The sequence below is a fragment of the Solea solea genome, chromosome 7 (genome assembly GCF_958295425.1).
Source record: "Solea solea chromosome 7, fSolSol10.1, whole genome shotgun sequence".
Lineage (NCBI taxonomy): Eukaryota > Metazoa > Chordata > Actinopteri > Pleuronectiformes > Soleidae > Solea > Solea solea.
This window is the reverse complement of record NC_081140.1, coordinates 19,355,997-19,644,354: the sequence shown is the minus strand read 5'-3', so window position 1 is coordinate 19,644,354 and position 288,358 is coordinate 19,355,997. Positions and strand designations below refer to the sequence as shown.

Here is a 288,358-nt window from a genome sequence, read left to right as displayed (position 1 = left end):
TTAATGTCACTCCTAAAAATACGATATAAAATGAATCGTAACTTTGACTCAACAACGCCTAAGAAGAATTTTTTTAAAGCCTGAATATGTGACCTATATACACACACCTCCAGGATGTGCATATAAGGAGTTGCATATTATTCCCATAGCAATTTACCAAGGGTGCACCTGCGAAAAGTTTGACTATTTATGAAAATAATTCCACTTTAATTTTACACACTGCACCTTTAACCATGTTTGTATAACTCATTTATACACATTGTCATTGCAGCGGCCAGTGTAGACAAAAAGCAGATTCACCTGATCCTAAAAATCCATGCCTGTGCATGTTCAGTGCATTATCTCACTGTTAGACAGAGTTTTCCAAAAAGCAACTAAGAAAAAAGAAAGTTTGTGTCACTCCCCCAACACCAAAGTCCACAAAGAAGATCTGCATGTGCAGCTCACAGCACACAGGATGTGTTAATGTTAATGTTAATCCACTGCTGCCTCCTACAGTAAATTCAAATGCTATTTTGTTATTTTAAAATCTATCATTCAGGTTTATCACATTTAACAAGTCGACCAGCAGCTTTAAAAAAAACAACAACACACATTTCTCTGTGGACTTGAGTTAAGTTGCTAAAATCTGCTCTTCCTTGTCCGCACTGACAGCCTTGTTTTAACTGAGAGCCTGTCTACCTGTCTCAGGCTGGTTTTACGTACAGAGAGTGTGTCAGACAGGCACTCTCCAGACAACCAGAATTTTTACTTTGAAACTCACCACAGTGACTCCTCCACCTCATAACATCTTTGCCTCAGATGCTTTAGACTTGCGTCACTTTGCTGACACACGAAAGTGACACGTATGATGAAATAATGGCCAAATGTCTCGCTTCATAGCAGCGCTTTGGTTTTTCTGGGAGACCACGAGGACGAGGTTGTCCGTCAGGAGAGGTAGATTACCACGCTGTCTCGTGGGATTTTAAGAACCATATAAAATATTGAAAAACACAATCATGTAGACAGATGCTCTAAAATTCCCAATCCCCACAGTACAATCCTCTCTCTCTCACACACACACACACACACACACACACACACACACACACACAGCTCTGTACAGACCTGGGAGAGGACGTGGGGGTGTTTAATTCAAAGATAGTAAAGACAGAATCACATTATCAAAACACATTATTCAACGAGAGTGAGGGAGTTCTGTACTGCTGTACTAGTGTGTGTGTGTGTGCGTGTGTGTGTGTGTGAACCTTTTCTGGCAAAACTGACCATGTCAGGACCAGTAGTCCTCATGGACGCCAAATCCTGGTCCTTATGTGGAGCAGAACCTCATTTGTGTTTTGGACAAAGGTTTGAATTGTGACCTTCAGGTCACTTCCTGTCTCTGTGCTCCAGTCACACGAGGGTTGAGCTGAGAGACAATGATAGTGATGTCATTATAGTTTAAGGTTAGAGATAAGGCTTTGTTTTGTGTGTGTGTGAGTGTGTGTAGCTTTGTGAGGACCAAAAACCATAAGGATGGAGGATATTTTGGGAAAGTGGGGATACTTTGTTTGGTCCTCACATCTTTTAAATGGCTTTTTGGGGGGTTAAGACCAGGTTTTAGGGTTAGATATAAATGGCATTATATCTATGAGGGTCCTCTCAAGGAATGAAGCGCAAACGCGTGTGTGGGCTGTGCAGAGCTGTGAAGGTCGGACAGTAGTTTAATGACTGTGTGTGTGTGTGTGTTTTTGTCATAGACTCCCTTGGGGTACAGATGTCAGACTCGAAGCCAGTCGATTGGGGACAGATGCTTTGTCTCTGTTGGGACAAAAATAATTTTCACTGTCAAAGGTCAGGGTCGGTGGTGGTCAGTTAATCTCCATGAACTGGAAGTCTGTGTGTGTGTGTGTGTGTGTGTTTGACCTCTAACAGTCATTGAATCAGTAGAACCTGGACTTCGTAAGTCTTGAGAAGGTGCAAGTGGCTTCAGAACTTCCTCACAGCTGAAGAAGCCAGTTGGACAGCGATGAATGGAGTGAATGATAATCTGTGCATAGAGTACGTGTGTGTGTGTAATGTTTTGTCAATGATTCATGGGACGGTTGATGTTATCATCATTATTGACTGACACAGGTGTAAACAGTGTGAGATGGAGGAGAGAGAGAAGAACTGAGTCATACTGAAGAAGCATGTTGTGTCAACGAGAGACAGACAGACAGACAGACAGACAGAGGACAGGGACACATTACATAATGGTTTTAGCAGCTGCCGTCCACCCTACTGTCTGCACTGCCTCCTTCTGGTCACTTTGCAGCACTGCAGCTGAACCCCAGCTGTGACTATACAGAGCAGATCACAATTATATAAGCAGTCTGACAAATAAGAGACAAGTCGAGACGTTTAAACATGTATTTGTATATACAAATTTGAATCCGGTTATCCCTCAAATGAAGATACAGCACACAATGTAATGACTTAAAGCTGGTATAAGCAAGATACATTTGTGGTTATTGATCAATAATTTTGATAATAACCTCTCAGCATAATGTAAATCACATGATCAGATCATGTGATTTACATTATGCTGAGAGGTTATTATCAAAGGGAGGGATTTCTGTTTGTCTGCTGTTTCCAGTCTTGGGAAAATTTGACCTGTGGTGGGAGATTTGACCAAACACAGAGTAGTTTGGAGAGAGAGGGCACCTCCTATTGGCTGTTTTTATCTGGATGATTAACCAGATAAAACCAGGTCACACTTTCTGTGTCCGCATGTGCACAGAATTGGCCCTTTTTCCACTACACAGTTCCAAAACGACTCAGCTCGGCACAGCTCGACTCTTTTTATTTGCTTTTCCATTAGTGATAGTACCTGGTACCTGGTACCTGGTACTTTTTTAGTTCCTGTTCTGGTGAGGTTCCAAGAGAGCTGAGCCGATACTAAAATGTGACTCTGACAGACTGCCGGCCACTGATTGGTCATAGAGTGTCGTCACTGGAAGAGTCATGAGCCAAAAATGCCGAGCCGTGCTGGACCTGTATAGTGGAAAAGCACCGTTTGATTCCGCCTGGACCATACACACTGACTGTGCTCCATGCTCCCTCTAGCACAACATTTCTGATATGATCTTTTTGGTCAACAGAGAAGACACAGTAACGAAACCTAAAAATGGAAAAGTGTCTGAAACAGATTTCAGACAATAAAACACAACAACGAGTCTGTCTGTGTTCATATGATGAGAGAAGCTGAGAACAGAGAGCCTTCATCCCAAAATATACATGTTTAAACCCTTGGAGTTAAGGGGGTTAAAGGGAGAGTGCAAAGTTTTCCTGTCACAGTTATGCCTCAAACACAATCAGGTCAAATAAATATAGTAGAGTAGGGCTAAGAAGCAGTTCAGAAGCAATGTATATCATCATACAGCATAACGTATATCCATATCTAGCCATAAATGCATGGATCTGTTCGTCTGTTAATTGCCTGACAGAATTTAGACTTCAAATTTGTCATTGTTTTTATTCTGCTTTTGTTTTAATTGTGGAACAATTAACAAGCGTTTGTTGTTTTTCTGTCCATGGAAAATAGAAAACCCAGCAAGTACCAGTTTACTCAGTCTGTAATCATCTGAAATGAGTGATGATAATGTTTATTATGCGACATTGTGCAGCTCCACAGAGGAGTATTTGAAAAGCAGCTGATGACATGAGTGGAAGAGAGATGAACAGTCCAATCAGAAGTGACACATGTCCAAAATGTCCTGCGAGTGAACTGCAACCATGTTTATTAATCAGACAGTCACACAGCCAGACAGAGAGCGGGAGATGGAGAGGAGGCGTGGCCTGGTTTACTGAGCTGTCTAAGCCTTCATCTTGCTGACTCATAGTGAGAGTGACGAGGCAACACAGAAATTCACAGGCATCACCTGGAGCCAGTCACAGAGTGGATGATCCTAGCTGTCAATCACGCTCATATGTGTCGTGTGTTATGACCTAGTTACTGGCCTTTACGACAAAGAGCCTCCAATGCTTTGCAAGCCTCCTGAGAGATGACCATATTATGTGGTCTTCCACAGTTCACACCAATATCTCCTCAGGAAAATGTTTACTGACGTCAAATCAAATGAGATGTTGGTTAATTTTATAGCATGGACACCCGACAGTTTGGGCCGGGTTTGGACAAAAATCCAGAAGTGATTGGGTTTGCCTGCTCTCCAGGATGTTGTCTATGTACAGGGCCTTGAGATAATGTATGTTATGATTTGGTGCGCTTTGAATTGAATTGAATTGAATTGAATTGAATTGAATTGAATTGAATTGAATTGAATTGAATTGAATTGAATTGAATTGAATTGAATTGAATTGAATTGAATTGAATTGAATTGAATTGAATTGAATTGAATTGTCAGGCTGGGGTCTTGGTTCAGTCACGTCAAGAGACAGACTTGGTCATTTCATGTTGTTTTGGACAAACAGAGAGTAAAATGGAGTGGGTTTTGTTTTTATTCTTTTAATGAAATTACAGCGAAAACATTTAATACATAAATGTACGAGTACATTTATGTATATAACTCAGCATAATTAACTCAGTGTTTCTGTTTAGAACCAGGGTTTACTTTTAACTGTTTATGGCACAGTTCAACAAGAGTTCATAGAGAAGAACCCACGGTCGTTGATGAACTGAAATTTTATCTTACTCATAAGTGCTGGTGATAACTGAAGAGGTGTGTGTGTGTGTGTGTGTGTGTGTGTGTTCATGTTCATGGATAGTATTTGATTCCTCCTGGATGTTACGATAACTTTCAGTTAATATTATATAGTCAATATTCTCTGTTCACCTAAGCTGCACTGAAATTTACAACCCGCACAGTCGCCCCTGGTGGCTATTCAGTATATTCTTACTTCTGGGTTGTCTTCAAACAGCAAATTAGTCTATTTCCCTTTTTTACATATTGATGTATAAACTTAATCTGTCCTTTAATCTCAAACTTTCTGAGTCTCAGTCAGAGGGGAGAACATCAGGATACTACCTGCACTTAATGCACTTATTGTAAGTCGCTTTGGATAAAAGCGTCTGCTAAATGACATGTAATGTACCTCAAAGATCAAGAAACAGAAGAATTATGTTTGATAACTGACTTTTCCTTTCTTCTCTTTTGAAGTCTGTTAACGAGGGATCAGATCAGAGAAAGTTTAAAGAGACGACCCTGATTGATCTACTAATGATCACTTATTGATCTTTCCTCAGAAGTCACACTGAACTAACATCACATCACACACACACTCACAGGAAAACTAAATAGACAGAAACTGACTCTGAAGATCATCATATTTATATTAGATGGCTTTATTTACAGCATTTACACATTTTATATCCTCAACAAACTTCATATTATTGATTGTGATATTCCACAAATGTTGCTCATTTTAAAGTTAAATGTAGTGTTTGACTGAAATTGTAACAATAGAATAAAAGAAACACAATTTTAATTTTATTTGAACTTAATTGTAATACTTTTCAAATGCTTTTGTCAATGATTACATTTTTTCCCCTCACTGTAGAAAAGCAAGGAAAATAAGTACATTTACTGTTTATGATTCTAAAAAGATAAACATTGTATTCAATTCATTTTTAAAATGTGAACACACTGTGGTGTAACATGTTAGTGGGTTTGGTAAATTGTATTGTGTCTTGTTTCATCTTAACACTGTGTCTAAACTAATCTTCAATGAAGCAGCTGCAGGTAATTATACTTTATAAATATTATACTATTGTCATCTAACACAACTGTTTCCCTCAGTTTTATACACACAACTTACAACATAAATACTTCATACAGTTTCCAGACAGATGCCACAGGTTTTCAGGCTTAAGAGAAAAAACATTATAAAGACATTAAAAACATTAAAAGCATCAGAAAAGGTGAGAAGAGCTCTTTGATGAGTTCACGTCACAAACATCAGTGTCACAGATGAGACAACGATCCTGGGCTGCATTTAAATACAAACAGTTTCAGTGATAAGATATTACATGTCTGTGCAGTTTGAGTTTGTTATTTCGACTTACTTTAACATGTAATTGATTAGTGGTGCAAAATCACGTTTTCGCAGCTTGTTGTGTTGTTTTTTTAATCTAACTATCCTGTTTTCTGTTAAGTACAGTGCACATGGCGACATCTACTGGCCATAAGCACACACTACACGTGTTATCAACATGATGAAAGGGAAAAGAGAGAATAATTCCTACACAGTACAGATGTATTTTTTGAAGAGTCATTGTGTCATGTACACACACACACACACACACACAGTCATCCTTTCATATCTATTATCTTTTCAAATATTTGCATATTTTACACTGATTCATCTGACACTAACTACATGTTTGTCACACACGTTTGTTTTTATTTAAATACTAAATAATTTACACTTATATTATTAAACTACATATAATCCATTACATTCTATGTGAAAGCACATTTCGGATTAAATTTGGTCTTAAATCTAAAATCCAAAAAGCACACAGTGAAAAATAAACCTATTCGGTTTTGAAATTCAAATGTATTATTGTATTCATTTATTTGTTTACAGTATATACACTTAAATGAAACATGTGACGTATGAAGTAAGTGTAGAATAAATGGGTGCATAAATAGGCTACAAACGGGTGTCAAGTGTAAACGGAAAGTGAAGTGAGTTACTTCATGAAATCAACAGTTTGTGTGAAGAACATTTGAAGTTGAAAAGTTGAAAAGAAGACTGAGAGACGGAAACACTTGAAGTCTTCAGCCTCATCATCGTCCCATCATCGCCGGGGTCAAAAGATCAATATGGGTTCAGAGGTCAAATCAAAGCAGCTCGTTAACACATTAAAGAGGTCATCAGGTGTTTGATGGACGTTTAAAACTGGACCATGGACGCGTCTCACGGATCAGACTCAGTCACAACCTGGACTTTAGTCATGGACGGAGGAAGCAGAGTCTCTGACTTCAGCATCGAGAGCATCCTCTCCCCGCAGCTCGGACACAAACTGCAGCCGCAGCCGCGTCTCATGAACTTCGCACCGGACACTTTCATCCACAGGATCCCAGTCACCGGATTCCACCTGGACTCCGGGATCCTCCGACCTCCTGCGCCGGTGCGGGTGCCGGTTCTGTCCTCGGGCAGCCTGCAGTTCGGAGGGGCGAGCTTCGGGGAGACGTTTTATTCACGTGGAACAGATTTCAGCGTTTATCCAAACTTTGTGCACTTCAGCGGCCACAACCTCTCAGGTGAGTGAGTGAATGAGTGAGTGAGTGAGAGAGAGAGAGAGAGAGAGTGTCCCAGGGACAAACCAAACATTTTTCTTTTTAATTTCAGTTAGTTATGTGTAACGTTCTATAAGACTGGACAATTACAATAACAACATATATCGATATGTAACAAAGTTCAGTATACCCATTATATATGATGCGTTTATGTTGTAAACAAGGTGTTTCACTTCAACTTTAACTATAAAGTGCGACTTATAACTAAGTCTTTAATTATCTGACATTTATCGCGATTATTATAGATATCACTCATTTGAAAAAATGTCAGAATCTAAAGATCTAAGACGTTTTTTCATTGTTTAATAATATTCTTCAATCTCTTCTCAACAGATGCTCAGCAGCCGTTGCCCGGTTACCACGGCTACCATCACGTGCCCGTGCAGCCGCAGCATCCACAGCACCAGCAGCAGCAGCAGCAGCGTCAAAAAGCCCGGATGAGGACGGTGTTCACCGACGGTCAGACCAAACACCTGGAGGCGCTGTTCGAGCTCACAGACTACCCGACGGTGGAGGCGCGCGCGGAGGTGGCGAGGAGCACCGGGCTGAACGAGGAGACGGTCAGGGTGAGTGTCACGTGAGAGAGAGAGAGAACCACTATTACAAAACCCTGAACTACCCCTTTAATGAATGTGCATGTAAAAGTTTTATTTATTGTTGGTTTTTACATTCTTCATGAAACTCAAACCCACTTCTCTTTTGATTCCAGGTGTGGTTTAAGAACCGCAGGGCCAGGAGGAAGCGGCAGCGCAGCGGGTCAAAGGTCAACTCTCCTTCCCCCTGTGCTGCAGCAGAGATGAGACTTGTCTCCTCTATTCTCTGAATCCACATAGATTCTTCACCTGCTGCTACACATCAGGAATCCTACAGCGCTTCATGTTCAGGGACACTGTCTTCATGTTCAGGGACGCAGTCCTCATATTCAGGGACGCAGTCCTCATGTTCAGGGACACTGTCTTCATGTTCAGGGACGCTGTCTTCATGTTCAGGGACGCTGTCCTCATGTTCAGGAAAGCTGTCCTCATATTCAGGGAAGCTGTCCTCCCAGCTAAAGTACCGTGGACACTCGCTGGATTATCCTGTGAAGAACAAACACCTGCTGAACAAACCAAACCTACTGTGATGGGACACTTTTATTGTGATGATGCATTCAGGCACTGCTGGGAAAAATCAGACATCTCAGACTTTTCACCCTGGGACTAGGGGATGTTTAAGGAGAGTCACCTCTAGCTCATAGTTTAAAATTTATTGTGTATTTCCATGTAATTTATTAAGATATTTTTGTAGGTTTTGAACACAAGCACCGTTTGTAACCTCTAAAATGGTTTCATTACAAATTAAATTTCATTTTGTGATATTGATTCAGTTTTTTGTCCTTTTTTACCCTCAATCTGTATATTTGTTGTATAGAAATTTTTTTTTTTTGATTGATTGATTGACAGACGCTGTAAGACCAAGCTGAAATTTATATTTGCAAAAACGATATACTTATCTCTCAAACACATAATTTGTGTGCACTAAGGTTTTAATTTAATTTACAGTCTAAACAATTGTTGTCTACTCAGCTTGTCTGGCATTTACATACGAACTAATTCATGAGAGAAACATATGCAATTTATTTTTAAGATAATAGTTTCTGAATACAGCTGGGATTATCACACCACCCACTCGACCCTCATGTGGAGAGTAAAGAGGTGGATGGATGGAGTGGAAGGATTCTTGACATGTGGGTGGTAAAATTGTATTTGTATGATGCAGTTATGGTTTAATTTGTTTACTAGCAAATCACTGTTGATATTTTTATCCCCCAGACACTCAAACATAGAGCAGTAATAGCCTGATATGGTCATTTGACAACATCTGTATCCTGCTTAAGAAGATAAATAAGAAGTTTGCATTGTTTATGAGATTTACTGGAGGTCAGTGAATGCGTCTTGAGGGTGAGTGGGCGTGTCCGTCATCTGAGGGCCCTGTGGTTGGTTGGAAATTCGGAGGGAACACCTGTGTGTTTCCTGGTAGTGTTGCAGGAGGCAGAAACACCAGCTAAGAACCAGGCCTCTTCCCTCGGGTTTCATCTACTTACTAACTCACTGAAACATGGACATAAACAAACGTGTTTCATATCATTAACAACTTGTGGAAGGAGCAGCACCAGCTAAGATCCTGCACTAAATCATACCCCTTCTACCTGTGCTGGCCAGGCTCTGTGACTGTGGCACTGATGAACCTGAGCAGGTGATTTTGGACAAATAACCTGAAACTTTTCCATATGAACTTTAAGTCAAAGTGAATTTTCTGTGGATGATGGGAAATGGACACTCCACAACTTGTTGACGATGTTCAGCGGTGCCTTCAAGCAAGAAAAGTAAGAAAACTCAACTTCACTGATGTAAGTACACATTTTATTACTGTATTACTTTACTCATGTTGCACCCACAGAAGGGGAAATGTGTGTACATGTAGGAGTTGACTGAGTGGCTGTTCTCATCCTCAACTCTACTTTCTGAGTGTTGTAATATTAATGGAGGTTGATTGGAAACAGATAAAAAAAATAATTAGGGATTTGTCTTTGGTCTGATGCTGGATCTATCTTCTCCTGCTGTTGTAAACGCGTCTCATCTAGACAAACTCTTGTTGCATTCATCACAGACTCCAAATATTGTCCAGATCAAATTCTCTGGACATTATTCATGTCTGGAAAAGGTTCAATTGAAGTGTAATGAGTTCTCAAATAGTGTGAATGTTACCTTCTTTGTCAAGGGCAGCGATATTTTACTACATTGTCTACCTGCTTTGAAGATAGTGATGGGACAATATACTGTACAAAAGTATCGCTCATCGTGATAAAGCATTTACAGTAAGTCTATCATGGTGAATTTCTGTTATTGTGACGATTATGAATGGAGAAATACATAAATATTTCATTTGAAAATCCTGCCTTGCTTTAGAGCGCTTTTTTAAATTTATTATTAAGAGATAGATTGTTAGACAACGATATATCACCAGATCAGGAATATTTTGACCCCTATCTCTGTTTGGAATTAACCATATATTTGCAAAGGAAATATTAAATGTATTATTATATTTAATATACAGTATATTTAACATAGAGGCCATGTTAAGAAACAACCATATTCAGTTAATCACAGTTATTTGTGGGGTTCATCAGGGTTCTGAATTAGGGCCATTGTTGTTAGTATTTTTTAAACAGGTAATCCACCGTGTACTACAACACATTACATTACAGTTGTACAATTTATAAATAAAACTATGAATAATATGAATATAAAACGTATCTTGTGGAAAGTTTTTAGTGAAGAAAAGCGAAGAAAGGAGGTAGAAAAACATCAAACTCTTTATTATATTCATAGAGTTATCACTTTTGTTATTATTAGAAGCAATTCCATGCTGATGAGGAGGTACACACTGAACAACCCAAACCAGAAAATACTGAAAGAGAGAGAGGGGGAAGTACAAACAGAGAGAGAAAGAAAGAGAGAGCATGCAGTGAGTGGGTGTTAAAGATGAGAAGCTCTTCCCTGTGTCCCCTTTAACGTCCGGCGGCTACACAACAGGGCTGACTCACACGCACACACACACTCACACACGTGCTACAAAATTGGAGAACAAAAAGCACACTTGGTGAAGTTATCAAAATATAGGCTATATATTGTATAATTTAAGACGAACTGATGATCAAACAACCAGAGTCAGTTTCTAAGAGAATGACTTCTGAGACACAGATTGATTCTAGAGGATTTACAGGAGCACGTTCTGATCGGTTCAGCCAATCAGCTACAAGTAACAATGACTTTACATTCCTGCTGATCATTTATCCAATCGTACATCAATATCTAACCGATTTCCTTTCTTACAAGCAGCTGTTTCTTTCTTTTTTTTTGTCGCTCTGATTTGTCAAGTTATTATTATTATTTAAACAAGAGAACTAGACTTCTGCATCTCCTCTGGTTTCCAGGCTTGGAGAAATCTGACTTTGACCAATCACAGTGCAGTTCAGAAAGAGAGAGAGGGCCTCCTACTGGCCGTTCAACTAAGCAGCTGCATGTTCAAATCCATCTCCGCACAAAAGTCGTATTTCCAGCATTGGGAACACCTGCCTATGCCCAAAGAGGCTGAAAGGCCCTATCCACACGGAAACAGAATCAACGTCTTCATCCACACAAAAGCCACAAAATGTCTGAGCACTGTAGTACATATGCCAGGCCTGTACATGGTGCTGTAGCACTGCACAACCAAGAAAACCAGTGGGACTAAGGAAATGAAATGAAAGACCAAACAATCTCTAAACACAAGAAGAGGAAGACGACAAAGACGAAGATGAGCCATGGCAATCGCAGGAGAGAGACGGAATTTTGACATCACCGCTTTCTCACTCTGGGACCAGAACTCCCAAAACCCTGTTTCCGTGTGGATAAAACTCAGACACAATAAAGACTTTATCGGATTCACCTACACTCGTTTACATGTGGATGGCCCCTAAAAAAAGTTTTGAAATTTCAACAATAATGCCAATATGGCCGAAGCCTCCCAGAGATGGGGAGGTTTCCTCGGATCAGCTGTTGAATATCTGTGTCCATCCAGTGGGAGGGGCTAAGGACAATGAGACTCCATCCTAAAACGACAGTCGACTGATAGAACAGGAAAGTTTGAGAGAAAATGAATCAGCAGGAATGGGAAGCAAAATCCAAAAAACAAGGGGAACCACTTTAGTCTTTTAAATGAAACAAAATATCACCAAAGCTCATGTTTATATTTCATCTGCTGTATTTATGAATAACCAGCGACTCACTGGTGGTCAAACCAGAGGAATCTCCACATTTACGTAAATAGTCAAAGCTTTACTGGGACTTATGACTGTACTGTACGTTTACTGTACAAAGACGAACCATCACCGATGTCAATGTTCACCCATGTCCACACACTGTGAAACACAACACATGGATTCGTCCTTGTGCGACATGACAGCAGAGGCGAGCGTGAATGCAGGAAGGTAAAGCTGTGAGTCATCGTCGTATCATGACAGAAGTGTTTGTTCAGGATAATTCCACAGGCACAAACACAACGGTTAATACAGCATTGTGCAGGAGCAACCACAAAAGAAAAGGTTCAACACAAAAATCCACCTGAGGAAAAACCACAGATCCACTGATCGACAGAGACGATCAGAGAGTTCTCTGTACCTTTGCAGAGGTGGAATCAAAAATTCAACAAGCAACTTTGGGACAAGAAGTTCTTTTCTTCTTTTTTCATCAACATTTGAATTATGTATAAAATGTCAATAATAGCTGATGGTAATAAAAGTAAAAGTTGATTTTAAAATCTATTGGTGTCACTCCTGATGGATGATGAATGTCCATGACTGACTCTATGTACGGTTTTTGTTACTTCTGTTGAATGTTTGACTCTACCCGTCCGTCACTGACGCACCTCCACACATTATTTCTGTTCAGGTTTTTTTTAAACCTTGGCCTCAAAGAGTCTGGACTCTTTCTTTTCCTTCATTTGGCAGTTTTTAGGTGTCCCGCCCTCGAAAAGCCCTCGTCCACAGGAGCGAGAGCGCGCTCGTCTCTCCGTGTTTGTGTGCGCGCGCAGTGTGAAGAGACACAAACATTTCCACACACAGATAGGTACACTGTTTTACATATTGCTGTTTTCAGTTACGTTATATACTTCTAAGAGAGTTTTACATTAAGCACACGTAGGTTTAGATAGGTTCAAGTCTTCTCACGGATGCTCACGGTCACAGAAAGTACAGAAATCTTATTTAGATGGAGAAAGAGGCATGAGAGGAGAGGAGAGGAAAAGAGAGGGATGATGGAGAAATATTGATCGAGATGACAGTCTGATGAGGGGACACGAGGGTTATTGATGACAAATATTAGCTTCAAAATCAACACAGACACTAATATTAAAAACACTTTGATCATTTTGGGTCTCTAAGCAGTTTTGGTTCATGGAAAATTATGATTGCAGCTCGATAAGATTTCTATATTACACTGTAAGTCAACTAGTTGTACTAATAATAATATTATTGATTGATTGATTAATTCATTAATTAAAAACACTTATCATCTATCTACAGTATTGTTTGTAAAAAGACGTGATGCTGACTCCGGCCATTTCCTTTGTGGTACAATCTTTAGTTCCAGGTCCAATATGCAACATTCTGCCCTCACACAAGTATCAGAAACAGATATTCTGTGTGTATTTCGAGCGTCTGTTGTATTTGAACACCATCAGAGAGGCTGGATGCAACTTCCCAATGTCGGCGGTGTTACAAGTAGAAACAGACGAGTGTGACTCTGCAGATTTCAGCTCATTTAGACGTAATTTTGGTTTGGCATTTCCAAGATGGGAAAGCTCTACCTGCTGTGAAATGAGCTTCTGGTTCCTTCTCTTGAACTCGTACTGAACTAATTTGGTTATATTGCACGTCTGTTGTCATCGGTGACCTTCATGACTTGGCACAATAGCGCTCTAGCGTTAGCTTTTTTATGATTGTTTTTGTTTTGGTCTGACATGCAGCGCTCGATCACTGCACACTGGACCTTTTTAAATCCAAACTTGCACCACAAAAAAAAAGAAGCTACATTTCAACTTTAAGATGTGCCGTTACATGACATTATTTATACACTTTAACATTAATTAGAATTAGAGGACAGATGTGACAGAAGGACCCAGGAACTTTGTTATGTACAAACAAACAAAAATATATAACTGACTGCAAACACTATGATCAAATACAGTCGCTGATAAACCCTGTTTTCAATTGAACATCTGAGATTAAAGCTGCGTCACACTCATGATGATGGATTTGTAGGACATGAAGCTCTGACTGCACAAGATCACGTTTAGTGACCACGATTCTCTGAGTGCAAAAACTCTCTCTCTCTGAGGCTTAGTCAAGTTTAACTCTGTTATTCTTCATTCTGTTGCCACACATTTGTCTCCAGGGACATAAAATGTACAATATTTTCAACCTTTCACTGCAGAGTGCTCATCAATATCACACTTGGCCCCGGCAGCCATGGCCGGATTTACACCCCGAGACCTTCTCATTTGTAGGTCTTTCCATTTCATCAAAAGTAAGAGCTCAATATCTCCTGATATCAATTTTTCCCTGTTGTAAACGTTTAATCGCACACTCCAAGATGTTTTTATACACGTCTCGGTATGATTTAAGAGAGAGAGAGAGTCTCAACACAACAGAGAAATTCAAGTCTCCACATCAGACACGGTAGCCGCTAAAAGACAAACACAAGAAGCAAAGAGGCAGCAGCAGCCAGATAAAGAAGCAACTGGACGACAACTAAAAACACTTTCTGCATAAGTTATCCATGTTGAGTTGCACAGGATTGCTTAGCTATGAGACACTTTTAAATTATTTATCCGATTCTGTCTGAGCCTCGGTCAGAATCAAAAATTACTCTTCAGGATTAGTTTTGCAGGATCAATGTTTGCTTTCAGATTGCTATGCAGATTACGTTTCCAGATTTCAAAATGTCAGGATTATTCTCAGGTGTCGACATTAATCTGGCACTAAATATGAAAGAATTTGGCAGCAAAAATAAAACGTGTAGCAGCAAAAACTCTGTAAATAACAAATTGGTTTAACGAATGCAGGACATTTTGATCAGATACAAGGCACTATAGATTTTGCTATAGAACATATTAATTAGACGGATTTGGGCTAAGAGTGTGTGAGAGAGAGGAGGGGGTCAGTGAGAGCGACAACCACACAATAGTCTGAGGAGACTCAGAGTCAAGAGAGGAAAGCAAACGTAAAAAGATGGAGAGCGCGGAGAGATCGATCGTGTGGTAGAGGAGGAGGAGGAGTGAGGGAGGAGGGGCGTGGTTAGGACTGCATCTCAGCGCGAAGCATCCACGGAAACCAACAGCAGAACAGCAACCTGCAGAAGGAGGTGAAAGGAAGAGGAGGGAGGAAAGGAGCGGAGAGGCAGAAGAAGAAGAAGATATAGAAGAGATGTAAAATACTGGAGAAAGTCAGACTTGAATGGTTGAATGTTTAATTTAAGAGACAAACTGTTGATCATACAATTGTATGAGGTTTTAGGGTGGGGTTATGCAGTGAGTGACAGCCAGTACCAACCAATAGGTGCATGAGCAATTGGAAAGCTAGATATCAGGCTCCACCCTCTCTCTTCTATGTATGGTTATTTCTAAGATGGCACTGGACAAATGACTTACCTTGAGGCTTAAAAACAGGAGTTCATGACCCAACAGGCAACATCAGAGTGGATTAATACTTGGTCTGACTCTTCAAAATAAAACAATACATCAATAGTGGTCTGTGTTCTCACCTGGATATGGAGTTCTCGGAGGTCAGGTCTTTAGGAGAACGCATCGTGTTGAAGTTACGCTTAGGCTGTGCCACTGCAGGACGGAAACACACAGACGGTTAAAGTCAAATTTCCATCAGGTTTCTCGTATCTTCAGTCCTTTTCTTGACATTTTCCTCCATCATTGTACGAAGACTTAACCCTAGTTATCTTTGCCGAGTTAATGCTCGTGTGTGTCGGACCTGTGAACTATCTGTGAGCCTCGGACTCTTTACCGTCGATTACCTGACACTGTAAACTATTATGAATGATGCTTACTGGTGACTTGGTGGACTTTCTTCACCATGGTGTTGTCACTGTGCGAGCCGTCTTTAGGGCCTCCAATTCTGACAAGACAACAATGAAAACAGCTTTTAACTGGAATCATTCTCACCTCTGCAGGAAATATGGTTGCAATTGCTCCCTCTTTTTTCATTTAAAAAAAATAAACTCAAGCAGTTAGGGAAAAGCTTACACCGAAAAGAGAAGCTAAAGTGAAACAACACGGCCCTACCTCTGGACGCGGGAGGGTGGAGCAAAGACTCCATATTTGGGCAGGCAGCTGAAGTAACGGACTCCGAACACGGAGCCGTCATGTTTGCCTGTCGGCTGATCCAACTCGACGCCAAACCAGTAACCTGTGAGGACACAAACAGCTCGGGTGATACTTGCTCTGACTCTGTGTTTCCGTATTTGCACACACCGAAAGTGATACACACAAACCTGGAGCAGTGGAGAACAACTGTTATAGTTTGTTACTGGTAATTAAAGCTTAAAGTATTTTTGGGCAAAAATAAGAAAAAAATTCCAATTCTACACAGCCAATGAAAGCTACCCATCTTCACTTATTCTTGATGCAAAGGAGACGGCCTCTGCATTGAGTCAAAACTTGTATTTATGGTTCTACCCATGTCGGCATGGCGACATGCCCAGTAAGGTATCAGTAATGTATACATAATCAGATCAAACCTGGAGCAAAGTCTGTTTTGCCGAAGTAGCGCACGATGCCGTGTTTCTGTCCAGCCACCAGAACCTGATCTCCAACTTCCACGTTGATCCCCTCAGGATCCAGACCGGCTGCTGACGACTTTTTCCTCTCAGCTGAGAACACACAGAGAGAGAACACACTCGCAATGATGACACAGACACTTGTTTTTAGTCTGATCTGAAGTCAGTTTTAAAGGCTTTGGATATGTGACATTCATTTTTACTTCATAAATAAAAAGTACATTTAAAAGATCCTGCAAGGAACAGACAACAGTCACATATGGCTTATTACAGCACGTACGGTTTTACATCCTTCACTTAATTCACATCTTTGCATTGACTATGTCAGTAATCACATCTCAAATTTAGTTTTGCGTCCAGTGTGCCTGCACCATCACGTTAGGAGTGGGCCTTACCCTTCTGTCGCTCCTTTTCCTTCTTCTCTTTCTCCTTCTGGGTTTTTCCAGCGAGGCGGGAGGCCAGGTCCATGCGGGGGGTTCGGGGGGTGGAGGTGACGGATGAGACCGTCTGGTCCACAGCCTTGGAAATCTTTGACACTGGAGCAAAAATCCCTGCCACACAAATGAGGCACACAATTGAAAGCTCAAAACTCAAAAGACCTGAGTTCTGTGGTGTCTGAATACATTTTCAACCACTCTGTGGTGCTGATGTTGATGTAGTTCATGATAGAAAAATCACAGGTGTAATTAATCAAAATATGGCGCTTCTCCACTATACAGCTGTAGCACGGCTTGGCTCTGTGCGGTTCGACTCGACTTGTTTCTTTGTTTTATGGCTTTTCCATTAGCGATAGTACCTGGTACCTTGTACTTCTTAAGTACCTGCTCTAGTGAGGTTCCAAGCAAGCTGAGCTGATACTAAAATGTGACTTTGACAGACTGCTGGCCACTGATTGGTCAGAGTGTCGTCACTGGAAGAGTTAAAAATACTTAAAATCCCAAAAACATGCGTTAATCTCCAATATTTAGCAAATACATTTCTGGTGTATTTACCGAAAAGAACTGCTTTGCCCCCTGTTTATTTCGCGTAAAAAGTCAGTGTCATGGCATTTTCGTGCGGTCGACAACTGTATAGTGGAAAAGCACCATTATTGATGGATAAGTACCATTTAGCTTGCTCTGTTTTGGGGTGCACTCTAGTTCACACAGTCCTGATGTACATGCACTAACAACCTCTACAGCTGCTTATACGTCACGGCTTGCTCGAAGGCACCAGGGCAGCTGTTGTTACCTAGTTTAGGAGGGCAGATGAAGTAGCGAACACCACCCACACTGCCGTCATTCTTCCCTTCGGGCTCGTCAAGCTCCACGCCAACCCACTGGCCGCTGGCAAACTCTGTGGTACCACAAAACCTCAGAGTGCCCATCTATGAGAGAGACACACACACAGTGTAATGTAAGTTAGAGGAGTTTAAATCTCACAGCAGATATCCTTTGGCTTGTGCATGGGGTGGGGGGGGCAGATAATCTGTGTGTCTGCTGCTTTGTTATGAGGGGGGAAAAGGAACATAATACAGGACAATGTATATGACGTGAACATGTGACGTGTTTTGTGAGTCAGTTCAGTTTGTCTATGGTGCAGTCGGAGCTCCGTCCAACCAACCTGTGTGAGGTTTTCAGGCAGGACGTTGTCTCTGCTCTTGTCTCTCTGGAGCTACACAGCAAGAACACACTGTTTAGAGCTCACGCAGGTTTAATCTGTCCTGCAACCAGACATTCACTGGTTACATCATTCTGCACAGGTACAGTCGGTCAAATATGTTTTCTTCCACGATTTATACTCCTTTTTGCGTTGGTCAACATGTACAGTAAAGTTGATTTTGACTACATGTGCCAATTTCAATGTTTCCTGTCATGTCTGGAGAATCATGGTTGAAGTCCGTCTGTCATCTGTGTTCTGTTAGACCAAATTTAAAGTTGTGGATAGTTCTGCTTCAGGTCTACACAGCAAGTCACACTGACTGCACTGACTGAGCGTCAGTACAACCGTCATTACAATTCACTTCTCATTTAACCCAAAGGCAAATATTAGTACAGTATATATTATTATATATATGATAATTAGGGCGCTGCTGTGGCAGTTCAGTTAAATCCCTATCTTCTGACCTTCATGTCATCCAGCAACACACGGTCTCCCAGCTTCAGTCCCAGTGAGGTCAGCATCAGGTTTCCCGGGATGTTGTCGTAGTTGAGGAGCGTGGCTCTGGGGAGGTTACAGCTCAGGGGGACGGCATCCAGCAGCAGCTGTTTCAGCTCTTTGGCCACCATGGCGGCTTCGGCCTTGTCCAGGCTCATGTCCATTGGGTCAGGAACTACCTCTCCTGGAACCTGGCCCTTCTCATTCTTTAGAGAAACAAGAAGGGGGGGTGGACCAACTATGAAATTTTAAGAAAATCCATTTAAATGATTTGCTCAAAAGTTTGTGGAGACATGCAGTGTAGGCCAAGGAAGATCCAGATCCAGGCATTAGCTTCAATCTAGTTCACACTATACACTTTTCAGTCCACTACCCCGTTTGCTAATGATTTGCAAGTCGTGACCAGTCGCCGCTAACTGGCATGCGGCATCAGGACTGCTGGACTTTGGAAAAGTTTGTCCTTTACTGTACATTAATTTGCATTTGAAACACATTAATACTTGTCAGAGGTATTGGTTACCAATAACTACTATTATCGCTAAAGTTGCCCTTTTGCATCTTGCACATTGTTTGTTCAGTAGATAGAGATTTTTACCCGGACAATTGGGCTGGCTCCGTGCTCCAGCAGACACTTTACTGCACCCAGGCAGAGGTTGGAGGCAGCGATGTGAAGCGCTGTGCCATAGTGGAAATCACTGCATGTGGAGTTCATCACTGAGGAGAACACAGAGGACTTAAACATCTGGTGATACTGTACTGAGCAACACAGCAAAAATGTAGTAATGATAGCGTGTGTGTGTGTGTGTACCTCTGGGTTTGGCGGCTTTGAGCAGAATTCGGATCAGTTCTGGAACGTCAAAATAAGCAGCGTAGTGCAGTGCATTCATGTTGGTCCAGCGACTTCTCAGACTCACGTCGGCACCCAAGGAGATCAGCTGACTGGTGAGACGCAGAGCGGCTGCCGGATCACCTGCATGCACAGTGAGGAGTGACTGAATGAACTGAGCGGAGCCTCAGCTTCTACAGCGGCAGAGTCCTTTTACACCAGAAATCCTCTCTGGTGCCGAAAGCACTGATGATGGACTTAATTCAACTAAACCATGTCTAGTATGTTTTTGTTTGATTACTTTCAAGTGGGTTAAGCTCACAAACGTAATTAGACAAATAAACTCTTTAATGGTACAAGTAGAATTCCTGGCTGTAGTAAAGGTAAAATTCAAGTAACCTTGAAAGTGGAGGTTTTGTCTCCTAAACATTTAAGTTATTCAATGTTACATTAAAATGTCCATGTGAAAAAGCTTTACAACACTCTGATATGACTATGGAGAACCCTTGTATTCTTCTGTTTTTGGTATATATGTGCATATATATATATATATATATATATATATATATATATATATATATATATATATATATGCATATATGTAGGGTCCACAATACTGAATCTTACCAACTCCATGTGCTCCGGCCTTACAGCTGTAGTGAAGCAGTGTCATGTCAGTTAAACCATCACGGTCGTTCACATGGCAACCGCGCTTTAGGATCTGAGACGAAGACAGACAGGAGAAAAGGAGGAAGTTAACAAAGCAAAATAACACACAGACGATGAGGCTCCCACTCACATTGTCTCAGTGAATCTTTTAAATTTTGTTCCTGTCTTCATTCCGTGCATTGTTGATGTTGCCCACACACTAGCTGGCATTTCTGTAACATTTGCTAAAACTGCGATCCAATTATTTTATTATTTGAAGGCTAGCATGACACAGGTCCCATTTGAAAGCACCACTGTCATGATGGTTGAATTCCTTACCAACATGCTAATCAGTATGTTTAGACAATTTGAAAACGTATGGCACATTCATTTTATAATATTTACAGGGAAATGTTACAGTAGCACTACTTATCTTCTCACTCTGTCTGTCTGAGTCATGCTTTTATTTAATTCCCATCACGCTGAGTCAGCTTACTGCTGAGTCATGTTCGAGTCTCAATGACTTTGTGTCTCTCTATCTCTCCCTCTCTACCACTGCACCAATGTCTGTGCTCTCTCTCTGTCACTTTATGTCCATTCAGCTATTTGAACTGGGTCACTGTCCAGTGTGTGTACTTGTATAACCAACATTAAATGACCTGAACTACCTACTATCCCGAGTCTAACAAATCAAGGCACCAAATTGAAGCCGGTCAGTCCAGTGCTCAGGTTAAATGCCACTTTGTGCCACACTGGTTTAATGTGAACAGTCTGTCTTACTTGTGGATAGTCAACTCATCTCACGGGATTGAATCTGTTTCACTCAGTACGTTTACATGCACAATGTAATCAAGCTAAGGCCGTAGTCCGACTAAGACAGGCAGTCGGACAACTTACAGAGTTTGAGTATACATGAGGAGGAGAAAATCAATGTATTGGCCATGTACGTCTGACTCTGCCTCTGTAGGTGGCGCTGTCAGTCATAGTGTTGTTTGTTTTTTTCCAGCAACAGTACTGCAGTTTATACGTTGTCTCCTTCTACTTCCCGGGTCAAAGACTGGGGAGGACATTTTTGTACATGCGCAGAAGTCCGACTCCAGTCCGACTAAGCGTAATCGGACAACGAAACGCATTATCCAGGTATGTTAGTCTGACTAAGACTAGCTCAATTTTAGTCGGACTAACGTGTTTATATGACATTAAGAAAACTGAATTATTGTCTTAGTGTTTTATCTACAGTATAAGCCAGAAGTAAACAACGCTCACAACAATGCAGCAAGTTCTCGCTGAGAGAAACTTGACTCTCTCTCATCTGGTCTGTCCAAAAAAGTTGTTATGGGATTTTTAATTTGTTTTTTGAGTCTGACCCAATAAATACTTGTATATTGTATATTGCATATAATAATGTTTAACTAAGCAGTCACACATATATACATCACTTAAACACTTAATGCTAGGTGTCTGGTGATGAAGGCGGCTTCTGGTAGATGACAGAGCAGTGTCCGCCATGGCTGCCTTCATAGTAAGACTTGATACTGTTGCCATAGTGTTGTTTATTGCATGTCCGATACAAATGTAGACAATGAGGTATGGTACTGTTTGAAGGCATAAACGTGATTTGCAATGCTGCTTGGAAAGTTGAACATTTCTCACAGGGGTAAAAAGAGAAGCAACTGATCCACACTCCCACATTCCAAGTGAATAAGCAGCATTTCATCTGAAGCCTCCGTGTGTGTGTGTGTGTGAGTGTAGCACCAGTGTGTTGGTCATGGTGTGTTCCTACCTCGTTGCCAATGATGTCAATCTTGTGCTGCACTTGGGGAACCCACTGACGCACAATGGCAAACAGCTCAGGGATGGTGGTCCGAGGATCCATGAGGATCTCCAAACACGCCGGGTCATTCGGGTCAAAGAAGGTAAAGGCTAAAGATGGAGGAAGAAAGGAAAAGTTAGAGGGAAAGACAATGAATTACTCAGTACATTTACATGCACACTTCAAGCTAAGGCTGTAGTCCAAGTCAGAGATGCAACCGGCCAACATGATTGAGTAAATGGATTTATTGAATATGTACATCTGACTCCATAGGTAGCGCTGTACCTCTCTATAAGCTAGTGTGTACTGAATTAGTTTCTTTTTGACCTTTAGGTCACAGAAAAACAAGCAGTGAACAGCAAGATGAACGTGAGATAGATCGTGCCGTGGTCCTGTATGTTTCGTACCTACTGTACATGCTAATCATGATATAAGTTCGACGGAGCATGGCTCTTGTGTTGCTGTGTTGTCTGAAGAAAGATGCCACTGCTGTATGATTTCTGGCAACAACACTGCAGTTTATACGTCGCCATGTCCAACTCCAGTCTGACTAAGAGTATACATGCAGGAGCAATTGGACTATGAATCACATTATCCAGGTATCTTAGTCAGACTAAGACTACATGACATTAAAAAAAACAAAAATATTGTCTTAGTGTGACAAAAATTTAACATGCATTTAAACACACTGAATTAAAGGAAATCAGAGGTTGAACAGAGAAGAAACAGGCCAAGGATGTGAACGGGTGAAGATGAACTAATGAAAGGAGTGCAAGGGAGAAGAAAAAATTGTGGGACACTCAATGGCTGTGCCAAGATGTTTGTTACCCTCTGAATTACAAGTAGTCTTTGTGTTCAGCAGTTTCTCTTCCTGTCTGGTTTGCAGTCTGAGATCTGAGTCACGTTTCATTTTCAACTTAATGGGGCATAAACAGTCCTGGAGCTCCTTTTGCAGCCCAATGAGGGCAACAGAACCACATCATCTACAAAAAGCTGAGATACAAGCCTGATATTTGACTCTGCTGGAGCCCAGAGTCCACGAAGACCCCCCCAATAAAAACAGGATGGAGTTTTTTCATCATGAGGCTTCTTTTTCCTTTAAAACCATCCAACATCGAAGCAGCACAAGCTGGAGCTGTCACATTATTTCAAACATGGGATGTAAAGTTCACGTTCAAACTATTATTAACTGTTGGCAATTAATGCTGTGTTTGAAGTAGTACCCCTTAAGATCCAGCAGAGGGAGCTCATACAGATGCATCAGGGTAGTATGTGTGTATTCAATGAAGGGACACACCATTGCACTCAAACTGTTAACAGCTAACACTGAGGTGGTTTGTTATTGTGACAGTTATGTGCATTCATGGTGTTGGGACAGTACGTATTTAAGGTGGCATTGTGTTTAAGGTAGTATGACGTACCATAGTCTTTGGGCAGCGGTGCCTGGGCAGAGGGGTGCACCATGGCACGGCGGCGCGGCTCGTGAACTGGACTTTGATACTCGGACACTGACAGTGGCTCAGGCTCAGGCTCGGTGCTGGGTTCCAGATCAGCCACTGGATCCAAATCTTCATCCCTCTCCTCTCTTTCCTCACACTCCTCCTCCGGCTCATCGTCCTCCTCCTCATCCACTTCTGCCCTCTCCTCCTCTAGCTCGTATTCCTCCTCTTCATCTTCCTCCTCCCCTTCCTCATGTTCTTCCTCCTCTTCTGTTAGAGCCTCCTCCTCTTCTTTCTGAACTCTTCCCTCCTCCTGCTCCTCACGATCATGTCTCTCCTTCTCCTGCACCTCCAGGTTCTCCTCTTTAGTCATGACGAAGGATTCTGCAGCTGGGCCTGTCAGAGAAGAGGCAGAACACTGTCTTAAACCAAACCAAGAAGCATGTTTCTGTAAAGAATCTACAGTATTAAGAGTATAGCACTATAACTATAACGATGCTACTCGCATGTGACCTAACGCGGGTCACAGGAGAACCAAAGCTGCGGGCTGGACTTTGGACATGTCTGCCATATAACATAATAAGTCATGTTATTCTCCTGCTAACAAGCAAACTAATATAGTCCAGTTGATAAATAAAGTGTTCTCTAAGACCAGCGGCACTCTAATTGAAACTTCTTGTAAGTAAGAAATAGTGACCTCCAGTACAATGCACTATTATCATTTTTATTTTGCAAAGTGTAATTTAGTTTTAAAATGTATAAGTGTTTTTTTTATTCAGCTGACGTGAATTGGACTTGGCCACAGAATTCTTAAAAAATGGTTCTAAAAATAAACTTCTGAATGGATGAAATCCTCATCAGCAGGGTCAATAGAATTCAGTCATCATTAACCACAAGGACATGAGGCATCATGGGGTCTGGACTCTCGTCCACCTCACTCTGGTGTTCCTTCCTGTCTCCAAATGTCCCTGCTAGTTTCTGTCCATGAGTGCTATCTGTAGTGCAGGAGTGTGTCTGTGTTTGTATGGGTGTGGGATTGAGAGAGAGAAAACAAAGAGAGAGAGATAATTGACCAACTGCATCATACTGACAATAGCAGTAGCTAAAAAGGCTAGTGCTAACACTCCATGTCCATCATTAGCTGTTGACGGCTCTGACTGGATTAAATCTACTCTCCTCTTAAGCAAATGGACAAGACACTGAAATGCATCCAGCAGCCACTTCCTCTATCACTGAGCCATCCATCATTCATCCTCCAGGGAAGCAAAGAAGGAAACTATATATCTTAGTAAATATTTAAAACAATGATGCAAATGTCATAAGACAAACATAAATGCTCCCTCAGTCAGGTCTAGTAGTTTTGCTTGACATTGCCCATGAAGAACATACACGTCATGTTACCCTGTTCCTCTTCACAAATAACAAACACAGGCAGAATAACATCAACAACAACAAAAAGGTTCAGCACACTGCAGCTTTAAGCACATGAATATCAGCCGAATGTCGGCTGTTTGCTCCACCTCTTGAAACATTTCTCTACTTCTGCCTGATGCAGCATAAACAAAGTGGTGCAAAGGATCAGTCGTGCAGTTTGTCTGTGTGTGAGTGAATGAGCAGCAGTGCAGCATTACATTAATCCTCATCATATATCCATGACGGAAATTGGAACACACTAAATGTTTGTGCGTGGGCGTGATGTCATTTCCAGTTTGGACGACGTACGATAATATTGTGCAGTGCGATTTAAAATCCTCTCGCAATAACTTGATCGAGGTGAATTCCCACACGTGCAGTCCTCGTGATTTATTTTGAAGTAGCCTGCATCTTTTTCCACTTAATCCGAGACTTCATTATTTATGACGATCTTGGTTAATATTTTGTTTTTACTTGATAATGTGCACTAAATACATGTCCATAGTAGCAGCTCAGAATTCCTCCTAATTGTACACTTTATTGTCGACATTTGTTGACATTTTGTGAAAGCTCACTGATTCACTGTTGACAAAAACACAATTTTATAGCAATTCCCCTTCAGTTATTATTATTATTATCATCATTATTATTATTATTATTACGGTTATCATTATTATTATTATAAGTGACAGGAAATGTTGTAAGTCCCATGCCTACAACAGACTGAGAGGCAGAGGAGGCCATGACAGCCTCCTCCTCCTCCTCCTCCTCCATCCTTCCATCCGTCCTCCATTTTACACACATGGAGACACAAACAGCTCAGAAACAGACATTGTATCCCCTCAGCTGCAACCTGCCACCATGTTCACCACCTTCACCACCACGGTCCAGAACAATGAATAACAACGTCCACGCAGACTGCGATGGCCTCACAGTGTGGATCGAGCCAATGTGCGTAGTAAAGAAACGCCCCGTGTCACTCAAAGAAAACACGCACGTAAATAAAAACAAAATACACGACGACGACGCGAGGACGTTAATGTTCAAACAAACATCCGCATTTAACTCCTACATGTTCGTTTCTTTATTTTACAGTAGATCAAAAAGTGTACGTGAACGTAGCAGACAGAAAATAGCAGAGGCTTTGTTTTCAACAGCGCCTCCATTTCTCAGCATCATCATCATCATCGCCACAATCATCATCATCATCATCATCATCACACAGAAATACAATATAATCATGTTGTCATGAGTCAAAAACGTCCTCTTTTTTTTACCTGAAAACAAGCCGCTGAATGTTCGGTGATGATTCTCTGTGCTCTGATCTCAGCTCTGCTGTCTGATGATGCTCGACTCTCTCTCTCTCTCTCTGCCAATGTCTCTCTCTCTCTCTCTCTCTCTCTCTCTCTCTCTCCCTCTCTCTCTCCCTCCCTCCCTCCCTCCACTAGGTACAGGAGATGAATATTTTTGTCACGACCCTGACCAAAACAGTTGTGATTCACCATTTTATTGCGATCATTGCAAAAATCATATTCAATGTAAACGAGCAGAGACTTCTCTTGATGATCAACATCAACCGATAATAAGGTTGAAATATTTCTGTAAAAAAACAAAAACAAAAAAAAAACAGCTATGGATGACACATGTGACCACTTTTTTTGTCTTGTTTGCCCAGGGCCGGCCCTATACATTTTGTTGCCTTTGGTCCCAATACAAAATGTGCAATAAAAAAAAAAAAGGATTCAAATATTCTGCATAGTAATAAATAATAGTAAATGGTAAAATAAATAAAACACTGTTACTTTGCAGAACATTTAAATCTTTTTTAAGTCTCTTTTCTGTCTTTTTTTATAATATCATTGTATTATAATTTTTATATACAGTATATATGTAGTTCTTATAATACATTCATGGGGCTAACCCAGAGCCAGCTCGTGGCATAGGCCATTTAGGCAGTCACCTCGAGTGCCATCTACTGGAGGAAGAAATAATGATATACATACAAATACACATAGATATACAGTAAATGACTTATTTACAAACAATATCCAAATCATTTAAAACAATCCTTGCTTTTCAAAATGTCCTAACACGCTCACAAACATGGAAGAAAAGGGCATGAACACAGACATACAGGTTTGTGCGACCGTTCTTCTTAGGATATCCATTTATTTGGACAGCGTAAACAAAGCCCATCCCTAACCTTAACCATCTCATCTAAATACCATAAACCTTAATCTAACCTAACCCTAACTCAATCCTTTTTAAGGTGTGACAGACCGTGAGGACCAGTCAAACCCCACTGTCACAACATGGTCAGTGTTTTATAAGTCACAAAGACATATTATGTACAGGTACACACACACACACACACACACACACACACACACACACACACAGGCTGGCAGAGGAGGGGGGTGTGTCCTCCCAGTTGTCAGGAAACGAAAGTGAGGCTGAACGCTCATATTCCTGCTGCCTCACTCAGAGAAAACAACAACTGCTGTGACGTCTGAACAGGTGAGTTCTAGTTTGTCATGTGTTACATCGTTTTTACCACTAAGTTTTGGTTTTACTGTAAGTTTTAAAGTGTCTTTAACCAAGGGTATAAAGTAGAGGCTCAGTCACCAAGTGTATCAGTATCACAGTGTAAGACATTCCGTATGTTCTGGTGACACTTCATGAACTTTACAGATGAAATCCACTCCATGTTTTCTTCTTTGCACTTACAGGTATGACTGCAGTTTTCAGTAAGGTTTCTGAGCTGAACAGATACATGATAGTTCATATTTCTTAAAGTGTGATTGTACAAGGTAGTGATACACAGTGAGATCATTACTTCACAGTGCTTTTGGTGGCTCTGTCTGTGTGTGTGTGTGTGTGTGTGCATGCACGTGCTTCCGCACTTGCTTGCAATATGAGCAACAAAGGCTTGTTGTTAGAATGACTTTTTTCGAATTTTGACCCTGACGTGGATTTGAACATGCAACTTCCTGATCACAGACGCTCTATCGTTGCGCAGCAGAGTGAGTCTGTTACACATTTAGGCCGACAGAGGCTTGTTGCATGAATGGGGTGAAGTCTGCCATCTCTGATTGCCTTGTTGAGACATGCTTCCAGTGAGGAAACAAGAAAAAAACAGGTTTTAGCCACGTAACAAAATGCACGCCTAAAACAGTCGTAGTTTCTATGTCTGTGGTCAGCTAGTGTCTGCGCAGACCTTATGGTTCCCAACGCACAACACTTTTCAGTCCATTTGGTGACACCCTCATGTTTTGGTCAAGAGGCAATGAAGAAGATGGTAACCATGGAAACTTGCTTGAGGTTTTATGAGGACGTTCGCTGGAGCCCAGACGTGTGCAAGTTGGCGCACAAATAAATAAAACACAAGAGAGGATGAACGCCACATCACTACCACTAAAAATGAATGTATGGTCAAGTATGCATGTGTGGAAGACCCTCAGTTTAGTAGACACATCATTTTCCATTACTTCATAGTACCTCCTCAACGTGGACAGGGTTGTCAAAGCATGGCAAATTTAACTGATTGTGTCCTTCTACCCATTTTTCTCTTCATTTTCTTTTGCAGACATGGCTTCAGCCAACATTTCCATATCTGAAAAACAGTTTAAATGTTCAATCTGCCTGGATGTTTTCACTGAACCCGTCACTACTCCTTGTGGACACAACTATTGTAAGGATTGCATAACAGGGTACTGGGTCACCAAGGACTTCTGTCAATGTCCACTGTGCACCGAGGTTTTCCACAAAACCCCTGAGCTGCGAGTCAACACAGAGTTTAGAGACATGTTGGAACTTTTTAATAAAACAAGAGCTGCAGATGACAACAGCAGTTGCCCTGCCCAGCCAGGGGAGGTGCCCTGTGACCTATGTGGTGAGGTGAAATGTAAGGCTCTGAAATCCTGTTTGGTTTGTCTGGCGTCTTACTGCCACACTCACTTGCAGCCTCACCATACTGTCCAGGCCTTAAAGTGGCACAAACTGATTAACCCTGTGGGGACCCTTGAGGACAGAATGTGCAAGAAACACAATAAGGTGAAAGAGTTTTTCTGCAGGACAGACCAGAGCCCTGTCTGCACTGAGTGCTTGAGGGACGATCATGTGATGCATGAAGCTGGCCCTTTGGAGGAGGAGTTTACAGCAAGGAAGGATAAGCTGAAGTGTAGGAATATGAATGTCAACTTCACTCTTGACCAAAACCGTAAGAAGTATCAAAGTATTCAAAAGTCAATGGAGCAAGGTCGGCAGGAAATGGAGAAAACAAAAGGAGAAATTGACAAGGCATTTGCAACTCTCATCGCATTTATTGAGACCAAAAAGGTGATTCTGATGGATTTGTTGGATAAGAAGCAGACAGCAGCAGAGCAGCAGGCCCAAGGTTTACTCAGACATCTGAAGGTAAAGATCGAAGAGAAACAACAGCTACGTTCAAAGCTGAATGAACTCTTAGACACAGAAGATGACTTCAATCTCCTTCAGGAACCCTCATTCATCTCCTCCCCTTCAAACTCAAAACATCCCTCCTTTACAGCCATAAACCAAAGTTTGTCTCTGCATGTAGAGACTCTTAGGACTGCAGTGGCCAAGATCGAGGAGACTTTTAGCAAATACATAGGGGATATCATCAGAGAAGTCAGTCTGGTTGATGAAGAGCAGACAGTTGAAGTACCAATTGATGCTGAAACACAGGGTGTGTTTGACGATGAACTTGGGAAAATCCAGCAGCAATATGCTGTAAAAGTGATTCTGGACCCTGACACAGCACACCCCTCCCTCATCCTCTCAGAGGACTGTAAACAAGTGAGGGATGGAGGCACAAATCAGACCGTCCCATATAGCTGTGCAAGGTTTGACACTCTCCATTTTGTCTTTGGAAATGAGGGCTTTTCCTCTGGCAAGTTCTACTTCGAAGTTGCGCTTAAAGGCGTAACAGGATGGGAAGTTGGAGTGGCACGAGAGTCCATTAGCAAGAAAGTTGACGATCTGTCTCTCAGCCCTGAAAATGGATGCTGGACATTGGGGTTGTACTGGGGAAGTTACCAGGCTAATGCAAACCCACACATCATCCTTCCCTTGTCCAAAGGGCCCCAGAAGATTGGGGTATTTGTGGATTATGAAGGAAGTCTGGTCTCTTTCTATGATGTGGATACGAGGGCTCTGCTCTACTCATTCACACAATGCACCTTTACACCAAGTACATTTCTGAAGAATTTATTAAGATATTACCCCCCAACATCGCCAAACGCCAAGGTCTACCCTGTATTTCGTGCCGGCGGGGAAGCTCCTCTACAGATCTCTCCTGTAAGATGCACCTAAGAGAAGGATATTCCCAGGTAAACGTAAGCGCTAGCACAGACAGCTTTAGCTGTGTGTACCTCAGTTTTTAGTGATTGTGAATCTACCAAGTCTGCCATTTGTAAAGCAAATTAACAGGGAGCTGTTCAACTGCTGCCTCATTTGGTAAGTTTGTGTCAATCGACAATAAATTAAAGTCATTAAATTCAATCACTGAAATTGCATAATAACACAGATGAACTTAGTGATGGAGGCAGCAGAGAATCTACTACTTCTGCCTGCTGTAACTTCCTCTGTGGGCTTTGATTTCACTAAGAGTGTCTAATGGCCTGATACAGATGCGAGCATATTCTCAACATATCATAGAAATAAGCAGGTGTAGATTTTATTAGGTTAGCCTTTTGTTAAGTGGCTAAAATCTGTTTTCCTTGTGTCCCGGCAGACATCCATGCTTTCAGTGCGAATGAGCCTCCATGTCTCGGGTTGGTTCCACGTTCGGGACGGACTTGGTGAAGTCAGCATTGGCTATGTGTCCGTACCTCATTCAACCACACTGAAGTATCCTTTAAATCAGAGCAGAAACGATGTCACACCCAAGCCAAGTGCTTTCCAGTTTTCACAGAAACCTCACTGGTAGACCTACTTAATGTTAGCATTTTAGCTAGGTCTTCTTGTTAGCAAACTATTCTAGTCCATTTGATAAATACACTATGCAGTATTTAATTTAACCTAGAAATGATTACCTTCAAAAACTGGAAAGTACTATTGGTCCAGTCCACCATAAATAACATATTTTTGTATTCACCAGAGAAAACATGTTGAATTTAAATTTTATACATTTTTTATGTACTTTCTTGTGTTTTCTTTTTAAAGGCCAAAGTAAACTAGTTAATATTGCTACATGTGTAAACTAGATAAGTAACAGAATCTTTTTTCTTTTGGATGTTTGGCTTCGCTGGGGTGATAGAACTTGTTGTGATGATTCTTATCTTGATTTATTGAAGACCCCATTAAACACAGCTTAACAGGTGCTCTATGGTGATGTAAGGAATATTAAATTATGTGCAATAACCAACTTATGTATAATAACTAAAAGTACAACCATCTCATCCATTCAGCACTGTATAGAGTGTACATCTCTACTGTATATATTGTATTATTGTGACATTTTATATGTAGTACATTTAAGTTTACTTAGCTTTATGTTTACTCTTGTTCATTCTTTATTATTCTTATACAGTATATTTCTATCCTTGTTTCATGTTCTTTGAATAGTAGCGGCTGTAACACAAGAATTTCCCCTCGGCGATCAAAAAAGTATTCTGATTCTGATTCTGAAATAAAGGTTTATAAAAGACTGGTCAAATGTTCAGGTTGTGCTTTTTCTGTACTTTAATGTTATCTGGTGGTAGAGGTAGGAATAACACAATCAGGATATTCTTGTCAGTTTCATGTCTTAAAAGATACTAAATTGCCACACAATATATCAAATTTTACATTACATTACATTATATGTCATTTAGCAGACGCTTTTATCCAAAGCGACTTACAATGGAATTGAGTACAATCAGCCAGGGGTGGAATCGGACTTGCGAATCGAAATTTGTTTTAGGTATATGTACGGAAGATACAGATTAGTGCCACATGTGATATTTATTTTTGAAACAAAATAAACAAAATAGTCAAACGCTAGAATTCCCAGATTAAAGCCAAGATTCTGACTTTAATCGTCGTCCATAAATACAGACTGTGCTTGCAGTGCATGTAAAAATAACTCATCATCTCGCTGCATTAGGTAAATGTCCCTACTTCCATCTAAATATCCACTTTAATTGTATTTATAGATTGCTGTATTTGATATACTGTGCTATAACTGTCTCATATCTGATAATCATGGCTGTAGCCTGGTTGACATACTGTATATTATCACACTGAACACTTGCAGTCACATTCAGTTGATCCGCTCACACACCAAATCCAAGCAGAGACTGAACTTAAAACTTTTAATTTGTATTATAATGTTTCTGACGCTAACTAATGTAATGTTGACCAGTTACTGTGGTCTCAGAATTGTGACTTTTTTTGCTCAGTATCATCTTAGAACCTGTACGGAGTTGATAAAACAGAAAACAGTTTGGGCATTTTGCCATCAACAATCATGGCGGTTTAGCGTTGCAAACGAAGGTCAGATTCATTTTAGCTTCTGATTGGACCAAAAACTAAGTCCCGCCCTTCTACTGCTACACGTGGCCGCTCGTTACTCTGACTGCGCCTCTTGTCTGTCACTCAACCCAGCCTCCGCCAATCATACTCTTTTGTCCTTTTGACTCGGGACGCTCGCATTCGCCGGCAGCTAATGCTTCAAAAATCCAAGATGTCGACTACGTCTATGTTCCCCATGTGTATGCGAGCGAGCCGGGGCCTCCTGCGGCTTAGCAGCGGGATGACGGGTGTCGCTTCGCCGGCCGCGGTCGACAGTCTCGTGCGGACAATGTCCTCGGACAAACAGCCGACTGGAGGGGGCAGCGCAACGGGCGGACTGGCTCAGGCTATTCTACAGGAGAGACTCCAACAGCAGCAGAGCCAGGTGGGTTAGCTAATCTGTGTGGGTGCGCTTCATTTTCTTATACAACAAACGGCGACGATGTTGAAGTGGAATAGTGCAGTGTATGTGGTATCGGATTGGAATCCCCGCTTACGCGAGCTGCCTCTGTGAACAAAACTGCAGCTACTTTTCTGAAACTTCCAAATCTGTGAAGCTAGTTTATATGTTTATGACAGACATCCGTGTTATACTCAACTGACACTTTTCCTGTGATAGTTTTTTGTGATATAAGTGTCAACTTGTCTGAAGTTAAGCGTTCTGCCTCACTGTCCCTCCTGTTCCCTGCTAGCAGTCTGCTGAATGAATGAACCTGACGTTAGCTGGCTAATGATAGCATGCGGTTTTACCGGGGCCTGTCTGGTAGTTTGTGTAATGCGTCCAACACATTCAGCACATTCAGGTGACATGGTCATGGTCGCTCTCCCTTTTTAACACAACAGTCAGTGTCATTAATTTGTTGGGGTTTTATACGGAGACGGGACGAGTTGTCAGCATCATCATATCCCTTGAAGGTGCTTCACGCCCCGGCTTGATAATAATCTCACCTCCTCACATCTTGGTTTTGAACAGTGTGTGCCCAGGAGGGTTTAAACTGTAGGAGCTTTCAGACAGAGACAGATGACTGTCAAGGTTTATTTGGTTTGAAGGTCACCCCCTCCTCCTTCCCTCCTCTGCTCCCGCGTACAATTCAAGGCTACACACACACCACATGCACATGAGGCTTACATATTTCCAGACCTAAATGAATTCAATGTCAAACACTTGGAAGTGTATAGAGTTGATTAGGTAAGCTTAAGGCTATGACAGTTAAGGGCTTGATGTTGCCGTTAACTCTGCCTTTCCCAATAGAAAACTGAAGTTTTTGTCTCTTTGAAAACCACTCACTCCTAGCACCAAAGTTGTAATTTATGTGTTATCCCACATTGCATGGCATGCTATCATCGTGTAGTGCTAGGCAGTATACCAGTTCATACTCAAAACTGGTATATATAGATATATTTTTTATGATATGACCTTTTCGTATACCGCAACACCAGTATATGAAAACCAGAACGTGGTGCAGCAGCATTGCAGGAATGATCAATGAGGAGGGAAATGTATGGAAGAGGGTTAAGGCCAACAAAATTAACAAAATACAAAAGCTAGAATTCTGAGATTAAAGTCAACATTCTGACTTTAATCTTCTTACCATAAATACAGGCTGTGTTTTGTAATACATACAACAAACATTTACACAGGGAAAATCATGGATTTTACCTCACTGAATACAGGAAATGTTGATCCATGGCTGTGTCCATTAAAAATGTTTTATACTGTGACTTTGGTGTTTTGGTTTGAAATTCTGCAGCAGTTCTTGTATCATCAAAAGCTAAATACATGTTTCACTATGTACTTTGGTGCAAGAGAGTGAACTGTTTCCAGAGTAAGACAAACTTAAGCTTCCTGTTGGAAAAGGCCAACAGTGAGATAAAACCATGAACATAATATTTCAGATATCACAGAATCAAGCTGGTATTGATATTATTGGGCAAGTGACTAAAATCAGTTTGTACTAGTGTCAGTCATGTTTTTACTGAGGGGGAGCACCCGTGTCTCGAACTGGGTCTTGGTGTATAACAAAATCTTTAAAAACATGAACTGTCCCTTTGCAGCTAAAAAGAATTAAAAAAGTCTATCTAATCAGCCAATCATGTGGCAGCAACTATGTACCATTATGTAGACATGGTCAAGACTAATTAAGTTTTTTCTCATCCAGGGTCAGTCTCCTCCAGAGGGAAAGGAGGGCCAAAAGGGTGAAGAACAGACAGAGGACAAGAAGCAGAAGGAAAACACTGCCTATGCAAAGAAGATGGTGCTACGATTAGCGGGACTCATGGGCCTGGGTGGGGCGGTCAGCCTCGTCTACATATTTGGTGAGTGGGTTATTGTTTTAGTGTGAATGTACAGAAACGGAGGCTCTTCGGGGCTCCAGGCTGAAGAGCCAGCCAAATTTGAGCCTGAAATGTGAATATTTGCATTGCAAGTCAATTTATGATGAACGCCCCTAAATGTTCTGCCTGCAGTCCTATGACGAGCCCTGCTTTCATTTTGTGTGCATCTGATGCATGCATGTATTTTTGCGCTGCAACAAAGATCTTTTTAATGGAAAGTTTATCAACAAAGAAAAAATATTTAGAAATCTATCGTTGGTTGAATTGAGCCAAGTTGATCAGCAGCTTTATCCACAAGTTCTCCATCAGTGTGTGTGGGGTCTGAGAGGTTGTAAACACTGGGTCTGATTGGTTTATTACCCTCAGCTTCCTGGTTGGGAAGTCTAGCTCTACCCACAGATGGGAGGAGCTTGCACAGCTGTATGTCAGAGGTGAGCCGTCAGACTTCAGGGGCTTATTTCATCCAGTGAAGTTTGACGCAGCAGGTTTGAGTCTCTAGTCCATTGGTACGAGAGACATAGCTAAACTAAGATTTAAGAAGAATCATAATGTAATGAGAGTTAGCTGTTGGTAGCAGTAACGGACGTCAACATGATGCTGTTATAAACTCAGCGGTGACTGAGCAAACTTGTCCATCAGCTTCGTGACGTCATTGGTGCTTTTCGCCAAAAGACTAATTTGGATTTGAATGCATTTTCTTAATTACGTCACTGTGTGGGTTTTGAATTTTATGAAGAATATCAAACAGTGGGTCACTGTTGGATTTATTTTTTTATTTATTTTTTTTATTTCACCTTGATTTTGCTCCCTCGCTGTCAACAGAGGAGGGAACATGATGGACGCGCAGACAGAATGTGGATATACATCAGTTTTTTACTTTTTTGTAGCATTTTTTTGTTACTGTGTTTCCTGATTTCATCCCTGTTTTGGAATATTTCTGCTCCGCGTCTGGATTATCAAATTGGAATTTGCACTTAATAATTTGGGATGTAATTACGTCTCTGTCATGTCATCATCCTGTGGAGATTTTTGGAATATAACCTGTAATCTGAAAACAACGTATGTGTTTACACCGTATGTCAGGTTTTCCAGAAGACAGGTTTGTAAACTACATTTTTATTCTGTCGTCACATGATTTATGGATTAATGTCCATAATTTTTTTGCAGGTGATAATACTGCAAAAGCAGATACCTTTTCTTTTGATGTTGTGAAGAGAATCTCTCCTGTCTCATCTTTTTTTTTAATATATTTTTAGTTTCAGAGAAAGTGTCTCGATGAAACCTGCTGGTGAAATGTGCACATACAGGAGCAAAGTCATTTTTAAGGGATCTGCATACAAAAATAGCCTGATTTGATTTGCATAGTAAATGATCAAATGAAATTCAAAGTGACAATCACAACATGATATGAAAATAAATTAGGTTTTATATTCAGTTTTTATGTCTGATACAAACAAACTAAACAGCAAAGTAAAACAATGAAATATAGTAAAATGTAGGTCGAAATAAGGTTATAGTCATTTTCCTTTCAACAAATTGAATGTAGTAATACAAATTTAAACACAACATTTAAAATCGTTCAAAGTTGGGTAATGCAGATCAACAGTCGATGGCTTTTTCGACAAAGTTTGAGCTTACACCAAACATAATTATGGCTGCAACAATTGATCAATTATTAGCGGATTACTCGTCACATATTTTTAGTGTTTCTTTGATTTCAGCTTTGTGAATGCGAATGTTTCTCTGGTTTCTTCACTACTGACAGTAAACTGAGAACATATAGCTTAAACAAGGACTAGGGCTGCTACTAATGATTTTTTTCACAATTTACTCATCTGTTGATTATTGTCGACCATAAAATGTTGATAAGTCGCTCTTAAAGGAACGTAGCACCTTTTCAGCTTGTGTGGTGTTTCCTTGTACTCGTTCATGCCACAGTACTATATTTTTGTGATTATCGTGACTGCCATACGCACAACTAAATGATTAAACAAGAATCTAACGCACACATTGATCTATAATGAACACAACAGTTGCAGCCCTAGTGACGATTATAAAAGTCAAGACTTTTAGGTTTCACTGAAGCAAACATCGGAATGTGTGAGCTGTTTCATGATTGCCATGCAAACATATTTTCCTGTGATTTAAGGATTTATCTTTCTCAAACATGAGATTAAGAATGTGTTTTTCTTCTATTTTAGGCACGAACTCGGTGGACGAACAGGGAAACATGGTGAGTTTTACACACAAACATGCGCACGCACACACACAGGTGTAATTCTCAGGTTAGCATGCTCTGGATGTGTTTGAACTGTGAGAACACATTTTCTTCCGCATTCAGGTTCAAATGGGTAATTCAAGTGTGTGTGTTGATGGCCCTTAAATGGCACACTTTGACAAACAACTGTTAACTCCTGCCCTCCCCCCCCCCTTTTTTTTTTTTACAATTCATGTGTTTGATGTTTAGTGGTGCTCTGGTCACCTCACTTCCTGTGGCACACTTTTCAAGGCTCACTGTGTCTTGTGTCCGTCTGATGGAGGCGCGAACATGGTCACAAAGGCAACTGTCATGCAGATGAGGGAGGGGACCTTCAGTCTGAGGTGTCGGTGTGGGAAATGAAAGTAGCACACTTCTCTCACCTGTAGTTTCTCCCTTTGCTCCACTGTCACGGTAACGTGGTGCAGCGGCACACTTGACAGGCCGTTGAGAGATGGACTCCGTCTGAGCTGTGACTTTTGAAGATCAAAGAGACTCCCTATGACACCTTCAAACACTAATGACCATCACTTCCAGTCTTCAAGTACCACTGAACTATAACCAGAGCCAATGTCTGTGAACTGGGACAGAAAACTGTTCCCAGGAATAAATTTGGGTTAAAGGGACAACCAAGTGTGGCTGTTGATACATCGTCGAGGCTGACTGTGAGTGAGTGAGCTCCTTGCCCCCTTTGCCTCAAACCACTGTGGACTTGGCTGCTAGTGGGGACACTAGGGAAAAACAGATTTTAGCCACTAGACAAAGGGGCGCACATTATGATATCCTTCATCTTAACTGAAATATCACCATTGGGGACCAATTGTGCATTCTGTCCCAATCTGCACTGAAACACAATGAAATGTAAACAATCTTTGTCGTTTTGAAAAAGAAATGTCTTCATCCCCATGCCCCAAATGAATCTAAGTTCTGTAGTACATATGTCCGGCCTGTATGTGGTGCTGTAGCACTGCCACACCAAAACTGGGCATATGACATTCTGGCTGTGAACAAACTTTAAAAAAAAAAGTTGATTTGAATCTGTAAAAATGACAATGTATGCAATAAGGCCTGAAACAATTACTCGAATAATCGAGTACTGAATGAATTGTCAACTATTTTGATAATCGATTGATATTCGATCCATCATACAAGATTTCTGATTGTTTTAACTTCCTAAATGTGAATATTTTTTGGTTTCTTTGCTCCATGTAACAAAGAAATCATTAAAAGTGAATCATTTTCGTTTGTGGACAAAACAAGACATTTGAGAACATCATCATTTCCAGGTTTGACAAACACTGATCAATATTTTTCTACATTTTCTGACATTTTATGGACCAAGCGATTACTCCATTAATCGAGAAAATCCTCGACAGATTAATTAATATAATCATTAGCTGCAGCTCTATATGTAATCACTGAAACGGAGATGGAATGAAGAAAGCCAGGGGCTCTAAAGAAATAAAATTAAAGATAAAATGAACCGACCAAACAATCTGAGGATGAAGATGGCAAGAGTGAATGCCAGAGCAAGAGAGGTGGTATTATAACATAGTTTTCTCAAAGTAGCGTATTGGTTGTGCACAAGGGGGCCATTTTGATTTTTTTTATATATATATATATATATATAAATCTGTTACTTTGTGAATTAAGTGTTTGACATTCATTGTTTGAAATGACCCTAATGGTACAAACAAGATGTTGTAATGCCAAGCCACACATTTTAAAGAGTGTTTTTCATTTTCTAAAATACCAGGTTAGTGTGGATGGCAGGCATATGCAGAGCAGAAATGATGTGTTTTTAAATGGAAGAAATTGAGTATGGATGTAGCCCGGCTGTTGGAGGTGTTGCTCTGGGAAGACGAAGCTTCAAAGGGGCACACTTCTCTCACATTAGGGTTCCTTTTGTTAGAACTAAAGAGCCAAATGACCCAGAGGAGCTTCCTGCTCCATGACTTTGAAGCTGTTACTGTGGGAAAGTCAAGTCGTCAAGAGTCTAATCCTGTTTACTGCCTTAATGCAAACTCCTGTAGAAATAAGGCATACGAATCAAGGAGCCTTTTAAGTTCTTATAAAACATAAACATCTGTGATTTGGTGACTATTTTTTGTTTCCATCTCATTTGTCTCATTTTACTGCTACAGGAAGATAATGATTCGCAAGTCTTTTGGTGTCCAATCTCTTGTGACTTGAGAGATTCATGTTTGCATTTAATTTTCATTCCTCCATCTTTTATGAAACTACCTATGATGCATGATGAGGTGAAGCTGTGTGAGTGATGGTGTCTGTCGTCTCCGTTCAAGTCATGTCCTCACAGCTGGGTGGGTTGAGGGAGGGATTCCTTCCTTCAAAGTGCACACTTATCTCACTTGGACATCCTGTCAGGAGTGTTCAGCCTCAGTGGGACGAGGGTGATTGTGCCTTGTGCCTCTCATTTACTTTGGTGTGGCACACTTATCGCACCTCCTCGTCTCAGAATGCGTTCTGTTTGATGACAATTGCTAAGCAATGGTGTTTGTGTGTTGATACAGTCTTTTTTGACTGAGGACTCAAGTGAATGTTAGACTTCATCCTCCCATCCATCATTGCTGTTTTAGTTAATCTAAGACATGTCTTTTCTTATGTCACATTATTTAGATTAACTTTTAGTTTGAAGAATTTCTACCATTTCAAATCTGAATTATTCTTGTCAATATATTGATGTTAAAAATGGTATGATGGTGGCATCACGAGACAAAATTTTATCTCCATATCACTGTCACTATTTTGCGTTTCTGCATCTACAGACTAGTGTGTGTGATGGGTCCATGTTCTGCTTGTGTTTCTATTCATATTAAAACAAGGGTCTGCTTCAGTCTGGCATTTCATGTATGTGTAAGTCATTCTCTTCCGTTTTAGTATATTGTCTTACTTGGAACATGCACAATCAACCCCTGTGTGGTCATGGGGTGGTTAAACATGTCTGTTTGTGATATGTCGCCGTCCTTCCTCGTCCAATACAATAACTGATAAGCCAGGACAAATATTAATATTTTAATTAACAAATTAAGCGATCATGCCAGTTTCACTTAACGGACCAATGCTAATTTGAGCGCAAGTTACCTTGTCGAAGAAGAGGGAGTTTACAGTAGGCCAATGGTGGAGAACGCTATGTTTAGAGATGCCCCATCCATGTTCAATACATAGACTTTATGCACTTTATTCTCTATGTTGTGAGTAAATTGTGAAATCCTGCACTTTTAACTTTTCACGGACGTTTTGTTTTCTTCAGGTATAAAGATATTGTCATGTATCGCTATATGATTGTCACAGAATTGTGGTATTGTGGACCATGTATTGCGTATCGTATTATGAGGTTTCCTGTGATTCCCACCCCTAGTGTGGTCCATGATGGGCCACATTTATGCATGTGCTGTGGTTGCTAACATTTACACCACATTGGCCCTCAGCAGACTTCCAAGCACTGGAACTAGAAAATGGTCCTAAGAGTATGTTTATGAATATGGATAACACCAAACAAAAAAATTCAAGTTGAAGTAAACTGGTAATAGAAATAATCTTGTTTTCAGAGATTGTAACACTTCAGCCTCATGACTGAATAATGTCTATGTTGTGTTATTTATTTGCAGACTCCTTTATCTCTGCCATAAGAAACCTTTGTCAGTTTATGGACAGTATTCTCAGTGTCTGGTTATTTCCTGCCTCTGAAGTCAGTGTGGGAACCACTTCCCCTCCTGCTCTCAGGCTGCATCCACACTGAGGTGTCGATGAGGTTTAATGGCCACTTTAACACCTCGACTCGCAGTAATCCACACACACACACACACACAACAAGGAGCAGCAGCTGAGCTCTGCCTGTGACTTCACTTCACCCTATCATGTTAGCATCTGGTCTCCTCAGGCCTCTTTTCTTGGCTCTGCTTGTGTCATCCTCGTGAATGTGATCATTCTTTCTGTAACCTATTAGTCTTCAGTTGGTATGTTGTTGTTGTTGTTGTTTACATTAAAAATAATAAAAAGAATCCTTGTGTTAGCTGGCATGGGCACCACAGTTCTCATTAGAGGTGGATAATCACCTTTTTTTTTTTATTGACATTGGTTCATTTTTATTTATTAATCAGCCAATTATTACACATTATGCATTTTTGTTTGTAGAAACTTGATAAATATTACCTGGTCACTAAAACAAGAAAAAATCATTCAAAATTTTAGTTTGATGATGACCTGTTTCATGTACAATATGCAAAAATGTACATTATTTTTAATGAAAGCACTGTATGTAATTATAAATAAATACTCTATATAAAACAGTGGTGCCAACAAAATGTGGAATGGAGAGACGGAACATTAGTGTTGTTCAATTCCTGGTTACTGAAGTTGAGCAATTTTTTGCACAGTTATATTTTATCAAATGAAAGAAAACATCTGCTCAATATAAGGTCAAATATTTGCTCCATTTATTTGCCCTGATTTCAAAATAAGAATAAGACACAGATAAGTGCTGCAAATGGCCACCAGGTGGAGTCCTTCACCAGAGTTCTCAGCTGTCTCAGGGTCCAGACATGTTTCTTTTTCTCCATCATTTTCACCTCTTTCTTTAGTTCTCCTACTTTCTTCTCTTCTTGTTTCTGTGCTTCCACTCTTCCTCCACCATGTCTTTCTTTTTCCTCATCCTAATCAGTTTATTCACCTCGGCTTCTTTCTAGCTCTCTTGTCATATCTGATCGTGCACATGACTGTTGTTCACCTGGGATTTGCTTTGATTGCTGTCTACCTTTTTTTTTTTTGTTTATGGTGCAAAGCCACATCAAGAAACTTTCTTCTATTTGTAGATTTTCCTCCAGAGGTCAACAGGACTGTGGATTCTGTGAATTGAGACAATCCAAGTTATCAAATTGATTGGTTGTGCTTATTTCATCATTGTACAGACAACCGATTGTTTCATTTTTTTCCCCCCCCAGATAACTTTTATTTATGGATTCCTATCAAAACAGGAGCATGTCTTCGAAACCAATTAACCAATTAAGTCTACAGACGAAGACTAAGGGGCAGAGAGAAGTCATTGAGAACAGAGAGCAGGCTTTTGTCATGTCTTTCTATGTTTAGCTGGTAGTTACTGTCTATATTACGGCTACTGTTATTCTGCTGCTACTAGCTGTAGGGCTGCAACTTACAATTATTTTCATCATCGATTCATCTGTTGATTATTTTCTTGTTTGGTCCATAAAATTACAGAGGATGTTGAAAAATGTTCTCAAATGTCTTATGTCCACAAACCAAAATTATTGCGTTTTAATGATTTCACATTCAACAAGTTCAAACATCAGAGAGCTTGTTAAAAAACATTCAAACACATTAATCGATGATCATAATAGTCTACGATTAATTGAGTATTTGAGGAATCATTGCAGCCCTAATTGGCTGCTTTAACTGCCACAGCTTCACTGAGTAAACAATCTAATCTGACATCTGTTTTTCTGTTCCTCCATAAATTTAAATTTGGTGTCCTTTTGTTGTTGTCACCACAAACATACTAAGTCCCCCACTCATCACATCTGGGATGTTTACTGTCAACACACACTGCTGTGATTGATAAATAATCAGCTATTGTTACAATGAATTTAATCTTTTTTTTCCCCTCCCTGTCTCTGACAGATTCCAGATGAGTTCGACAGAGGTGAGTGTGAACACACTTAAACACCAAGTGTGTGTGTGTGTGTCTGTGTTTTTATTGGAGGGGGCGGGGTCTTCAGATGTGGTGATACAGCATTGTTTAGTGTCTGAGCGAACATTCATGGAAACGACATGAACATCATTTTTGGCACCAGCAGGGTGGGCATTAGATGCAACTTAGACAAAAGCTCATTTTCACTGTACATTTTTGCTGAGAGATGCGCGCAGGTCATGTTAACAGACGAACGGTCCATTCCCAAAAAGCGGGAAGCTCACTCGCATAATGTGACGCACCTCAGACCTGTGTCTTCTAGGAGCAGTGTAGACACACAAAGTGTGAAACAGGCCTTATTTGTGTCTACTGCAGTGGTGTTAAAAAGGAAATTAATTGGTTAAAGAGGATTTATGAATAACACATTCAAACATAGTTGCCAATCATTAATAATCAATGTATGGACTGCCTTATGTATGTGGGTGTTCTCACAACTATAGAAAGATGAGTGTGTGTTTTATGTTCACCCCGCAGACTCCTCCGCCACCTTTTAGTGAACATGTGTGTTTTTATTGACACGCTGGAAGTGGTGTGTGTGTGTGTCAGTGTTTGTTTGAATGATGGATCACTTAATACGGGCTTCAGTGGCAGTGCCAACTGCTCTGTCTGCTCTCATATGCCCCCAACCCATCATTCATCCATTCATCATCCCCCATCACACACACACACGCCCTTCACCAACTGCCTGTCTCATTTCCCCAAAGTACATGGATGCATTTAAAGGGACAGTTCAGGTTTTTTCTGAAGTGTGTTTGTATGAAGCACTGACACATAGGTAGAGTTGATGGTGATATGTTGTGCACCCCCAGCACCGAGATCTCAGCAGGTACACCCACGTAACCCTTTTTTCATGGAGGTGGTTTCATGGCCAGTTGGTGCGAGTGCCTTACCTGGAATCAGTTCTTTGCTCTTCAATCGCCAAAGGACAGGCTCCTTATAAAAAAAAAAACAACTGCTATATTGTGGCACTTGCTAGCTGGACTAGAAGTAAGAGTCACTTTCATTGAGGCCTGGTTGCAAGGTTATCTTTGCCAATAAGACATCAAGTAATACTAACCAATCAGGACTGGGGTTGGTCGTCATTGATGTTAAGATGCATAGACATCTGATCTGTAAAGAACCTGAACATAACCACAACATCTATGATAAAGGATAAAGCCAGATATTGAACTGTTGCAGTGACTTAAAAAAAAACACATTGATCCGCTGCAATTAGCCTTTAGTCGAGCTTTGATCTCCTGCTGCCAATAATCATCAATACTCTCTCCCTGAGGGCTAGTCTGGCTGTGTCCCCCCTCCTGAGCCCATTCCTCCATCCCCGTCACTCATTCCATCATAAAACCCTCTCCACTGTGTCCTCATCTGGGTCTTTAACATTATTGCCACCCCCCCGTTTCTAGTCTCTGTCCATCTGTCTTCGTTCTCACACTGAAAGAAGTCCACAACTTGTAAGGCCAATGTGGTGTTTTTCTGTTCAAAGCTAAAAAGGAATGGAAGTCTGGTCAGGACCAGAGAATTGAGCTGAAGGTTGGATGTGTGGAGGGGCTGATAGTCTCACAGGTGGAAGATTGATTGAAGGATTGAACACTCAGCCAGAAGGAGGGAGGTTTGAGCAGGAAGGACTGGGCCTTGGGGACACACTGGTATTGATGAGGGTATTATTGGTATCAGCATGTGATCAGAATTCGTTTAAGCAGAGAGATCTATCACGATGGATCAATCACAGCTGTTGCTCACAGAGAGCATCCACACTAACACACTTTCATTTTCAAATTATTTATCTCCATATTGGAAATAATCTCTGTCCACTCTCGGGATACAGTGATGGTAGAGTTTGATGGAATGATTGTCTGAGGAAAACCATGGTTTTGTGATTACAACGCATTACTATTTTATACAATAAAATCACATGGCCATCTGTAATTAAAAGCTTTATTACCTTTCGTGTAGTGGCATTCATATAATGTATTGGGTACAGTATGTGGAAGCGATTTAACCTCCTGTCTTAATTTGGAACACATGTTTCGGCTGCGATAACTGAGCTTGTTGCTAATTAGGTCAGTGGATCCTCGCATGATGTCATTGTATGATAATTACATTATCACATATTGATTTAACTCAAAGGTGATAAATGGTATTCTGATCATTTAGAGCTTCACGTTTCCCATCAGTCCCCCTCAGAGTAATGAGGGCCAATCATGACCTTAGGGACCTCGCGGAGACCACAGTGAGTGTGGCCAAGTCATCCCTGATGAGCTTAGGGACCAAGGTAGAAGTTCATGGTCCCACAGGGAGGAGAGGTGGATAAGTTCTACATCTTCATATTCTTTAACCCACCCACCCCCTACTTCCCATTTAACATCTTGCTGCCCTATCTTCCTTTTCCATCTTCATCTTTTCTTGTTTCCTCCTCCTCTGCCTCTCTGATACTCTCCTCCTGTATCCCATCTTTGCTTCAGCCATCCCCTTCCTCCCCTTCCTCCCCTTCCTCCTCTGGGAGCAGCAGAAGGTGAGTGGACAGACTAATAACTGAATGGATGTATAAATGGGTCTAGAGGGACATGTATGGCTACAGACTCGTGTTAGTTTGCCAAGCGGCGGCATTCATGTGCGTGATGCAGAGGAGCGATGAATACCATGGCAACCAGGAAATGTGATACCCTGTACACACGCAGACTTACACATGTGTAGTATTCTAATCTTAGAGCTAACTACGTTCAAAGTAAAGTGCGAGCAACAGCGTGGATGAAGTGACATTGGAATGTTGGATTGACATTGACCACATGCTCCCCACAAAACTTCTGTTGTAGTTGAAATATTGGAACTGTGAATTTAAGCAATTGATGTAAAAGTTGTGGTATTGACGGCGTGGTGTTGGCGCAATTTGTTGTAACTGAAATGAAATGTGCATTTACTTGTTTCTTTGCGTTGAGTTTTATATGTTGTTACACAAACAATTTGTTCAGTGTGAGCATACATCAGTGTCCTACTTTACTCTATGTTCACTTTATTGTAATAAATATTATTTAGTTGTATTTAATTTACCTGAAACACAGCAGTTACCTCAAACACAGCAGTGAGGCTGCTTGCCTTTGCTGCTCTAACACACACACACACAGTAACACTAAAGAGGCGGGGCCACGCTGCCTTTTGTTACCCACAGAGCAAACAAATGATTGACGGGGGAGCTAGGGAGGAGGTGTTGTTGTGCAGCAGATGCTGAGCCTAACCACAGCTTTTGTTTAGGATGGAGGCCCCAACATCCATTAATCCATTTGTGTCTTCATCCCCCCTTTCTTTGATTTCATCATCATTTCCTTACTTTTTCTTCTTCCTCCTCATCTTTTTCTCCTGCTTCTGCTGCTTTCTATTGCGTCATTCCTCCCTTTGCTTTCTTTTCTTGTCCTGCCTCCCAAACTCATGCCCTTTCTACCTTTCCTTCTCTCTTGTTGCTTCCTTCCCTTGGTTGAAGTGTGGTTGTAAGAGGCACTTGGACTCACCATGGACTGGCACTTTCACACCAGAGCTTTAAATTAAATTAGCCCTTTATCAGGTGAGATTCCATATCTGCGTTTAACCCATCCTCTACTAGAAACCTTTGTAGAATTAGGAGCAGTGGGCAGCCACTGACCAGCAACTGGGGATCAATGGGGGCGTGTTTGGTACCTTGCTCAGGGGCCCTTTTTTGACCTGGTGGGGACTTGAACCACAACACTCTGGTTACAAACCAAGTTCCTTTTGTAAGTTTTGTTTCCTCAGATGGTCTGCTTCGTTTCAATCAAAGTGAACCAAACCAAATGAAGGTGTGTCATCTTTCAGCATTCTACGCCCAATCGAACCATGTCCCCCGTACTGTCCTGGTGTGAATACACCCTTAGTTTGTCAGCACAGCACCTCTTACACCATCTCGTGTCTCAACACAGGAGGTTTTCTATTCTGATGAACTCAAGAATTAACACAAGCAGAGATGAGATGGCGTAGGCTGCCCTTTCACTTTTGGCCTTGCCTAACACTTGCTCACCCTGATTCTCTCGCTCTGTTTTGTTGCACCACTCATAGTTTCTCGTTCATTAGCACAGAATGCATGAAAGGTGTAAGTGATTTTACCCCAGCACTTGTACCTGTGGTGTACTGCAGTTTCAAATGAACGTTATTATATTTTCACTTATTTAATGACAATGCTATGTGCTAAATGGTAATGGTAAGCCTTCAAGCACTAAACCTCATGTTTTCTGTTGATGATGCGTGCTTTCTGCTGCTGGACTTCACTGAAGCGGTGGGAAACGTATTGATTTTATTAATGCTGTTAATTGGGAACACTCATAGTTTCCATGTTTACAGCAGCAGCAAGCAGCTGTGTGCACCAAATGAGCTCTAGCATGTTTGTCTTTGGTGTCGGCATCACCCGTGCCAGGTCCCAGGCAGGAGCAAAGATGTTTGGCCCACATCAGCCCACCCAGGCCAGCCCGGGGGAAAACACAAACAGCAGTGTTCTGACAGCTCGACAGAGTGAGGCCTCCCTCACAAAGAGCTGACATTGACTATGAAAGGAAGACCGTTAGTCAAGGAGAGGAGATGAAAGGAAAGAAACAAGAGAGGAGAAGAAAGAAGAGGAGGTGGCCTCTCCTTCACTCCCACAAAAATTCATCAGGATGAAAAACATGCAGGCAGTAATATGTGACAAACAGGAATTTCCGTTATTTCACGTCCAAACAAAAACACGTTGACTCGTTCTGCTTTTTGACTGCACAAACAAAGCAGCTGTAATTGGGAGTGATTGGATGGCACCAGAGCGGAAATAAAGGGAATTAGCGCAATTCTTCTCTAGGAAACATAATTGTTGGTGACAATCCGTCATGAAGGTGTTGTCATATTTTGCTGTGTTCATTAGAAGGCCAGCAGGTGGCACTATTTTAAAAAGTCAGGATCAAGATAATTGAACAATTTTCAGATTTTAAAGTCTGGCATTTTAATGTGGACAGAGAATGCAGCAGGAGATTGTGTGCACTTACAACAGCAGGCGAATGTCCAATACTTCGAGGCAGGAGCCACCCACTCTCTGAATTATACGAAGCTTTTCTTTTTGTACTTTCGGTACTTTAACCGGTTATTTGAGTAGGGAGCTGGCATCAGACTTTCTGGGGAATTTCCAGAATTAACTAAATTAAGGTAGCGTGTCGGGACTTTTTTTTTTTTTTGCATAATACATTAAATAGTAATTTTTGTGTTCTGAAATAGCTTTTGGACTAATTCATAATCAGACCAGTTACAGTTAAGTTTTTTTAAAGGAAAAAAAAGGGTGTCATCAGTCTCAAATAATTAACAACGCCCACACTTTGGGAAGGTCAAAAAATATAAAAATTATTTAATTTACTAAGGTCATGGAAACTTGTATTCTTTGTTCTATACATTATAAATGAATTTATTATGACGTCTTGGTTAATTACGCCAATGCCACCCTTCCTCCACAACCATCCTGGAGTGGCTCAGTGGTTAAGACCCTACCCTGTGTGCGAAATACGTCATGGTCGCAAGTTCGATTCCACCCCTGGCTGATTGTACTCAATTCCATTGTAAGTCGCTTTGGATAAAAGCGTCTGCTAAATGACATGACATCCTTCTCTAATGACATGGTGAAATAGAGTAATAAAGCCTCAAGAGCATGTGAGTTACAGTGAAATTTAGAGCAACTTATGGTCGTTGTGAACGTCCTTATAAAAGTTCTGTAAACCTGTGCGGGGGCCACGTTCTAGTATCTTCTGTCATGGTTTGAGACAACTTGCATTAATGTTTCTTCTGCTGACTTTAGCGCTGGCCTTCCTAAGCCGCCTTTGGGAAATTGTGTCGTCAGTCTCTTGACTAAATGGTAGGAGATGGAAAAAGGAATTTGCTCTTGCTTTCCAGGAATTTAATTTTTGTGTTGGAGTGGTGTTTGTCCAGCAAACCCAGGGCTCTGGGTAAAAAACTAAAAAACATTGTCCTCAGTGTTTCCCACAGAAACAATTATTTCTATAGCTACACTGAGGTGTATATGCAGATCCATGCAGTTCACTTTCACATGCATACTCTGGAAATGTGGACACACATGAACACGGTGTATGTGTATTTATCACATGTCCTTAAATCAAATCTGTTAATTTACAGTTTCATGGATCCTCTTTAAATTCATCCTTAATTTTTTTCGTCACCATCCGCTTCTGAAAACATGCACAGACTGTACATACACACACTCTCACACGTGTGAAAGTGACCCCCTCAGCGTGTCATAACAGCAGGATTGTGGCAGATGGCTTCTGTTTCCTGCTTCAGCACGCTGCTATGAACTCTGGGGGATTGAGTCCCTGGGGACCAGAGCAATGCTAGCCTGGCGTCAGCGTGTGTGAGAGATAGAGGCATGTGCCCGGCGTGTGTGCATCTGTGTGTGTGTTTCTTGCTATTGTGCTTGCGTTTGCAGTAATGAGCCCACGGCCCCATGGGAAACTAAGTCTTTATTATTAGTCATCAGCTGGAGGATCGTCATTAGCAGAGCTCTACTCATAATTGCCTTATCAGTGTTGTCATCAGCAGGTCACATTCCAGCCTCATCGATCCGTTCTGGTCGCAACACTGATAATAGCTGATCAGCTGAGACTGTGGCTCTTCATCCTACCTAATCACATCTCACCTGGCATCAGTGAATGGCCATGAAATGCTTGTAAAAACTGGCATTGTCATCTTCAGATGATGGGGCTGGCAGGTGTGTGTTCCTGTGGGAGTTGTATTCTTTAAGGCTTATTAGAACCACAACTCTGCTTCACACTTGTTTTAAACGTAGTTGCTTATTTAATCTTTTTTCACATTCCGTTAGTGTCTAGTCTCCTCTGTTAGCAGTTCATATCTTAAAAGAGTGTTGTGATACTCCACTGTCAGCTTAAATTGGTATTGGGGCTGAGCAATAATGAAATTAAGTAGCAATATTTTCTACAATATCAATATAACATATGTGTTGATTAAATTGAACATTTGCTCGACACTTGTTAGACTATCTTATTTTCTCTCTTTCAGAACCTCCAGTTGTCCAGCAGCTGAAAAGAACATACAAGTACTTTCAGGACTACAGACAGGTGAGTGAAAGTCAGATTAAAGAACCTAAAACCATCATTAGGCCAGGTTAAGACAAACCACTTGATAGTGTTAGTGGATGTTTTTGCACAAGACCTAAATGCAATGTTTTGGCCATTTGGTAGATTTCAGGCTACATCCATGCTTACTTAACAACTCCTGGAGTTTTAGAACCTTGAAAATGGAGAAGTGTGGAAATGCTGCCAGCTCTTGATTAATATAACAAACGTAGTTAACTGCATTTGCTTCCTCATAGGTTCTCATATGATCTGAGTGTATGATATATAACAGTTTCTATAACAGTTTTGGTTTCACCTTTTTGTCATTGTTTCGTGTGTGTAAGATTTTCTGAAACTAAACAAACTTGGAAAGCCACATGATGGAATAGTTTCTAGTCATGTTGCCTCCCAGCAAGAAGGTCCGGGTTTGCTACTGAGGACCTTTCTGTGTGGAGTTTGCATGTTCTCTCCGGGTACTCTGGTTTCCTCCTACAGTCCAAAAATATTCAGGGGTTAGGTCAGCTGGGATTGGTGGAATAAAGCGGTAGATGGTGAATAAATGAAACGAGTAAACAAACTTGGGAGGAACAGGGAAAATCTGCCCTGAATTGGTTTGCACTGGCACACACATCCTCTGTGTAAGTGAAGGGTTATGTGATAAATGCTCTTGTATATTTTGGATCAGATGCAGGTTGTTGCAGATACTGGGCTGAAATGCTCGTCTGGATGCGGATCATATTCAGTTGAAAACATAAGTGTGGATGTAGCCCAAGACCATGTGGCATGGCGGTAAACCGGGGGAAACCCTGTGGCTTTGGTCTGACTGACTTACCAGATTTAAATGAGACATGACTGTAGAAACTAGTCACATTACATCACGACTCACACACGAGAGAAGGGGCTATATACAAAGTGGGATTCAGGTCATCCTTGTGGCTTTTCCTCAGTTGTGAGTATAGACTTCTCTGGTGTGGTTTCCGTATCTGAGATATAGGTCTCTGTTAAAATTGGCCTATCCTTTCTTCTTAGACAACTAATGAGCTAATTTAATCTTTGGTTTAGCTATTAGCTGTTAAAAGAGCTGTTTAGTAAAAGAAGAAGGCAGGATTTTCCCTTGAGAAGCCAGAGATTCCACTATTTTGTCTGACTTGCCAACTTCCTTCTCTACCTCTGAAACATGTTTTGAAATATGTGAACTGTTGATAAGCCTGTGTGTGTTTTAATTCCAGATGATCATTGAGCCAACGAGCCCGAAACTGCTGCCCGACCCGCTGAAAGAGCCGTATTACCAACCTCCTTACACTCTGGTGCTAGAGCTCACCGACGTCCTGCTGCACCCGGAGTGGTCGGTACGTGACGTCACACTCCTCTATGGCCTTGTTTATGCCTGATGTTAAAGGGATTTTATTTGTAGCCATGGTTGTATGAGGTAGCATAGAACTAGCCTGACACTAAGTGGCTCCCAGTGGCAGACCAGATTTTCGCCACTTAACAAAAGGCTCACGTTATAAAATATGTGTCAGCTTTAAGTCTATGATATCTTAATATGATCACCATTTAGACAGCCTCTTCCAATAGTCATTTTGATCATTTTACCAACTGCTCACTCCCCAACACACACATCCAGAGAGAAAAATCAGGATTTTACTCTCTGGAGAAAGAGAGAAAAATCAGGAATTTTAAGATGTTGGGACACAGGAGCTTTTAGTCTTCTACTGGATTATTTGTGTCCATAATGAAAAGCTCAACAAAATATTTTAAATATAGTAAGTCACTAGGGTTGGGTGATATAGACAGGGAGAGAACAGCTCGAAGAGTATTATTTTTTTAACGCAACATAAACAATATCAGTATTGTCGCATTCTGTATGAAAATATATTGATATATCTTACTAACTTGACAGCCCTAGAAGTCAAAAAACAATACATTTGAATTTAGTGATGGGGGTAGCAGTGGATTAACAACTCCTGTGTGCGAGTGAGCGGTTTAGAGAGTAACACTAACCTCAGCTATCTGTCGGAAAAGGTTGTTGCCTTTTATTACATTGCGAAAGGTTGTTGTTTTCAGTGAGAGCGTGTCTGCCTGGTGCTCAATGAAGGTTCTGCACAGTGCAATCAGCCCTGACTATATGTCAACACCTCACAAACTTGATTACACAATACTAACTTTTATAGGAGTAAAAACAGGTACCAGTTACAGACGTGGGAGGAGCAGAGGTGAATTTGGGGGTTTGTGTTTTTATGGGACAGGTGGAAGATATGGCGCGTGTGTTGGAGGTGTGTCCCAACACCTGTCGACTTGTTGACTGACTCCACTTTTTATACACACACACACACACACACACACACGCACACACACACACACACACAGTCAACTTACCTGACAGGTGTGCATCAGCTGTAACTCGACACCTGCTGCCTGTTACTGCAGACAAACAAAGAAGCATTGCACCACTTGAACTTTTCTTCTTGTGTTTCTCTCACACAAACGCACATTTTTATCGCTCCTTATCTGTGCCTTCCCACTCCCCCGTCATCAGGGGAAACAAACACACACACACACACACACACACACACACACACACACACATGCAAAGATCCAACAGCCCCTCAGGCTGCTGATGATGTTTGTGTTTAACTCAAGCAGCAGCAAACGGGATCCGACCTGAGTGGAAAAGGTCAAGACCCCTGAGTGTCTGACCATAACAAAACAGCGGCTGTTCAGCTGCTACAGTTACACAAAGACATGCAAATACGATGTTTTGTAGAACTGAGGTCATGGTCGTGAACATCGTCCTCCGTCTTCAGTGGAAGATTTTAGGGGGTCACTTTAACACATTCTACTGTTGCTGCTGCTGTTGTTATCATTACTGCTGCAGAGTGTCCACAAATTATACTGTGAATGTCAAGTTAATATACTGTCATTTTCTTTCGTTTTAGGGTGCTAAAGAGCATGTTGGTAATGAAGTTTGGGTGCTAGTAAAAATGCTAAGCTAAAGTCAATGAACTCTGTTGTCTTGAACAAAACCCTAATCGTATGAGCCCTTCATATTTACTTGAGGAGTGCGTCTTCTCTTATGAGCCAGCAGTGCAACTTCACCCTTAGACGTTGCTAAGTCCTACACACTTTTCTTTTTAAAGTGATAACTTTAGCTTGTGGCTGCTGTGTTGTTGTACCTCAGAGGAAATAGCCTGATTCTGTATATTTCAGTGGCTGTTAAATTGTTTTTCAATGTATTAGTGTTTTACAGTGTATCACATTGTGTTACAGTATATTGAAGACTATTACAGCTCCTTTGAACATTACTCACTTGATGGGGAAAAAAGACAAATTCACTTTTGGCAATGAAGAAATTGCCAACCACCATTTTTTTTTCAGCTTACCCTTGTTTAAAAGTGAAGTCTGCTAATTTTGGTGTAAGGAGGCCTGATACAGTAATTTAGACTATTTCTTTTTGACCTTCTGACTGGTTTTTGTTCTTTCTCTCCGTGTTTCCAGTTGTCGACAGGTTGGCGGTTTAAAAAACGCCCGGGCATTGACTACCTGTTCCAGCAGCTGGCGCCTCTTTACGAGATTGTCATCTTTACTGCAGAGACCGGCATGGTGAGAGAGACTCACTCATTCACTCACTCATTCAGCAGCCTGTAGATAACTGAGCTGTTTATCAGTAAATAAGTCATCAGAGGCTCCACTGTCATGCTGATGCGAACAGAGTCGTCAGTCACTTTCTGTGCGACGACTTGTCTACAGTCGTCTGAGGACCGTAAACAAACAGTCACACTGTTAACATGTTTCTTTTGTGTTTGCTGCTGATTCTTAGAGCTGCAACTTAAAAACGTATGTGTGTGTTTTTCAGACGGCATTCCCTCTGATTGACAGCATCGATCCTCAGGGTTTCGTCATGTATCGTCTCTTCAGAGATGCAACACGTTACATGGAGGGACATCATGTCAAGGTATTGTCAAGTCAACTATATTTCTAGAGCACATTTAAAAACAACCAAGGTTGAACAAAGTGCTTTTCAGAGTTAAAGGTACAGCAACATAAAAGGTATAAAACATAAAAGTAAAATAGTAACATAATACAATAGTAAAAATGTCAAATCTAGATAGAAGTATCTGGGTTGACTATTCTTACCCTGAAGTGAAGGCCAAAGAGAAGAGATGGGTGTTTAAAAGTGATTTAAAATGTTCAATGGTGGAGGCAAATTTAATTTCCATGGGTAACTTGTTCCTCAGGCAGCTACAGAAAAGGCCGGATCGCCCCAAGTTTTTAGTCGGGATTTTGGCAACGTCTAAAAGCAGCCTGTTATTAGACTGTTGTGTGTGTATGCTGTAGGTCAAATCAACGATCTGTATAGTGCCAAATCACAACTTAATATAATAAGGCCAAGACCTTGTTATAGAGAAACCCAACAACGAGCAACTTGTCTTGGAGACAAAGATGAGAGAATTATGTTAAAATGTAAAGAAAAAAATTATTATTCAAATTAATGTACATCCCTAGTCTGTATGCATGTGTCTCAAACTGTGGTACACAAGCTTCCTCTGGTGGGAAAATCAGGAATATTATATACTGTATATACCAGGGTTTGTGATGGGATTGGAGCTGAGGAATTTTGACAAGTGTGTGTGAAGAAAATGAAACAAATAATAATAATTTATAATAATAGTCACCTTATCTCTTGCTCCATCGCTAATTTCACTGTACCAGTATCTGAAGTATATGTGAGGATGAGGAGGATGATGAGAGAGTGAATTATCTTATTGGGAATAAATCTGCAAAGTTTATTGCTGATTTTGCTCTGTCTATTTACACCACTGTATTTTTTGATGGAAGAATTAATTAATTAAGTTTTCACTTTTCTGGACTCTTTGAAACACCAGAACACCATCACTGACTCTCACCCGTGCTACGTCACCCCCCGTGTCTACTCTCTGCCTTCTGCCACTGCCATTGATTTCTCCTTCTCACCACAATAGACCCCGCTCCCTCCCGTCTCCTCTGTCTCCCTCTCAGCTCTCATTAACCTTCTGCCTCCTCCTTTCTCCTCTTCCTCTTATCTCACCTCCCCTTCACCCGTTCTTCCTCCTCTCCCCTCTTACTTTGCTTCTTCCTTCTTGTTTCTCCTGGCTCCCTCCCTCCCTCCTCCCCCCCGTTTCCCTCCAACTGTCATCTCACTCTGTGTTTAATGGAACAGTCTGGAGGTAGTAAGGAGCTGGCCAGAAAGGAGACATCTCCATCACAGTGAATGCAACAGATGCTAAAAGAGAGTTTTTAATGCTCCATATGCTGTGGGAGAAATAGAAAAGCTGTTTATGTCTCAGAGAAAGTTTTTGAAAGTCCAGTGTGTAAAATGTCAGTCAAGTCTTTTTTTCATTTGACAGAAATTGAAGAAAAATTATTACCTGATTGTATGCAAATTTTACAAATGCTGCTTTTAAAAGTTGATCTATTCTTTACTAGGCAAAATCACAGGGGCATTTAAGCCCTGTATGTTATTTTTTAACCTGTGTGCACAAGCTAAAACAATGTTAAAAATGTGTAAAACAAAAAAAAAAAAAAAAAATCCTGGCATATCATGATTGATTGCCCAAAGAAAACAAGCCCAGGCCATGTTGTGTCATGGTTCTTGCATTTCGGCATCTTCCACTTCAGTCTCTTCTACCTCATCATTGACTGAACCGTGTTTGAACTCTACTCAAAGGATGGGTTAGAAAAAAGAAAAGAGTCGCATCATTTCAGGTCAATTCATAGTTTCCATGTCGGCGAGTCCACTTGGGTCCGCTTTGTTCTGTTTGTCCATGACTGAACATGTGACCATGCAGACTGTCCTTGTCCATTGCGCATGTGTCAGATAGGACGATAGATTGGAATGGAGGAGAAGGTGGTGTCCAGTACACATTATGTGGAACACCAGCCCAACATGAACTTGCATTTTAGTATGAGTGAAACTGCTGCGGGTGTGTGCACACCAGTGGATCACATCCACAACTTTCTTCAAGTAGTGATGAGGGGGACAAATGATCTTTTTCTCCACAACAGCTTATGCTGAAAGTAGAAGTTTTGGTGCATCCACCAATGCGTCATAACATCATGGCAAAACAAAGATGTGACCACTGGGCTAAAGATGACCTTTTACAGCAAACTGTGAGACCAGGTGTTAGTGGGAGGTCAATGTCAGCCTGATGTTGTAGTCTATAATGCTCTTTTATAATGACCATCTCAGACGGGGTGTCTCCTTCTCTCGTCCTACACTTTAATTGTAATGTTAAAACCAAGTTGACCAAATGTACAGTAAATGTTTTAAAAATTCTTGAACCAGAATATTTTTAGACCTAAATACCTGTCCCTTGCCTTAAAGCATGTAGTTTATAGAGATTAATTCAGACTACAAAGGACCTCCCATTCATTTTCAAGTTTCCTCTTGCTAGTTTACGACTTCCAGGCACAAGTGCAGTTTACCATATTTTACTGTTTGGGTTGAGCTCATTCTCCCATTTGTTTTATTCTCCTCTGTCTGATTGTAGCGGTGAAGTTAAGTTTAATAACCTTAAATCCACATAAGCCTCGGGCAGCAGCGACCCTTCACCACCCTCTTATAAACGTGACTAACAACCCGCCATTGTCTGTTGCCCTGCATCTGAAGTGGATCAGACGTCTTATTGTTTGTTGCCAGGAGAAAACAACACACAACAGATTAACTGTCTTCTTCAAACTTTATTGTCTTCTCTCCCTCCTGCTCTCTGTCCTGTATTTACTTTGGCTGCGATCTGATCACTGTCACTCTATAGTGTGCTTTCACATGTTGTTTTTCAGTGTTAATATTGTCTTTGATGTTATCCTCTGACAAAATACACAACTCCTGACGCTTTCAGCCAAGAATGAAACCTTATTTATGCAAGTGTTTTGGGTTTTGAATATTAGGAAATGAAATATTTGTTTATAAATAAGTAACATTTCCTCATAGGTCCATTTTTCTAAGATTTATTTGCACAAAGTAACTTTCTTGGCTAACAATAAGTTTGCTGTTAACAAGCTAGAGTTTGGTGTTGAATTATGTATTATAAAACATCAGATTGATCTATGACCTTGTGGACCAAACCATTTGAAGTGATGAACGGGGTGAATGTATTTAAATATCACTGTTGTATGAGTGTGTTTTACCCAAAATACGTGCGCGCCCATACACACACACAGAAGGAGGACAGATGCCTTTTATTCATTGGTGTGAGGAAGATGGACGAATGTGTCCACTGGGGTTTGCACGCACGTACACACACACACGCGCACACACACACACACACACACACACACACAGAGTTACTGGGGGCGGGGCACCAGATGAGCTCAGTGATAGAGACGACAAGCAGCGTCCCTCTCCATCTGTCCCTCACTTACAAACACACACACACACCGTAATGGTCACCAGCTGGACGAGCAGAGAAAGTGTTTGTGTGTGTTTTGTGGGTTTTAATCCAAGTGAATATTAAGGATCATTAAGATAATGAAGCTGCGTATTTGATTAGGCTTCAGAAAATGTCAAGGGTCATGCAGCATGTGTCGGGCAGAAGGAGAGCCAGAGAGTCTCAGACGTGCTCTAATTTTTACATTTGTTCTTGTTTTATGGATCATGATGTGCACTCGACATGGTTTTGGCCTCTTCTCTTTCAGGACGTTTCTTGTCTGAACCGTGACACCAGTAAGGTGATCGTGGTCGACTGTAAGCGGGAGGCGTTCAGCCTGCAGCCCTTCAATGGAATGGCCCTGAAGAAATGGGACGGGAACTCGGAGGACAGGACGCTCTACGACCTTGCCAACTTCCTCAAGGGTGAGATGCCGAGCGAGAACGTCCTCGTCTCCTTTTTGTAGTGCAAAGAAAAATCGTGATTATTACGACTTCATAGCATGACTAATTATATGACCGTGAGCCACCATATGGTCGTACATGATTTAATTACGGCAGGAAATGAAACTGCAGAGGAATCAGATGAGTAGAGGGAAATTTTCCACACTGAGAAATCCCTCTTTACTGTTTTACTGGTCGTCTTGGTCATGATAACCCTGCCCCCGTCCCCTGACGTAATCGGATCTTCCTTCCATATCAGCAAAGAGCTGATGCCCGTGTGAAACTGGTTTAGAGGCAGTTTTTTTGGTAATTGATAAGCAGAACTGGTTTCAGATAAGGCATCAGCACTGAACTGCCCTGGACCTGCTTCAGTGGAAAAGAGAGAATGGAGATCTTTAAACCAGTGGCTCTGGTCCATCCAAGTATATCGGGACCAGCAGTGTTTTTAAAGCTCAAACATATGTCTTTCCCTCTGCATCAAATTGAAGGTTGACCAATATCAGTTCTCACCAAAAACCTGGAAATATGATTTATTTCCAGGTCTGAATCAAACAAGTAATAATCTTCATGTAAACTTATGACGCTTTTCCACTGCACAGTTCCAGCACGGCCCGGCTCAACTGACTAGTTTGGTATGGTTTTCAGCAGTGCTGTCACTAAATGCACCAGACTGTTTTCAGGACTAAGTCTTTTTAACTGATCTACAGTTCCCGCTCATGACTCTTCCAGTGACAACATCACATATATATAATATCGGCTCAGCTCACTTGGAACCTCTCCAGAGCAGATACTGAAAAAAGTACCAGGTACTTTTACTAATGGGAAAGCAGAAACAAAACATGTCGAGCCATGCTGGAACTGTATAGTTGAAAAGCACCATTCTTTTGCTAAACATGCAAACAAAGGCTCATTGTTGACATCAAAGCTTTAATACAAGTCTCTAAAATGTTCCTCCTGTCTTGTCTCTGCACTTCAGCCATCGCTCTGGGCGGTGTTGATGACGTTCGGTTGGTGCTGGAGAACTACGCTCTTGAGGACGACCCCATCGAGGCCTTCAAACGCAGACAGGCTCAGCTAGCACAGGTAGGTAATCAAACGCACCCCCGGACCACGTCTCCTGCCTCTATGTTGACAATGAAGATGTGATCGGTCTGTGTCTTGACAGGAGGAGGAGCAGCGATTGTCTGAGTCCTCCCTGCAGAAGAAACAGGGACTTTCATTCGGTTCCATCGCCTCACGGTTCTGGCGCTCCAAACAGCAGTGAGCCCCGCCCCCCCCCTCACACTCCCACCTATCACAGCCCAGCTCTCCGCCACTGTCCAGGGGAGGGAGAGGCCGGAGGAGAGGGGGGCGTGGTGGGCCTGCGGACTGTAGCTGGAGCCGTCTACACCGTCGCAAGCAACTAGTCATGTCAGAGTGGGCGGGGCCTGCAGTGCTGGAGCGGAGCGAGGGCGTTGGCCGTCATGTCCACCAATAAGAGAGGCAGACTTTTTTTTTTTATTTATTTCTAATTTTCCTATTTCTCTGAGGCGGGCGTCGGTGGCCCCTCCCATGGTCACACTGGTATCTGCTACTGTTTGGTGGTCAGATGGAAAACTCTGAAGGCAGATCTTAGACCAGCAGTATGGCGGTCACACCGGCTGTGATCAGCGGCGCCGCTCACAGGATCTGACCCGAGATCAGCTACACTCTGTCCCATGCCACGCCTCCAGAACATATATTTAATTTCTCTTCCACTTTGTGTTGCTGCTGCAGAGGAATGTTTCTAAAAAAAAAATAAAAAAAGAATAAACTCTACATAGTATAAGATTCATTCAGTGTGTTCAAACGCCCACAACGTGTCGGGACGGCTGGTGGTGGCAGCGTGAACGTGTCGGGGCTCGTTTGACATGGACATTTACAACTGAACAGTGGCTGAGCCCATGTGGGACAAGAATGAAGTAAACATTCAGGTAATCGGATACGGTGTGGTGGTGGTCTAAATTTTAAAGATCTGACACACTTTTGTGGCTCTGAACATCATTGGTTCCTGCTGAAAATGTAAATCTGTCAAAAGTGGGAAGAGAATAAAGAACCAGAAGGAGTTTGAAAAAAAAAAAAAAAAACTCTTTCTGTTCTTCCACACTGAGTTTCGGCTATTTATCCACACGGACCCAGCGTTTTCAGAGCCCTGAATCACTATTTTTGAAAGAAAATCTCAAAATGCCAGCCTTGCGGTTTCATTACAACGTAATCCTGCAGTTTTCAAATTAAAATTCCCAGTTTGCATTTATCTGTGCCAAAACACAGCCTCACATTTTTCTAGATAAAAGTCTCAGTTTTTGTTTGTCCCTGTGGGAGCACAAGTCTGGATTTTTTCTAAATAAAATGGGACCAGCACCATTTCCTGTCAACTGTTTTAGAGGCTGCAAAACTCTGGAGTCGTGTGGACGACGAGCATCGTGGTTTGTTTAAAAATGAGCGTGTAAGTGTGGAGTGGGCTCACTAAATGTTTACCATTTGATAATAATAATAATAGCCTGAGTGTGATGTCGCTGGTCTTGTCGTCTTTGCTGTTGTCTCTGTCTCTCTGTTGCTCAGAGCCGTCCAGCATCCAAATGGACAGATGTGACTGTGAGGACGTTCTGAGCACAGAAACCCATGGGCTCAGCTGCTGTTCTGTTCTGGCGTTGATGTGAACTTGCCATCGACATACTCAATAAAGAAATAAAGAAAAACTCAGTCTTTGTTCTCTGGTGTACACTCCTTCAATCAGAATTTAAAAAAAAAATTTATAATACAAATACTCAGCTGATGTAATGTGATAAAATAATAAAATCACCTTAAAGGGCTGTTTCAGTGGAAAATAAACTTAAGATCCTTGTGATGCTGCTGTGTTTGTTTCACATTTTCATATTCTTATTTTTTATTGAAGAGCGTTTACTCATCACATATATTATATTATAACATTATATAATGTTATAATTTACAGGAACTCTGTGAAGAGCAGCGTGGGGCTTTTATATTCTTAGTCGACTAATAGTCCATATTATTTTTTTCAATCCCAACTTCTGTTTTGGGAATGAGACGTGTATCTCAGAGCAGCTGTTTGATGATCACGTGACACATTTATCTCTGAAAAGGAGTGGGGAAAAAAAGGTATCCATTTATATGTGACACAAACCTCACATTCCTTTCAGAAAAGGCTGTACGTAATAAAAACAAGATATTTTAGAGTTAAGCTCATGGATTTGATTAGTTGAGTCTTTTGTTAAGTGGGTAAATTCAGTTTTTCCTGACTGTAAGAAACCTGAACTGTCCCTTTCATGTTAAGTTGACATACTGTGAGTATAGACCAAATGTAAAGCTGTTTGTTTTGCTTTTTCTCCAGACTCCACGAAACGAATGGTGAGGTCTGAAAATAACGATTATTTTCATCATCAATTAAGGGGCTGTTTCACCCTTTTTGTCCATTTTTATTATTTTATATTAATTATTATATTGTTATTTCAACTTAAAACTTGACAGAACCTTGACAATAAAGATCAGTGTAGGGCTTTCTTTGCAGGAAGTTGACTTTATTCAGGATATTCAATCCCGACTTCCTCTGAATGACACTTGTATCTCAGATATAACACATTTATCTCTAAAGAAAAGAAAAGAAGTAAAGAAAATTTAATCTGTTAATTATTTTCTGTATTTTCTGGTCCATTAAATGGACAAAAAGAAAAATCCTGATCGTTGTTTCCCAGATGTTCTCAATTGTCTCATTTTTCTCCAAAAATACAACATTTTTAACGACTTCTCTGTTCTTTGGAGCAAAGCAACCAGAAAACCTTCACAAAATGAAGACACTGAAAGATCACAGAAGTCAAAGTGAGTGACTGACAATCACACAAGTGGATTCATTATTGCAGACAAAGTGAAACGTGACCTGACCTCGTGAATCCTCCACATTCTCGGGTTTAAAGCAGAAACCATGTGGAGCACTGAGCCTGGAAATCTGTTTTGCTTTTCTCTTCTCTGCAGGATTCCGGCCTCACAATCCGCCGAAAGCGTCGGGACAATTACCACCTCAGAAATCACCCAGGACCCACCTGGCTCTGTGAGACTGCTGCTGATGAGGAGGAGGGAACAGGAATCTTCTGTTGGCACAAACATACAAACATGAGCAGCAGGAGCAGATTCCTCAGGTTTGTAGGGAGACTCAAAGGCGGTCGAGACTCAATGATGTCACATATCTAATTGTTTTGTTTTTTCGTTTTGTAATAACTTGAAGGAAAACCTTTTACTTTTTAATAGCTGGCCTGACTTAAATGGAACAAAATGTCAGAATTGTGACTTGAAAATCATATTTTCCACCACAGAATTTTAAAATTTTACATCAAATGTCACAATTTGGATATTAATTATAATTTTGACTTAGAAGCTCAACAAGTAAAGAATAATTTAACTTTTTAGAAAATATTCTATTTCGTTCTCATTATTTTCACTAAATGTGTAGATTTTTTTGTTATGTATTGGATTTTCTGTTTGAATTTTATAATTTTGACTTCACTCTGAAGTTTAACTTGATTTTATTTATTCATTTTAACTTTGAAATGATGAGAAAGTCAATATTTTCCCGTCATTTTTTAAAATGTATTTTAATTTGCACTGATTTAAAATGTAGTGACTTGAATAATAAGTAAAAGTAAATAAAGTTAGTATGAACTGATGTTCACTTAGATCTTATTTATCTGACTATCTTATTATTTTAGGTGGTTTCATAGTTTTAACTCAAGAGTCTGACATTTGATAGAATCATGACTTAAAGGTACAGCGCGTTAAATGTAGCAACATTTATTGGTAATGTTGCCGTTGATAATCCCTGACCTCACACAAAAAAGTATATATAAGAAAGTAAAAAATAATTCTTTTATTCTCAATTTCTTCCACTTGAAATAACCTTCTCTTTTTTACATTTGAGCTGATGTTCACGTCACTTTTTTAACTTAACGTTGTTTACTCATTTATTTCTCTTGATGAAAACATGCATTTCAGTCTCGTCCTTTCATCAGTAAATTAGATTTAAACTCACACCTTCACTCCCGGTCTCTGTTATTGGATGTTTTAGATCACAGAACACGGCCATTAAATCACACTGGATACATGTATGTGTAAAAAAAACAGCCAAAAATAAACAAGTTTAAACATAACGTTCAGTCAAACTCCGTTTTAAAATGTTAAAAACAATAAAAGTAAACACAACAGTGGCAGAGTAAAGCAGGGCTTCGGTGTTCTGCTCTGTAGTTAAAGGTAAACAGATTAGCAGCATCACTGGGATTAAGTCATTAGTATGAAGTGATCTTCACTTAGATCTTATTTATCTGCAGCACCACAGGGACTGAAGCTAAAGCTCAGCTTCAGGTTTAAAATGAGGATGATCTTAAGAGGATTTGAGAGTTTTTTTTTTCCGTTTTCTTTTCTTTAGCTGCTCCTTAGAGTGTTTTCTCACATCACATTCTGGAGCAGATTTATGTTTCATCTGTGTTTCAGTTAAAATAAATAAATGTGTTTTATAATATAGTAAGGGAAAGAGTCACAGTTTAAAGTGACAGTGATGTTACACACCCACACACACGTAACCATAATTACTACTGGCCTAATCGTAACCCTGACCCTAACCTCAACCTAACCTAACATTTCTTCACCTTATGATTTACGTTATGGGGACTTGCTATTTGTCCCCACAAGGAAGACAAGTCCCCATAATGCGACTGTGTAAACAGGTTTAGGTCCCCACAACATTAGTAATACCTGCACACACACACACACACACACACACAGGTTATTCAGTCTTTGTGAGGACACTCATAGACATAATGCATTCCCTAACCCCTTACCCTTAACCTTAACCACCTAAGTGCCTAATCCTAAAACCAGGTCTCAATCCTCAAAAAGTAAAGTTGTTGAAGTGACAAGACAAAATGTCCTCACAAGGTCACAATGTCCTCACAAAGATGAGAGGTTTGTTCAGACTTAAGACACACACACACACACACACACACACACACACACTGCACTTTATTTAAACTTGAAGACATGGTTTGAATGTTAGAGTTAGAGATGAGTTTGGGTTAGGGTAAGGTTAAAGGTCAGTGTAAGGGGTCAGGGAATGCAGTATGTCCTCACCAAGGGTGTGTGTGTGTCTTCCTGCTCATGTTAATTACCTGGTTTGATAGCGGCATGTGAAAAGAGTGAACAAGCGACAGCTATTTGCAAAATATGTCGCACACACACAGACACAGAGCGGACATGCGTCCAAAAGTTTATAATGTCAGTGTTGGTGAAAAAGTCTTGGTGGTTTTTTTAGGGTCAAGACCTGGTTTTAATGTTAGGGTTAGAATTATGTTTAGGGTAAAGGTGAGAGTTGGGCACTTAGTTGTGATGGTTCAGGTTAAGGTTCGGGTCAGGGACTAGTGTACGTAGTAGGTCTATGAGTGTCCTCACTATGCAAACATGTGTGTAGGTGCGAGTTTTCAGGCCCTGCAGTCTGTTCTCTGTTACAGCCTCAAACATGTGAACAACATGGAGGCAAATGGTTGAAGCTGCAGAGAAAGACCCTGTTCCCAGGTTCACACCTCAGAGGAGGAGGAGGAGGAGGAGAGGGGGGAGGAGATGGGGGAGGAGGAGAGGACATAAAGTATAAAACATGAAACATTTCAATATAAACTGCACCGTGATGAATGACACATTTATGTTGAACATCATTTAGTTCACTTCATTTAAATCCTGCAAAGACAACCACAGTCACTTACTCAAAGCTACTGCAGCTGCACGTGACCACACTCTGTGCTTTACATTGTCTGAAGTGACTGATCAGGTTTCAGGTTTGAGGTGATGACGTGAGATTTTATTTATATACAGACAGCAGCACAACAGTGTGTGTGTGTGAGAGAGAGAGAGAGAGAGAGAGAGAGAGGCATACACATTAGCATCTGTCTCTCTCTCCCTCTCTCTCACTCACACAGACGCATTTGTCCTGACGTGTGGTCTGCTCACGTCCGTGCAGGTGTCACTTCTCACACTTGCCCTCGCGCGCATCTTTCATGAAATCACACCTCAGCGCTTTCCCACGGCCACTCTGTCTCCCCCCTCTCTCACACAAACCCCCCCATCCCCGACACGCCGCGACACACGCCGCGTTCTCTCACCTCAACAAAAGCTCGTGCCGCCTCCTTTCAGACCACTTGGGCACGTGCGAGGACAAACGGTGAGATGGATAGATAGATAGATAGATAGATAGATCTACCTCCTTATCTTCATCAGGTTGTTTTAGGCACGCGCTGTGATGTGCGCGTGACAGCTCTTTTGTTGGACACAGATACAAATCTCGCGCGCACACCTGCCCAGCCGGAGGAGCGCGTGGCGGCAGCGCGTGTGTTTTTTGTCAAATTTGACGGGGGAGGACGGGGTGGGGGGGTCTATCGATCAGCAGATGGCGCCGATCGAACATGCGCATATTGTCCTCTGATGGTGACGACGCTTCTTTGGTGTGTTTCTGTGTGCGCGTGCCCTGCTCTCTAGGGAGCGGACGCTGCACGTGCTGAGCAGATATTATTAAGAAGACAAGTGGAGGCTTTTACTTTACTTTTACTGTTGTGGTCTTTCTTTCTTTCTTTCATCTATCCACGGCGTCATGTTTTATTATCCTCAGTTTTTGTTTCTGTGTTGTCTGTTGTTGTTGTGACGGGACTCGCTCAAATAATCGTTGTTTATGTTTATAGTCCACGTGCGCGTTTATTCACACACACACACACACACACACTGGATACAAAACACAGGGACAATATGAGGCTTGTGGAGTGTGCGTGTGTGTTGGGGTGTGGGGGTGAAGCGTGCCGTGGGTGTGGTTTGGATGCGGCGTGTGTGTGTGTGTCAATCAGAGGCAACAGAGGCACGCGCTGTCCTCATTATAGTGACAATAGAGGGCGATGAGGTTCAGAGGCAAATAAATACACAGATAAAGATAGCTATAGCGATAGAGCGCACCTGTCTGTCTGTCTGTCTGTCTGGCTTCACATGAAATGGTTACAGAAGAAATGTTCAGGTCACAGCAAACTAAAAAAAAAAAGTTTACATTAATCATATTTCAGGGGTTTTCAATGTAAATTAGTTCCAGAAACCATTTTATATTAGGTAAAAAAAGACAGATTAGACTTTGGTGGTCCATGATCGGGATAGTTTACATGAAACGGAGGAGAGTTATTTAGTTAGTTAGTTAGTTAGTTATCTAGAGTCTGTCCTGAGTGAATTGTACCAGGTGTAAACATGTTGTTTGGTACATGATATAAACATTGTCTTTGTCACGACCAGTAGTCCTCATGGAGACCAGAACCTGGTCCTAGTTAGGCAGAACATCATTTTTGAGGGACTGGTTGTGTATAGGGGAAGTTCATGTTAGGATAAGGCATTAACTGGTTATGGTTGAGGTACTGTATAATGAATATGTTTTTTGTATTATGCATACTTTCTTTGTTAATGCTGTCCAAATGAATGGAGGTAGATGTAGATGTATTTGCGTTAAATATCCACGCAATTATGCACACACAGGGTATAATTATACAGCGGAAGGACTTCCTTAAACACACACTTTATTAGGTTTCACTATTCAAATGTAGACATGGTCAGGGTTGACCTGCTGCTGAAGAAATGGGACTTCTTCTTTGAGCATGGCCGGTAATTCAGAAAGTGCTGATCTGTACTGGGACTTTCATGCACATCCATCTTTATAGAATTTGAAGAGAATGGTTCAGAAATGAGAGGACATGTAGTGAAAATACATCGTTAGTATCAGAGGTCAGAGGAGAATGACCACAAGACACAAGTCTTTGAAAGCACAGCATGTCAAACATGAAAGCAGATGAGATACAGCAGTAGAAGACCACTCCATGGCCACTTTATTAGGTACACATGGTACATACTGTATGTCCACTAGTATGTAATGACTGGTGTCTTGACTGTGAATGATTCTGTATTTTTGGCACACAACAAACTGACCGTCTATAAAAGATGTGTGGTGTGAACCATGTGAACGTCAGGACATAAAGGCGGCGTTTGGTCGCTGCTGCTGTCGCCTGACAGTTTGTTCTATTGCCCTGCTGTAATTACCCCCGAAACCCCCCCGCCCCCAACCCAGCCCAGACCCCGGTGGTGACCCCCCCCCCCCCCCCCCCCCGTGCCTCCTCGGCTGTGCACACTGTAAGAAATGTCTGTACACTGTGCGCGAGCTTCGTGTCAGTGCAGGTTGAAGTCAAACAAAAAAAGTGCGTGTTTGGCAAACAGTCCTGGCACTGATGGGAAGCCTCGCGCCCATGTCGCTCCTCTAGTCTGACGAGAAATCGCACATTATTTTCTTTTTCTTTTTTTGAGTTTCACTTTGACCTGAGCAGGTTCAGTGTCACAACGCGTGCTAAAGAGGAAGAGGAGATGATGATGATGATGAGGAGAGTTTTCAGGTGGACATTTTTTGCAGCGCCCCCTTCCTCCCCTCCCTCCCATCCCTCCTCCTCCTCCCCCTCCTCCTCTCCTCTGTATAAAGCTTAGGTGCGACTTCAGCTGCTTCAGTCCAGAGTTCAATCACCGCGCGGAAGTTTACTCTGTGTTATTTCCACTCCACTCTCTTACGCACACACGCGCCCACACGGACTGTTGCTCCTGACTTGTTTGTCTTCTTCTTCTTCTTCTTCACGGAGCACTGCGTATTGTTTTTCTGTCCTCCTCCTCCTCGTCTGGAGCCGTTTTGGATTTTACGCACTGATCCTCTACGGACCTGCGGCTCCGGCGCCCTCCGCCCGCAGCCATGTCGCGCTTGCTGCTGTCGTGTCTCCTGCTGTTTGTGTCCTCGCGGACGGTGAGTTCCTCTGACTGCACCGCTGGTTTCTGGAGACGCTGGAGTTTTGTGCAGACGCGCGTCTTTACGCGCGGTGGCTCGAGTTTTCTCCCCACTGTGTGTTTGATTCCTGCGGCACTTGAATGACTTAGAAGTGTGGTGTTGTATTTGTGATTCTCAGGTTATCTGCGCGGTGTAATTCAGCTCTATATAAACACAAACGATGCATAATTTAAAAATAAACCCGCACTGGTTGCACTCATTTGCGTGTATATTTTGCGCCATTTGCACATATTTTCTGTTTGATCAGATAAAATTCAGTGTGATTTACCCCGCGCTCACTTGACTCCCTCAGGCGCTCTCCTCCGGGGTCTTCGAGTTGAAGATCGACTCCTTCACCAGCTCCCGCAGCGTCTGTCGCCCGGAGTCCCGGGTCTGCCAGGTCTTTTTCCGTGTGTGCCTGAAGCATTCACAGGACGTCATCAACCCGGAGCCTCCGTGCACGTACGGCACCGCTCTCACCGAGATCCTGGACACAGACTCCAACGCCATCTCCGAGAGCGCGCCCATCAGGGTGCCTTTTCTCTTTAAGTGGCCGGTGAGTGACGGCAACCCTTTTGTTTTTATGCATGAGTTCATGAGACATAATAGCATATGTATGCATGTATGTAAATGTAAATTTAATCTGCACTGAGCGCACATGTGTTGATGTTCATGTGTGGTTCCTCTGTTCCTCCTCAGGGAACCTTCTCTCTCATCATTGAAGCCTGGAACGCGGAGTCTTCAGGCCTCGAGTCCACAGGTAAAAACTACTGCTGCTGCAGTGACACTGCTTCACCGCCAGGCGGCGACAGTGGCGCTGTTTCCTCACATATGAAGGAAGAGGAGTGCATGAATGTTTACCACGCACAGTTGTGGTCATGTGCCTTTTCATGTTTCAGTAGGTTGTGTATATATTATAAAAATGTCAATGTTTGTACAAAAGCACGAGTTGCAACAAAGTAAAGTCCTACTTTAAAGTGAAAATAGGAAGTGTGTGAACTTTGCACGCTCATTAATAAAATGAACAAAAAGTTTAATCTGCGTTGCTCTGTCCCTCTTCCTCCAGAGAACCAGAACAACCTTATCAGCCGCCTGGCGACGCACCGCCGCCTCACAGTCGGAGAGGAATGGTCTCAGGACGTTCACTTCGGCAACCAGAGCGAGCTGCGGTACTCCTACCACGTGGTGTGCAACGAGTTCTACCACGGCGAGGCCTGCTCCGCCTACTGCCGGCCCCGCAACGACACGTTCGGCCACTACACGTGTGACGATAGGGGGAGCCGCCGCTGCCTGGAGGGCTGGAGCGGCGAGTACTGTACTTTCCGTGAGTATAGCCGAACTTTGACCTTGCTGTGTGTGAATGTGTTGTTTGTGAGGACCATGCTTGTTTTCTTTGTTTTTTTCTTTAGAATTTCCTTATTACACACTATCAGTGACACAGGCCAGAAAACTACAGACTGCTCCTTTAAAGCATTTGTATGTTGTGTGATATATATGTATATATATCTCATCATATATACATCATCTCTCACAGTGTAGGGACTTTTTTTTATCATAAATTACATTTACATATGGATTGTGTATACTCATGATTTTACAATGCAGCAGACTTTAAATGTACAGACATTTAATGGTGTCGTCGCTATGACATCAGTTACAGTTAGTTTGGCTCCAAAACTGCCTGTAAAATGGGAGTTACCCCCGCCTTTTTTTGTGAAACTGGGGGGGTGGGGGGGAAAAAGGGGACTTCATCTTTTTGTCCGGCAGCCTTGAAATTGTTAAGTCAAGCAGTTGTTAATGCCACCATCACCAGCCCTGGTGCCTGTGGAGGACAAAAAAAATAAAATCTTAGAACTTCTGTCATGTTCAGTGTATGTGTGTGTGTGTGTTGGCTCCTTTTGTTTTGAGCTCAACAATGGGGCCCCTGCTTGGCCAGGGCTTGGCCCGCCCGCCCGCTTTACTGGGGACACGCGCTGCAGCTTAATGCGCGCTGCGTTGCGTGAAAGGAGACAGCATGTGCTGCTTTTGTTGTGTGGGCCAGCTGCTTCACTTAGTACTTAACAAGCACTTGTAGGTGTGTTTGCGTGTGTGTGTGTGTGTGTGAGGCCCTGTGAAGGGGAGGGGCACTGTGGTTTTGTAATTTGAATGGAGAATATGAGACACACATGCACTCATACTAATATTCTCTCCCCCTTTCTCCCTTTCCCTCTCTTTTTTTTCACCTCCCTCCCTCCCATCAGCCATCTGTGCCACTGGGTGCAGTAAGAACGGTTTCTGTGAGTCTCCCGGGGAGTGTGTGTGCAGGCAGGGCTGGCAGGGCAAGCGCTGCGATGAGTGCGCCCGGCACCCGGGCTGCCTCCACGGGACGTGTCAGCAGCCGTGGCAGTGCAACTGCAAGGAAGGATGGGGAGGCCTGTACTGTGACCAAGGTGGGTTCAGCCTCACAAACACACACACACACACAGTCCAGGCCAACAGGTCAACGTGCAATCACCAGTTCTGTTCATGTCTTATTTTGAGTAACAACAGAGCCATAATGACATCTCACCATGTTAATTAAAAGTAACAACCTCAGATAAATACTCTGTTGGAGTTGGCGTCGCATCAACTGATGGAAGTCTTTTCGTTCCATCGCTCCCTCTTATTTACACAATTATTTTTCTGTCTTTTGTTTCTGTCTTTTGTTCGCAAAGCTTCTCACCTTTACGTCCACCTGCGCTTTCAACATTGCGAACACATTGTTAAGCCGAAATCGACTTGAAGGGAGCTGTTGCAGATTTCAAGTCTGTGTAAGTTGAAATGAAGTGAAAGAAAAAACGTTGCCCTTGACCATGGCTTTAGTCACTGAAGAAAAGTGGCCGTAACTTAAACAGCTGCTCGTTGAGTTAACGTCACAGATACTGATTTTTAGAATCGGGTTCACAATCAAAGGTGTTTGTCATCTACATATGAATTAATAAAAAAAATTAATAGGTAGGCTCCTCACATGGTCGTTAATGAACACTTAGCTTCATGGTGTCCCACAGGGCTCTATCCTCGATCCTCTTCTTTTTTCCCCCCAACTCGGCACGTGTATCACATCAAACAAACATGTTCATAGAACTGAGGCAGATTCATTAACCAAACGTGTCTCCTTTGCTCTTCTTTATTCCTCTCCAGACTTAAACTACTGTACCAATCACAAGCCGTGCCAGAACGATGCCTCGTGCACCAACACTGGACAGGGCAGCTACACCTGCACCTGCCGACCCGGGTTCACCGGCAAGAACTGCGAGATCGAGACCAACGAGTGCGACAGCAATCCCTGCAAGAACGGTGGCAGCTGCAAAGTAAGTCAGTGCGCCGTTGATGTCGAATGTATTATCCCAGATTCTTTTGGAGATCTTATCTCAAACGTTTTCTCCTCCCGTCTCTACCTTAGGATATGGTGAACGATTATGAGTGCGCGTGCCCTCAGGGCTTCTACGGGAAGAACTGCGAGACCAGCGCCATGAAGTGTGCGGACGGGCCGTGCTTTAATGAAGGGACCTGCGTGGAGAATGCCGCTGGTGGCTACAACTGCCGCTGCCCTCCCGGATTCACCGGCTCCAACTGTGAGAAGAGGCTCGACAGATGCAGCAGCAACCCCTGCGCTAATGGTACAGCCTGTTGTTGACATCTGTTTATTTGCGATTTCACATACAAAAACACTTTTCTTTTACCTGTTTTTAACCTCTTCTCCATCTTGAAGTTAGGGTGAGGCAGATTTTTAGTACTAGGTAGCTTTAAAACTTTTTGTTTGTGTTTGGCTCATGTGTCAGATCCTGTTTTTACCGACTTAATCTGATGCAGAGAAGAAACAGAGAAAAATGTATTTTTTCCTCCACAGTCACAACAACTAGTGTCGTGTGTGATTTGTGTGATACATTTTGCTGCAGACGACTGATATAGCTTGCAGATATGTGGTCCTTTGGTCTCAGCTCCAGACAAAAGTCTGCATTTCTGTCTGAGACTGTGACAAACCGATTTACTTTAAGATGAATTAATTGCTCTTTGAATTGATCGTTCATACATGACACCAAATAACTTCCTCAGTAACGTCACATGCCCCGCCCCCTCTTTCCACCAATCGTCTGCTTTGTAACAGCTGCAGAGAAAGCGTGTCCAACTCATCGTGTTGTCGTGCTTCTGCCAAACCTTGTTCATGTGCGGTTTAAACCAGATCTGAATTGATGTAGGGAACCTGGTGTTGTTAATCTGGAATAATGGCCCAGGGGGGCGAATTCACAAGATTGTATTGTAAGTCCTGTGAAATGGAGACGCTGTTGTGCTGAAGTGGAGCGATGTTGGCGCTTGGTCGTGTTTTCCTCGTCAAACAAGATAGAACAAGAATTTTATCGGGTGAGGGTGAAGTGTGAACATCTCAAGAGTGGGAAACGGTTCTGTTTTCAAACTTAGCTGACTCTGCAAATATACATTCTTTAAAGGGACATCTCACCCAATTGTCAGGTTAAAACTGCTCAAAACCTAGACATGATTTGTCCCCATGGAGACCAAAACCTGGTTAAGACTATGACTAAGATTTGAATTATGGTTAAGTTAAGGTTCTGGATCATTTCAGTCGACCAAACCTGTGTATGAATCTGTGTGTGACTTGTCACGTAGAAGCAGATGAACTCGTCTTATCATCTCCTGTCTGATAACAAACCTCTTTCGTTCTCATTGTTGCGTCTCTCAGGACGCCAGCCTCTTGTTTACTACCTGGTTGCACTCTCAAGAGTCCGGTGTACGGGAATGCAGCTCTGGCAGCAGCAGCAGTTCTCGTCCGGTCTGGTGCACTGCTCGTTTCTGCAGAGCTGCACAGAAACGTTTTACAAGATTAATGAGCCAGTTTAAAACATTTGTGTATCGTGCACATTGAACCTATTTAGTACAAATTAGATTCTGCTTATACAGTTGCTCAACATCCGTCTTCAGTCTTTGCTTTCGTTTTTTTGAATGACCTGCAGAGACATGAAATTTGCCTCAGAAAGGAATCCATCATGATCAACACTCTGTTTGATTGTGACAGTCCTTCAAATGGTCAATCTGCTGTTTATATTACTCAGAAACCTCAAAAGGCTTGTTATAGCAGGTCAAATATCCCATTACCGCGATTTATTGAAATAAGAGTGTTGTTTTAATCGGGAACTTTCATGTCTCTGCAGGCTGATTTCTGCTGCCTTGTACAAAAAGCTGAAACTACACTCACTGCTGAGTGACAGTTCACCAGCTCTCAATTGATTTCTAGTGAAATTAAAACGAGTCAGAGACTAAAAAAAATACAGTGCATCGTGACCATTGTTTTCATAGGAAGTCTTTTCAAGAGCAGGATAACTGACGACTGTCAGCGTGGGTTAGTAAGACAGAGCCGTTGTATAACTGGCGTTGCAAAATAAAAGAATATCAATGAATCTCACAGAGAATACACGTTTGTGCTGGCTCTCAGAGGATCTCAATTCAGCCGTCAGTCCTCCCCCAGGTCTTCATTAGCGTGTAGAAACTGCTGCCCGCTTATCTCACATCTGCAGTCATTCCTGACTCTCAGTGAGCCTGAGAGAGGGCAAAAAGTTTGTAGCCGTGCCGTGTTGACTGTGTCTGCACAGGATGTCCAAATATGGAACTTTTGGACATTGTTTTTAGTTTTGTAGACTTTAGACAACCCCAGAGTTTCCTCAGTTTCTTGTTCCCTTTATCATCTCAGTTACACCTTTGCATGCAATGTGACGTCCTTGCTGTGGAAAACATCTCAGGACATTTCTAATCATGCACATGTTTCTCTCCTGATGAAAAGCATCTGTTTTGAGGAAAAAAAAGGCTGAAATAAACAAGTTCCACTTTTCTGTTCTGCACTCCCCGTCCCCCCTCACACCTTCCTCTCTGTCTCCTTCACTTCTTCCCTTTAAGACTCTGTAATCATAGTCTGACTGATAACCAGTGAAAGAATGTGTCCAGCATCTTGACAGCTGGTGATAGCTGTGTTTGTATCATGTCGACAGCATCCTAATTCCATCCATCTTGTTTCTGAACGGCTGTTTCTACTGATCTATTCCAGTATTCCTCAGTATTTCCTGGTGAAGTGTGTGTCAAAGTATAGAAAACAGTTGACCCTGACATCTTGTAGATTATACCTTCAATATAAAAGCTGCATTTTCTTATTGCATAACAAAAGTTACGCATTAACTTTCTCCTCAAGCCTCTGTGTTGGTATCTTCCAGTTTTGTGTTATTAACCGTTCCGTCTCTGTGTCTCTGCAGGCGCTCAGTGTCTGGATCTCGGTCACCGCATCATGTGCCGCTGTCGCCAGGGCTTCATTGGATCCCGCTGTGAGACCAACATAGACGACTGTGCTGGCAACCCCTGTCGTAATGCCGGCACCTGCATCGACGGCATCAATGACTACACCTGCGTGTGCACACTTGGCTTCACGAGTAAGGACTGCTCTGTGCGCGCCAGTCCCTGCGACCACTTCCCCTGTGATAATGGTGGCACGTGTTACACCCACTTCACTGGCCCCGTGTGCCAGTGTCCGCCGGGCTTCATGGGCGCACGGTGTGAGTATTCCGTGAAGACCATACCAACCACGAAACCCTACGTCCAAGACGATTCCTCTCCTGCCCTCATCGCCGCTGTCACCCTCGGCCTGGTGACACTGACTCTGCTTCTTTGTGCTGCGATTCACATTCTGCGCCAGCTACGCCGCGGCAGGGAGCTAACGGCCATTTCCAGGTCGGTGAAGAATGACCTGGAGGCGGTGAATAACCGCAACGCAGTGATCGGCGGCGGTGGACCCTATAATGGGAGTTTACCAGGAGGACCACTGAGCAGCCTGAGAGAGAAGGAGGCCTTCCTCATCCCTGGAGGACAACTGAAAGTGTCCAATAAAGACGCGGCGTTGGTGGAGAAGGGCAGCGACAACATGGCCATGTTTAAAAACAAAATGGCAGACTGTAACCTGGCGAATGAGGAGCAGCGCATGGTGAAGAACAATTTTGACCTGTAAGAAATTATCATATGCTTTATAACTTTATGTGTGTGTGTGTGTGTGTAGGCTCTTTAGCTGTGATGCATCAGTGAATACTTAATGTCAATCATTGTACCCACAGGCATGTGTGTGTGCTCTCATTTTCATCCTTTAAGTTACAGCATGTTTGTTTGTTATTATCTGATCAGTCCCATGTTCACAAGCCTTCAAGTGTTTTAGTTGTTTTTGTTGCCGCCTCAAACCCCGTCTCACTCACTCACTCTCTCTCTGTCTCACTTACAGTAAGAAGTGTGACCCGTCCATCGTTGTGCCGCCTCCCACTTATTCAAAGGACAGTCTGTATCACCCTGTGTTCATCATCCCAGAGCGGATGGAGCAGTGTGTATTTGCAACTGAGGTAAGAACACACACCACCTACAGAAACACACACACACAGAATTATTATTTTTTTATTTTATTGACCCTGTGTTCGTCAGACTTTAATCAAAAACAACCAAGAACTGGGATTAGAGATGAAATAAAAAACAGAATCTGGATATTTTTTAATTCATCAGAGAATATGGCTGACAGAAGATACTTATGACTCACATATTTTATGAAGATTTTATGTTTATTTACATATCAAACCACCGTCACATTGGTCTGATGGTTAATTCATTTATCCACATTTTGACTGACTCAATGTTAGAGTTGGAAATATATAGATGTATACAGTATAGTCATATATTTACATTCTTCAAAGTCATGATTCCATTACAAATGGAAAATTACATGAAAACAGCAAGAAATGTAGGTTGTGATGTGCAAAATCTTCCTTCATATTCAGCTTTATTTGCATCTATTGTCTGACCCTCATATAAAATAGCTTTTTGAATGAATCTCCACATATTTTGTTTATTTGGACCATAAAGATGTGATCACATCTTATGCCGATGACTAACCGCTGTTCTTCTGTCTCATTCTCAGGTGTAACCTTCAGTTTTCTGAGCGCCAGTGGAAGAAATTTCATGCTGAAGGCCAGACACATTTACTGTCCAGGACAGTTCACCCACAGGGTCTATCCTACACATGTTATTTAATTTATTATTTATTGCCTCCCCCTCAGTGGAAAGAAACAACAAGAAAGGACTTGTTTTTTTTCAATTCTAATTTTTTTGGATGAAAAAGAAAAAGAGAGCGGTGGAGGAGGAGAAAAAGGATGAAAGACTGAATGTCCGGCATTATTTGCACTATTTATCTTTTTTTACATCAAATCTTAATATAATTTTCTGTCTGTATACCTGAATTTTGGATTTTGGATCAATCGTGAAAGAAAGATGTGAAGAGATGAAATCGAAAGACTGATGCCTCATCTGTGCTTCCTAATCACCTGAAGGACAGAATGTTTCATCCTCAGATCATCTCTATTTAGAAAACTGAAATGGACAGTTTCTGAGTGGCTTCCTGTTTTCGCGCCACGCTTTTTGTTTTCTTCGGAAGTGAAGCATCACATTGTTGCCTATTAGTAGAGCATAAGCCTTACAATCACCGTCCAAGCTACGAACTCTTGAAGTGCCTCTTCTTCTGGAATCCAGCGAAGGTTTTTCGTGGACGTCATAATCAAACCTGCTTTTTAAAAGCCTAGAAAACTCTTTCAGATCACCTGGAACAGGCTCTCTCCAGTCTTAGACACAATCATAATCTGAGTCCTAGCCCAGATCCTAATCCCAGTCTGATTGAGGTTTCAGGTGAATTGGAGAGACTTTATATTACTATCGGCAATCAACTGTTTTCCCTGCTATGACCTCATGAACAGATAATCTACGTTAACTATACGAAGTCAAACCTGCCAGATTCTAGCCAAGCTGGATTCACTTTACCAATCAGTCTCTTAGGTTTGTCTTTCTATGAGTGTACACCTTCTTTTTATTAAGTCTATGCTTCGTGTTTTTTTTTAGAAAGTTTTTCTATGAATCAAAATGCCTTAATCCACCACTGCTGTGACAGCAAGTAAATAGAAAACAATGTAAACACCCACACAACACTCGCTCCTGAGTGTCGTTCCTCTATTGTACAGTTAAAGAAAAAAACATTTTATAGCAGTGAAGGACTCAAAAGTGAGTTTTTATTATTTAATAATTTTTACCTAATCCATTTGATACCAAAAATATTTTTTTCCTGTGATGTTGTCTTTGTACTATCTTTGTTAAGTTAAGAAAACAATGCAATGTGTACATAACCTCCAGAAGATAGTTTTCCTATTTAATTTGACTTTTGTATATAATTTTGTATTTATGAAAGAGAATTGTATATATGTCTATGTTAATGTGCCTAATGTCCCAGTCAAAATCAAGAAATATATTTTTTCATAAATAAATTAGAAAATAACACTAACAATTTTCATATTTTCTCACTTCTTTTTTGAAACACATACTACATACATCATAAGTGATGACAAACAGTAAGACGTTGTGATGTGTGGGGTGGGTCAAAATATCGATTTGGTGATATATATCGTTGTCTCTCCTCGTCCACTATGATACTCGATACGCTGGGGTAATATCGGTATTTCAATTAACAAATTAAATGCTCTGAAGTAAACAGTCGCTGTCAGTATCACTCACTGGGCGTCACTACTTCATGTCTCCTTGTCGTATGCTAGCTTAGTCATTTTCTTAGTTTAGATTAGATAAGCCACATTGCTCTATAGCTTCACTTTACACGCACGAAAGTGTTAATTGGCCCTCTGCTAGTCTCACCCCCTAACTGTTTAATAGTAACAGCTCATTGTGAGATATAACACAGACATTTCGTTAATCCTGGTCCTGGGGACACACTGCTCTGTGTGTTTTAGATGTTTCCCTGCTCCAACACACCTGGCTCGTCACCAGGGTTTTGAATCAGGTGTGTTGGAGCAGGGAAACCTGTAAAACATACAGTGTGTCCCCAGGACCAGGATTGAGAAACACTGCTTCAGATCACATGTCAACAAGGTAATGCACTATACATTTAGCATTATGCAATGTGCATGTGTGTTACTGTCAACAAGTACAAATATATTTGAGGGCTTTCAGAAAATGGTGCCAAATAATCTATAATTTGATGATGTGTCACAGCCTGACTTCAAAAAACCTCGACTATCACTTTAAATTCTGCGTCTTATTCGTGTCTCCTCTTGCTTCTCCTCGTTCCCTCCTTCTTTACTTTCACTCTCTCCCGCTCTCGGTTTAGTGTTTCAGTTAATCGATACAGCGCCTCCTTGTTAATAAGTAGCTGTCGCCACATGTCAAACGGCCACAGGCACAAACAGACAGGCAGCAGGAGTGTGGCGACAACTCCAGACTGTGGCTTACCTGCTGTTCTCCTGGCTGCCTTTGTCTCTGAAACACACACACACACACACACACACACACACACACACAATCCTGCCCTCAGGTTGAACTGTATATTCTCTGAGTGTCACCTGGTGGAAATGGAAACTGGCCGACTCCCAGCAAGACAGTACAGGTCAAGTTTCACATTGACATCTTTTGCCGTTTGTGGTTCAAGTCCCCCATGAATAGTTCACTGCTTGTGAGGCCAAACGAGAAAGAGTCTGATTAGTGACACTATCACTGAGTCTGAGTCTGAGTCTAACCCTCTGAGGTTCAACAGCAGGGACTACTGTAGTTCCAGTAGGGACTTTACTGGGAACTATGTGGATTTCCGTCACAGAGATCAGGAACTAGATAAGAAATGATTTAGTCCTAAAAATAATGGGCCTGTGTGTCAGATGTGCATCATACTGTATTTGTGTTTGCGCTTTGTAATGTGGAGCGATTGCTTTGGGGACTTTACACAGAAGTCACTCCATCTCCAACCCTCACAACAATGGAAGGAAGTTTTGGGGCCATAAATGAATAACTTTACCAAATACTATAGGTCCAATGAATTAATTCATCAACAGCGACATCATTGTCATCTAGACTTTTGGCCGATTAATATTCCTGGAACTATGTGGTAGTAACACACCTTGCTAGTAGTAGACAAACAACTTCCATGTCCCTGCAAACTAAAATTGCTCATTTTCTCGTAGACTTCGATGCAGGAGAGTGAGCGTTTTACAAAGTGTCACAGGCATCAGTTTCCTGTCAAAGGAGGATTTAAGACGGTGAACTTATTTTCAAGATATCGCAGACTTAAGCTTACGTAGATTTTTATTAGATCATTTTGTAAAGTGTTTAAACACCTGTATTCCTTGAGTCCACACTGGCAGCCATGTTTTCACTGAGAGTGAGCCTCCGTGTCTCAGGCTGAATGGCACACACAGTTGAGTCAGCACTGCAGGCACCGAGTACAGCTCATTTCATTTAGGTATATCACACAATTATTCACAGAACCAGAATAACCGATCTGTACTGTCTCAGTACGACAGTGGGGAAATAAATGGCTTGTTTTTCCTTCTCAGCCTTCTCTCAAACACGACTTCTTCATTTACTGTACCTACTGTACCTGACGCATCCCTTTGACTTCAGGGTTAAACCTGACGTTTGTCTAAATTTGTTTAGCTTTAAGAAAGAACTTTTAAAAGAGTTGAGAAGATTCTGAATTGAGATGACGGCCGGCGGCGACAGTGGTGAGACGGAGCGTAGAAGTGTGGGAGTTTGAAAGTGAAAACTGAGCATGAAGCTTGACTGAGACACATGAAAGGGAGAGAGGGGAGAACACACACACACACACACTCAGGAGAACCACATGACACCTGTCATGACTCCATCACCGTCTGTGATCTTTGACCTCTCCTCCTCCCTCTGCCTCTCTCTCCCAGCTTGTTTTGGATACACACAGTCTGCCTGTGCTCAATCCTTCATGACAAGTGAATGTGTATGTGTGTGTGTGTGTGTGTGTGTGTGAAAGTTGGAGGAAACAGGAACAGGAAGGATAAAGGTGAGGACATGAATCAAGTCCTTTCTCTCGCCTTCCTGTTCTGCCTTTACCCCCCCCCCCCCCCCACACACACACACACACACACACACTCTCTCTCTCTCTGTCTCTCTCTCTCCATGGGAACCTCAGCATGTTTCTCCCTGACCCTTCTCAGGTATGATGAGTTTTCTCATTTCAGATACTTTCCCCGCGTAAGCCGCCATTTCAGTGTCAGAAGCAGTTGAAAGTTACTTCAGCCAATGAAGATCTGATCCAGCGTTGCCTTGACAACGTCTCACAGATAATATTATAACTGGAAATGAAGGACAGAAGTTGATCATAGTCGTGTTCTGACACAGGTCACGCAGTGTGTCGTGACTGAGCTGCCGCGAAGCTCCAAGCTCCCACACACACAAAAAATCAGCTGCCACGACCCAGAAGGGTCAGAGGTCGTCCAGGGAGGAAGTGACAGAGGGGGGACGTCGGGGGGGGGGGGGGTCAGAAAGGTTAAAAAAAAGAACGAGACAGAGGAGGAATGTAGCTGGGAAGTTGTTCCTCACAGTTACTAACAGCTGATGAACTCTACAGTGCTTCAGTGGATTGCTTCATTTATCAGTTTGTAAACTGCTCACTCTCCCACACCAAAGTCCAGTGAGAAAATCAACAATTTCACATCATTGCACACAGTAGTTATAGATCCACTGCTGCCGCCATCAGTGGGTTCAAGCGTGTTATTTCGTGACCATGGGCTTTGGTGTGTGGTGATGACACATTTCAGTTTCCAGTGGAAAAGGCTGAGATAAAACAGGCCTATTTTTTAAGATTTCGTAGACTTAAGCGATCAGCTGTAGAGGTTTGTTGGGGGAAAAAATATGAGTTTAATATTCTCCTTTGAAGTGAACCAATGAACGGACCAGATGTCGTGTTTCATGTCTTTGTTTCATCTCATTTCTTTGATTTATTTTTCATCTTGTAAACAGCAGAGCGGCTTCTGATGATCACAGTCAGGCACATCTGCAACCAGCAAAATACTTCTGTTTAAGACGGAGAAAAACATATTTCTCTTCATTCTATAACAATGCACTTCATGTATTAACCTCTCTTTTCCTTTACACTAAGGTCGGTGTGAGCACGGGTTCAGCAGCTGAGGAGGAAGACATGGTAAAAGTCTTTATTGTCTCTTGTATTCAGGTGTGTGTGTGTGTGTGTGTGTGTGTGTGTGTGTGTGTGTGTGTGTGTGTGTGTGTGTGTGTGTTCATGGCGAGATCATAGTAAAAATACACATTTGTACTTTATATTTGATGTTATTTACAGCATGATCATGTGATGAGCCCAAATATTCAAGAACAAAGAAGAGTTTAAGATGTTTAAATGTGAGATGAGAACAAATGTAAACATCATCAGCATTATCTTTTCTTCTCCTCCTGTATTTCCCACAATCCTCCTCCTCCCGCCTGCATCACCGTGGCACTGACCTGTGACCCCTTCCATCGTGGGAAACGTCTTCAGGAGGATGAGTTGGCGTGACGACCAGGAAGACATTACCATGGCGATAATGAGTCTAACAGACACCCCCAACACCTGTCTGGTCCCCCTCAGCCAAGACACACACACACACACACATGTCTAAATGTGAATGTTTAGACATTTTATTTCCACTGTAGTGACTCATCTTTTGACATTTTTGACCAACTCAAGAAACAACCACACAACACAACGTAAAGTAAAAACAGTAATTAAAACAAAAACAAACAAACATGTCAATGATGGGGGTCCTTCAGAAAATGTTTGTTTTTGGGAGAAAAAGAAGAAAACGTGAGATCATCACTGTGGTCGAGGACAGCGAGAGAAAATTTACAACCTTCAATCTATCAACTGCAAAGTGTGGGAACTGGAGAATGACAGCAAAAGAGACGGGGGGGGGGGCTTTTATTAAACTCAGTTATAGAGTTAAGTCATTGAAATAAATGGGTACATACATACATATATGTGTATATATATACATATATGTGTATGTATATACATATATATATGTACATACATACATACATACATATACATATATATATATATATATATATATATATATATATATATATACGTATACTGTCTAAGAAACAGATTACAGATCCAGGCTTTAAAGAGAATGAATAATCACACCAATCAAATCTCAGTTCAACCAGTCATTGAGTTATGAGGAAACACTTTGATTTATAGAAGCTGTTTGTTTGTTTGTTTGTTTGTTTGTTTATCGGTAAGCGAGGAATGTCATGGGAACAAGAGTTTTTTACTGTAACAGCTGTTTCTCGCTGAGCGTCTGTCTCACTGTCTCTGTCCCTCAATCACTCATTCATTTACTCACTCACTCACTGGAATTAACAGCTAACGCTAATGCTAACGCCATAGAAAACTCCATAGAAACTTTTTGGGATTATTTTTTAGCTTTTTAACATTTCGTCCACAGTCTCTCACAAAAAGTGTTGCGAGGGAACTTAGAAGTTTGAATCTAAAGCAGTGGTTCTCAAACTTTTTATACCAAGTTTTACCGTTATCACCAACGTTAAAATCCAAAGTCAAAGTCATTGACACAAGCGCACACAGAGAGAGGCTTGTGCCACTGACGTTGTTGACGCGTTTCTGTTAATGCCCTGGTTTATACAGTAGAACAGTATTTCTGATTTTCCTCCAAGTACCAGCAGAGGAAGCTCACGTACCACTGGTGTTACACGTACCACAGTTTGAGAACCATGGAGCTAAAGTGACCAGTGGAATTGGCTCTTCTCAGGGTCTACTTGGTTATTACATAATGTTCAACAGACTTGTGTCCATGGTAACAGGATGGAACCCAACCCTGAGCTAGGCCTCAAAAGGCTGATGCCTATGTATTATGTAAAAAGACTTTATTAGTGAGTAAATAAGTGCCCAAATGTCCCCGGTTGTTTGTTAATGTCTTCATTTATGAAATGGCTGAATGTGAACGTTTGGATCAGTGTTATTTTTGTCATATTTGTTGATTCCAGCCTTGAGCGTCAGATTTCCAGGAATGTGAGCTCAGCAGAACGGAAGCAGCTCCTCCCTCTCCTGTCCGCTCCTTCGATAACCCCCTCACCCGCACTCCGCTCGCATCATCACATTTCACCGGGCCACTCGCCGCCACAGCCAGAGGATGGATCGTTAAAAATGGCAAAGGTATCTGGGACAGAAACTTCCAGAGGAAGTTTGTGTGGATGAAATAAGATAAGAGGGACGTGAGCTGATAGAGTCATAATCATAAAAGTCAGGGTGAAGGTCATGAGCATATTTAATTTGTGATGAACTGACACATCTATGGAGCTGCTACATTAGTAAAGGAATAGTTCAGGGTTTTGGAAGTGTGTTTATGTGAGGAAATGTCAGATATCAGACCTGAGGCTGAGGATCATCTATCAGTGAAAACACCAGAAAATACAGATTATCCACTCATACAAAACAACATTTGTAGCTTACAGGGACACAGGAGCTTCTTTCATTTATTTTTGTAACAGGTAAATGCCAGTGGATATTGTCAGTGGTAGATTAACGACTCTTGTGTGCCATGAACTAAAACTGATGATTTTCCCTATAGGTTTTAGTGTGTTAGAGGGAGCTTGAAAAGAGACAAACTTACTGAAGGAGGCATTAGACTGTCCATGTAATCTAATAACACTGATTTTCTCTATGGATGACTTTATGTAACATTAAGCAACATACAAGCGTAATTTCCAGAAGACTCATGGAATAAAACAAAATAAAACAACAAACACATTTTTAAGGTAGCGCAGGCTTAAGATGATGTAGATTTGATTAGGTTTTTGTTTGTGGCTAAGTTCAGGCTCTTGGTAAAAGTGGCCCACAGTGGCACAGTGCAGTCAGATAGAATAATCCCTGTAACACTGTTGCCTGATTTAACATGCACAGTCCTATGGATATGTAAATAATCTCCACCCTCTCTGTTGCTGACCAACATGTTAGTATGAACAAAGCCAGAGAGAAAAATGGCAATGTTACGATGTGATTCTTGGACGTTTCTAACAATTCACCATTTAAAATGGTTAAATGAGGAGTTCATTATAAACATCCATGACAACTTTTCATCATAATGTTCATCAGGTGATATGAAAGAGAACTAAACTACTGCACTTCCTCTAAAATCCTTCCAGCCTTTGGCAAATTTGACCAGCGATGAGAGGCTTTAACCAACCACAGGCGGGCGAAAGGACCACTCAGTGGTGAAGTGGCTTGTGGCCTCACAGCAAGAAGGTCGCTGGTTCGGATCCTCCCTGTGTGCATGCAGGATCTCTCCCGGTATTTCAGCTTCCTCCCACACATGCACCATTATGGATTAGGTTCATTTGAGCACATGTGTGACTATGAGAGTGAATGGTTGTTTGTCTCTATGTCCAAGGTGCACAACACCTTTCACCCTACGTCAGCTGGGACTGGCTCCAGCTCCCCCTGCAACCCACATGTGCAGGATGGAACGGTCGGAAATGGATGGATGGAGAAGAGTGAGAGGGTGCCGACCACACAGCTGCATGTGAAAGTCACCTTTGCAGCACTGGTAAGGGTGGATGACAACGAAAAGAGTCTAATAAGAGTGTTACAATGGGGTAGGGAGATGCATCAAAAAGAAGAATTTATTAAACACACTGTGAATTAAATAAAGAACAGATAGCTAAACTAAAGAGCAAATCAAACACTGAAGTTTTCCCATGGTGGTGGTGGTGGGAAGGTGGCAAAGGAGAGACTGGTTGCGTGTGAAAGGCGGGGCTTAAAGAGGTTGGAGGCAGTGGCCAGCTGCCTCCAATTCTATTATTAGGGAAAACCTGAAAAAGACACAGAGGTCTCCAAACAAGACCAACCCGGTATAAAGAGCCCAGGGCCGTCACAAGAGTAAAGGCCTGTACATACTCCACAAAAACAGAGACATTTGTTCTTTTTCTTGAGGCGGCAAGAACAAGAACAAAGTTAGTTCCCCTGGGTAGTCCTCATATGGAACGATAAGATTTTGCCCACTTCACATTATCGGACATCACACGAGAGAAAGATTCTGCTCAGATGATGTGTCAAGATCAAGCTAATCAAGCTGCGAGAAAAAAGGTTGTTCTTTTCTCGCGGCCCTGGGAGAGAGGGGAGTCATTTCTGTGAGTATGTACAGGCTTTAAAGAGAATGAATAATCACACCAATCAAATCTCAGTTCAACCAGTCATTGAGTTATGAGGAAACACTTTGATTTATAGAATCTGTTTGTTTGTAAATGTAAAGCCCTTTAAAACACAACATGAAACATGCGCCAAATAGTTGAAAAAAGACTTCCAGAGATGGAGAGATTAGCTCGGATCATCTGTCGTGTATGACTCAACTGGTGGGATTGAGCCTCCGTCCCAAAACGTTTACCCACCACCATCTTATCACAGGTTTTTTTCTTTTTGTTTTATTATTTCGCAATAATAATAATAATAAAAAAAACCTTGAGTCAACTGGTATCATTATAGAAACAGTGATCAATTAGTCACACTGTTATCATGATTCTGGTTGACGGGTAAAGCTGCGAGGACAATGGCCGAGATCCTGTGAGAAAAGAGGAAGAGGAAGAGGAAGGGGGGTGTAGTTGTGTCAAGGAGCGATAACAATCGGCGTCCGCATGTTTATAGCAATCTTCCTAATTGTTATGAACTATGACGAATACATAATTTGGTTTCTTTTTCGCTTCATTAAGCTGCCTTGTGTTTTCAGGATGTTGTATGAGGTCACATGTGAATAAATCTGTTTGTTTGTTTCTTTAACATCAGGAAGTTACGTGCTTTTTCTTTTTCCTGACAGGACGCTGGAATTACCCACTTTCTTTCTGCATTTGAACTCAGCAGCAGTTTGAAATCCTCACCAGCTGCTATGATTGGCCGCCTGTGGTCAGGTGAGTTCAAGAGTCAGCTGATCTGGCAGTTGTGCCTGTTCAGTTGTTGCTGTTGAATGAAGTGTGGAGAGATGTTTTTGTGTTTCAGGTATGAAACGCAGGTGCAAGGTTGGATTAGCATGTGATCCGTGAGGCATGAATGACATCACACCTGAGTTAAGTGCTTTCCAGTTTTCACAGAACTTGAAAAGTCAGGTTACGGTGGTTTATTTACATGTTAAACCTAGGTTTGGTAACAAGTAAGGTCATTTACTCGATTAGATAAACTCATCATCACAGAATTTCAAGTGTTTGATGTTGGAGTTGGTGTTTTGACGACTGATGGGAAATTACAACCTCTCATTTTATGCATTTTAAGAAAACCTGTCAGTGCTTTTATTCTCCCTTTGTTAACAGAAACTCTTCTATTCTGAGAAGTACAGAGAAATCTGCTGAATGACCTCTCTGTGAGCTCATTTGACAACATTTTCTTTATTGTATTGGATATTTTATGTAGTTTAAAGTTACACTCAACACTTTTAACTGATGGGTTTCTGTGAGTCCATCACTTTGAAGGGACTTTTTAAGTTATATTGCAACTTTATTTGTGTTTTATGTCACGCCAGGGTGTGTGAATAGCACATACAACCAGCAATTGCTCTCCTGTGGCTAATGTTAAAGCTAATGCCGCTTTTCCACTACATGGTCAGTATGCCGTTGCTAAATACACCAGACAGATATTGAGATTTTAGACATTTCCTTATTTAAAGTTAGAGATTAACGCATGTTTTCAGGGTGGATTTTTAAGTCTTTTTAACTGATCTACAGTTCAGCATTGATCAGTTTGATTCTTGTGTGGGACGTCTTGCTCATGCCTCTTCCAGTGACGACACTCTGACCAATCAGTGGCCGGCAATCTGTTTACATCACGCTGATTATTGGTACTATAACTAATGGAAAAGCAAAAAAAACCAGTGCTGTGCCGAGGCGAGTCGTGCCGGGACTGTGTAGTGGAAAGTTTGTTGATAAAGTGTGACCAACAGTTTGAATCAATTCAATTCAATTTTATTTGAAAAGCACCAACTCCCAACATAAGTGATCTCAAGGCAGTGTACATAGTAAGGCAGAAACCTTTATAATATTAAAGGAGAGAAGAGAAAACCCAACAATTCACACAATGAGGAAACACAAGGCATCAGTGGAGAGATAGAAAATTCAAATCAAATCAAAGATGTGCAGCATCTGCCTAGACCGGTTGGGGTGAAAGGGAAAATGGGGGACAGAGAGAGAGGGAGGAGATTACACACACAAATGTAATTGTTAGTCCAATTTGCAAGCAGGTCACACACACAGTGATCTGCTCGTCCTCATAAAAAAGGTTTTCTTTGAGTTCATCTAAAATGTAAACTGGGTAGGAGTTTAGTGATTAATGATGAAGGTAGTGTTTCTATAAATGGACATGAATTGAGCCTCCATGTAGAATCTTCCTTTGTTACAATTCTAGTGAATGTTCTTTGCTTCAAGTGTTCCCTGATGTTCATAATGCTTTTTTTTTTTTTTCTGTGGGTGAAGTTTCAGCTTCATTGCTCCACATTCCACATGTGACGGGAAGCAACACATCACTGATTAATTTAGTCCGGCAGCGAGCCTGAATGAGGCAGAGTTCAGAGCTCAGCTGTGGTCTGGACGACAGATTGTTACTGTTGTTTTCTGTCCGACAGCAGCGTCCCCTTTTATCTTAGATGTATATGAAGCGATCCTGGAATGTGTAATGTAATATATACTGTTTACACAGACAAAATTGTTTTTACGCACTGATTGATTGAGGATTCTTGGAGAAGCTGTTTTCAGTCATGAATTCTGGAAAAGGTATGAATTGGGTCAGAACATTTTCTTTTCTTTTTTTAAAATACCCCACATGTGTCGTATCATATTTTCAACCCTGTTAAATTCCTTGAAAGTCAACAAGAGCATGTTCTTAGTGTAGGTTAAAACAAGTGGCCGGAAACAGTGGACAGTGATTATAGTTATGTTAGAGAATCAGGACATGTGAGGATGGTTGGGTGTATTTACAGCAACTCTTAGTGTTGTTTCAAAGTTTGACTTGCAGAGTAAATATTTAGCACTCGCATACTGACGGTGACCTCAGACACTCGATGAGAATCTTTCAGTTTCATTTTTTGTTTCAAAGTACTTTCGAGCATATTTCATTAATGCACAAATAGATCTGGATGTTGTTGTTGTTGTTGATTAGTGGCACGGTGATGTTTGTTCACCTTTAGTTTTCAGAAGAACACATCAGTTGCCCGAGTTACTCTCCATTCCATCTCATCTGCTGTGTGTGTGTGTGTGTGTGTGTGTGTGTGTGTGTGTGTGCGTGTGCGTGTGCGACAGAGGAGAGAGAGAACAGAGAAATTACACTACAAACACACACTGAACTGAAATAAATCAAATGTTGCCCCAGATGAATGGAAGAGGAAACAATGAATCCCTTTTATATAAATGATTGTGTGTAATTTTGCAGCGTCACTCCATGTGTTAGTTAGAGGAATGTGCAGCGCTCGAGGTGTGTGTGCGTGTGCTGTGTGTGTGTGTGTGTGTTTCCTCACAGGCAAATGATAAAATTATTCCAGGAACACCCCTACCCCCCTTTTATTTATCATCATCAATAAAATGGATGAATCTAGAATGTACCATTGACGTCACTGTCTGAGATCAGCTGTAGAATCAGATATTAGCAGAATGTTGTTAATGTAAATGTTTGTTTTGGAAAAGTCACACATATGTTGACACAGAATGTCTCGTGGTTCTGATCAGACTCTGGGCTCAACATCAGAAAACATGTTGATTCACATTGTAAAAACCATCATTTCCCCCCTCAAGTGTCTGAATGTAACACTCCAGTGCGACTGTCACTTCGTTAACCCGCCATCACCCACAGCGATCTCCTGACGCCGTCGTCGTCAATAACTCGGACCTTGATTCTTTCAAAAAAACAACTTGTTTCCTCTCACCATGGTCCAGCTGGCAGTCATGTGTCCGACAAACCATATTTTGCTGCTGCAGCTTGTTTATGTCGATCGTGTACAAAGAGTTTGTTGTGTACATGACAAAAGGGTTTAATGCCAATTAAATCTCTTCAGGAATAAATTAGCCTTTTACTGCAGTCTCTGTCATGACACGCCACAATGTGTGACTTGTAGACGAGTCATCACTTTTTGTGTCAGTTGTACTGTGCTTTACAGAGACAGGTGAAGCAGTGGACATGTTTTAAATAAATATAAGTTAATCATTTATCAGAACAGCATGGGAAATTCTTTCTCTGCATTTAACTCATCTACTAAGAACCTTCCTAGAATTAGGAGCAGTGGGCAGCCACTAAACATTGTCTGGGGAGCAATGGGTATTTGGTACCTTGCTCAGGGGTACCCCAGCCTCGAACTGGCAACCTTCCAGTTACAAGCCAAGTTCCCTTTTCCACTACCCGACTTGTGATGCAAGTGATTAATTTTTTTTTAAGTATATTTGTGTGAGATACTGGCTCAGAGTCACAGCTGAGAACCAGTGGGAACCAACTTCATTCACAGTGGCACTTGCAGTGAAAAGGAAAATCATAATATATCCACTTAAAGCTGTAGTGCGTAACATTTAAATCTCAAAGAATGTCCATCACAATCAAACCATGGTTTCAAACCATGCTTTTCTTCAACGCCCGCAGTCTATTCTCATACAAAGCTTTGACGTCTTGTTGAGACAAACAGCTGGATGACCTCCATTGTTATCGGTTGTGTCTCGTTTGCTGTCGTTATTCGTTGTCGTCGCAGCGGTACAACGTTGCGCTACTTAACTCACTGACATCGTGCACAGTGCTCACTCCATCGACCAAGTGAAGTAGGTAGATGTCTGTTTTTACTTCCAGTAGCTTGATTTTGAACATTAGTCTGTAACTACTGAGGAACTATGACAAAAATAATTGAGAAAATTATGTGTTTGACTCACTGCTCTGTTTGGTCCATGTGCTTCTTGTTGTGTGTGTGAGTGTGTGGGGTGGGGGGGGGGTTACACACTGGAGCTTTAACAAAAGAGCTGTGTGTTGAATTACTGTGAAACAAGACAGATCAAACTCATCTTTTGATTCTTTATTTCTTGCTTTGATAATTATGCAAAGCGTTAACCTCGGGGTATTCATACGTAATAAAATAATTTCCACAGAATTAGTAACACAATGAAGGATTTGCTCTCAGACTCCCCCCACAGTTGGTCAACAGTATTGTTTGTTACTTGTCATATATGTTCAACACATTTTATACAAATATGATTACATTACATTACATACAAACAATTTACACTCAAGAAGTGACATAGTGCAAATACAGGTAATGCAGACCAGGCCAGGTGCCATTCATACATTGTGTCGCTTTAAAACACTGGCTTTGTTTATAATTTTCCAAGAATAAAATCAGTGAGTGGAGGGGAAAAAAATGCAGTTTGCTTTGCATTATTATATATATATATATATATATATATATATATATATATTATATACAAATATTCAGGTTTTTATTCTGAGTTTTCAGGCCTTTCAATGTGCGGCTCAGTGTAGTCTATGGTATTCTGCTGTATTTTTTTATGCTTATAAAGTGGTTGTACATATTCTCCATGACTTGAAAATGAATCCAGCATAAAAATGTCTGATACAGCAGGTGTATGCGCTACAGGTAGTGATGGGAAAAACAGTTCTTTTCAGTGACCTGAATCATTAGAATCGGTTCAATAAAAAGATTTGTTCAAAAGATTAATTCTCCAAATCGTTCAATACTTCCTGTATGACCAGATTGTGGGTTGTGATTCAGCTTAGTGTACACCAGTCCTTGTTAAATGTTGGCGATTAACGCACATTTTCACGTTTTTTAAGTGTTTTAAACTGATCCATAGTTCACTGTTGTTCTTGGATTTGCCAAGACTGATTCTGACAGTTTAAACTGCTGAATCATTAGTTCACTGAATCAGTTGTTCTTTGGAACTAATCATTCACGGTTGACACAACACGAGCAATAGGATCCAAAAACATCAACAAAATTAGATTCAACTAATCTAATCTAGATTAGATTAGTTACATTCTTGAAAAAGGTCCTCGGGTATATGCATTTAAATCTTCAAATTCTGTTGAACTTTTGAAATTTGGTAAAAGAAACGGTGCCATTGTTTGATCGCCATCATTCTCCATCTGTTCATCTGTCTCTTTTATGCTTTCCTTCCCAATGGAAGCATTAGCTCCACTTCTGTCACCATACAAGAAACCTCTGACCCCACGTCCTGTTTATCCGTTCATCTATTGTGAAACAGCATCATCATAAATGAGTGTGACAGGAAGACGCAGGCTGAAGACACATTAATATGCCTTTAACAAAAACACAACAGAAATGCTTACTCTGCCACACACACACCCATGCATGTAGAAACTGGTCCTGATAACATCTGGAAGGTTCTGGGAGTGAAACGTGGTAGAAATCTCTTTTCAGATGAAGTGCTAAAGTAACACAAAGCTATGAGTAAGTGATTTCAAAGATGGCTTTAATCTGATTCATTAGTCGCACATATGGGAACAACATGTTTGGAATGAGGTTTTCTTCTTTGTTTGGACCGAGGTGTGGACATGATCTTGATTAGACCAGGGGTGTCACTTCATGGTCACTTCAGACCTTCATTTAACAGTAACATTTACATACAGATGCACTGTTTTGTGATACTTTCATTTTCATCGTCACAATTATCATTTTTAATGGAAATGTAACCAAATCTAAGCCACAAAAATGACAATTCTTTCAAATCTGGAGTCAAATATAATATAAGATGAGTGCATATATCTCTCTGTGACAGGTGGGTTTCAAACCCGGGAATCAGTTTTCAAAGCTTACCAGCTGAGCTAATTGGGGTGTCACATGACTGGGGACGATTTTCTGGGGACGATTATAAAGCTGAATCTTTGGGCCACACAAAATCTCACCGACGGCTGAACTTTGGTGATGCCTGGTTTAGACCTACATTATGGTGTGTTTCCACCAAGTGGACCAGTTCAGTATGGTACGTATTTTTTTTGCATTTCCATTAGGAGTAGTAAAAAAAAAATGGTCCCAGCCATTCCATTTTTCGTTAACCTTCCCTTGGGGTACCAGAGAAATGGTCCGGTAAAGTATACGTGGTGGTAGACCCATGACAGTCAGCTGACTGGGCGACAGAAAAGCTTCACTTCTCATCCGAAGTTTGACGTTGTTGAGACAAATGGACACAAACTGAGCAGAAAAAAACGAGCTGCTCGATGTCCTCCATTGTAGTCTGTTTTGACACAGCCATCGGGCACAGTGCACACCCCGCCCACCCCAGATTTAAAAAATTGAGAGATTAATTAATTATGATCTGTAATTAATCTAATTAATCTCTTTTTTAATCTCAACTAAAAATTGCTGCTACTTGTACTAACTAGTACTACTACTTCGACTAGTTCCAGGCCAAGTGTGTTTTCTGACCCCAAACTGTGCGCGCACATTTCTGTGACGTGGCTCTCGAAAGGGTCTATAAAGTAGCCTGTCGGTCACAGACTTGTTCATACGCGGGGTCTTCTCCTCCAGTTAAGTTTGGCGAAGAGCTTTGCTATGGCTCGCTAAATTGCTAACGTCTTCGCAGCTAACATTAGCTGTGGCTGCAACTGGGTGCTTTGCATTGACGTGGTAGGCTAAACTTGAGCTGCTTCGGTGGTAAGCAAACTCCTTCTTACACAGAAGGCTTATCACTTTACCTTTTATTAAAGGTGCCGTTGGGAATTAAAAATCAGATTAACACAATTAAAAAACATAATGTGCTAAATATGACTGTAATTAATTAATCGCAATTAATGCAATAATTTGACACCCCTTTTTTTTTAACACAGACAAAGGCCATTGAGGCAGGGTGGGTGGAGCCAAGACGTGTTGACATCAACATCCGTAAAGTTTATACTGCCCTCTGCAGGCAGGGGTTTAGTTCAGTAGTGATAGATGGTTACTGGCACTGTGTGTGTGTGTGTGTGTGTGTGTGTTCTTGTATTAGTGACCTCATTATGATTCTTCTCTGGCATAAACATGCACCATGTCAGGACGAGCAGTCCTCATGAAAATCAAAACTTGAACTTGCAGACGCTCATTCCTGAAGAACTGTTAAAGTTTAGGGTAAAATTATGAATCGTGGTTAAATTAAAGTTAGGATTAGGATTGAACTGGTTATGGATAATGCTTTGTTTACGCTGTCCACGTGAAATGAAGTCAGTTCTGTGTCTTCAGAAGTATACCTGTGCAAACCTGTGTGTGTGAGTGTGTGTATGTGTACCTGGCATTCCGTATATTGTGGGGACCTAAATCTATTCACACAGTCACATTATGGGGACTTGTCTTCCTTATGTGGATAAGGGTTAGGTTAGGGTCAATTTAAAGTTACACTGAGGTCAGGGTTAGGTTAAGGTTAGGGTCAGGGTTAGGATTAGACCAGTAGTAGGTTAAGATTCGAGTAAGTCTCCAGGAAATGAATGTAAGTCAATGCAATGTCCACTGAAGTAATGGAAACCTGTGTGTGTGTGTGATGACACGGGACACTGTAGCTAAGGTGAATGTTGTGTTTATAGACTGCTGATATCATTACCATGTGCTCTTCCTGTTATGTCTGTATGCTAGTGTGCACAGTGTGTGTGTGTAGTGTGTAGGTCTTTGTCCTGAGTTCTTATTGCTACGCAGGAGCAAAACAAAAGCACATGTTATTGTGTGGTTTTGTTTATAATTCCATTTGTTTTTATTTTTCTCTATTTTCTACAACTGTGCTGATAAATAAACTCAGAGATTAAACCTTGTCAGTCTACAGGCTTTTACAGATGAAACTAAAACTCTGAATTTGCTGAAGTAACGATGATGAGTCTCATTGATTCGATCCACTTTTTACATGTTGGTGTTTTTTTTTTGGAGTTAATGAAGGATTTTAGTTTTCCTCTTGGACTCATCTGGACGTGACGTTATCACAGACACAAGCTGAGCAATGACGCGTGTCGTCGATGTGTGTGAGAACTGTACGTGTTACACAAATGTGACTGTGAGTGTTTTATAGGGAGACAGTGGGAGGTGGTGATTGGACATGGTCACGCCGCTCAGTGCAGAAGCTTCCTCTGCAGGAAGAGATGAGACTCACCTGTCCACCTGTCTGTCAAACCGTCTGCAGCTCATAAAACTGCGCTGAGAGATCAGTCGCAACAAAGAAGATCAGGAGTTAAACATGTTTGAGCCTCTGTTGATCGCTGGCAGGTCTCTCTCCAACTTCACATGGAGGTTAAGAGGTCAGAGTTCACACTGACATTGTCTTTCTCCTCCTAGTGTCTGTGAGGTCACAGTGACCTTTGACCAATTCCTCCTCCAGTTCCAGGTGAATGTTTGTACCAAACATTATCTGAGATGTTTTATCTGAGATGTATCGAGGTGATAAAACACGTGATAAATGGTTGCACTGACCATGATAACAATCCTTTTGTCTCCAAGATCCAATCACTTTAAGTTTCAATTCAAAAGGATCCTGTCTTGGCTTTCTTGAGATATCACATTCACAAGAATGGTGCAGATTATTATTATTATTATTATTATTGTTATATTTATTAGTTATTTACTTGCATTACTGAACAGAAATATTAGTTTTAGTGGTAGCCCAGTCAGCTGACCCACATTTGGGTATAAAAAGATGAATTCAGTTTATTTGCCAAATAAATAACAATAACATTAAAACAAGTTTTTGAAAGATTTCTAAAAAATGTGATTGCAGTCACAATTTGTATATATATATATTTATTTATTTATTATTTATTTCATCCAGAGCAACCATAGGCAACGATTTACGCAATTACTCGCGTCTTTGCTGTAACACTGTAAAAAAGCTCCATGAAAACATGTCTGAGAATCTTTCTCTCTAAGTGAAACTGACAAAAGCAGAGACGTTAATCAGACTCAGTAAATACACAGATGGAAACGACTCTTAATGAGCTGATTAACACAGAGGAACATGTTTTCCTTCTCTTCCTGCCGTCCCCCCCCCATGTTTCCTTCCTGCGCGTTCACTCCCTCAGACCTTCAGTTACTAGTCTTCAGATCAGCCAGTTCCTACTCTCAGACTTGGGTTTCTATAAAAAGCCGCTCCAAGGAAGACACCCATTTCCTGCTCGTCAAATTCCTCTTCCTGTTGGTGAGAGATCACGTCCTGTTGTGCCACAGGGCAGCTGAAAACACGGTGCCCTGCTCGAGACTGTTTCTAATCTGGTCCCAGGAGCTTGTGTGTGAAAGGCTTGCCACTTTGTGAACATTGTTAATGTCATTTGAAGTCATTTTAGGGGCCAGTGCTGGTAATGGCTGTGTAATTCATTTCCTATTCGGTGTGTTGGCCTGTGTGTTTCAAACCCTGCCAGGTTCAAAACCACTGAAGCCCCACCCACCACTTCTGTTTCAGTTCTGCTCACAGCTGAATGTGCTGCTCCTCCATCGTGGACGATGGACACATTAACAGGGACTATTATCTCTGTGTGTGTGTGGGTATACTTGTTGTAACACATTACCCAGTCAGACATAGTTAGGACAGCTTCTACTGTTGTTGTTTGTTGTTTTGAGAAAAAAAAACACAAGCAGAATTGAATACATTAATCCAATGTTTTAATCGCTTTTCTATTTTTTGAATGTTTAATGGACGAAATGTGAACATGTGCTTCTACCAGTAATAAAATCAAGTAAATTATTTGGCAAATGACCCAGTGAAAGTACATTTAAATAAATAATATGTGTGATAGGACATTGTCCTGAAACATGTTTGGCGCATGCACAGAACCGATCATGCTTCCGGGTACAGATCAGGGGCAAAAAGAAGAAAGAAAATCAGTCTATTTCTCTTGATTTATAACGTCAGAGAACATTTTTCTTAGGGTTTAATGGTCATAATTGCTACTTTCAGGTCTACTTTAATAGAACATTGTGTCAGTTTTGTAAATTATGTTCCCATTTAGAGGAAAAGAGACAATAAACCTCGATTCTGGAGACTTCAAAACAGGAGTTCAGATTGTTAAAGGTGACGTCACCACCAGTACCTGATCTATAAGAATATTGTATCAGCCTCATGCTGAAATAAGACATGACGAAACATCAGTGTTGTTACTACTTGTAAGACATAATTTGTGGTGTAGGTAGATTGTGTAACAATATCATTGATTAATTCTTAACAGGTTTTGTTTTGCAGGCATTACTTTAACTCTAACTACACTAATATGAATCAGAGGGCTGGATAAGCTGTTTATCTGATTCACACAATCAGATAAACAATCATATTTATTGTTTAACCCTTTAACACCTAAGCCAAGGTGAGGAACTGTATGTTGAAACAGTTTAAGAAAGCCAAGCTTTATTTTGGAAAAACACTGCAGTTGAGCGCGAACAACAGACGGGTGTTAAATTTGAGATTTGAACAATATAAATATGTGCAAAAATGGGCCAAAAAATGGAAACTACAGTATGTCCTGCTGTATATCTGTATGTTTGTTTTTTTTATTTTTATTCTTTTCCACATCTTCTACATTTTTTATTTTTTTTTATACTCTGTACAGATTTTAATTTGAGGTCTACTTTTATACTTTTATACTTATATTTATACTTAAGTTTGTGTTTCTGTCTCCTACAACTGACTCGTAGAACTCGCACAAGATTTCCAATGTGCCTGGACTGTCTGTTTAAGCACAAATGGCAAATAAAAACCTTGAATCCTTGAATCCTTGAATGTCCAGGAGTCTCCTCTCTGGCTGCAAACACAGAGCCTCATAAACCATTTAGGTTAATTGGATTTCCTTTGTGATGTTGAGCACATTATTCCTTTGCATTATGAAGAACGTGTTTTATATTCATCACAGAAAAGCTCTTGTTTTGTTTCAGTAATGGTGATAAGTTCATTAACACAATTTCTTAAACTGCTGGTGTATTCAGTTACTGTTCTGCTGTTGTTTTTCTATTACAAATCCATTTCATACGCTCAGTTTAACAGTTGAACTACGCAAATACGATGTGTCCATATCATCATGCCGAGAGGTTAGCATCACTTATCAGTGAACCTGCAGCAGACTCAGTAGTAGCTTTAGCTGCTTTCCATGTGTGTGACCGCTCACATAAACTGTGAGAGGGTTCATGTGCCGCACATCTCCTCATGCCTCAGCTCCTCTCAGCTATGTGGCCCTTTGGCTTCCCCCTGAGCTCTTGCTGCAGCTCTGCAGCCTCAGAGCCAAGTGCAGACCTGCTGCTCCTGTTTCCTCGGCCTGAGCTTCTCTCTTCAGAGTGACATGTGTTCATCGAAATGCCGAGTGACGCGGCTTAAAAATGAAAGTCAACGATATAATTTAAAACATAACTTGGCAAGACGTAAAATAGGAAAGAGCAGGAAAGGAAATGTAATTTAAAAAAGTTTCTTCTAAGGCAGCTGTACAAATTAGTTCCAAACCCCTTTTATTCTGAAATTCACAGCATGTTTGTGTCAAACCAGAAACCCTCCCTTATTATTGTGTGTGTGTGTTCGTCAAATGTTCAACTTGTTTTCTGTTCTGTGGAAACTGGAATGTCCTTACTGTAACTCAGGTGTGACACCAATCCCACTTCTGAGTGTGAGCACAGTCTCTTGTCCGCTGCCTCGTGTTTGTCACTTTTTGTTTTTCAACATCTAATTATGACTGAATAAAGTATTTGACATACCGAGGTCTCCTGTCGTGAAGTGGAAGTGTTGTGTTTTGAGTGAAAAGCCATTTCATCGGCTCTGACGTGGTTGACCTCGCTGTGCTCCTGTCCTGCTGGGGACCGGCTGGCATTCCTCACTGTGAGTCTTTATTGTCACTCTGTGATGAAAAGTGACAACTCCATCACTGTCAATGATTTTCTGCCTGAGCTGAATCCAGAGGACGACCTCCTCACAGGAACAACGGGGAGCGTGAATACTTCTGTCTCTTCACATTTCCCGTCGCAGCAGATTGTTTTGTTTCCGTTTCATATGGCAGAGAGTCGGTGTCACTACAGCTGTGATTTAAAAAACCTGCCACCGTTAAGAGAGCAGATGCAGCTAGTGTTGTGAATGGTTTGGAGTTGGTCAGATTCGTCTGGATTGTGGCTAAAGACGTTCCACCGTGCACGTAGTTCAGGTGGATTTTACAGAATCGGCTTCTCTACAGGAAACTGTTGGACAGTTAGAGAACACACACACACACACACACACACATGCATGACTGTCAGTGTGATTGACTCCTGGTGCCAGAGTTGGTTTTTCAGAAGATCTGTTTGTCGTGGTCAAATTTACTTATGTTGCTAAAGTGAAATCAACATGGTGTCTGCCATTGTTGAGTATGTTGTTTGAGCGTAAACAAATACTGTAAATGTAATTTAATTGCAGCCCTAAAGTGACTTGATGGCACGAATCATGAGAGTTTACTGTGCGTCACTCCCTCTAGTGAAACATTTGCTTTGCTTGATTCCACTGTAGCCAGTTAATGTTGAAATGGAAATAGGACTGATTTCTATTCTGGTTCTGTTTACTCAGTTGCACCAGGCTATAGACAAACTTGTTTCCTGTTTAGTGTAAAGGCACAATTTTGCTGATGTGCAATTGCTTGAAGTCTCAAAGTGTTTATTTTTCATTGCAGGAAAATATAATGACACTCAGTGCAGTTTACATGCACTGTTTAATCAAGCTATACATGCAGGGAAGAACATGGATTTATTGGGCGCTGTGTCTCTCTATAAACTTCCTGTTGACCTTTACGTCACAGAAAAAGCAAACTGTGAACGGTGAGATGGAGGGTGAGGTAGATCGTGCTGTGGTTCTGGATGTTTTGTACCTGCTGTACATGTTAAACGTGCCGCGTTGGCCGTATGCAACAGTCCTGCAGTTTTATACGTCGCCTCCTTCTGCTTCCGGGTCAAAGACCGGGGAGGAAATGTAGGTGCATGTGCAGAACGCCATGTCCAACTCCAGTCCGACTAAGCGTATATATGCCAGCGTAATCAGACTATTGTCCAGGTATGTTAGTCTGACTAAGACGAGTTCGATTTTACGTGTTTACATGACATTAAGAAAACAGAATTATTGTCTTTAACATGCATGTAAACATACTGAATGTCTCCTGTGTTCCTGTAACTCACAGACACTGTCATTATATTCTGTCCTGTTCCTTTGTGCTTAAGTTATCTCACATTTCTTATCACAAACACTCTTGTTTACTCATTCTGATGTTTGCTGTTCAATCACTGAACACACTGGAGGTTGCATATCTCTGTGACGCTTTCGCTTACACTCCGCTCCGTCAGTATGTTCCTACATTCCTGTGACTCTGGGACAGTAACTCATGAACATAAGGAAACAGTAACAGTTAGGTTACCTTGGTAGTTGTTATTGCCTCGGGTGAATTGTGCTTGGCAAGACTCAGGTATGACCCTGGTATCAGGGTCATAATCATCGCCTGGCAGGAGACATCGTCAGGCAGGTTGACAGAGGGGAATCACAACTTTAATTCAGACAGTAAAACTGTCATAGCTGAAACTTGTACTCACCCAGCGAGGTCACTTCTCTGTTTCCATCAGTAATGAAACATGCAAATTGAATTCTATTTATAGCACTATGTTGGTATGTTTTTGATGTCATTGGACAACACCTCCTATGAAGTGTACAGTCACCATAATGAACTTGACTGGAGCTATGTCAGACACATGGCCAGTCGATTGTCGATTAAATTCACCAACATGCAACACTGGAAAAACCCCTCCAGAGAAACAGTCGTGTTTGAAAAAGACTCCGGGAACAAATCATGATGCTAAGAATGCTGCTTGTGTATTGTCTTTGTTTATTATTTGGAAACAACCTGCCTTTAATGACGGAGGCCACCTGGGAAATTCTGGGAATCGCAGCAGTGTGTAGGCAAACTGAAGGAAACAAACTGGTAAATAAAATGATCGTAACTAAACACTTCCCTGAAGTGCTGCTGATAAAAAGCATATAAGGCCGTGTTTACTTAGAGAAAAAACTCCACTGGGTTTCCAGGTGAAGTGGAGAATTCCTGCCTTCAGTGGAATGAACACTTCCGTGTTTATCTTTCCAAATTAAAAGGATAATGACATTTTCTGAAGTTTGCCCGTTGCTGTGAACACCCGATGCACTGAGACAGCATGAGACAGTAGGGGAAAAGGATTTTAGGAAAAAAGCTAGTTAAAGTTCGAATATGGAACTTTTAATAAGGTTAATTGTTCAAATATGTAATTTATTAGCAAGAAATATGTTGGAATAAGCTTTTACTTTAGGAAAAGGCCTTGAGAAATCAGCCAACAGGAAACCACACCAAAGATAAAATCAGCAATTTTATGCTGCATTGGCTCAATGCAAATTTGTGTTGACTAGATGGCTTAGATCTATAACGCTAACAGTAACCACCAAATAACCTGTACATTTGGATGTGACTAGATTCACGGACGAGTCGAACACAAACATTATCTCACAGTAACAGCTCCGCACTCAGAAACTAAAGTGAAAGTAAAGCTCCTCTTTACTTGGGAACTTGATATATATACAGTCATTATCTCTGGTTCATTGTGTAAGAGAGTGAGTCATGTTCCTGTACTTTGATTTAATAGTTTATTTAAAAAAGTAAAATGTCGTTTGCTGCAGTGAACCTGATGAAAAAACATTTACTTTTTACATTTTAGACTGCTGCCATTTATGTCCAGTTTTTTTTTTTCATTCGTGGTTTTGTAGAAGCATCTTTCTCCCAGAAACAGTTTTTTATAGTTTTGACTTATTTAGCAGAATTGTCTCTAGCTCAATGCAGAAAATACATGTCAGAGCTGCTCGTTGGGTATGAAGCCTCCAGACCCCTCAGGTCATCAGGGACAGGTTTACTCAGCGTCCCCAGGGTCAGAACCAAGCAGGGCGAAGCTGCATTTAGCTTCTATGGTCCTCACCTGTGGAACAAGCTCCCTGAACACCTGAGGTGTGCACAAACTGTCAGCTTGTTTAAATCAGGGTTGAAAACAGTATAGTTTACTGCAGATGCTTTGTCTGTTCGGTGTTTCTCTGAGTTAAAGGGGGACTGATTAGATGAAATGGGAAGAACAGGTAAAAGAGCTGAGTGGGAGTGTAAGCCCTGTGACTTATTTCATTTTTACATCGAGGACAAATAAGGGAGGGCAAACACAGAACAGATGAAAAATTCTCTGTCTGCTTGATTTAAAAATTTTTTAATATTTTAAATTTCTATAATTGATTTTTTGAAATTGATTTTCAATGTATTTACTTGCTTCTGTAAAGCACTATGAATTGCCTTGTGTAAGAATGGCACTATACAAATAAACTTGCCTTGCCTTGCCTTATTGAAGCTTAAATCTTAAAGCAGTACAACTCGATTTAATCAGGTATTTATTCCACAGAACCAGGCCGTGGTAATTTGACAAAACTTTCTCCCACAGATGCCTTGGAATCTCTTCTTATCTGTGATAGAAATGCATTTCCATGCATGGACCACTGGGGGGCGCCCACAAAAAAACCATGTTGAAAACTACACGAAAAATGTAACCAACATGTTGGTTAAGCAGTTTTACTCTACACTAATGAAGTACGTGTGAGATTAAAGTTAAATGTTTGTATCGTCCTGACGAAAGAGAAAAAAAGTCGGAAGCTTTGCTCAGATTGTGTTTAGTCTTTCTAAGAACTAGCTGATGGTTTATCTAAGAAACGATGAGTCACCAGCCGGTAAAGGAAGTATAAATGTGGACGTTAGAGCTACAGATGCTTTACCGTGTGCTTATTTCCATTTACAGTAAATCATTTGGGATCAGTGTTACTTGAAACTCCCCGGGAGTTAAGAGGTGGTGGAGGCCTCTGGATTTTCTGCCAGATCAGTGTCAAATATGTGATGATGTGCTTTTATTACCGAACGACAGAGTAAAGAAAAAAACAGGCTTTAGGCACAATAGGTATCCTTAAATGGGCGTCACTTTTCACGCAGTTGTTCAAACCATTTTCACTTTTACAGCACAAAAGACTGCAGACTTATTTTGTGAGGTGTGTTCATACCTATACTGGACTCCTCCCATTTAGTGAAGGAGAGAAGTATGGAAACACTTGGGCTTCATCCACGTAACAATCCATATGATGTCACCCATCGAGAGTGCACAAGGAGGAGAAGATCAATCATATATGATTGATGACAGATTAAATAAGACTTTAGTCTTTTTTAATCCACAGTGGGAAGTTCCCGGGAGTATCCTCAGGTGAGCATGAACATCTCAAACACCTTCTGTCAACCACAGACAGAAATTCCAGGTGTCGTGAAAATAAATAAACAAAAACAATTCTTTTTATAAATAAGATCAGGAGGACAAGCACTGTCTCAGCCTGTGGCTCATGTTGTAATATGTTGAGTTTAATGTCCACTGAAGGTCATTGAACTTCTTGACAGTTAGCAGAAATTCATGACTCCGTTTGACCTGGTCTGTAAATCTGAAACTGAAATGTCACTGTTGGAATGTAGATCAGTTTGTTTTTGCTTTGGCAGTGAAAAGCAACACAATCAAAGTGACACTCTGTGTCTGGTTTTACCAGAAGCTCTCTGCAGGTGTGTGGGTGTTTGCCTGATGTGCACAGGTAAGGATTTTCCTGAAAGTGAATGAGTTCTGTTCATGAGAAACAAGAAATCCAAGAAATTGGCTCAATGCAGCATTTTCCTCTGCAGTGGCATAATACAAAGAAGAGGAAATAACATTCTTGTCCCAGTTAGGGGATGAAGTGTGTATGAAGAAATGTCTTCATATACATGGAAACCCCCCAAATGAACTGAAGAGAAGGAAGCACAAGAAACACAAGAAGACATGTGAATACAAGGGTGGGCTTTTGAGGTTTTTCTTTCAATTTGGGACCATTCATTCATTCATTCGTCCATCTTCTAAAGCTTTATCATCCACACGAGGGTCACATGGAGTGCTGTTGATGATCCCAGCTGACACCCTGGGCAGGTCGTCAGTCCATCACAGGACCACATAGAGACAAACAATCATCCACTCTCCCCTACGGTCAATTTAGAGTGTCCAATTTGCCTAATCCCCAAATCTGCATGTTTTTGGACTGTGGGCGGAAACTGAAGAATGGAGAAAACCCACATACACACAGGGAGAACATGCAAACTCCATGCAGTAAGGCTTGTTCCAACCGTGTGGCCCCACTCTGCAACCAATTTTCCAAAAATAATTGCCCTAAAATAAATCAAAGTTTCCCGTCACAAGAGATTACAGATTACAGCCCATGAAAGGTCTGTGTGATGCAGCAGTGGGCGATATTGCTGATTTAAGATGATGTAGATTTCGCGAGAAAACCTCCCAGATGGCCGACAGTTCAAACGAAAGCTGCATCATTCCAAAGATTGCCAAATGTGGTAAACACAAGGCTCTCTACTTTATGACTCAACATGAGTTCTGATCACAGAGCAAATTATAAAAACCATGTTAAGTAAATAAATGAAGGAGTGCACAGTGGATAAATGTGTGTCACTGTAACATGCTTCTTAATTGTGACATGTTTTTTGCCTCATTACGGTCCTGCCTGGACAGAAGCAGAGCCGCTTCACCTCTTAATGCGAGTGTCACCTCTTAACTTGTCTTGTTATGTAACCAAATCCTTCACATATTTTCACCAAAATAGAAAAGTTTAACAAGACCCAATTTCAACCTTTTAACATGTGGTTGTGTTATTTGCTGTCACTTTGCAACAGCTGGAGCTGGAACAAACCAGTGAGGATGGTGGTCACCAAGAACATTTCAACTGAAGGAAATCCTCTGGTTTCCTTCAGTCGCACAGTATATTTGAAGAAAAAAGAGAAATCCCCCTGTACATTCAAAGCATGTTGGTGCTGGTCGGTGGCAGGAACAAAAGTATAAATGAAAATTAGTTGCACTCGATACGACAAATTCACGAGTGAACAACATTTCACCCGTAGTCTCCTCTGAAGAAGGACAGGCCAGAGCAGAAGATGGTATCTTCTGTAATTAAGTGTCAATGACCTTAAGCGTTAGCTCTGTCAAATCAAATCTTGTCAATGAACAGTTATTTAAAGTGTAATGTTAAAATTAAGTAATTAAGAAATGTACAATTTAGAATGTACATTATAGGCATTAAGTTACCAGAATATATTCAATTCAATTTGTGTAGCGCCACATCACAACATACAGTACATTATCTCAAGGCACTGTACATACACAACATTATGGAGAGCAGAGAAACCCAACAATTTACACAATGAGTAAGCACTAGGCATCAGTGGAGTTAAAAAAAACAACTCCCTTTTAACAGGAATCTCTGACAAAACCAGGCTCAATGATGTGTGGCCATCTGCCTTGTCCGATTGTGGTGAAATGGGGGAGAGGGGAGAGGTGGAGGAGAGAAGACAAGAGGGAGGTGAGGTAGAGACAGAAGAGATTAGAGACTGTATCAAGTTATAAATTTAGATTGGCTGCCACGGCCAAGTGCCTTTGAATTTCAAGATGTTGAATGCATTTGTGTGGCATGGTCTACAGATCATCTGAAAGATGTTTTGAGAAGATTACACAAAATGTGTGACAAGAGAAGCCTTTAAAAGGTTATGGATCAAATCAAAGATGGCAGAAAATCAAATATGGCCGAAAAAAAATTAAGGATGCGTTGAACTCATCTTGGCCCAAGGGTTCCAGTGATGCATCGTTTGTGAAAATTGGATTAACAAGTCAAAAGTTAATGTACATACATGCATGTCCAACTTTGTCCTGTTGATGGCGCTAGAGCTCTCGAGCTTGCGTTGCTTACACAGTATAACGGGTGGTCTGCTGTTAAATTATTACAATATTGGGGAATTATTACATTATCAGGACCTGCAAAATGAAGGCTAACCTGATAATGTAATAACTTCCCGTTAATGTAATACTTTATTACATTATCGGTAAAAAGTGTATTACATTATTGGGAAATGCACTTTATAACATTATCAGGAAGTTATTACATTATCAGGTTTTATTACATTTTCAATGGACTCAAGTGCAAATTTTTATTACATTATCAGGGATTTATTACATTATCAGGTTCTACAGTCCTGTCCAGTCTTGCTGGGTTTTTGTCCAGACTGTCGCAACCAGTTAACCCAGAAGTGTGTGTTTTGTGTGTGAGTGAGTTGGCCAGCAGGAAATAAATGAAGTTTTCCTGGCCGAGTGACCTCTGACCCCCACCCCTTATTGTTTACAGACAGAAGCTGAGTGGTAGAGTGAGTCATCTTTCAACAGGAAAGTTGTGGCGTTTGGTTCCCGGCTCCGCTAGCCTACACGCCGATGTGTCCTTGGGCAAGACACTTAACTCCAAGTTGCTCCTGATGGTGAAAGATGTGTGATAGATAGTTGTGCTGAGTGAATGGCAAAACTGTTGTATAAAGCAGCTCAGAGTGGTCATCAAGAGTAGAAAAGCACTTAATAAATACAGACATTTACCTGTGACCAGATCTCATAAAGTCACTGGTGAAGGTAACAAGATCAAAGTCACCACATGTGTCTCTTTTCAGAGAATGCATTAAAGATTATTCAGGACCAGCGATAAACAGAACTGTGGCATCACTGTGGAAAATCCCGAGAAGACTCCAGCAGCATTTCGATGCAGTGATTATTGAGTTAAATAACTGAAACTGAGAGAAAACATCTGCAGGAATAGGATCTATTAGTGAATGAATGTGTTGCTACAACAGACTGTGGATAAAAGTGGACGTGTTCTCTTAAGGAAGTTTCTGAAACCTGTATTCCCTTCAATGTCAATGTCCATGTAATAATTCATAACATCTGTAATTTCCTCAATCACTAGTTTCAGGTCTCTAATATGATGTAACATGTCGTAAATGATGGTCCCATTTACAGTTAAAGTGACACAGAAATCACTTTATCTGCATCTGTATTAACTCCTGCCACAGTAAGAACTACAACATTCTACTTCACGGCATTACTGCACGTCGCTGGAACAGGTTTTCCTCAGAGCTGATGTTGCGTTGTGTCATCATAAAAACCCTTTAGTATAGATATCACAACTTCAATGCAATGTGGAAGTGGGGAAAAGATCGAATTGCAATATATTGTGATTTTTTTTTTTTCTTTTATAAATGGTTTTCCACAGAATCGTGTTTCTTGATGAACAGAAATAGAAGAAGAAGAAGTTCACTCCAAAGTGTATTGGTAAGTTCTGTTCATCAGTGTTCTCTGCAGACCAGGGTTTTAATTATAAACTGCACTGTCATGTTTTGAGAGGGGGCCACACGGTTGGTGAAGTGGTTAGTGCTCTTGCCTTTGCAGCAAGATGACCAGGGTTTGTGACCTGGTCAGAACAAGGGCCTTCCTGCATGGAGTTTGCATGTTCTCCCCATGTGTGCACGACTTTTCTCTCGGTTCTCCGGTTTCCTCCCACAGTCCAAAAACATGCAATATGGGGATTAGGTAAATTGGACACTCTAAATTGACTGTAGGTGTGAGTTGGTGGTTGTCTTTTATGTGACCCTGTGATGGACTGGCGATCTGTCCAGGGTGTACCCCGCCTATCGCCCTATGTCAGCTGAGCTGAGCTCCTCATGTGGAGGATACAGCGGTAGAAGATGGCAAGCAAAACTGAAAACACTGTATTATCTACTTGTCCTGATTGTAAATGTAACAGTTTGGACTGTCTCCTTCAATTTAGATCATTTAGATTAAGTCTGTGCTTTGGCTTTGGAAATATGACTCGTGGGTTCTGTTTCATTCAACAATTTTGGTTGAAGGCAGAGAAGAAAATGAAATGAAACCACTGAAAGGCACTACCTTTTGTAACTGTTCTGACCAGTGGGTGATGAAATAACAGAACACTAACTTCATCATTTCTACAGAGGTTTACAATAAATTGTGATCGAGCAGCCTGTGATTCTTTCTGTTGTTGCGTGCAACTCATTGTGTAATCTGCCATCGGTGTCCCCACCCGCCCGCCTGTCACATGTCACCGGTCTTTACATAACAAACATACCTGCACTTTCTCTTCTAGGCCTGGGAAAACAAAAACATCAGCCTAAGACTGATATAGAAAGTCAAGAGGAGTGGATTCTTATAAACGGATAAGTTAAGACATGACAATCAGTGAAACTGATCAGAGATTATTGCCATCAGTATCACACAAATGCTATGTGACATAAACGGTTGCGGGAAATCAACTTTTTATAATGCGTGAAAGGAAGCTCTCCTCAAAAATCCTCCATTCTTCTTCCTCTGTGTTATTGTTGTTTTCTGCAGGGTCCACGTGCACAGACAGAAATGTGACATGTTCTGCAGCTGCAGACATGTTCTGCAGCCAGTAAGCAGCAGGTGAGGACAAATTAAAAAAGTGCATTAAAAATATCATAAAAGAACTAGCAATACAATTACTTTGGTCATACCTGTCCTTTGCACGCCTCAAAGGTGTGTATCAATGCTATCAAACATCATCAGACTACTGTAAGAATGTATGTAGGAATCTTTGAGGGACAGTGAAAAGCCAGCTCTGTTTAGTTTTTTGTGGTGGGAGACGTTCATAACATGTATTTTGTACATACTTTGGCAAAGTAAATAATATTTTTTTATAAATGTGAATGATATCAATTCATTTGTTTCCTCAGTAAACATGAAGTGAATGTGTGTGTGTGTGTTTTGTGTGTGCTTGGGCGTGTGTGTGTGTGTGTGTGTGATTGATCACCTTTGTGCTCACTAAAATTATTTTCATAAAAACGAAAGTGGGTCAGAGAGTGCAGAGAGAGAGAGTGAAAAAAACAGAACACCTGCTGATTATATTATCAGTCACTATTATTGGTAACACACATGCCCTGTATATGTAATCTGATTACATGTAATCAGGTGTTTAATCACACAGCAGTACGGGTGTAAATGTAATTTCAGTCACTTGAGACCAAAACAATGAGCTTAATCTGAGATACTATATTTATTTAAAATGTCACATGATCATTTAATCTGATGTCAACATACAGATATCAATTATTGTAGCTTTAAATTAACTTTACTTTGTATTTCTAATACTATTTGTGCTGCAGTGAATGAATGAATTTTAATTTGGTTATAAACCACATATCAAACATATGTGGTTTATAACCAAATTAAAATTCATTGCAAAAACATAAAAACACATTTATTAACCAGATTTCTGATACATGATTGCTCACATTGTTTGTCTTAGAGTACTCGTTTATATACTGTTTGTATAATTGTTTACTGCAACTACAGTCACCTGACATCAGACAGTACCCATGATGACCCACTGATGTGTAAATGGCTCCATCTAGTGTCCATGAAGTGATTGACAGATTACAGTTCTCTTTATATACTGTACATGTAGGATAGAAAGTAAAGGTTCAGTATGTAAATATTCCACATTAAAGTGTTATTTTTACACATTTTATTAAAAGCAGATGATCCGCTGTGGCGCCCCCTAGAGAGGGAAAAGCCAGAAGAAAAAATTGTGTTATATGTGTACTTAAATGTGTACAGGTGTACTATACATGTAGTTTAATTTACTTGATTGCTCGCCTGTCAGTGGCAGTGTCACATGTCTGAAGAGTCAAAGACATTTTTTTTTCTCTAGTTTTGAAGTTCCATTGTTATGATCCATGTTTTAGGATTGTAGTCTCTGTCGTCAGGACGTCTGGATCATCAGAGAAACAAGCTGAGCTAACGTTAACAGTAGCTGTTGCCACGGTTACCGCTTGGTTTTCATGTTAAATGTCATTTACACATGCAGTGTAAATGACATTTAACATCCTTGCACTACAACAAAGTCTCTCATGTCTTACTGTTTTTTAAGATGTTTCTCTAAGTTTCCCCTTAACAACAACTAACCAGAAGTTAAGGAGCTGGCTTATATTTGATCAGAAGTTGTAAGTGATGATCCAACACTGGATCAGCAAGTCTGTATATAAGCTAGCAACATGGTTCTCAAACTGTGGTAGTTGTACCACAGCTGAGCTTCCTCTGGTTGTACTTAGTGTAAAAAACTATGACTACTAGTAGCAGAAAGTTATATATTGTGCCTTTAAACTTCAGGATAATGTTTATTTTGCCACTTTTACTGACATTAAATAATTATTTTATTTCATTTAATTTCTTTGGTTCACAGGAAACTATTAATACTAACTGTTCATAAAATTAAAAATATTCTTTCCTGTCTGTGTTATTATCTTTGTCTTATGAAGTACGGGTACTCGGGGTAAATATCCTTCAAAGTTACTTTGAACAAGTGTCTTTTTGGGCAGGTCACAGCTCATTGGTCGGTGAGTACCTGTGAGTAGAGCAGTCATTGGTCGAGCAGCACTTGTGTGGTGAAGAGCCGACAGACCTGACACACAGACACAGTGTGTGAGCGGCAGGATGGGCTCCAGCCGCAGCCGCATGGACGACATCCCACACGCCCAACAACTCATCCATGAGACCGACTGTGAGTTCATGTTTGTTTGTTTATTAATTTGTTTATTTATCGAGCTGTACTGTAGACATTAAAGAGGAGAACAGAAGAGACGAGAGTTTTTAACTACAGTAAACAACATGTTCATAAACAAGAACATTAGTAAACCAAATAATTAGTATAAAAAGTATAAAAACATTTCATTCCCTGAAGATAAATCTCTGATCAAAACAAGACACGTCTCTGTTAAAAGTTATTTATATAAACAAATGTCACAAACCTGTTTTAAAAGAAAGTCAAAGCACAAAAACAACAACATTTCTGTGTGTGTGTGTGTGTGTGTGTGTGTGGGCGTCGTTGAGTGTTTTTGTTTTATCTTCAGTTTGTGAGTCGACACCCTGACCTGTTCACACTGATACACTGACACATCAGTGACTGACACTCAGACTGTTGCTCTTCTCTAAAGTAGGACAGTTTTATGAGACTGATCTGCAGAAAGCTGAATGAAGAATGAATGAAGAATAAAGTGTTTCACTCACATGAGAAAACCCACCCGAGATAAATATAAAAATTCCCATATTTCAAGCTCACGTTTGTCGAGTTTGGGGAGGTTTTCAATTTCGCATTTGACGAATTTCAAACACTTTTATTTATCGCCTTGAACCCTAAAAACTTAGGTGACCCCTGGTCTAGTTTAACCCTCAGGCTTCACTTTAATTTACTACCCGCTTCAGTGCAAATGGACAAAAATGTTCAAAATGAAGTTTACATACCAACAGATGATGTCACAGTGACGTCAGGGTGCTTTGATAATTAGTCCTGTTCACGTGTAATGTCACGTGTAATGTCACAGATATGATTTATATTTATTGATTGATTGGTCTCTCATTGATCAGCTCTTCTGTGTGTTTCAGTCTCGGCTGCTCACCTCCTCCGTCTGCATCAGAGATTCAAGCTCCTGGACAAATATCAGACAGGAGAGCTCCGGTCAGTGGAATGAATCATTACAGTCGTGACAAATCAAGAATGTTTTTAAACTTATCGAGAAAAATTTGGATTGAAACATAAAAGCAGGTCCAACTGTCTTTATCTAAAGTTATGAAAACAACGAGGAAGGAATAAAAAATTATATTTTTCTTTATCTCTCTGTCTCTCTCTATGCTGCAGGCCTCGGGATTTTGGAGCCATTCCAGCTTTGGCCCTGAACCCCATTGGTGACCGAATCATTGGTGCCTTCTTCTCCCCAGGGTGCAGAAGCTGCTCATGTTGAAAATACACGGTTACAGTAAAACACTGATCTCTGACCATCAACCACAAATCAGTTTTGGTTTTATATTTCCTCTGCTGTCGTGATGAAAACACAGACACAGCTGGATGTCATGCAGGATGTGCACTTTCTCAGTGAAGACGCTGAAACAGTCAAACTGTTGCAGAAACCACTTCAAATCTGGGCACAGACATCGTCGTGTGACAACATCACATGTGATCTATAAAATGTTTATATCTCATCAATATATATATAAAGTTTATATAAAGTCAATGTTTAAATGCTCCGGCCCACATCTGGCATCACAATATCAATTTTAACATCTAGTTTTATTATTTAATATCTAGTCAGCCTGAAAAGTGAAAAGTAGTCATCTCGTGTTCGCAGTATTTTAATCCTTAGAGCACAGAGCCTTTCGGCTGCTTTTTTCCATTCCTATGTTTTGACGTACAGTATATACAGAGGCTGTAAGAATGTTTTTTCAGCATAACCTATAGACAATCTGATGACATTTTTCTTTCATTTTCACCAGATATATAAACACACCTGAGCAGGAGGTATTTAAAATGTTTAAAATCAGATTGAATTTGTGAAATTTTTTAAATACGTCACAGATGCAATATTGCTACTTTATATCACTAGTAAAAATGGCGACATGAAATGAATCATAACTTTATCTCAACAACACATAAGAAGACGAAAAAAAAGCAATATGAATATGAATGTGTGACCTATAAAGACACCCCCCCAGGATGTCCATATAAGGAGTTGTGTATTATTCCCACCGCAAAAGGGTGCACCTGCAGCACAGATCTGTGCCGCATGAACACTAAGGGTTAATAATCAAACAGTAACAAAGTTTCTTCCTTAATTTCAGTGATATTTCACATTGTTGCCCCTGCTCTCGTCCATATTACTGATAAATGTCTATCTTGCTTGTGTCCATTAGTTGAATAAATTAGTGCGATTAAGTGAATTTAGAGTACAGCAGCAGCAGCTTTACATCTGTTTGTTCTGATCAGGAATGAGGAACTGTTTCCTGTTCCTCTCTCTGCTTCTCCACAGACAGGAAACACTGGACTTTCCCTCCTTTGTCAGGATTCTGGCTCATTTCCGTCCCACAGATCCAAACCGAAGCAGAGACGGGACGCAGCAGGAACTGGCCAATAGCAGGACCAGGAAACTGAAATGTTAGTGCAGCATTAATATGTGACCTCTGACCCGCCAACAGTGACAGCTCCCTCTGCATGTGTGTGTGTTTAGTTGCCTTCCAGTTGTACGATCAGGACGGAGATGGAAAGATTTCCAGAGCTGAGCTTCTTCAGGTTCGTAGGTGTAAAACCTTTCACACGTCAGAAACACACTGCTGGCTGCTGATTGGTCCACGGCTGTGACGGACAGGTGCTGCGGGCCATGCTGGAGACGCAGGTGGTGGAGGAGCAGCTGCAGAGCATCGCAGAACGAGCCATCCAGGAGGCCGACCTGGACAAAGACGACGCCATCTCCTTCGATGAGTTCAGGAGGGTGAGACAAGCAATCATATTATATTAATGATCCACAAATCTGTCACTCTTTTTTCAAAAGTTTGTTCTTATTTATAAGCATTAGCTACATATTAATCCTACATGTAAAGCTGCTTTTTCCCCCAATGTAACAACATTGAAGCTTTTTGTGCCATAAAAAGATAAGAGATTTATTTTAAAATTTGGAGTAAAACAACACGTTGTTTATTATCTATGTTATTTCCCTCAACAAATCAATCAATTACTCACAGACATATAAACAGTCTACAGACTTAAATGTGGAAAATCATTTTACAGATTGTATTTTTCTTTTTTGTATTTTGTTTACAGTCGCTGGAGAAAGTGAACATTGATCACAAGATGAGTATTCGCTTCCTGAAGTAAAGACGGGACATCTGCTCATCTGAGGAAGAAGCAACAACAAGAAAACGAGAAAACAGAAGTTTTGCTTCAGTCCTTTAAAAACCAGCAACACTATTCTTAAATTAATTATTTGACAATACAGTGTATAAATCCAAGCACAGGACTTCTATGATCCACTTTGTTGTACTTCTGTCCCTCTGATTTATTCAACAGAGATCTGTAAACACATTTCATTTGTTTGTCTGCATTTTAATAAGGATCATCATAGATTGTCATTCCAGTGAAAGTGCAGATTAGTGAGTTGTGTATTATTGTTAAATAACTTTATTGTCTTTGTTTTCTTGTTCCCAGTCTCTGAATGTTTCACACACCAATCCCTGTTTTCATCAATAAATATTTATGAAGTCTATCTTAGTGTGAGAGTTTTTTTGGTGCATGTTCAGTGTGTGACCACGAGTGACACTGTTGTTCTCCTTCTCTGGTACTCGTGGTGAGTTCAGAGATCAGACAGCTGGATTTATGCTTTATTTCCCTTCATATGGAAGTTGCGCTCTAATTTAGGGACCAACAACAATATACTTTTTATTTTTGTCCCATGACCTATGACTTTTTTGTCACATTTTGGACGACATACTAACCTATGACTTTTTTGTCACATTTTGGACGATATGCTATAGTAAGACTTTTTGTCCCATTTTGGACGACATACAAACCTATGACTTTTTTGTCCCATTTTGGACGACATACTAACCTATGACTTTTTTGTCACATTTTGGACGACATGCTAAAGTAAGACTTTTTTGTCCCATTTTGGACGACATACAAACCTATGACTTTTTTGTCCCATTTTGGACGACATACTAACCTATGACTTTTTTGTCATATTTTGGACGACATGCTATAGTATGACTTTTTTGTCACATTTTGGACAACATGCTATAGTATGACTTTTTTGTCACATTTTGAACGACATACTAACCTATGACTTTTTTGTCACATTTTGGACGACATGCTATAGTATGACTTTTTTGTCACATTTTGGACGACATGCTATAGTATGACTTTTTTGTCACATTTCGGACGACATACTAACCTATGACTTTTTTGTCACATTTTGGACGACATGCTATAGTATGATTTTTTGTCACATTTTGGACGACATGCTATAGTATGTCTTTTTTGTCACATTTTGGACGACATACTAACCTATGACTTTTTTGTCACATTTTGGACGACATGCTAACCTATGACTTTTTTGTCACATTTTGGACGACATACTAACCTATGACTTTTTTGTCACATTTTGGACGACATGCTAACCTATGACTTTTTTGTCACATTTTGGACGACATACTAACCTATGACTTTTTTGTCACATTTTGGACGACATACTAACCTATGACTTTTTTGTCACATTTTGGACGACATACTAACCTATGACTTTTTTGTCACATTTTGGACGACATGCTATAGTATGACTTTTTTGTCACATTTTGGATGACATACTAACCTATGACTTTTTTGTCACATTTTGGACGACATACTAACCTATGACTTTTTTGTCACATTTTGGATGACATGCTATAGTATGACTTTTTTGTCACATTTTGGACGACATGCTATAGTATGACTTTTTTGTCACATTTTGGACGACATGCTATAGTATGACTTTTTTGTCACATTTTGAACGACATACTAACCTATGACTTTTTTGTCACATTTTGGACGACATGCTATAGTATGACTTTTTTGTCACATTTTGGACGACATGCTATAGTATGACTTTTTTGTCACATTTTGGACGACATGCTAACCTATGACTTTTTTGTCACATTTTGGACGACATACTAACCTATGACATTTTTTGTCACATTTGGGACGACATGCTTATAGTATGACTTTTTTGTCTTATTTTGGACGACATACTAACCTATGACTTTTTTGTCACATTTGGGACGACATGCTTATAGTATGACTTTTTTGTCTTATTTTGGACGACATACTAACCTATGACTTTTTTGTCACATTTTGGACGACATACTAACCTATGACTTTTTTGTCACATTTTGGACGACATACTAACCTATGACTTTTTTGTCACATTTTGGACGACATACTAACCTATGACTTTTTTGTCACATTTTGGACGACATACTAACCTATGACTTTTTTGTCAAATTTTGGACGACATGCTATAGTAAGACTTTTTTGTCCCATTTTGGACGACATACTAACCTATGACTTTTTTGTCACATTTTGGACGACATACTAACCTATGACTTTTTTTGTCACATTTTGAACGACATACTAACCTATGACTTTTTTGTCATATTTTGGACGACATGCTATAGTATGACTTTTTTGGCACATTTGGGACGACATGCTACAGTATGACTTTTTTGTCACATTTCGGACGACATTCTAACCTATGACTTTTTTGTCACATTTTGGACAACATGCTAACCTATGACTTCTTTGTCACATTTTGGATGACATACTAACCTATGACTTTTTTGTCACATTTTGGACGACATGCTATAGTATGACTTTTTTGTCACATTTTGAACGACATACTAACCTATGACTTTTTTGTCACATTTTGGACGACATGCTATAGTATGACTTTTTTGTCACATTTGGGACGACATGCTATAGTATGACTTTTTTGTCTTATTTTGGAGGACATACTAACCTATGACTTTTTTGTCACATTTTGGACGACATGCTATTGTATGACTTTTTTGTCACATTTTGGACGACATGCTATAGTATGACTTTTTTGTCACATTTTGGACAACATGCTATAGAATGACTTTTTTGTCACATTTTGGACGACATGCTATAGTATGACTTTTTTGTCACATTTTGGACGACATGCTAACCTATGACTTTTTTGTCACATTTTGGACGACATGCTATAGTATGACTTTTTTGTCACATTTTGGACGACATACTAACCTATGACTTTTTTGTCACATTTTGGACGACATACTAACCTATGACTTTTTTGTCACATTTTGGACGACATGCTATAGTATGACTTTTTTTGTCACATTTTGGACGACATACTAACCTATGACATTTTTGTCACATTTTGGACGACATGCTATAGTATGACTTTTTTGTCACATTTTGGACGACATGCTAACCTATGACTTTTTTGTCACATTTTGGACGACATGCTATAGTATGACTTTTTTGTCACATTTTGGACGACATGCTATAGTATGACTTTTTTGTCACATTTTGGACGACATGCTAACCTATTACTTTTTTGTCACATTTTGGACGACATGCTATAGTATGACTTTTTTGTCACATTTTGGACGACATGCTATAGTATGACTTTTTTGTCACATTTTGGACGACATACTAACCTATGACTTTTTTGTCACATTTTGGACGACATACTAACCTATGACTTTTTTGTCACATTTTAGACGACATGCTATAGTATGACTTTTTTGTCACATTTTGGACGACATACTAACCTATGACTTTTTTGTCACATTTTGGACGACATGCTATAGTATGACTTTTTTGTCACATTTTGGACGACATGCTATAGTATGACTTTTTTGTCACATTTTGGACGACATGCTATAGTATGACTTTTTTGTCACATTTTGGACGACATGCTATAGTATGACTTTTATGTCACATTTTGGATGACATACTAACCTATGACTTTTTTGTCACATTTTGGACGACATACTAACCTATGACTTTTTTGTCACATTTTGGACGACATGCTAACCTATGACTTTTTTGTCACATTTTGGACAACATGCTATAGTATGACTTTTTTGTCACATTTGGGACGACATGCTATAGTATGACTTTTTTGTCTTATTTTGGACGACATACTAACCTATGACTTTTTTGTCACATTTTGAACGACATACTAACCTATGACTTTTTTGTCACATTTTGGATGACATACTAACCTATGACTTTTTTGTCACATTTTGGACGACATGCTAACCTATGACTTTTTTGTCACATTTTGGACAACATACTAACCTATGACTTTTTTGTCACATTTTGGACAACATGCTATAGTTTGACTTTTTTGTCACATTTTGGACGACATACTAACCTATGACTTTTTTGTCACATTTTGGACGACATGCTATAATATGACTTTTTTGTCACATTTTGAACGACATACTAACCTATGACTTTTTTGTCACATTTTGGACGACATGCTATAGTATGACTTTTTTGTCACATTTTGGACGACATGCTATAGTATTACTTTTTTGTCACATTTTGGACGACATACTAACCTATGACTTTTTTGTCACATTTTGGACGACATGCTATAGTATGACTTTTTTGTCTTATTTTGGACGACATACTAACCTATGACTTTTTTGTCACATTTTGGACGACATGCTATAGTATGACTTTTTTGTCACATTTTGGACGACATGCTATAGTATGACTTTTTTGTCACATTTTGGACGACATGCTATAGTATGACTTTTTTGTCACATTTTGGACGACATGCTAACCTATGACTTTTTTGTCACATTTTGGACGACATACTAACCTATGACTTTTTTGTCACATTTGGGACGACATGCTTATAGTATGACTTTTTTGTCTTATTTTGGACGACATACTAACCTATGACTTTTTTGTCTTATTTTGGACGACATACTAACCTATGACTTTTTTGTCACATTTTGGACGACATACTAACCTATGACTTTTTTGTCACATTTTGGACGACATACTAACCTATGACTTTTTTGTCACATTTTGGACAACATGCTATAGTATGACTTTTTTGTCACATTTGGGACGACATGCTATAGTATGACTTTTTTGTCTTATTTTGGACGACATACTAACCTATGACTTTTTTGTCACATTTTGAACGACATACTAACCCATGACTTTTTTGTCACATTTTGGACGACATACTAACCTATGACTTTTTTGTCACATTTTGGACGACATACTAACCTATGACTTTTTTGGCACATTTTGGACAACATGCTATAGTATGACTTTTTTGTCACATTTTGAACGACATACTAACCTATGACTTTTTTGTCACATTTTGGACGACATGCTATAGTATGACTTTTTTGTCACATTTTGGACGACATGCTATAGTATGACTTTTTTGTCACATTTCGGACGACATACTAACCTATGACTTTTTTGTCACATTTTGGACGACATGCTATAGTATGATTTTTTGTCACATTTTGGACGACATGCTATAGTATGTCTTTTTTGTCACATTTTGGACGACATACTAACCTATGACTTTTTTGTCACATTTTGGACGACATGCTAACCTATGACTTTTTTGTCACATTTTGGACGACATACTAACCTATGACTTTTTTGTCACATTTTGGACGACATACTAACCTATGACTTTTTTGTCACATTTTGGACGACATGCTAACCTATGACTTTTTTGTCACATTTTGGACGACATACTAACCTATGACTTTTTTGTCACATTTTGGACGACATACTAACCTATGACTTTTTTGTCACATTTTGGACGACATACTAACCTATGACTTTTTTGTCACATTTTGGACGACATGCTATAGTATGACTTTTTTGTCACATTTTGGATGACATACTAACCTATGACTTTTTTGTCACATTTTGGACGACATACTAACCTATGACTTTTTTGTCACATTTTGGATGACATGCTATAGTATGACTTTTTTGTCACATTTTGGACGACATGCTATAGTATGACTTTTTTGTCACATTTTGGACGACATGCTATAGTATGACTTTTTTGTCACATTTTGAACGACATACTAACCTATGACTTTTTTGTCACATTTTGGACGACATGCTATAGTATGACTTTTTTGTCACATTTTGGACGACATGCTTATAGTATGACTTTTTTGTCTTATTTTGGACGACATACTAACCTATGACTTTTTTGTCACATTTGGGACGACATGCTTATAGTATGACTTTTTTGTCTTATTTTGGACGACATACTAACCTATGACTTTTTTGTCACATTTTGGACGACATACTAACCTATGACTTTTTTGTCACATTTTGGACGACATACTAACCTATGACTTTTTTGTCACATTTTGGACGACATACTAACCTATGACTTTTTTGTCACATTTTGGACGACATACTAACCTATGACTTTTTTGTCAAATTTTGGACGACATGCTATAGTAAGACTTTTTTGTCCCATTTTGGACGACATACAAACCTATGACTTTTTTGTCACATTTTGGACGACATACTAACCTATGACTTTTTTGTCACATTTTGGACGACATACTAACCTATGACTTTTTTTGTCACATTTTGAACGACATACTAACCTATGACTTTTTTGTCATATTTTGGACGACATGCTATAGTATGACTTTTTTGGCACATTTGGGACGACATGCTACAGTATGACTTTTTTGTCACATTTCGGACGACATTCTAACCTATGACTTTTTTGTCACATTTTGGACAACATGCTAACCTATGACTTCTTTGTCACATTTTGGATGACATACTAACCTATGACTTTTTTGTCACATTTTGGACGACATGCTATAGTATGACTTTTTTGTCACATTTTGAACGACATACTAACCTATGACTTTTTTGTCACATTTTGGACGACATGCTATAGTATGACTTTTTTGTCACATTTGGGACGACATGCTATAGTATGACTTTTTTGTCTTATTTTGGAGGACATACTAACCTATGACTTTTTTGTCACATTTTGGACGACATGCTATAGTATGACTTTTTTGTCACATTTTGGACGACATGCTATAGTATGACTTTTTTGTCACATTTTGGACGACATGCTATAGAATGACTTTTTTGTCACATTTTGGACGACATGCTATAGTATGACTTTTTTGTCACATTTTGGACGACATACTAACCTATGACTTTTTTGTCACATTTTGGACGACATGCTATAGTATGACTTTTTTGTCACATTTTGGACGACATACTAACCTATGACTTTTTTGTCACATTTTGGACGACATACTAACCTATGACTTTTTTGTCACATTTTGGACGACATGCTATAGTATGACTTTTTTTGTCACATTTTGGACGACATACTAACCTATGACATTTTTGTCACATTTTGGACGACATGCTATAGTATGACTTTTTTGTCACATTTTGGACGACATGCTAACCTATGACTTTTTTGTCACATTTTGGACGACATGCTATAGTATGACTTTTTTGTCACATTTTGGACGACATGCTATAGTATGACTTTTTTGTCACATTTTGGACGACATACTAACCTATGACTTTTTTGTCACATTTTGGACGACATACTAACCTATGACTTTTTTGTCACATTTTAGACGACATGCTATAGTATGACTTTTTTGTCACATTTTGGACGACATACTAACCTATGACTTTTTTGTCACATTTTGGACGACATGCTATAGTATGACTTTTTTGTCACATTTTGGACGACATGCTATAGTATGACTTTTTTGTCACATTTTGGACGACATGCTATAGTATGACTTTTTTGTCACATTTTGGACGACATGCTATAGTATGACTTTTATGTCACATTTTGGATGACATACTAACCTATGACTTTTTTGTCACATTTTGGACGACATACTAACCTATGACTTTTTTGTCACATTTTGGACGACATGCTAACCTATGACTTTTTTGTCACATTTTGGACAACATGCTATAGTATGACTTTTTTGTCACATTTGGGACGACATGCTATAGTATGACTTTTTTGTCTTATTTTGGACGACATACTAACCTATGACTTTTTTGTCACATTTTGAACGACATACTAACCTATGACTTTTTTGTCACATTTTGGATGACATTCTAACCTATGACTTTTTTGTCAAATTTTGGACGACATGCTAACCTATGACTTTTTTGTCACATTTTGGACAACATACTAACCTATGACTTTTTTGTCACATTTTGGACAACATGCTATAGTTTGACTTTTTTGTCACATTTTGGACGACATGCTATAGTATGACTTTTTTGTCACATTTTGGACGACATACTAACCTATGACTTTTGTCACATTTTGGACGACATGCTATAATATGACTTTTTTGTCACATTTTGAACGACATACTAACCTATGACTTTTTTGTCACATTTTGGACGACATACTAACCTATGACTTTTTTGTCACATTTTGGACGACATGCTATAGTATGACTTTTTTGTCACATTTTGGATGACATACTAACCTATGACTTTTTTGTCACATTTTGGACGACATACTAACCTATGACTTTTTTGTCACATTTTGGATGACATGCTATAGTATGACTTTTTTGTCACATTTTGGACGACATGCTATAGTATGACTTTTTTGTCACATTTTGGACGACATGCTATAGTATGACTTTTTTGTCACATTTTGAACGACATACTAACCTATGACTTTTTTGTCACATTTTGGACGACATGCTATAGTATGACTTTTTTGTCACATTTTGGACGACATGCTTATAGTATGACTTTTTTGTCTTATTTTGGACGACATACTAACCTATGACTTTTTTGTCACATTTGGGACGACATGCTTATAGTATGACTTTTTTGTCTTATTTTGGACGACATACTAACCTATGACTTTTTTGTCACATTTTGGACGACATACTAACCTATGACTTTTTTGTCACATTTTGGACGACATACTAACCTATGACTTTTTTGTCACATTTTGGACGACATACTAACCTATGACTTTTTTGTCACATTTTGGACGACATACTAACCTATGACTTTTTTGTCAAATTTTGGACGACATGCTATAGTAAGACTTTTTTGTCCCATTTTGGACGACATACAAACCTATGACTTTTTTGTCACATTTTGGACGACATACTAACCTATGACTTTTTTGTCACATTTTGGACGACATACTAACCTATGACTTTTTTTGTCACATTTTGAACGACATACTAACCTATGACTTTTTTGTCATATTTTGGACGACATGCTATAGTATGACTTTTTTGGCACATTTGGGACGACATGCTACAGTATGACTTTTTTGTCACATTTCGGACGACATTCTAACCTATGACTTTTTTGTCACATTTTGGACAACATGCTAACCTATGACTTCTTTGTCACATTTTGGATGACATACTAACCTATGACTTTTTTGTCACATTTTGGACGACATGCTATAGTATGACTTTTTTGTCACATTTTGAACGACATACTAACCTATGACTTTTTTGTCACATTTTGGACGACATGCTATAGTATGACTTTTTTGTCACATTTGGGACGACATGCTATAGTATGACTTTTTTGTCTTATTTTGGAGGACATACTAACCTATGACTTTTTTGTCACATTTTGGACGACATGCTATAGTATGACTTTTTTGTCACATTTTGGACGACATGCTATAGTATGACTTTTTTGTCACATTTTGGACGACATGCTATAGAATGACTTTTTTGTCACATTTTGGACGACATGCTATAGTATGACTTTTTTGTCACATTTTGGACGACATACTAACCTATGACTTTTTTGTCACATTTTGGACGACATGCTATAGTATGACTTTTTTGTCACATTTTGGACGACATACTAACCTATGACTTTTTTGTCACATTTTGGACGACATACTAACCTATGACTTTTTTGTCACATTTTGGACGACATGCTATAGTATGACTTTTTTTGTCACATTTTGGACGACATACTAACCTATGACATTTTTGTCACATTTTGGACGACATGCTATAGTATGACTTTTTTGTCACATTTTGGACGACATGCTAACCTATGACTTTTTTGTCACATTTTGGACGACATGCTATAGTATGACTTTTTTGTCACATTTTGGACGACATGCTATAGTATGACTTTTTTGTCACATTTTGGACGACATACTAACCTATGACTTTTTTGTCACATTTTGGACGACATACTAACCTATGACTTTTTTGTCACATTTTAGACGACATGCTATAGTATGACTTTTTTGTCACATTTTGGACGACATACTAACCTATGACTTTTTTGTCACATTTTGGACGACATGCTATAGTATGACTTTTTTGTCACATTTTGGACGACATGCTATAGTATGACTTTTTTGTCACATTTTGGACGACATGCTATAGTATGACTTTTTTGTCACATTTTGGACGACATGCTATAGTATGACTTTTATGTCACATTTTGGATGACATACTAACCTATGACTTTTTTGTCACATTTTGGACGACATACTAACCTATGACTTTTTTGTCACATTTTGGACGACATGCTAACCTATGACTTTTTTGTCACATTTTGGACAACATGCTATAGTATGACTTTTTTGTCACATTTGGGACGACATGCTATAGTATGACTTTTTTGTCTTATTTTGGACGACATACTAACCTATGACTTTTTTGTCACATTTTGAACGACATACTAACCTATGACTTTTTTGTCACATTTTGGATGACATTCTAACCTATGACTTTTTTGTCAAATTTTGGACGACATGCTAACCTATGACTTTTTTGTCACATTTTGGACAACATACTAACCTATGACTTTTTTGTCACATTTTGGACAACATGCTATAGTTTGACTTTTTTGTCACATTTTGGACGACATGCTATAGTATGACTTTTTTGTCACATTTTGGACGACATACTAACCTATGACTTTTTTGTCACATTTTGGACGACATGCTATAATATGACTTTTTTGTCACATTTTGAACGACATACTAACCTATGACTTTTTTGTCACATTTTGGACGACATGCTATAGTATGACTTTTTTGTCACATTTTGGACGACATGCTATAGTATTACTTTTTTGTCACATTTTGGACGACATACTAACCTATGACTTTTTTGTCACATTTTGGACGACATGCTATAGTATGACTTTTTTGTCTTATTTTGGACGACATACTAACCTATGACTTTTTTGTCACATTTTGGACGACGTGCTATAGTATGACTTTTTTGTCACATTTTGGACGACATGCTATAGTATGACTTTTTTGTCACATTTTGGACAACATGCTATAGTATGACTTTTTTGTCACATTTGGGACGACATGCTATAGTATGACTTTTTTGTCTTATTTTGGACGACATACTAACCTATGACTTTTTTGTCACATTTTGAACAACATACTAACCTATGACTTTTTTGTCACATTTTGGATGACATACTAACCTATGACTTTTTTGTCACATTTTGGACGACATGCTAACCTATGACTTTTTTGTCACATTTTGGACAACATACTAACCTATGACTTTTTTGTCACATTTTGGACAACATGCTATAGTTTGACTTTTTTGTCACATTTTGGACGACATGCTATAGTATGACTTTTTTGTCACATTTTGGACGACATACTAACCTATGACTTTTTTGTCACATTTTGGACGACATGCTATAATATGACTTTTTTGTCACATTTTGAACGACATACTAACCTATGACTTTTTTGTCACATTTTGGACGACATGCTATAGTATGACTTTTTTGTCACATTTTGGACGACATGCTATAGTATTACTTTTTTGTCACATTTTGGACGACATACTAACCTATGACTTTTTTGTCACATTTTGGACGACATGCTATAGTATGACTTTTTTGTCTTATTTTGGACGACATACTAACCTATGACTTTTTTGTCACATTTTGGACGACATGCTATAGTATGACTTTTTTGTCACATTTTGGACGACATGCTATAGTATGACTTTTTTGTCACATTTTGGACGACATGCTATAGTATGACTTTTTTGTCACATTTTGGACGACATGCTAACCTATGACTTTTTTGTCACATTTTGGACGACATACTAACCTATGACTTTTTTGTCACATTTGGGACGACATGCTTATAGTATGACTTTTTTGTCTTATTTTGGACGACATACTAACCTATGACTTTTTTGTCTTATTTTGGACGACATACTAACCTATGACTTTTTTGTCACATTTTGGACGACATACTAACCTATGACTTTTTTGTCACATTTTGGACGACATACTAACCTATGACTTTTTGTCACATTTTGGACAACATGCTATAGTATGACTTTTTTGTCACATTTGGGACGACATGCTATAGTATGACTTTTTTGTCTTATTTTGGACGACATACTAACCTATGACTTTTTTGTCACATTTTGGACGACATACTAACCCATGACTTTTTTGTCACATTTTGGACGACATACTAACCTATGACTTTTTTGTCACATTTTGGACGACATACTAACCTATGACTTTTTTGTCACATTTTGGACAACATGCTATAGTATGACTTTTTTGTCACATTTGGGACGACATGCTATAGTATGACTTTTTTGTCACATTTTGGACGACATACTAACCTATGACTTTTTTGTCACATTTTGGACGACATGCTAACCTATGACTTTTTTGTCACATTTTGGACGACATACTAACCTATGACTTTTTTGTCACATTTTGGACGACATACTAACCTATGACTTTTTTGTCACATTTTGAACGACATACTAACCTATGACTTTTTTGTCACATTTTGGACGACATGCTATAGTATGACTTTTTTGTCACATTTTGGACGACATGCTAACCTATGACTTTTTTGTCACATTTTGGACGACATACTAACCTATGACTTTTTTGTCACATTTGGGACGACATGCTATAGTATGACTTTTTTGTCTTATTTTGGACGACATACTAACCTATGACTTTTTTGTCACATTTTGGACGACATACTAACCTATGACTTTTGTGTCACATTTTGGACGACATACTAACCTATGACTTTTTTGTCACATTTTGGACGACATGCTATAGTATGACTTTTTTGTCACATTTTGGACGACATACTAACCTATGACTTTTTTGTCACATATTGGACGACATGCTATAGTATGACTTTTTTGTCACATTTTGGACGACATGCTATAGTATGACTTTTTTGTCACATTTTGGACGACATACTAACCTATGACTTTTTTGTCACATTTTGGACGACATGCTATAGTATGACTTTTTTGTCACATTTTGGACGACATACTAACCTATGACTTTTTTGTCACATTTTGGACGACATGCTATAGTATGACTTTTTTGTCACATTTTGGACGACATACTAACCTATGACTTTTTTGTCACATTTTGGACGACATACTAACCTATGACTTTTTTGTCACATTTTGGACGACATGCTATAGTATGACTTTTTTGTCTTATTTTGGACGACATACTAACCTATGACTTTTTTGTCACATTTTGGACGACATGCTATAGTATGACTTTTTTGTCACATTTTGGACGACATGCTATAGTATGACTTTTTTGTCACATTTTGGACGACATGCTATAGTATGACTTTTTTGTCACATTTTGGATGACATACTAACCTATGACTTTTTTGTCACATTTTGGACGACATACTAACCTATGACTTTTTTGTCACATTTTGGACGACATGCTATAGTATGACTTTTTTGTCACATTTTGGACGACATGCTATAGTATGACTTTTTTGTCACATTTTGGACGACATGCTATAGTATTACTTTTTTGTCACATTTTGGACGACATACTAACCTATGACTTTTTTGTCACATTTGGGACGACATGCTTATAGTATGACTTTTTTGTCTTATTTTGGACGACATACTAACCTATGACTTTTTTGTCTTATTTTGGACGACATACTAACCTATGACTTTTTTGTCACATTTTGGACGACATACTAACCTATGACTTTTTTGTCACATTTTGGACGACATACTAACCTATGACTTTTTTGTCACATTTTGGACGACATACTAACCTATGACTTTTTTGTCACATTTTGGACGACATACTAACCTATGACTTTTTTGTCACATTTTGGACAACATGCTATAGTATGACTTTTTTGTCACATTTGGGACGACATGCTATAGTATGACTTTTTTGTCTTATTTTGGACGACATACTAACCTATGACTTTTTTGTCACATTTTGGACGACATACTAACCCATGACTTTTTTGTCACATTTTGGACGACATACTAACCTATGACTTTTTTGTCACATTTTGGACGACATACTAATCTATGACTTTTTTGTCACATTTTGGACAACATGCTATAGTATGACTTTTTTGTCACATTTGGGACGACATGCTATAGTATGACTTTTTTGTCTTATTTTGGACGACATACTAACCTATGACTTTTTTGTCACATTTTGGACGACATACTAACCTATGACTTTTTTGTCACATTTTGGACGACATACTAACCTATGACTTTTTTGTCACATTTTGGACGACATACTAACCTATGACTTTTGTGTCACATTTTGGACGACATACTAACCTATGACTTTTTTGTCACATTTTGGACGACATGCTATAGTATGACTTTTTTGTCACATTTTGGACGACATGCTATAGTATGACTTTTTTGTCACATTTTGGACGACATGCTATAGTATGACTTTTTTGTCACATTTTGAACGACATACTAACCTATGACTTTTTTGTCACATTTTGGACGACATGCTATAGTATGACTTTTTTGTCACATTTTGGACGACATGCTATAGTATTACTTTTTTGTCACATTTTGGACGACATGCTATAGTATGACTTTTTTGTCACATTTTGGACGACATGCTATAGTATTACTTTTTTGTCACATTTTGGACGACATACTAACCTATGACTTTTTTGTCACATTTTGGACGACATGCTTATAGTATGACTTTTTTGTCACATTTTGGACGACATGCTATAGTATGACTTTTTTGTCACATTTTGGACGACATACTAACCTATGACATTTTTGTCACATTTTGGACGACATGCTATAGTATGACCTTTTTGTCACATTTTGAACGACATACTAACCTATGACTTTTTTGTCACATTTTGGACGACATACTAACCTATGACTTTTTTGTCACATTTTGGACGACATGCTATAGTATGACTTTTTTGTCACATTTTGGACGACATACTAACCTAAGACTTTTTTGTCACATTATGGAAGACATACTAACCTTTGCCTTTTATGCCCTTTTTTGGACCACATATTAAACTTTGACTTTTTTACAGGACAGATGTTTGATTTCTAGTATGTTGGTAGTCATAGATGTCATGAACATAGCCTAGCCATTCTGGTTCCGAACTTATGAAATTAATTGTTTTTATTGCAAATCAAATTTGGGAATTTCTTCGATGTCATTGTTGTGCTTTTAATTTGAAATTTCTCAAAAACTGTACAGTGAAATTCAGTGTCCCCGACAAAAAAATGCAATATTAAATCTTGAAACATGAATACAGATATATATTTTATTTTTTTTATTGACGGGAAATGCTCCTTTACATATGTTTTTTACATGTTCACCACTGACATGATGAAATAAAGATTACGATTTAAAAACAATCAAATGAATTGTAGTTACTGTACACAACAAACATGCTTCGAGTGTCGTTGTCCATGTGTCCATGTAACCGACTGAACCCGATGAACGTCAATGTTTTTCTCGCTAATGTTTCTTCTGAGGCATCGCGGCCATGAACAGCAAGTACAGACTGTAGAAGGTTCCTGTGTACACACACACATTTAAATATGAATGACATACACTCACATCTATTTTTCATTTTCATGTTTGAATCTACAAAAATTAAGAATGATCTTTGACTGTTCTGGTCATGAACTTTGACCTGTACACATGTTTTGTTTGTGTTACCTCCGATGGTCAGAGTCATGGTGGCTCGGTAAAAAAGAACATCACGGGTTCCTCCCTTCAGGTGGACCGGCAGTCCATTGTCCTCCTGTAACCATAGAAACCGCACAGGTTAAACACTCTTTGATATTGTGTTAGAGCAATTGTTCACAGGTCACCTTTTTAAAAGTTATTGTAATCCACGAATGACTGAATTCAAGTGACTAACAGTGTGTTTTGATTAACATGGAAAAATGGGCTGTGTCTACCAAGGTTATTATAGATTTTTCATTTGTTTTAGTTTTTATTAAGTTTTGGCTTTTTTGTTTTTCAAATGAGTTAGATTTACAGCAGATTTGAAAGTTTTTATTAGTTTTTATCTTTTGTAAATGCTTAAATTTAGTTGAGTTTTTATTAAAATATGCCAATTTAAAAGTATATTAGGACACATGCACATCCATCCCTGAATCAAATATAACATGGCTAACTTTACTGCTGACGGGTCATAACACCAGATGCCAAATGGCCCGGGGGCTCACTCAGTGTTTGGTTTAGTTTGGGCTGGTGAAGTGAAAAAAAAAGTCCAACTTTTTGAGAAAAAGGCACCAAAATAATATCATAATATTTATGATCATATTTCACATCAAGTAAAAGTGTTTGTTTTGATTTGGAATGATAAATAGTTCTAAATATAATATTATTATATATATATATATTATAATATATTATTATGATGATAGAGAAATGGCTCATTATCACTCTGGTCTATGGTCTGAGTGAGCAAAGGGGGCGTGGCTTTAGCCTATAGTTGTGGCACTTCTGAGTCACAGGCTTCATTCAGGTTCCTAGGCTGAGGTGACTCACATCTGACTTTTTTCTCTTGATGTGACTCAAATCAGATTTTTCAGGGGAAGTGACATCAGCTTATTTGCCTTTATGACGTGTTGCTCAGTGTCTTCATATGGGCAATGGGACAATGGGAAAAAAATGAAAGTAAATGAAGGACAGTGTTGTCCCCTCTGGCTAAATCCCACCCACGCATTTTGCTGCAATATCTTCCATTTCTGACTAAACTCTGGCATCAATATCCATCCATCTTCTACCGCTTTATCCTCCACATGAGGGACAGATTGCTAGTCATCACAGGGACACATATAGAGACCAACAACCATCCACTCTTACACCTACGGTCAGTGGCCACTTTACCTAATCCTCAAATCTGGGAGGAAACTGGAGAACCCAAAGAACAGCCACGCACACATATGGAGAACATGCAAACTAATATTTCTGTACTCGTAAATGATGTTAGCTGCTGTTGTTGACACATGCAGGTTCAGGTTTCAGGGTTAGGGTTAGGTTTTTTTTTTTTAGCAATTTAATGTTTAATGTGATTAGAACCAAACCTTAGTATCAGGTCTCAGGTCCTGACCCCTGTTGACGTTTCCTCCCCTCTGTGATCTGTCATGTTACCTGGATTAAATTAGCTGGATTATTTTACCTGGAAGATTTTCTGGGCCTCAGGGACTCTGTTCTTCATTTGTCTGGCGGAGCTGCTGAAGGCACGTCTGGCCAAAAGTGGAACTTTCTGCAAAACACAAAAACACACACACACATATTGGACACATTTTCATGGAAAATGTCGTGATGAAGTTCACAGTGAGCAGTCACAGCTCATTCAGTTTTCAGGCTTATTTTTTGCCGAACACACATGAGTTTCCAGCACATTAACATGTGGTTTTTATTCTGAGAAATAACTGAGAACAGACATAAAACAGACATAAAGACTGTGACTCATACTATGTTTTTTTGATCAATATTATCCAATAATATTGTTAGATAAAGATGTTACAGTAAACATTAAAATAATAATAATAATGACACAAATCAGGTATAAAAAAAAAAACCAAAACAGGAAACAATTCAAATAAAGTGTAGTACATGTAAACATATATATGTGTATATATGTATATATTTATACATATATATATATATCAATATATACAATATATAACAAATATTTCTAAATAAAACCTCCGGAAACATGATATCTTTGGTAAATGACCACACAAACATAACATTTACGTAAGTAGTGTAATGAAAATATACAGCAATAATAGTATGATTATAGAATTATTATACATTACAATTATACATTGTAATGTCATATCACTTTCTATCTTTAGTTAAATTAATTTAAAAAGTATTTTTTAATTTATTGATAAATTTTTTCGCCCAATACTTTTCTTCTTTTAGTTAATATCGCTGCATTATTATTTGTTATATATTGAATATATAAAAAATTTTTATAAGTTAATGACATGAAAATGGATTTAAATAACGATAACAAGTGATATGTAATTGTGTTTGTGTATACAATGTATATTAATGGTATAATGATTTTTTTTAATATATACATTTTTCTATTTTCACCATTTTCACATACGTTATCTTTGTTTTAATCTGTTAAATGTGAGCGTGTGATGGCGGAACAGAAACGTTTACAATATCACAACATTTTCATCCTTTCAAACTGTGTGTTGAGGTCAAATGATCAAACATTGAGGTGGGCGACATGTTCTGGTTAAGGTGTCACAATATGTGACAGAGAGGAAGAGAAAGTGACTCTGAGGCTGAGCTTGTTTCTGTAACTCACAGCTGACAGATGTGGTCAATGCTTGTTTTCTCTTCTTGTTTTACAGCAAACATCACATCAAAAGAAAGACAATGAAAATCCATCACCCAAACATACACTTTCACATGGACTAGATATCCTGAAGTCCCTTCAGTCTCACTGTGACGCCAACAAAACTGATTCTAATATTAACGTTCGACTGATTGACTTAAATGTCTTTGTTTTGTTTGAATCCTCACAGCTGAGGAACGACACAACAGCTTCAGAGAGGAAAGAAACAATATGATTTGAATGTTTGCAGTTTAATATTATGTTACTGTTCACACACTGAGCACATATGAAGGTGACACCGGTCTCCACTTCCTGCTCTGACTGCTACGTTCAGGTGAACTGGGACTTTTCAACTGTTCACTGAGGTCATGCATGAACCTGACACTTCAAGCAATGGAAGCAGAGTGGAGAGGACGTACGGGTTGGGGGGGGGGGGGGGCGTCATTACCAAACAGTCTGCTGTGTGATTTCCACTTTGAGCAGACAAACATAGACATAAACGCCTTTTTGGTTGAACTTGAATGAACTGAGCAGAGTCTGTGAAACTCAGAGTTTGCCTGAACTCATCGTCAGAGTTTTATGGAAGAACGTCACAGAGAAAATAAAGCTGGTGCAGTTTAATGAAGTCAAAGAGTTTATCTGTAGTTACCATTATTATCTGACAACTGATACAGGGTTAAAAAGTGTAGCAACACAGTCAGTCATAAATCTGAACTATCCCTTTAAGTAACTCCAGAAGCATAAAGTGTGTGTGTGTGTGTACGTGCCAAGCTGCATTGTCAGATTAACATACAACCACAGGTGTGTGTGACAGAGTGTTAGAGGTCATGTGAGGGCACTAAATATGTCTTCATGACTCTGTATATACACTATGACTGAGGCTGAAATGACACATAGCCACTCATATCTACCCTGGTCAGAGCAAAGATCAGGCCCCAGTCACTTACCCTGACACTCTCACACACACACACACACACACACACACACACACACACAAAAACTCTTCTCTTCCTGAACCATTTTCTTTTTTTTGCTGAATAGATTCCAGATGCTTCACAGTAACAAACAGACAAAACAGGAAAGGAAACTGCTGTAGTTACCAGTAGGTGATTCATGTCTGTAGTCTGTAGCGTGTTTGCCGAGCTGTGCTGCCTCGATTTACCCTCACAAGGACATGCGCACACTCATTTACACACACACACGCACACACACGGAGTATCAGTTCATCTGAATCTGAGCCAAACTACGATCTCCTGCAGAGGCCAAACAGCACAGAGGACACAGCTGCCAAACTGCCACCTGAACCTGAATTAACAGGTGTTTCTGATGGACTCTATCTGTAAATGTCAATAAAATGTATTGTTATTCACCAGCATCTGTAGCACAGATCCAACACAAGAAATAATACTAATACGGTTAAGATTGTGACCAAGGAAAACATGCAAACATCATCAAACATCGCCTCAGTATAACAACAGTGTCAGAACATTACAATTGTCATAGTATATATATCTAAAAACATTATCAATAGTAAGAAGTAACACAGTTGCAAAGTTGTCACAGCATAATAAGAAGTTTTTACAACTTTTTGACACATTATACTATGATTTTCTTATGACATTTTTGACACCTCAAATGTATCAGAAAGTCATAAAAACCACATCAAAAACATCGTAAAACTTTCTTATTGTATGGTAAAAAAAAGTGCTGTTTAAACATCATTGTACAGGAAGGAACAAAAGCAAGTTAAAAAATAAAGTTAAACTACAATTTTTCATTTGTACATTTTTAATTGAGGAAAACAAACTTGCTGCGTTAATACGTCTACTATTTTTACCTTTGGTAACAGGAAGTGGACTCGCGCTGTTGTTTGATTGGCTGAGCTGATGTGACACCTGTCACAGCAGGAAACTGTTTTACTTCCCCAAAACATGTGCAGCTCAAATGAAAGCACGACCACTTGGATTCCTCGTTTGTGTTTGTGAAGCATCGAGAGCATCGAGCTCAGAGCAGCAGCAGCAACTTCATCACAGGTAAGATTTTTTGGGGGTCTGTTTTCACAAGATTTTTTTTCTGAGTCTGTTTTTACAAAAAAAATAGAAAATCTCGTAAAAATAGTCCTGAAATTTCTTACATTTGTGAAATTTACACAAAACACAGAACTATGTTGCGAATGACTTCACGTAATTATTTCAAACACAGGTTTCTTGAGGTTGGGGAGGTTTTTAAATATTGCATTTGACATAGACGTAGGATGTGACGCCTGTTTTTAGTTGACGGATTATTAAAACACCCTTGATCTCTAAATAAGTGGTGTTCACTGTGAAAGACAAAAAAAAGAATATATATATATATATATTTATATTCATATTTAATATAAACGTATCAAACAATAAAAACACACTGTCTGACTTTTTTTGATTCTTAAAGTGAGTTTGGATCATTGAGGACATGAGGAGCCCGGTGCTGCCTCTGCTGCTCAGCTTCTTCCTGCTGCAGGTGCTCGTCAGCGCCACACACTGGGAGGACTATAAATATGGCCATCAAGACCTAGAGCCACACAACAAAACATCATACTGCACCTGGAAATGTCTCCTGTTCACGCTGCAATGGCCCGGAGGTTTCTGTCAGGTGGACACGATTACAGTCATCACAATAATCACAATTATATAATTATTATTCCTCAGAAGAAGAACGAAATGAGGGGGGGAAAGAAGGCAGAAACGAGGGCTGAAGAGACTGGGAGGACAGAGGAATGAAGGAAAGGAGGCATGTTGGGAAGTGATTGGGAAGAGATCAGAAAGAAAATAAGTGTATGGAAAAGAACTAGAAAGGAAGCAAAGGAGTAAGCGACGGAAGAAGATAGGGTGTAAAAGAAGGAAATGAGGAGGTATAGGGAAGTAAAGGAGAAAGTAAAGGAAAGGAACTTAAAGTGCTTAAAGACAGAAGGAGGAAGTAAAGAAAGGGCAGATATGAGGACAGAAATATTGAGAAGCGAGGAAACAAGGTGACAAGAAAGAAAACAGGAAGTAACAAAGAAGTAGGGAGGTAAATAAGGAAAGAGAAGTAGGAGAAAGGAAAGAAAAAGGTGTGAAGGGAAGGGTAACTGTCTCCAGACGATATACAGTATGCTGATGTTCAACATAGCAGCTGCTTGATGATGAAGTGTCCTTCTGTCGTCCCCCTCAGTCTCTGAACAACAAGACAGCATGCAGGATTCCTCAGAGCATCAGCAACTGGACCATCCACGGCCTGTGGTAAAAAAAAACACTTTGGTTTATATCAAATTCAAGGACTTTCCAGGGCAAATTCCCTCAAATGTAAGGACAGAATATAACGCAGCTTATGACAGAGCCGTTTTGTCCAGTGATTTGTCCTTGGGATCTTGAAGTCAGTCTTCGTAATGTCCTTTGGTGAGACAGAGATCCCAGGCATCACATCCTAATGTGCTCGCTCGCTTAACTTTACTCACTCATTGTTCTGCATGGAACTCACGTGGAGAGAGACAGTGGACAGTGTCCACAACACCGCTAGTAATTAGGACTGGACCATGGACGTTTGTTCTGCGTAGGCTAGTCTACGTAAATCAAGCAACGCAGGGCATGAAACAGTAGGTGGCGGCGTAAAACAAATAAGGGAGACATTTGCTTGGATATCAACTTAACTTCTTTCTTGCACAAAATTCAAGCACTTTCAAAGACCCATTTCTATTTAGGACGAAAATCTTTAAAGGGCCCCGAATTTTTGCCGAATTTTTTCATTCACAAACTTTCAAGGATTACAAGGACCTGTGGGAACCCTGGTTTAATAGAAAGAAAAGAGCCGGCCTGTAGGACAGTGTATGGTTACTTTGGAGGTAACTGAAACTGTTTGCTTGAAAATGTTGCACAACTTTTTTAAGTTTTGCCGAACAACAATTATAAAAACGTTGTTAGTTAGTTAGAACTGTGAGTTCTGTCAGAATTCCTTTTAGTGTCCAAACATGTCACAAATCAAAGATGTGCCTCTAACACCGGACATCACCTGTCTCTGTCTCCACATGAATGAAAAACATGCTTTTTGATTGTCTATAGATTCTCCTTCTCTCATGTCCTTTGTTTGGGAGTGTTTCACACTGCAGTTTGATGGATTATATTCTTTTTAATTTTGGACAAAATTGTTTTTAGTCAGCATTTCAACTCAGGGTGAACAGAAACGATTATTCATCACTTGGTGTTTTCAGAGCCAGACTCGAGAAACTTACCTTTGTGTCTGATTTGACTGGCTGCTCCTCTGTGTGTGTGCGTGTGTGTGTGTGTGTGTGCAGGCCTGTTCGAGCCAAACACTGCTGCAGCTGCTGGCCAATGTTTCACTCTGATGTCCAGGTGAGGCACAGTTGACCTGTGACCCTCACGTGACGCCTCCTTCTGAGGCTGAACTCTGACTAAACAGTGTTTGTTGTGTGATCCAGGAGCTGGAGGCGGAGCTGAATGAACAATGGCCGTCCTTCGTGAAAACCAAAAGCAGCTTCCACTTCTGGTGCGAGACATCAAATCAATATCTGTCAGCTGATCAGGAACCGTCGGCTCCACCGGGAATAATAAACTTCTTGGTCTCTGCCATGAACCTAAAACAAAAACGGACGACACATTAGCTCCTAAAACCAAAGACAAACCATCTTGATCACCCCCTGGTGGCTGGTTACTGTATAGGTTATAAATCCTGCTCCTTACAACATAAAATGTGTATAAAAATCGTATCGAATTCTTCTGATGAGGTCAACCCAGAAGTAAAAATATATTAAGTAGCCACCAGGGGGCAACCTTAGTTAACATCTTTCTGAGGAGTTCCATATTTGCTAGTTTCAGGTTTTCCTCTTCTGCACACAACTTCAGTTTTATAAATTACGTCACTATTTAGAGGAAAAGAGACGACACCAGTGTGAGTGACAGCTGGTATCGTCCAGTAGGTCACAGCAGACGTCGGTTGCAAAAACTCTAAATTGTAATACAAATCACAAGTCACAAGGCTTCAAAATAAGAGTTTAGATTGTTGTGGGTGACGAAACGACTGGTTATTACTTTGTTAGCAGATAGGACTTGATACACTGACAAGTGTAAACATCTTTGTTTGTGTGGCGCAGGAGAGACGAGTGGAAGAAACACGGAGTGTGTGCAGGCTGTGTCGAAGGCATGAACTCTCCTCACAGATACTTTCAGATCTGCCTCAAACTACGAGGACGGTTCAATATCTACAAGTAAGCGACACACACACATGCAAACTAACCATTTAAATAGCCTCATCCTCACACAGGCTTTTGAAGTTGTCTGCGTAACAAAAACTGGACCAAACAAAGGGTTTGGTCTGGTGAATGAAATGTAGCGTTAAGACTTTCAAAGTAAACTTTAATGTTTGTCTGTCGTGCAGAATTCTGGAGGACGGCGGCATCGTTCCATCCTGCGAGCGACCGTACAAGGTAACAACACATTCACTGTGTTATCATTTAAAATGAGTCTATTCGAGGTCCATCGAAGGGCCAGCATGTAAGGACCAACAACCATTCACTCTCACCTTCACACCTATGGTCAATTTACAGTGCCCAATTAACCCACCCACACCCACACACACACACACACACACACAATTCAAACTGGTGACCTTCTTGCTGTGAGGCAACAATGTAAGCCACTGTTTCACGGTGTGACCCGAGGAGCCATAATAAGACATTTGAACTGATGGAGGCAGCAGTGGATTAACAACTATATGGAAAAGGTTGTTTAACGATGAGATAACTGGCAAACATATTGTGAAGATAACAAACTGTTAGAATGACATAGATTTTTATTTGTTGAGTTTTTTGTTCAGTGGCTATAATCTATCATTCCCTGTTCAAAGATCCTAAATTATCTCCTTCATACTGTGTGTTGTTTGATTAACAGTGAGTATAAGATTTGCTTCCTCTCTTTGTGTTTGTGTGCACAGGTTGAAGAGGTGCAGAGTATCCTCGCTCCACATCTGGGCAAAATACACGAGATACAGTGTGTGACTGACAGTAAGGTCAGTTCTTCCATCACCGTTCTAGTATTTTAAGTGAAATAGTGACTCTAATCTTCACGTGGTGCAGGCTCTGAGCCTGTGAGATTCAGGAGCAGATGTAAACGTGGGAAAAAAACTCTCTTTTGAACCCACAAACACTTGAGTGCATGGGTTTTCAGACACTGTGTCCCGAAGCTTTTCATCATGTTTTATAAGCTGCTTTATTCTTGGATTCATGGAACTCAGCCACCATTCGTTTTAATGTTTACACCTGTGATAATGTGAATGGATGCTGTGCAAAGTGCTCATTATGTTAAATGAGCCAAATCCCACTGTCCATAATATGACTTTATACGAGTATATGAGTACTATCAGGGCCAAACTATAGAGAAAATATAAATTCCTTTTTCATAATATTAGGAAAAAAAAAGGTTGTAATATGACGAGAATTAAGTCATAATATTGCAAGAAAAAAGTTATATGAGAAAAAGTCATGTTATAAGAGGAAAAAGTCATATTACAAGAAAAAGAGTCCTATTTCATCATAACAGTGTGAAAAAATATATATTATTGGATTGTTGTATCATTAAATAATGAAATGGAATATTATAATTATTATAAAACAGCAAAACAACACAGATGTAACCAGATCATCTTTGCTTGAAGAAAATAATTATGACTTTATTCTCAAAAGATTGGAAAAAAAAAACGTCTTCAGTTTGGCCCCAATTCTCCATCACACCATAACACCAGTGACATTAGAATTTAGAATTTATTGGAAAAAGTAGACGTACAACAGTGATGAAGAAAAAAATATCTTGTTTAAAGCGGTGACTGTGTCTCACCTCTATTCTTCTGTCTCTACCTCAGGAGAGAGAGGTGTGGTTTCAGGTGAAAGTTCCTTTGGCTCAAAACCTGACCCTCGGCTGCCATGACGACACAGAAAAGGACCATGGCACTGGTGCTGGTGCTAGCCCGGGATGGATCCCATCTCCCGGACATCCCTGTCCTCCTCAGCTCCCGTTCTACTACTTCCCCATAAACTACAAGCAGCCACAGCAGCCGTGTGACTGACAGGGGAACCACAGCAGTGACTGCTGCAGATAACACCTACTGCTACTGAGGGATAATTCAATGCACTGCTTTTTAAAATAATTAAACAAATAAACATATACTGATCAGCCACAATCTTAAATCCAGTTATCTGTGTTATTTATTTGGCAAATAACAAACTGAATTCACCCAAATTTGAGTCAAAGTCCTTCTATATACTGGTGTATTAACATGCATAAAAAATGATTTTGATCATTATCAATGCCGTTCATTTAGAGCAGCTGTGGTTTTGAGTGGTGGTCGAATAAATGTATAAAGCACTGTGTCTACATACAGTTTCTAGGCTGTAGCATGAGTAAGCAAGTGTGTTAAAAAGGGATGAGGAACTCCAACTAGACCTATGGTTTCAAGGTGTCACAGCTGTAAAGAGGAAGTGAATATGGATGTGGTTCACGTGTGTTTACGTTCTGACTGGTTTGCTGCAGCGAAACTCAACGTCCTAAAAATGTTACTTCCTGTATCTTACACTTGTGATATATCAAACACATACTTCTCATTTCTTGGTCTCAAAAGTTTCTCTCACTGTGGCAAACTCAAGCACTTGCTGTGCACATTACTGGAGTGTTCCACCAGGGGGCACACCACTCAAAATGATTTAGAAGTTTGTAAATAAAAAACACTCATAGGAAACTTATAATTGAACAACATTGTGACAAAGGGCTGTACTGCCCCCTACTGTTATTTTAACTGTTATTAACTGTGGTTGCAATTGCAGGCTGTGATGCCTGTATTTCTGAGGCCACGTCCAGACAGAAACAGCAAGAAACGTAAACGCAAACTTTTTCTTTGCCGTTTTCAGAAAAAAGTTAAAAGGAAAGAAAGGGAAATAACGTCTGTCTGTTGACATTTCATGCCATTTCCATGTGCATATTTAGCGACTAGTGACACATCTACACACTTTCTGTCATAAACCTAAATACTTTAAGAAGGAAATGTACAATTATGCCGCACGAGCGAGATCCACCCAACTGTATTTACTGTGGGCGGAGAGTCGGACACACAAACAGTCACAGACGAGCTGTGGATGTTCAGTGCAGCCGACCGTGTGTGGAACAATCACTGGTCTGTTTTTGTTTATTCAAGTAAAAATAGGTTGTTTTCTCCTCCATTTATTTCAGGACGTGTTCTAGTGATATCTAGGGTCTTTTCAGACTGACTTTTAGTTACTTTTCATTGACAGTATTTGATAAAACTGTCAAAAAATCTCCAAACACAAGACAATGAATGACAGCGCAAGGGAGAGCTGGGAATATGACGTCATCGTTTTCTTAAAATATCGCATTCTCTGTCGACACGAAAACACGACTGCATGACACGTGAAAGAGCCGCGTTGCTACAAAAGCAAAAGCAGAAATATGGATTGACTGGTTCACACTTTATTGACGATACATGGATGTGTTTTTGTTGTTTTAAACTGTCCCACTCCAGGATAAACAAAACAACAATGATCTAAAAACAGACTCAGAGCACTAATAAGAAACAGTGATACTAATTAAAAAATAAAAAACCAACAAAAAACAGAGGAGAGATTTTTGTGTTGTGCAGCGTGTATGTGTGTGACTTCTTTAAAGTTGAAAAAAATAAAAATTTTCATCAGCTCTGCAACAAAGTTTGTGTTTTTTTCCGTACTTCCACTGCACTCTGCGTGTGTCCCACTGTCTTTCTCTGTCTCTGTCTCACTCATTCAGAAGCATCTCAGTGCTCCAGGCGTCCCAGGAACCTCAGGTTGAGGATCTTCAGCTGGTCGTCCAGCTCCATGCGAACAATACCATCATCTCCGTCAATGCTCAACAAGATACCTGTTGCCTCGCGGTCCTCTCCAAGAATCACCTTAACCTGCACACACAGGGACAGTAATTGCAACGTTAAAGTGATAGTTCAGGTTTTTGAAGCATGGTTGTATGAGGTACTGTCACTGCATGAGACAGAGTGAAAACACACCGGGAAAAACTGATTTTGGCAATAACAAAGGCCAGTGTTAGTCTATAATAACTAAACATTTTTAGCATTAGGGGACAGAGGGGCTGCTGGTCTCCTGGGCGTTGGGGCTAGGTTGAGGTTTGGTGAAAATTAAACACGTCTGATGTGTTTGGCTAACGAAAGGTTCTAGGCAAAGGTGTAAACTGCAGTCAGCTTTATGTAAGACTGTGTCAATATCTCCTACAATAACCTAAAGGATAACTTAAACAATAGTCATCAACACTGCAGACTCTCAAATAAATAGGTAACTTATCCATTTTTTCCTAAACTGGGAACAACTTCTTGTTAGTGACTGTTACCTTGTTGTTCTTGGTTGGTGTGACAGGCTCTAGGTGATCACTGCTGATACTGACCACCTTCTCCGACTCCTGCATGAACACTGAACACATCCCTCCCTGCAAATACACACACACACACACACAAAACAGTGTTATTCATACTCATACTATTATTCATACTTTCATTTCATTCTTCACTGCGTTTGATTCCAGACTCATAAAACATGCTCTTAATGACTAACAAGGTGCTTTCATGTTCAAGAAGCCAAGAATGTGTTTTATGAGCCACCGTGACCTTTGACACTCAAATCATAACAGTCAATTCATGAGTCCAAGTGAATGTTTAACATTTCCTATATATATTCTATATGAAATCCATGTACCTTTTGGGTCTCTCTATTGTCAGGTCTTGAATCCTTAAACTTTAAAACATGAAGCTATGGAGGGGAACTGTCAGAATTGGGTCGTTTACAATAATGTGAATTTCTCTGTGAGATGAATAAAGTATCTATCTATCTATCTATCTAATTAGTTAATTGTCAAAATCATAGATTTCATATGGTTGTATAAATCTGTGTTTTCCGTACCGTAACACTTCTAATGACACCCGTCTGTCCCATCAGGTCCATGAAGGAGTCCTTCACTCGGACCAGGATGTCTGTGGTCACCCAGTCGCTGCCGCCCTGCTCAATGTTAGAGCCTGGGGTGTGAGGGTTATAGCCTCCAGGAGAGGGCGCTCCAGGTGTCATGGGACTGTAACCCACAGGACTGGGGCTGGGACTGGCCTGTGGAGAGAGGAATTCAAGAAATTCTCACTAAAGTGTAACAAAACATAGCACTGTTCCACATCAAAATCAGAGAGGATTTCTGTCAAAAGCAGAGTCTATTAACTTTCTGACGACTGTATATAGTACATCCATATATTCTTTTTGGAAAAGTCTGTCTAATGGTGAAAAGTGTGATAAACGTATATTCATATATCATAGATGTAAGTAGGTGTAGATTTTACAGGGTGAACTTTTTGTTAAAATCAGTGTATTCTGGTGTCCCAGAGGGCAACCATGTTTTCATTATGCATGTCCCTGCCTGTGTCGGTGTATTGCTGAATGCAGCACTGACTGACAACCTCTAGAACTTGTTATGCTGAGGCTCTGTCACTTCAGTATCGAGCCTGAGCTCTGAACAAGACACAGCCAACATTGACAAAAGACCCATCTGTTTTATTCAGACACATACTGAAATACTGATTTAAGTCAGGTTTCCTCCTTCCCATTTACAACAGACACATCTCCTACCTGATAAGCCATTGGGGAGGGTGTCGGATGGTAGCTGGCTGGCGAGTGCGTGTTTTGGTAGCCAACTGGTGAGGGCGCCACCTGGTGGTAGCTCTGAGGACTGGGGCTGGGCTGATAAGAGCCTTGCGGTGAAGGGGCCGCATAGGGAGAATACTGCTCTGTGTTATACCTGCAACACACAAACACACACAGACACACAGTTTTATCAATATTGTGATGATTTAAGGACAAAAAGATGAAGAATATTTACTTAGTCATCTGTGTGTGTGTGTGTCTGTGTAATTACTCACATAGCAGGCGTGCCAGGTGTTTGAGGGTTGTACTGAGGGTTGACCTGCGGAGAGGGGACTTCTGGGTAACCCGGGGTCTGTGGGTTGGGTGTTCCGCCGTACCCCTGCGGGGAGGGGGAAGGCTCGTCATCGTAGCCAAAGTCGTACTCTTCCTCATTTCTGTAGAAAATGATAATCTTTTAATAAAGAATGAAAGGAAATTAAAGAGAACAACTGCGCTCAAAACAGACAAACATTCATGTTGTGTTACCTGGACGGTGTGTTGGGGTTGTTGGGGTCCCAGGCTCCGCTCTGACCTGGCGTTCTGCTCCCATCATGCAGCGGCGTCTGAGAGCCGTAGTGAGGCGTACGGCTTCCTGTTACAGAAACACAGTCACGTCGATATTAACATTTAAAGCTGCGGATTCTGTTGTTTTCATCAACTCTGATACATGATACACTGTATGTAAATCAACATTAACATCATTATGAAAGCATGGCAACACCTTGACATGTATAATGGCGGGATCACACTGAACATACAGAGATTTTGTTTTTAATGCAGTGTTAATTCATGTGAATGTGGTCACTGGATCATTTGTGTTAATTGCATTACTCACACAAGTGTCATACAAATGTTATGCTCAATTTCAAATATTTAACTTTACATTGACTTCTCACTGATCGCATCATGGAAAAAGTTTGCATTGTGAACATAAAAGCAAACGAAACACCTGTGACTTAACACATGAAACTAATGACACAACAAAACAAAATAATGTAATTGGTAAAATCAGCCTCTTACCGTCGTTCAATGGTGTCTGAGAGCCGTACATTGGCGTTCTGGAGCCGGTGCCATACATGGGAGTCTGGGAGCCGTACATCGGCGTGCGTCCATGTGCCGACGTCATTCCACCGTGTCTCTTAGCTCCCCTGGAGGGAGGGATCAGTGTAGTGTTAGAAACTCATGGTAATACATCAAAAGGAAACCTCAAACAAGAGTGAAAGTGGTAACAGCTGTAAGTAATACTTAGATCAAAAGTGAAGCAATGAGTGAAGAGAAAACATGAACACAGTATGGAAAATGAAAGAAGAGTATGTACATGGTGGTCAGGCGCTGTCTGTCCACAGAAATGGTCTGACAAGTGGAATGAAGTTCCACTCGGGCCGTTGACTCCGTCGCGTCCTTAACCACCCCAATGTATCCTGGGCCACAGAGGAAAAATTCATCAGCATCAAACAAGGATTGATGAATTTGTGACGACACAAATTGTCACCATTTTTACCTTTGTAAGGACCCTGCGAGATACGAACTGTCTGACCAATCAGTTCATTGTCTCTCCGTCCTCTGCCCCTTCCCATTCCTCCTCCAGGGCCACCGCCGCCACCGCCGCCGCCACCTCCTCCTCCTCCTCCTCCTCCTCCTCCTCCTGCTCCTGCTCCTCCTGCTCCTCCTCCTCTCTGCTGCGCACCTGGAGGGCAATGACAGAGGACCATGTTGAAAGCACCATTAGTGAACAACTGTGCTTCATATGGGGCTAAAGAACATTTTAATTATTTTTTTTAATGACATATAACAGGAGGATCCTTGTTCTAAAGGTTCTTAAAGGGGACTTGACTAAAGATGATGCTGGGACCTTGAGCTCAGCTCAATCTTATCTGCTCATCTAACATCAACAAAGCAGCAGAAAAAAAACGTCTTTGTTCTATCACTTACCTCCTCCGCCATGGTGCATGGGGCTGCTGATGCGAGGACTCATTGGAGCGAATCCTCCCACAGTGAAGTTGGTAACATCTCTTGGCTGAAAGAGAAAATAAATAAGATCAGCAAAGATCAGATTTCTATGGTTGCTCAATCCTTACAGCCCACACTAAATATTTGAGTGAGTTCATAAGTGCATTAAGGGCTGATTAGTACAAGGCATTTTATTTTCCATTTGAACACAACATATCACTGATTACCAGTGTTGGGAACTTTACTTTAAAAAAGTAATTAGTTATAGTTACTCACTACTTGTTCCAAAAAGTAACTGAGTTAGTAACTGAATTACTCTATAATAAAAGTAACTCATTACCAGGGAAAGTAACTATTTGTGTTACTGTTAGAAAAAAAGTTGCTTTGATCACAATGAACTTGAAGAAGTGATTTTATCACACTTTGAAAATGCCAACTTTACATCGGAGTCCTGACTCGCCATCTCTGCTGCTTCATCGATTCTCTGTTTAGCTGTTTGTGTGTGTGTGTGTGTGTGTGTGTGTGGGCGTATGCTGGAATGCGTGAAACGTGACTCTGCCTTGGTCAATCATAATCGCTTACCTCGTTATTAACCCGCCTCCTCACTAGCTGTGAGCCAGGGGTGCGTTGGGATTACACAGTTTATTCAATTAATGCATAGTAACGCACCGCATTTTACGTCCAGTAACGTTAACGGCGTTGTAACGACGGGAAGAGTAATTAGTTAGATTACCCCGTTACTGAAAAAATAACGCCGTTACCTAACGCCGTTCTTTTAAACGGCGTTATTCCAAACACTGCTGATTACTGCCGAAAAACAGGGACAGAAGTCTAAACTGTCTGTGTCCTCATGCACAAAAGTGATAACCCTGTGGCCAATAAAAGTCCAGATTTACAAATCAATCAGCCAATCAGATGCATACCTTGGATCCACCCGCTAACACCAGATGTCGCGTCTTGCAGACAAACATGCCTCCGTTCTCCACCAGCTTCTTGCAGTGAAGGAAGGCAAAGCCTCGGAACAGGTGTCGAATTTCGCCTTCGCGGCCCTGCAGCAGAGACACATTATCACACATTAGAGTGCTTTCTTGGCAAAAATGAGCAGGAACAGGTGACATCAGACAAGCCGTCTTCTGCCTTAACAGAACATTATCAGATCAATGAGCAGTGTCCTTACAGAGTGCGGCCCGTCGATGACCTTCACAATGTCCTTGACATGGATGTTGTTCTGCTCCGAGTCGAGCGCAACAGCAAAGCGGTTGTCTTTCCTACGGTTCACTGCCTGGTGACGCACTGTTAGCACCTTCCCGTGCATGTTCAACACCTGTGGGACACGCATATCATTCAATTAACATTCACTTCTACTTTCAGTGTCTGCTGACCTGTGACTTGCTGCCCTTTACATCCCCGATGAGACTCTTACTTGGAATGTCTCTCTCTCCAAACGGACAATGACTCCAACTGTCTGTGGGTCAAGTTGAACCAGCTCTCCCCACTCATGCTGTCCCCCAGCATCGACGCCAGACGCCGTCTCCGAGCAAAGCTGCAGGTCTCTGGGTAACACCTTCAACTGTGCGCACACACATAAATATGCTTTTTTTCCCAGTGGTGAGAAATACTTGCAGGAGTCTGCACGGTTTTGATTCTGCCTTGTTACGTTGCCGTGACACATCTGAGTAAATTGCCAGTCTCATCACATGATGTGAAAATTTACCTCGTGCATGGTGAGGTCAGAGAAGAGTATGACAAAGTTTTCTTCCACTCTGACGATGAGACCGGTGTCTCCTTCGTAACGCCCAGCGATCACCTTAACATGGTCGCCCATACGGAAGTATTTACGCAACTCGTGAGCTGGGAACTCCAGAGGGTCCTGCATCAAAACACACACAGAGGAGGAGAGAGACAAGTGAGACGAGTATGTTCAGCTTTGGTGCTTTAATAAGGAGTTTGTTTTGAGGTCCTGGTTAGACAGAAAGCTTTTTTAATTCATTATAAACCTGTCATCTTCAGTTATACACCAGATGTAACTAAACTGTGCAGATCCAAACACAGAAGCCATCCTATCCAGACCTGGTCCTATAAACTATTACTCACTTTTAGAGCCTTTAGGGCCAATAACTAAACAGTGGTGTGAGTTGCACACACAGGCAGATGAGAGGAGGAACAAAAGAAACTGACAAATCAAAGAAAAGTAAATTCACATTGCAGATTCCGAAAGGAAAAGTTTCATTTACACTTTTTCTTCTGACAATTAAGCATTTCATTCCACTTTTCACATATTCAAATGATAATTCATCCATCCATTATCTACCTCCACCGGACAGTCACGGGGGATGCTGTGCCAATCTCAGCTGACATAGGGCGATAGGTGGGGTACACCCTGGACAGTGCACCAGTCCATCGCAGGGCCACACATAGAGACAAGAAACAACCATTCACTCTCACATTCACACCTATGGTCAATCTAGAGTGACCAATTTACCTAATCCCCATATTGCATGTTTTTGGACTGTGGGAGGAAGCCGGAGAACCCGGAGAAACCCCCCCCCCCCACACACACACACAGGGAGAACATGCAAACTCCATGCAGAAAGGACCTTGTTCCAGGCGGAACCCAGGTCTTCTTGCTGCAAAGGCAAGAGTGCTAACCACTACACCAATCGTGTGGCCCCAAATGATAATCTAATGTAATATATGTGTAAAGTTCAAAATGAAAACTAAAAATAATGACAAGATCAATTAATGAAACTTTCTTTCATATGAAAGTCAGCTGTTGACTGATTTCAGACACTGAACCCCCCCCCAAATAACCCTCTATTAGACATTATGATGTTCTGGGCCTTGGCTTGAGGATTTTTTCTTTAGTTGGACCAATCTAAATTTAGAATGAATGAACACAACATAGGGCTTCATGTGGAAATACCTTTGCACGTGTACAGGCACACAGAAATTTGATCGTTAGGCTTGTGTGGGTGGGTGTTTGAGTAGAAGATAAGAAAAAATAATGTGGGTGAGGTTTGTCTGAGTCACAACACTCTTGGTTTTGATAATTTGCCATTAAAGATTAACTGGTTAAAGTTATCAGAAGATCTGGTCAGGTGTGTGCCTCGCGACCCAGTTTGGATCCATCATTTCAAAGATTTTCAGGGACGTTTCAGATTTGGCATACATTTTCGGTCCCACAAAGAACTTTTCAGCCATTATCTGTGTGTTTTAAGTGTGAGAGTGTGTGAATACCTTAAGGTCTTCATGTTTGGGCATGATGGTGATCTTGTTGCCGTCCACACTCAGGATTTTTCCCTGTAGGTTGATCAACTCTCCCTCACACACCTCCACATTGTCACCAGCTTGCAGGTTGTGTTCACGCTCCTTACCTGTAAGTGTGAAACACAAATTTCACCTTTAGACTTGATAAAAAACTGACACTCATGAAGAGTGATAGTATACACATGGACTGAACGCGAATAGAAGTTTGAAACATCACTAGGTTCTGATCATCTTCAGCTTGACCATTATTCGTCAGCTCACCTTTTGATAACATGGCATACCTGACTCTGTGACAACCTCCAGGTCGATTCCTTCAGGCTGGTCTTCAAACTTCTCCAGCTCAGACAGAGTGGGCTTCACACCATCTGTGATCTGATGCAATAAATAAATAAATGAAAAATGTGATATGTTTCACTCATCAGTTTAAGGATGTAACCATAGACCAGATCCGTCATTCTCACCACAGCAGACATGGCAAAACTTTTAAACAAGAATCCTTTGCGGCTGTAACGGTTCCCCTCGAAGATCATGAAGTCTCCATCATGGCTGACCTCCCCGCCCAGGGACCTACGAATCAAATCACCATCATCATCACTTTTCAAAATAACCAATCGAAACAGTAATGTGTATTAGTGTGGATGACGTGTCATGTATTTGACACTATATCTAAAATAGAAACATGCAACACCTGTTCCTGGGAAAGTTTATGTTGATTATGAAGTCACACTAACCAACCACTTCAATTCAATTCAATTTTGTGTGTACCTGATCTTCTCAGCGTCAAACAGCCTCTGAGCAGGCCTCTTGTACTTCTTCTTTGAGAACCAATCTTTCTAGAGTACAAAGACATGCACAGTTTCAGTTTTTTCAGTCTCAGTCAACTGTGAAACACACACTATATCATGTATAGAATTTATATAATTGGTTCCTGCTGGGCAATTGCTATGTAAGGGAGTAAGCATCTACTACTATTCTCCAGGCTTTTTCTTCTCCTCTTCCACTAAAGTTTCACTGTAAAAAAAAAAGTACTTTGATTAACCCAAACAACAAAAGTTATAAGAATAAATCAGAATGGCTACTTTGGAGCTTCACATCTTCATCGTAATTTAATAAAGAGATGTGGTTGGAAGAAGATTTTTTTCTAATCCTTTTTATAAGTTGAGTTTGTTAGTGATCGGGCAGTAAGACAAATTTCTTTGCAATTTGTTGTTTTTGCACATGACAATAAAGCCTTTGAATCCTCGTTATCATTTGATTGGGAGGCAAGATAAGCGTGAGTGAGAGTTTGCTGTACCAGACTCATCTTGGCCTTGATTCGGTCCAGGTCTATTCGAGGGATCATCTTCAGGGAGATTGTGTTCTGACTCAGCTCCACATAATCAACCTGAAGAGAAAGAAAGCATGAAACCCATGAAATCAAACAAAAGCTGAACGTGTTTAAATTAACTTAGCTGTAAAACATATAAAATGTTTCTATGGATTGGTGGTGTTAGTTGGTACCTGAGCGATGTCGTCCCTGTACAGGCCTCTCTTCAGTCGCACCCAGGACTTGGGCTTCAGGTTGGTGACCTCTTTGACGACCTTGAGGACATCTGTCATTTCTTTGATGGGAACCATCTGCTGGTTCCAGAAGCCCATTCTCAGGTTCCCGATGCCCTCGATGGCTGACTTGACATGCGTCTGTTTGTACGACTCCACGTAGATGTAGCCTTTAACATGATCGGGGGCGACCACGGATTTAATCTGCAGTGGCTGTGGGGGGTGTGATGAGTAATCTGATTATAAAAGCAGGAAGCCTCAAAGTTTCCACACATATACTTTATCCATTACGACCCTAATCTTTTCACATCATTGGCCGCTGAATCATCAGCATTGAAATCACAAGAGTAAACACAATGACCCAGCCAGTGACAGTAAACAACCGACCAACAGCTTGAATAAAGCATGTTAAAACATTTTAATCCGAAAGACAGAAGCGAACATTGTCAGTGTCACATCTTCGTGGGGTCTGCATGAAAGTAATTAAACATGTCATAAAATGTAATAAAACAGGTAACAGTTGCTTACTGTGTCAGTGAACTGGTAGGCGATGAACTTCCTCATCAATGCAATGGCTGTCGCTCGCTCTTCTCCAATCTGTCAAGGCAGAAAATACAAGGTCAAGACATGTGTGTATTTTCTAACTGAAGTGAAGTAAGTGTGTCTGTGTGTTTATCTGAGTAAAAACATGTGTGTGTGTGTGTGTGTGTGTGTGCTGCGGCTGAATGCCCGACTCTGTGCCAATTAACCTGTGTGACTCGGTATTCTAAACCAGGGATGTGTTACTCCTCCCTGCTGCCTCCACATGTGTCTCTCCACCAAGACACCTGAATCACCTTGTTTGTTCCTCAAGCTCAAGCTATAGAAGTTCAGCGGTGGTGTCTGTGGTGGTGACAGACTTTTGATTATCATGTGTACCATTACACTTTGCCTTTGTCTAACAGAAAATGAGTCAGTGTTTTTATTCTAGGGCACTCTGTTTTTGATGGTTCTGGAGTTTTTCCACACATTTTGGGGTAAAAGTTTGCAGTTCAAAACTGATTTTGTTTTGTACACATCAGAGGATTTTTATGTTAAGACACTCCAGGTATTTATGAGTGTTGTTTTGATGTATTTTTCTGAGAGTAGTGTAGCTACTGAAGCTTTTATTTCTAATTTATTTTTCATTAAGTTAGATAAGCTCTGTTTTAAAGACAGTTCTGTTTCTCTCATGTTGTAGTCTTGTCTCACATCTTTTGGTTTTGTGCAATATTGCAGTGTAAATAAATAATATTCTTTTAAATCAACACTAGCTGGTTTTTATGTTAAATTTCTTATGAGCTGTGTGTAACTGTATGAGTGTGTGTATGTGCGTGTGTATAAAGGTTACACACCTTACACTTCACTGTCCACAGGTTTGGATCCCTGATGGCAACAAACACATTTTAACATTAAAGCACTTTACTGATCTAGATGTTGATTGGTGAATGCTTGTTTCTTTTTACATACTTGACACCAGGAAGCAGCTGCTGCTGTGTGATGTCATCCGACAGTTCCTCAGAGCCTCCAGAGTGACTGTGCACCACAGAGGAAGAGAAGCAACAGTTAACATTATTATTCTGAAAATCCGGGTAACGTTCTGCAGTTGCGAGAAAACATCAAAATGAAAAGCCTTCAGAAATAGATTAAATTAAAAACTGATTGTCGAGAATAACTTGGAAAAGAAATTTACTCACTGCTCTCCTCCTGAGGACTTGGCATATTTCCTCATGTAATATTCACCCAGAGCCTCCTCTCTGGAGTCTCTGTAACACATCAAAACACACACATACAGTTGGACAATGACACACAAAAATACATTTAATCAAAGATCTGTGAAAGAAATAATATGAGCAAAGTTTAGAAGTTTAGAATGTTTAGAAAGTATCTTCACAAAGAAATGCGCCTGGAGTCTGTTTTCCATTAACTCCAGTAAGAACATGAGCTGTTCAGCTGATGGAGATAAACTTGTGTTTATTGACCACATACGAAAAAGAACAAGGTTCAAAATATCCCTGCAAAAACATCATCAACCCAGGGCTTTCATTTTTTCATTCTGTGAATCTTGGTGTACCGTTAACATTATATTATCTGTTATACTTGTCATGTATGCAACAAATAATTGTCTGTTACCTCCAGAGGTTCTGCAGCCGCCTGGATCCAGAGTGATCCTCGTCCAAAACCACATGGTCGATGTTTGACACTTAACAGGAGAGAAAAGAGGTCAATTTTATATCAAATCAATGGTTTGATACACCCCAGGGACACTCCTAGAGTAGTCAGCACTGTGTCATTAACTCATGCAAATACAATTCAATAAATGTTAAACGATTCCTTTACTGAGGATATCAAAATTAAAAAGTAAATGATTGTGACTGTTAAAGAAAAAAAAAAGTAGATTTACCTTCAGCCTCCTCTGCTCGTGGTCAATCGGCGTAGAAGAAGAAGGTAAGAGGGTACGGACAAAGTAGAAAAAGAAAAGGAAATGAGGAAGCATCAAAGAGAAGGGAGGAGGGATAAATGCAGGGGGGAAAAAGTGGATAGAGAAAAAGATCAAGTCAGAAAGAGGGAGGAGGTGAAAAGGTCAGCAGCGAGCAGAGGAAGAGAAAGAGAGAGACCAAGAGAAGAGAAGAAAAGTTGAAGGAGGGAGCCGCAGGACAGATGAAGGAAGAGTAGCAGTAGGAGCCAGACACGTCACAAAGGAGCAGAGTCACACAGCAGCGACATAAACCATGATGGGAGAAAAAAAACAACAGAAACAAACACATTAATGTGACTGCAGAGCATATAGAAGCATGAGGCCAATGAAAGGTTCAATGTTAATGGAGTAAGTGGAGTAGAAATAAAACGCCACCACGGGTGGGAATCACAGGCTACCTCACGATACGTGCCATAAAATCATGATTCAACGATTCTGTGATAATCAATATATTCCAAGAAAATAATATATGTCTAAGTCAAGAAAATGTGAATGCAGTATTTCCCTATTTATTAACAAAATAGAGTACAAAGTGCATACAATCTATGTATTGAATGTGGATGGAGCATCTCTTAATGTCATTTTCTCCGATATTATCTCACTGTAATCTCCCTCTTCCCTCATTAATTTGAGCAACAATATGTTGATGGATTTCATTATCAGGATAATCATGAATGGGGAAACTGTTACCACTTCATGTGTGTGGCTTAGAAAAGCTCTCTAGCCTGCCTTTATTTTGAAGAGCCACAAAGAGGAGGCTTCACTTCCTAGTCAATCAAGGACATTATGCTCAATAATGATCTTACGAGAGGACCAAAACACCTGTGTCACCCCCGTTGGCTTGCTATAGTAAAGTTGGTTTGTCGACACATTGCAGAGCTAAACGGCGAGACTGTAACTGCTTGTTTTGTTTCTACTGCATTGCCACCTGTGGTGAGGTTGTACGTTACCATGTGCAACATGTAAAGCTTTGACCACATTCATTAGTATGTATGAATGAATGAATGAATGAATGAATGAATGAATAAATAAATAAATAAATAAATGTGACAGGTCTGCTACTAGGCCGCAAGTCAGGCAAATGATCACACTTGGTTCTCTGAAGGTGGAATCACTTATCACAGATCAGGATTAAAACTAAGCAGCTGAAATATTAGTGCGCATCTGGATACAGAGTCACACTTCACATATACTTTGAGTGTGTGTGTTACAACCTGAAACCATCTTTTGTTGTTTGTGTGCCTAAATTTTTTGATGTACTGATACATAGTCAGTATGTTATATAAAGGTGACTGCACTCTGATCTCCCAGTGCTGAGAAGCAGCAGGGGGTTGGCAGGTGCAAGCTCAGTGATAACGTGGCTGCCAGTGAGGACAACAGGGAAAAATGTACAGAATTTTAGCCACTTAACAAAAGGCTTACCAAGTAAAATCTGTCATGGGTGAGCTTTTTGTTATGCAGCAAAAATCAGGGTTCCCTGGACCCTGTTGGCGTATTCACTGAGCGTACACTCACTTGCAAGTAACACACCGACTATAAGTATCTCATACAACCACACTTTTAAAAAAAAAAACTAAACTATTCCTTAAATCCAGAATAAGGTGTTAAAACGTTCAATAATCATATTGAGGTGTTGCTGTTCAAAAAGCCAAAAATGGATTTGCCCTCTGTGCTTCCTCCCATTAAGATACACATTTACACATACAGCTGTGCTTGGATGAGGTGGGGGTTAATACATTCTGGGACATGGACTTTATCAGATGGAAGAAACTGGTGTTCCATCTGCTTCATCAACACATAGATATAAACAAAGGCATCAGAGCAAGAGAATTACCGTTAACTGAAGAGGACATGCATGACAGAAAGGAACACCAATAAGACAGAGAGAGTTCAGTCAGAAAACACATTGCACCAGTTTAACATGTCAACACGTTTTTTTACTTATTGATGTAAAAACATCTAAATCAATGCAGTCCAACTTCATAAATATTGTTTAAGTTTAGATTGAGTGCTCACATGCAGAACGCCATGATTCTGATCCTATTTCGATGAACTAACGGTGATGCAACAGTCAGTCACACTGATTCATTTATTTACCCATAATGTTACAATCTGATAAACATTTTAAATAAGATTTACAGCATATAAATAAAACCACAAGCCTGTTCATATGTGTTGGGCAGTTTTTTTTAATTTCCTTAATAAAAAGAGAGACACGTTTGGTTTATGTTTACTTAATGGGTATTTGTGCCTGATATGAACAGATCAAGTTCTCACCTTTCTCCAAGATGTCTTCAGCTCCTTCCTCCCACTGATCCTCCTCATCCTCATATTCATCATCCACGTCTGCAAAGAAAGGAGACAAAGAATGGACACGTTTAAGCTCTACTCATCCCTATGAGGCAACAGGTAAGGAAGCAGAGCACGGAGACACTAGGGAGGACAAGGACAGACAGGGACAAGCAGAGAACACAAAGAGGAGGGGGACAGATCCTCTGTAAATACCGGCTTCATCCAGGATGAATCCTCCGTGTCTTGGCTTCTTCCTGGGACGCTCTTCATCGTCCTCCTCCTCTTCCTCATCATATTCTTCCTCATCCTCTAGGTCCTCTCCCTCCTCCTCAGCTACCTTGTCGCTGCCCACCGGACTAGCCGTCTCCTCCTGAAAAGGAAAGACCGAGACATATAAAGTCTCAAGATTTTCCTGACCTCTCAGCATAGGATGTACAGCTTCCAATGGAAACATGGTATAATTGAAACAATTACTCGATTATAATCAATAACTAAATTAATCGCCAACTATTTTGATAATCAATTAAGAGTGGTTTTTTTTTAAAGAATTAAAACAAGTTTTCAGATTTTTTCTTTGGAAGTTTATTTGCTTCATATAACAAAGATATCATTAAAACTAAATCACAGCAACCAGGAAATGTTCACAATAAGAAAATCTGAAAATTTGTTTTAATAATGAAAAAAAACACACTCACACCAAAATCGTTGATTAATTTATTAATTGATTAATCGACTAATTGTTTCATCCCTCAATACAATCTTTACACTAAACACCTCTAGATCTTCCACTAACCAGCACGTTCTGGATGTTAAAATGTCCAGTTGTTCTTAAAAGTCAAACAAGTTTTAACATCAATAAACCCTTCTTTGAGCAATTCAATTAATGTTCCCTAGCCTTACGTTCCCCCTGAATTCCCGGATCTGAACCTGACTATATCGTCGTCACAGGAACAACGTGTGTGTTGTGTTTATCCACCTAAAGACAGGTGTTGTGCCAAAAAGTGATCGTATCACACATACCAACTAAACACATGTCTTTGCTATTACCACAGACCATTTAATCCGGACATATGCAGTTTTACACGTCATAAATAAATTCCGTGATACAGCTTTAATGGGCTACAAAGGCTCCAGTGGACCCGGATCAGTTACTGGCAGTGGCAGACTCACTGAGCCGCTGTGTTTACGTTAATAGCGCGGTTACCACGTCTAGCTAGCGGTTAGCATACCTCATTCTCCTCCACTTCCTCGGCCTCCCCGTCGCTGCTGCGGTCGCTCTGGTTGTCCGAGAAGTCACTGTCTTCGCTATCAGACATGACGGAGCCCTGGATAAACAGCAACAACCAAAAAAGTAAAACACTTTGCGAGAGTTTCTTAAACGTACCCTGAGTGGCTAATATAAGCTAGCACCCAGCCTAGCAAAGCATGCTAGTGTCATTAGCATGGACGTAACGTTCCACATATCTCCATCACACTTGCAATCTAATTCTCCCTAATAAGTCCGGTGGCGGTTACAAACATGACCTAATTCAAATCACGAGTTATATCGTGTTATTTGGTCAATTCAAGTAAAAAAAATCACCTTACTTTGGTGAATGCAGTCCCTCTCACGTATTTTCGGAAAACCGCGAGATTTCGGCAGGCTGCTCAAATCTCTCGCGGGATTTGGGTGGCGATTCGTCAAGACGAAACAGGGGTCTCACTCCGCCTGTTCTTCAAAAAGAGTATTTTTAAATGCATATTTAACAACTACCTCTAATATTTTTTGCGGGAGCGGGGTGATGCTACCCTCCAGTCAGTCTTCTTAATCCCCATTTAAGTGAAAGTATCACAAAATACCTATATAATAATAATTATGAACTTTTCTTTTTAATCACTTCCTTAAACCCATCGCCTTTGATGTCAAAAGTCAAATGAGGCTGTGATGTTTTCCATTAAGGATTTCCCTTTAAGGATTTCCCAAGGGGCTCTTAGCAAGTTGGATTTTTTTTTGGGGGGGGGGTGCTTCACAAAGACGTCTGTTTTTGTGACGATTGCAGAACGTTGAGCCCATAGTTTGTGGTCCACCGGGGATTGTACAGAGTAACTTGTCTTCTTACATTATACGATCTCTGACAAGTCGTGACTCTCGTACGTTCGACGCAGCCAATCACACCCAGCGCCTCAAGGTTAGTGACGCAGCACAGAGCGTGCTACTACTGACGTCGCTGCCGGTTTGACAATATCCGTAGGTCGGGTTTTCTTTCGCTGTTCGTCTGTGTTCTGTTTTCAGGCGACATGAACAGCGTGGGCGAGTCCTGTACGGACCTAAAGAGGGACTACGACCAGTGCTTTAACCGCTGGTTCGCCGAGAAGTTCCTGAAGGGGGACCGGAGCGAGGACCCGTGCACCGAGACCTTCCGGAAGTACCAGCGGTGTGTACAGAAGGCCATCAAGGAGAAAGACATCCCGGTCGACGGGGTGGAGTTCATGGGTCCCAACAAGGACAAACCCGAGAGTTGAGGATGGGGGAGAGGTCACCGGTACCGACACCCGGACACTGTGCTGTGTCCACGACTCCACTGAGCATGCGCAAAAGCGAAGTTGACGCTGCGCGCTCAAAAATACCTGCTGCAGCTGAAACAGAAGAATGAAGCGGCAGGTATTTGTGACGATAATGCTTTAGTTTGAGAAGTTTGCCAAACAAACAAGAAAACAAACATATCAACAACAAAAAAATGTCATCCCACTTCCAGTGACGTCAGCATTTACAGTTTTTTCATCTTGGACTGAAAACTTTTGGACGTTTCTAATCAGTGACCGATACGTTTACAAATAGCAGCATCGTCAGAAATAAATATCTTCATATATTTTACGATTGGATTCTTTGAGGACATCACCGTGGACACAAAAGGAACAGTGAAGGACATCTGTGTCTTCTACCTTCAGATTTAAAGAGGAAGTGAGATAAGTCAGAATCAGCTGCTCGTGTAAATATCGATGATGCCTATGCGCTGACGAATGTCTGTAAATCTGAGTTCATTTTGTTTTTAAAATAAAATTCCATTTGTTTTAAAATACACTTTGATTCGGTGAGATTTTTGTCTCATTTTTCGTTTGAAGCAGCTCACAGGTGCACTGCGTCACTGACTGTTTTAAAGACACTTATAAGACACCAATAAGGCCTGGTGTGACTTTTTTTCTTTTTTGGCCCAGGGGCTGGTCTCACAGGCAGCCTGTAGATGGCTCCTCAAACCATCCATCTATCCATTGTCTACCACTTTAGCCTCCATATGAGGGTTGTGGGGCCTGGTGCCAATCCCAGTTGTGAAAGGGCAAAAGGTCACCAGTCCATTGGGGGCTAACATAAAGAGACAAACAACCATTCACTCACACCTATGGTCAGTTTAGAGTGTCCAATTCATGTCTGCATGTTTTAACATGTTGTTAGACACCAACTTTTACCTACAAAAGTAAGCAGAAACAATTGATTCATTCAAATTAATTTGACACAATTTATTGTGTTTCTGCTCATTGCCTTTTACATTTTATATTTATTTTTTGATTTAGTGACATCTTGACAAACATTGTGTTGTATCAAACTGATTTCATAACACAAAATGACACTGTGGCAAACAATGGTGACACACAGCGGCACACTAGCTAGGTAATCAACTCGATTCATCATGCAATGAATGAATGAAGCAAGACCTGTGCAGTGCATGCCCTTGCTTCAAATCAGCCAATATGAAGTGGGCCCCACTGCCGTAACTGAAGTGCGCAGGGCTATCTCAGCTGTGCCCCACCGAGTGGAAACGGAGTTGACCTATCTTTGTGACCTTTTCCCTATCATATAATCACCACAGCATTCATTCACAGCTTGACTGTTAATTGTTGTCTTAGAACATTACAGGAAACAAGAAGAAAACCAGTTATTTCTCACATTTCCTCCCTTTTGACACAAAGTGTCAACATATTTTTGGGAAATCACATGGTCTCATCAACTAACTCTTTCTATGATTACACACTGCAAACATATTAGTATAGGTTAACTCTTAATTCTCAGTACATAACAAGAAAAAAATAAAACAACACCAAAAAAAACCCCAAAACAAAACAATTCTATTCATACTATCTCTTCATCTGAATCACTCTCACTATATGGGTTCCCTGAAGCCCATTCTGAAATGTGACACAAATTTCGATTCACAATCCTTACTTGGTTCACAAGATATTTTCACATACAATGGTGTTTTGTCACCTCCAAGTACTCCACCTATACACCAATGCACACAAAAAAATACAACAACAAGTTATACAAAACACAATTAGCACAGGGATACACACATGAACAATCATTTCATCCCAGGGACCAAATTGTTCATTTAACCATCTGTTGAATGTAAAACCTTATTTCGTTCAGCGTGCAGAACGTGTGTCCAGATATTCGCTATTGTCCAGTTTCCCATCCACCACATGTAGCCATGACACGATCCTTGAGGCCAAGGTGATCGCATGCCTCATTGTCTGCGTCGATGCCGGAATGAGCTGCAAAAACAGTTTCCATACGTGTGCGGTAGTCAGCTACTACTACTACTAGTCAGCTTGACTGTTAATTGTTGTCTTTACAGAACATTACAGGAAACAAGAAGAAAACCAGTTATTTCCCACAGGAGGAGGCGCAGCATCAGGCACAACCAACTATTCACACACAACTACACTACATAAAGTGCCTACAGAGGAAATTGCGTTCATCAAATGAAAACTGCGGACATTTCATTGGGGACAAAGTTGAATTTATTAACTTGTGCTCAACTACATTTTGGACACAGGAAAACTTATAAAAGCTTATAATCCCCCCCTGCACAGCAGCGCTCTCTGGTGGGGCCGTGACCCTAATGCAAAGACGCCATTGGACACACATACACAAAAAACAAAAAAACGTAACACAATGAGCAGGTTTTTTTCTACTTATGTAATGGTGGCACTACAGTAACCTTTACAGATTATTATAATTTATATAATACGTTTATATCTATAACTCCTCCCTACCTTGGTACCGCCATCACTTTCACCATTTCCTAACTTTTATCCGTCTTGTCTCCATAATCTATTTCCCTCTCTTTCTCATCATCTTATTTGTCATTACTTTCCTCTTTAGTGTTGATTTTCCCAGTTTACTTTCCAGAAAACTTACTTACTGTTACTTGTGGTTTTTCTCCACATAATCACATTTGTCCTTCACTGTATTCCCTAAGACAGCTGAAGGTGTCACCACAGAATACCTATCTACCTTGAACATTAATGTAACATGACCTAGGGCCCATATAGAGGCTATGTAACAAACAAAATAGGCGCCACTGCCATTATTGTAAAAATATTAACGATTTTCCCCATTCCTAATTATACTAAAAATACAAATTCACCACAATCAACTCATTGCTAGTGCTTCTTTTCATGATGCATATATTATACTATATATTTTATAAAACATTCCACTGTTATGAAACTAACACTCATCCAGCAGATATAAATTGCAGTACAGCAGTGAGAGATACAGTTGTGCCATTCACCCATTCGCACCCATTCACTCACACAACGCATCTATGTGCAGCGCATTTTCTTTTTTATACCAATCTTTTTATTCGTTTTTTCTTCTCCAGACAAATCAGGGCAATTTATACAAGGCAGTAGTATCATGACATATGCATGGTAAACTGAAATTTAAACTTATCAAGAAGGAAAAGAAAACCCCAACAATAACCCCCATAATATGATGCCCACCCTCCAACTTCCCGATGAGGTTATGGTGAAGTTTACCACTGAATGGTGGTTAGTGCAGGTACAACATGACATACACCTTTTCAACCACTCACCATTCACACGCCGCAGCTGTCGGGTGCAATGTGGGGTTAAGTTGCGCCTGGCGGCTCTACCACTGAGCTATTGTTGTCCCTGGTAATAATAATTACAAAATAATAACATTTTTTTTTTTTTTTTTTTTTTTAAAAGGTACTGAGGTTCTGACACATTGTCAGCACTGACTTCACCAGACGCTCCAAGAGAGACTGTTTGTTTCTGATAAACAACCATTGTTTCACTCTAGTGTGTCCATGTGTGTGTGTCTGGTGGGGAGTTTGGGAGGGAGGGAGGGGGATGGGCAGTACTGGCTGTTCATCATCATGAGAACAGTACTCAGATTACTGAGGAATGTCTCTGCAGTTTGCTCTTTCAGGAGTTCACACTGACGACACCCGGTCTCCATCTGTGGACAACACACACACACACACACACACACAAATAATCGGAGTTTAACGACAAGGATCCATGACCGCTCTGTTTTTTAAATGCATGTTTTCCAGTTCCTATTTGTGCACATCCACAGTGTCTTTTTTTCTCTGGGTTTATTTTGAAAAAGACAATACAGACAATAAATAATTTGGTGCAAAGAGCTGTTAAGCTGCTAACTAGGGTCAGTGATCGGTGCAGCAGGACTTAACGAGGACTTAACCAGGACTTACCCTTAACCTTAACTTAACCACTTATGGCCCTTTTCCACTATGGTCCCGGGTCGCCTCACGTCGGCACGGTTTAGGTTGCATCTCCACTACAAAAAAAGTACCTACTCAACGTGGGCGGAGTCATCACTGCACGGCTGCATGAAACTGCGGTGACTTCGTTTTACACACAATTACACACAATCCCCATGAATTGTTGGAGATTAACCCACGTTTGAGGATTGTTAAGTAGTTTTAATTTATATACAGTTCGGCATTGTTCGGCTTGATTTCTTTGTCGGCGGTCTCTTACTGTGACAGCACTCTGACCAATCAGTGGCTGGCAGTCTGGAGACGTCACGCATAGTGCCTACTCAGTGCGCTTACCAGGTACTATGCTATTGGAAACAAAACTTAACCACACCATGCCAAGGCAAGGCGAGTAGAGCCAGTGGAAACATGTCATTATGTTTAACATACCAGCACCTGGAGCTTGGCATTCTACCATTGTGCTTTGTGTGTGTGTAACTTTTATTTAACAGGATACAGTGGGCTGAACTCTACATGCTTGGGCACAGCATGCCATCAGTGCTTAACAGAACCAGGGTGGAACAAAGTGGGAAAAAAAATGACATCACTGGCCCCATTTGATAAAAAAAATAAGCAGCAGTCATAATATGGAAGTATGAAAGAGAAATGACCTATGTTTTAAATATTTCAATCTTTAAGTGTGTGTATTGTCATGAATCTGTGGTCACCCTTTCACCTGGTTGAAGGACGCCGCCAGTCTCTCCAGTATCATGTTGAGTTTGATTCCTCGTTTCTTCACAGTTATCCACTCCCACTCCTTATTGAGGACTTTGATTTCATCAGCAAAACACCTGAAGGTGGAGCTGGGACAATTCTGCTGGAGAGAGACAGAGCTTTTATTGAAGTGATGACATTTGTGTGTGTGTACATCTTTATTATGGTGTGAGGACACATTTCGGAATCAGAACAGACCTCGTTCCGACCGGGTCACGAACCTGGGACAAGAGGCAAGAGTGCCAGCCACTACACCGACCGTGTGGCCCAGGTATATTAGTCATTTTCCATTTTGTGCACGAGCAGATTCACATGCTCCTCCGTAGTAAATAGTCTGTAACACTTTACCTTTAGTGTTGACGTCCACTCAAAACACTGTACACTACAGTACACCCATCCATTGACATTCATACATGTTCTATTACACAGCTGTTGGACTTATTCACAGGCAGCCGGTACAGTCCTCAGGAGCAACTGTTGAGTTATTTGTCTTGCCACAGGGACACGTAAGAAGACAGAAGTTCCAGTGTTTTTAAAATTAAGTCTCCAAAACACTGTCAATTGTTGATTTATGAGATTGCCACACCTATATTCTTGATTCCAGTTACATCCTAAAGTCACTGATTCATTTCGATGAGGCCTCACCATGTAAGATGGCGTAGTTCCATGCTGGCAGATCTTGTGTTTTTGAAATGCAATGTTTACAGTGTCTTTTGACTAGTTTTTGTGAATTTACTGCATTGTTTGTATTAAATGTAAAACAATTTAGATTCTGAGGGGCACACTTCCAAAGTGAAATGGCAGCAACTTTCATTGACTCAAGTGCAGACTTGCAGACCAATGAGGACTTGACTGCAACACAGGTGTTTACCTGGTAGTCTTGGGGGGTGGGTGTGTACAGTTTGCAGCCCAACTGCACCTGCGGGGGGAGAGAGAAAGTCAGACATAAACATTTATTTAATGTGATTTTGTTTTCAGTTGGTGATCTAAACTGCAGCCAGCCACGATGAGGTGACTCAGATGATTTGACATCGTTATGGACAGTCAATAATACCCAAAACAACACATAGGAGTTGTTGGTCGACCTCTGCCTCCATCAGTAAGTTATTATTTATTATTACCCAGGTGACATAGATTGACTAAAGTTTGATTGGACATTGGACTTTGGTGCAGGATAGTGAGTGGATTACAAAGCATTACAAATGTAAGGTTCCTAATGGAAAAGGCTGTCTAACCTATTCTTGAGGTATGATTAATTCATGCTAATGTTTATTAAGGGAGCCTTTTTTTGTGCCTGCAAACAGCTGTATGCAAGACACTGACTTTGTGTTAGTACCTGTGTTCCCTTGCTGCCCTATGACTTAATGTATGCCATGTGTACTCCAGTTGCAGTAGTCATTTTGAAGTTGTACATATTTTACTTATAACCTAAACTGTCACAAACAGAGCTCTCGGACAAGTCTGTTCTCCTTGTTGTCTGTATTTTATTTTAACGACTTCAACAACAGCAACTCTTCCTCTGTTAACGTCTGAAAGTTGGCTCCTGCACCAGGCATCAGGCATGTTCTGCTCTCTCTGACCTGAACAGCCATTAATCAATAACTAATTTCTTAGTCCTACAGGGAAATTAGTCTTACAATCTAGCGCCCTTATAAAGCAATAAAAAACTGCTGCAGATAAACAAAACATGCTGTTAGTCTCATTAAATTGTACATGGAACGTGTGGTATAACAATAAATCATTAACAGCTTAAAACCATTGCACAATGTCTACGGCCTCAGCCAAGTTTGCTCTCGTTTGCATCGTTTGACAGCTGTCCTTTGCGAGGACACGAGCTGCACTCGCCTCGCCTCGCCACGCCACGGTTTAAATAGCGTTTCCACTAGCACAGTACCTGGTACCAGGTAGTACCTGCTCCGCTTACTGGCCAGAGTCCCGTCACAGGAAGAGACGTCCAACACACAAATCAAGCCGAACAGCGCCGAACTGTAGATCACTTAAAACTACTTAACAATCCTAAAAACGTGGGTTCATCTCCAACAACTACCAGGGATATTGAAGTCTTTTAGTGGAGTGGAGGAGTGGTGTATTTAGGGACAGCGCCGCTGATCGTGCGCGGCATCATAGACCGCTGCCGCTGTAGTCTGTGGAGTAGGAGGCTGTACTCCGGAGCTTGTGGGCAGAAATCAAGCCGAACAGTGCCGAAGGTTACCAGACCACGCTGACACCTGACTATGCTCTCCGAAGTTCCCTGATTCATTTCTTTTTTTCTAATTTTAAAAAAGTATTTTAAATGTAGCCCATTGCATCAATTCCTAATTAAATGAAATTTGACTCAATTTAATTCAACTACACAAAGTGTTTGGTGATTCAAGGCTATCTTCTTCTGACCTTATATACACTAAGTCACATTATTAAAACAATGTCAATGTCAAATGATCTATAAAACACTCCTTAAAACAAATTATTATGATATCAGTCCCCCTTTTTTCACTTTCACTTCAGTGGTTAAAGCAACAGGTACACGAGTGCTCTACAACAGAAGGTCGGGAGTATTACAAGATGTTCAATTTATAAAAGTATAAAATTGAGCAGCTTCAACAGCAGCTCATTCTGAAGGAGATGAACATATCGCCTGCAGCACAGTCTGCTTCTGCACACACTCAGATCTTGAAGTTTGACGAATACATGCATGTACTGGGCCAAATAAACCAGTGAGTGAGCTACGACTATAAATATGCAGTTATATAACAAATGCAGCTGCGTTCGCGTCCCTGAGTGAAAAAGAAATGTGAGCAGGATAAAGTTTTAAATTCAACATGAATTTGCTGATTTGAAAGAAAGAAAGGAAAAAAAAGTAAATTCATACCAAATCTGGGGTTTTTGTGATGAGGTGCTGGACCTGCCTGATGGTATCCTGAGTGCAGAGTATGTTAGTTGGTTGTGGCTTCAGGGCGAGCAGACAGGCAAAATACAGAATGACAATCATGAGAGCTAACCTCCCTCTCCACATGGCAGAGCGTCATCTGCGTCACATGGCCTCTCACACTATGGCATCCTCTTGATGGACAGAAAATTGATTTTTTTTTGTATGTCCAGAAGGTTCACAGCAGTCAGGACTTGGAGGTCTTGATGCGACAGGAATGCATGTCAGGAGTTGAACTGAACTGTCAGAGTCCTGTTCCTGAGAGTGCTTCTTCAGCTGCCAGACCTGGATATTTCTCCCGAATGTGATGTTAAAGTCCTGGCATGAAAAGTCTTGTTAAGTGTGGATGTGTCTTTTAAAAGGCACAGAAATGTGGCTTAATGTGGCTGCAGAATGCCGTGTTCACACCAGATTAAGTTTAATTTCCAATTTAATTTCCATTTGCTGGAAACAACCTGGTCTGGATGGAGGAAGGAGGGTCAGACAGACGAGCTCTCAGCCTCTGCGTTTCTTCTGCATCTGTCACATTCCTCTCTGTTGTTGTCTGTTTTATGTTCTTACTCCTCCCATTCCTCCTCCTCCTTGATTTCACTCTTCCTCATCTCCCACCTCTTTTCTTTTATTACTGCATTCACATATGTTTACACAGCAGTAGTAGATATAGTGATTACAATATAATTGGCTTAAACAATCGACCTTTGGACAATTTTAGGCACACATTTGATAATCCACAAATAACTAACTACTCTGCAGCGGCACAGTACAGAAGTATAGAAATTCTAGTCCATGCATTGAACAGTGTTTTTTATTTGTATTTTACTAAAAAAAAACCTCACTCACGCAATAATTATAAGGTCCTGAAATGACTGAGGTTGGGCCTCAACTCATTCAAGGTGCAGACACACGCTTTATGATCAGACACATAAAAATCTTCCTGTCATTTTAGAGGTTTTCATGGATAGGCTTTTGGAAATGATGCCACTAATTGCATTCACTTCCTGATAAATTCTTCTCTACTCGACACACAGCGCTATTAAACCTGTTGTACCAGAGTCCACTGACAAAATCATTGTTCATCATCAATAGACCAGAACATCAAACGTACAAATCAGTTTGTTTTGGTTTGTCACCACACACCTTTATTTTTCATACATGTCACTGGTGATGACTTAGTTCATATTTCCATTTCATCAAGTCCCAAAAACACAAGTCCAAACAAGTTACCAGCACTACACCGAATCCCTCACATCTCACTGGTGGTTTTCATCTTATACTTCCACGCATTTCTAATTAGTGTGAATGGTAAGTCAACATTCACAATACTATTTTCCATTCTTGTTCCATTCTTGTTTTTGCTCCTCACATCACTTTTCGGTCACAACCTCCTTCCAACATTTTCATAATTTCCATCGTCACAGCAGCATTTTCTGCCATGGCCAATTCCACTCTTTTGGGTTTACTGAGTGACAGTGACCTCTTGTGGACGTATAATTATGACGGGGCTGAAGGAGAAAACATCAAGTTCAGAAAAATTAGTCTGGACATTTTCTTGAGATTACTGTTTACATACAAAGAGAACGAAGCGGGAGAAAGTCTAGGTTGGATGTGTTCACAATAGCAGAACACTCAAGACGAGAGGTGGAGAGGAAGGATGTTTGCCTACTTATTTGCCGGGAATTATCTGAAACTTTTCCTGCTTTGTTCTCACAGGCATTCACTCAGATATTATCTGGACATCTGACTAGGGAGCTGGAAGGTGAAATCTGCATCCTCACATACAGCCACTCATGTGGACTTCAGTGCAGGTCTGAAAGAAGCTATTGGGAGGTCGGGGCAGACATATAGGTCAACAAAAACATTACTCTTTAATCCAATAAAAGTAAAACAGCAAAATCTGTTTATTTTAAACATAGGTATTCTATATAAATTGTTGTTTTTTGTTGTTTGTTTTTTGTTGTCATTTAAACCTGCAGTTGTCAGGATATCAATAAAACAAGACTGCTGAGTTTCATTTACAAGTGGGTCTCTTACTTAAGAGGTTCAGGTACAGTGTGAACACTTGCTAAAACCACCGTTGACAGCATTTGGCTTGATGTCTGGGAAATTTTTGATCACATCCTGTAACAACTCTAACGAACATTGGCACCAAGAGAAACAATTGTGAGAAAAAAAACACAGATATTGGCTTGGTCTGAAGAAAAACAACTTGGCAGACACGTCATTTGAAACTGACTGACACACGCGCACGCACACACAAACGCAGACACACACTCACATGCACTCGCAAAGGACACTGTGCAAAATACCAAAATTTTGTTAAGGATATTAAGTGCCAAAGATAATAAGACTAACTTCATAAATAAACAATAAAATAAAAATAATTATAAAAATAATGAAAGATTAATAAAAACAAAACACTGCTATCACAAATCTTAAAGACTGACCTCAGATAATCAGATAAAAACATAAACAAACAACAATAATAATACATTAAGTAACTATGATTGCATCAGCACTGGATGGACGTTGGACCTTCAAAGTGTCTGTTTGCAGGTTTCACTCCGTATCTCATTCTGTTGTGTGGTTGTATGAGGTACTGACATACAGTCAATGTTGACGTTGCCTCTTTGGGATTTCAGCAAGAGACAAGCAGGCACACATCCAGTGTACTACTAGTGCCAGTCCCAAGCCCGGATAAATGGGAGGGTCAGGAAGGACTGTCCTATCTCATGTGGTCACAAAAGATGCATCCAGGCTGCAATTTGTCCTTAATGCTGTCCACATGAGATTGGAACACTGAGGACAGATATTAGTTCCAGATCTGTGTCAGTGCCTCACACAACCACATTTCAAACAGCTCAACTATCCCTTTTAACAGGCTTTTACAAAAAAAGTCAGAAAGTAAACTGTCCAATGAACAGATGTGAGACCAGCTTTCCGATCCAGATTTCCACATCTTTAAATTCTTTACATGCAGCTCTGGACATTCAGGGTTTTGGCTTCTCACAGAACAAGATCAAAGCTAACTGATATATTTCCAATGATGGTTTCATACAGTAACTCTTATCTCTTTACAACATTAGGATCTTTATAGGATTTCCACTGGCATCCACAGTCCCGGGATGAAATCTTCAGAAACCATTATGTGAAGGCAACAAAGCATCTAGCTTTCAAATCCATGATATTATATTCCTCAGATGTAAACTTGTTCTCGGGTCAGATTACGTCATGTTTTGACATTTAAAAACGTCAATTTTTCAATATGGATTTGTGGATATTTTTTAATAGCTCAAACAGTGGTTCAAGTCCAACAAGTGAATAAATCCAACCTTCAGGACCACTGAGTATGAGCAGCAGTTATACAACAACGTGCGATGCTTACTTTGTCTCCACAGTCTCAAAGTGCATGTCTTTACTAATGTCTTTTCCATTTTCATCACCTCATCTTTTAAGCCTCCTTGTTTTATTTGGCCATGAAAGTCAGAGGCCTCCTTTCCTTTATCTGATATTTCTAATGAAGAGGGGGAGGAAGGTGGGAAAGTCCATTAATGCTTACTCTCCTCACCATCTGCCCTTGTACTGGGCCTCCCCCACTGGCTCCACCTTGCAGTGTTTGGGTCAGGCTAACTTGGGGGGTGCTGAAAGAGGTTATTCTGCCACTCCCAGCAATCTGGAGATTGACTGTGGTAGCATAGCTGGTCTTCTGGTTCCCTGGTTTCATGGGAGATGAAATGGAAAAAGGTAAGGATGGTGAACTTGAGGGCAAGGGGGAGTGGTTTGAGGATGCAGGCGGTGTTTTGCTGGGAATTTGGACCTGAGGTTGTGGTTGAACTTGGAATGGGTAGTTCAGGTGCTCAAAGGAGGTAGGTGGAGGAGATGTCATGCCTGAGGAGGACAGGGTCAGGCAAGAAGAGGAGAGTTTTTGTTCATGGAGGGGCCGGGCAACATAGGCGCAGATGAGCTGGTTACGACAGTTACCCTCTTCTACCTCTGGGTCTCCCCAGTCTGTCTGACTGTCTGATGGAGCCGCAGGGTACAGAAAAGAATGAGAGACTGGGGAAAGAGAAGGAGATGAGGCAATGATAGTGGAAGCATCACTTGTATCAAGGCCATCAGCCCCATTATATTTGTTGGAAAGCTCTTGTACATCAGGCCAGGGCACACTGGTGAAATGCTGCCCGCCAAGCGTGCCCTTTCCTGATGTAAGCTTGCCAGGTGAGAGGGGTGATTGAAGCCCAGCTCGAGGACTGAGGCAGGATGGTGAGCTGTTATACGAGGACCATCCACTCCTTGGACTGGTTGGACAAGACTCCTGCTGGTCACAGGGCCCTTGACCACTTCCACTTAAAGCAAAGGACCTATGATGGCTCTCTGTCCATGAGCGGCGCAGTCCAGTAGAGTTGCTCCGGGCTGGGCTTGGTGGTCTGTCAGCCAAGTTGGAGGAGAAAGACCTATGGAGTGTTTGGGGGGTAGTAGGATGGGGTCGGGAAAGGGTGGAGGCTCCACAACTTCGCAGTTGAACCAAAGAGGAAGAAGGAAAAGAGGCTGCCTCCACTGTTGGTGGGCTTAGGGAGGAAGAAAAGGAAGATGGAGGAAATCTAGCTTTACTAGGTTGCGGTGCTGCAACATTATTTGTCCACATGTTTGCTGACACACCAATGGGTGGTGGGGAGAGAATACGAGGGCTCAGACAAGAGGAGGACGGCACAAATGCTGAACTTGCTGAAGAGGCTGTGGATAACTCTAATGTGAGACCAAGGGGATTATTGGCACTTGCACCTCCTGCCCTTGCACTCCGTGGGTGGGGAGGTTTGTTTGCCATTGGGGAGGTATAATTATGTTGGAGAGGAGGAGAGCAGAGGCGGGTAAATGCAGCCGGGGTCGAGGAAGGTGTTGGGGACTGAACTCGTGAATTGGGCTCAGATGCAGAAAAAGGCCGAGCTACGCGATTGTGAGACCCCAAGCAGAGAGGATCATGAGTTTTTTGCATTCCTACGCCATTAGTGCCACTATTGGCTTCTGGCATGTTCTGTGGACTTCTTGCCCATCCCCTGTTACTAACAGCACCATTAATGAAACAATTGCTCTTATTGTTTTCATTGCTGAATGCAGTGGTTAAACCAGTGAACCTATTGTTGTTGTTGTTGTTGTTTGAATTCTGTGGTGAGTCATTTTTGGAATGAAGGAATGACGGTCGGGGGGGAGGCGAAGAAGACTGATGATGGGCCAAACTCATACATGGGGAGGGGGAGCGATGCGAAAGAGAGGAAGGAGGTGATTGAGCAAGTGACAGAGAGGGATAAGAGGACTGGAGAGAGGACGGTGAACACCTTGGATGTTGGTACCCATCCATAGTGCACCCTAGCTGGACATAAGCAGGTGTACTGCAGCTCTGCTGATTGGACGTGAGTTTTGGGGAGGGGGAACGCCGTCGTAGATTAGATGAGGGTAAGAGTGGAGTGGAGGAGGGGCTGTGACTTACTGACTTTATGGGTGGGGCTTGTTGCTGGACAGCATTCTGTTTTGCCATAGTCTGACTGATGGACTGACTGATACAGGAGGCAGCTAAGGATCTGGTAAAAACAGAGGAAGAAGCAATGGAGGAAGAGCAGGAAGATGGTGTAGGGGAACAAGGAAGACCTGCTCTTCCTGATGAAGACCTCGCTGAAGAAGAAGAGGATGGGGTGAAAGTAGTGTGATGTGTAGGAGAAGAGACAGGTGGGTGTCTCACTGAGGACACCCTGTCAGAAGAGGGGGTAGGGGATAAACAAGAAAGAGCCCCAAAGACAGTGTTTGGGGAAGTGAAGCCTTCCACAGATACAGTGGTTGGAGAAAATGCTGGAATAACCCTGAACGGTGAAGGGCAAGGAGGTGCTTGGAAAGAGTAGGAAGAGGAAGGACAAGCCCTAACAGGAGAAGGAGAGTGGTGTCTGAGCCTTGGTCTGAAAGCTGAGGGGGCTGGGTTGAGTTCTGTCTCCTGGCTAGAGGTGGCCATCACTGGCTTTGGTTGCTCCACAAGGCTGACTGTTTCTGTTAAGGGTCTGGAAGGTGGGCAGGTGTCTGACTGAGGTGTTAGACTGAAAAGGGTCAGGTTATTAGGAGATCCCAAGTCCTGCTGGTCTTGTTCCCTGGATATGACAGAAAATCAAAGATCAAAACAAGCTTTACATTGAGTTATATCACACATAAGAGTATGAGAGTACACACAGTTAAGGCAGCTTTTCAGAACACTAATTTACTAAGGTGCGATTTTGGCAGCCAGTTTTCCAGTAAGTTGACAGATACTTCACATTAGCACACATAAAGTGCAGTGGACCATGATGTGGCTGGAGGCAAAATCCCTGCTGGTTACAAGCCAATGCTCACAATTGGCCTGTTTTAACCTGTGTGTGTGTGTGTGTGTGTTGCATGCACTTGTATCTGTGTATTTATATTCTGTATTTCGAGTGGAAATTAACTAGTAGCTAATTCTATTAAAATAAAGTGAACTAAACTCAACATTAATCAATAAGTCAGCCAGATAGCAGCTTGATGAAGCTTATATTTCTGCACTTTATCAGAAGATTATAAGATGAATAAACCAAGGGCATGAGAGGAGTAATATTAGGACGTTTAGATGTTGATATTTAAAAAACATTTCTGAGCTCCAACCAGTAAGCATTAGAGAGTATGGCTTTATATAAACTTGCAAGTGGAAAAATGGGAATGATGTTCATGCATTCATAAAATTAATTTGAATTCATATTCTCTTTTTAATCTCTTACAAAGCACTGACAAACAGCAAAAACAACATCCTCTTCTAACATGGTTATAAACACCATGTCTTACCTTTGGTATTTAGTCATCATAACTTGTGTTTAAGATAAAAAACAAATCTGGTCTATCCAGCTAATGTACTGACCACTTTGTGAACTTTGTCCACCTGAGCCAAGGGGGTGGAGCATATTCATAGGTCAATTAAAAAGCAGGTGTGGTACACCATAGATTTTTCATAGGCTTAAAAACTATTAAGAACTTGCTATGATTAGCTCACAGTAATTATTATAATTTAATCTGCCACAGACATACCTATATTCTTTTGGAGTGGTGTTGTTGACAGTCACAATGTTAGACAGTCCACGTTTACCCATACTGGTGGGTAGGTCTGGTGGCCTCTGGCTGGTGAATGTTGGAAGAGAGTCTATAGACTGCGATGATGGAGAGTGCTGTTGAGGGAAGTTTGATTCTGAATATTGAACTGATGGCCTTTGTGTTGTCATTGCTCTTGCTTTCTGATAATTTGTGAATGGGTGACCAGAAGTCTGAGAGGGGTCAAGGTTCACATGAAAAGGTAGACTCAGGGGTGAGGGCAGTTCTTTTGATGATCTCAGGTAAGGCGGCTCCTCTGAAAAGATCACAGTTGAGCCCTGTAGAGCCATCTTGGTTTGTGATGAAGAAGTTGGATCATGCATTGCCTCATCTTTCATTGGCCATCCAGAGGCCCTGGACCTGTTGGTGGCACCTCCTTCCTCCAGGTGGGACTGCTCTCCTAGGTGAGGCTCTGCAGGAGACTGGCTCTGTGTACATTCCACTATCAGAACCATCTCTCCTGGGGATGCCTCACCATCCATGTCCTTTGAGCAAACCAAATATTCAGGGTGTGCTGGAACACTATGCACATCTTTGGTTGATGCATTTTGTGTAGTTGGTGTATCCTGCTTATATCTGTGTGCAGGCTGGGTCATGATGTTTCCACATAGTGTGTCTTCTTCTGAATAAACAGGATGTCCAGCATCTCTGCTCTGCTTTGACCTGCTGAAAATCAGGAGAAGACAGAATCTATTGAATATAAATCATGACTAAAATGAAGCCACTGGACAAGATTCCTACGGTTAAATAAACAATTGAACAATTTGATATAACACATTAAAATGTAAGGGTCCATGGGTCAGAATGACACAGGAAAACAGATCTCTGTTGCTCTGATCATGGCACATTCACAAGCCACTAGTGTTGTGCCAGTTCACACTTTAAAAGTGGTTGAAAGTTGAAATTTCAGTTTGTTTCATGATTCATACTTAAAGTTTGAAGTGCTTTGCCACGACTGATTATAAACGGACATACCAACTCTAGCAAGAGTGAACTTTACTCTGTTCACTGCTGATAAACTGATTTGTTCAGTGTAGCATTTTCAAAAAATCCTTCACTTTGATGAGGGAAGGTACATTATTTTAATATACCATTCATGAGTAAATGTTGTCCACTCACCCGTCTTTTCTGTTTGTCCCTTCAGTATCCACATAAACCTCTACATCCTGATTTAAGGCTTTGTTGCCCCCTGGAGAAGAACATATATCCATGAAGTCAGCGACCTTACAACCCAAGGTCAGGGTTGAAGTGTTGTCAGTAGTAGTGTGCTGATCTTCAGTTTGTGCACTGAGGTGATGCCTGGGTGCTGTAGAAGCTACAGCTCTTTCAGTGGAGCAGTGGCCTGGGATGTAGGTGTTAGCCTGGATTTCACTGGATGATTGTTCTCTTATTGCGGTCGATGGATTTTCTCCAGAGTTCATCTGGGAGCTAACACCTGATCTGCAGCCCCCGGCAGAGATGAAGTCCCTGGGCCTGGAGAGGGTGAATTTGTTTGCCTGCTGGTGATAGGCTGGAGTTAGCGGCTCTTTGGCAAATGCATGACCAAACAACAGAGGTTCACAGGGGGTCGTCACTGTCTCTTGGAATTCTAGAGGACAAAAACACAAAACAACAGATTATAAAGACCACAGCCATATAGCAGAGGGTCAGTCAGAGACCACATCCATAGTACTATGTTTTTATTTGAAAAAGGCATTTTAGGATAAAAACAATCCACATCCAAACAAGCATATTGGAAGTTATCTACATCCACACAAAATGTTTCAAGTGTTATTTAGGTGCTAAAAAAATGGGTAGTGAGTAGTATGGGCAGCAGGCATATACTGCAGACAGCAGTATGCGGACATACCCAGAGTCAGAATGTTGTACACAATTAAAAAAGACATATGTCCAACAAGCTTAGGGCCCAACGTACCATCTGTCAGGCTGTCGGATCTCATGAGCTGACTCTCTTCCTGAATCCTCTGGTTCTCCCAGGTCATGGTCTGGGTCTGGCTTTGGAAATGAGTTTGTGTCTGACTCCCCATCTGGCTTTTAGTCTGTTTCTGATATTGCTGTCTAATTTGTGTTGTGGTTTGGCTGTGAACTTTGGTCTCAGAGGGACCATGGGGTCCTGGTTTGCCTTCTGTGCAGATATCAGATTGACTGATTTCCATTTGGTGTTGCACTTGCTGCCAGTGTTTAGCTGGGATTTGGTTTTGAGTTTGAGAATGAACTTGTGACTGGCTTCTAGTCTGAAGCTGAGGCGAATGGCTAGATGGTCGAGATGAACCCAATGACTGGTTCCATGCACCATAGGCTCGTTTCTGATGCAGTGGGACCTTCATGGTGCTGTGTTTAGCGCCGTACATCCGCGCCAGTGTTTGGACCTTGCTCAGAATACGTTCAGAGTTTTCAATGAGCACAGTGTCCACTGCTGGACTGGACTCAAATAACCCAATACCTGCTATGTCTGACCCCATGCCCTCAAACAAGGCACGGTTTGCAGTAACAATCTTTGAGTGTCGGGACCATCGACCAACATTTATCTGGCTAGGAAGGCCTTCAATGTCCTTACTGGTCTTGGTCAGGTCTCTGTTCTTGTTGGTTGTCCCAGTGGACTGACTTTTAGTCTCGATGTTTTGAGATTGTTCTGTGAGTGACTGAGATGCGGATACTGTGAAGCTTCTCTTTTGTTTTACTTGGTCTGGTTCATGATCATTCTCGTCAGCTTGGTTTTCAGTACATGTTTCGGTGGTTTCATCTATGTTCGTGGGATATTTGGATGAAGACAGTCCCTCGCCTTGCTGCGGTTGTCCACCTTGCTCCCCAGTAACCACACTACTCATCTTTTCTTCCTCCTGTTCCTTTAGTCTTTCCTCCAATGGTTCTTTGCAGATGTTTCCATTTTGATCCTCAATTGTTGTCTCTTCTCCAACAGGCCTGTTTTGGTCTAAATGCGGATTCTGTGTATCAGTATCCTCTTCCTGCATTGTGGCATAGGCTGATGTCTTCATTTGACTTTCTTCATCAAAATCCGGTGAGCTGATCGGTTTATGTGCACATCTATCATTCTCCGTGTCACCTGATAGTGGATTTGGGGAACAGATCGGGGTAGTGTGAGAATAGAGATCATTCTCTTTGGATTGCCCACTCTCGGTCTCTTCCTGATGACCACTCACATCAAAGCGTGACACAGACTCCTTCACTAAGCCAGATGGGATTTGTGAGAAACTGTTCCTTCTTCTTGATGGCACTCCTTCTCCTTGTTCTTCTTCTTCCTCCACCTTATCCTCTTCAGCCTCAGCTGCTGCTTCATAGTAACTACGTATTTTTTCAATGATCTTCTTGTCTCGCTTAGTGAGGTGGGAGCCTCTCGAAGGTGGAAGGCTGTTCTTGGTAGGGCAGAGAATGAGATCTGGATTTCGGTCGTGAGTTGTGACCTCAGGGATCTCCTCTTCCTTGAGTATATCACAGCTGTTGCTATTCTCTTGTTCTTCCTCAGCTGAGATGAAGTCTGATGTTGGGGCAGTGATAATACCTTCTCCCTCCACTTCATCCCTTGTTTTACTTTCTTCTATCTCTTTCTGTACCCCTTCTTCTTGGTTCTCTCGATTTTCTTCCACTCCTTTTTCCACTTCACATGTTGCATTTTGACTTTCTTTGATCTCATTTGTTGTTGTCTCATTTTCTGTGCTGAGACCCTGGACTATGCTAACATCCTCCATCTCTGCAACTTCCTCCTCCTGTTGCCTCACAGGTCTTTCTTCAGGGCTGGTGAGGCAAGCGACTGGTGGAAGGGGGGAGGTGAAGTTCTGGCTGGTTGGAGACTGACTCTCTTTGAGCTGATCCAAGATCTGTTCACAGAATGATAGTACGAATGAAGAAGAATTAATAACAGCATTAGTATAACAGACCCTGTAGGGAAGTGACCATTGGTACATTAGTAAAGCTTTTTCTTTGGTGAATCAGGTTGTAAGTTCTGTCCTATTAGACATCTAGATGAACACAAACTGAATTTGAGTATTTTATGTTACTCATTGAGTATTCTCACTGTGGCATTGTTGTGAATGGTGCTGAGGCCCTCCCTGGCTCTGCTCTGGTTGATGAACTCAAGGATCTCCTCAGTGATTGAAAGAGTGGGAGGAGGGATTAGAGGGGCCATCTCCTCTTCTTCCTCGTCCTGATCGTCAGAATAAAAAAATAAAAAAAATATCTTTCAAAGTTTTGGTCAAATAATCTTTTGAATTTGTTACATTGTCACACTGCTGAGACAATGAAACTCAATCAGGTCCAACCAGGGCTTTTCTCCCATCACACCATAGTTAAGTACCTCCTGCTCCTGATTCCGTCGTAGCTGCGGTGTTAGGGACAGTTCAGCACGTTCAGCATCCACCTCGATGACGGAGGACGCAAGTGTGCTGGTGCTGCCCGCTGAGCCCAGACTGTCAGCCTGGCACAACTCGCCCTCACTGCCCGCCTGCTGTAAAAAAAATGAACCACCTGTTCAGCATGAATATAGCAGAAACTACTTGGGCATTCAAAACCTTTTTCATAGTGGTCAGCTAATTCCAAGAAGGGGTCTACTAATCAATTACTGGCTGGATGTATTTTGTATCATGCTTGTAAATGTGTTGTGTAGATGATACTTTGATCTGCTCTGGTAAAAAAAAATTTTTTTCCACAAGGTTGTCATTGACGGACATCAGGTCCTTCCTCTTTTTTGGCACTTGCTCTTACTGGATGTCTGCTCTAGCACTCGCAGAGTGGGATTAAGTCACAACTGGCAACTATGACTTGTCAACTCATGGCGCTTTTACACAACACAGTTCCAGAGCGCGACGTCCAAATCAAGCCGAACAATACCGGACTTTAGATCAGTTAAAAAGATTTAAAAATCCTGAAAACTTGCGTTAATTTCCAACATTAAATCTCAACATTTAACGGAGGAGTATTTAGCAACAGCACTGCTGAAAGTGGCGATCGCGAGAGACGAACCGCGATGAGTCTAATGATTCAGTACACAGAAAACAACTGCTTTACAAGTCACCAGTCACTAGTTTGTGTGTGTCTGTATCTGTTGTAAATATATTACTGCAAAGTCCTGTAATAACAGATGAACAAGTGGTCAACAAAGAGGCACAGTGTTGACTAGTGGTTTTGTGGAGTTGTATGTGTGTGTGTAGTCACACAACATCAGTAGAACAGGACAGAGACTGCGGTGCAGAGGAACTTCATAACTGAGCTATGACTAAAAGACCAACTTTACATGTAGACATAAAGACAAAAAGTAAAAAAAAAAAGAGAAATCTTCAATTTTAACACCTATGTAGAGTCCAGCAATATAAATCCATGTTAAAAGTAAGTTGAGGTTTTACTGTGATTCTCCTTGTTTTGTAAAACATCCTCAGTGTGGGATCACAGTTGGTAATAGATCAAGGGAGAGATAATCTGACCTTTTCTTAGACAGAATCTTTGAAATTATATTTTAGGTTTGGACAGAAAAAAAACAATCTACACTGTGGTAGAAGATAAGGATACAGCTACTATATCTTTACTGGAGCTAGGGGCTGAGAGTTCATACCTTCAAGGCTGGAGGATTCCCCAGTGGTGGGAAAGAGTTGGTGGTCAGTGGAGGAAGGAAAAGAAGAGAGTAAAAGATGGAGGAGCAGAGAGACAGGTGTTATGCAGTATACTATCAAACTAAATCTTAAAGACGTGAAAGCCAAATAATGGTCAAACATCATAAAACATCTCTTTGCTGTGCATTTGGATTTTATCTCATTACTTTTGAAAAGTGACTCAGAGAATTTCTCACCATTGGGATGAAATGCTGCTTCAATGTCTTTAGCTGGAGCTGAAAGAAAAACAGAGACTTAGTATGGTGACTCTGAATAATGGTGTGTTTACACCAAACAACAGTTTTCTCTGTTTTTATAGCCCTGTGAATGTGAGATGTTATGTTTTTACTTATTTTGTGTGTATTAGTTCTAATGTGAGTAAACTGATCATGTGGTCTAATTCATGTAATAGGACAAACTGGCTTCACGTTTGATATGAATGCTATGAATGCACCATGATGTGCTGTGCACTGCTTCTTATACTAATCCTAATAATACAATTTTCTCATCATAAAATAATGTGAAATAAATCTTATTGTTACAGTACTAAACTGAGTGAGACCAACATTTCTCTTATTGTCTCTTCTTGTCCACCATTTGTGTCTGGATTTGACTGTCCCCAGGTGTCTCTGTCTATCTGACTGTCCCCAGGTGTCTCTGTCTACCTGACTGTCTCCTGGTGCGTCTGTATGGCAGGTTTCCTTCCAGCAGCAGTGGCAGACTCTTCCTGGATTTTTCAGGTGTGTACATCAGCAGCTCTGGAGGCTCTGGAAGAACAAACACATGTGGATAAGGACAAAAAGACAAAGATAACCAATCAGGACAAACACTTGAGGACAAAGGTTCTATTAAACTCAAACTACAGCATGTACATCCGACTGTGCATTGCATATGTTCAGTGTTGTAATGTAACAAAGTATAAATACTTTGTTAAATACTTTTACTTCTCAAACTTAAGTAAATTTTATATCAGAAAATGACTCTTGACATGTGTACTTTAAGACTTACTTAAGTAATATTATAAAAAAGTGACTTCAACTTCTACCAAAGTAATTGTCTTTGGTAGAAGTTGTACTTTTACTCAAGTATCCCTTTTAGTCTGTCAGTCTGTGGTGAAACAGCAGCACATAAAAACGACCACTGACCCTGACCTGATTGGCGTCTGCCTCTGTGATAGCCGTGAATGTCGTCGAGTCGCGGGGAGGCAGACGACTTCTTCAGGTTGTCCTGTGCAAAATGAGGCGCTGCAAACACAGTAAGTGATGTCATGTCACGCCATCCGCACAATAACACATGCACAGTATATGTGTGTGTGTGTGTGTGTGGACTCACATTGACTGAAGTTGTCTCCCAAGACTTGTCTTGCCTGGACAGAAAAGTACACTTGGCTCAGGGAAACATAGAAACCGAAGAGCTCCCTACTTCTGCTATGACGTGATCCGCCCTCCATTTATAAAGTTTGTGTAAATGACCACCAGGTAGCAGCAAACACCAAACTACTGATGCTCCACGTACAGAACGACAACAAAGAATCTCACTGTTTTCTGTTACATGGTGCACAATTACTGCTACTTTAGGTTCTACAAGTGCTACACTCAAAGTTCTACAATTACTGTACAAAACTGTATAAATAGTAGTATTACTACTTCTATTGTACAACACTGCTATTGCAGTACAACAGTACAGTACAACAGTAATATGACTAGTACCTTTAACACAATACAACAATACTACTACTACTACTACACACACAATCACCTTCTGTGGGAGTGAAGCAGGATGGTTCTCCACTATCAGTCTCTTGAGGTAGTGCACCCACAGTCGCTTCTCCTCCTGGTTCTTTGTCTGCGTGAAGTTGCACAATTATATCCATATATCCGTTATTTTTTGTAATTTAATAAATAACAGTTTACCTCATAGGGCTGAGCATGGAGGCTTTGTCTTTGTAGATACATGAATAGCAAATGGAGACGTAAAAATAAAACAACAACAAGTTCTCACCATCATAAAAACATGTCCTTCTTTTTCAACAGAAAACAGAAATTTGTAAACCGCTCACTCTCCCACACCAAAGTCCACAGAGTTGTTGATCCACTGCTGCCTCTTACAGGTTTACTTCAGTGACACACACTTACCAAAGAAAAGTCAGCTGCAGACAGCAGATACTCTGTCCCACCGAAAGTTAAAAATACAGATTTTCTCAATCAACTGTGGCATTGAAGACTGAGTAGTTGACAAATGGCAACATAATCAGTGAAAATATTCTTGCTGACATAGATTTATTAGGTGCGTTTTTTGTTAAGTGGGTTAAATCTGTTTTTGTTTTAGTTTTCCTGCTGGCAGCCACGTTTTCACTCAGCTGGTTCTCAATGCAGTAAAGTGCTGACTATGTGTCACTTCATCATACAAAAAAACTTCCTTAAAAAACAATTAACTTTATATTAGCCACAGATGATTTTATACTTTATATGTTAAAAGGAAGAAATCTTTTTATAATTTGTTAAAATATTTTGTTCAAGCGACTGACACAAATTCCCAAACACTTTTAAATGACAGAAAACAGAGAAAAGAAGAAACGTGTCACATTGCAAAAGCTGCAACCTGTGAATGTTTGATTCATTAGATTGGTTATCAAACAACTGTGAATTGATCAGCGTGGCTTTGTAGATGCCACCCTCCGCATTTACCTGGACAGTGTGCTGCTGTTTGGGAATCGTCTGGTCGGACACTTTGAAACACAGCGGATCCTTCAGCGTCTCCACCAGCAGCAGGTTACAGCACTGCAGCAGAGGGAGAGACACAAAAATGACTGACAGGATCCACCAAAAATCCTTAAACTCTCAGGACAGATTTCCACCATCAAGTCTCCACTCTTCTATACTACGAGATGCTTGCGGGAGGAGGAGCTTACGAATATATGCGTGCTGTAAACAAACTGGTCCAGCTTCTTCTTGGCGATCAGAAGCATCTTATCGAACAGGAAGAACGCGCGCTCCTTCTTCACTCGGTGGACCTTGAAGGAACCCTCAAGAACCAGCTCTCCAAATCCGCTGAGGTCTGGCCCACTCCAGTTCACCAGCAGTGACTCAATTTCCTGTGAGAAGAGACGAAAGGTTGCAGGTCAGAGGTTGTTCAAAAAGAGTATTTTCTTCAGTTTTGTGGTTCAAGTGACCACACTGGTTTTTAAGAATAGTTCAGGTTTTTTGAAGTATGAGATAGAATTATTCATGGATCAACTGTTTCCATAGATGGTTTGTTTTCACACTGATTTTTCACACACATTTGTTATCACTTTGGTTGAGATTTGTCATTGACTATAGAAAAACAGGTGGAGACGTCATGATGACTGAAAGCTGACTCATCACTGATCATCTCCACAAACACTCAAAGGCCACAACCTTGTCTCCTCCCTGAGCTGCTTTGACTGTTTCATCCTCCACTGTTCCAGCTGCTGAAAGGGTCAGAGGTCAACACTAGTCTTCTCCCTGCTCTGTGTACCTTCAGAGGTTAAAGGTTAAATATATGAAACTTGGGTCAGTTGCAGACAAAACATGGCCTTGACAGCTCAGTTTTCCCGAAAAAAAACAAAACTGGTGTATTGTATGATGAAGCCTTCTTTTTTTTTCAGAAAACTTTTCCTATAATTACAACACAACTACTATATTACTATAAACTATAAGTTATCTCTAGCATTAGCACAAGGTGAGCAACAAAAGTAATGTCAGTAATGCACCTTGAAAAATCATTTCACGTTTGTGGTGTGAATAGCGTAACTGAACTGGTAAGAGAGGTGTTAGCTCTGTGACAGCTGCTGAACATGTCCATGTGAAGTGGAACAAGTTAATAACATGTTCCTGTGTGTGTGTAATGAAGGGAACACGTGTTCGAGGAAGTTGAGGAATGCAGCCGAAGTAGAGTTTGACACCTGAAGGTCATAGAGCCAACCTCCACAGGAGGAGGAGGGAGCTAAGCTCTTTGCTATGTTTTAGGAAATGAATAAACACAGTGGACATTTTCTCAAACAGTTTATTTTTTTCGACCCACTTCTGCCTCAAGGTGTTTTGGCCTGTCAGTGTTAACCTGAAGTGTGAGTGTGTGTGTGTGTGTGTGTGTGTGTGTGCACAGAGAGCATGTAGTGTGTCAAAGCTGCTGCTCTGGGGTGTCTAAAGATGAGGACATTTTGGGAAAATGAGGACATCTTGGCTGGTCTTCACATTCTGTCACTCCTTAAAAAGACTTGGTTTTAGAGTTAGGGTTAGAATTCGGTTTAGGTTAAGGGTATGCATTATGTCTATGAGTGTCCTCACTATAAATGCTGTGCAAATGTGTGTATGGGTTGTAAAATGTGATGAACTATTGAGCTTTGTCAATTAATCATGAGTAAGGAAAAATAATCTTTTGACAGCCCTATTTATTTTGTGACGTCTGTGGTAGAAATACTTTGAATTAACTTCAGTAACATAAACTTACCAAACTAGGCAGCAGCAGTAGTAGCCCAGTAGCTCCTGTGTCCCCATGAGCTGTGCTGTAGGAGAGTGAGCGATTTTTTTTTTTTAAGATATTGTAAATAGATTTATTAGGTGAGCCTTTTGTGGACCTTTTTTTGAAACCTAAATTGTTTGCTATTGCTCAGATGATTTTAAGTTTTACGTTTTGTATTTGAGAAAAATCTATTAGTAAAAACTTTTGAAAATAAGAATCCAGACTTGAAGCACATGTCAGCTACGTTCTTGACCTCCACATCTTTTTTGGCCTTTCTTTGACAACATAGACCACGGAGCCACGTCATCACTTTTCTGTTGTCTGTGAGTGTGCAAAAACCTCCAAAAAACCTTGAACTATCCCTTTGAACTATAAACATCATCTATGTTCTGTGTATCTCCACTGAGCACTATCAGGTCAGGTGCTAACCCTACAAACTTTAAGTTTACCTGCAGCCGCACAGCATGTTCCTGTTTCCTCTTCATGTCATTTATGTACCAGGCAACCGCTGTCATGGTGATGATGGCATCCTCGATGACCTCATATCCAGGAGCACTCTTGTCAAAGTGCTTTGAGAGTTCCTGAGAGGAAACCAAACAGCGTGTGAGAAAAAGAAGTTGACATCAAACCAAAAGTTTCAAAACGTGAAACAATCATCGGTGTATTTGCTAACATAGCAGTTCAACATTGAAGCAGCACCAGCGAAGGATTATGGGAAAATCCCAGCAATCGGATCCAAACATGTGTTTGACCAGTGTTTAAACTGGCCACTGTCGGAAAAAGCAGCAGCAAATAATACAGAGCGAAAGTGTGTGTGTGTGTGTGTGTGTCTCTGAGGTGGGCTTGGACTGGAACCAGTAAAATAGCTCAACAAGTTCACTGGGAAAGGCTGTGTGTGTGTGTGTGTGAGCATCATCAGCTGTGTCTTCACATTCTTGTAAAGCTTGTGTGTAATGATTCATGCGACAGCTGGAGTTTGTTCTCATAAAAGCAGTTTGTGTTTTCATTCACCCAGGCCACGCAGACAATGGCTGATGATGGGCGGGGACCCTGAAGTAATAATATTTCATTACCATATGTAAAGTATTTTCACATTTCAAAAAACCTCCAAATTTTACAGTTTTACCAAGCTACATTTTGCCCATACTCTTCCCCTGGTGGCCATGCTTAAGCCCATGGAGCCTGGTCGAGCCCAGACATGGGTCTGACGTTCAGCTGCAGGAGGTGTCAAAGGGGTCCAGTGCATTGTGGACGTGGCAATGGAAAAAACTAGTCTGATCTCTGGAAGCCAAAGGGGAAGTGATTGGGAGGAAGCGTCTACCCAGTTATCAGTATTGTGTGTTGGCCACAGTTTGTCTATAATGAACACAATGTTCAAATATAAGGACACAAGGACACCTAAAGTCACTACTTCATCATCTTAGTATTAGTATCAGCTGATCAGAGGTTATATGTTGTGGACCCTCTGATTAAGAGTGGAGTAGAATTGTCAACTGACTGCCACCTGGTGTTGAGTTGGATCACGTGGCAGGGGTGGATACCAGACAGACACAGAAGACCTAAATGAACAGTGAGGGTCTGCTGTGGGGACCCTGTCAGGATGAGCTTCGACCACAACCGGGGGGGAAGGGTGATGTGGAATCTGAGTGGACCATGTTCCTTGGCACCATTGCTCATAGGCGACTGGAACTGTGGTGCCAAGAATGCTGGGATAGTCACTGCAAATGACTGCAGTGACTATCCCAGCATTCTTGGCACCACAGTTCCCAACAGTCGCCCCACTAATGGTGCCAAACCTACAGTTGGAGACCGGAGATGAAGGTTGCCATCAAGCTGAAGGAGGTGTCCTACAAAGTAAGTTAGATTGAGGGACCACTGAGACAGTTGTCTGCTAAGCAGCCCACATCAAGTGATGCGTTGCTTTGGCAGTTGCAGTAGCAATAAACTTGGATGTAGGAGGAGGTTGCTGAGGCCACGGAGCAGGACTTTCAGTCAGCACCAAAGACATTCTGGCAAACTCTCCACAGTCTCTGGAAGGGAAAGCAGCACTTGGTCCATGTTGTCTATGGTGCGGATGTGGAGCTGCTGACCACATCTGGGAACACTTTCAGTGGTGGAAGGTATGCCGTACATCGAGGATCTCCTCAGTCTCATCAACACATATTTCAAGAAGGAAGCTTCCCTCATCACTGGGATTAAATGATAGCTAAATGATAGCTAAGGCTGTTAAACGAATCCTTAGTGGCAGTGACCCAGGGGTGGATGAAGGCTCTGGATGATGTTGTCGTGTCCTCTGGAGTGGCAAACTGGGGTGGTGGTTTCCCTGGGGAACTAGAGTGTTTGTGCAAACCTGGAGGGGCTACCTTTAGAAGAAAGGGGTATTTGCAGCACCAAATTTGAGGGGTTACCCATTGGAATTGGGTTCCCCATTGGAATTGATTTGTAGGAGATACCAGTAGTAGTAGTAGTAGGTAGTATTACAGATAACAAATGTGGTATTTGAGGTGTTACCTGGAAGGTCAGGTCGTATTTGACACTTTACCTGTAGAAGCAAGTGGTATTTGAGGATCCTCTGCACTGGTTTGAGCAGGTATGTCTCAAGAGGTAATGAATGGTTCAGAGTTGTCTGTCTCTCCTGGAAGAAGCGAATTAGACTTTCATTTTTCATCATGCACTCCCTCAATACTACCACCGAGCTGCAAAGGGAGGGAGGGAGAGAGCGAAAGAGAGAGAGAGAGAGAGAGAGAGAGAGAGAGAGAGATTATTACATTACTATAAAATTACACAAATTACAAACCCATGAGCACAATTTTTTAATCCAAGAGACTTTCTCATGCTGTTTTTAATGCTTTGTTTTCAGTCACAGTAATAAAGCTTCCTACTCAGCCAGTGCTCGCAAAACTCGAAGATCAAAGGTTCAGTATATTAAAATGTCTTTTAACTTATGATAAATAACTGTGAGTTCAGCCTCAATCTGTTACAGATGAAAGTTTCTTTCCTTACTCAAACAATATGACACAAATCTGATCCAGAATCTAGTGAGGAGCCACTGAACCAGAATCTGAATCTAAGAACCATGAAGGAGGTTGATGGATGTCCAGGTTAAGATTACATGCATCCACAGAGGGAGAGAGTTCAGCCGTGATGAACTCTGATGAACATTTATCACAACGCCACAAGGGACATTTAATGAGAAAAATAAACAGAGCCAAAGGCAGACTTGAAGCTGAAGGAGGTCGCAACACTGATGGAGCAGCAGGAGGTGAGAAGGAACACCTCAATTCTGATATCCTTTAACAAACATTCATCAGGGCACATTAGAAAGGGGGGGTTAAAGAGGAGGTGAAGCAATGATGGAGGAGGGGGGACAAGACAGATGAAGGGGATTAAGAGAGGACGATGAAGGAGGTGAAGGACTCCACATATGTTTGGAACTTGGACAGACATACAAGTTTAGAGAAGAATGAGAGAAATTGAAGAGATCAGAGAAACAAACATCTGTCACAATTTGAACAAAGACAGGGACAGATTGAAGAGCACAGAGAGAAACTATGAGAAAGAAAATAAAGCAATCTTGAACATGGATGAGACACAGATAAAAGAGAGGAACAATGTGGATTAGACTTAAGATGATGGAGGAGAGGGAGACTCCTCCGTTGTTGTAGGTCCTTCAACAAAAAACTTGAAGGAAAGCATGGTGAGGTGGGAAGAGGGGATACTGGAAGTGGTGAAAGAAGACGATGGAGGACACAAGAGTCTCCTCGGCTGTTATGTCCGCTGACAAACATTTATCACAGCATGAGGCCAAAAAATCTTGGACACCAGTGGTAAGATACATAAGTTGGAGAGGTTGAAGAAAAGGGAGGAGGAAGGAGGACAGGAGGCAGGAGGTCAAGGTAACGATGGAGCTACAGAGCAGGCTGTTTTCCTCAGGACAGACATGAATCACAGAAAGCGGTCCAGAAACTCTGAGCAGCACTAATATCATCTGCAGACACATCACTGATGAATTCAACAGAAAATCTGAAGCGTCCAAACAGAAACAAGCTCGTCTGAAACGTTACTCATTTGCAGCGTTGTCAAATATTCTTAAAAAACTATGATCTGATTTCAGAGAGGATATATAAGGAAATGAGTCTTGTTTTCCATTTCACACATGACTGGCAACCTCAGATTTGGCCACGACTGCATGTGAATGTTATTCCTCGGGTGACATAGAAGTGCTGAACTGACACCAGACCTCTGTGAGGATGCACAGTGTGTTATTAAAGGAGGTGAGTGATGACATCAGGTCTGTATGTGCGGAATTTGTTATCGCAGCAGCAGAGAATTAATTCAAACAAAGCATCTCATGGTGCAAAAGTAAAGATGATATATCAAGTCACTGCAAAGATGCAAAGACACACAATTAGCTTGAGAGGTTTACTGTAACACAATGTCACAAAACCCAGACAAGGTCATTTTTTATAATGTATTTCCAAACATGAACCAAAATGTTGACATGACATGAAATAGTGGAAATTAGCACTACTTCACTAGATAGCAATCTGAAATGGATAGGCCATTTTGTAAGTAGTCACATGTTCAGTAGTGCATTGTCTTTAAGTATTTAAAGTTCAACAGTTATATCATAAACTGAGGACAGTTTCTGTGTGTGTCCACCTTGATTAAAAAGAAAGGTAGGCGTGGGAAAAACTGAGTGAGGAAGTTGGACCACCTGCTTACTTTTGAAACTATGTCTGTCACTTCATTCAAGTTGGGTATCATTTCTGGGTAGCTCAGTGGTAGAGCGAGCCACCTTTCAACTTGAAGGTTCGATTCCCGGCTCCGCTAGTCTACAGGCTTAACCCCACGTTGCTCTTGACGGCTGTGCCGGCAGCGTGCGAATGGGTATGAAAGATGAGTGATAGCACATAGTTGCGCTGTATGAAAATGGGTGTGAATGGATGTGAATGGCAAAACTATATTGTAAAGCAGCTTTGAGTGGTCATCAAGACTAGAAAAGTGCTATACAAATACAGACCATTCACCATTTATTACTACTAATACTGATATTGGTAGTGCTTTTTGATACAAATACTTATCAATACTCATATTCTCTATAATTTGCCTGACCACAGAGACGCGGTCTAGTGCTTTAAGATGCAGAAAAAAGTTTTCTCCACGTGACATGTGTGCTTTCTTTTCACATGGATCACTGTTGTAAAGCTAAGTTAGGTGTAACATAATTATGAATAGCACCATTTGTCCTGATAGTATCTGCTTGTTCCGTACTGACCAATGAGAATGTAGTACTAATGTAATACCAGTATTCAATCCTCATCCCTAGTGAGGTCACAGTTCCTAAGTAAAATTGCTTCGCTTTTGGTTTTCAGAGTTGAACTGAAGTCCAGACGTTCCTGAAATTGAAACTCTGGAGGAAGCCAATTATCTGCAAAGTTTGCCTTGCACATTTTCCAAACACCTCCAGCTACCTAGTCGAATCTTCAGATAAAGTCCAAGTGAGCTCATGAGACAACACAGCAGGAAAAAGTCGAAATAATTACAGGGAGCGAGTGGGCGAGCGCCCCGTCTCCAGACCCGGGCATCGCTCCTCGCCTAGATGTGCCAGACATTCTCCTGCTGTTGTTACCGTGTCTGCTGCAAAAACCATTCTAAAAAAGTGAGGCAGATGTCCATGTCAGTATGGACAGTGTCTTTCAGAAATGGAGAGATCACCTCAGGTCATCTTTGCGTACAAAGCCTGTCCTTGTTCGTGCTTATTGTCAAACATTAGTGTTTGACAAACTGGCGATGAGACTGAACTGTTTATCTGATGACTTCAAATTAAAAGGCTCAACATGAACACTGCACTCTCTGGGGGGAACTCGCAGGAGTGTTACGCCTTGTGCCATTGTTATTTTACAGCAGACATTTTCAGGCTTTACAAAAAGCACAACTATCCTGATTCCAGATGACAACAACACAAACAAACGTCATAGAGACGTCAAAGAGCCACAGTCAAAGTGAAGCTGTAAATCTTGTGATCTCAGATAAAAGCAGCCCTTCACATGAAGAATGTAAAACACATGTCAGATATGAATACTGCACCAGAGACATTCCTTGAAAACTGTACTTGGAAGGTTCTCAACCGTCAGACGTTTTAAAGACTCTCAGAGGTGAGTGTTTTATTTTCTATTTTGTTCATGTTGTGAGTGCTCTCTGAACACACACACACACACAAAGTGTGAGGTGGTGTGCTGGACGTAAACATGCACAGACTGAAGCCAGTCTCCATGCTTTCACAGGCTGCAGATAATTACAGCTGCTCCCATGAGTTTGACTTCATCTCCACCAATCACAGGAACCTGACACCAGCCTCAGTATGCACTGCCACTCACCAACACCATTAACCTCTCCAGCTCTCCACTTTCCTCCTCACTAAATAACATTTCAATGCGTGCGTCACTATCGTGCTATTCTTTGTGTTGCATCGATGGATTGTGTAGTGGTGTGGTAAAATATCCAATGTTAGAGGGACATAGTGAGTTTTGGTGTCATGCTAGTTCGAATTCAGGATCATGGGCCCCTTTTACAACTGGCTTTAAAATGCCAAACGTATAATGTTTATACACCCGAGGACGGATTGTTATCCGATCTGCCAAACCACCAACGTGTCGACAAAACTCCAAAATGGTGCAGTGTCTTTCTTCTGTTTTCCACTTTTGTTCAAAGACGACTTTTTCCCCTGTGTTCCTGCATCAACAAACTTCACGTGCGACTACCACTGTTGTTGTTGTTGATATTGCAGCGCACAAAGGGGGAAGTGGGGGGGGGGGGGGGGCGGGTGGAGATTCACATTGTGTCATTGCAGAGTAATGCAAAATTGAATTTGTATGTAATTTAATTGCATGGAAATTTCACTTCACATTTGGTGGAAATACACCACTGGAGGTTTGCTTCACTGACTCTAGCTGAAACATTTGAACTAAAAAAAAAAGAATGTGTTGGTGTCTCTCCAGAAAAGAACAGGGGAAATATTTGTAGGTTGTGTCCCATGAGCAAACTCAAATTATCCCACAGTCAAACTTAAGCTAGAGTAACATGATACACTGCATTTGGTTTGACAGGTTCAGTTCACTGCCTTGTTGACAGGGCAGTAGATTCAGTGACGGATTCATTTTCGGGGGAAGCGAGGATGACTTTTGATTTAATGTGATAAAACGTGCAGTTGTTTCAAGTGTAAATGGACTCTTCGATTCAATAACAGACACAAATATGTTGGTAAAATTAGGACTTTGGCTACAGGAGATGGTGTCGCGTAACGTAACACAGGTTAAACATGAACATCTTAAGTGCGGTAAAGCTCGAAACATAAATGACCCTCAAGACCCTCAACAACTGAAAAGAGCTGGTACGTCCTTGTGACATCATCAGTTTAAGAAGTGAGGTACGACTCAATTTTTTCTTTTTTCACAAATTTAGAGGAATCTTCCGTTTGATTGTCAGTGCTTCATCTCCACTCTGGATTAAATATGACATGTGTAAACTCAACCGTCTCCACATGGGATCTCATTGAATCTGAACCTGCCAATAACCTGCACTTTTCTTCTTTCTCTTGGAAACACTTCTCTTTCATGAGCAATCAGTTAAAGTCTTGGCATTTAATGAGACAACCCCTTCCCCCCCTCACACACACACACACACACACACCAGCAGTTTAGCATGATAAATTTGTATCTGGAGCTGTGTACAGTGATGAGACACGAGTCTGCTGATGTTGCCTCTTTTCTGTGATTTTTATACAGAAACTTTTCTTTGGAGCGCTTCTCTTCTTTCACATCCTGGCAGAGAAGCTGCGTTCCTGGAGCCATTTTGTTATCTGGCATGTTTCTCTGTAACTAACCGAACAAAGACAAACATCTCAAGTTCCCAGTGCGGCTGCACTCAAGTTCACAAAACCTGCAATCCAGCACATTTCCCTCCAAATCTGACCCAGCGGATCACAGCGGAAAAATGTGGAGAGCAGACGCTGACAGGGAGCAACTGTCCTCACTGCTGGAATTCACATCAATGACACAACTGTCCAATCAGGAAGATCCTGGTTGCAATCATTATCATCATTCACGCTATTATCTGCCAGGGGTTTGATTAATATCACCCTGCTCATCTTGTACTCATGATGAGTTGCTTTTTGATTTGATTATTAATGATTACTTATGATAGATGTGTGTGTAAATCTGACACTGTGGTCTCTGCTCACATGTAACAGTGAGCAGCTGACACACAGATACACACACATACTGCTAGTGTTTGCGCGTACAATATCACTACTGTACACACACAGAAAGTGTGTGACCTGGGTTTAATAGTTTTCAAAAGTCAGATTACAAAAATGTAAAACCATAAACCTGATTCAATTTTTTAAAATTTAACATTGCAATTTTCAGCTGTTGATAAAAGCTGCAAAGCTCAGTTGTGATCCTTTTTGCAGTTGCACTGGAACGCAGCATAATTCCAATGCCTTAAGATATATGGTCTACCAAATAATTGGCTGAAAGTGGTGTCTATCAAATATGTCTCTGATATATCATTGCTTGAAAACATTTAAGACATGTTTTAATTCTGAATGGTCAAAAGTATTAAGGACGACTTCTGTGGATTTTACACTATTGCTGTGCCTGTGATGTTGTTGATGTTGAAGTACTCAAAGAAAAGTTGTCATTGAAAGAAAATTCAGTTTGATTCAATTGAAAAAAACAACAGACCTCTTCCATAATGTTGTTTTTTGGAGAATGATATATATATGATATATCATTAATTAAATAGTCTTACAATGAACAGAGTATCTCATAACTGTATCATCATACGGTCGTTATCATGGACAAAATGTTTTGTAGTAAAGTCCTGTGTCCTCCTTTTTGGTGCTAAGTAAATGGCCTCCCTACTTTAGCTCCTTAGCTTGTTAGCACATGAGCATACAGTACGAGGTTGTCTGGTTCTCAGTGATTCAGGTCATTATATCTCCCAGAGTATATGTACTGTATATGTACTAACACATTTAGTTGAAAAGGTATCACCTGTCATCCAAGAAGCTTCTTCAGTTCTGACTGGAGACTACTTGTAAGCTTATTAGCTCATTAGCCTGTTAGCTCATTAGCTCACAAGCTCATTTGCTCACAAGCTTATTATCTTACAAGTTCATTAGTTTGTTATCTCAGCTGCCAAATGAAAGCTGAATAAATACAATGTTGTTATTTTCCTGTTTCCATGAGATGTTTAAAATTGAAATGAAAAATTGGAAAAACAAAATAATTTTCCTGTTTGAAAAGTCCATGTCCTCACCTAACCCCCCCCCCCCCCCCCCCCCCCACACACACACACACACAACCATTAACCTGCTCCTCCATGATACTTTTAGTTCCAATGACAATAAACATGTATGGAAACACAATACGAAACAACAACATCTTGATCAAATTTGTGTTTAAATCTGTTTCCATTTATTCTCACACACACATGCATGCTTGTGTGAGGCTTTAGTTTGGCTGCAGTGAACGGAAGTCAGTGCAGAGTGTTAATATCTGTGCAAACCTCTCTCTGTGTGTTTTTGTATTTGTGTCTTTGTGAGGACCAAAAACCATATGGAGTGAGGACATTTTTGGCAAAGTGAGGACATTTTGACTCGTCCTCAAATCTATAAAGGGCTTTTTTCAGGGCTAACCTGGTTTTAGGGATAGGCACTTAGTTGTGATGGTTAAGGTAAGGGTAAGGGGCTAGGAAATGCATTATGTCTATGAGGGTCCTCACTATGAATGAAGTGCAAACGTGTGTGTGTACTTACTTGGGGTAGTTCATGCAGTATAATGTGTAGATGTCAAAGGCTTCACTCTGAAAAAAAGAGAACAAAGTTAACGCTAAAGAGAGAAGAAAGACGAGAACGGATGAATCACAGTAAAATAGTTAAAAACACATGCTGTAAAGACAATACATAGCATATTTTATAAAATCACTGATAAAAGAAATAGTAAAAAAAATAAACAATAAGAGGAGCTTGATTCCACATATATGAAGCTTAAAGGCACTGACAACATGACTGAAATTTAAAGATAAAAACATGTGGATAACCCCCTGGTGGCTGACTGCAGTATATCTCATAAGCCCCACATAACGGCATGCAGTATAAAAGTAAGGATGTAGCAGGACAATCAATATGTCTGATTATGTCGGCTAGACTTTTTATTTTTTACCCGTGTGTGTATTAATGTTTATTTACACTGTACTACAACACTCATCATATCTAATTACATATACAGTGCAACAATATGTACAACTACATTTTTTGTGTAGCTACAAATATAATATGTTGTATTTGCAATTATTATCACTTCATATACAACAACATACAGTATAACTTACTTTATGTATGTGTATAACTGCACATACATAAATCAACATTAGATGTGTTAGTGAGGATAATTTACAGACTGAACCTTTAATCATCTAATGAGAGCGTGTTCTGTGTTTGTGCTGCAACATGTGAGAACAATGTCACTACTGTCCACATGCACACACATGCGCCGGCGTGCGCACACAGGCACATTAATTAGGTGTTGGTTTGATCCTCAGCAGCAGAAGGCAATGGATGAAATGACGTTTATGTTTGGAGTTTACTGAGTGTTTCATGTCAAATAACACACACACACACACACACACATGCACGCACAAACTGAACTCACCCGTTCTACGAAGCACTCAGCAATGGCCACAGCATGAGGACTCCTCTCTAGATCCTCCAGCAGGTCACTAAGGAGACACATAAACACACACATTTAAACAAGTATCCACAAATACAAGTGCACCTGAACATTACATTACATTACACCGTGCCATTTTCACTGATTCACTCTCACTCAGACACATGAAAGCATGAGTGGGGAGTGGTGCTGGATAATAAGATTTAAGGGTTTCTTAGTTTGTGTTCCAGGTGTTTTACATGTCTTCAGAGCTGGTGTTCACCTCCACCCTGTGTGATCCAATCACAGTATCCAGCTCTAAGCTAAAGTCTGCAGACCACTGACTTTCTCACACCAAAGAATCTAAAGAAAACCAGCCATTTTTACATCACAGCACAAAGGAGTTGTTGATCCACTGCTGCCAACTGTGTTAGTTTGTGACTTTTGTACTTAAAATAATTTTTTTTAGATTTACAGATTTAAGTGACATGTACTAAATAAGGATTTTCTAATCCAATCTCATGGTGAGACAGCATTTTTTCTCTGTGGACTTTCACAAACTGATATAAGTTTTAATACAATAATGTAAAAAGAAGAGAAAAGACAAACATGAATTGTGTACACAGAAACACTGACACTGAGGTTTCTGACGTCCACAGTTACAGTGAATGAATGAATCATCGACCTTCAGCTTCTCATGTTTGGTCTTTCAGGACCTGCAGGATCTGAATCTGTCAGTCCACAGCATCACAGACGACCACAGACACAGAGCAGCACAGACGGATCAGGTTCCCCCGCAGAGAGAGAAAGAGAGAGAGAGAGAGCGAGAGAGAGAGAGAGGCATGGAGGTATGTGTGGGGCATGGAAAACTTTTAACACTGTAAGAAATGTGGGACATAACTTGTAGTAACAGTTACACACTGCACCGAAAATACTGTTCCCACTATCTGTCATCATCTCTATCATCATCTTGCCACGTCCCACACACACACGCACACACACACACACACACACGTGTGAAGCTCCTTTATCTCTTTATCTTCATTCTTCTCTTCTGCACACACACAGATTATTATTACATGTGTCTGTATTTATAAAGTGATGTAAATGTGAGTGTGTGTGTGTGTGTGTGCCTGCATGTGATTACGGCATCTAAATAGCAAAGAGAAGTTGTCATCAATAAGCAGTGATTAAAAATGAAATTACAATGATGAATGCTGCTGAAAGAAACCAGCTGCAGCAGGAAGCCCAGCTCAGCTCAGGTCAGCTCAGTTCAAATTAATAAATTTTTATTTGTAATTATTTATATTTAAGTACTTTGGACTCAGGCCGCACGGTCGGCTTGTACTGTGACACGTTAACGGCACACAGACTCATGTGAGAAAAAAGTCAACTCTTTCATTATATTCACACATGTACAGTCTGCAGGTCGAGTCATACCTGTGACACTGTGTGTTCAGACTCATTTAAAATCTCACACAGACTAGTGATGTAGCAGTTCACTGTCAAAAGTGTGAACGAGTGTGAGTGAGATTCAGTGGGTGAACCAGAAAAGAAGCAGAAGAAGTTTTATACTTAAAAATACGACCCTTCTGGTGCCAAAAGTCTGACGAGGACCTGAAAACTGTGGCTCAAACAGAATCTATCAATCAGCAGAGAGGCTGAATGACCTCAGAGGAGCGATATTTACTGCAAAATATATTTTACAGCAACACAGCAGAGGAGGAGGAGGAGGAGAAAGCGCTGATTGTGTTAATGTGTAAGAATCAGGAGGAAATCCAGAGACCTGACAGGAGTTTAATGGTGTTTGTAAATCAGGAGGAGGAGAGGAACAGAGCCACAAACATCTTTTACAACTAAATGAGTGGGTATATGTTTTATATTGTGAATTTACATGCTAAACTGGTGATTGACTCATTTCTCATTCATATTTCGTGTGTAACCATGGTTACATTTTGGTATTTTTCACTTCAGCTCAACATAATGTCACTCTGGAGATAGTGCAGACTGCACAAGTAGACGCCAAAATGATGCACCCTTAACACCTAGCTGTCATTTCCTCTGGTGTCAATGTTTTTTTTGTTTTTTGTAATATGTTATCTATTTCTTACAGAGACCCAGACATGACATGGGGGGGAAAACCGCTTATTTGTGGCCATGAAATACTAAATTGTGGGTTTAGAATCATTCCTATCAACAGATTCAACGTCTGTGATCAATAACATTAAAACAACCATTGTTGAAACAAATACATGACATATTTTGAATCAAAACAAGCTACAACGTCGTTTTCGTCAGAAAGAGCTGCATTGATCTCTATGTGCTGTCGTCAGTGAGACCGGAGCACAGGGACCGTCAACAAAAAAAACATTTTTAACCCTTTTTCCAACATACAGAGGCTATAAGAATGAGTCTTATATCCTTTTTCTCAGCACGACCTATAGGCAATATGATGAAATTATTGTTTTTATAGAAACACACTTAATGATGACTTAAAACATTTTTTTTAATCAGATTGAATTTGTGAAATTTGGAAATACGTAATAATTCAATAATATAATTCAAATTTCCCTTTGCTCGTTTTTTTTGAACAAATATTGTGTGACTTCTGCACAATTATCACTACTATGCAATATAAAATTAATCATAACCATGACTTAACAACAACACTATTCATTTAGTACACCATGATACAGCGTACTGCCATTAAACTCACCACACATGTTTCCTTTGGATTACACTACACCACTTCGTGTGTATTATGCTAAATAAATATGTCTCAACAATGTTTCATTCAAATGTTAACTATACTTAACTTTTTGAGAATATCATTATAACTCATTCCCAAACTAAAATAAAACTCAATCTCACTATAATCTCTTTAATCCTCAGCCCTCTTTCATCCCCTTTTACTTACACAGCTCTCAGGGTTATTCATGGGAATGATATTTATATTATTAATTATTATTTCATGCACATGCACATTATACTGATTTTGTGGCCACAAATGTGAGCTTTTTTCCCTCCATGTTATGTCTGGGGCTCCCTACTCTCTCCCATAATTCTCTCATTCTCTCACACCATCATACTTCACAGTCTCATCTCAGTCGTCATTTTACTGGTTGCCAAAAAATCTGCCAAATACTCTGGAAGACAATAAGAACAATAATCTGAAAAATCTGTAATTAATTGTGAATTTTCCATTCACTACTCTCCCCTGATTGAGACAAAGCGGAAGTCGTTGTAGAAGAAGAAATGACCACATTCACCAGGGTTAGATCAGATTATTAGGAGTGACTCAGGAGTGAAAGCTGATTTCACACTGCAGCCAAAGGTCAGATGTAAGTGGACATGAGTGGCTTGTTGAGTGTGGGTAAAAAGTGGGTTATGGGAATCAGACTATACAGGGTTGGTACCTGGCATAAACCATTTATACATTTGTTAAGGGCCACAAACACAGAGGGGCAGCAAGATATATATATAATATAATATATATAATCAATTTTATTATTTATTTATTCTGTTATTTATATTCTATGATTCATGTCCGTGTCTGTCATCTATGTCATGCTGTGCACTGTTTTGCAGCCACTGTGGACACATTTCACTGTGGAGACAATAAAGTGTATTAGATTTGACTCAATGTGTTAAAATGAGTTACTTTTGCACACACACACACACACACACCATATAGTGATAGTGAATTTGACCTCTGCATTTAAGTAGTGCACACACACACACACAATGGCAGCACTTATCTTTACCCGGGGAGCATTGGAGAGATTGGGTGCCTTGCTCAGGGGCAGCCCAGCCTTTGTCTTGCAAACATTATTTGTTTCTTGACCTCTCAAACTATCTTTTCAAACAATATTTCTTTCTAGTGTGTGGTTTTAGAGCCACAAACCAGTCTTTCAGAGCAGTGTTTCCCAAACAAGAGGGCAAAAACAGTGCTACCAGTTCACAGTAGTGAACAGTAGTGAGAACAGCAGAGTAGAGAGGATTAGTGAGAACAGTAATGAGTCGTTGTATTGATATACTATACATTGTTTTTGTGATATCTCTTGATGTCTATGAGTCACATACACACACACACACACACACACACACACTTAATATGAGGTTACACCACAGAACTCTCTCTGCATTCTTAGTTAACAAGCTGAAATCAAGTCTTTCATTATCACAAAAACATACGTTTATAAACAAGGAGACACACACACACCCACACGCACGCACACACACACACACATCGTCTCTCCCTCTCTCTCTCCCTCTTTCTCCTCTGGCGTCAGGCCTCATTTTGTGGCTGGCGGACATCATTAGTGGGGGATTGTGGGAGAGGAAGAGGGAATTCTGGGTGTTTTTCTGATTTGTTTTGTTTTTTGTGAACAGGGTGAAAACAGAGGTGGGGGGGTGAAAGAGAGGCGATTATCTGGAAAAAAATGAAAAGTAAGAAAACAAGGACAGAGAAAAAGATGGACATGTGTAAAAAAACAAAAGGGGACACACTGGGCTAATACGTGCAGCGAGAAAGAATCGCGACTCGCGGTTGCAGGACGCACAGAGACCACGGCAAGTAACGGCGCTGAATAAACTCTGATGAATGGTGTGATGTCACTTCAAGTTAACCTTTGACACTTGGAATAAAAATGTCATCACTTGATTTTAGTGAAATAGATGTGCGTGTGAGATTCTGTTACATTTGGCTCATTCATTATTTTGTGTTCCGCAATGTCACAGTGACACCGACCCTTGAACTCCAAACTCTCCCACAGCACACACACACACACACACACAGAAAGACAGCGAGACAGCGAGAGAGAGAGAGAGGGAGGGAGAGAGAGAGAGAGAGAGAGAGAGAGAGTCATCCATGTGAACTGTAATTTCTTCATTTCATTTGCTGCACGACACATTTTATCATCTCCCCTCTTCTCTCAGTGCTTTTAGCTGCTGAGTAAACAAACCGAACCCCAACCCCACATGACCTTGTGACACCAGAGCCCCCAAAAACCCGAGCCGGGCCCTCCTCTGCGGGGTCGGGGCCAAACAAAACACACAAGGGGCCGAGGTCTGTTTTTTGTCCTCGTGCAGAGCAAGACAAGTCTTTAACAGAGTGATAAACAGCCACTGACGGTGAGGCATCTGAGATATGCTGCTGAACTGAGCTGATGATGGGAGGAGGAGGAGGAGGAGGAGGAGGAGGAGGAGGAGGAGGAGCTGTGGTTATACTTTTTCAGCCTCTAAAAGAGAGACTTTTGGAAACATTGCTAGTCCCATTTTATTTTTTGAAAAACTTGCAGAGGTGTTCTAGTGAGGATGAACAAAAACCTACAACAAACTTTTCTTTTTCTTATTTTAATGTGGTCAAAATACTTTCATTTTGAAAACTGAGACTTTAAGTTTAAAAACTCTGGAGTTGTGCTTTACTGTAGACAAACAGAAATTGAGACTTTTTTCCAAAAGAATCTGAGGCTGTATTTTAGTATGGACAAACAAAAACTTACTCTATTTACTTTTTTTTTCTTATTTCAATGTGGTCAAAAGTGAGTAAATACTGAGACTTTTATTTTGAAAACTCCTGAGTTGTGCTTTGTTGTAGACATACTGACTTTTTTGAGGACGAGAAGACGAAGTAGAAGTAGAACGAATCAAATTTACAATGGCAGTGTCGCGTTTCATTAATGACGTCAAACACACTCTGTGAAATATCTCAACTACATGGAATGTGACCATCGTTATAGAAAATGAGACTGGTGTCAGTCCTGTGCTTTCACACAGGAGTGAACAATGTGTCCTATGATTGTGGACTTTTTCTTTCTTTCAGCAGGACGAACCTGCAATTAGTGTCATCATTGGAGCCAAGACCGCGCTGCTTCAGGTGCGTTTGATTTACGCGCCGTTGCTGCAGCTCGGGGGTGAAGTGGAAAGTGCTTTGATAAGAACAGAGTGTGTGGCAGCAGTTTATCAGTTGCCGCACTCATCCAACATAAGCACTCGTGTATAAGAGACTCTCTTATCTTCATCATCATTTATTGTCGTTTAATGGGATTTTAATTTCTAACATCAGCAAAGTTGGAATGGAAAACTTAAAAAAACAGGAGAAAGTTTATTAAAAAGATGAAATATTATCACCAATTCTGTCTTATTATACAACTGCACACTGAACCTTTAACCCCTGCCTACCTGAACCTTTTGAACCTAAAGTTTTACACTCTGCCTTTAGTGTAAATTACTTTTTAATGTGACATAAACTAATTATATATATAAAAAAAAATTGTATTGCAGGTCTGTCTCCTGCATTGGATTACAGAACTATATGTTAATATACTATACTATACTTATTACAATAACAATAATAATAATAATAATGGATTTTAACAGTATTTTAGCTGTGGGAGTGACTGTTACAGTACAGTGTGCAAATAATTGAGATTATTTTGACTGGAATTAAATAACTGCGATATGATTTGTGATATCAGAGGGAATGATAACTTTTACATAATTATTCTCCTTTTCATTTAAATAACATGTTTAAAATGATCACTGTGACATATCTGTGACAAAAAAGAAATGTTTTCTTCAGTCAAAATTTGATCTAAAATAGTCATTTGACACACATTAGCGTTTTCCGCCATTTGAAAAGTGCATTGGGCCGTATTGCGATTGTGAATTTGGATTAATTGTTCAGCCTTAGTTAGCGTTAATGTTAAAAGCAATCCTAACTTTTTAAAACTTAATATCATTTATTTCATCATATTTAATCAGATCATCTAACTGATCGATTTAAAGAGAGACTAAAGTAAAAGATGCAACATAGTAACAACTGTAGAACTACCATTGATTTCTTTCTGACACATATGTGACGTCACAATTCATGCACGCGTGACGCAGTAGAACAACCACAAGCTCTGGGAATAGTGTCATCGCGCGGGTGTGTGTGTGTGTGAAAGAGGCTAAGAAAGCTTTTCTCCTCCTGGACACGTGAGTCATGTGATGCAAACATAATGTTATATAATCTGTTTTCCTATAGCTCAGGTTCAGGTTTGACATGTTAGTGCTGAGCTTTGCGTTTTTTTCACCTTTAAAGTGCTGATAGTGCACAAACTAACACTTTCACATTAAATGTGTGTGAGGTGAGCAAGGTTGTTATAGTTGGAAATAACTAAAATTGAAAAAACATTTTGTTAACTGAAACTGCTATAAGCTCAGAGGTGAGCAGCGACTGCCACACACAGCTCACACGTCTCTAAATCACAGTAATTACAGTCGGCTGTCTTGTACGTGTTCCGTGTAAAGACGGTGTCACTATAAAAACATACCTGAGAGCTTAACAGGTTCCTCAGACGTCTGTTTGATTTACGTCTCTGTGGAAAAAAAATCCACCAGAGTGTGTTTTATATGCCAGAGCTGCAGCCTCCGATAAATAAATGTACTCTGTTCACTTAGGGTTAGGTATTAACTGGCTATGATTAAGGTTAGGGATAATGAGTTGAAGTCAAAACACACACAGAAGCTGTGTCTCAAATCATTAGGCTGCATCCTCAGAGTCGTCGCTGCTGTCGGTGGCACACTTGGAGGAGGCCCTGTGACCAATTCCCCTAACTTCTTTCTCCGTGGCACCAAAGCCCATAGAGAAAACGAGCATTTGTAGGTGGTGGGGACACAGGAGCTGCTGTTCTACTGCTGACTCATACATTTCTGTCCCTGGAGTAAATCAGAACAAAGGATTTCAGAACTTAAGTCACAAAATAACACATATGAACTCACTGATGGAGGCAACAGTGGATCAACAACGTCTGTGTTCCATGATGCAAAATCACTCATTTTCCCTATGGATTTCGTTTGTGGAAGAGTGAGAGGTTTGTGACACAAAATGTACATAAACACATTCTGAAGACATCGTAGAAACTAAGATGATGTAGATTTAGAAGAGTCTCAAAACTTTTCTCTCCGGTGTCCCTTTTCTTGCTGGTTCTCAGTGGGGGGGAGGGGCACAGTACAGTACAGTACATCGTCATGTGCGTTAGTGCCGCTGCATTCAGATTACCCAGCAGCCTCAGCTGTTTGTCATGGAGCTTATGTGAACATGTAAAGAGTCACGCACCTACACTCAGCATCCAAATCCCACTGTGTGTGTGTGTGTGTGTGTGTGAGAGAGAGAGAGAGGAGAGAGAGAGAAAGAAAGAGAGAAAGAAAGAGAGAGAGAGAGAGAGAGAGAGAGAGAGAGTGTGTGTGTGTTTCTGAGTTTAACAGCCAATCATAACCAAGCTTCAACCGTCACCAAGTTGACCCGAGTGTAGAGTCATGGTGGAGCTATGCTGGATGATGTAGTCACTGCGGACTTATTATGTCTACACATCTGGTACTCTGTGTGTGTGTGTGTGTGTGTGTGTGTGTGTGTGTGTGTGTAAGCTGGGGGTTTTCTTATTTTTCTCTCTGGACAAAGAAAGAGAGAGAGAAACCAGGTCATTCAATTTTGCCAAACTCTGCACGACCCTGAGACAGAGTGTGTGTGTGTGAGAGAGAGAGATAGAGAAAGAGGGAGAGAGAGAGAGATTAGAGGCAAAATTGAGGATGTCTGAACCATTATTGCTGCATTATTAACTATAATTAACTAATTAAATACAATCAAATTGATTGTAGAGGTGTACACAAACACACACACACACACACACACACACACACACACACACACACACACACACAGATGTGTCTCCCCCTCTCGCCCTCTCCTCCCTCCCCCTCACTCTCCCTCTCACAGTATTTCCCATGAGAACCAGGAGCAGGAAGCCTGGATGGAATGAAAACTGTGTGTGTTTGTACTGACACACGTGTGTGTCTGTGTGGGTGTGTGTGCATGTGTGTGTGTTTGTGCGTGCATGTGTGTGTGTGTGTTGGAGCAGACACAAAGAAAGTGTGAAAACAGGACTCTCAGCAGGGTGGAGTGGAGGGCTCAGTGTGTGTGTGTGTGTGTGTGCACTGCACGCATGTGTGTGTGCGTGTACGTGTGTGTGTGGGGGACATATTTTAACAGCTTCCTTTCCACGAACTTGAAGAAAATGCCCTCAAACACACGCACATGCAAACACCGAGTTGTCTTTCTGTTTCATTCTTAAATCGCACATTCAAAACTTCTCTGACTGCTTGATTGCTGCCCTTTAAAGGGATAGTTCAGGACTTTGAAGCGTAATTGTGTGAGATACTGACACATCGTCAGCACTGAGTGCTCCCTGTCTGAGTTAAGGAGGCTCACTCTCAGTGAAAACATGGCTGCCAGAGTTTAAACTGTTAAGTTACATCTTTCGTTATTATTGACATAACTCTGTGTCTTTATTCTACCACCGAGGGCTCACATATGTTTTAAAGATGGTGGACAGCGGTCAGGACCTGTTTGAATGAAAATACAACTTTAAGGAGGAAGAGAAGAGAAGAGGAGATGAAGGTGAGTTACCTGTTGAACTCGTAGATGTCCTCGATGTTGCAGAACAAAGTGCTGACCTGCTCCGGATTTAAGGGCAGAGTGCCGCAGTCAATGATGCAGCCGAGGTAGTCCTGCAGAGACATGGAGAAGGCATGTGGTGACTCACACGACTCACACAACGGTGTTCACCTTATTATTATTTTGTTAACATGTTATTATTTTTGTTTGTTTCTATTGTTCCTATTGTATGTGCACTGACGTGAGATTTTTAATCTCATTAAGGGTTTCTTGGACATAACCCTAACCCTAAATAAAATAAAATAAAATAGAAAAACATGAAAAACTTTTTTCCAGAAACTCTTTGGTCTGCTATGGATTTTATATGGATTTTTTGGAAATGCAGTACCCTCAATGACCACCAGGGCACTGTGTTGTTCTTTATGACTGAGAAGCAGTTTTCTGATGCTGTGAATTGAAAAACAATTACACCAAACTATGTTTACCATAAAAGCAAAGTCTACAATTTGTGTCAACACTACAAAACAAAAACCTCTACATTCTCTCTTTCTCTCTCTCTCTCTAACACGCACCCACACAAAGAAAGAGAGAGAGAGAGAGACACAAGGAGAGAGAGGCACAGTGTGGTCACAAACAAAACCTTTTTGTTTGTTTTGTTATTTTTTTCCTAAATTGGAAACAAAAACAAGCAATTGTGTGTGTGTGAGTGTTTCTGTGTGTGTGGGTCTTTGTGAGGACAAAAAACGTATCAGAGTGAGGACACTGTATGGTGTCCTCACATCTTTAAAGGGATTTTTGGGGGTTAAGACCTGATTTAGGGTTAGCCACTTAGTTAAGGTAACAGGCTAAAGAATGCATTATTTCTGTGAGTGTCCTCACATGAATGTGTATGTGTGTTTGAGTATAATAAGGCATATAAGGAGAGGCCTTGGCCACATTCATCACCTTTTAAAGGCAACAGGAAACACATAGTGGAGGTCACAGGGAGCGGGGGGAGGACAAGATGATGACATGAAGGTGAAGACATGAGAAATGAGGAAGGGACAGAAGAAGAAGAAGAAGAAGAAGAAGAAGAAGAAGAAGAAGATTTCCTCGTCAGTGTGAACAAATGCACCAGCGTGAATTTCACCGTGTTAGTGAACGTGATGATGAAGTGAAGTGAAGTTACTGTTACTGTAACAAAGTCTGTCTCAACTTCCTTTTCTGAACATGTCTGTGAGACGGAAGGTGAAGAAGGAGATCAAGTCTCTCCGTCTCTTTCCTTCCTTCTCGTCTTCCCCTTCTTGTTCCTCAAATCCTCTGCGACCCCAAATTCACCCTCCCTCCTTTTTTCTCTCCCACATTCCTCCTCTGTCGTCTTTCCCTTTTTTCTCCTCACTACCTCTGTATCCTTCTCTGCCCCCCTTTTTGATTTCATCTTTCCCTTGCAGTTGTTTTACTCCGTCCATTCCCTCGTTCTTCACGTCCCCTGCATCTGTCTCTCCCCCTCTCCCCCACCTCCTCCTCCCCCTCGATTTCCTGTCCCACTTGGCTGCAGGATCCTCGCAGCATCAAATGTCTCATGTTCACTTTTCTCTCACAAAAATTGTGTCCAGTGATTCCACTTTGTTTCACTCGTGTCAGCAGTTTTGTGTCAAACGTCTTTAACTGATCAAAAAAAATACAGTGATGTCATCACGTACATCACTTTTATGGGAACAATTTTCCTATTTAAAATCAGCTTTAAAGAGTCGTCAGAGAGAAGAAGAGCTGTTTCCACTTTCTCTCATTCCTCCTTTTCCTTTGTCTGCATTGTTATTATTCTGAAACACACACACACACACAGATTCACAGTGAGCGTGACATCATGTAGCCTCAATCAAAACCAGACTCCAGTGAAACCTCAAATACAGAGAGCAGGAATGGAGGCTTACATTACACACACACACACACACACACACACACACACACACACACACACACCAGGACTCAGGAATTCTGGGATTGCTGCTTTGACTTGCAATCACCACTTTTCTAACTATGGCGTTGAAGGACGCTGCTTTTTCTTTTTCTTTTTTTTCCTGAACGCAACACAGGAGTGAAAGCGACAGTTTGAACAGAAAGGAATAAACATTCTGTTTGATGATTGTGAAACAAAAGCAACACATTCATTTCCTGTCACTTATCTTGAAAAGACTACAGTTATAACTAAGTAAAAATAGACTTAACCTTTACTAGAGAAACAGATGTGAGGGTCAGTGTGGTCAACTTTCTGGATAAAATAAAAGAAACAACATTTTAACAAACAACTATTCTGTTCTTGAATCTCAAAATCTGTTTCTCCTTAAACAAACATGTCAGATGCTCCAAATGCTTCAAATTAAAATAAAACATTAGACTCAAGGAGTGGCCACTGCTGCATTTTTGCTAAACTGTACCAAAATGTACCAAAATGTACATAAACCGCACATGAAACTAGCACAAAGTTTTTGTTTTTAGGTGTGGTTGTATGTGGTACTGACACAGATGGCACTTGACTCGTTTTTGTTTATTTTACGTGGTACCTGGTGCTTTTTTTAGTACCTGCTCTGGTGAGTTTCCAGGTGAGCTGAGCTGATAGTAAAATATGACGTCGACAGACTGCTGGCCCCTGATTGATCAGAGAGTGTAGTCTCTGGAAGAGCCATGAGCGCGATGTCTGACACAAGAATCAAACTGAACAATTCCGAATTGTAGATCAGTTTAAAAAGACTTAAAAATCCTGAAAAAATGTGTTAATCTCCAACATTTACCAAAGAAATGTTTTAAATTTAACAGAGGAGTATTTAGTGACAGCACTGCTTAAAGCCGGCGATCGTAAGCCGGCTTCCGCTGTATTTCAGTTCATTTACTGGAAGTACTGAACTAATCTTTTTAATTAACCGATTTTAATGATTCAGTACACCGAAAACATCTGCCTTGCTCTTCACTAGTTTATGTTTGTTGTGTATAAAACAACATCACGGCAGCCTGCCTATGTTGAGAAGCAACTATAGTAATGGAAAACGACGTGTCTGATACCAAACTGAGTCGAGGCGAGCTAAGTCGTGCTAGAACTGTATCGTGGAAAAGCGCCAACAGTCACCTGACAGGATGGTTCAGCGTTTTAGCACAGGAAACTGAACTTTGTAAACCACTCACCCACAGAGTGCAGAAAATCACACATTTTACATCACAGGACATACAAGTGGTTGATCTACTGTTGCATCCATCAGCAAGTTCAAATGTGTTATTTTGCAACTTCAGTGTTTTAAATACTTTGCTTGGATTTAACTGAGAGACACAAATGTTCCATAAAAGGCAGCTGAAGATCAGCAGCTCTTGTGTCCCTTTGAGCTAAAATCACTGTTTTTTTCTTTGGACTTTTGTGTGGCAGATTGAGTTGATAACAAACTACATTTAAACCTAATTTTTATTACAAATGATGCATTTTCCTCACCACATGTCTTTCCTTGTTAATGTACTGTATATAATTACACGTCTGTGATTTGTGTGACCTCTAGACCTCAAGATGAAGAGAGGCGGAGCCAGGACGGATTAAAATAAAAAAAGAGAAGAAGTGACGATCAAAGAAGTTGCTGCAGCTCCTTCCTCCACAGAAGGTCACGACTGACAGACAGCTGATAAATCTGATGACAGCTAGCCGTGTGTGTGTGAGAGCGAGAGAGAGAGAGAGAGAGAGAGAGAGAGAGTGTGTATACTTCCATCTCTATTCTATCCCATCCATCCAACTGGAGTGTGAAACATCCTTTTGAAGTAAAACAGAGAATTTACTGCTGCTTTCATCTTCTGCCATGACACGCACACACACACACACACACACACACAGCTTCTGCACCTGGACTAATGTTGGATGAAACACACACCCAAATCAACTACTTCTAGAGGAAATCAAAGGTGATTATTATTATTATTATTATTGTTGTCATAACTATTATGAATAATATTATTAGTCTAGTTCTGGTTGGCTTACCCAGTGGCCCAGGTCTGCTGAATTACAGCATGGCGTGACTTGAACCACACAAACTTAAAAACAATGCATCGCAATGCATGAGCTCTATGTGTGTGCGTGTGTGTGCGTGTGTGTGTGTGTGGAGGCCAGCTGCAGGTAAACTGGCCCAGAGGCATTCACACCTGGGCAGTAAATCTGGGCTAAAGTTCCTCCCAAACACACACACACACACACGGTTTATTTGCTTCCTACAGTCAACCACAGCTGCAGCGTGATTGGCTGACAGGTATTTAAGGGCCACCAACTGACGTCACACAATCCTGTTGCGCTACAGTCAGAATCCATTTTGGCAGGAAGTCACGCTGTTCAAATCCACAGACCAGGCAATATGTTAAGCAACTTGTTTTTATCACTGGCTATATTCATAAAAAGAAAAGTGAAGATGTTGGAAAGCTGTTATGGTTCAGGATACCAAAAAAAGTCTGGGACAAGCAAGGGGGAGTACTTTTACCAGAGCAAGCACAGAAGACGGGGATGTGGAAACACGTCTACGGACAATAGATCAATATATCACTTCATATCAGTATCACTTACTAATTAAATAATCTTTTCAATCAGCTTGCTTATTTTTGGAATGTTCAAAGACTTTCCAGGGCCAATTTCCTGAAATTTAAGGACAGAATGTGCTGACACAGCACAGCAAAGTGAACAACAAGATGGGAGGTGAACTTGTTGTTCACTTTAACTGATATGAAGCACACTCTGCATCTGGACAAAGGATTGTCCTAGAGATCTTGGTCAAAGTCAGTCTTTACTCATTACTTGGTCTTTGTTCTGCATGGAATCTCACGTCAACAGCGGAGCGAGACAGTGGACAGTGTCCACACCACCCGCTAGTAATTATGACTCAACGTTTGTTCTGTGTACGTACATCAAGCAATGCAGGGAGAATGAAACAGTAGGCAGCGTCGTAACAAACCAAGCAAATTCAAGCACTTTCAATAACCCATGACTATTTAGGGCAATTTTCAAAAACTTTCAAGGTCCTTGACATTTTTTTTCAAATTCACAAACTTTCAAGGATTCCAAGGGCCCATGGGAACCCTGATTTCACATGCTTTTATCGTCTAAGCGAGTAAGACAAGAGAAAATGTATCAGAAAGTTGAAGATGTTTTAATGCTGCAGGTCTGGAATAATGTCTGCTCCAGCTGTTTCCACGCTGGTGAAAAGCACCATGGGCATTGTTAGGGTCAGATATATTCAGTCTGTCAGGTTCTGTGATATATTGCCTGATCTCTGTGGATTTAAAGTGTGTATTGAACTCTGACTCGGGCTTTAAAAAAAGGCACTGGCAGAAGCTGTTCCAGCCAAACTCAGTCACATGAGGTCCTGAGTACTATACTAACACCTGACCTGACACAAATTCAATGACATCACTACAGATGAGCTGAAGCTCCGCCTCTTACCTCAACAATGCTCTTCAGGTCTCTGACGTATGCTTGTTCTGTCTCTACGATCTCCATCACGACTCTCTCCAGCCGTGAAAGCTGCCGGGGCGTGGCTGCCGTCACTGCTGCGCTTGCATTGGCTACATGTCCGTCAGCAGAATAGCCTGCTCCTGTCGCCCTGGCGACACAGACTCCTCCTCTTCCACCTTGCGTTGTGACCAAGGGAGTGAGGTCCAGGCTGATGTCTGAGCCATTCCTCTTCGGCATGGAGGAGGACGAGGAGGCGTTGTAGGTCGGCACGGCACCGTACGGCAGTGAGGAGGAGGAGGAGGAGGAAGAATGGGAGGCATCGTGAAGAGATGCTGAGGAGGTGGAGGACGAGAGGGAGGCAGGGCGCTCGCCGTCCGAGCATACGGTGTTCACAGAGGTGCAGGAGGAGGACGAGGCTCCACGGTCGCCAGACGACATCATCCTACCCACAATCCCACTCAGAGACGAGACTGAGGAGGGACGCTTGGTGGCTGGAGAGAGGGAGAGACGACTGTTAGTTGTTATTAATACAGAACAAAATGGCTTCTCTGCGTTCAATGCATGGACACCTGAGACACCTGTTTAAGAGATACTTAGCATCTCTTTGAAAACAAATAAGTAGTGTTTTTAGTTTCTGGTCCACTGCTGCCTTGTTGGCTGATGAATAGGGAAGGGTATTAAGAACTGATTCTAGAATGGTACTGGTTGCTGGGACCGAAAATGTGAGTTTTGCTTTAGAGCTGTTCTTCCAAACATTCCCTAAATGATGGCAAAGCTGCCAACTTTAAGCGATTACGTTGGGAGTTACAACAGAAAAAAGACAAAGAGAGAGTGCATGGAAGTTCAGACGTGTCCAATTTTAATGAGCGGATGCTGAATCCCAAGGCCACCAAAATGCATAAGGCCAGCCCTGGCTGCATTGTTAACTTGTAAGCTTGGGTTCACTTTTTTTTTCTCTGTGGACATTGGTGTGTGAGAGAGTTTTCCAAAGAGACACAGACTTCAGTTTTCTGTTGGAAAGACTAACAGTGGAATAAAGCATCAAACATATTCTTCATAACATAGAATGAGCAATTTTTGGTGCAGTCCCCTCTGTTTTCACTAGTTCTAGGCGTAGAGGAGAGACACAGCTCCGTCAGCACTCTTCAAAAACTACCTTTAATGACACATAAGTTTGAGCTTCGTTAGTGTTTGCCATGTAAACCCATCACACCTTTGAATTTCTTTGTGCTCAGACAGAAGAGCAGGTTCTCAGAGGCAGAGTAGAAACAGCTGCCGACTGTTCATGGAGCGGCCATGTTTGATTTGGAACAGCACCAAAACATTTTACAGCTTCACTGAAACACTGAGGCCAACATGCCTCCGCTGTTTTAACCTTCACAGACACACGACGCTCGTTTCATCCGCGAGAGGACGGAGGCGTGTGAGTCGCAGATCAGATCTGATGTGTTTCACAGATGTTTTCAGAAGCTGCTGAATGAGAGAAGCTCCTCCTCCTCCTGCTCCTCCTGCTGCTGCTTTCAGACAGACGACAGGGTTCACACCTGAACAATCATCATAAAAGTCTTAATTTTCTTTTTCACACAAACAGCTTTAAAAGAAAGGTTTTTTTGAAGTATGAGGTACTGGAAATTGCCACACAGCCAAATTCGGGGCGTCGCTAGTTGGGAGCTGCTTTTTTACACCGCTGTGCACTCGCACATCTATTCCACACAAACATGGTTCCCCGTGTGGCCTTCTAATTAAGAACGTTTTGTACGACTTCCTGTGACCAGCAGGGGACACTGGAAACCCAGCTACAGCTGACTGACCAAAAAAATGTGTGTTTCTCTATCTGAAAATGTCCATATTAAGAATTTACAGCATGACACACACACACACACACACACAAAGAGAAAGAGAGAGAGAGAGCAGTAGGTTACAGCCTTATTTAGCCATAGTGTTCACACACGCTTCATTTCTCTCTCTCTCTCTCTCTCTCTCTCTGTGTTCATATCATGTACTTCCTGTCTCTAGTGAAGTGTGTCAGTCTCTCGCTGATAAAACTGTGGAACCGCGACTTCTTCTCCAACGAAGCATGAAGATAGAATGCTTGACTCGCAGTCAACTGCGGAGACTGTAGCAACTATGCCATGACAACCATGGCTGTGTTAAAATCAAACCCTGCACAGAACACGCAAAACAAAGGATCAGCTGAAAACTGTATGGATATAACTCCATCACTGTCACTTGAATAGTTTTGCATATTTTGACACCGTAAACTTGATTATGGCATGAATTTGCAGTCGAATTTTTGTGTTGTTATGTTTTCAATAAGCTTGTACAATGTCACACATCTACAATGGAAGCGTTGGAACACTGTGTTAAGTTTTCTCCAACACATCCCAGATGTCCGGACTCTATGTCTCATGCTCCCTGAACCTTTTTTTTCCCCTTTAACAATTTGAGACAAATGAATCCTGGCATTGTCATTCTGGAGTATATCCAAAAAAAACCTGTTCATTCAGTATGTTGAGGTAGTGAGCTGACCTTGTTTCTGGACAGAAGAAACAATGCTGCCCCACAGGTTTGTACTTTAGGTGCTCAGTGAAATATCACAGCATTCTTTTGGCACGTGGAAAATAACATGTAATACAAGCATGCAAAATCAATACAAATTCATTTGTAAATTATACATGTGTATGAATAATATCAGTGTCAGTATTGGCAGATCCAGATCTTTAACCATGATCAGACCATCTCCACAGCATGTGGACATGTTTCTGTTCCCTCTGTTCGGGATTGAAGAACAAATGGACTTGAATTCCATAAAAGATGAGATGATTTATGGCAGATTGATCCCTCAGATCATATCCAACTGTGTAAATGATGTAGTAGATGAGTAGAATAGACCACAGAGGTGATTGACAATAGATGGATTCTAAATATGGTTACTTCTGTGTGTGTGGGCTGATAATTGAACTAAAATCACTGCTATTAACCATCTGAAAGAGCCTTGTCCTCCTTATCCATGCTGACATCACTTCTTATCTTCACCACTACCCCTCTCTCCCTGTGTGTCACCCCCCCTCTCCCTCCTCTCTCTCCCTCTCCCGCTCTCTCTCTGTCTCTTATCAAGTCTCTGGCTCTGCTCTGAGACAAAAACCACCATGACTTCATCGTCAGTGTTATAAACAGGGCCGACACGGGGGAGAGCCAGCCGCGCTCACATCGTCATCATCATCACATCAGCTTAGAGAGAAGCGGTGTGTTCACAAACCAGTGAGAGTCAAAGAAGACAACTTCAAGAGGCAAAGAAATAAATTCTGGTCAGTGGAAATGGAAAATAGACGACAAATGAAACTCACTGCTGACGCTAAAACAAACGAGTCAAACTAAACAACCTGATCGATTCCAGATCAATATATTTGTCATAAAGCAAAAATATCTAGTACATCATATAAGTAAATACTGTATGTAATGTATATTATCTGCACACTTTGCAGAGCAGCTGCAGAGGTACTTACAGTTTGCAGGGTTTCTGTGTGTGTGTGTGTGTGCGCGTGTGTGTGTGTGTGTGTGTGAGAGAGTGTGTCTCTCTTTTTGGTACACAGGATGTGGTTCATTTTACCCAACACTCATCTCATTCTGTTCCTCTTTTCTCTTACTCATTAAATGCAAACAGACACTCACACACAACTTCAGTCTCTCTTTGTGAGGACTAATGTGAACTACTTTTATTGGTACTGACCTAATTATATCTGTGGTGCAAGCACAGATTCAACATTTAAACAATTTTCTGAAGGCACATCCAAGAAAAGACCAAACTAAACCAGACAGGCTGTCTGTTTTGTGTGTCCAAACATGAGAACACATACATATTAAAAAAGATAATGATAAAGATAAAGACCACACAGTAAGACTGAATGATTTGTGCAAATCATCTAATCATCTGTGATAATTGTGACAGATATTGCAATTTTTGCATAAGGAATATATATTTTATTAAGTCAGCCTTTGCAGCCTTTATGATTTGCTATATGCACGGCAGCCCTATCATCATTCAGGTCCCATCACAGAGAAACACCTTCCATCTCATCTTCATCAGCTGATCACAACAAGATCTGCATTAAACAACAAGTCAGTGAACCAATCCATCCACTGAGCCAAATGAATAGCTGTGTTTTAAATGAAGGATTGTCATTTAAAATTACCTCTAAAAAGTGGAAAAAGTGAGAGGGAAAATCTCACTCAAATCTATCTGCATGCTGTCTACTTTTGTGACCTTGCCGACGCCAGCTTTAAAATGATAAATCTTCCTCTTCAACAGACGGTGGCGCCTGTAGCTCACCTGGGTGACCGAGTCCTCTGCAGAGGTCAGGGCTCGGTTCTGACCTCTGCCCTTTGCTTGTTTGTCAAAACTGAACTTCCTGGATCTAAAGCCGGGACCTCAGACTGCTCCAGGAGGAACTCCCTCATCATCGCTCTCTGTTCTCTGGGCTGTTTTTTCTTTTTTACAAATACACTCTTCTCGAACACGCGGAGAATCTTCAAACACGACAACACCTGATCATTTTCATGTTCCAGTGCAATAAATTCTGAGCGGAACACAACCGTTGACTCCCACACAAAACTGTGTGTGTGTGTGTGTGTGTGTGTGATGTAACAGAGCATGCTCCAGAGTCAAGTTTCGGTCACTGACCATGAGATAATTATTACAGATTCAGCCTCAGGTTAATTTCAGGACTCTATGACTCACACGTTTATATTTAATCTGAAAACATCCACAGAAATATTACTTTATTCTCTAAAAGAGAAAAAGAGTTTTAAAGTTTGATATTTTGATTATGTGTTCACAATGAGACAGTTTGAGATTGAGAAGATATTCCTTCAAGGATTTTTTTAATGCTACTTGCTTTGTTATTTTACCATTTTACTATATATAAGATGACTCTCTTATTATAAGACAGAAAATAAAACAAGTAATAAGTGTTTTAAATGGTGTTTGCTTATGAATTAGCAAAACCTGTAAAAATGATCATTTGTATTCATGGGAATCAATCGACTCTTCACCAGTGGAGACCAGATTTATGAACCAGATGAGTGGATCAGGTTAAACAAATCAGATTAAATAAATCAAACTGACACCTTAAATGAATCAGGTGTATATAAATTAGATCAAATGAACTACATTGCGGGCCACACGGTGGTGTAGTGGTTAGCACTCTCGCCTTGCAGCGAGAAGACCCGGGTTCGAGCCCCGGTTGGAACAAGGGCCTTTCTGCATGGAGTTTGCATGTTCTCCCCGTGTGTGCGTGGGTTCTCTCTGGGTACTCCGGCTTCCTCCCACAGTCCAAAAACATGCAATGTGGGGATAGGTAAATTGGACACTCCAAATTGACCATAGGAGTGAGTGTGAGAGTGAATGGTTGTTTGTCTCTATCTGTGTGTGTGTGGCCCTGCGATGGACTGGCGAACTGTCCAGGGTGTACCCCGCCTGTCGCCCGATGTAGCTGAGATTGGCACAGCACCCCCCGCGACCCTCTGGTTGAGGATGAAGCGGTAGATGATGACTGACTGACTGACTGAACTACATTGTGTGCAGTCAGCGGACGTCAGTGAGCTGTGGATGTTGTTTTAAGGTGGAATTTTAAACACATGCTTCAAAACCATAAGGTGGACTGGATTCCAGTGAGATGACACTAATGACAGAGCGGCACTTTGCTGTCATTATATCTCTGATGTAACAGTGATGTAACACGCCACCGCTGTTTCAAAGAAAATGACAAATCGCAGCGTCCATGTCCTTTAAAATTGAAAAAAACATCACAAAAGGAATATTTTATATTAATACGCAAGTACTTAATATGAATACAAAATACATCTTCAGTGTATTAAAGTTTGATATTTTGAGCATATAGAATGAGTTTTGTTGGTAAACCACGCCTCCTCGGGTGGTGATGGCAGGGCCGAGGTTTTAGATTTGATGGTGGACAACAAAAACGGTGTCTCCGTTTTGTCTCTTTATTTTTTACAATAAACCCTAATCATTATTGAACCCATAAACCTCTTTCTTTTTTCTCTTTTCCTTCTGTGCATCAAACATTTGCCCTTTCAGGAGGGGCAAGCAAAACCATAGGAACCATAGTAAAACCTGGATGATTTTTTTGCCACGAGAGTCAGCTCAGTGTTTTATAGAGAGAAAGCGTCATCATCACTCTTTAGGGAAGAGACAGTGAACTACGCATTTTTTCTGACACCGGTCATAATGCTGAGTTTCCTCTTCCATAAAGAACAAGACTGGGAGGTTGTAACTTTAAACCAGATGTTGAAAGTGGGAATGTACCTTTAGGCTCGCAATCAACATGACAGCTCAATCCCTCAAGAGAGGAATAAAGAGTTAGAAGTCGAGAGCATTATCAAACCTGTCAGAAATTCACTGCTTTATCTCCCCAAACTGCAGTTTGTAATCCAGGGTCCACAGAGACAAATGTGCATTTTCATTTCGCAGGAACACAGGAGATGTTTTACTGTGACTTTGTGTCAATGAGGAAAATCCAGACAGATATTTTTACAATGCCAAAAGTGTGCTGTGATGTACAATCGCGAAATTTTTGGTGTGGAAGAGAGAGTGTCGTTGATGAAGTGGCACAAACTTCTGTTTCCTGTTGGAAAAAAGGCTAAAGATGAGACACAGCAACCACCGACCGACCGGCCACACCCAAAGACGAGATGAGGTGGCACGTCGACGGAGACAGGAAGTTGAACTGACATGACCTATGACCCCTCCTCACAGGTCGTAGCCAAACCCTGCAGCGTCCTTGTGTTTACACGAGTGAACTTCCTTTAACAGTCAGATCGTTTGACATCGTTCTGCTTCCTGATGTAAGGTCAGATGTTCTCCTCCTCTCCATCGCCCTCTCCTGTCCTCCGCACTGTTTTGTTTCTGCCTCACAATCCGGACAATCATCACAACTGGAGTTAAAACTATTTGTCTCCGCCCCTCATGCTTCCCCACCGTCTCTCCCCCTCCTCTTCCTCCCTTTCTCCTGTTTCTATTCTATCGCTCATCTCGTCATTTCTTTCCTTATCCAGGGCGTTCTCTCCATTTTCTGCTTCGTTCATTTCAATGGTTATAATCAACAGATCTGCTGTGTGTGTGTGTGTGTGTGTGTGTGTGTGCGTTTCATGGCAACAACATTGTTCAGTGCTGCACCTAATCACCCAAAACCAGACAACTTCCTGCACACAGAGTATATTGGTGTGTGTGTGAGAGAGTGAGAAAATCTAACATGCATACACACACTGTACGTTTGTGTACAAATCTGTTGCCTATGTTATAATTGCAGAGTGTTTCAGAACATTCTGGTATGTTTGAGTGTGTCGTGAATTCTAACTATGGAAGCCAATATAAGTGCAGAGCAACAAAACAGCATGGTAGCTGTGTGTAGTGTGTAATTACACATCATTACTGTGTGTGTGTGTGTGTGTATGTGTGTGTGTGTTTGTGCGTGTGCATGCATGCATGCGTTAGTGCAATTGTGGCAGGAAGTCACGGATCAGAGAAACCTGAGATTTCAATTCAAAACAGTTTTAAATAAAGCAAAAATGTGAAGAAAAAAACAACCAAAAGCAACAACTGGCTAATTATTTGACTAATTTCTTAGATTAAAAGTATAATTAAAATCATTGTTTTAGAGGATGATGATGATGATGATGATACAAATTAGCATGACAGCAGCATCTATCTTCCCTTTGGTATTACCACTAGAGGTGCAGCTGGACCATGGTTCACATCACTTAAAATCACATAATTGTTTAATAATTTCACTGTTAACTATGCAGTTGAGTTGAAGCCTAGTTTGCAAGTATGTTCCTTAGATGTGTTGGTGTTGTTTGGCCACCATTATTATTTGTCTCTGGTGTGCAATGAATCGACCAGGATAAGGATCTGAAACAACCTGAGTTGTTTCGTGTTTTATTTTGAAATAATTACGATTGTCTCTCGTTTATTGTTATCCCTCCACCTGTGTATTTAGTCTGCGTGTTTCCCTGTGTACTAGTAGCCAGTGTTTGTTCAGCCTGATAAGATGTACTTTTTTGTTTACGTTATTCGCACATAATAAGACACATTTGTTGGAGGAATCAATTCAGAATGTGACGGATAATTTCTGGTGGTTGAAGTTCAAAGACGTCGCCTGCAAACAGGCACCAACTGCACACAATATCAGCTGTCAATCACACTGGTGTCCACTTATATGTACAATGCTTTATTGTCTATGTTACTCTCAATGGGAACATTCATTCATTTATCTTCTACTGCTTTATTCTCCACATGAGGGTTAAGCAGGTGGTGGTACCATTTCCAGCTGACCTAGGGCAAAAGGCCCAAGGTCCGATTTGCCTAATCCTCAAACCGGAGAACGTGGAGAAAACCCAGGCACACAAGGGGAGAACATGCAAACTCCATGCTAAATGGGAACATCATTTACAAAACTTGAAAGCAGCAATTGGGAACATTAACTCATCAGAAAAATGTTAGCTCATGTTATAAATCAAGTCAGAAGTGCCCTCATTTTCCCACAGACTGGATGGAGCTCTTTTTTGCAACCGGTGGAGTCGCCCCCTTGTGGCTAACTGCTACATCCATCATACTTCCTCGGGTTTCCTTTTCAAACTGGAAGAAAACCTCTATTTTTATATACAGCCCACGGTCAAGAAGAAGAAAGGATCTTACTGGACTCATTGGACTGTGAAATGCTACATTTACCAGTTCCTCTAAATAAAGTAAAATCTGCAAAAAGTTTATAAGGATGTTGCCCCTCCGTCTCTTACCTGTGGTACTGGGCGATCGCTGGCTGCCACGCCGTGACCCCTCAGGCATGATGTGAAGTTGTCACAGGAAGTAGAAATCTGGAGGAAAGAATAATGACAAATGGTCAGCCTCTGTCTGATCCTGGAACATAAGCGGGAAGTGTTTCTGTCCTTCCTCTTTCCTCCTCTTCCTCTTTTCAAAAACATGCCACAACACACACAAACAGAGAGAGAGAGAGAGGGAGGGAGAGAGGGACAGAGAAAGGGAGTCTATCAGTCTACCAGAGAATAAGAGACAAAGAGACACAGTCCATTCTGAAGGACTAAAAGCAATGAGGACAAATGTAATGTTTGGCTGAGGAGCAAGAATGTGGTGTGTGCGTGTGTGTGTGTGTGTCTGTGTGTGTGTGTCTGTGTGTGTGTGTGTATACACAGCAGGCCAACGACCTCCTACAAAGAAAGTGATACAGTACAACAGGTTGACCCAATTAGTTGATTGTACATGAACGCAGCTGTTTGCTCAAGCACTGAAAGATGTGGGTCACACGAGGGGGAAGGAAGGGGCGAAAGGGGGGTTCTAGGGGAAATGGCTGGTGACATTCCTGTCCAGACCATAATGCAGGTTGCAGGTTCAAGTCCCTGCACTTTGAATAGGCTGCTGTAGTATACTGTCATTCCCCCCAGTACAATACACATACGCCCAGGTTGTTACAGAAGTATCTGATGACTCGTCTGAAACTGTTGATGTTAGGCTGCAGCATTTTTGTCTGCGGACACTTCGTCCTCTAAAGTGGCAGCAGATTTGTCATCAGGTTGTTCAAAACGCTCACCGTCGCCTACCTCTGTTTCATATCAGGTCGCTTCTACGCTTGAAGTGATCTCACAAGGGCTCTGTGGCGCAATAGACAGTGTGTTGGACTTCTAGCTAAACACCACAGAAAATTATTCAAAGGTTGTAGGTTCAAATCCCACCAGAGTTGAGTTTTATGACAGAACCATGGTCAAGTGGAAGAGAGTAGGGCTTATAACCGGAGGGTCACTGATTCAAATCCCAGGACAGGTCAACGACTGGGCTGGCCGTGAGCAAGGTACCCCCAGTGCTCCCTGTCTGCAGATACATGCTGCACACTGCATTTGGACCCAGTTTGATTGTGTGTTCAATACTGGTGAGTAAAATTAATGGTTTAAGAGGGGAGGTCACATTCACTATCAATAATTGGTGTGATAAACTTTTATTCTAAATTAGTGTGCAGTGCTAGTAAAGTGCTGTGGTCGAGCCAAGACCACTCTACCCCAGTCACATAAATATACAAACACTTGACGTGTCAACTGGTTGCCAGACCACCAGCGCAACTACTGTACCTACAAAAACAGAGCTCACATGATTATTTGTATTATTTAAACTAGTTTTGTAACAAAAACGACCAATGTTGCCACCTTTTATTTGCAAAACAAAATGCATGAGTGCAAGTTCTGTCAAAGGACACTGTTCATAAGTATCAATGCACACTTTTAAGTGAAAACAAACAGAAAATCAAACAGAGGACATCTTTAAACATTTGACTACATCTACTGTATCTCTCTGACCTGTGACCTCTGCTTCACACCAAGTCCAGTTTTCCAACTCTAGACACAAAAGTGATGTTCGAACTGCAAAATTTATGTTAACTCAGATCTTTCAGCCAGACTGTCTGTACTGTTAATAGCAATGATGACACCAGAGTTGTGTACAGACATAACCAACATATCTGCATATATTGCAAGCGTTCCAGTGTTTGTAGCACAGCTCTCAAACACAGACGCAGGAAAAATGGAGAATGCATCAATTCAATGTCCAAACAATCATCCTATCAAGTCGTGGTTGGTCTGTATTGCAAAGGTTTGTGTTGTGGTCACGGTCGGCTGTGGTATTTTTTTGCAAAAGTACTGGTTTGGTAGTCTTGTAAGACAGAGTATTTGGACCATCCATCCATCTTCTACCACTTTATCCTCCACATGAGGGTCATGAGTCTGTGTCAACTGACATAGGGCAACAGGCGGGGTACACCCCCGACAGTTCGCCACTCCAACGCAGGGCCACATACGTAGATAGACAAAGATCCAGCCACTCTCACCTATGGTAAATTTAGAGTGAGGAGAACTTGGACCATGCATGAATTTTTTTTTTGCAATGACGAGATTAATCTCAACATGTCGACTTCAAGAATAAAATTTAAATATCATGTCAAGATTTCGACAGCCATCATCCATCAGCGAGAGAACCCACTCCACAGAAGCTGCCACTGAATCTGGACAGTCAATCTCAGACGTGGTTGTAATGTCAGCGTGAGATTCTGACTTGCTGGAACTCTTTTTTGACTGGAAGCGGTAAAACATCAATCACAAATCATCAACATCATCAAAGTGTCTCTCTTTAGTTACCAAACACAGTCTGGGATCTCGACATGATATTCTAAAAATGTCAAGATTAATCTTGTCATGGCAAAAAATGAGTGGCCCTAATATTCCGTTGTAAATCTTAACTGTTCTCCTTCGTGATGCATAGTAAAAAAAACATGTCTCCAGGTGTCTGATCTACATTAGTCTTTATCTTTATTTTATCTCGTCCAGTTTCCTACTGAAACAGCGTGCTGCATTCAAACTGTACAACCAATAAATCACAGAGAAGCCAGCCAGTATGATAAGTTTTGGTTTGGACCCACGAGATGGAAAACTAAAACGGAGGAAAGTAGACTGACTGATGAGAGCAATTAGAGACACAGATGATGAGATAATTTAAAATTATTAATCACACTTAATGATCCCTGGGGTCTGCGGAAAATAAGAAAGAGAGAATGAGGGAGACAGAGAGAGATTGAGTTCTGCCTGCATCGATCACAGTTAGTGTTTATATGATCAAAGAGAGAGAGAGAGAGAGAGAGAGAGAGAGAGAATTCTTTCACAGATAAATCATAAAAAGTCCTCTTCCCGAACACATGAAAATACTGCCACGAACATATTGTAACAACAAAACAAAGGTCACTCTTGTTTTTGTATGAAACATGAGAAAACTACAGCCACTAGAAAAGAAACTAAACTGTGCATTTGTGAAATCAAACATGACTCACTGGGAAAAACCAGAAGGAAAAAAGATCTCCTTTAAATGGGAAAAGGGTCAACTGCCTCTGTGACACAGTGGACAGCACTTTGGACGTGTGGATTAAAAATCAAGGAAGTGATGCAATGGATGTTGGTTAGAGTCCCAGCAGATGTGAGATTTATATGTTCACTGGCCTCTTTTTTAGGTATCAGAGTCAGAATGACTGCTCAACTGTTTAACACAAATATCTAATCAGATTACAAGGGAGCACAGTGCACCGGACTTCTAGGTTGTGGGTTCAAGTCCCCCCAGAATGTTGAATTAAACATCAGAAGGCTTCAACTGCATGTCCTAATCCTCAAAACAGAGACACCAATAAACTGATGGATATACAACTTTAGATGAAGCTTTATACATCCATTAGCTTCAACCACTGTCTAGACCTTTGTCACCTGATCCTCTTCAGATAAAATAATTCAAAGGTTATGGGTTTAAGTCCCATTCTGCTCAATGCAGCACAGAAAATAGACTTCTTGTGATATTTGAAAGTCATTCTGTGGTCTTTTCTCTCCTACATAGGGAGCTCAACTCTTGATCAGGATCACATCTAATGGCTCTGTGGCGCAATGGACAGCGCATTGGACTTCTAGCTAGAATACACAGTGAAGTGATTCAAAGGTTGTGGGTTCAAGTCCCACCAGAGTCAAATGTTATGTTAAAAACGATATATGCGGCTCAATAGCAAAATGCACAGGTTGAGACCCAACAGAAATGCTTTCGTCCAAAGGAACTACCTACATGTACATCTAAAGGACATTCTTCTGATGATGAGAATTTACCGTATGCATTCAGGCCAGGAAAAACAGGTGCTATGAAACAGGAATTAAAGAAATCATCTTTAGCTCTCTTCCAGACTTTGTCTCTAAGTGACCCTATCAACCCTCTTTTTTCCACAAGTTAGTCAGAGCTGGAGATGCCTCTTAGATGAGAGGTGGCCATTCCTCTCTTATATAGCCAAGACAGCCACTCTTATTGGTGTTTGACACTGAATCAACTATTTATCACTTCACCCCATGGAGTGGAGTTTTTAGTGGCTCTGTGTGTCTGTCTGACTGTTGCCAATATGACCAACAGAAGCCACTAGAGGCTTGTTGCGTGAATGGGGTGAAGTCTACCATCTCTGACTGCCTTGTTTGCGTGTTGTTTTTAGCACCCATTGACTGACAAAGGCAGGGCTCTGTGGCGCAATGGACAGCGCATTGGACTTCTAGCTAAAGTACACAGGAAGTGATTCAAAGGTTGTGGGTTCGAGTCCCACCAGAGTCATATGTTATGTATTAGGTGTGGTCTTAATCTGTCAGTCACCTCATTCTCAACATGATAACAAAGATACCCAAAATCTTACACAGTGGCAATGTGAAGGCAAGGTGTCTTTACAGGTGTCTTTACAGTTGTGTTGGAGAAGAGACATGTCTTAAAGATGCAGGGCAGTGGGAATGTGTCCCAGAAACCCACCTACAGTGATCTTTTACCCTTGTCGTAAAAGCTTTGTTCATATATAGAATGTACAACTACAGACATAATCACACACACGAGACTCCATGCAGTAACGGACAGCTAATTTTTTAGTCAAAGGTTGTGGGTTCCAGTCCCACCAGAGTCAAGCTTTTATACATCACTTTCAACCACTATCACAAAATTGTCTGTCAACTGATCCTCTCCAGAGTGTCAGACAGAGTAAAGCAAACATACAAATAGCATACATCAAATTCATTGTGACTGTGGTTTAAACCAGGTGTAAGATGTATGTGTGTGTGTGTCTGTGTGTGAGTATGCGTGTATGTGTGTCATGAATCACTGCTCGCTCTCCCCTCTCTCTGTCATTCCAGGCCTCCAATAAAAACTAATTGTCTGTAATTTTATTTCTCTCCACCAATTTGGGAAGCACACACACACACACACGCACACACACAGAGTAACCTTTTCTGTGACAGCAGCGTCTGGGTGTTATTGTCTGTTATTAGTCACAGAAAAAGCATAAATACATACAGGGAATTTCCAAACACAAACTCACACATAGACAAGGACACATCGAGCTGCTGATGACAGTTTAACAGCCTCACCTCACCTCAATGGTTCAAACTGTCCACTGAGCACTGTCTGCTGCCAAGAAAATAAAATCAAACAGAACACAACAGTCTATGTGTGTGTGTGTGTGCGTGCGTGTGTGCGTGCGTGTGTGTGTGTGTGTGTGTGTGTGTTGCATTTAGGTGAATAATGGTGTTTTGTGATTTTGTGGGTCTGTGATATTGTTCATTGTATCAAAGGGACAATTGTAGTTTAACAAAACATGATTGTGTCACAGTATCAGTCGTCCCATCCAGACTCAAACGATGGGACACGGTGGTGGTTTATTTTCATCACTCCCATCGGAATTAAGTTGAATCTAGGGTTGCAGCTATTTTCTGAATCACGAAATAATCTGCTTTTTGGTTTCCTTGATTCATTAATGAATTGTTTAGTCTGTAAAATGTAAGTAAATGGTGAATAATGTCATTGTTTCCCAAATGAGGAAATGACATCCTCAAACTAACCAAAGATATTCAGTTTACTGTCATAGAGGAGTAAGAAAACGGGAGAAAACAGTCAAAGGTCAGAGGTTTAAGTCTCTGTGGCTCCTCTGAATTCAATGTTTCACAACTATCGCATAAACTCCTGATATCAGGATGATCTTCACCTCAGTCAAAACTCTAAATATTATTTAAAGTCCTTATAAGAAAATGTGTCTCCTCCGCAGCCATCGACTCTACTTGGTTTGGTACAGGATACGTCCTTTTCCATTACTGTAGTACCTCCGCAGGCTCATTGTAGCACGGCTGCACGAAACGACCATAACGTAATTTTTTTATAACTGAAATACGTCTGAACGGGTTGCGATTCGCCTCACTTTCGACAGTACTGTCACTTAATGCACCAGACTCCTCTGTTAAATATTGAAATTTTAGACATTCCTTTGCTAAATGCTGGAGATTAACACATGATTTCAGGATTTTTAAAGTTTTTTTTAACTGATTGTTAGTCTGGCATAATATACAGCAAAATCATACATGGTTGTTTGTTAAGGGGAAAATATGTTTTATCAAAGTGCGTTTCCTTGGCAATGTGACAAATTTTAACCCTCTGTGAAACAGGAAGTTGTCTTAGATCCTACCATTTTTTTCTGATCTGAGTACTTTACATGTTTAATTAGGAGTCGTGGCCTAGAGACATCTACGCACCAATACACAGGCAGCGTCGGTCTCACATTCTGGGCTCTTATGGCCTAATTTCTTGTTAGAGGGTAAGGAATGGGGGGTAGTACCTTTTTGTGTGTGTGTGTGTCTGTGTGTGTGTGTGAGAGAGAAGCGGCTGGTCAACGCTATGAACACAATGGAAACAGCAGGACAATAATGAGGAGCTGGGCATACTGTGTAGTACGAGACACATACAGAGACCACACACAGACACACACATATACTGACTGACACTCTGTGACAACACTTGTGTTAATGAAATCAGACATTAACACGCAGTTGTGTTTATGTGCGACAGGCCTTCCTGTAAATACTACAAACACGTTTCATTACGATGCTGTTCACTGTTCTGTGAGATTCGCTGAAGAGCTTATAACAAACAATATCAACAACAACAGTTATTATTTTACTCAGTGAAAGTGAAAGTGCAGTACAACACACACACACACACACACACACGCGCACTCACACACACAAAGGGCGTCTGTTTGTCTCTTCACCACAACAGGTTTACACCCGTTGTCACTGTGTTTGTGTTCAGCCTTGTGTGTGTGTGTGTGTGTGAGAGAGAGAGATAGAGATGCCTCCTCTCTTCTAAAATACAATAAGTGTGTTTCCTTTATGGGTCAGTGTGGCCTCCACACATTGTCTTGCGTCTGTGTGTGTGCGTGTGTGTGTGTGACCATGACCTACTCTAATGTATGAAATGTCACCAAAAGTGATGTGTGGTTTTTGTTTGTTTCAACTCTGATATGGGATTCAAACCCACAACATTTCCTCACTCAGCCTTCTGGTTCTGGCTTTTACAAGATGGTGTCACACAAATATTTTACTCAAGTCCAAACATCTCAACTCGACCATGTAATCTTTATTCAAGCTTTCGTCAAAAATGCACCATGAGAGAGAGGCGAGGGAGCTCCAAAGAATCTAAGGAGTAATTTCTGTGGACAAGTGCATTCACACACAAACACACACACACACAGCATTTGTGTGCAGCATTCAAGAGGACCCTCACAGACATTACCCTAACATTAACCATCACAACTAAAGGCCTGAACAAACTCTGCAGGAACAGAGAACATTTCCACATTAACCACGCCCACATCAAATTTCTGGCCAATCACAAAGAAGCTGTCAGACATCACAGAAGAAAAAAAAAAGATCTGCCCAGATGACGTGTCAAGAACAAGCTGCAAGAACTCCCAAACGAGAGCTACAAAAATAATGACGTCATTCTTTTCTCACAGCCCTGGGAGAGAGAACACATTTCTCTGTGCCTAACCCCAACCCTTACCCTTACCCTTAAGGACTTTGCTCAGTGGATGCATTTTCTTTGTGCAAATTATTTGCATGTTTTTTCGGATTGTAGTCAATTTTTCCGAGCAAAATAGTTTTCACCGACGTGAGCTGCTGTTCCTGGCTGCTGCTGCATTCATCCCCTTAATACTCATAATTAATGGCGCAATTGCAATTAATTCTTTAATTGCATAATTAATAATTAAACACATCGCGCTTGATGTGCATGGGAAGGTGCATTGTAATTAGCTGACGAATTATCCCCACTTTGGTCCCAAATATTCTTAACCCTGAAAAAAGATCTTTAAAGATGTGAGGTCCACCCAAAATGTCCTCACTTTCCCAAAATGTCCTGTCCCATAACCCTCAAACCCATAACCTTGGTGTTTGTGTGTGTTTGGACGTGTGTGTTTTAGTTAAAAGTCGTTTGTCCATTAGTCCTTTAGCACAACTTGTTTTCAGGTTTCTTTGTAACTTTGTGTCACTGCAGCTTAAGTCAACTTACTCTGAAGGAGAAAATTACACTAAGGGTTGGGTCATACTTATCCACGTATACATTCTCATACAACGCCGCGGTTCTGTTTACGCCTAAATGAGGGTCCACATCAGTCCAGTGTTCCACACATACATGCTTAATATTATCCAGTCGTGACTAGTAAACCCTCATTTGCGTGTCCTCACATTCCTTGAGTGCATACTTGTAATGATTGGTACGTGCAGACTTCCTCATTTAACCACAAGCAAGTTTTCATGGTTACCGTCTTCTTCTTTGTCACTTTTGACCAACACAAGGGTAAGACACCCAAATGGAAAGTGTTGTGAACTGATACGCGCTGCTCAACTGTGGCAACTGATGGACAAGTTCGTCTGTCAACTCTAGAAGTCCACTGCACTGTCATCGATCATCACAGAGCATCATTGACATGTCAAATATTCACTCAGTCCACATATCTATGTGTATGTTGTTTACTGGGTTTCTCTGAGGATGGAAACAGTGCGGTATAAATGTGTCGCCTGAGTCTCAGACACACACACACACACGTCACTGCAGAGCCTCGATAACCACAGACTATGCTAATGATTATAAACGACAAACACTGGTCACTGAGGAAACCATCCTTCCACATCCCATAATCATCCCCAATATTAAACAGGCTTGCACATATTTCAAATGCTTGGGGTGCGTTTGATTTGTTTGCCTGTGAATGTGACGGCTCCATGTGTTTCAGTCTGTGAAAGGACAGACATTAAAGAGACATGACAATAAAAGTAAAACTGTTTGTGTTCAGTGACGAGTGACGAGTGAGATGCTGGTAAAACAAGTCTGAAACACATCCATCTCTCCTTCATCCCTCAGTGCTTCATCTATCTGTCCTTCAACCCTTCATATGCCTTCCTTCACCCTTCTGTCCTTCATCTTACGTCCTTCATATATGCATCCCTCTGTCCTTCAACCCTTCATCTTCCTTCCTTCATCCCTTCACCTTCCTTCTTTCATCTCTGTCTTTCATCTCTTGCATCCTTCATCTTACTTCCTTCATCCCTTCATCCCTCTGTCCTTCAACCCTTCATCTCCATGTCCTTCATCCTTCTTACTTTCTACATCCCTTCCTTCCTTCATCCATCCATCTGTCCTTCGTCCCTCCCATTCTTTTATCTTCCTTCCTTCATCCATCCATCTGTCCTCCACCCCTTCCTTCCTTCATAATTCCTTCATTCCTCCATCCTTGATTCCTCCACCCCTCTGTCTTTTATCATTCATCCTTCCATCCTTCAGCCCTGTGCCCTTTATCCTTCATCCTTCCATCCCCCAGCCCTCTGTCCTTCATGTTCATTGCTCAATCCTCCGTCCCTCTGTCTTTCAACTCTACATCACATCTCCATCCTTTTGTAATGCAAAAATCACCAGTGAATACTGGGAGGCATTTTCCATTACACTTGATTCCTCCACCCTTCATCCCTTGTCCAGCTCTCCCTCCTTCATCCCTCTGTCATTCATCTCTCCATCCTCCCAGCTCTCTCCATCCACCAGCAGTGTGAGCTCAGTCCCTCATTCCTCAGTGTAAGCGTCTCACCCTCGACCAGCTTTGATTTGCTCTTCATCACACAGTTCAGTTGTTGATTGGTTCTAAATATTGTAAACTCATTTTTAACATCATACCTGACTTCCTCTGAGGAAGAAGAAAAAGAAACATCTGTACACGAGATTGAAGAAAACATCCTGCAACATTTGACACTGAGTGAAACTCACTATGTCATGGGAGGCGGAGCCAGAATAATCTGAATACATGTACAAACAAAACTTTAAATTACTATACGCACACACACAGACACACAAATTCAAGAAGCTGTCCTTTTAAGGACATACACTGACTTCCATTCATTTGGACAGCGTTAAAGAGACAGGCTCAAAGGGACAACGAGACAAAAGATTACGAGACAAGGCGATGAAAAGACAAGTAAACAGAGAGATATTTTGGAAATGAAGGGAAAAAGAGAAAAGAGAAAGAGAGATGAGGAGACATAGGGACACAAAGGCAGAAAGACAAGGAGACAAAGCCACAGAGCGACAATGACACTGAGAAAAGGAGATAAAAGATGACAAGACAAGCAGCTTGAGAGACATAGGGAGACGAAGAGACAATGAGACAAAGGACAACTTGTAAAAATAAAGGCACAGATTTACACTAATGATTAAAAACAGAAACACGTTTCTGCAAACTAGTGTGCATGGCAACCATAACCTTCACCATAACCACAATTCAAATCTTAGCCCTCACCTTCAGCAGTTCCTCAAAAATTTGATTCTGACTCAATAGGACCAGGTTTTGGTCTCCATGAGGACAACTGGTCCTGACAAGGTCAGTGTTAATGTCAGACAGGGTCGTAATGCAAGAAACAAAGAAAGAAAGAAAGAAAGAAAGAAAGAAAGCAAGCAAGAAAGATTTGAGAGGTGACTTCATGGTTGGGTTTCAGCCAGTGAGAACAGATTTTCAGTCAGTGTCACTAATGTTGTATAACTCCAGACGTAGCCCTCTCACCTGCTGACTCACCTGTGGAAGAACTGATGATGTGTTCATGGTGACTTTATCTACATCGGCGGGGCCTTCACTGACACCACGTATTACTTCACCTGATTTAGGACCTCTGTAATTTTCTGTACCAGCTGCTCCCTGGGTCGTGTGTGTTTGTGTGTGTGTGCATGACTCAGCGATGATGTGTTTTTAATAGTTTTTGTCCAACAAAGAACACACTAGTTTGCAGAAAACTCTTTCTGTTTTTAATCATTAGTGTAAATCTCTGCCAATTATTTTGACCAATTATCCATTGTCTCATTGTCTCTCTGCCTGTTTGTCTCTCGAGCTGCTTGTCCCTCTTTCTCTTGTCTCATCTTCTATCTCCTTCTCTCAGTGTCATTGTCTCTTTATAAGTTGTCGCTTTGTGTCTCTGTTTCTCTCTTTTTGCCTCACAGTAACTTTGTCCCCTTGTATCTGTCTTCTTGTCTTTCTGCCTTTTAGTCCCTTTATCCTTGTCTCTCTGTCTCCGTCTCTCGAGCCGCTTGTCTCGTTGTCTTGTCATCTTCTATCTCCTTCTCTCTTTGCCTCTTATATAATAACTTTGTAATTCTTGTCTTTCTGCCTTTTTGTCCCTTTATCCTTGTCTCTCTCCGTCTCTCAAACTGCTTGTCTCTCTGTCTTGTCTTGTCACTTTCTATTTCCTTCTCTCAGTTATCATTGTCTCTTCATAAGCCGTGTCTCTGTGTTTTTGCCTCTTTGTCTTCTTGTCTCTCTGTCTCCTCATCTCTCTTTCTTTGCCAATGCATTCTTTGTCTCGGTCTTCATTTCCCAAATATCTCTTTGTTTACTTGTCTTTTCATCCGTCTCCTGATCTTTTGTCCCCTTGTCTCTTTGAGTCTGTTGCGTTGTCTCTCTCCATCTCACTGACATGCCACATTTTTTTGTGGTGGATGTTTGTTTTTAGAAGAAAGTGTTTGAAAGAGGAGACAGAGGGAAAGTCTCTCACACACACATTTCCCCAGTCTTTAAAGGTCCGTGTGACCTGATTTTTTTTTTTAAACTATCCTGCAAATGAACACAGGAGTTTGAGTTCCACGCCGTATTATAAAGAAGCAGACATGTAAACACGTAAACAAAATTGTTGTTAATTGTGCACCTTTTATGTAATTGTGTGGTCTAGTATTGTTTTAAGTCCACATCTGTCTTGAAACCTAATGACTGATTTGCTGTTCTAAGCAAAAGAGACTCACTTCACTTCACTTCAGTGTGTTCACATTAAAACTGGTTTACAAAGACCCGCCAGTGCCTCCTACAGGCTACAATGTACACTGCCGTCACTAAAAGAGTGGCGTGAGCATCCTCAGAGAAGCAGGACAACAAACCAGTCAATAAATGAGCAGAATCAGGATCACAGACTGAGCAAGGTCCCTGAAAAACTTTCAACTGATCAATACTGTGATCGACCAGAGACAACTTGGGAGCTGTGGGGCTTTTATATTGATATTTTTATAGATTCAAGTTTTATTTTGAGCTCATTAAATCTCTGCTTCTCTGCTATTTTCATTCCATATATAGTTTTTACATGTGCGTCTAAATTTAGAGAGCTGTAATTTTGAGTCCACGTACCTCGGTGTTGAGGGGGGGGGGGACAGGAGACGTCAACGTCCCCGCAGACCCCGCTGACCCAAGCTCCTACGTCCGCGTCTCCTCGACCCAGTCTCCGGTCTTCCTGCGCTGTCTCAGGACGCTCCGGACGCATTGGCTCAAAAACACTCTCTCCCGGAGCTTTTTCACCAGCCTTCCTCCTGTCACACGCAAACGGACACGAGCACGCGCTCAAAAGTGCACGAGCGCACGTTTCACCCCCCACCGGTCACTTGACTTCACCACTAAAAACTCACTCGGAGAAGTTTTTAGAACTTTGAAAGACAAAAGTGTCCATGCAGCGAGTATCCGAACAGAGGAGAGGAGTCCCCGGCAGGAGGAGCAGAGGCTCAGGCGGACATGGCGTCCTGCTCCCGGTGAAAGATGCGACCGACTCCGTGGACTGAAGATGAGCTACGGGACGCAGAGGAAGCTCGACCCCGACTTCAACTACTGCTGCTGGAAAGAGGGAGGGAGGGAGGGTGAGGGGGAGAGGGAGGACCAAAAACTCACAGAGAAAGAGAGAGAGATGTGGACAAAAGTATGTGGACAACTCTCACCACCTGAGATAACGAGTGCCGCTTATTAGTATGATTGAGTTCAGCTGCTTTAAATAAGGAACACGTGACAAAGCGAATTATCATCAGTGACATTGAGAACAGCTGTGACATGTAACACACACAGACACATGCAGAATGTATGGAATATAAATACAATATTCCCCATGTTTTATTTTATGCTCAGTGTAGTACAGATATGATGTACTTCATACACTATATATAATATATATATATATATATATATATATATATATACATATATAACATATTCATAGGCCTATGTACATACACAAAACCCATTGTGAGGGTGTGTTCAATAAAACAAACCAAAATTATTAACTATTATTAAAAAGTTTGAAAACTGGAAAATTTCATATAAACCCCCAAAAACTTCAAATCAGTTTGAGAAAAATCCAGGAGTGATGTTAAAAGAATCGTTCCGGCTTTTATTAGGTGTGATTGTGCGGGGTACTGACACTGACACATGAGCCTTGTTTCCATCATGGGTACAGTTCGGTTTGGTAGAGCATAAAACATGTCTGTGAAGGATCTGAATTATAGTTTCTTTGCGTTAATTCAGTTGGTTCCCAAACACAGGTCACGGGAGATTTTGTTTTGTATCTCCCAGCATTTTAGTTAATATTCATGTGTATATGTTTTAAATAACATGCTTAATATCAAGTTTTGATTCATTTAAATAAATGATTCTTTTTCCAATTCAAAATGATATGTGGTGTTACAGCTATGGCCGTGAATTAGTTGTTTTGTGTTGTGATTTTGGTCACAGTATGTGGTACGGTTTGGCTCGGGCTTGCGTTTCGACTGAGAACTGTACCTTTACTTGGAAGGTAGGTTGTGCACTGTGCCCGATGGCCGTGTTGTGACACAGGCAACAACGGAGGACGTCCAGCAGCTCTTTCCTTCTGCCCAGTTTGTGGCTGTTTGTCTCAACAAGACATCAAACTTTGTATGAGAAACAGCGGTTGCAAGGGAGGGTGCTGCTGACTGTCGTGAGACTTGTATCATACCATACCATTACTCTGGTACCCAAAGGGAAGGTGCTGGTTGTTTTAGTACTATTCCTAATGGAAATGAAACAAAGGCTCAGCTAATAAAATCTAAGTCTCACCATTCGACAGTCTTTTCCAAAAGGAAGCTGACGTTCATGGCTCTTTGTAAACCACTCACTCTCCCACATCAAAGTCTGCTGCCTCAATCAGGAAGTTCAAATGCATCATTTTGTGTCTTTAGTGTTAAAAATCCTTCATGTTTTCAAGTCGTTGGTGTTTTCAGTCGATGCTCAGTTAGATTTGATTGATTCACCGTCTTAATAATGCAGCCAGTGTTCACCTGTTCCACCTGAGGCTGTGTCTCAGGTGTGCAGCAGGTCATTACTCACTGAGCAAAGTGATGGCATCAGAACAAACGGCAGCTTTTCATTCACTGAAGGACGGAAAACTAAGATGAGGCCAAATCTCAACCCATCAGGGAACAAACACGTGGAGAGACAGAAGAGCAGCTTCATCCCCTTAATGAAGAACACAAGATTCCAATCAGCTGCAGCTACTGTAAAATAAGGCCTTATTGTAGAGAGGACAAGTTTGTACAGCACAACTCAGGAGGGGAAATGAGGCCAATCAGTGGAGGATGAGGGGGAAGGAGGTCTGTTTACTAATTAATGTTAGTTTGAGATTTGTAGCAGCAGGAGAGGAACAGGGCGAAGGATGTGGTGTTGGTGAACATACCAACTCACCATGACATCACTGTTATGTTGCATAATGGTTGTAATCTCTCATTTTGTAGTCTATGTAGATTTTCATCATCATGTCATTAGACTAGGACATTTTTTTTCCCTAATTAAATCCATCTTCTACTGCTTTATCCTCCACATCAGGGTGACAAGACAGGGCCAGATCGCAGTCCATCACAGGGTCACAAACAACTGGACTGTGGGAGGAAACCCGGGGAAAACCCCCACACACGGAGAACATGCAAACTCCTTGTAGAAAGGTCCTTGTTCAAACCGAGACTCGAATCCCCATCTTCCTGCTGCAAAGGCAAGAGTGCTAACCACTACACCAACAGTGTGGCCCTTTTAAATTAACCTGTTACAGGAAAAAGAACAAAATATAACACTAAACACAGGGGAAACTACACACTTCTCATTTGCATTAATCTTGACTCAACAACTGAGCCCTCGTCTGGTCATTCATCTCATAAGCAGTCCATTTAGTGCAGAGATTTATATGGATCTCTGCTTTAGTCTTCTTGAAGATATTTAACTTCTCATCCAAGAGGCTTATTAAGCTCTAAAAGTTGGTGGTGAAACCCAGAAAGCTTTTAATGTAGTCATTGTCCAGTGCAATCTTGACCTTTAGAACCCAGAAGTAACCTTAAGAGAGGGGGTGGAGCCTGGCTGAGCACTGGTATTGAACCTACACCTACAAGTATGTGGTTGAGACTTCATCTTGTTCTCTTTGGTGGCATCAGATGTATGCTGAACTTGTTCTGCGTGTTGTAAGACAATTATGCAAATATTCATGCACAGGCACGAGCCAATCTAATGTCATTTTAGCATTTACATTGAAACTGTACATACCTACAGTAGTTGTCTGTCTTCTCCCAGTTGCCAGCTTTTTTTGTCAGAGTGCGTCCAACATCTGCAGACCCTGTATCACACACTCATACAAACCAGTGTAGTATTTTCCTGATGGACTGTCAAGAGAATACATACAAATGTATATACTGCAATTATAAATAGAAAATAGAAAGACCTTGAACCATTGTGTAAACTTTTAAACTGATACTTTCTGTCTATGTGAACAATCCATACATTGTCATAAAGTAATGATTGGATTTCGAATCTCCCAATTACTAGTGTGAAAAAAAAAAATCACAATTACACAATTTTTATAAGCATTTCCCGAAAATCTGTCTCTCAGCAGCTGCTCACACACGACAGGAAGAGCCAGGCATACTAATGAGCACCGACAGGCAGTAAACAGAGTCGGTCGTCACAGCAACCACAGGTGAAATCACAAAGCAGCTTACCTTGTTAAAACGCAAAAATGTACTTTCTCCAAATATCCTGCAAATGACCATAAATCTGATCTCACCTCCTACACACACACACACGAACACACACCTTCCCGGAACAGCAGTCTTTTTTTGGGGGGGGGTTGCTGAAGTCATGGAGCTGAGTTTGTGTTGCTGACTTTATATGAGCCAGGACAGGACTGGCAGTGGTGGATGATGGGGTGAGGACATTAGTGCAATATGTGGAGCCAAGAATTTGAAGGAAAATGCTTAGGAATGGAACTGAATGAGAGCTCAGGTATACATGTGTGGAACACTAGATATGAATAGAACAACAGGCATGTACACATACATACACAGAGACTCAAGAGAGACACTTGTGGGGGTTGTGTGTTTCCGTGTCTGCATGACTTGAATATCACTTGGCATTTGACTCCTCAATGGACGAGTCATCCTGGGAACTCTTGACTGAAGGTCAAAAGCTGCTGTCTGGTGATATTTAATAACTTGATTTATGATTTGACTTCTCAAAAAAAACATCCTCCAATAAAACATTGTTCACGTCTGAAGTGATTAAAGTCAGCGAACACAAACACACAAACGCAGTGACATTCCTGACCACATCTGTTCCAGACCACAGCAACCAGTTTACCAGCTGAGACCAATGAGAGGTGTGCACTGGACAAACAACACAAACTGAGGGAAACACACACACACACACACACGCACACACGCACACACACACACACACACTGGTGGAATGCATACACAAACAGAAGCAGATGTAAGCAAGTGTGCACACTAAAAAATATAGACACACACACACAGGGTAAACAGTGCTGGTTTGGCTGGCACCGTTCGTGACAGTGTTATTCCAAACTCAGACATTCCACAACTCCCAACAGCTACCCTCCAAGTGTGTATGTATGTGTGTGTGTGTGTGTGTGTTTCTTGTTCAGCAGAGGTCAATAGGTTGGCGACAAACAAAAGGAAAAGGACGGCAGCTCCAAATGGTGCCAGACAACAGTTTGTCTAAAGCTCCGAGTGTCAGGCGTCCAAACACCTGAAGTCGCTGTTGCGTCATTCATGTACCTGTGGCTGCAGTGAAGTCATCGTTAATGACTAATGTCAATATACACATCATACTCACTAATGTATCATAACACTAATGTTCACAGTGAGAGTCACCTGGACATGTGCCACACCATCAGTTCCTGTTCAAAGAATGTGGTGACCTGAATTGTCCTGTAAAGGAATTTGAAAATCTTGAGTAGATGCTTAGGTCATTTGAGTTTGAGGGGCGTGCACTGCCTAGATGGACACCATTTGCACTGGAATGATCCCAGGGCAGATTGAAATTGTCAATTAAATGCACGTGTTAAAGACATTGAGCAGACCATGTTTTTAACGCTTCAGGCTACTGCTTACAAATGTCATTTGAGTCTGCATGCGTGACATTCCTGTCAACCTCCTGATATGATTTATTATGTCTAGGACTTTGTCAGGAATGAGAGTTCGTCCCAGGACAAAGAGTGTGTAAGAGCAGCTCTGGAGAATCTAACAGTTTCCATGAGTGAGCATAGACGGAGGCTCTGACATCGTTTGGTCAGGGCTGCAGAACCAAGCAGTTTCTCCGTGGACCACCATGGTCCCGTGGAGGTGTTCACCTCCACCTTTAGGACACTAGTGATGGTCAAGATCATAATACTGTCCAAGAGAAGCACTTAGATACACGTCCAGAGAATGATGAGATTGATGTGAATCAAAGATGTTGAATTGATTCACGAACCAGATGTCATTTTGAAGGGAGTGTTTCCTCGCCGTTCTGAATCAAGACCAGGGCAGCTGATATGGATCTTGGTGTGACAGAGTGGATCCTAAATTGAAACCTCTTACAGTGGGCCTGAAGATTAGGTTTAGTCCTGAGCCAGAGCCATAAGTCCTCAGGGAAGGTAACCAAGCCCACTGGCAGAGCAACATCAGCAGCTTGAGTAGAAGCAGCGGCCAAAGAGCTGGTGTCAGATGGAGTGTGGTTTGTGCAGGGCCACAGATGATGGGATCTGGGTGTCTTTCCACCTCCTGGTTGACATTCTTTTCTTCAACTCAGCGAAGAAAGCAACTACCGCAGCCTGAAGATGACATAAGTGGAGCTGTGACATACACAGGAGCTTAGTATGGTTCTCCAACAGCACATAACCTGAACGACCAGTTACAGAAATCCATGCCTATAGTAAAGAGTTTCTGTTTAGCTCCACCAGGATTTACATGTGTGTGTTTCACACACAAACCAGGTAAATAAATTAGCAGTTAGACTGTCCTACAAGACAAATGAGAGCTGTGATTGGATGAAATCAGCTGAAGGAGAAGAAATCATCCCTGGAACACATACTATCTAATATCTGGATGTTTTTCCGGAGCATTTCCTGCTGTGCTTTAACATGAGCTCACTCACACACTATTTTGAGATTTGACCAGGGAGCTGGCGAGAGATGTTGTGGAAAACATCTGCATGTCAGTGCAGTGGAAACACAGCATCTCACCTGATGTAAACATCTTTGTCCAAACTACACAAACACTGGTCAAAGTCAATGCTTTCACTCACAAAAACTTCCCAAAAACACTTGATCATGTTTGTATCTACAGTGGTCATTTACTGTTTCTGTTTGTCTTTGTCTCCAACAATGACTGAGCACACCTTCAAACACACACATTTTCTTCCAGATGACCTCTGACCTCTTACTTTCCCAGAAAGTGTTTATTCTTTTCCACCACACACACACACACACACATTGGCCTTGAGGTTTGGGCACGCCGTGTTGCCATCAGTTTCTCAGATAGCCTGTAATGAGACGGCACACAGAGCCAAGATGGCTGCTGCTGTCATTAGCAGTGGAAATGTGGTCGTTATTAGAGATGGAATATGAACATGAGCTGCAGTGACTTCATGGAGGCTGTTCACTAATGACTCGCAGGAAGCAGTGGAGACATGGTGGCCCGGGAGGTTACCTTCATGTTAACATTAGAAAAAGAAGCAGAAGAAGAAAGAAAGAAAGAAAGAAAGAAAGAAAGAAAGAAAGAAGCCTCTGACACATTGAATCTGTAACACGAGTCATCGCTCCTGATACCTTAAGGCTGCAGGTGAAGACTGGCTTTCTAATTCAGGAGTGTCTTTGAAGCCTCATGCTCTCAGACCACATTACCACACGGTATGTTGTCATGTGGTCGCGGCATCAAATCCTCGGTTCCACAAACTGTGGCTTCTCTGTCACTGGTCCATTTCTCACTGCAGCTGCAAAGAGAAAACCTCAGTCATTTATAGAAAGTCATTTACTCGAAGAGAAAACTGCTGTCTACATGAAAGACTACAAACATGGCCACATGACGACATGACATGACGGGAAGTCATTTACATGGCACGAGTTGCAGGAAAAGCTCCATATAATTCACAGCGAGCGAGCCAGCGGGTGAGTGTCCTGTATCCTGCAGCTTGGGACCAACGTTGCCCTTCTCCTGGACATTCCATACATTCTTCTGCTATTGCAAACACGTCTGACTCAGACAATCCCCAGCTGCATGTTTCATATGTAAATGGAATCTATGGAAAATGAACAGAATCCGGACCCAAAAACTTGTGAATACATTGTGATCCAGAGTTGATTTTTTCATAGATATCAGCTGAACACAGCTCACATGTCTTATAGCAGAGCAGATTGGCCTTCAGTGGCAAGGTTGAGAGTTCAATCCCCAACTAACATCTTAATTTTATAAACATCTTATACTTAGCTGGAACCTGAATGAGACTCTCTTTGTTTTAGGTATTTACAGCAAGTGCTTTTATTTTGAAATCTGTGAGTAAGGGGAAAAGAGACAGTTTCCTAAAGAGTAAAAGAACCACTCCAACATTCCCGTTTCCCAACACTGTCGGCCACCAAGGTAACTTTTTCTATTTTCATGTTTTGCTTTTTAGTGACACGTTGTTTACAATATGCTGTGCATGCACTTATTAAAGTTAATTAAAAAGCCCCCATGTGATGTCTCTGTATCAAGGGAATTACATCAAGACTAGAAAAGTGCTATGTCAATACAGACCATTTAGTATAAAGTGTTTACCAAATGGGTTTAAATTAACATTAATCACCATTATCTGACTCATGAAACTCTGTGGAAACTAGAACACACTTCAGTTCACCACCATCACTCCCCTCCCTCATCACCTGTACACCTTATTCAGATGATCAGGTTGCCATCAAGTTCTGCAGAAGACAGATAACAACCAATTTACTTGAATCGGGTGTGATGGAGCAACGGAACTTCTAAAACATGCAGGGCAGTCGATCCCAGAGGACCAGGACTGAGAAACACTGCCCTAAGCCCTCCTAGAGTGATATCAAACATCAGGAACATTTCTTTTTAAACATGAATAACTTAAACCTAAACACACACACACAAATAAAAACAGTTGTTGGGTGGGTGTTAACACTGTTGCAGACCAGAAACAGTGGATGTGCTGCTGGTGAGGGGCTCATTACTGCCACACACAGGTCAGTCTATGACATGACTCATGTTGGTCTGTGTGTTCTGTTTTCTCACTGATCCTCTCACCGAACAGAAGGGGGCTTTTTTCTTTGGGGCCTGGTATGCCTGTCCTGTCTGTGCGCCTCTGCAGATGTGACGCCCAAGACCACTGGAACACACTATAGGAGGAGAAGAAGAGGAGGAGGAGGAAGATTTAGTTTAGCTGCTTACTCATGTTTTCTGAAAATGCCAGAGTATTTCTCATGGTAACCTCTCCACACCCACTGTTTCTTACTTTGTGAACCAACCAGTGAGTCGTGCAATGGCCACCACCTTTTATAGCCTGCTGTAATTTACAGCTCACCTGTCACTCACCTAATGTTTTGCCGTTGGTAGCATCTCATAGCCTCTCTGGGATTTTGTCAGAATCTTCTTGTTTTATGGTCTTTAATTAGCAGAGGAGAAGAGATGCTTCCCAACCCCTGCTGCTGATTACAGGGGAGAGAGAGAGCGAGAGAGGGAGAGAGAGTGGTTTGGCCAAGCCATGTTGTCCTAATCTTTCTACATCTTTGCCAAGAGGCACTTACGGCTGTGGTATGTGGTGTGTGTGTGTGTGCGAGAGAGGGAGAGATGGAGAGAGAGGTTGGTTGAATTGTGGTCTCTGGATCATGATCGGACGAGCGAGCCTCAACACCACAAGTAGTGCCTCGGCCAAGAGAGAGAGAGAGAGTGAGAGAGAGAGAGAGAGAGAGAGAGAGAGAGAGAGAGAGAAGATGGTGAGCGAGAGAGAAAGTAAAAGGGAGACTGTTTTTGAGTCGTTTACTAAAGTAGAGAAAAGGAAGAAGAAGACAAAGACGAAAGATTAGAAAAGATAACACAAGAAGACAGAAAAGAGAAAACTCATTCAGAATAGAAAGAAAAGGAAAAGTTGAACAGATGATTAAAGGGAAGTTTTGTTAAATGTGTTTGTATGAGGTACTGACACGGTGTGGGGACACCTGGAGAAACTAATCTTAACTTAAAAGGAAAGGCTCATCCAATCTATTCTACATCTGTCAATCACATCCCCAAAAATATATGATCTGCTTTTTCTCACCATTGCACAGCTTTTTCCCACTGGAAACTCGGGTTTCTTTCAGTTTGTAAACCACTCACTCTGCTGCACTAAAGTCGAGAATCTTCTCCTGCCTCGTTTGGTAAATTTGTGTTTCTGCGGGAAGTTAAAACAAAGAATTTGAAACAATGATCTGACTGGTAAAATCCATGCTAGAGTAGGAGGTTTACCAAGTGTCACAAACTTCAATTTGCCGTTAGAAAAAAAAGACAAAGTGAAAAACATAATGTCTGTCTGTGTAAGGAACATTTCTGACTGTGGACCCCTCTTCAAAAAAACTGAATTATTTCTCAACATGGACTAAGAAAAAAGAGAAGGGTTGACAGGAGAAGCCATGAAAAAGAGGAAAATATGAGGAATTGAGGAGATGAAGGAAAGAGAGACAAGGATGAAAGGAAAAAAAACAAGAGCTGACAAGATAATGGAGAGAAGACAAACCTGAAAGAAACAAGACATCACAAAGGAGGAAAAGAAGAATAAAAAAAACATAGAAGAGGCAGATTTGTGTTTGAATGAAGGGAAAAAAAGAGAAAAAGAAATAAAAAGAAGAGATGGAGTGAGAAAAACAATAAGTCAGTAGATAAAGAAGAAAAGAGGGAACTTTCGCTCTTTAATATCGTCCTTCTTTTCCTCTTCCTCCTCTGTCCTCTGCAGCACCAAGGGCGTCCACCCTCAACCTCTGACCTTCTCTCTGATGTCTCCATGACCAGGAAGTTGACAGGAAGTGACCTCTGCCAAGAGGCAGCTTCCCCAAGGAGTGAAAACTCAAACAAGCAACACATCAGTTGGACCACCAACTTAAATGAGATTGGCCTCATTTATCAAACATGTTTACTTAAAAAAAAAAGTGAATGTACGCTCATTTTCATGATTTTTCAACTTGTTAAATGTGAATATTTTCTGGTTTCTTTGCTCCATATCACCAATAAATCATTCAAACTGTATCATTTTGGTTTGTGGACAAATTGTTGACAATTTTTAGGTTTGGGAAACACAATCATAATTTTTCAACATTTTACGACATTTTACAGACCAAACAAGTACTCATATACTATCAAAATAATTGTTCATTGCATCCCTTTACATAATTACAGTTAAATTTCTTGCACAGAAAATGTTAAAAATATAATGATGGATATAACAATAATAATAATCCACAGCCACATATTCAGAAATTAGAGACAAGACCACAGGTGACATACAAGCACTTTACATTAGTTCAGTGCACATTTACGCACAGGCATCGGCCTTCATAATTTGAACATGGGAGCAGCGTGAACATCTGAGCCTGTAGATTAATTTCAGAGAACAGAGGAAGAAACTAAAGAATTGTTTGAAGGACACGATGTAAGAAAAGAAAAAGACATCACCGGTGCACAGAGAGGGGACAAGCAGGGGACAAATATCAGGACAAGCAGCAACAGCAGTGCGAAGCTTCTTAAACTACAGTTTCCCAACAATCACATGTCAAACTGGTTTAGTCTGATTTAATGCTTGATGCATGTAAATGCACCTCGTAATATGATTACTATTTTTACGAGCAAGGTAAACAGGGAAAGTTGTGATTTCTAATCAGAGGGATTTTAATGAGATTGAAGGAAATGTGCTCATGTAAACATAATGGTTGTATTACGTCTGCTCTGCCCATTCCTGTGGCCCTGGAGCCCATTCAGGTGTGGATGGACTAGAATTCAACCAGTGGCTCTGTGGCGCAATGGACAGCGCATTGGACTTCTAGTAACAATGAAAAGAGGATATTCAAAGGTTGTGGGTTCGAGTCCCACCAGAGTCGGTCATTATGGACAACCTGGTCTGTTTGTGAAAGATAGACTTTGGTTTCCTTAATGTCATGTCGACTAAAATCAAGCTAACATACTACTATGCACAATGGTATTCATAGTCTTTACTCCCGCATCTATACGCTTAGTCAGACTGGAGCTGGTTCCCTTTCAGGTCACAGCTTCACCTATTCGTCATCTACATTTTATGGCCCTACATCAACACTGGTGTGACAACTCACTTCTCATCTTTACTTCCCCGTACTGTTCATGTGAGTATTGCATCTGTTGGGAACAAAAGCTTGCACAGGTCATCAGAAAACAGTGCGTGGACGAGACTGTGCCAGTCCTCTGCCTCCCTGTTGTCAATGGATTGGAGCATTGGACTATGAGTGAAACTACAGTGGAGGGTTTGAATCCTACCAGATATGACCTTTATGGACAGTGTGTTTAAGGTCTGTCTCTGAAGTTTCGAGATATGCTCACTATTTGTATATAGACCACCAGCAGTGTCATAACGCAATAATGGAAATTCACCATGACCAACTCATTTGGCGATTACATTGTTTATTACCACATCCCATGGCGTGCACATTTCCCTGCCACATGGATCTGTGGTGCACAGGACCATGATGTGACTTCTGGTGAAGAAAAGGAGGAGTTATTCAAAAGTGGCGGCTTTAAATTGAGCTTTATGGACAAAGTGTCGGATATCAGTCCCAAGCATACTTAGAATGTCCTCCCTTAAGTACAAGTACTCTTATGTGCCATGACATAATGCAACTGCAATTCCTAACATGGTGACCCCCCACCAATGAGTTTCCACACAAGTCTTTCTTGAGTCATCAGTATGTCATTTCTCTCTTACAATGAACTATGGGTAACAAAATAAAATGATAAGTGTGGTCAATTCTGCGTTGTAGGCAGACAACGTCCACTGAAGGATCTGGATGAATTGTGGGTGTGGTTTGTTCACAGCTCTGCTTGGTGGCGACAAGGAGCTACACACACACACACACACACATGCTGTTGTCACACTGAACATGCAGTGTTGTGATGTTTGTGCAGCTTCAGCTAAATTAACCTGTCCGTCACCATAGTAACCAATAAGTTAATATAGTCACACAACAGACTGCTAATTGAACAATAATTGATGGATGTGGAATGTGTGTGTGTGTGTGCGCGTGCGCACGTGCGCATGTGTGTGAGAGAGAGTTGAAATTCCTTACCGACATGTCAGCACAACTTCTGCTTCCTGGCAATGCTCTTACAACATAGGCATGTTGACTGCTGTGTGTGTGTGTGTGTGTGTGTGTGTGTGTGTGCGTGTGTGTGTCAGGATCTTATTTCAAGGTCTCATTACTTGTGATCTTTGTGTGTGTTTTTCACGTCTTTATTCATGTCTAATGGTTCAGTCTGCAGATACAACACACACACACATTGGTTCATGCAGCTATCCTTTTAAGGCGTTGACTTCCATTCATTTGAACAGCCAAAAGAAAGTGTTATAGCCAACTTTAACCATGACCAGTTAATGTCTAACCCTAACTTTAACCTGGTCCCCTGGCTATAAAGTTAACTATTTCAATTTTTTAGGTTCTGCCTCATTAGGACCAGGTTTTTGGTCTCCATGAGGACTACTGGTCCTGACAAGGTCAGTGTTTATGCTAGAAAAGGTCATACACACATTTGCATGACTGTGCCATAAGTAGTTTGAATTATTTCTAAAGCACAATAAATAAAATCATCTTATCATCTTACCAATGTTTCTAAGTCTATTTGATGACAGTGAAGTTGTGAGACAGTGACTGGCTGCTCTTATGTCTCAAACACAAACACTACATTACTGATGACAACAGTGTGATTTATTATTTTAAGTTTTAGTCGTAGTAATTCTGTTTTCTTAATGTCATGTAAACATGTGAATCCCACTAAAATTGAGCTTGGTCAGACTAACATACCTGGATTATGAGGTTCATAGCCCGATTACTCCTGCATGTATACACTTAGTCTCACTGGAATCGGACTTCACGATCTGCATGTGCACTAACATTTTTGAAGTAGTAGTACTGTGGCCTGAAAGGAACAAACAACACGATGGCGTCAGTGAAATCGAAAGCTATGGAGACGACCCACTTTTGGACAATATACAGAACATTCAGAACCACAGCACGATCCGTCTTGCCATTCATCGCTTGTTTTCTCTGTGATGTAAAGGTCAAGGTCACAGAGATACAGCGCCACCTGCAGAGGTAATTAATCCTCCGCGTGTATACTCGCATTGCCTGACTCAGTCCGACTACGGCCTTAGCTCGATTCAACTGTGCATGTAAACGTACTGACTGACTTGGTTACCCTGGTAACCACAGAGACTGTAATTACAGGGCCGTGTGTCACCCTAGCAGACAGGTGAGCTGCAAAGTGATTGGCTCAGAAGGTTAGACTGGTTTAAAAAAAAATTCCCCTTGTGGCTTGTAATCATGTCAGAGCAGATTACAGCGTATGCGTGTGTGTGTCTGTGTGTGTACGTGTGTGTAATGTTGTGATGATCACAGAGCTGTGTCATAATTCCGCACTAACAAGGCGGTGGCGTGTGATGGTTCGACTTAGGTGGGCATCTAAACGTCACCTCACACTGACTCACAGGTGGCTTCTCTCACGCGGTCACTGTCGCCGCCCTGGTGGACGAGACGTAACAGTGCACAGCAAGGCATCAGCGAGTCATTTTGTCCATGAGGTGTGTATGTGGCATCATAAACTCTTAAAAATAAAAAGAAACTTTTGAAGAAAAGAAACAAATGTTTGACAGAAAACTGTGTACAGTCATTTTCACAGTAGAGATTCATCAATATGGACATGAGCGGAGACAACAATCGAATTTCATGTCAAGTGTGAACTCACGTACGCAAAATGTTGGCGTCAGTGCAGCAGTGGTGCAGCAGTTTGCTCTTAAAACAGAAAAACCTTGTTTGAAATCCTTTCTCTTCTGGTATGTTCTGTTTCTATGGGTCTGTCAAATAACTCTTTATTGATTGATTGGTCCCTCCCAACAGGTGGAGGCTAATTGTTGTGATTACCAGCACATGTGTCAAGTGGGAGTGGCCTAATAAACTCTATTTGTCAAGCACTTAACAAAATGTTACAAAGTGCTTCACGGACCAATCAGGCTCAAGTCAGCCTAATGTTACAAGTCGTCTTTCTTGGTAAGGCAAGGAAAAGGAAGAAGCCCAACAGTTCACACAGTGAGCAAACACTGGGCAACAGTAGGAAGAAAAAAAAAAGTCATAGGTGGGGTCACACCTTGGACAGGTCAGCTCAAGGTCATGGCCAAACGACCATTCACTCTGTGTCCAGTTTGCTTAATCCCCATATTGCTTGTTTTTGGACTGTGGAAAACCAGAGAAAACACACACACACGCACACACACATGGGCAGAATATGCAAACTCCATGCAGAAAGGCCTTGGGTCTTCTTGCTGCAAAGGTATAAAAGCGCTATAACCACTACACCAACCGTGTGGCCTTCAGTCATATATTCATCACTTGATGATGATGATGTTTCTTATATCCCTGTTATACATATGGCTCTGATTAATCTGATTAATCTGAAATATGTAATGTAAATACTATGACAGTAAAATAAAGGAATTGACTACTACATGCCACTACTGCCACTTACACCTCAAACTGAAGGAGATCCAATAATCGATCAGCATTAATGCAAAGCTGGGGTCTGTAATGAGTGTGGCGCGCATATGTGTGTGTGTGTGTGTGTGTGTGTGTCTCTCTCTCTCTGTGGTCAGAAAGGTCAGAAAGGTCAGACGACTGCAGACAAACACACTCAACTATTTTCCATCTGAGCCGTTTAATATTTCTCAGGCTAAAAAATGTCTGATTCACAGTCGACCTCTCTCTCGCTCTCTCTTTCTCTCTCTCTCTCTCTGTCTCCCCTGTCATGAATGAAGGGAGAACTTCCTGTAGTTATCATCTCAAGCTGTTAAAGGACTAGTTCACACGTTTATTCAGCGGCCGGTTAGCTTAGCATAGTGTAAAGACTATGTGTGTGTGTGTATGAGAGAGACAGATGTGGTTGGAGGGTTGTAGTTTTGTTCCCACGACACCAAATGACCTCCACCCCTCTCTCTCTCTCTCTCTCTCTCTCTCTCTCTCTCTCTTCCTCTCTCTCACTCTATAAATGGCTCGTCTGGTGGCATTTAGTGACCAGTCTGACTTAATATGGACAGAAAAAGAGAGAGGATGAGAAAAGAATATAAAAAAAGGGGAGAGAGGGAACAATTTGGTATTTTGGGAAACAGTTTGTTTGTTTTCCGACCGTGCAGACGCATAGTTGCGCGCCAACGCAGCAGGAGGTGCGATCTAACCGTCAACTTGACGACCACTCGAACCACTTAAGTCCTTTAGCTGAACTGGAGATTAAAGAAAGCCAACCTCCCCGGCAGAACATGACCTACTCGCCCCGCTGAAGCACAGCAGGAGAAATACAATCTGACATTGTGTTGGAGTCTATGGGTTACATGACATGGAAGTTATTGAATGTATTTGGCTATAAAATGTTTACTTATGAAACAGACAACGGTCAAGGCTCCTTCGACCACTGGGGGGCGGTGTCACGTCTTTATTGGGATAGGACCAGTGTTGGAGAATGGTGTCCACATACTTCTGTCATCGTCTATGGTGATATTTAATGGGTAGTTCCAATTTCTTTGCAGTGTGGTTGCATGAAGAACTTGCACATAGTCAGTGTCAGGCAATATAAGTTTCTTTATTAATAATATTTATTATTTTATTTTATATTATTTGTCTGTTTATTACGGAGCCCCTAAAAGGTCATGGTGAGATTGCAGTATTGAGCAGAATTCTGAACTGTCCTATAGCATCATGGGTTACCCGTTGCAAACTGATGAAAAATCATATCACCAAACGTTACAGGCACATTCGTACATTATTAGCCAGTGATGTCACTGATGGAGAGGGAGGACTGATATCTGACTCAGGCAAACATAAAAAACACAAGTGACTCACAACATAACCTTCAATTTGTGTACGTGTGTGTGTGTGTGTACGTGTGCGTGTGCGTGTGTGAGTGCGTGTGTGTGTGTGCTTGGTTCCATACGTGGGAAATGAGCTAATATCAGTCTACAGGGTCTAATTTTAGAGTTGCGTCTTTTATTGCAACACCAAGAGCACGGTGAGTGTGCACACGCATCACACACACACACACACACACACACACACAGAGTGCAGATGTTTCCTATTAAATAGGTCTAGGGAGAGTTGAGCTGGGCCAAAACAGTGCCATGAGAAAACACAAGGAGCCACCGAGATCCAGAGAAACAGATGAACCATTTATAAAAAAAACTATATCGCATTGGCCGTCACTAGTTTCAGGTTTTTTGAAATACAGCACAAGATACTTTAGTAGATTAATGGTCCAGTCAAATAAACATCATAAAGCAGGGGATGCTTTAGGGTGAGGCTGCTGCATGTGACCGACAGCAAATCACCTTGTTCCCCAACTCCACCCTGTCATCCTGAATATGGGTGCTGTCACTGTAAGTGAGCCATAGTTGTGGCCAGGTTGCCACATTATTGTTAGTACACACAGTAGTTGCATATTTCCATTTCCTGTTGCTGTCAGTGGTGAAAAAGAAAGTTGATTTATTTTGATATCTGTTTTATTGTGTTTTCCATCTTAAATCTAGGATGTCTGAATTATGTGGCTGGCTGCAGCCCCACTCCATGTCAGCACATGGAAGAAACTATAAAGAAAAACAAAGTAAATGTCAAATAAATGTCTCCAAAGTGGTTTCCTGCCCTAATACAGTGATGTACTGTATGTTCATGTCTCAGATCGGTTTGGTTTTCATTCAATATCGGTCATATTTTGTATGGTCTGTGGGTGATATCCAATAAACCAACTCTAAATGACATAATCTGATTATCTGAGTCACTTACTCTTTTATTCTCTTCATCCGCAAAGCTAAACATTTTAAACCATACTTTGTGCTGTGCCACCAGGAAACTTCCCCTGCCCTGGCTCAGTGTTTGCACCATGGCATCATGGAGGTGTGACCTTCAAAGTGTCCACAGCCAAAATGCTGTGCCAACTGTGATGGGAAGTCATCATTTCTCACTTAGGTTGTGATTCCAACCACAAATAAAACCAAGTAAAACATGTTATGTGTAATGTGTCCAAACACATTGTTGGTGTTGTTTGTTAGGGTCTATGTTGCATGAGGATTGTGTCAGAGCCTGATAAGAGGCGAAAGAAAGCAGGTCTCAGCTGCCACCATCAGTTTGAAACCCGATGGTTCAGATTGACCTGAGTGACACAGACGTACTAAATGAAGCAGCAGCACCTCTGTGAGCACAGGAAACACTGATTTTCTCTATTTTGGTATGGGAGAGTGAATGTCAGAGGAAGCTAAAGTACTCCCATACCCGTGTCAACAAACAACTCAGTAAAAGTAGAAGAACTGATTCAACTCCTTTACTTAAGAAAACATAAGAAAGTACAGACTTTAAAATAAAAAAATTAAAAAAAGAAAAATTACCATCAGTGATACATAATAGCTTTTTTATGATAACTTAACAGAAACTAATCATAGGTCCTATAGCTTGTGGGTTTAAGGTTGGCACAAGACCCAACCCATTCGCCATGAATCATTCTTGACGCAAACAGCATCAAATAGCTCTCTTAAATATTAATGTCTTGCTTCTCAGAACCTGGTGCATTATCGTCTGCAATGCGCCCTGGTTCACGTTCTTCCTCCATGTCGCTCCCACAAGTCCAATAGCTGTACACTCACTCGACACCTTCTCTCAGTTGACTTTACCTCTCTCTACTTCATGTCTTTTCATTGTGTTGTCATTCGCAGAGATTGAAAAAGTCACAAGGCAGTTTTGACAGTGTAAGGAGTAGAAATGACAGAAATGTGTCTTCAAATGTAGGGAGTTAAAAAAAAGTTAAAAGTTTTTAGAAAAAAATAAATACTCTAAAATCTACTTAAGTGCAGCAACAAAGTATTTGTACTTTGTTACTTCCCTCCTCTGGTGAATGGTTTACAAATTGTTTCGATTATATTTAGATTGTCTTTATTTCCAGTTTCCCATCCTTATTTTTTCTGATTAACATCATTTTAATATATCGTAAAACACTCTTGCTATTAGAGGGAAATTCTATTTCACCCCCCAGTTACCCTTTCTAACACTAGATGTCAGTAGTGACTCACTACTGAATATAGTCAACTCTAGTGACTCACTGGTGTCTGGTGCTATACTCAGGGTCAGACAGCAGCAAAAAGAATGATGTGTAATTTTAAGACTTCAAGTCATTATGTGTTGTTACAGGTTACAAGTGCCGTATAGATTTATACTAAGTTCATCATCCTCACAGGTGGTGCCAGGTTCTTTGTGTTTCATGAGAGAAGGCAGCTAACTGTTGATGCTATTTCAAGCTGACCATACTCACTGTGCAGTCTTACAATAATCATGGTGACTTGACTGTACAGTGGCTGCAGGAGTTACATGTGTACATGTGATCAATATGTGTCCATGTTTTGCTGATAATTAACCCTTAGAACACAGAACAATTAGGCTGTTGCTTTTTTATATGTTAAAACAGAAGAATCTGCAATATGGAGTGTCTAAGATCCTTTTTTTTCAGCACAACCAATTATTTCCATTTTCACCTACATTATAAACACACCTGAGCAAAAAGTAGCAAACAAAATATGCGATATAGAATTAATCATAAAAATCCTGAAGATGTGATCTATAAACACACATATTTATTTATTTATTCCCACAGCAACTTACCAAAAGTGCACCTGTGGCAAAGATCTGTGCCGTGTTAATACACTAATACATATATACTATACATTTTAAACTGTTCAAATTGTTGTACTTCTATTAATAAACTGTCCTCAGCTGAATTCTTTATCACAGACTTACAGGCTGGCATAGATTTTGCCTAAATGTGTTTTCCTTGGCAGCCGTGCTTTCTTGTCTCAGGCAGATTTTCGATGCAAAGAAGTGTTAAATGCTGACTGTGTCAACCACACTTCAAAAACCAGAACTATTCCTTTAATTAATAAAAAAAAGGGTAAGGGTTATGATTTACGGAAGCGCATTGCATTCACTTGTTTTTTGAGTAATTTATTTTTTGGTCTGTTTTTCAGAGTAATTTATTTTTTGGTCTGTTCTTCTGAGTAATTTATTTTTTGGTCTGTTCTTCTGAGTAATTTATTTTTTGGTCTGTTTTTCAGAGTAATTTATTTTTTGGTCTGTTGTGAGTAATTTATTTTTGGTTTGTTTTTCAGAGTGATTTATTTTTTGGTCTGTTGTGAGTAATTTATTTTTTGGTTTGTTTTTCAGAGTAATTTATTTTTTGGTAATTGAGTAATTTTTTTCTGTTTTTTGTGCTAGTTTAGAGCGCATTTGAAACAATAAACGCAATAAACTTTTGATTTATAACAACATGGAAAGCTTGTTTAGTTTAATCAAGTTTTAATTTGATCTGGGTTTAAGATACTGGGAGATAGTCCTGTCCTTAAGTCACATAGATGGTATTACCATTAGTTTGTCGACTTTACGCAGGCACCTGAGAACTTTGCGGTTGTTCAGAAGGAAAGCTCATTCAAATCTGTTAGACATAGCAATGTTTCTCCATGATCAGTTGGACAGATATGGCATACTCCACGGATTCAAGATGATGCATTTGAAATGCATTCAGGCTTGCTATGTGGACGAGAAGAGACGATCAGTCACTTTCAGGTTGGAGGTTCTTGCGAGAGTTTGCGATAATTCAGGAAAAAATTACTCAGAAACAACAAAAATTAGCAACAAAAATTAGAACGAAAAACAGAAAAAAAAAATTACTCAGAAAAACAGGAAAACAAATTATAAAGAAAAAACAAACCAAAAAATTAATCACTCAGAAAAACCGGAGTTTTTTTTTCTTCAAATGAATGCAATGCGCTTCCGTAAGTGTTAACCCTTACCCTCTGAATTTGTTTACTGTAGAGCACAAGTCACAGGTCACAAGTGTCGGTCTTCATTCTGACAGTCATCCACCCTGCACTGCTCCTCCTCTCCACTCTTCCCACCTGTGTCACGTCCTGTGTGGTCCTGAACGAACTCTTACTCGCCCTCAGCTGTGTCCTGAAGGCCTTGCAGAACATGAAGTAGATGAGTGGGTCCAAGCAGATGTTGAGAACAGACACCATGATGGTCAGCTCCTTCAGGTAGAAGAAGAGGTTACACTTGAACTGCTTGCTCAGGAAGGCGTACGGGAGACGGACCAGGTGGTAAGGGATGAAGCAGACGCAGAATACACTGACCAGTACCAGCATGTTCCTGCGTGACTTGGTGAGTTTCTTGGAGCTGGAGGAGGCTGGCTGTCTCTGCTGTGCCAGTGACAGCATGCGGGAGGTGCTATAGTAGAAGAAGACTAGGGAGAGGAGGACGAGCAGGAAGATAGTGGCACAAATGATATGGATGGTTTTGTAGAAAAGTCTGAGTGGTTTGCTCTGCAGGACATCGCAGCTCATTCCGACAGGGTCAGAACTGCCTTCTTCCTTGGTGAGCAATGACAACAGGGTGTAGGCACTCATCATGGCAATGAGGATAACCCAGGTTACTGTGGAGGTAACGTGAGCAGCTCGTACGGTCCGAAAGACAAGAGTCCCCCGAGGATTGACGATCTTTAGATATCTGGGGACGAGAGGAAAATGTCAACATGTGATTCATATAAAAAACTGTTCACTCAACACATAGTGTTGTAGTCAAAACCACATTAGCCAGACCCGACACCAAGACCCGACACCAAGACCATGACAGGGCATATATATTTGTAGTTGACTCAATCTCCGTTTCCAAAAGTCTGCCAGTTGGGGCAAAAAGAAAGTTGATTTTAGATGTTGACAGGTTTCAATGTGGTTTCACATGTCAACTGTCTCTATTTCACTTGTGGTTGCGTTCTGTTTACACATGAGACACAGGATATTACAATTGAAATAAGTTAGCAGAATGTGCCATGACCAGGCTGCTGTGACCCCGCCCTCAGTGGTCTAACTGACCTGTTAGCCGCGATGTAGCCCATGAACAGGATGCTGGCATACATGTTGAGGTAAAACACTGGAGAACCAAAGCTGCAGTAGACCCAGTTGGAGATGCTGGCATGGTTCAAGATACGTAGGGGAAGACAGAGGCTGATCAGGAAGTCAGCAGCTGCCAGGTTCTTCAGGTATACAGTCACACTGCTGGTTTTGTGCTGCCGGGCTCTGCAGAAGTAAAAGTTAAGTGTGATGCCATTTAGGAGCAAACCCACCTGCACAGAAAACAAAGACAGGGTGACACAAGGAAGGGTAGAGTCAACTTTGCTGAGACAGAGGGACAGAGAGGAATTTGTTCATCTGTGAGATTCACCAGAAACAGCAGAGAGTAGAAGACGATGAAGAGGATGTGGGCCACAGTATTGACCTTGTCGCAGTGTGTGGAGTTTGTAATGTTCATCTTGAACCTGAGGACTGGTTGAGGGACAAGATAAGTCCAACCCCTCTAGCGTCCCTTATTTCTCTGGTGATAGATGTTTGAAGAGACGAGAATTGGTTAGTGCTCAGCTGTGGAAAAATGGAAGTGGCACAAAACCCGTGGTTAAAAGCGTTTAAACTAAAATAGACACAAGTTAGCCACAGACGTGAGCCCAGCTGGACAGAGTCATGATGAAGCACACGCTCAAAAACTTTGTGATTTTATTTAACAACATAGACAACATAGCATTACTAACTTAACAGGTTCCAATACAGCAATGTAAAAAAAACAACTTTTGTTGCTGTTCAACTTTTCTCACACTTTTGAGTATGCGTGGTGAATAAACTGCTGAATATACACTACCGGTCAAAAGTTTTAGAACACCCCAATTTTTCCAGTTTTTATTGAAATTCAAGCCATTCAAGTCCAATGAATAGCTTGAAATGGTACAAAGGTAAGTGGGCACCCCTTCTGAACTGCTAGGTTAAAAAAAAATTGTAAGGTTACCCAAAACTGAAAAATAATATACATTTCAGAATGGCCTTTTTCAGGGAACAAGAAACGGGTTAACAACTTAGAGCTGTTCTGCAGCAATGGAGGTTGATCAAGCCTTGAAAGTTGGTGCTACCAATTCCTACAGGTGTTCCAACTTTTCTTTATTACTTACAACCCCATCTGTCTGCATAAAAGTGTTGGAACACACTGTGGTACCATAACCTTGTGAGCATCATTTGAACAGTATTGTACTATAGAAAGTAGTGTGTTACCATAAAAATGGCAAGAAAAAGGCAATTAACAATGGAAGAGAGACAGACCATCATAACACTTAAAAATGTAGGGCTTTCCTACAGAGTAATTGCGAAGAAAGTCAAGGTGTCTACAGTCAAGTGAGTACAGTTTCCTTCACCATCAAAACGCACTCAGAAGCTGTGAGAAACTCTGACAGGAAGAGGTCTGGCATACCCAAAGCCACAACAGAATCAAAAGACAAGTCGGTGAGGGTCGGTGACTTGTACAGAGTGAGAGGCACCCTGAAGCAAAACGGCTACCACAGCATTCTGCAGCGCCATGCAGTACCCTCTGGTATGCGCCTAGTTGGTCAGGGGTTCATCCTACAGCAAGATAATGACCCAAAACATACGTCCAAGCTATGCCAGAACTACCTCAGGAAAAAAGAACAAGATGGTAAGCTTGAAAACATGGAGTGGCCAGCACAGTCTCCAGACTTAAGCCCCATCGAGCTGGTTTGGGATGAACTGGACAGAAGAGTGAAAGCAAAGCAACCTACAAGTCCCACACATTTATGGGAACTTCTGCAACAGAGTTGGGAAGAACTTTCAGCAGAATATTCGATTTCCATTGTAGAAAGAATGCCACGAGTGTGTTCAGCTGTTATATCTGCCAAAGGTGGCTACTTTGATGAGTCAAAATATAGAATACATTTTGGTTTATAAATTGATTCCATTATTTCTTTTGTGACCTCAATTGTTTATTTGTTCTATGCTTTCATTTCAGAGTACAATGAGACATTAAAATGCATAATTTTCAATAAAAAACTGGAAAAATTGGGGTGTTCTAAAACTTTTGACCGGTAGTGTATACATACGTATACATATATATATATATATATAGATATATATGTATGTATACATATGTATATATTTAGCATATATATATATATATATATACATATATATGTATATATATATATATATATATATATATATGTGTGTGTGTGTATAGCCCCAGTGTGTATCATACTTAATATAGAAGTTGTGGTTAGAACTTTAGATTGGTCAGAAGACTTAGTACAGAAGCATTTAATGAAATACTCTAGAATTACTGGTTTAATAACAAGAAAATGATTATATATACACACCTTTTTTTGCCTGCCAAATCTTCTGTCCACACTGGGTGGGTTGTTTGCCACCTGCTAATTACACCCCCACCAGAAGAAGAAGAAGAGGAAAATGTGCACCAAGAAATAAGTGAAAAGACATTTCCCAGTCAATACAATCAATACTTCAGGACACACAGGGAGATTCCCTTTCAAAATTCAGGTCACAATTCAGCCACAGTTATGCCAGATAAAGCATTTTTTTATCAGTGCTGACGTTGTTGTGGATCCATGCGTCAACATACCTCATCTCTGTGGTGAAGATGCAGACTACAGATGGCTGACGATGCACTCCTTTAACCATCTTTAGTTCACATGTGGGTAAGTCTACAGTGCATGTTCCAGCAAGACAAACTTATCAAATGTTTACAATCTTCTTCAGTGGTCTGAGTTACAAACAGGAAATGAAGGTCTTCTCCATTTCCGGAGCAAAAATAATGAATGTTTTTTTTTTAGCTGTTATCAGCTAGATTGAACCTCCATCATGAACATCAGGAACTGTTGGCTTCCTAGGTAATTCAAAGTCTGCCTCTAATTTATGTAGATAAGTATGCAGCTTTTGATAATTAAAGATTATTATTATTATTATTAAGATCACAGATGGTCGTTTGTGTTTGTCAGTTTTCCTGCTCGGTTTTGTTTATAGGACGGTGCTTCTTGTTTGTGTCGGCCTCTGATCTCTGCAAATCCACACGCAGATTATGATTTGTAGATTGTAGAAAGTCCATCAAATGTGTGTCATCCTGCAGCGCTCTATGGAGCTACTTCATTTTATTTGACACACAGTTAGTCCTCAGTGGATCAGCCTCTGACTTCTCCCAAGGCCTCCCTGAGCAGATGAAGCCTGTGATTCCTGTAACTTCTTCTCGTGTTTAGATTAGTGCAGATATGGCCACTTCAGAGCCTCTTATTTGGATTCTTCAGAGGGATTTTCCTTTGATGGTCAGTGTATGATTTTTGTAGAGCCTTGTTGAGCTTCTTATTTTAATTTTTTATTACTACACCCCACAGAGTGGGAGTGAAGTATTGTTTTTGGTAACAATGTCTGTGTGTGTGTGTGTGTGTGTGTGCTTCTGCACTTGCTTGCAATATGAACAACTGAGTCCATTTTGGACACACAACCTCCTGATCTGGAGTCAGACGCTTACAAAAATGTCATGGTTTAGTATGTCGTCCAAAATCACACCAAAATGTGATAGTTTAATAATTACGAGGACAAACTGTTTGATCCTTTATCAATGAACGTATTTCATGTGATCCTCTGTCCCTGTCGGGAGAATCGCTGAAGATAGTCCAGTGGACTGGACAAGGACGTCGCATCACTCCTCAAAACATCGTGAGTTCAAAACCCACTGGAGGTATGTGTCTACCAATATGTGTGTGTCTATCTGGGTGTTTCAAAAACAACAAAACCAAACTAAACAACTTACAAAAACTCTCCGTCACATTCCTGCGTTTGCGTCATTTCATGTCGGGCTCTGGGTTTCTCAACATAAAGCCTGAAGTGTCCTCTAGTTCCCAACTTTGGATCAACGATCAAATAATGTACAAAAGAAGTCGACTGGTTATAGTTACCTCTTCTTATAAATATTAATCATTTAAAACGACCTGAAGACTTGTGACAGTACATTTCTTTTCCTGAACCTTAAACTAAAACAATTAAAGAAACTTTTAATGAAGAGATTAGCACCGTAAAACCTATTGTTACTCCTGACGCTTTAACTGTATTTTTACACTGTTGTGTTGAGTAAACAAACACAAACAATACCACTATGTCACTCCTATGTCAGTTTAAAACATGCAATAATATGCTAGAGACATCTTTAAGTTGTCTTTCCTGCATTAGATTAGTTAATATTTTGATGACATAATTCTCAATCATGTTTTAAATGACTTTAAAAATATGATACCATAAATCAATATCTTTCAGAAATGAATTAGATTTTTTCCTTGAATTATTCGGCCTTATACTTTAAATAATTATCGACTGTGACACTTACCTTTCTGCATGTCTGGCAGTCTGAATCTGTGATGGGAAAAAAACATTTTGACTTCCTCCTGCTGAGCAATGACACCAGTGACGTGGTTATGATAACCATGAAGTGGTTTTGCAAGTCAAAACCAAACACAAAGTTTTCATGTGAATAACATCAGTGGAACTGTGTGCGCCTGTGTTCTCTCGGTGTCCCAAATTAGATATAGCTTTATCTTTCATACAAAAACCACAGTAGTGTGGACCCAGAAGGCTTCCTTAAACGAGCCTCGAAACTGAATGTATAACTTCATATCTACCATTCAGTTTATTTGATCAATAACAGTAGACATTTCAGTGCTTACAAAACCATATCCCAACTCCAATTTAAAATATCTTAAATGCAGCCATTTAAAAAATATAACATAAAACTTATAACAACTGCAAGAGTATTATTGCTTGAGAAATGCGAGAGAGGACATGTGTTTCGAGTCCTCTGCCTATACCTTTGTTGTAATTGTTTTTTATTTGAGTCGTATTTCCAACTTATGACTTTACTTGCGGGCCACACGGCGGTTTAGTGGTTAGCACTCTTGTCTTGCAGCGAGAAGACCCGGGTGCGAGCCCCGGTTGGAACAAGGGCCTCCGGGTTCTCCGGCTTCCTCCAAAAACATGCAATGTGGGGATTAGGTAAATTGGAAACCCTAAATTGACCATAAGTGTGAGCGTGAGAGTGAATGGTTGTTTGTCTCTATGTGTGTGTGGCCCTGCGATGGACTGAGAATAACTGATATACACGGCCCATTTTAAAGTTCCTTCTTATAACTTGTTAGTAGATTTGTGTGTCCACTGCCATCCAGTGGCAACAATGTGCAAGTGTAGATAAACAGGGGTGTACTTGCACACTGTGACCACCACTAGGCAATGTAGGATATCCAATAAATGAGCAAATTCTGTATCTATCTGGATTAGGTTTATCTACTTATCTGATATTGGGTAGTGGGTGTAACAGCTCTAGCAGAGAGCTCCAGACTTCCCTTTCACATCATCCACCTGGTTGGATGATGGTCTAGCTCCCAGTTTGAGATTCTAGGAACACCTCAGCCCCGGTGGCGTCTTTACCAGGTGCCCAAACCACCTCAACAGGCTCCTTTCAACACAAAGGAGCAGCAGCTCTACTCCGAGTTCCGGATGGCTGAGTTTCTCACTCTAAACCCATCTGAGAAAGCCCATTTCATCTGCTTCTACCCACGGTCTAGTTCTTTCAGTCACAACCCGTCGCTCATGACCATAGGTGAGGGTAGGAATGAAGATCCACCATTAGATGCCTTTTGGCTGCGTTCCATTTTAGTCGCAATGGTGCGGCAGAGCGAACACAATCTCGCTCCCCCTCGAGATTGTATTGCAACCCCTCCTCACCATGGCTGTGTTCATGAATGTCACAAACAGGATTGGGACAAGGGACCGCCCTGGCGAAGGTCAACACTCACCAGAAAAACAAATCAGACTTACTGACGACTGTCCTGACACAACTCTTGCTTTGGGTGTACAGAGATTGGATGATCCTAAGAAGTGACCCCCTCACCCAATTCCCCCAGAGCACCTTCCACAGAACATCCCTGACAACCCGGCCAAACGCCTTCTCCAAATCCACAAAACACATGTGGACCAAAAATTGTATTCCCAGGCCCCCGTCCAGGATCCCTGCCAGAGTAAAGAGCTGGTCAGGCCTGGACGAAATCCACATTAATCCTCTTCAATCGGAGGAGGAATCTGAGGTTCAATTAATTTGATTTAAAATAGAAACAAAACATTTTTTTCTTTGCATAAACTCTACTGTACAACTTCAACGGCTAAAAAACAAAAGCTTCTTCCCTGATTTTGTCAAAATACAAAATATATATAACTGATGACACTGGGCCAGTGTTTGATTTGTCCACTGTTTTTTCATACAGTCCCCTTAAATTCTACACACTGGACCTGTGTGGAGATGAAGCACCAAACAATATGACTGTGGTAAGTTTTTATTTTTAGAGGAGATTTAGCCCAACAATCAAACTTGACATTCTACTAGATGTGCCATTTGCTTTAAAAAGCAGTTGCAGTTAAACCTTTTTTTGCCGGGAGGGAGCAGCCATTATGTCATGATGTCATGATAAATGTGTGGCTCTGCACTAAACTTGTTCATTTTCATGTGAGGTCTCTAGTCCAGGTAAAAATCAAGGTTGATTATTCTGCAAAATCTTGCCTGTTCGGTGCGTCATTTAAGCCTGAAGCTGTGGAGACAAAAGCAAATCATGTGATCTCTCACAGCCACAAAACCAAACCAGCTGGCTGCAGAAAATGGCTACTACAGCGGCATGAGGCAGGAGAAGAAGTGGACACCACAGGTTTGATGCGCAGTCATCACTGTCCACTTTCACTTCCACATCAGCAAAGGTCAGACTTTGGCATCAGCCTCCCTTTTAACTTTTATTTTCCTCCTATTTTCATTGTTTCAATAAATAAAACACCGCCACACCCCCTTGCACAGTAAACATCTAAACAATATAAACAAAATTAAACATTATATGTGTATACATTTTCCACATTTTTTGTGAATGATGCAGATATGGCACTTGATGGTGTTCTTATGTGTTTTTGGTGAATGTGAGTCAGATAAACGATGAAATTAACTTCCTGACAACTTCCTGTACGACTTTTGAAACATTCACTGCTGACTTCTCCTCTCCACAGTAAGAAATCACTGTCAGCCCAAAGTCTGAATGTCTACACTTCGTAAAAGGACGAAGACATAAGCAATGACTGTGGTTAAAAAAAAACTTGAATTTCCTTGTCTCTTCTCTCCTAAATGTTGCTGAGACCCTAGGTGGTGGTCAAGGACTTCCTCCTCTCTTGTTTCTTGTCTCCTCTCTCCTAAATGTTGCTCAGACTGTGGCCAGTGGTCAGGGATGGCCTCCTCTCTCCCCCCGGCAGTTTCTTCAGCAGTGACTCCCTGAACGTACGACACATCAGGACGTAGATTATGGGGTCGAGGCAGACGTTGAGGGCAGACAGGAAGAGTGTCCCCTCCTTCAGCTGAAACAGCAGGAAGCGAGTGTACCAAGTGAAGCTCGATCCTGACATCTGGCTTAGGGTGTATGGCAGTCGGCAGACATGGTACGGCACAAAGCAGACAAAGAACACCACCAGGATGCTGAAGATGCTGCGGTTGGATTTGCGGCAGACGTCGCTGTTGTTGCGCCTCACGCGGCGGTACGACTGGTAAACCCTGTGGGCGATGGAGGTGTAGCAGAAGGCAAGGACCACCAGTGTCACCCAGAACAGGGACACATTGAAGAATGTAGACCACTTGTGCCACTGCTTACCTAGTGGTGTCTTGAGGTTCATGCAGTGGCGGGAGTTCTCCTCATTGGCTGGTTGGCTGGTCAGCACAACGTTGGGCAGCACACAGAGGAGGAGCAGGCTCCAGGTGAGGAACGCCAGCACCCGAGCAAACACAACACTCTGCAGGAGGTGCAGTGCAGACACGCCACCCAACCTGGACCTGCAGGAGGATGAGGAGGGCGAGGAGGTGTGACGGAAAATCTTGACATAGCGCTCAAGGCTGATGAGGCCCATGAAGACGATACCCACATACATGGAGGAGTAGAAGAGCACGGCAGTGTAGCGACAGATGACCACATGGAGGCGCCAGCCTCCCAGACCCAGCTGAGTGGCCAGCTTGAAGGGGAAGGTGGCGAGCATGAGGAGGTCAGCCACCACCATGTTCTTCAGGTAGACCACCAGACCGGAGTCACTGGGCACTCTGAAGAAGATCCAGGCGGAAACCCCATTCAGGCACAGGCCCACAACACAGATCACAAAGTAAAGCGGAGGCAGCACCTGATGGGTAAAGACACTGCTGAAGTCTGATCGGTTGCTGGTCAGAGGGGTGGAGTTGACGAAATCCATCCCTGGAAATACAAAACAGATGACACGTTCAAAGATCCATGACATGTCGTATAAATATTATTTTTGTTTTGATATAAATAAAACTCTCAGTACCACAACCACAAGCATTCAACCATTAACTATAAAATCCAACATGGCTGATATTAGTGTGAATACATCTTATACCAAGAACAAGCAGTGGAAACTGAAAAATAATGATCACATACAGAAATCAAATAATTTAATTAGGCATAATGTATTGTCAGAGCAAATACAAACTAAAGTTAATGGGAGTTCAGTCTCTGTTTTCTCTGGTCGGTTTTCAGGATGGTTGCAGGTGTAGGTGGACGTGCAGTGGAGGAGCTAACGGTCTGACTCCAACTCAGTCATACAAATACGGTTTCTTGACATTGACATTGAACACAATACAAACCTGGGGACTTCAAAGCAAGTTTAACAAGGCAGTCAGAGATGGCAAACTTCACCCCATTCACGCAACAAGCCTCTGGCAGCCTCTGTTGGTCATATTGGCAAGTGCAAGTTCGGAAACACAAACAGACAGACAGACACACAGACTCACAGAGCCACTAAAAACAATACCTCTCTGCCACTCTGTGGGGTGAAGTAATGACAGGTGACCTCATGGTGAGTTGGTGCTGAGTTTGTATACTGTATATATGTGGCAAAACTTAAGTATCCACTCACACGTCCATAAAGCAGTCCCTTTGTCCCTGTGAGTTGTGCTCTGCTCATTATTCCCCGTCACTTCCCTGCAGGAGCCTTTTCTGTTCCTGACTTGTGTTTACAGTGAGGCACGTGCACTAAAAAAAAAACATCTGTTGACCTTTTTGTCCCGTTGTCCAAACACGCATACTTCCCTTCTGCCTGATTTATCCTTGTCCAACACACACTTAGGCTCCACCGTCCATGCTTAGACAAACAGGACATTTACAGTGACAGAGGAGGACACCACCGAGCAGTGTTTTTGTTTTCTCCCCCCCCCCACCTCCACATTCCGCCCTGACCTAAACCTGTCTTGATCCTGAGCCGGTCAACTGTTTCCTCAGTCGTTTGAACCAGACTACATGGTGCAGTGCTCAACTGTCCAATACATGAAAAATGATAAATGATAACACTGCACATGAAAGAGCTGTGAGTAAACAGGAAAACAACTGTGGGATTATAAACAGAGAAATTCTTCAGCTGCTTCTCAGAGTATAATATATATATATATATATATAAATATAATATGATATAATATAAACCATCATCAGATTACACACACACACGGCTTTGTGCAATGTGTAAATATTACCAGTTAATCGTGAACTCTGAACCTTAACCACGATTCAAATATCAGTCCCAAATATAACCAGTTCCTCAAAAGTGAGGTTCTGCCTCAGTAGGAACAGGTGTTGGTCTCCATGACGACTAGTGCTCCTGATAAGAGTTGGAGGTAACACACACACACACACACACACATACAGCTAAAAACTGAACTTGGATGGTATGAACCTCAACAGACAAAGTTGTTTTTACAACTATCCAAGTATCCATGTCATGTGACTGTGGTTTCTGGAGCATTTGTAAATACCAGTAAACACAACCAGTGACAAGGAATTTCAGGTTATCTGTAAACAGCACGCACAGCTGCATTAACATTTTTAAAATGAAATCAGAGCAGTGTGGATATATCTTAAGGCCAGTTTAGGGCTTTAGTTGCATGTCTGTCATGATTTCTTTGTCCCTTGAACAGCATGTCACTCATTCACTCACTCATCTTCTACCACTTTATCCTCTACATGAGGGTCATGGGGGTTGCTGGTGCCATTCCCAGCTGACATAGGGCTAAAGGCGGGGTACACCCTGGACAGGGCGCCACTCCATCACAGGGACACATAGAGACAAACAACCATCCACTCTCACACTCACACCTACGGTCAATTTAGAGTGTCAAAGGATACTTATTGAGACTGATAGATACTTGAGTAAATGTACAAGTATCTTACCAGAAAATGACTTTGGCAGAAGTTGAAGTCACTTTTTTATAATATTACTTCAATAAAAGTCTTAAAGCATATGACATTCATTGTACTTATATCAAAAGTCATGGTTTCTGGTATAAAATGTTCTTAAGTTTTAGAAGTAAAAGTATTGAAAAAGTGAGGAGTTAGGATTGAGCCATGGTGGCTCAGTGTTAGGGTGAGTTGTTTTTTACCCGGAAAGTTGTGGGTTCAATTCCTGGCTAAGCTAGTCTGTGTCCTTAAGCAAGACACTTGTTGAAACATGAGTGACTCATTGAGACTAGAACAGCAGTAAAAGTTGCTAGAAATATAAATAAAGTATAGATATGTGAATTGTTTACTCAAGTACAGTAACAAAGTATCTGTACTTTGATATATTATAACACTGCTAGCAGTTTTGTAGTTTTCACTTTGCCTTTGTTTCAGGCAAAAGAAAGTGGGTATATTATTAGTAGTATTTTATTTTCAGATTAATGTGTCAATTTAACAGATAGAATGTGAATGTATTCATTTATTTGTGATATAACTAATGGATTAACTCATTAACATTCCCTCCTGTGTTATTAAATATCACAGTGTTTCATCACATACTTAATGTTTACTTCATAAAAACCTTCAAAATCTTTTTGTCACAATGTTCATGTCATTCTATAATAATAATAATAATAATTGAATGATACTGTAGCATGTGCTTAAAATTACTGAAATTGACTGTTCTGTATTCAACCATATTTGGAGAAGTACAATCTAAATAAATGAATTTGTATTTGACTGTTCATTTCTCAGTAACTTCTCTGGTTTCCCTTTCACCGTGACAGTTGAACATGAACCACTTGGCCTTCACTGACACATTTAAGATAAGTTAAAGTGACATAAAGAAGAGAGTTTACTCACCACATTAACAAGAAGATGTTCACTCTGTTTCCATGCAGTCGTCCTCTGGACCTCTAATCGGATGTGAGTGGAGTCAAGGGGCAGTTTAAAGCCTGAAGGCTTCACTTCCCCTCTCTCTCTCTCTCTCTCTCTCTCTCCCTCCCTCTCACTCATGCTGTGCTGACATGCTATAGTCCATCGTGTCCACAGTGTCTCTCTGTGTGATCATGTCAGTTTGTAGGGAACACAGTTCTGAGAACAGTTTTCAAATGAGTGACTGAGGGAAAGACAGGAAGACGAGATGTGTGAAGTAGAGCTGCAGTGAGGAGGCGGGTTTTTCTTGTGATGAAGACCATGTGATGGAGACAAGCTGTGGTGACATGTCCCATATCTGTCCTGGGAATACCACAGGATCTCTCAGGAAGAGATGGAAAACTTACACGGTGTCACCATGAGCTGACTGGAAAAGTGAGAGAAACTGATGGACGGATGAAAGGATGGATGGATGCATATCCACCTGTCCGTCCACTGCAGACTGTTTGTCTCTCATCAGATAACAGGATGTATTTCAGACTTGTGGTCTCACTTTGTTCTTTACATTTTTAAGCATCATTGCCCCTCCCCTCTCTCACACTTTCTTCCTCTCTGACTCTATTTAAAGAGAGTTCAGATTTTTTTCAGGTTGTTTGAGGATCTGACACAGTCACTGCTGTGAAAGCTCTGTCAACTTAAGTCTGCGTTATCTTCACAATATGTAATATGTTCAGCACTTTTACTCATTGTTGGATGCTTTCCAACAGGAAGTATGAGTCACCAAAGTCAGAGAAAATCAGCACTTTTTCGCTCACTGGAGTTGTTGGTCCACTACTGCATCCATCATTTCGTCAGTTTGAGATCATTCTGAAAGGAATTTAAGGTTAGGGTTAGGCATCAACTCGTTGATAGTTAAGGTCTAGGTCAGTTGTCTGCAACCTCTAGGATGAAAAGAGCCATTTTTGTCCCATCTCCACCAAAATACATGTCATCTGTTTTAATCTGAACCTATTTGACCCACAAAATGAAGATAATAACACACATTTTTATACAGATATACTGTACAAAAGAACGATAGTTTGTTGCATTTATGAAATTTTAGAACTTTGGATGTGATGCACAAAATATTAAAACACTATGACTAGGAGCCACTGCAGAGGGCCTGAAGAGCCACAGGTGGCTCTAAAGCCGCAGGTTGCAGACCCCTAGTTTAGGCTCAACGTGAGTGATGAGAAAGATAGCTGCACAATCCTGTGTGTGTGTGTGTGTGTGTGTTTGTGTGTGGGTGTGGGTGTGGAGGAGAATGGCAGGAAGTGGAATCCACTGAAGGAAGAGGAAGATTTCTGACAAGAGAGGAGGAAGTGGAGCATCTCTGTTCTTCTGTGCTGAAACAACATCTGCACAGCTGCTGGACACAGCCCTGCTGAGCTGTGCCGCCCTCGCTACTGTGGCTGCTGTTTGTCATGTTTTATTTATCACTTCCACTTAAAGATGACGCTGTAAAAGCATTTACATTTAAACCAGAGAGAATGGGATTTATGAATGAAGGTTACGGATGATCTTAAAGGTTTACATGCTGAGGTTTGTCTGCATGAACACAAGGACAAATAACAACAATAATGTACTTCTTATTAGTGTGCACTGTGTAAAATGAAATGGTTGTTTATCACTTTCATAAAAATGTGATGTTCAAATGTAACACACACCATATTGTGGAGTTTAATTCATTTGTTCATTTGATTATCAACATTTGTTTTTACTGATGAACTGTCATGCTCAAAATAGAAGAAAAACTCAACATAATGACTTATTAAGTCAGAAATAATAATGTACCATCACAAAATAATGAGGAAAATATCTAAAAACGAATAACATACAAAAAAATCTGAAAGTATATCGATTACTTAACCATTTTTTGAGATAGTAAGTCATTATTTTAAGTTGGTAAGTTGTTTTTAAGTATTATGTCATTTTGAGTAAATATTTTCTTGTTTATTAATTAGCATTCATACATCAGTGAATAGCTCTAAAATAGCTGTGCCACTTTCGAAAAGCTCACCAAATGGAAAGCTTTAACTGAGAAATGTCAGTGTGAGTGTGGTTCAGAGTGACAGTCAGTCAGTCATCATCTACCGCTTTATCCTCTACCAGAGGGTCGCGGGGGGTGCTGTGCCAATCTCAGCTACATCGGGCGATAGGCGGGGTACACCCTGGACAGTTCGCCAGTCCATCGCAGGGCCACACACAGATAGAGACAAACAACCATTCACTCTCACACTCACTCCTATGGTCAATTTGGAGTGTCCAATTTACCTATCCCCACATTGCATGTTTTTGGACTGTGGGAGGAAGCCGGAGTACCCGGAGAGAACCCACGCACACACGGGGAGAACATGCAAACTCCATGCAGAAAGGCCCTTGTTCCAACCGGGGCTCGAACCCGGGTCTTCTCGCTGCAAGGTGAGAGTGCTAACCACTACACCACCGTGTGGCCCGTTCAGAGTGACAGGAAAGAGCAAATTATATATATAAAATGGAATAACCACAATTAGGGGCACCAAAAAATAAAGAGTACCTTGTAAAGTATGTTATGAATTGGTGCTACACAAATTACATTGAAACATTTTAATTGAATTATTTTGAGGTAGTAATTGCTTTATTTGAGTTGGTAAATCTTTCATTTTGAAATACTTTCTCATTATTTCACACAGGAAGCAAATACTACCCATGAACACAAACACACATCACAGCACTTGTTTGTTTATCAAATTTCAGACTCACCGTCCTTTTGTGTTGAACTGTAACTGCTGATAACTATTTACATAATCCAAATATCCTTTGGAGGGAAAGAACAGCATCCATTGTTGAAGGCTTCAAAAGCTTGTGTGTTGCATTCAATGTGCTGTCACGTGAATAACATTACTTATCTGTTTATACGTATTATACTTCTTTTGTCTTATTACACATCTATTAATTAAATGTTAACACCTTATTTTCCATCAAGCCTTTAAAAAGTAATGTAAAATCACCCTATTTTACTGTCTTTCACTAAAAGAACTTGAAATTACCAGAACATGGTTACATTTAAGGAGCTGAATTCACATAAACACTGAAACTGATGTGTTCCCTATTGGTATGTAATAATGGTGAGTCATTACTGTGAGATAGTAAGTCATTATTTTGGATATAGTAATTGTATTTTTGAGCTTCCCTTGTATGCAAACTGCAGAATTTTAGAAGGAAAAGTCAAAGTGTAGTCGGTAACTCCGGTCCGTGGCTTGTGTTTTGTAGTCTCCCAGATCCAGCAAATCCAGTGCGGGCTTTACTTCCGCTTTACTACTGCTCGACAGGAAGTTAGCTTGAAACCAGGACGGAAACTGGAGTTTATGGTAAAAATGTCAACAATGCACTGAAATTAAAAGTGTCGTCTTTGGTTTGAAGCCGCACACTCGTGACATGATGTCTAACACCGCGAGGAGCGGGGACATCATACATCTAAACGTCGGCGGGAAGAGGTGAGAACCTGCGGGAGAGAGGTGGAGTGTCGGCTAAACCCGGAGCTAGCCACCAGCAGCACGGCTAACCTGGGCGTCCGTTGTCGGACACGTCCAAATATCATCATGTCATGTCACCGGTGTTTTTGTTTAAGTTAAAGTAATTAACTGTACAAAAACAGAAAAGTGATAAACACGTGGGTGTGTCCATAATAAAAAGTCGAACAAACTCCATATACGCTACTTTTAAAACAGACCGCGGTTCACGTCACTGCTCAGTCACTCAATCACATAAAGTGTGCATATGAAAGTAATTCGAGCCAAGAGATTCACATTTAAAAAAAAAAAACAAATTAACCTTAAATGTTATCTTTTTAACGATTAGACAAAAACGAGATTTATTTGTAATGAGTTTGACTTGTGTCCGATAATGGAACTAAATCTACGTGCTTTGGATAAGCTCAGATGCCCATCCTTTAAACAACCACATTCAGGCTTTAATAGTCCGTAAGCAGAAGAGTTCATTTTCAAGTTTGTTTGTCTTCAGGTTCAGCACCTCCCGGCAGACTCTGACATGGGTTCCTGACTCATTCTTCTCCAGGTTGGTCCTTTTAACAAAACATACAAGTTGCACACATAAATATTGAACATAATAGAGCAATGTAAAAGGACTGACAACTGCAGGTGTGTGCTTTGTTTTTGTCTTCAGTCTTCTGAGTGGCCGCATCTCGACTCTGAAGGATGAAACTGGAGCTGTAAGTACAGTAGCTCTGTGTTTGTTTGTGTGTGTGTTTATTTAGTCCCACATTGATCAGATCACAGTGTTATTTTCATCATTCCACTGGTGTATATTCTTCCCCCTGTCCCTCCTCTTCCACCGTAGATCTTCATTGACAGGGATCCTTCTCTGTTCGCTACCATCCTCAACTTCCTGCGGACCAAAGAGCTGCATCCCCGCTCCATCAACGTGCACATGCTCATGCATGAGGCGGAGTTCTATGGCATCACACCGCTGGGTGAGATAAAGAGGCTCCACCCGCACATTACTACATCTTAATGTGACAGTTGTTGTAGCTAGGAATGTCTTTAAGCCATCGTAAGTCTACCATAGAATATATTCACTGCTTTATTGTTAGCAGAACTTTCCAACAGGAGTCTAAAGTTTTGTATATTTGTTACTCCCCTGCTCCAAATTCATTTGTGAATAGCAGCTTTAAGTTATTGGCTATCTGTCAATACTTCAGAAAACCTAATCTTTCACATGAATATACACGGCGTGTGAATGTGCTGTTGCGTGATTGGAATTTGATGAATCAGGTGAGGATATATAATTAGTAAATACCAAATATGAAAGTAAATGTGGGTGAATTTTTTGGTCTCAGTCAGGACTCACACGACATGCAGCTTTCGTGACTGTAAAAACTGACTCTGCATCTTCACTGATCCTCCTCCTCTCTGTTGTTGTTTGTTAACAGTGCGTAAGCTGCAGTTGTGTGACGAGCTTGATCGATCTTCCTGTGGAAACGTGCTGTTCAATGGCTACCTGCCTCCTCCAAGTATGCCACCGACCCGCACCCCCCCCCCTCGTTGTCACTGTGCTTCATCCTGTCATCCTGAATGACTGTCAGCATCAGACTTAAACATTCTTATAACCCTCTGCATTATTCCCAGTTTACCCAGCAAAGCGCAGAAACCGCCACAGTGTGGCCGGGTCACAGTTAATGGGAGGCCGGGTCATGCCTGCCGAGAGAGTGCCAGTCAGACGCAGCAACACCATGCCGCCCAACCTGGGGAATTCTGGGATACAGGGCAGGATGGCCACAGAAGAGAGGTTGCCTACAGGTGAGCACTCAAGTGTTGGCACCCATCTTTCTTTCTTTTTTTGTTTTTGAGCCTGACAAATACCTGTCACGCCTTTAACGTTATTCTTAGTTACAGCAAATTGTAAATTGTAAAAGTTATTGTTACTTCAAGGAGGAAGCAAATACTACCCCATGAACACACAAGTCACAGACTTTATGAGTTATTACCAGCACTTGTTTGTTTAATAAATTTTTTCTCTATTATCTCCTGTCTATCTAATTGCTGATAATTATTTACACAATCCACCCTAACCCTTTGGAGAGAAAGGATAGCATCCACTGTGGATGGCTTCAATAGCTTGTGTGTTGCATTCAACGTGCTGTCACGTGAATGCAGTGCATGGCTCTAAACAGAGCCACGAAGTCAATCACTTATCAGTTTATACTTATAACTTGTTTTGACTTATTACACATTTATTTATTAAATGTTAACACCATATTTTCCTTCAAGCCATTAAAAAGTAATATAATATCTCCCTTTTTTTACTCTGTTTCACTAAAAGAACGTCAGCTGATGTGACCAGACACGTATCTTTTCCTGGATGTCGTTCATGGGATGCTTGTGCTCAGATCCCATTTCACGTGTGTGTGTTTGTGTATGTGTATGTGTGCAGGTCAGTCTTCAGATTCTGGCATGGTTCGGATCATCTGTGGTCATCATAACTGGATCGCCTTGGCGTATGCACAGTTTGTTGTCTGCTACAGGTAAACGCATTATTGTTTATTGATCTGTCCTTGAGCTTGTGTAAATGTCAAACACACCTGAAGCTTTTCTTCTGGTCTTGATATGATAGAAAAAAATTATTTAATTATTAATTTTCACCAGCAGTTTCTTCTCATAAATTTGAGATGTTGTTTTATGCCATATTGACAACGCCCTCAAACAAACCAAAGATATTAAGTATATTGTCATTGTCAAGAGCCAGAACATGTTCACATTTGAGGAGCTGCATTCACATAAAAACTCAAACTGATTCGTTCATTTTCAAAATAATTGGAGATTCATTTAGTAATTGATTAAATGTTGCAGCTCTGGAATCAGTTTTGGTTTGAAGAACAGTGTGCTTACATGTTTTTAAAGATGAATAAGTTGACCACCACTTAAAATGTTTTTTAAGGATCAATTCATCCAAATAAAGAAAACCTTACATTCATTAGAACGCAACTCAAATCTATTCAAGCTCCACTGGAACAACAAGTGTGGAGTGAAAATTCTTTTCTCCTCCTCTTTTCTCTCTGTCAGGGTGAAGGAGTCCACCGGGTGGCAGCAGGTCTTCACCTCTCCTCGCCTGGACTGGGTGATCGACCGAGTCGCGCTCAATGCTAAGGTGATGGGTGGCTCTCTGGGAGACAATGACAAGATGGTGGCTGTCGCCTCAGTGACGGAGATCATCCTGTGGTCCATCTGTCCGGATGGCAATGGAAATGAAATCGGTGAGTATATGACTGTAACAGGTTGACGAGCTTTGACGTCGGTGTCGTATTTGACGCGTCCTCTGTCCTGCAGGCGTCTTCAGCCTCAATGTGCCGGTGGAGGCGCTCTTCTTCGTTGGTAACCAGCTGATTGCCACCAGCCACTCTGGGAAGGTTGGCGTCTGGAACGCTGTCACCAAACACTGGCAGGTAGGCGGAGACACACAGTGCTGATTCTAATCCATTTGTCATGTGCCATTTGGTCTGCCCATTAGCACCCAGTGCTAAGGAACCTACAGCGACCAATTCATCTTCTTTGGAGATTAGTTCTCATGACATGGCTCTCTGAACAGTAGTAGATTCCACATATTTACATATTTCTGGGTAAAAGCAGCTGCTAAGGAGGGTCTTGTTGCCGTACTGATTGGCATTTAGAGTAGCCAGTACCACTGAGTAGCTGTTAGAGCTGAGACACAGCATGATGACATAGCTTAGTGTCTATTGTGGAGGAGTTCTCACCTCCGACATCACCTATATCTGCAGTATAACCAAAGAGAAAGCTGAGAGTGATGTTTCTGAGGAAGGGGATAATAGTGAGGACATTTCTGGAGTGAGGCAATATATTTGAACTGATGTATAATGCCAGAGCTTCTGCTGAGGAGGGAGAGACCCAGAGTAATGCATTCACAGACTCACAAAGAAGTTGATCCGTCTGAGCAGTTCGCAGACTTGTACAAGATGAGAAAAATCATCTTAGTATGTTTTAGGGAATAACAGCCCCTAAAATACATATTAAGAATATTGAAAAATAGTTGTTTTACATTTATTAGGTTGTACATGGGCATGAAGGTGTTAGATTAAGCAACATATACTGTACATGATGAAAGCACTTACATTTTAATTTGAATCTCATGGGGACTTCAACAACCAGAGTATTTTGAACAATAAGAGAAATATCTAAGATCTGTTGCAGGTTATCCCCTTTCAGTAGAATTTAAAATGAATATTGACATGAGTCAGGAGGACCTGAGTGTTGACTGGTTGGTTGTATGACACTCTCTTGTCTCTGTGCCAGAACCAGGACGTGGTTCCGATCAGCAGCTACGACACTGCCGGCTCCTTCCTCATCCTGGGCTGCAACAACGGATCCATCTACTACATCGGTAAGAGACCGTGCAGAGTGTGTGTCGATACAAATACAGACTGCACACACAACAATATCTGTGTGTTTGTAACTTTTACGTTTTGAAGATTTCCACGTTGATTAAAATCAAGATTATCTGTTTATTGAAAGATGTGATGGATAAAGTTATGTTTTGAACAGGTGTTCTGTTATTATATATATATATATATATATTTTTTTTTTTAAACTATTCAGATGTTCAGAAGTTTCCTCTGAGAATGAAAGACAACGACTTACTGGTGACAGAGTTGTACAGAGACCCGACAGAAGATGCCATCACTGCACTCAGCGTCTACCTCACGCCCAAAACCAGTACGCCAACAAACCACTGCTGCCTCACACACACACACACACACACACACACACAGTGTTTTGGGGGTGGAGCTTTGACAATAAGGCTATAGAACAGGGCGGGATTCTCGTAGTGGTAGAATTAACTCATAAATGAGAAACTGAATGTGTGGATTTACTGGGTGTTTGTGTCTCTTATTCTCTATTGATGCCGTGAAATCAGGTGACAGTGGGAACTGGATTGAGATTGCGTACGGGACAAGCTCTGGGACAGTTCGAGTCATCGTTCAGCACCCGGAGACGGTCGGCTCGGGGCCTCAGCTCTTCCAGACCTTCTCTGTCCACCGCAGCCCTGTCACCAAGATCATGCTGTCGGAGAAACACCTCATTTCGGGTACGACGTTGAGAGCTGCCAGTGTTTGACCAGCCCACACCGTTTCCTGTCGGAGTTTTCACATTTCTGTTGTTGCAGTTTGTGCAGACAACAACCACGTACGGACGTGGACAGTGACACGGTTCAGAGGGATGATCTCCACCCAGCCTGGATCCACACCACTCACTTCCTTCAAGATCCTCAGCCTGGACGACATCGATGGACATGGAGGCTGCAGCGCCGGGACAGAGATAGGTAACAGACACTAAGGTCATAGTTTCAGCTAAAAGTTTCCTTGTTAGTTTTTCTTAATATTTGATAAATAGAAACCTTTTCATATTTACAGTAAGTCATGATGACATCATCATTTGTATGTATGTGTTACAGAGTTCTGGTGGTAACTGTGTGTCTGTGTGTGTCTTTGTTTCAGGTCCATACGGGGAGCGAGACGACCAGCAGGTTTTTATCCAGAGAGTCGTACCAGACACAGATAAGCTGTACGTCAGACTGTCGTCCAACGGAAAGAGGTGAGGGACACATGTTTGACGGAAGCATCTAATTTTTGTTTTTCTTATCTTATTCTTAATCTTTAACACTCTTTATTGTTTTATCCTTTATATTTTCATGAAACAAGAGCACATTTAAATAAGCACAAGTAATCAAAATAACAAATAATCACACTGAAAGAATCAGATATGATTCAAATCGTTCAAACTATGTTCAGACATTTTATTATGTTGCAGTTAGAAAACTTGAAGTCGCCCTTCAGTGTTTTTCTCTCTCTGATGAGAGATAATCAAAGGCCGAGGTGAAATGTGAGTTATTTGTCCCGGCCGCAGGGTGTGTGAGGTGCGCTCAGTGGACGGCACCGCCATCACTTCCTTCATGGTCCACGAGTGCGAAGGCTCGAGTCGCATTGGCTCTCGACCGAGACGCTACCTGTTCAGTGGCCACAGCAATGGCAGCATCCAGATGTGGGACCTGACCACTGCCATGGAGATCGCCGGCAAGGTCGACATCAAAGGTCAGATGTTTCCCCTTTGTCATCAGCTGACATTTGTTTGTCTGTTCAGCATCTGTCTGTTCTCTGTCTGTCAGTGACGCAGGCACTCATTGGTTGTTTCACAGCACTAGGTGGACCAACAGAAGAGGAGCTGCTGGAGCTGCTGGACCAGTGTGACCTGGCTCTGACCAGAACACCTGACAGTACACCGAGAACCTCCACCTGCAGGTACAAACACACACGTGTATACTCAGGCTATTAAAGTTAACACAAACATGACTTCCAGTGTTGTTGTTGTTGACTTCTCCCTTCCTGTCCTCTAGTCTTCACTCTCAGCTCAGTGACGGCTTTCGACCCGAGCACCTTCGCGCTACAGGAGGTCGAGGAGGAGGAGCTTTGGGTTCGGCGGCTTCGCTGTGTGGCAGCCTCCCACGACAGGCTTCAGCCCCTGTACCACTGGCTAAACCGGTCAGAGACCACGGACTTTCACCGCTAACTGGACCGCAGGCCCTCCCCAGTCCTGGCTCCACCTACACCCACAGCTCCAATGCCAGCCCCCGCCCTCAGAGACACCCAGACCGGGACAGAGAGTGGGGGTTGGTGCACAGGGGCAGCTTCGTGGAGCGCTGCCAGGAGCTCGCTAAGGGTTCTGAGGCAGCTGGCAACTCCGGGTTCGGAGCATTGGGAGGGTCAGAGGGCGCCAGGCGGAGCTTAGCTGTATGCAGCGAGTTAGAAGCCAGATTTGGCCTCAGGACACCCACCACTTTCTCTGTGTCGCCAGGTGCTCGTTATTCCCCTGGATCGTCCTCGTCACTGTCACCATCTCCTTTATCTCCTTTATCTTCATCATCCTATCGCAAAGCTGCGCCTTCCTCCCCAACAAGCCCCGCCCCCGCTGCAGTAAGCCCAACCCGATCTCAGACCCCCGTCTCTCCTCGCCGTGTCATCGCACCATCGCCCTCTGAAGCTCCAGCATCACCGGAGAGCCCCGCAAGTCCAGACAGCACCGCCGCCGCCACCGCCACCGCCCCCGCCCCTGCCCCCGCCCCCGTGGCTGCTGGCCCGCCAACCAGCCCCAAACCACACATGAATGAGACCAGCTTCTGACTGAGCGTTCAGAGCAGACACTGAGAAACTCACAAAACTCTTATCAGCAAGTTCTGTTGCTGTGGTTACCTCAAAGTCATAGTCAGGTTGGAAAAGTTTCCAAGAAAAAGCTGCACTGATCAATGTTTTCATAAGGAGTCAGTGTGACGGTAAAGGGCTAACGTGCTGATCTGCACCTGGCAGATATCTACAACACACTGACAGTGAAGTAACTGAATGAAATGCACGGACAACTGTGCTGTCTGTACGATGTGTTTACTACACTGTGTTCTCATGTGAAAAAACCTGAGTAAATGCAACTTGCGACTACTTGCTTTGAGATAATGCGAAGATAATTAGTTGCATCTGTGGATTAACTCTGTTTGTTGTCTCATGGTATGAAAGTTTTCTTCACATTCAGTGTGAGCGCACCATCTGTGTTTAGGAGGCGGAGCCTGAACACTGAACTAAAAGACAGATTTTGAGTGATATTGATAAAAAGTCAGTTGACTGTTGTTTATCTTCAGACAAGTCTTTCTAACATTTTCTAGCTGCTCCTGACTTATATATATAACATTTTTTATATAAAATGTTTGTTTCACTAAACTTTTGTAACGTTTTTACTTTGAATTTGAACCAAACCTGAACGCCTCACTACCACAGTCATACTGATGGAATTCTGGGAAAAAAAGTGATCAAATGTGATGTTGATGTCCAACAAAATAAAACAGTGAAGCAGGAAAAAAAACAAGGCCAGACAAACACATACTTGATATTAATGTCAAATATGTTTTAATTTATATGCAAAAGTAAATGCATATAATCTCTAATCACAAAGTTCAAACTCCAAGGTTTTTCATGACAGAATTGTATGATTTGTTTTCCACATTTGTGATTTGATATTTTCACAAATGTTATTCAATTCAAATTAGATGAATGAATGAATGAATGAATGAGGGGAAAAACAAGCCCGGGATGACTGAGTTGTAGTGTTGTGATGCATCATCGCAGGATTTGTTTTCATTACCCATTAATCTGATGATAATTTTTGGTTATTTTATAATTTAAAAAGAAAATATTTTAATGAAGATCTTTGTTTGATTCATTAATTCATTAAACACATTGCTGTAGATCAATTGTTTTCATAATCAAATAATCTGTTTATTATTTTCTCAAAGTAATTGTTTGGTCCACAAAATGTCAGAACATGTTGAAAAATGTTGATCAGCTTTTAAATTCACTGAATTGAAGGTTCCCACTTTTCACAGGAAAGACAGAATTCAGAAATTTTGAATTTTATTCAAATGTGTATTTATAATAATGTTTTGTCTGATCAGATCTGTTTCCTATGAATCCATTTTTTTAGTTTATAGAAAAGATGAAATCGTCTTGTGAAGGTTGGAACCTACGTGGGTTTTTTCTTTTTTAATTTCAACTCTACCTTCAAACTAAAAGTCTCCACTTCCTCCCTGACTTGTATCGCTATGGTAACTAGCTCACATTCATAGGGAACGCTCTACAGAGTAATATACCCTTAAAAAATAGAATGCAAATGTTTTTATCTTTTACAAAAATATAAATAACATTTTCTATCAAATTTATAAAATAATAACATGTGTACTGTACAGGTTATGGTGCTTATAAGAGCTACAGGTGTGTGGTGGAATTAAACAGTTTCATATTTGTTTCTGCAGAGACACGAGTCGTCTCTTCCTCCTGCGTGGATGAACTGCTGCAGAGACTCCAGACTGTTCTCCTGATGGCGGCGTGTGCGAGGAAACCTTCAGACTTTGGCGTCGAGCATCTCCAGGAACAGTTTGTGGAGAGGGATGTGACGCTGGCGGTGCAGCCGCAGAAATACCTGCACAGCTTGGTCTGCAGCCTGTCGCAGCAGAGGCAGAGTCATCAGCAGACGACCTGCTCGGTGGTGCTCTCTGCGGGACGACTCGTACTCCTGCAGGGCATCGTGGAGTCCGTCCTGAAACCTTTGCACTGAGTCCGGACAGTCGACCAGGTCGGAGTCTGAGGACAGAAGAGACACAGAGACCAGGTGTGTTTACATCAGCCATGAACTTATTACACTTGGAGGAGAAGGTGTAAAAACAGGTGTATTGATAAAAAGAAACTTTTAGTGAATAAAATAGGGATTTAGAGGGAAGACGAAAACACAACATCCCTCCACTTATTGCAAGAAGCAAATATTACTACAAAAGTAAACTGACACCACCATGTATCATCCACTAATTGCCCTCTTTACACCTGGTATTAGAATGCCTTTTCTGTGATCAGATGGAGATCAGATATCGCTTCACCACATGCATTTACACCTGGTATTAACACACGTCTCTGGTGTTCACATCAACATCCGATTCCTATCCAGTCACAAAAAATGCATTTTAATGCCATGTGTAAAAAAGGGCCTCAGTTACCAAGTTGACCCTTATTATCCTTCTGTGGTGACACAGGCTTTGGCGCCACCTGCTGCTTATCTCGATGAACTAATGCTGCCTTCATGCTGCTGTCGGAATTATGGTAAATACGAGTCCCTCACTAGTGGTATTCTGACTAAGCCATCATCACACTTCACCACTTCAACTAACTAGTAGTGCATTCCAGTTGTACTCGGAGGTTATAATTTACCACCATGTAGGTAGTTAGACGCGTCCCCTAGAGGTCACATTCAGTGCTTTTACTTTGAAAAAGTCTGTCTGTTGTGTTTCACAGAGCAGACCAGGGTCACTTCAAGGTCAAACACACACACACACAGAGAGCATCTTCTTTTGTGTGAGATATTGATCCAGACCTGAGTCTATCAGTCTGACTTATTGATCCAAAGCTCAGACAGTGGGAGGCTGAGCAGACCTAGTGGTGTCTAATAACTACAGTCAAATGTTATTGATCAGTGGCTATTCATACGCCGTTAGCAGCGCTGTTAGCATTCCCCAGTGACACAATAACAGCACTTAGTGGTCCCGCTCATTATGGAGCTAATCAATACAGTGAAGCTTCAGCCCCCAGACACTGAACTGATCAATATCAATACTAATTCATCTGAGATGTTTGAGTTTAGAGACTAAACAACTCATCTTTCATGATTTTGGACCAAATATGAAAATGATTGTTGTTACAAGCAGGGTGTAATGTAACAAAGTACAAATACTAAAATTCACTTATTTAATATAGATATATACATTCATGCACTTTACTTTGTTATTTATATTTCTAGCAACTTTTACTCCACTACTTTTCCTCCAACTATCTTTGTTAGTCATTACTGCCAAATAAAATCAGAAGAACATCTTTTATACCCATTCACACGTTTCATGGGGTTAAGTGTCTTGCTCAAGGACACATAGACTAGCAGAGCCAGGAATTCAACCCACAACCTTCCAGTTGAAAGACAACTCGCCCTACCACTGGCCTACCATGGCTCAATCCTAACTCCTCACTTTTTTAATACTTTTACACCTAAAACTTAAGTACATTTTATATCAGAAAATTACTTTTGATACTGAAGTACAGTAAATTCAAATACTTTAAGACTTTTACTTAAGTAATATTTACACAAGACTGATTGTTAGTGACAGCACTCGTGCTAAGACACAAACGTGCGTATGTACCAGCGTTGGCCAGCGCCATGGCCTTCATCATCACCGCCTCCTCAGGACTCAGCTCCATCGCCTGGTATTTCATTGTCAGGTGACGCAGCACCTCATACAGATCGCTCAGTCCTGCTGCTCGACACCGTCCCGCATCCAGGCGTAGGTTACCGGCGAACGCGAGCTCCTCCCCCTCCACACCCTGAGATCGCCAGGCCACACCCACCAGCAGCGCCTCCATCCAGCCGCTCTGCAGCAGCGACATCTGATCGACCAGTGAGAGCACGGAGAAGCCTGAGAGGGGCGGGGCAGAGAAGGTGTCACTCAGGTGTGTCTGTGTCACTCAGGTGCGTCACTCAGGTGCATCACTCAGGTGCGTCTCAAGGCGTTTACCTGGGATCTGTTTGGTCCAGCCAATCAGAAGCAGCAGCTCCCGGTTCAGGAGGTCACCCAGGGTCAGCAGCGTGCTCAGGCTGCTGTCGTTGGTGGAGTCATCCTGATTAGCGGTGAGGGGGGCGGGCTCTGTCAGCAGCAAATGGGAGATGACCTTGTTTCCTGAAACACAGACGATAATTGAATAAAAGGAGCAGGGGGAGGCGAGGGGACGTGGCCTTTTAGTGACGTGGAAACTAACGTGTCAACTCACTGCAGCTCACTGAGTGACTCAAGCACCTGAGCCCTGTCTCCACACGCCGCTTGTACTTCTGACGTCCTCCTCGCACGCGGTCCATACGGACACCTGGACAGAGACACAGCAGGTTGTCCGTCATCATGTTTGACCTGCCACTAATTCTTGGAACGTGTCTCTAACTCATGTGACTTATGTGCTTGTCTCTGACTCATTGGACAGGTCTCTTACTGGTGTGATGTGTCTATCACATGCCTCTGACTGGACGTGTCTCTGACATTATGTGATATGTCTTTCATTGGTTTGATGTGTCTTTGACTCCTTTCACTAACTTGTGTGCTTATCTCTGACTTGTTGACATGTCTTCTTTGTAATAAATGTCTCAGACTCCTGGTTCTGTCTCTTACTGGTGTGATGTGTCTCTCACATGTCTCTGACTCATGGTATGTAACTCTGACTCTTGTATCTTACTGGACGTGTCTCTGACTGATGTGAAAATGTCTCTGACTTGACTGGTGAGACATGTCTCTGACATATGTGATATGTCTCCTGTCTCTAACTTGTATGCTTGTCTCGGATTCGTCTTCTTTGTGATATGTCTCTGACTGGACGTGTCTCTGACTCTTGTATCTGACTGAACGTGTCTCTGACTTGCTGAGTGGTCATTTGAATGTGTCCCTGACTTGTTTGATGTGTGTCCCATCTCTGTCTAGAGTCTCTGACTTGGACACATACCCTCCCTCATCATGCCAGCCTGGAGACACTTCTGGAAGCGACATGCCTGACAGGCTTTCCTCCTGCGCTTGGTGATCTCACACTGGTTCATCACAGGACAGCTGTACTCGATGTTGCCTAGGCAACCACCAAGAAATTGTAGTTTATCACCAGAAATCAATGTACAGTTTGAATTCATTAATGAATAACTAGAATGCTGTTCTCACAGAAATCAATGCAAGCTCTGTCTAGGAGCTGGACGTCCCACACACACACCCTCTCACCCTCTCACCCCGTCCTCTCCCATCACAGTACAAGTGTTCATTGGGCCTTAAAACTGCCGAGTCGCCTCATTAACAGGATATTGACGAGCAGCAGCTGGAGGCTGATCACACAGAGACGCGTCACAACAGACACTAACACTTTAAATATGCCAAAGAATGGAAAAGACTGTTGGTAAAAGCCCATAAGAAGCAAAGGTTCAGGGTTGAAGTCCATCTATTTAATGTTCTTTTCAGTATGTGCATTGAAATACCTCATAAAAAGCATTATAACAAAGGAAAGCAATGGTTTTGACTCTGACATGTGCCTAGTGTAAATAAGTGGGATAAAAAATGAGTTTACTGCCGTAATATACATTTATGCACCTTATTTTAAATTATAAAAATAGTTGAAATACAATGTTTTAGACTTAAAAATGTAACTATCAATTCCATACGTGTGAAAAACACACTTTGTGTCAGTCAGTTCCAGCTGATGATTTCACACACTGATCAATACAGTGAGTAATTCAGTATTGATCACTTCATTAATTAACACACCCACATACACACACCTTGTACTGTCCTCTTGAAGAAGGCTTTACACGCCTCGCAGGACGCCACACCGTAGTGATAACCAGAGGCGTAGTCTCCACACACCAGGCAGAGCCGCTTGGGCCCTGCGGCGCCCCCTGGTGGCATCAGATAGTTGCCCCTCAGGATGGAGTTGACCTGCACACAGATATATGCATCATGTGACTTTATGCTCTACAGCAAACTTCCCTGGGAAATCAGAGACTTTAGTGATATTTTGATTTGAACGTTGTTTTTATCCTCACAATACAGCGTTTTTGAGAACACTAAAACATTATTATTTCTTGCAATGAAGAACGTTTGCTCTGCTTTTTATAGCTTACTCTACTTTCTACTTTAGATAGGTGAAGAACTTTTACTGCAATAATACCTTTGATACTTCTAAGTGTTTGTACATGAATTTTGAGGCTTGTTTTACTCCTGATGAAGTACTTGAAGTACTCAGTTGTCTACTTATCTACTTCAGATGACACACAACATGAACATGAGTGACATTTCTAATTACATGTTTAATTTGTGTCCAATATAATTAAAGAATAATCATAATTTTTTTTTCTCTTCTTGACGAGTCAACAGACAATAGAAACCAGAAAAGTGAGGAGCTGATTTTCACCTGTGCTGAAAAGGAGTCAGCGTGTGAGTGCACAGCATCGCCTCCACAGCTGGAACTAGATCCTGTCGGGGAGTCGGGCTGTGGCTCTCTGCAGAGGAGGAGGCTGCAGGAGGAAGAGGAGGCCGGGCTGGGGGGGTGGAAGGTCCTGTGTGACGGGCTGAGGGTATGAGAGGTGTTCACAGGGAATGAGGACGTGAGGAGGGAGGAGTGGAGGAAGGAGGCCGGAGACTGAGCCTCTGCAGCAGGAGAAGAGGAGGGAGAGGAGTCCAGGAGGCTGAGGAGGAAGAGGAGAGAGATGTTTGTTCATCAACCAGGAAACTAAACTGGTAATTAATTTATTTTTATCAAAATGAATCAATGTGATAAGAAACAAACTATGAAAGACAGAGGTCAAAGGTCCAACATGTAAAGCTGAGCGCTAGATTGTTAAACCAAAACAAGATTGTAAACAGACTTTCTTCACCTCATTCTGTCCACCTCATTCTGTCCACCAAAACAAAGCGTCAATAACAACACTGCTGTATATTTACAGGGAGGTAATATTTGTTTCTGACACTTTGATGGATGAAAAAAATGAACTTTTTTGTCAAATAAAATATAAAATACATGCACTTAAAATGATTTATCTTATTAGAAGAGTATTGATATGTTTGTGTGTAACTGACTGAGCGATTGCTTTCATATCATTAAGATTGATAAGCATGAATTAGTTTGAGTGTTTCTTTGATAACAGGATCAAGAAAATCTTCTGGATCAAGAAAATAATCGACAGATAATCGAAAATGACTCCAAACAGACAGACAGACAGACAGACAGACAGTCTTACCACTGCTGCCGAGCCAGGACGTCTTTAGTGAGACAGTCAAAATCCTTCAGCTCCATCAGTGCTGCGTTCACAGTCTCTGCTGTCACTTAGTAAAAAAAGACTTCGGATGAAAACGTGGGATAAACAGATGAAAACTTCCTCCTGCCCAGAGATAGTGGATGGATGTGAGGCTCTGAGGGACCAGTGCTGTCATTTATCTGACCCTCCTGTCATCACAGAGGAGGGGGCGTGGCCTGCAGGATCAGCCAATCGTCATGCAGTGTTGTCAGTGTGAACACAGGATTGACTTCCTCCACTTCTTCTATCGTCTCTATTGATTTGGACAGTGACAGATGTAGGTCACAGTCATGATGATGATGATGATGATGATGACCTCATGATGACCTGCAATTTCCTCTGCCCGGTGCACCGGCCCTTTAAATACATGTACCATAGGTGTGTGATTGGTTCTTACACCTTTCTGTTTCACAAAGTGCTGCTTCAGCATAAAGAGACAGAGAGTCCTAATCTCAGATCAGTCTCACCTACATCTGCTGTTTCATAAGAGCTGCATAACTAGGTATGTCTTAAAGGGACATAGTTCATTTCTTCTTCACAGACACAAAGTCAGTGTCAGTGACTGCACTGTGAGCACCCCCTGCCCCGAGGACCAGCCTGAAACCCAGAGGCTTTCTCTCAGTGAGCACAAGGAAAAAAACTGTTTTAGCCACTGCACAAAAGATGACCACCTTTCCCAACAGGAAATCCAAGTTTGTGTTGCTTTGTAAGCCACTTTTACTCTTTCGCACCAACATTTTTACACCCCAGAACACAGGAGTTCCACTGCTGCCTCCATGAGTAAATTCAAATGTGTTATTTTGTGACTTCCTTGTTTTGAAAGTGTCACATAAACTTATCAAACCATGATTTTCTCCATGAGTGCTAAAATTGTGTGTTTTTTCGATGGACTTTGGTGTGGGAGAGATGAAGTGGTTTCTGTTGGAAAAGGCTGTGTAACAGCAAGATTAAGTTGTTATATTATACTTTATTAATCCCCTAGGGAAAATTCTTTACCTGCATTTAACCCATACTGTACAAGGAACCTTTCTAGAAGGAGTACCCCTTGACCAGGTGGGGACTCAAACTAGCAACCCTGCAGTTACAAGTCAACTTCCCTTTCCACTTGGCCAAGTAACAGACTCTAGAGTTTGATGTGTTGTTGTGGGACTGTGGTAATGTGATGTGAGGAGTGGGTGGATCTACAAGGAGGATCCACCCCACTGTGTTTCACACTGGCTGATACACACCTGGAAACTATTGTCTCGTTAACTCTCATTAAGAGCCGACACACACACACACACACACATACAGGTTGCACGCAGCAACTCGTATAGAAGAACTAGAAGGTATGAGTTCAGTTGTTTTGTATAAAACCTAGATAAACAGTTTTTAATGTGTTATTTGTTGTACTTTTTGTTACAGGTACTGTTAAGCAACTCTACCTTAGGCCCTGGAGGCTGTTCAAGGCTTTGAAGGTACAATGATGGTTATTATTTTACTAAGAATAACTGTATGTTTTTATATGTGAACTTTAATTTTACGTACATATGGGTGGCTGTTGTGTTGAAGATGATCACAGGGTTGACAAGTTGATTTAATATTTGCCTTGAATGTCCAGCATTTTACTGTGAAGCTTCTTCTAGGTTGCCAGGTATTGCATCTTTTGAGATGAAATAATTCATACTGCAAGTTCTTTAGTATGTTTGAACGATGTGTGGTTCTTGCTTTTTAATTCGTGTCATTTTCGGGTTTTCACGACCACTACTGTTTTCACCTGTATGTTGTGCTGTGCCAATACACTTATTACAGACACAATTATTGACAGAATGATTAAGAAATTGTTACAAACATTTTTACTCCCATAGTTGCAGGTCAGACCCAGTACTGTTCCTTTCCCTCACACCGCCTGTGGTGTTGTGAAATGCTTGCTATATGTGAGTGTGAGTGTGTGTATCCACCTGTTAATGTTTGTTGTGTTATTTTACGTTGTTAGGGTGACAGTGTGTGTGTGTGTGTGCACGTGTGTGTGTGTGCGTGTGTGTGTGGCAGAGTCTGTGTGTCCTGGCTCTTCTATGATAACCCCCTAAAACCCAGGTGTTTGTTGACTGTGTGGAATCTAACATCCATAACAAGTTGGTGCACACAGATCATTATTTGATCCACTTCCTGCTCTGTGCTAAGTCCATAGATTGGTGTCGTCCAACCAATGTCGTTTCTAGCTATATTCGGACTATGCAAATGCCACCGGGGGCCCCAAAGCTGCATGTTCAGCCTCATCTGAGGAGAATTATGTCATCGTCCAGAGGAAGTTGTTTCTCAGATATTTGCAACTTAACATTACTTTACGATTACTGATGATTAAGTTATAAAGTCTGTGTGTATTTTATTGGCTTTGAATTAGAAGTGTGCAACTGCTTTATATATAACACAATTTATTGATGAAGTGACTATAATAAATATTAGGCCTATTGTTGATTATTTTGGACTTTTGTGGCAGTGGATTATTGCTGACTCAACCAAGTTAGTTTTGTTTTTAATGTTGGTTTGTTGTCATTGTTGCACTTATTTGTTTATCGTGTTACATGTAAGGTTATTTACTCACTTTACACTTTATTATTCTGATGAGTTTTTATTGTTCGCACAGTGATATGGATGCTGGCTCATTGTGTTTTTTACTCTAAGTAATAATGGCCTTACTTACTTTTTGATCTTGGGCTTGGCCCACTTTCTTGATTGATTGATTGTTTTGGGTTGTGAAAATTTGTGTTGTGTTTTTATCAGTGTATCTTTAAATGAAGATGTTTTATTTTAATATGAGAGGTTTATCATGACTGTAGCATGTTTTGTTAGGGGCCCCCAAACAACATCTTGCATAGGGCCCCCGAAAAGCTAGAAACAGCCCTGACCTTTAGGTTTCCTCCTCCTTTTATTATCCTCGGTTACAAAACCTCATATAAAGCCGTGGGAGTGCAGAGATTTACTTCACATTACTTTACTTATGACTCTTCATTAAAGCTGTGAAATTAATGTTGAGCACAGTGAGATAATCTGAGATAAACTCCGGTAAGACTGGATTCATCAGCTGACCCACTTACCTCCATCAGATCTGGGTCACTGACCCTCTGACTCACTGTTGTGAGCAGAGACTGCTGGGTAATATGGTGCCACCTTCCACTCAGTTAATATTCCACATATTATATCATAGCCACATTTATCGAGCTCACCAGCAGAATTCAGCTTCAGTGCATAAAACTGGACATGACCTTGTACCATCATATTCTGTGATTTGTGTTTTTCTTTCATCTTTTCCACTTCTGTAGTTTAATACTGCCTCCTAGTGACACAGAGTGGTTGTGCAGTTTAAAGCAAATGTTGAGTTTCTCTTCTCCTCACATTTATATTAGAAAATAGTGGCTGAGAATGTGGAAAAATGACAACTATGTCTTATGTTCAGGATTATTTTAGGTGTGTCTGATGTGAAAATGTCTCTGACTTGACTGGTGAGACATGTCTCTGACATATGTGATATGTCTCCTGTCTCTAACTTGTATGCTTGTCTCGGATTCGTCTTCTTTGTGATATGTCTCTGACTGGACGTGTCTCTGACTCTTGTATCTGACTGAACGTGTCTCTGACTTGCTGAGTGGTCATTTGAATGTGTCCCTGACTTGTTTGATGTGTGTCCCATCTCTGTCTAGAGTCTCTGACTTGGACACATACCCTCCCTCATCATGCCAGCCTGGAGACACTTCTGGAAGCGACATGCCTGACAGGCTTTCCTCCTGCGCTTGGTGATCTCACACTGGTTCATCACAGGACAGCTGTACTCGATGTTGCCTAGGCAACCACCAAGAAATTGTAGTTTATCACCAGAAATCAATGTACAGTTTGAATTCATTAATGAATAACTAGAATGCTGTTCTCACAGAAATCAATGCAAGCTCTGTCTAGGAGCTGGACGTCCCACACACACACCCTCTCACCCTCTCACCCCGTCCTCTCCCATCACAGTACAAGTGTTCATTGGGCCTTAAAACTGCCGAGTCGCCTCATTAACAGGATATTGACGAGCAGCAGCTGGAGGCTGATCACACAGAGACGCGTCACAACAGACACTAACACTTTAAATATGCCAAAGAATGGAAAAGACTGTTGGTAAAAGCCCATAAGAAGCAAAGGTTCAGGGTTGAAGTCCATCTATTTAATGTTCTTTTCAGTATGTGCATTGAAATACCTCATAAAAAGCATTATAACAAAGGAAAGCAATGGTTTTGACTCTGACATGTGCCTAGTGTAAATAAGTGGGATAAAAAATGAGTTTACTGCCGTAATATACATTTATGCACCTTATTTTAAATTATAAAAATAGTTGAAATACAATGTTTTAGACTTAAAAATGTAACTATCAATTCCATACGTGTGAAAAACACACTTTGTGTCAGTCAGTTCCAGCTGATGATTTCACACACTGATCAATACAGTGAGTAATTCAGTATTGATCACTTCATTAATTAACACACCCACATACACACACCTTGTACTGTCCTCTTGAAGAAGGCTTTACACGCCTCGCAGGACGCCACACCGTAGTGATAACCAGAGGCGTAGTCTCCACACACCAGGCAGAGCCGCTTGGGCCCTGCGGCGCCCCCTGGTGGCATCAGATAGTTGCCCCTCAGGATGGAGTTGACCTGCACACAGATATATGCATCATGTGACTTTATGCTCTACAGCAAACTTCCCTGGGAAATCAGAGACTTTAGTGATATTTTGATTTGAACGTTGTTTTTATCCTCACAATACAGCGTTTTTGAGAACACTAAAACATTATTATTTCTTGCAATGAAGAACGTTTGCTCTGCTTTTTATAGCTTACTCTACTTTCTACTTTAGATAGGTGAAGAACTTTTACTGCAATAATACCTTTGATACTTCTAAGTGTTTGTACATGAATTTTGAGGCTTGTTTTACTCCTGATGAAGTACTTGAAGTACTCAGTTGTCTACTTATCTACTTCAGATGACACACAACATGAACATGAGTGACATTTCTAATTACATGTTTAATTTGTGTCCAATATAATTAAAGAATAATCATAATTTTTTTTTCTCTTCTTGACGAGTCAACAGACAATAGAAACCAGAAAAGTGAGGAGCTGATTTTCACCTGTGCTGAAAAGGAGTCAGCGTGTGAGTGCACAGCATCGCCTCCACAGCTGGAACTAGATCCTGTCGGGGAGTCGGGCTGTGGCTCTCTGCAGAGGAGGAGGCTGCAGGAGGAAGAGGAGGCCGGGCTGGGGGGGTGGAAGGTCCTGTGTGACGGGCTGAGGGTATGAGAGGTGTTCACAGGGAATGAGGACGTGAGGAGGGAGGAGTGGAGGAAGGAGGCCGGAGACTGAGCCTCTGCAGCAGGAGAAGAGGAGGGAGAGGAGTCCAGGAGGCTGAGGAGGAAGAGGAGAGAGATGTTTGTTCATCAACCAGGAAACTAAACTGGTAATTAATTTATTTTTATCAAAATGAATCAATGTGATAAGAAACAAACTATGAAAGACAGAGGTCAAAGGTCCAACATGTAAAGCTGAGCGCTAGATTGTTAAACCAAAACAAGATTGTAAACAGACTTTCTTCACCTCATTCTGTCCACCTCATTCTGTCCACCAAAACAAAGCGTCAATAACAACACTGCTGTATATTTACAGGGAGGTAATATTTGTTTCTGACACTTTGATGGATGAAAAAAATGAACTTTTTTGTCAAATAAAATATAAAATACATGCACTTAAAATGATTTATCTTATTAGAAGAGTATTGATATGTTTGTGTGTAACTGACTGAGCGATTGCTTTCATATCATTAAGATTGATAAGCATGAATTAGTTTGAGTGTTTCTTTGATAACAGGATCAAGAAAATCTTCTGGATCAAGAAAATAATCGACAGATAATCGAAAATGACTCCAAACAGACAGACAGACAGACAGACAGACAGTCTTACCACTGCTGCCGAGCCAGGACGTCTTTAGTGAGACAGTCAAAATCCTTCAGCTCCATCAGTGCTGCGTTCACAGTCTCTGCTGTCACTTAGTAAAAAAAGACTTCGGATGAAAACGTGGGATAAACAGATGAAAACTTCCTCCTGCCCAGAGATAGTGGATGGATGTGAGGCTCTGAGGGACCAGTGCTGTCATTTATCTGACCCTCCTGTCATCACAGAGGAGGGGGCGTGGCCTGCAGGATCAGCCAATCGTCATGCAGTGTTGTCAGTGTGAACACAGGATTGACTTCCTCCACTTCTTCTATCGTCTCTATTGATTTGGACAGTGACAGATGTAGGTCACAGTCATGATGATGATGATGATGATGATGACCTCATGATGACCTGCAATTTCCTCTGCCCGGTGCACCGGCCCTTTAAATACATGTACCATAGGTGTGTGATTGGTTCTTACACCTTTCTGTTTCACAAAGTGCTGCTTCAGCATAAAGAGACAGAGAGTCCTAATCTCAGATCAGTCTCACCTACATCTGCTGTTTCATAAGAGCTGCATAACTAGGTATGTCTTAAAGGGACATAGTTCATTTCTTCTTCACAGACACAAAGTCAGTGTCAGTGACTGCACTGTGAGCACCCCCTGCCCCGAGGACCAGCCTGAAACCCAGAGGCTTTCTCTCAGTGAGCACAAGGAAAAAAACTGTTTTAGCCACTGCACAAAAGATGACCACCTTTCCCAACAGGAAATCCAAGTTTGTGTTGCTTTGTAAGCCACTTTTACTCTTTCGCACCAACATTTTTACACCCCAGAACACAGGAGTTCCACTGCTGCCTCCATGAGTAAATTCAAATGTGTTATTTTGTGACTTCCTTGTTTTGAAAGTGTCACATAAACTTATCAAACCATGATTTTCTCCATGAGTGCTAAAATTGTGTGTTTTTTCGATGGACTTTGGTGTGGGAGAGATGAAGTGGTTTCTGTTGGAAAAGGCTGTGTAACAGCAAGATTAAGTTGTTATATTATACTTTATTAATCCCCTAGGGAAAATTCTTTACCTGCATTTAACCCATACTGTACAAGGAACCTTTCTAGAAGGAGTACCCCTTGACCAGGTGGGGACTCAAACTAGCAACCCTGCAGTTACAAGTCAACTTCCCTTTCCACTTGGCCAAGTAACAGACTCTAGAGTTTGATGTGTTGTTGTGGGACTGTGGTAATGTGATGTGAGGAGTGGGTGGATCTACAAGGAGGATCCACCCCACTGTGTTTCACACTGGCTGATACACACCTGGAAACTATTGTCTCGTTAACTCTCATTAAGAGCCGACACACACACACACACACACATACAGGTTGCACGCAGCAACTCGTATAGAAGAACTAGAAGGTATGAGTTCAGTTGTTTTGTATAAAACCTAGATAAACAGTTTTTAATGTGTTATTTGTTGTACTTTTTGTTACAGGTACTGTTAAGCAACTCTACCTTAGGCCCTGGAGGCTGTTCAAGGCTTTGAAGGTACAATGATGGTTATTATTTTACTAAGAATAACTGTATGTTTTTATATGTGAACTTTAATTTTACGTACATATGGGTGGCTGTTGTGTTGAAGATGATCACAGGGTTGACAAGTTGATTTAATATTTGCCTTGAATGTCCAGCATTTTACTGTGAAGCTTCTTCTAGGTTGCCAGGTATTGCATCTTTTGAGATGAAATAATTCATACTGCAAGTTCTTTAGTATGTTTGAACGATGTGTGGTTCTTGCTTTTTAATTCGTGTCATTTTCGGGTTTTCACGACCACTACTGTTTTCACCTGTATGTTGTGCTGTGCCAATACACTTATTACAGACACAATTATTGACAGAATGATTAAGAAATTGTTACAAACATTTTTACTCCCATAGTTGCAGGTCAGACCCAGTACTGTTCCTTTCCCTCACACCGCCTGTGGTGTTGTGAAATGCTTGCTATATGTGAGTGTGAGTGTGTGTATCCACCTGTTAATGTTTGTTGTGTTATTTTACGTTGTTAGGGTGACAGTGTGTGTGTGTGTGTGCACGTGTGTGTGTGTGCGTGTGTGTGTGGCAGAGTCTGTGTGTCCTGGCTCTTCTATGATAACCCCCTAAAACCCAGGTGTTTGTTGACTGTGTGGAATCTAACATCCATAACAAGTTGGTGCACACAGATCATTATTTGATCCACTTCCTGCTCTGTGCTAAGTCCATAGATTGGTGTCGTCCAACCAATGTCGTTTCTAGCTATATTCGGACTATGCAAATGCCACCGGGGGCCCCAAAGCTGCATGTTCAGCCTCATCTGAGGAGAATTATGTCATCGTCCAGAGGAAGTTGTTTCTCAGATATTTGCAACTTAACATTACTTTACGATTACTGATGATTAAGTTATAAAGTCTGTGTGTATTTTATTGGCTTTGAATTAGAAGTGTGCAACTGCTTTATATATAACACAATTTATTGATGAAGTGACTATAATAAATATTAGGCCTATTGTTGATTATTTTGGACTTTTGTGGCAGTGGATTATTGCTGACTCAACCAAGTTAGTTTTGTTTTTAATGTTGGTTTGTTGTCATTGTTGCACTTATTTGTTTATCGTGTTACATGTAAGGTTATTTACTCACTTTACACTTTATTATTCTGATGAGTTTTTATTGTTCGCACAGTGATATGGATGCTGGCTCATTGTGTTTTTTACTCTAAGTAATAATGGCCTTACTTACTTTTTGATCTTGGGCTTGGCCCACTTTCTTGATTGATTGATTGTTTTGGGTTGTGAAAATTTGTGTTGTGTTTTTATCAGTGTATCTTTAAATGAAGATGTTTTATTTTAATATGAGAGGTTTATCATGACTGTAGCATGTTTTGTTAGGGGCCCCCAAACAACATCTTGCATAGGGCCCCCGAAAAGCTAGAAACAGCCCTGACCTTTAGGTTTCCTCCTCCTTTTATTATCCTCGGTTACAAAACCTCATATAAAGCCGTGGGAGTGCAGAGATTTACTTCACATTACTTTACTTATGACTCTTCATTAAAGCTGTGAAATTAATGTTGAGCACAGTGAGATAATCTGAGATAAACTCCGGTAAGACTGGATTCATCAGCTGACCCACTTACCTCCATCAGATCTGGGTCACTGACCCTCTGACTCACTGTTGTGAGCAGAGACTGCTGGGTAATATGGTGCCACCTTCCACTCAGTTAATATTCCACATATTATATCATAGCCACATTTATCGAGCTCACCAGCAGAATTCAGCTTCAGTGCATAAAACTGGACATGACCTTGTACCATCATATTCTGTGATTTGTGTTTTTCTTTCATCTTTTCCACTTCTGTAGTTTAATACTGCCTCCTAGTGACACAGAGTGGTTGTGCAGTTTAAAGCAAATGTTGAGTTTCTCTTCTCCTCACATTTATATTAGAAAATAGTGGCTGAGAATGTGGAAAAATGACAACTATGTCTTATGTTCAGGATTATTTTAGGTGTGTCTGTGGAAAAATATGGCTTGATGATGCACATGAGCCATCGTTGTCTCAAATACTGACATTATATAAAAACCTTTAGCATGATTTGTCAGCATTTTACCGTTCACTTAACTGCTCCTGCACTACTGCCTCACACTGACTCAGTGACCTTTATGTGTGTGTTTTTGTGTTTAATGACACATTTTCCTCTGGGGTGACAAAGTGCTTTTAAATGCAGTCATTGCAGGCTTATTATGTCAGTATGTAGCCGATTGTAGTTCAGATTTGTGTGCAGCCACTTCACATCACTGTGATGATGAAGGATTATTTTGTATGAGTCTGTATTTATGCACGTTTTTGCATTGTATCTGTAATTCATGTCATGTCTTGGTAAAGCTTGTTGGATGTTGGTAAACTGTCTCAGCCACAAAGATGGAGATACATTTATCAGTGGACCACACGGTTGGTGTAGTGCCACTATATCACTACACGAAGACCTGGGTTTGTGATCCGGTCAGAACAAGGGGTTTTCCCCACATGGGGTTTGCATGTGTGTGTGTGTGTGTGTGTGTGTGTGTGTGTTGTGTGTGTGTATGTGCGCTGGTTTTCTCTGGGTTCTCCGGTTTCCTCCCACAGTCCAAAAACATGCCGATTTGGGGATAAGGTAAATTTGACACTCGGAACCAACCGTAGGTGTGAGTGTGAGAGTGGACAGTTGTTTGTCTCTGTGTCCCTGTGATGGACTGTCGACCTGTCCAGGGTGTACCCTGCCTTTCACCCCATGTTAGCTGGGATTAGCACCAGTGACCCTCATGTGGAGGATAAAGTGGTAGAAGATGAGTGAGTGAATGAACATGTATACCAGTGAAGTCTAATGTAGTACCAAAAAGTCCACATGTCCTTGTCGAGATAATTGTGTGGTTATGTATCAAAGCTACTCTATAAATAAAGTTTATGTTGAGCAGAGGATCATGGGAATATGGGGGATTACAGGTTTGTGAGATGTGGGTCTTTAATGAACAGAGCTCAGTATTCTGTGGAAGTGCAAGCTGATATTCCGCTGCCTCACAATTTCAGTCTCGGTACTGAGTGAACCTTAGTAATCCCATTAATGCTGCATCCGCGTGTGTCTGTGTGTGTGTGTGTGTGTGTGTGTGTGTGTGTGTGTGCGTGTGTGTGTGTGTACACAGATTGGCCTATTGTATTAACATGGCTTACACGGTGGATCTACATTTACAGTGCAGGCATTAAGGTTGTGGATCCAGGTGGAGGTGACGAGTGTGTCGCCTTCACCTGAGCTGACACCACACATGAGGTGCAGTGCTGACATCAGACTGCATTTTTGTACTGTACTTGTCTTAATGAGCTTGTTTGTCTGTGTTTTGTTTATGTTGTCTTGTGTCTCTTTGTTATCTTTATTGTTAGGCGTTTTGTCATTTTATGTATTTATTAGGGATGCATGATATGTTCGGCACAGTATCGGCTTTAAAATACATTATCTGAGATCGGCAAACATGCCATGATCCCTCGATATGACTAATGACGAAAACAGTAGAATTAATAAGATGCTACCCCTTTGACTTCTATACTGGCGCCCTCTACAACTATTCTATTTTTTTCTTACAAAATGAAGAAAATGTATATCTACATCTGCTGCAACATCAGTGTGAAAAATATTAGAATTTTACTACAAACAAGACAGAATAAACTCTGT

At 41.0% G+C, this 288,358-nt stretch overlaps 17 protein-coding genes and 3 non-coding genes across 27 annotated transcripts; 11 read left to right on the top strand and 9 right to left on the bottom strand.

The window, feature by feature from the left end:
* Positions 1-7,720: 7,720 nt before the first annotated feature.
* dharma lies at positions 7,721-8,130 on the top strand. The gene is made up of 2 exons (XM_058634167.1): positions 7,721-7,849; positions 7,993-8,130. Exons 1-2 carry the CDS (start codon positions 7,721-7,723, stop codon positions 8,104-8,106), a joined length of 243 nt encoding a protein of 80 aa, XP_058490150.1. The 3' UTR covers positions 8,107-8,130.
* A 99-nt stretch (positions 8,131-8,229) lies between these two features.
* Positions 8,230-26,318, bottom strand: clip3 (CAP-GLY domain containing linker protein 3). 3 transcript variants are annotated; one of them, XM_058634165.1, is made up of 15 exons: positions 26,204-26,318; positions 23,496-23,909; positions 22,045-22,184; positions 20,241-20,334; positions 19,596-19,757; positions 19,383-19,501; positions 18,757-18,993; positions 18,254-18,304; positions 17,882-18,017; positions 17,047-17,202; positions 16,613-16,744; positions 16,158-16,281; positions 15,923-15,990; positions 15,626-15,698; positions 8,230-8,362 (listed from the first exon to the last, which is right to left on the bottom strand). In XM_058634165.1, exons 2-15 carry the CDS (start codon positions 23,884-23,886, stop codon positions 8,332-8,334), a joined length of 1,914 nt encoding a protein of 637 aa, XP_058490148.1. In that variant the 5' UTR covers positions 23,887-23,909; positions 26,204-26,318; the 3' UTR covers positions 8,230-8,331. The 3 variants fall into 3 exon arrangements, with proteins under 3 accessions (XP_058490148.1, XP_058490147.1, XP_058490149.1); XM_058634164.1 differs by lacking the exon at positions 8,230-8,362 and adding an exon at positions 12,341-15,214; XM_058634166.1 differs by lacking the exons at positions 8,230-8,362; positions 18,254-18,304 and adding an exon at positions 12,341-15,214.
* A 1,052-nt stretch (positions 26,319-27,370) lies between these two features.
* On the top strand, positions 27,371-31,543 carry LOC131462234 (E3 ubiquitin-protein ligase TRIM11-like). 2 transcript variants are annotated; one of them, XM_058633278.1, is made up of 3 exons: positions 27,371-27,443; positions 28,513-30,277; positions 30,682-31,543. In XM_058633278.1, exon 2 carries the CDS (start codon positions 28,515-28,517, stop codon positions 30,258-30,260), a length of 1,746 nt encoding a protein of 581 aa, XP_058489261.1. In that variant the 5' UTR covers positions 27,371-27,443; positions 28,513-28,514; the 3' UTR covers positions 30,261-30,277; positions 30,682-31,543. The 2 variants fall into 2 exon arrangements, with proteins under 2 accessions (XP_058489261.1, XP_058489260.1); XM_058633277.1 differs by lacking the exon at positions 27,371-27,443 and having other exon boundaries at positions 27,746-30,277.
* A 553-nt stretch (positions 31,544-32,096) lies between these two features.
* Positions 32,097-60,427, top strand: timm50 (translocase of inner mitochondrial membrane 50 homolog (S. cerevisiae)). 2 transcript variants are annotated; one of them, XM_058634196.1, is made up of 11 exons: positions 32,097-32,826; positions 34,601-34,757; positions 36,977-37,008; positions 42,688-42,709; positions 49,802-49,860; positions 51,087-51,206; positions 53,356-53,460; positions 53,714-53,812; positions 57,532-57,688; positions 58,683-58,789; positions 58,872-60,427. In XM_058634196.1, the coding sequence occupies exons 1-11, from the start codon at positions 32,596-32,598 to the stop codon at positions 58,968-58,970; spliced, it is 1,188 nt and encodes a 395-aa protein (XP_058490179.1). In that variant the 5' UTR covers positions 32,097-32,595; the 3' UTR covers positions 58,971-60,427. The 2 variants fall into 2 exon arrangements, with proteins under 2 accessions (XP_058490179.1, XP_058490180.1); XM_058634197.1 differs by lacking the exons at positions 32,097-32,826; positions 34,601-34,757 and adding an exon at positions 35,248-35,874.
* A 6,879-nt stretch (positions 60,428-67,306) lies between these two features.
* dlc (deltaC) lies at positions 67,307-76,453 on the top strand. The gene is made up of 10 exons (XM_058634822.1): positions 67,307-67,580; positions 67,915-68,157; positions 68,301-68,361; positions 68,668-68,925; positions 69,842-70,030; positions 70,761-70,930; positions 71,023-71,239; positions 73,877-74,618; positions 74,887-75,001; positions 75,571-76,453. The coding sequence occupies exons 1-10, from the start codon at positions 67,530-67,532 to the stop codon at positions 75,574-75,576; spliced, it is 2,052 nt and encodes a 683-aa protein (XP_058490805.1). The 5' UTR covers positions 67,307-67,529; the 3' UTR covers positions 75,577-76,453.
* Positions 76,454-108,836: 32,383 nt separating this feature from the next.
* Positions 108,837-112,485, top strand: chp2 (calcineurin-like EF-hand protein 2). Its single transcript, XM_058634145.1, has 7 exons — positions 108,837-108,956; positions 109,838-109,910; positions 110,091-110,171; positions 111,256-111,380; positions 111,454-111,515; positions 111,592-111,714; positions 112,044-112,485. The coding sequence occupies exons 1-7, from the start codon at positions 108,890-108,892 to the stop codon at positions 112,095-112,097; spliced, it is 585 nt and encodes a 194-aa protein (XP_058490128.1). The 5' UTR covers positions 108,837-108,889; the 3' UTR covers positions 112,098-112,485.
* A 14,928-nt stretch (positions 112,486-127,413) lies between these two features.
* Positions 127,414-131,694, bottom strand: LOC131462403 (cytochrome c oxidase subunit 7A2, mitochondrial). The gene is made up of 4 exons (XM_058633593.1): positions 131,580-131,694; positions 129,295-129,381; positions 127,821-127,905; positions 127,414-127,675 (listed from the first exon to the last, which is right to left on the bottom strand). The coding sequence occupies exons 1-4, from the start codon at positions 131,592-131,594 to the stop codon at positions 127,617-127,619; spliced, it is 246 nt and encodes an 81-aa protein (XP_058489576.1). The 5' UTR covers positions 131,595-131,694; the 3' UTR covers positions 127,414-127,616.
* A 31-nt stretch (positions 131,695-131,725) lies between these two features.
* Positions 131,726-137,689, top strand: rnaset2l (ribonuclease T2, like). The gene is made up of 10 exons (XM_058633592.1): positions 131,726-131,796; positions 132,329-132,512; positions 132,910-133,110; positions 133,669-133,736; positions 134,786-134,843; positions 134,930-134,997; positions 135,602-135,715; positions 135,886-135,934; positions 136,441-136,515; positions 137,365-137,689. Exons 3-10 carry the CDS (start codon positions 132,931-132,933, stop codon positions 137,566-137,568), a joined length of 816 nt encoding a protein of 271 aa, XP_058489575.1. The 5' UTR covers positions 131,726-131,796; positions 132,329-132,512; positions 132,910-132,930; the 3' UTR covers positions 137,569-137,689.
* A 1,278-nt stretch (positions 137,690-138,967) lies between these two features.
* Positions 138,968-154,479, bottom strand: supt5h (SPT5 homolog, DSIF elongation factor subunit). 3 transcript variants are annotated; one of them, XM_058633590.1, is made up of 30 exons: positions 154,342-154,479; positions 153,989-154,084; positions 152,973-153,129; positions 152,745-152,813; positions 150,393-150,404; positions 150,122-150,191; positions 149,686-149,754; positions 149,459-149,524; positions 149,344-149,374; positions 148,499-148,567; positions 147,932-148,183; positions 147,726-147,815; positions 147,197-147,264; positions 146,893-146,998; positions 146,713-146,803; positions 146,402-146,538; positions 144,879-145,034; positions 144,588-144,734; positions 144,342-144,488; positions 144,088-144,213; positions 143,147-143,231; positions 142,716-142,901; positions 142,533-142,635; positions 142,235-142,362; positions 141,701-141,806; positions 141,451-141,609; positions 141,161-141,329; positions 140,453-140,650; positions 139,887-139,982; positions 138,968-139,443 (listed from the first exon to the last, which is right to left on the bottom strand). In XM_058633590.1, the coding sequence occupies exons 2-30, from the start codon at positions 154,073-154,075 to the stop codon at positions 139,303-139,305; spliced, it is 3,321 nt and encodes a 1,106-aa protein (XP_058489573.1). In that variant the 5' UTR covers positions 154,076-154,084; positions 154,342-154,479; the 3' UTR covers positions 138,968-139,302. The 3 variants fall into 3 exon arrangements, with proteins under 3 accessions (XP_058489573.1, XP_058489572.1, XP_058489574.1); XM_058633589.1 differs by having other exon boundaries at positions 154,347-154,462; XM_058633591.1 differs by lacking the exon at positions 150,393-150,404 and having other exon boundaries at positions 154,347-154,462.
* Positions 154,480-154,741: 262 nt separating this feature from the next.
* Positions 154,742-155,820, top strand: triap1 (TP53 regulated inhibitor of apoptosis 1). The gene has a single exon (XM_058633594.1). The coding sequence runs from the start codon at positions 155,037-155,039 to the stop codon at positions 155,259-155,261; it is 225 nt and encodes a 74-aa protein (XP_058489577.1). The 5' UTR covers positions 154,742-155,036; the 3' UTR covers positions 155,262-155,820.
* Positions 155,821-160,910: 5,090 nt separating this feature from the next.
* LOC131462435 (mucin-12-like) lies at positions 160,911-175,737 on the bottom strand. The gene is made up of 8 exons (XM_058633660.1): positions 175,657-175,737; positions 174,406-174,555; positions 174,127-174,255; positions 172,009-173,929; positions 171,213-171,681; positions 170,034-170,759; positions 162,909-169,093; positions 160,911-160,958 (listed from the first exon to the last, which is right to left on the bottom strand). Exons 3-7 carry the CDS (start codon positions 174,235-174,237, stop codon positions 166,477-166,479), a joined length of 5,844 nt encoding a protein of 1,947 aa, XP_058489643.1. The 5' UTR covers positions 174,238-174,255; positions 174,406-174,555; positions 175,657-175,737; the 3' UTR covers positions 160,911-160,958; positions 162,909-166,476.
* A 33-nt stretch (positions 175,738-175,770) lies between these two features.
* On the bottom strand, positions 175,771-227,336 carry plekhg2 (pleckstrin homology domain containing, family G (with RhoGef domain) member 2). The gene is made up of 16 exons (XM_058633328.1): positions 226,883-227,336; positions 214,593-214,670; positions 205,767-206,269; positions 200,342-200,442; positions 190,894-190,960; positions 189,999-190,045; positions 182,718-182,871; positions 180,625-180,756; positions 178,605-178,787; positions 178,381-178,473; positions 177,452-177,538; positions 177,026-177,059; positions 176,839-176,937; positions 176,359-176,460; positions 175,861-175,929; positions 175,771-175,781 (listed from the first exon to the last, which is right to left on the bottom strand). Exons 2-16 carry the CDS (start codon positions 214,639-214,641, stop codon positions 175,771-175,773), a joined length of 1,731 nt encoding a protein of 576 aa, XP_058489311.1. The 5' UTR covers positions 214,642-214,670; positions 226,883-227,336.
* On the top strand, positions 218,263-218,356 carry trnar-ucu (transfer RNA arginine (anticodon UCU)). Its single transcript has 2 exons — positions 218,263-218,299; positions 218,321-218,356. It is a non-coding gene; the product is annotated as a tRNA-Arg (tRNA).
* On the top strand, positions 218,884-218,976 carry trnar-ucu (transfer RNA arginine (anticodon UCU)). The gene is made up of 2 exons: positions 218,884-218,920; positions 218,941-218,976. It is a non-coding gene; the product is annotated as a tRNA-Arg (tRNA).
* A 10,489-nt stretch (positions 227,337-237,825) lies between the features above and the next one.
* Positions 237,826-237,917, top strand: trnar-ucu (transfer RNA arginine (anticodon UCU)). Its single transcript is given in 2 exon segments — positions 237,826-237,862; positions 237,882-237,917. It is a non-coding gene; the product is annotated as a tRNA-Arg (tRNA).
* Positions 237,918-246,472: 8,555 nt separating this feature from the next.
* Positions 246,473-250,657, bottom strand: LOC131462272 (P2Y purinoceptor 14-like). Its single transcript, XM_058633327.1, has 3 exons — positions 250,599-250,657; positions 248,003-248,305; positions 246,473-247,637 (listed from the first exon to the last, which is right to left on the bottom strand). Exons 1-3 carry the CDS (start codon positions 250,655-250,657, stop codon positions 246,956-246,958), a joined length of 1,044 nt encoding a protein of 347 aa, XP_058489310.1. The 3' UTR covers positions 246,473-246,955.
* A 3,607-nt stretch (positions 250,658-254,264) lies between these two features.
* On the bottom strand, positions 254,265-259,297 carry LOC131462857 (P2Y purinoceptor 14). Of its 2 annotated transcripts, XM_058634391.1 has the most exons (3): positions 259,177-259,297; positions 255,966-256,281; positions 254,265-255,872 (listed from the first exon to the last, which is right to left on the bottom strand). In XM_058634391.1, the coding sequence occupies exons 2-3, from the start codon at positions 256,277-256,279 to the stop codon at positions 255,242-255,244; spliced, it is 945 nt and encodes a 314-aa protein (XP_058490374.1). In that variant the 5' UTR covers positions 256,280-256,281; positions 259,177-259,297; the 3' UTR covers positions 254,265-255,241. The 2 variants fall into 2 exon arrangements, with proteins under 2 accessions (XP_058490374.1, XP_058490373.1); XM_058634390.1 differs by having other exon boundaries at positions 254,265-256,281.
* A 3,222-nt stretch (positions 259,298-262,519) lies between these two features.
* shkbp1 (SH3KBP1 binding protein 1) lies at positions 262,520-271,029 on the top strand. The gene is made up of 17 exons (XM_058634403.1): positions 262,520-262,703; positions 263,230-263,283; positions 263,392-263,437; positions 263,566-263,698; positions 264,158-264,238; positions 264,354-264,524; positions 265,159-265,249; positions 265,788-265,978; positions 266,052-266,167; positions 267,033-267,120; positions 267,336-267,452; positions 267,655-267,825; positions 267,904-268,059; positions 268,235-268,331; positions 268,644-268,828; positions 268,933-269,035; positions 269,131-271,029. The coding sequence occupies exons 1-17, from the start codon at positions 262,645-262,647 to the stop codon at positions 269,912-269,914; spliced, it is 2,643 nt and encodes an 880-aa protein (XP_058490386.1). The 5' UTR covers positions 262,520-262,644; the 3' UTR covers positions 269,915-271,029.
* Positions 271,030-271,524: 495 nt separating this feature from the next.
* On the bottom strand, positions 271,525-277,271 carry LOC131462871 (estrogen-related receptor gamma-like). Its single transcript, XM_058634404.1, has 8 exons — positions 277,128-277,271; positions 276,302-276,575; positions 275,670-275,826; positions 274,856-274,972; positions 274,139-274,231; positions 273,886-274,047; positions 273,514-273,786; positions 271,525-271,915 (listed from the first exon to the last, which is right to left on the bottom strand). The coding sequence occupies exons 1-8, from the start codon at positions 277,181-277,183 to the stop codon at positions 271,677-271,679; spliced, it is 1,371 nt and encodes a 456-aa protein (XP_058490387.1). The 5' UTR covers positions 277,184-277,271; the 3' UTR covers positions 271,525-271,676.
* Positions 277,272-280,839: 3,568 nt separating this feature from the next.
* Positions 280,840-283,302, bottom strand: LOC131462872 (estrogen-related receptor gamma-like). The gene is made up of 4 exons (XM_058634405.1): positions 283,159-283,302; positions 282,333-282,606; positions 281,701-281,857; positions 280,840-281,003 (listed from the first exon to the last, which is right to left on the bottom strand). The coding sequence occupies exons 1-4, from the start codon at positions 283,212-283,214 to the stop codon at positions 280,861-280,863; spliced, it is 630 nt and encodes a 209-aa protein (XP_058490388.1). The 5' UTR covers positions 283,215-283,302; the 3' UTR covers positions 280,840-280,860.
* Between the last annotated feature and the right edge of the window lie 5,056 nt (positions 283,303-288,358).

What these genes read in the sequence shown, in the direction of transcription:
- LOC131462871 (XM_058634404.1), bottom strand. Translation starts at nt 277,183, where the DNA reads ATGGAGCTGAAGGATTTTGACTGTCTCACTAAAGACGTCCTGGCTCGG. An exon ending in CTGACTCCTTTTCAGCACAG is followed by an intron (nt 275,827 to 276,301) that starts GTGAAAATCAGC and finishes ATCTGTGTGCAG; the next exon opens with GTCAACTCCATCCTGAGGGG. An exon ending in CTGGACCAAACAGATCCCAG is followed by an intron (nt 273,787 to 273,885) that starts GTAAACGCCTTG and finishes CGCCCCTCTCAG; the next exon opens with GCTTCTCCGTGCTCTCACTG.
- LOC131462435 (XM_058633660.1), bottom strand. Translation starts at nt 174,237, where the DNA reads ATGGCCCCTCTAATCCCTCCTCCCACTCTTTCAATCACTGAGGAGATC. An exon ending in CCATTCACAACAATGCCACA is followed by an intron (nt 173,930 to 174,126) that starts GTGAGAATACTC and finishes TTCTGTGAACAG; the next exon opens with ATCTTGGATCAGCTCAAAGA. An exon ending in ACCACTCCAAAAGAATATAG is followed by an intron (nt 169,094 to 170,033) that starts GTATGTCTGTGG and finishes TGTCATATCCAG; the next exon opens with GGAACAAGACCAGCAGGACT.
- dlc (XM_058634822.1), top strand. Translation starts at nt 67,530, where the DNA reads ATGTCGCGCTTGCTGCTGTCGTGTCTCCTGCTGTTTGTGTCCTCGCGG. An exon ending in TGTTTGTGTCCTCGCGGACG is followed by an intron (nt 67,581 to 67,914) that starts GTGAGTTCCTCT and finishes TGACTCCCTCAG; the next exon opens with GCGCTCTCCTCCGGGGTCTT. An exon ending in CAGCAACCCCTGCGCTAATG is followed by an intron (nt 71,240 to 73,876) that starts GTACAGCCTGTT and finishes GTGTCTCTGCAG; the next exon opens with GCGCTCAGTGTCTGGATCTC.
- LOC131462872 (XM_058634405.1), bottom strand. Translation starts at nt 283,214, where the DNA reads ATGGAGCTGAAGGATTTTGACTGTCTCACTAAAGACGTCCTGGCTCGG. An exon ending in GTCCTGGCTCGGCAGCAGTG is followed by an intron (nt 282,607 to 283,158) that starts GTAAGACTGTCT and finishes CTTCCTCCTCAG; the next exon opens with CCTCCTGGACTCCTCTCCCT. An exon ending in CTGACTCCTTTTCAGCACAG is followed by an intron (nt 281,858 to 282,332) that starts GTGAAAATCAGC and finishes ATCTGTGTGCAG; the next exon opens with GTCAACTCCATCCTGAGGGG.
- supt5h (XM_058633590.1), bottom strand. Translation starts at nt 154,075, where the DNA reads ATGTCTGATAGCGAAGACAGTGACTTCTCGGACAACCAGAGCGACCGC. An exon ending in TCATCGACGGGCCGCACTCT is followed by an intron (nt 144,214 to 144,341) that starts GTAAGGACACTG and finishes TCTCTGCTGCAG; the next exon opens with GGCCGCGAAGGCGAAATTCG. An exon ending in CACCAACCAAGAACAACAAG is followed by an intron (nt 139,444 to 139,886) that starts GTAACAGTCACT and finishes CTGTGTGTGCAG; the next exon opens with GTTAAGGTGATTCTTGGAGA.
- LOC131462857 (XM_058634390.1), bottom strand. Translation starts at nt 256,279, where the DNA reads ATGGATTTCGTCAACTCCACCCCTCTGACCAGCAACCGATCAGACTTC.
- timm50 (XM_058634196.1), top strand. Translation starts at nt 32,596, where the DNA reads ATGCTTCAAAAATCCAAGATGTCGACTACGTCTATGTTCCCCATGTGT. An exon ending in TGCTGCACCCGGAGTGGTCG is followed by an intron (nt 51,207 to 53,355) that starts GTACGTGACGTC and finishes CCGTGTTTCCAG; the next exon opens with TTGTCGACAGGTTGGCGGTT. An exon ending in CCTTGCCAACTTCCTCAAGG is followed by an intron (nt 57,689 to 58,682) that starts GTGAGATGCCGA and finishes TCTGCACTTCAG; the next exon opens with CCATCGCTCTGGGCGGTGTT.
- LOC131462234 (XM_058633278.1), top strand. Translation starts at nt 28,515, where the DNA reads ATGGCTTCAGCCAACATTTCCATATCTGAAAAACAGTTTAAATGTTCA.
- chp2 (XM_058634145.1), top strand. Translation starts at nt 108,890, where the DNA reads ATGGGCTCCAGCCGCAGCCGCATGGACGACATCCCACACGCCCAACAA. An exon ending in TATCAGACAGGAGAGCTCCG is followed by an intron (nt 109,911 to 110,090) that starts GTCAGTGGAATG and finishes TCTATGCTGCAG; the next exon opens with GCCTCGGGATTTTGGAGCCA. An exon ending in CCTTCGATGAGTTCAGGAGG is followed by an intron (nt 111,715 to 112,043) that starts GTGAGACAAGCA and finishes TTTTGTTTACAG; the next exon opens with TCGCTGGAGAAAGTGAACAT.
- LOC131462272 (XM_058633327.1), bottom strand. Translation starts at nt 250,657, where the DNA reads ATGGTTAAAGGAGTGCATCGTCAGCCATCTGTAGTCTGCATCTTCACC. An exon ending in ATCTTCACCACAGAGATGAG is followed by an intron (nt 248,306 to 250,598) that starts GTATGTTGACGC and finishes CCTCTGTCTCAG; the next exon opens with CAAAGTTGACTCTACCCTTC. An exon ending in GGCTACATCGCGGCTAACAG is followed by an intron (nt 247,638 to 248,002) that starts GTCAGTTAGACC and finishes TCTCGTCCCCAG; the next exon opens with ATATCTAAAGATCGTCAATC.
- triap1 (XM_058633594.1), top strand. Translation starts at nt 155,037, where the DNA reads ATGAACAGCGTGGGCGAGTCCTGTACGGACCTAAAGAGGGACTACGAC.
- shkbp1 (XM_058634403.1), top strand. Translation starts at nt 262,645, where the DNA reads ATGATGTCTAACACCGCGAGGAGCGGGGACATCATACATCTAAACGTC. An exon ending in CGGATCCATCTACTACATCG is followed by an intron (nt 267,121 to 267,335) that starts GTAAGAGACCGT and finishes TAAACTATTCAG; the next exon opens with ATGTTCAGAAGTTTCCTCTG. An exon ending in GGAGAAACACCTCATTTCGG is followed by an intron (nt 267,826 to 267,903) that starts GTACGACGTTGA and finishes CTGTTGTTGCAG; the next exon opens with TTTGTGCAGACAACAACCAC.
- LOC131462403 (XM_058633593.1), bottom strand. An exon ending in AGGCCCAGAAAATCTTCCAG is followed by an intron (nt 127,906 to 129,294) that starts GTAAAATAATCC and finishes CTATGGTTACAG; the next exon opens with GAGGACAATGGACTGCCGGT. An exon ending in CATGACTCTGACCATCGGAG is followed by an intron (nt 127,676 to 127,820) that starts GTAACACAAACA and finishes GTGTGTACACAG; the next exon opens with GAACCTTCTACAGTCTGTAC.
- clip3 (XM_058634164.1), bottom strand. Translation starts at nt 23,886, where the DNA reads ATGACTAAAGAGGAGAACCTGGAGGTGCAGGAGAAGGAGAGACATGAT. An exon ending in CAAAACAGACTTTGCTCCAG is followed by an intron (nt 16,282 to 16,612) that starts GTTTGATCTGAT and finishes GTGTCCTCACAG; the next exon opens with GTTACTGGTTTGGCGTCGAG. An exon ending in CCACCCTCCCGCGTCCAGAG is followed by an intron (nt 15,991 to 16,157) that starts GTAGGGCCGTGT and finishes TTGTCTTGTCAG; the next exon opens with AATTGGAGGCCCTAAAGACG.
- rnaset2l (XM_058633592.1), top strand. Translation starts at nt 132,931, where the DNA reads ATGAGGAGCCCGGTGCTGCCTCTGCTGCTCAGCTTCTTCCTGCTGCAG. An exon ending in AAAAGCAGCTTCCACTTCTG is followed by an intron (nt 134,998 to 135,601) that starts GTGCGAGACATC and finishes TGTGTGGCGCAG; the next exon opens with GAGAGACGAGTGGAAGAAAC. An exon ending in AGTGTGTGACTGACAGTAAG is followed by an intron (nt 136,516 to 137,364) that starts GTCAGTTCTTCC and finishes TCTCTACCTCAG; the next exon opens with GAGAGAGAGGTGTGGTTTCA.
- dharma (XM_058634167.1), top strand. Translation starts at nt 7,721, where the DNA reads ATGAGGACGGTGTTCACCGACGGTCAGACCAAACACCTGGAGGCGCTG. An exon ending in TGAACGAGGAGACGGTCAGG is followed by an intron (nt 7,850 to 7,992) that starts GTGAGTGTCACG and finishes TTTTGATTCCAG; the next exon opens with GTGTGGTTTAAGAACCGCAG.
- plekhg2 (XM_058633328.1), bottom strand. Translation starts at nt 214,641, where the DNA reads ATGCCTGAGGGGTCACGGCGTGGCAGCCAGCGATCGCCCAGTACCACA. An exon ending in GACATCTACGAGTTCAACAG is followed by an intron (nt 190,961 to 200,341) that starts GTAACTCACCTT and finishes GTGTCTCCTTAG; the next exon opens with TGACCTGCTGGAGGATCTAG. An exon ending in AACAGCAGCACACTGTCCAG is followed by an intron (nt 177,539 to 178,380) that starts GTAAATGCGGAG and finishes AACTTCACGCAG; the next exon opens with ACAAAGAACCAGGAGGAGAA.